Source organism: Podarcis bocagei (genome assembly GCF_964188305.1).
Source record: "Podarcis bocagei genome assembly, chromosome: 4".
Taxonomy (NCBI): Eukaryota; Metazoa; Chordata; class Lepidosauria; order Squamata; family Lacertidae; genus Podarcis; species Podarcis bocagei.
Window position 1 is genome coordinate 795,531 of NC_138128.1, and position 283,726 is coordinate 1,079,256.

Genomic DNA, 283,726 nt, shown 5'->3' on the forward strand with positions numbered 1-283,726 from the left:
TCGCTTTACTGGCCGCGGGAGCCGGCGTACCTTCCCACCAGAGCGGTACCTATTTATTTACTTGCACTTTGATGTGCTTTCGAACTGCTAGGTGGGCAGGAGCAGGGACCGAGCAACGGGAGCTCACCCCATCGCGGGGATTCAAACCACCGACCTTCTGATTGGCAAGTCCTAGGCTCTGTGGTTTAACCCACAGCACCACCCACGTCCCATTTTAATTGAATTTGTTATTAGTTTATATTTTTAAAAATCAAATAAACATTATTTTTTTAAAAAAGATAAAAACATACTGTCAGGGGTTCAGGAGCAGAGGCAAGGGCAAGGGAGGAAACAGAGAGCGAGGGGGAGGAGGCAGAAGAAAAGATGAGTGATGACGACAACCCGAGATCTCCGAGTCTTTCCAGTGAATCAGAAGATTCACAGAAAGGAGCACCAGTGGCCAGGGCAAGGGGGGAGCCTAGGGGGGCACCCCAGGAAGATAGAGCCAGAGGGGACTCAGGGGAGAGCAGTTGGAAATCGGGACCAGCGTCACCGCCAGGGAGCAGGGAAGAAGAAGGGAGCCAGGGGGCAAGCGCTGGCAGCTCACCACAGGAGGGAGGGCATGAGTCAGGAGTGGCCACACCTCCATCGGGGAGCGAAGAAACGGTTAAGAGGAAAGTGGAAGGTTGGGCGCGCGCGCCAAGTTCAAATGCACAGGAAAGTGACGCAGTAGGCAGCCCGGAAAGGGAGCCAGGTCCTAAAGCCCGGCGCAAGGAGACAGGAGGTTCCGGGGGGTCGGCGTCAGAAGAATCCCGGAAGGAAGAGACCCCGGGGGGCAGAGGGACCCAGAGGAGAACAGTCAGGCGGAAAAGGTGGAGCAGGGCTAGGATATTAAGTTGGTGCTCAAGGGGCGGAGACTCAGACGGAGCTTCGCCGATCTAACCACTAGACGTAGAGTTGCACGCAGCAGCTTGAGAATGGAAACTGTAACTCAATAAAGACTTTTACTTAATGATCGCTGGCTAGCGTGATCCTCTGTGAGCTAGGATCTGGAAGCAGCTCTGACACATACAAAAAAAATAAAAAAACCATCCCCCCTCCCAGTTTATAAGGCCATAGAGTGTTGAATCAGCCCAAGGCCTGGGAGAAGAGGAAAGTTTTTGCCTGGTGCCTAAAGATTTGTAATGAAGTAGCCCAAGGGGAGAGCATTCCACATATAAGGAGCCACCACAGAAAAGGCCCATTCTCCTGTTGCCACCGGCCGGACCCTTCATGCATGGGGCACGCAACAAAGAGCGTCAGAGGACAAGCACAGGATCCAGGTCTCTCTGGGAGGGGACGATCCTTGGAAAATAGGGAAATTTGGAGAGTCTGTCCTTCAGTTGGAGTATAGCAGTCCACCTCCCCGCTGCCTTTTCTGAACACCACCCATCTTGTTCCTCACCCCACCTGCATCCAGGGGGAGCCGGTCTGGACTCTGCTAGGACAGAAGAGCAAGAGAAATTCCGACGAAAGAAGAATGGCAGACGAAATTAATGGACTACGCAGAATTGGACAAAATGACAGGAAGGATTCGAAACCTGTGGGACCAGAGATTTACAGAAGACTGGAAGAAGTACACGAACTATTTGAAGAGCATTTGTAATTAACAAATTACACTAGTAGGACTACAAGAAGTTTTGTAGGGAGAAATATACGAAGTGCTACGAAGTAGATAAAGATAGAGATATTGGTTATGAGTTTGAAATGTAACAGGGAAAATAAGAAATGTATACTAAGAGATTAGATTGGAAAATTTTCAGACTGGACAGATGGAAGTCAAAATATTGAAGAAGGTGTAAAAATATGTTTAATTACTGATGAAAATTTAATATGTTTAATTACTGTTGAAAATATATATATAATATATACATATATATATGACAGAAGAGCAAGAAGCGGGGAGGCTCAAGCCGTCCCAGGAGGTTTCCCGTCCTCCACCTTCGCCTGCAAGAGCCCACGAGGGTCTCCAGCCCCCCAGCGTGGCCTCGGAGGTGGCCGCAACCGGCCTTTTGTCTCCCCACACAAAGCCGCTTTCTGCTCCGGCGGCTCCAAACAAGGTCTCCATTAACTCTGGCCCTGGCTGCAGCCGCACGTGCAAGAGAGAGGCCTTGAGCGGCTCCTGCAAGATGGAGACAGGCGGCCGAGGGGTGGCTCTCGCAGGCCAGACTCATTGGCTGGGTGTCACTGCTGTTGGAAGAATTTAAGGTCTCGAATATCTAAATTAAATGTTCATAAATTTACAACACAAACACATACATGAGTATGTAAACCACGTGTCTGAAATAGTACAGGAGAGCAATCCTGAAGCCATTTTGACTCTTCCAAATGGACCTTAGATGTTTCTCTGCAAGGAGGAAGGAAATGGGAAAGCCTCTTCCTTGTCTTTTGCTTACCTGTCTTAAGGGTGTATTTGTGTATGAACAGGGTGAGCCTGTGACCAGGACTCAGGAATTAAAGTATTTACCATCCCAAAAGTTACTGCCCAAATAAGCAATCAGTGACCATTGTCAGGTATCCTGGCAGACAGGATTTTTGTTGTAGAAAGCCTCTTTCTGTGATGTATGTATGATGTTTTTGGGGGTGGTCTTGAGCTACAGGGTGGCAGTTTCAAAAGTCTATATAAGACCTTGCACACCATTGTTCTAGGTTCCTCCTCCCTCCTGCGTGGGGGGAGCGAGGACCCTGTTGCAACAGTTTAATAAAGATCAGGCTTACTAGCTGCTTTGCTTCTCAACATTCTCTGGTTGGCCTCTGTTATTTTCTCCTACCATTAGGGAACCCACTTAAGGGCCTTCTCGGTAGTGGCGCCCGCCCTGTGGAAGACCCTCCCACCAGACGTCAAAGAGAAGAACAACTACCAGACTTTTAGTAGACATCTGAAGGCAGGCCTGTTTAGGGAAGCTTTTAATGTTTAACAGACCACTGTATTTTAACATTTTGTTGGAAGCTGCCCAGAGTGGCTGGGGAAACCCAGCCAGGTAGGCGGGTTATAAATAAATTATTATTATTATTATTATTATTATTATTATTATTATTATTATTATTATTATTATTATTATTGACTCTATATGGGCTCTTGGGTACCCCAGAAGGGAAAAGGAGCAGATTCTGTTTACATCACTGCCTATATTTACCTCCCCGGGAGCCTATTCAGGGCCCTTTGGGCAGTGGGGTGTCAACATGGAGGGCAGAGCAGGCTGCCGATGTCGCCATGGCAGCAATGTAGGAGGGGGTGGTGGGAGGAGGAAGGGGGAGGAGGGGAGCCGTGGGAGAATCCCCAGAGAGCCCCCCACCCCACCAAAGGGCCCACCAGAATGTTAGAATTCCTGCTCCCTGATTGCAGTCATGGGGTTGTTGTCTATCCCATGACGGTGTCTGTTTTGACTCCACAGAGTGGGAAGTGACGGAGACAGGATGTTTGTGTTCCTGTGTTCCGTGAAGTGGGACTATTGTCCTTTGTCCTTTCTCTTTGCTGTCTGATGCTAGAGAGAGAGGGAGCCATGTTGCAGTGCTCCGTGTGTGTTTAGATGTAAATAAAGTAGATTAGCCAAAATGCTGAGTTGCTGAGGTCTGTCACGCGAACTGTGAAGACTCTGCGGTGTCTGTTGGCATCAGTCGCTGTGATGGACGCTGCCATGTTGCTTTCAATATGCCAGTAAGATGATAACAGTGTATTGCCATGACTGAGTGTCACTATATGCTTATATCAAGTTTTCTTGCCAATAAAATCCCATAAACTGGAAAAGAAAGGAAAAAAGAAAGGCTCTTGCCCTGGGCTGCATCTTTGTGCCCAGCAAGAGTTGTTGCCAGCTCCCTCCTCTGCCACCTGGGCATTCACAGCCACTCCCAGGGCCCACCTGAGAGCCCCCAGTGCCAATGTGTGCCAGTGAGAGTCTTACAACTAGCCATTAAAGCCGACATTGTTCTTGCAAAGAGAGGGAGGGAGGGAGGGAGGGGGAAGACACACCGAGACTTTTCTCACATCCAGCAATTTAGGTCACGGAGTCCCCCTTGGGAGCAGGGAAGAGAGCCCTGGCTGGGAAGCTAATGAAGATCTATGTTCCTGGCAAGGCAGCGCTCAGGGCAGGGAGAGGCCTCAACGCAGCCACTCTCCGCAATTAGAACAAAATGCCAAAAGCCTCCCAGGCAAGGATGCTCTTTGCAAAAGCTGGTCCCACAGCCCAGATAGACACCCCCAGACCACCCCCTGGAGAAAGATGTCCAGGAGGCCGTCCCCAGAAATCTGAAATCCCCTTTGCAGGCTCCCCTCCACACCCTGAAGAGCATCTCTGAATTGCCCCCTGTCAGTTTCTGTTCCTGCAGGAGGAAAGGGGCGACGCTTTGGTTTCTGATTTCCTTGCATTCCACCCCCCTTTCCCTTTTTCAGATAGCCCTTTCTTGCTATGCAAAATGAACAGAAAGAAATTAGAGGAAATCAGACAGTCAGGACACTCTCAAACCTGCTCCCCCCCAAAAAAAGGACAGGAACAGAAACAGATTGGAGCAATTCATAGAAGCTGTTTAAGGACAATTAATAAGCTATTGGTCATCCAGAAGTTTGAAAAATGGGCTGAACTCTACAGGGAGGAAACTTGGGATTAATTAGGAGCAGGGGTGCCACCTCACCCTCAGGATTGTGGGTGTACGCCACTGCAACACAGATGTGTGAATGCGACGTCACGCGCACACCTGCATCCAACCTCCACTCAAAGACGTCCAACGAAGGAGAGTCCACTACCTTCCAAAGGAGTTTGTTCCACTGTCAAACAGCTCCTACTGTCAGAAAGTTCTTCCTGATGTGGAGTCGGAATCTCCTTCCTTGCAACTTGAAGCCACGGGTTCGAGTCCTACGCTCTGGAGCAGGAGAAAACAAGCTTGCGTGTTGCAAGACCTAGGTTCCTAAGGAAGCCTGATCAAAATGCGGTGGACAACCTGTGTCACTCGGGGTGGTGAGCTGAAAAAGCAGCCTGCCACCCGTCTGTCCCCTCAACACCCCCCCCCCCATTTACAGCAGTAGCAACAGCAGCTCCTGGGACTCTGCACCTTGAAGAGAGTCCCCCCCCCCAGCTTAATATTAATTAGGGGCCCCACTTAAGGGTTTTATTCCAGCGACTTTCAAGAGAGAGCCATGAAAAGGCTTTTCATAAGTAATGGCAGCAGAGAAAGGCAGCCGCTGTCACACCGAGATTGCTGCAAATGGGCTATAATTAACACCTCCAGGAAAGGGCGGCTTGGCTTTCAGGCACGTGCAAGCACCTTTCTCAAAAAACGTGATTAAAAGCTTGCAGGCAGTGGGTGGGGGGGGGATGGAAGAGGAAGAGGCCAGAAAGGACCCCAGTGAATTGCAGGCAGGTTGCATCAACCTGTTTGGGTTGAGAAACAACCTGGGCCAGCGGTGCAAGGCAAGGGGGGAAACTCTTGACCCCGATATATCTTGGTAATGAAGTCCGCAGAGGCGGCTTCCCCAGGAGCCGGTGACAGGCGATCCCGCAGCAGCAAGCTGGCCAGCGCTAATGGGGGGCTTTCGCTGGGCTTTTCCAGGTCACGGACTCCGAAGGGCAATTAAGTGCAATAGGAGGCCACGGACTGGGCTGGGCTGGGGGACCCCTCGGTGGGCCCAGGTACCTGCGTCGTTAAAGGCCTGTAGCTTCAGCATGATGAATGGTTGCGGGCAGCGAAAGACCCAGCCGCCCATTAATCTGCCCTAATCAGCTTGAAAGCTGGCTTGGTTTATTTAGCAATTAAGTGTTTGGGGCGGGAGAAAATGATCCACCAGCCCTTGCAGTTGTGCAGGGCTGCCCCCCCCCCCCTTGGATAATGGCAGGCAGCTGCAGGGTCTCCCTTTTCCGCCAGGGAGAGCAAGCCATGCCTTTTCAATTACCGTCATCGGCAAATGCTGGGAAATGGGCCCCCGGGGGTGTGGGGAGAGGCTCCCGGGGTGGGGGGCCAGATCGACTCTTGAAGGGTGGTAATTGCCTCAGGCAGGCTCCAGGAGGAGGCCTCCAAAATGCTCCTCCAAGGAGCCATGGAGATGCGTTCTGGAAATCAGGGTCTGGAAGCCAAGGCTTCAAAGGAAAGTTGGGCATGTTTAGCCGGGAGAAGAAGAGACTGAGAGGAGATGGGATGTTGTTGTTGTTGTAGTCGTTTAGTCGTGTCCGCCTCTTCGTGACCCCCTGGACCAGAGCACGCCAGGCACTCCTGTCTTCCACTGCCTCCCGCAGTTTGGTCAAACTCATGGAAGTCGCTTTGAGAACACTATCCAGCCTTATCATAGTTTATAGATTAAGCATTCCTCATGCAATATGAACTTAATTTTGCAAGCAGCCGTCTCAGGCCCACCTGGGTTCTAGATACAAGTACTAGGTCAGGGGTCTGCAACCTTTAAGACAAAAAGAGCCACTTGGACCCGTTTCCGAAGAAAAAACAACTGGGAGCCGCAAAACTCGTCATCATAAAAATAACTTTTTTGTCACTTTTTTATTATTTCTTTGTTTGACCACTCAGAATTACTCCTCCTCATAGAAATAAACGTTAAATTAACAAGTTACCTTTTTTTTGTGTGTGTTCTTCACTCCCCTTCAAAACAGTGACCAGCGTGCATGCCCCCTTTCAATGCAGTGACCAGCGTACATGCCCCTTACAATGTAGCGGGTGGGCAGGACTAACGCATGCACCTCCCCCATGCGACGTCACAGCCAGTACAGCGCCCGCCACAGTGGGGAGTGTTGAGGAGCACAATGCGCCTCCTACCCTCACTAGTATCCACCCTGGAGCCGCGGCAAAGGTGTAAAAGAGTCACATGCGGCTCCGGAGCCGCGGGTTGCAGACCCCTGATCTATGTACTGGCTCACAGGGAAAACTTCAGAAATTCATCTAGACATGTGAGCTCAGCTCCTCAGCAGCCCCTTTGCCTGAGTGATAATCCCAGGCATCCTGATACCTGAGGGCCAGACAGGTAGCCATTCCAGAAATAACAAACCCAGATGAAGGCAAAAGGGTGGGATGAACTTGGCTGGGAAACAGGGAAATGTAAAGATCTCTTTTGTTCCACTTGATGGGTGTTTGGTGGAGGGCAAGGGGAACCATGGGGCAGGGTCCAGGATGCTCAGATTCCTGCCACCAGACCTCCCCTTTCGTGATGTAACCGTGATGTATGAGTGATGTAGTTGGGGGGGTGTAACATGGGGATTAGCAGCTAATAAAAGTTTGGGGGCTCTTTTGTTTGGGGTTTCCATCTTGTTTCACCTTGTGGCAGGTAAAGACCAAGCCTACTGGCTGCCCTCACATTTCTCTGTTAACACCTGTCTGTGTTGCTGAAAGGCAGGTAGGCAGCCCACTTTGGGTTCCAAGCAACCGGGGGGGGGGTTGCATGGGAAAGCATGGGGAAATGGCTGGGGCCATTCTGTGGCCTCTGCCCGCCCCCTGCACCTCCTGGGGCATCAGCTTCCCTGGCCCACCCCCTTCTCTTTGGTCCCAATCCTCTTCCATGGCCCGTCTCCATCTTCTCCCTGCTGGGCAACAAACCTTCTCCGCCTTGTGGCAAGGAGGCCTTGGGAAACAGGAGCCGGGGTGAGGTGGAGGCAGCCATCTTCCTCCCCTGGCAGCCCCCCCCCCATCACTCTTCTGGCCTGACTTCTCCCCCCCCCAGCCCTCATTGATCATGTGGGCACCCCCTTTTGGCAGCTAGTGACAAGCAACCATATTTCCAATGAGTTGCCTCCATTGTGTCCCCGTTTCCTCCGACCACCAAAGCAGCTGCAGAGCCTTTGGGGACCCCCCCCCCAGGACAAAGCGCGTCTCTGGCTTTCAGGGGAGAACAAGGCTGGCTGTGTCCCTGTGAGGAGGGCACCGCCAGGGGAGGAGAAGGGTCCAACAAAGCCACCCTCTTTTTTTCATAAAAAGGGGGCATTTGGGGGCAGGAGGAGAGGATGAGTGGGCGCTTGAGGCAGGCACAGAAGAGCCTTTCTCTGCCCCAAAGCACCCTGCGGATGCTGTCATCCGTTCTCAGTCTTTGGGGTCCAATATGATGCCCTGGAGAAAGCCAAAGGAGATGGCTGGGAGTGGGGGAGAGGCCCCTGCAAGACCAGCAGGGATATTGGGGGGCCACATTGTCCTGAGGGGCACAGAACAGGCAGGTAGGAAGGTTTTTGGGCAGCAGGCTACCCAGAGAGAAACAAGCAGTGCCACCGTGGAGGATGGCTGTGGAGGCCTCTCCACTGCAGCTCCTGCCACAGAAAACATCTAGTGGTTTTGGAAAGGATTTCCTCCTCAACATCGCCAAGACACACACACTTTCCTACCCCCCCCCCACATATTTTATGCGTCCTTAAGGCCTTTCTGTCAATCTCCTATTCTCTGCCAAGCACTCAGCCAATCCTAGCCCCAGAGTCTAGCAATGGCAAGGAGGTCCCTCCCCGTGTCTCTTGCGCCGGGTGGGGCTCCTGGCAGAAAAGCTCCCCCTCCCCCTGTTCTTATGCGCCCCATTGTGGGAAGCAGCCCTGTGGGGTAGCACTGACCCACCAGAATCCTGCTCTGGCTGTCAGCATCCTCAGAGCATCTTTCCCCAAGGCCAGGGAAGCAACACAGAAGGGGTCCTGCTTTGAGGAGCTTTTCAAAGAAGAGGTTCCGTATTTGTTTCCTGACCTTGCAAAGCCTCTTCCTTTGAGGGTTTTTGAAATAATAAAACAAAATCTAGTCGTGTGTAAATTTTATGAAATCCCTGGCCATTGGCCCATGTTGGCTGGCTGGGTGGTGGGGATCCAAGCCTGGGAGCAGCCAGGATTTACTGGCTGGGGGCAGGCTTCTTGTTGGGGGGGGGGGCAGTACCCAGTTATCAGCAACACAATTGGTCAGTTAGTTAATTATTTTTATTTATTTACTTAATGGGGGGGGGAGACTGCTGCCCCCTCTGGCTATGCCCATGGGTCGAAGGCAGGGGTCTGCAACCCGCGGCTCCGGAGCCGCATGTGGCTCTTTTACACCTTTGCCGCGGCTCCAGGGCGGATACTAGCGAGGGGAGGAGGCGCATTGTGCACCCTGACACTCCCCACTGTGGCGGGCGCTGTACTGGCAGTGACGTCGCATGGGGGTGGTGCGTGCGTTAGTCCTGCCCACCCGCTACATTGTAAGGGGCATGTACGCTGGTCACTGCACTGAAAGGGGGCATGTACGCTGGTCACTGTTTTGAAGGGGAGTGAAGAACACACACACACACACAAAAAAAGGTAACTTGTTAATTTAACGTTTATTTCTATGAGGAGGAGTAATTCTGAGTGGTCAAACTAAGAAATAATAAAAAAGTGACAAAAAAGTTATTTTTATGATGACGAGTTTTGCGGCTCCCAGTTGTTTTTTCTTCGGAAACGGGTCCAAGTGGCTCTTTTTGTCTTAAAGGTTGCAGACCCCTGACATAGAGACATTTATCATTTGGTATTGTGCAGCAGGGGCCCTTTGAATAGATAGGAAGCAACTCTGATGAAGTGTTTTGTGGGGACAAATCACAAAAGTCACAAAAGCGATGGTGCTGATTTGGTAGTGGGCTGCATGTGCAGGATATCTGCTGGAGGGGCAACTCCCCCAACCTGTACATAAATTCCTGCAACACAGGGAATGTCCCCTGACCAAGGCAGCAGGCAGAGAGGCGCCCAGCTCCAGCTGCCCACTCCAGGAGGGACCTTGCTCTGCTTGCGGGACCCCCCGCCATTGCTAAAGCGCAGGCAACTTCTATTGACATTCCCATGACTTGGCCTCACTGCTCAGTTGCACCTCTGAAAATCCTACCGCTGTTGCCACTAATCAATATTTCTCCTCCTCCTTTTGTTGGCTCTCAAAGGCACAAAGAAGGCAGACTGCCGGACTCTGCAGTGAACCTTCCCACCCATTTGCTGCCAGGAGCAGCTTGTTTCAGGGTTGCTCGGACGTAACCATGGCAGGCCGCGGGGCTGCTGGCGCTTGGCTTTGCGGAGGAGGCGGAAATGTTCTAGTGGGAGAGCAAACAGGAGGGACTCCGCCTGGCCCTCGCGGGGTGTTGACACAGAGAGCATTATTCCAGGATCCATCGCCAAGTTGCACTTCAGGGGGACAAAAGGAGACAACCCTGTAAGCTGGCTCGGGGGGGGGGGCAGGACGGGGTTATCAAGCTCAAGATGTTAGTTCAATATTTGCCGCTGGACGGAAGGCGTTTGGGGCTTCCAGGAGTGTTGACATCATGCTTGGCCAGCTCAAGATGAACATATTCAGGAGAGCAGAGAAGGGGTGCCTGAGCGACACACGGCGGCCCCTCTGGGGGCAAAGAAAGGAGGCATGGGTTAATAAAAGGTGTTGCTAATGCTCGGGCCAGGTCAGTCTTCCTGCCCTCCCACTTTTATTTCTGCAACAGCCCTGTGAGGTAGGAGAGGCTGAGTTAATATGTGCTCATAAGCAGCGATTGTTGTCAATAGATGCAGGATGGAGGGGCCCAACCGGCAGACAGGGCACCAGTCCCAGGAACCCCTCTTGGCATCTCTACTAGAGGGATGGAGCAAAAGCGTGCAGAGTTTCAGACTTTTTAGTTTAGAGATAGGTGAATAAGAGGAGTTTATAAAATTAGGCATGGCAGGGAGGAAGAGGGCAGAGGAAAGTTTCCCCCCCTCTCTCATAACCCCAAAAAACTTGGAAGATGTAGGACAGATGAAAGTCCTTCTATGTGCAGCACAGAGTTGAACTATGGAACTCCCTCCCACATGAGGCAGTGATGGCCACCAACTTGGATCTCAGTAAAAGAGGACTGGGCAAATTCATGGAGGAGGAGAGGGCAACCGAGGGCTTCCAGCCACCACAGCGATGTTCTACTGCAGAGTCAGAGGGAGCCATGCTTCTGAACCCCCGTTTCTGGAAAGCACTGGAGAGGATGGCATTGCTCCTGTGTTCGACTCCTCCTTGCTGGTTCCCCCCAGGCATCTCTGGTTGGCCACTGTGAGAAGAGGATGCTGGACTCCCTGGGCTGATCCTGCAAGCCCCTCTGGCTGCACAGATGTGCTCAGAGCCTCTTCGCATCCCAGCCGAAAGCAGAGCTCTCCTCCAGGCACACAAAAGGCCTCGTCCGGCCGCTAAGCCCCCACTTGAGAAAGCCGAGTCAGATCACCAGACCCCCAGCTGACACAGGCAAAGCTCTTGGGGGATGAAGAGATGCGGGGAGAGTCCATGAAGCTGGCTGCAATGGTGGGTGGCTTCCTGCCTTTCTGGGCTGTTTGTCCAAAGGATGAGGACCCCCCCTTTCTCTGTGTGTGACCTACTGATCCTCTAGACCAGAGCCATGAATATTCCCGTAATCTCTTCCAGAGGCTCAACGGCCTCAGGGTCTTTTCATGGAGCAAAGCCTCTTGGGGCACCAGCAGCATCCCATGGCCCCACAAGTGTGGGGAGGAGGAGAGAGCCATCAATGGCTACAGGGGCAAAAGAAGACTTCTCTTCACCCTGGTCAAAGACCCAGCTTGGCACATTTGCATCCACACACACACACAGGCGGGGAGCCTCCATGGGGCCCCTCTGGAGGCTTCAGGCAGAAAATCTGGCTAGCCCTGCCCCCCCCCCCACAACTATATGGTATAACTGTTCTGCTCTGTCTCCACAACTGGGGGACACCAATGCTTCCGAATACCAGTAGCTGGAAACCACAGGAGGGAGAGCTGTTGCTCTGGCGCTTCGATTCTGCTGGCAGGTTCCTCGCTGGGGCTTCTGGCCGGCTGCTGTGAGACCAGGCTGCCGGCTGATGTAATAAATGTAAATCTGAGTCCTTTGCAGAAAATCAAGAACCCTTTTAGAGTCCTTTGCAGGTTCTCCATCGGTCGGAGAAAAGAACAGAGGCCAAGCAGAGAATATTGAGAAGCAAAGCAGCTCGTAAGCCTGGTCTTTATTGAACAGTTGCAACAGGGTCCTCACTCCCCCCACACAGGAAGGAAGAGGGACCCAGAACAAAAGTGTGCAAGCCCTTATATAGACATTTTAAATTGCATACCTTGGAGTCCAAGACCACCCCCACCCCCACCCCGATGCATCATACCTACATCACAGTAAGGGGTGGTCTACAACAGAAATCTGAATGCATTGTTTACCTCATAATCTGAGTGTGTTGTTTATCTCCTGTCTAGCAAGTTACCTGTTAATGCGTACTTGATTGATACCTTGGGGAGCCTGGCCAGTCTTTTGTAATGATAAATACTTATTTCCTGAGCCAGATCACAGGCTCACCCTTAAGACAGGATTTGTGAAGGAAAAGACAATGGGGAGGTTTTTCCATTTGACTTTGCAGAGAAAACACCTGGTCAGTTTGGGAGTCAAAAGGGCTTCATGGCTGCTCCTCTGCACTGCCCCAGACATGTGGTTTATATATTTATGTACGTGTTTGCCTGGTACATTTATGAACCTTTATTATATACATAAGACCTCAATTTCTTTATTTCAATGAGATGGGCTCCTTTAGGCCAGATCCAGCTGGGCTCTCCATGCCTTCCAAAGTGGGCTCTGCCCCCCAGACACAGGACAGGCCCTGTGGCTCACCCCCACAGCTCCTGCTCCCTGGCAGAAGGCAGGCAACCCCCCAAAAGCCACAAGGGAATCTCTCCTGCCTTCCCACGAAGGAAAAGGTTGCAGGAGATAAGCCCAACTCTCAGGGTGCATCTCACTCGTCCGCTAGAGGTTTCTAAGCAGAGGTGCAATGACCATCTGCCGGGGATGATTTTGCAGAGATTCCTGCATGACAAACCACAGCAACTGGGACTCTTCCGGCAGCGTGGGAGGGAAGTTGCAGAGGGCCCACCCAGTAGAAATAAAGAGGAGAGGGCGGGGAGGCCCCCAGACATGGGTGTGCCTCGACTTCCCTGGAATGCAACAGGGAGGAGGATCGGGACCACCTGCCAAAGGAGGGTAGAAGAACAGAAGTTTAGCCCCCCAGATGCAGAGTGGCCACTTGGCTGAATAATATAAGCAAAGTAGTTGCTCACACTCACCTAAACCGCCATTGCCGCAGCTGCTAAGAAGCCGTGTGGACAGCAGAATGAGGGCAGACTGGATTTCTGCACCAGCGCCCTGGGACAGCCAAGCTGGTGCCCTGCAGACGTTGTGTGGATTCCGGTGACCGTGGCTCAGTTGTCAGGGATGATGATGGGGTTCAGCAGCGGCATCTAGAGGGGCCCCACACTGGTGGCCCCTGGCTCAGGTAATTAGGCTACTAATGACCAGCAAACTTCAAGCCTGTAACTCAGCGGCCTTTGCCAACCTGACGCCCTCCAGAAGTTTCAGGCTGCAATTCCCATCAGGCCCAAGTGACTAGTCCAAAAGAGCTGGAGGACAGCAGGTTGGCAAAGGCTGGGCTATAGGTATTGGACTAGGAGCTGTTAATGACAGGTCAGCAAGATCTAGAGGACAGAGAGTTGGGCTATGATTTGGCAAGTGAATCAACCATGATCAACTCTCTGCAATTTCCCCCAACCTCAACTAATGTGTGGGGGGGGCTGTACATTGTTCTGTGCAGAGAACAGCGGCTGCGGTCTGGAAACCAAGCCTTACGAAGAAGGGTTGAGGGAGTTGGGTATGTTTAGCCTGGAGAGGAGAAGACCGAGAGGTGATAAGAGAGCCACCTTCAGATATCTGCAGAGTTGTGCCCCACGGAAGATGGAGCAAGCTTGATTCGAAGGACCGTAAATGAGATTCCAACTCAGCATTTGGAAGAACAGGTTGAAAAGTTCAAGAGTCGAATGGACTCCCTAGTGGACTCTCCAACCTTGGGAGGTTTCATAGAAGGGACCCCAGGGGTCATCCAGTCCAACCCTCTGCAGGAATCTCAGCTGAAGAATCCCTCACAGGAGGCCATTCAACCTCTGCTTAACCATCTCCAAGGAAGGAGAGTACCAATTTGGAACAGCTCTTACCATCAGAAAGTTCTTCCTGATGTTTAGTTGGAATGTATTTTTTTTCTTGCCATTTGAACCCTGTGGCTGGGGTCCTCCCCTCCAGAGAAGCAGAAAGCAGACTCGCTCCACCTTCAGTCCGGCAGCCATTTAGATATTTGAGCTCTGTTTTTAAGCAGAGGGTGGATGGCTGTTTTCATGAGATTCCTGCACTGCGGTTGCTCGGACCAGACAGCCCTCGGACATCCCGCCGTCTCCCCGACCCATCTTGCGCTCTCTTCTCACGCACCTCATTCCAAAGGATCTCCTGCAAGGGGACAGGTTGTTCCCCAGATGTGAGTCTCTTTCCAGAGGGCTGGAGTTCAGCGGGGGGAGCAGGAGACGCCTGCAGCCCCGGCCTGTAAACAGGCCATCATTCATCGCAGAGGGAGAATGGCAGGCAGCTGCGGAACAGGTGTGCAAGCCCTTGTGCTTTGCCGAAACCTGAGCAGGGCGCTCTGGGGGCTCCTGCCTGCCCCCCACCCCTTTAACCTGACACTTCCATGCAGCCGCTCTCCCCAGCAGCGCCAAGCGCGCCCGCCTTCTACCCAGGCTGTTTTCTGCCTGGCTGGGTGCAGACATGGCTTGCATTAACTCCCCAACCTGCCAGGAAATTATGGGAAACAAAAGGGCCCGAGATGTCCCTCAGCCTCCGACAAGCCCCAAAACAAATGGTACAGGAGCAGGGTCACAAAGGAATCCGACGCCCACCGCCCGCCCTGGAATTAATTTACCTACCTCAGAGCCCATTCAGGGGAGGGGGGGCGGCTGCGACATGACAAGATCGGACAGGCCTCTGCCCGCCTCTGGGCTCCTTTGTGTCCCCCGCATAATAGACAAGGCGAGTGCATTGCAGGAGGGGTGGGTGGGCACCGTGTCGTCCCCCCAGCGATGGAGCAGGGCCTTTGCAAATGCTAATGGCCTCGGAGCAGGACGGAGGATGTTGGTTTTCACACAAAAACAGAAAAGAGGCATTGTGGAGAGAGGCTGGCAATAAACGTGTCATATCTGCGCATCAAAGGCTCTTGCAGGCCTCTCTCTCTCTCTGGGCAAATGATGCCTCTCTCCTAGCGCTGTGCCAAAAATGTCTCCCTCGGTGTGTGTTTTCGTCTTCTTTTACCATTCTCCATTGGTTTGTGAGAAACGATGTTGCATCTGAGAAGTCAGGAAGGAGGTGTGGACATTTTGGGGGGCATTCTCATGGGTGGAGGGGCTGCAGGCAAGGAGGTGGAAGGAAGTTGGTTCCCTTTGGACTTTCCAAAGTGGTAACTTGGTCATCCTTTGGAAGCCGCCCTCCTCCGAGTTTTGCAAGCAACATATAGAAAAATAGATGCGCCAGGATAAACTTTGCACTCAAATGCTGGCCAGTTTTCACAAGGACTTATTTGAAAAATAAGACATCGTAAACTGGATTGAGTTTCTCTCAGTGGATGCATTTGCCCATAAGAAGAGCCTGCCGGATCAGGCCTGCGCCCTGCCTAGTTCAGGATCCTGTTCTCAGACTGGCCAACCAGCAAGCAGGATTTGAGCCCTGGAGCCACTGGGATTCAGATCCGCCTGGAATGAACAGCCCCCCCCTCTTCCGTTAAAAGTGTCCATCAAAGTGGTTCTGCAAGTTCATGGGCTGGATTGATGGACAAACTCCCGAGTAATGCACTATAATTTCTGTGTTCAAGCAAATCTTAAGATAATAAGGGTAATTTTGTTTTAATACAGTTTCAAGTAAAATGTAGTCAGCTGCCCTTTTCTTGATATGCTGGCTTGGGATAATTAAAAGGGGGGTGGAATCCATTTTCTTTGCACTCGGTGATCAGTATGAAATATCCAGCACTTCGCTGTTTTACCAAATGCAATCCATCTTGGCTAATTGAGGGGCTGAAAGATGAGTGTTTTAAGAAAAGGCCAAATGCTGTTGCGCACTTCTGGAGAGAGAGAGAGAGAGAGAGAGAGAGAGAGAGAGAGAGAGAGAGAGAGAGAGGGAAGCCCCCCTGCCCACCGCTGAGAGGGGTCCTGTGACCACAGAGCCTTCACTCTTCTAGCACACCTCCCTCTTGAATTAGGGGGACTCTTCCGAGATGCAGCTTCACTGTTGGGTCCAGGCAGCATGGCCCACAGCGTGGGAAGATGGGCGCTCCAGTCCACCAATATCTGAAGGGCACCACGTTGCCTGGTCAGGGCTGACTGGCAGAAAGGGCTCTTGGGGGTTCCCGGCAGAAAGCCTTTTCCCAGCCCTGCCCGGAGGAGCCACGGGGGAACTGGACTGCCTGGGCACAGCAGGTGCTCTGCTGCTGAGCTGGGGGTCCTGCCCCACCGCCTGAGCCCTTGGGGCAGATGGGTGGCATGCAAATAAAGAAGAGAGTAAGAAATTTAAGTGCTCAAAACCTCTCTTTATTTTGTTTTCCTTCAATGACATCTGCATTCAATAAATAACTTCCACGGGATACATCATGCTAAACGTCAGGTCGGCAACAGAGGCTTATAACTGAAAAGTGGACCAGACAGAATAAAGTACGAGAAGAGGATTGGGGGGGCGGGGGGGGGCGGTAAGAGACGGGTCTTGGTGCAGCACCCCTTTTTGGGAAGGACCCCCTTCTGGGATCCTGAAGTTGCCTCTAGGAAGGCCAGAGCAGCTAAGAGGCATTTGCATCATTGAGGGCACAGAATCTCTGGCGTGCGGCCAAAAGCATTTGCTACACACACAAACACACAAAATGCCATCTCATTTTATTTTTTAATAGCAGAGGAATGAGGAATGCTCTCTCCCATCACTCTCATTTTGGTTCTTGGCAACAGCTGCCTCTCCCTGCCCATCTTGTTTCCAGATTTCACAGAACACCATGCGGAGGAAGAGGGGGGCAGCAAAGGTAGTATCCCCTTTGCCGAAAAACAAAACAAAACTCCACCTCCCACCTGCGAAGTTCAGCAAGGCAGGAGAGAACTTACAAGGCAGCGCTGTGTAGCCCATCGAAGGAAGCAGCCTGCCAGAAAGTCACTTGCGCAGAGGTGGAAAGGCAGACAATGCAGATGTGGGGATAGGGAGGGGGAGAGTGGGCACAAGGACATTTGGAAAGATACCTCGAAAAGCGGGAGAGGAAATGTTACTGGTAACGTACATTTCTGCATTTAGGGCTGGCGCAAAACGACAGAGTCAACCCACAACGGATGCTTGGAGCTTCTCAACGGGGGTGACGAGTGTCTGCACAGAGGGGGCAGTTTCTTCCACGATGCAGAGAGGAGACGGCTGGGTTTAAAGGGACTGTGTGTGGAGGGCTGTGACCAGCACACGGCAGGGTCCCCTCTCCCCCCAAAAGCCACCGGAGCCCTGCAGCATAAAAAAACCAAACCAGGCGAGTCCCTGAAAGGAGCTTTCCCTCCAGAGTCTGCTCCTGCCATGCAGGCCAAGAGCAAACCTCTTCGGAGCTTCCTGCCCCTCTCTGAGGCGCTTATTCCACATGTCTCAAAAGCGGCTGATGCGCAATGAGATTTATCTGGAACTTGACACTGCCGGTGGGATACTCAGGAAGGAGTCCCTCTCAGCAAGCATAAAAATAAAAAGTGAAATGGAGCTGGCCAAAGTCCCACCCCAGGACCAAACTGCAGTGAAATGGATAGTGGAGGATGCTGTTCTTGGAGCCAGATGCCCATGAATGGGCCCCTGGGTGCCTGTTTGGACACGGCCTGGGAGCCCCCGCCAGGCTCACTCCCCCCTGCCCAGCTTCTCTCCAGTGCCTCAGTCAAGATCTGGCTCCCCAGAAGAGCATTGAAAGGCAGCTGCTCTCGTCTGGGGGGCCCCTCAGTGCGCTGCGTCACACAAACAAACATTACGTAGGAGGTGTCGTCGACGTATGTACAAAGGCTAAAATTTTATTTCAAGCCCCTCGGGTTCGCCACGCAAGGGAGCCCCCGACCGGCTAAAACCACTAGAGGCGGCGGAAGGGGTCTTGCCACCCCAGAAAGAAAAAAACCCTACTTCTGGCCCCTCCCCGGAAAAAGAGAGAGGGAGCACTTGCAGAGTCTGGACACCACCCTCAAGGCATCATTTCCAGGTGAGAAAGCGTCGGTTTCCGTTGCCAGGTGTGCTTCCCTCGACATTGTTACTGCCCCCGTCACCCAAAGGGCAGGTGGCAGCCAGGACCTCTCGTTGCCTCCTGCCAATTGTCTCCTTTCCCTGGGAGACGTTCGGGGACACCCCTAAAAAGTGCAACAGGGAGGAGAGGAGGACCAGGAGGCGCCGTGGGGCCATTTCTAGTGCTTCGTGTGTTCCAGAAGAGGGGCTTTGTCTTCCTGTAGAAGCTCTGCTGAAACACAAACACAAATGGACTGAATTTGCAGAGAGAGACTGGACAGAGGACCCCTCCCCCCATTCCCCCCCCCAAAGTCATTTTTGCTTGCTGGGAACAGAAAAGCCGCCTCCCATCCTGGGTCACCATTCACTCGCCAGGTATCTCAATCAAGAGACAGGTCCCTGGCGCCATTCCTCAAGCGAAACCCAGAAGGGTAAAAGAGCAAGACAAGAGGGAGAGATGGGCCCAGATTGCATGTCTTGCCCTCGGCTGGACTTGAGGGACGATTCCAACAGATTCCACATGAAAACGCTTATGGCCCTGTGGAGATGGCAGGACCAAATTGGTGGCGCATGCCCTTCTGGCTTGCACTCTTTATAAAGACTTGAAGAATTAGATTATCACCCCTCTTTTATTGTCCATTCTGGGTCTCCCAGCCACTGCCACCGTGTCCTTTCTCTTGGCAGATCAAGACGAGCAGGTGACAGCAAAGGCTGCAAGGTTTCTAGCTGGGGCAATCAGAATAAGGTCCACTATTTGACTATTGATTCAAAACCCCAAAATGTATTTTATATAATTGACTTTTTATTTCTATTATTTGGATATTGTATTGTTTTTTTATTGCTATGGCCGACGGCTGACGCAAATGAAGATTCATTCGTTCAGATTGGCCCAGAGCACGGGGCATCACAGGGCACAATGCCCCCCCCCCCCCGGTGTGCCATGCTGGAACCGGGAGGCCCAGATTCAAATCTCCAATCAGCTAGGAAGCGTGTTAAGGTGGCTGAGGGGTCAAGAGGCAATTCCCACTAACACAGGAAGAACATTTGTACGATGAGGACTGTTCAGCAGTGGAACAAGCTCCTTCGCAAGGCTTTTAAGCAGAGTTGGGTGGCCATCTGTCAGAGATGACCCTTGGGGAGCATCTGAAAATTCTGTAAGACTTGGATGAAGCAGCAGGAGGATTAACGGAACAACCTTTTAGGGCCCTTCCAGGCAAAGGGGGAGGTACGCAGTCCCTTGGCAAGACGAAGGGGGCTTCCTGCTTTCTGGCTGTGTTAACAAGAGCAAGACGAGCCTATTTTGGGCAGAGTCAGAGCGCTGCAGTTGCTTAGTGACCACCCAGAGCTCCTTACCTGTGCGGACCGGCTACTTCTCTTCTTGATGGAGGGCTTCAATGAAGACTTCAAGTTTCTCCTGGATCTCCCGAACCTTTTCTGGAAAAGTTAAGATGCTGCTGTCAGGACGGATGTCTCCAGGCACAGATGCCTCCTCTCCCAAGTGGAAACAGGCCTGGCCTCCCTGAGGAAGGCTGCGGGGCTGGGCCCCCATCCCTGCCCCATAGGTGCCCCGGAGGCCTCAACAAGACCTGCCTTGTCTGCAGCCAGAGCCTCTTCTGAAGCGGAGAGGGTGCCAGCACTCAGACTAAGGCCTGCATTGCTGTATTAATAATACTGTATTAACACGTCATAGCTAAACTGCATTAATTAAATTTCCACCTTTTATTGTAGACTAATCTAGTATAAAGGTGTGCCTCAGAATTAACTGGTTGGCCAGCCTTGGCAAAACTTCCTAAAAATAAAAATATGGCCTGCGTTTTTGCCGAGAAATAATTTCAGGTTTAGAAGTTGTGAAAGCTCTGAGTGCAGTCGCTTACATTACCACGAGCTCTTCAGAGGACAGGGTGGAGAGACACATAAATGTAAAAGATTGAATAACTGCAGATGCAGAAGCCTCTGAATGGCTTGTTCTTTTCAGGGGTTGATTTAGGAGGCCAAATCAGGCTGCTTCCTAGGTCTCACGCAGCTCACTCTGCTTCAGCAAAGCAGGATTAAATAGCATTTGGAGAGTTGCCCCTTGGCCAGCTCATAAAATATTCCAGAAGACAAAATAAAAATCACAATTCAGAGGTCCAGCCTTTCAAAAGAGGGGGCAGTGTTCAAACTAACCAAACCAAATCAAAGCAAAGCAAGACAGGCTAAGAGAAGTGCCCTGAATTTAAAGATGCTTTTGCAAAAGTTATAATCCAGACTTTGGCCTGTTTTGCTCACCCACCCCCAACCATTTTTTCCTTTCAAAGGTCAGAGTTTATCTGGCAGTCTGCCCAGCAGTCGCAGGAGCAGCAGCTACAGCCACTTATCTGTCTATAGGCTTATCTATTTACCTGTCAGCAAAAGGCGCAATTGGTGGCAAAGCTGACCCAAAAACACCCTTCCTGCCACGGGCCCACGGGTGAAGAGGCAGAAAACTCAAAACAAGGAGCCGCCCAAAGCTTGAGGAAGGGCGGAAGGGACAAAAGGGCAGCCCAATCTCTGCCCAAGCAGACCAGCCCCCAGACGGCTTGGACTTGGGGGTGTCTCCAGAAAAGAAAACCCATCCCTGAGTTACATGGCAGGTGAGAGAGCAGCAAAGAGCTCGCTCTTTCAGGGGTGCCAGAGGAGGAAGAAGTCTGCGGGGCCAGTTTATGGGGCAAAAGTAAAAATGAGACCCACAAGGCAGAAAGAAGCCAGAGCAGACTCTAGAGGACGTGCCCAGCTGGCATCCTGCACCTGCAGAGTCCAGCCTGCCACCTGGTCTCCAGAAAACCTTCTCCCTTTCTAGAACATTATGCCGTCCTCTGTTGCTGAACGGCTGGACTAACTTAGCCAGCTAGCCCTGGTGATCATCTCATGTTTATTGGGTGGATTTCCCCCCTAAATTGATTTTTTAATTCTGAATTTATTGTTATTCACGTTTTATACTGCATTTTATGCTGTTTTTTGTTGCATCAATTGTTTTGTTGTTAGCCGCCTTGAGCCCGGTTTTCTGAACTGGGAAGGGCAGGGTATAAATAAAATTTTATTATTATTATGATTATCATGGAAGATCACAGAGCCACAGAAGAGTAGAGCTGGAAGGGACTCTGAGCTCTGATGGCCAGAAAGTTCTGGTGTTAGGCAGAATCTCCTTTCTTGTAACTTGAAGCCACGGGTTCGGGTCCTTCCATGTAGTGAAGCAGGTTTGGTTTCTGCTGCTCCAGAGAGGAGGACCTGAGGGGCTGGGCTGGATGACCCTGGGGGTCCCTTCCAACTCTACAGATTCCATGAACTCTCCCACCCCAAACCTTCTCCTGTTTCCTCCCTGAACTCTCAGGGCTCAGCCCCCTCTCGCTGCCTTGCTTCCTCCCAACCTCTGCGCCCCAAAGCTGCTCCGATGGCTCCTGCACAAACAAGGTTCCCTTTGATAGCTTTCGGCACCGAGCGATAGATATGGAGAGCCTGGTTCTCGTGACACCTGTTAAACAGCGGCCCCCAGGCCGGCCACCCCGCTTGCAACTTGGCAACAATGACACAGGTCCCAGTGAATGGCCATTCTCCTCCCCATTTACTTCGTGTTTGCTCAAAAGATGAGCCCGTTTCCCTCCACCCATTCATCCCGGGGTCCCTGATCTGGGTCATGAATATTCCCATAATCCCCTCTCCCAATCTCCCATAAACCCCCGGCTGACACAGAATGAAGAAATCCTCTATTCAGAGGCCTCAAGAGAGCCATTCATCCTTTATCTGCACATGAAACAACACCCACAGCCCCTCTCATTTTCTTTGCATTAATCCTCTGATACGGGCTCCAAAGGGGCTCAAAAACAGACTAATTGATCTGTAATTACGATCTGAATACACACCGTGAACACAGAAAACAGAGTGGGGAGGGAGGGGGACGGTTGCCGGTAACTGTGGGCACAGGATGGAACAGGATAGAGCGAGGGCTGGAAAAATAAAGAAAAACCCACCTCCCAGCACCCCCGTTCTTAGAGCTATTTCAACCCCCAACTTCTGCAGTGCTGCCCTTTGCTTTGCCTGTTTCAGATCCCGCCCCCCCAGCTGGGGAAGTGGGCAAGGGACTGAGCAGAGGGCTGGCGGACAGTGTCATCCATGATGGCATCACGCAAGAACGTATCATACAAAGAGGCCGCAGGATGAGGCCAAAGGGGACCCCCCCAGCCCAGCACCCTGTTCTCATATTGGCCAACCAGGTGCCCAGCAAGCAGGATTCATGCCCAAGAGCAGAAACTGGCACTCAGAAGCATCCCTCCCTCTGACCGTGGAGGCAGAGCCATCCTGGCAGGAGCCATCAACGGCCCTCTCCTCCTCCACGAATCTGAAAGCCATCTGGGCAGATCACCATCATCATAAACCTCACTGAACTAGCCAAAGATCATGACATCATCCACAAGCACCACCCGAGCAGGTGCCCATCACGCCTCCTGTGGGAGGGAGTTCCATAGTTTAACTCTGCGTTGAGTGAAGGAGGGCTGCCCTTATCCATCTGGAATCTTTCAATGTTCAGCTTATGTCAGGGGACTGCCATCGGAACAGGGAAGGGAAGCAGAGGGGGGGGGCAGCTGGGTTACAGGGAACCTCCGAATATCTTGCAAAGCAGTTCCTCTTCCGGTGATGAGGGAAGCCACACCTCCAGTGGGGAAGAGGGGAAGGGACCGGAGGATGCTGCTGGGGGCCTCAGCACCGCTCCTGATCCAGCCGGCCAGGAGGGAAGCATGCCCCTTCCATCGCCCACCCTGCGCAGAGGTGTAAAACGCAAAGAAGGAAGGAAAAGGCTGGGGGTGACGAGGCTCTTATGTTGGGGGAGGACCCGGAAATGACCACTCCCGGATTCTGCTAGCGACTGAGGCAGACATGAACTTGTGGCTCTGTACTGTAAATAGTTTTGCACCAGAATAAAACCTGTAAAAGACAGGTCGGAGTCCCGACTGATTACTCACGAGAAACCACCACTGCCGTCTGACAGCTTAGTTACAGGTGCACAAGTTCTAGTGTGAAGAAAATACTTCTCTCTTCACTTTCTCTATGCCATGTGCAAATTTGCAAACTTCCATCAAGTCACCTGCTCCCTGTCTTTCTCTCAACTGAAAACTCCCAAATGCTGCAACCTTTCTTTGCAAGAGAGTCTCTCCACACCCTGGATCCTTTCGGTTGCCCTTTTCCGAACCTTTCCAACCCTACAATATCCCTTTCGGGACGAGGCGCCCAGAACACTCCTCGCATGCCTTTGTGCAGCCGCACAGAGAGACTGAAGGCTGCCTGAACCGGGTGATCTGAGCTCGGGTCGTGCCCTACTTCATTTCCCACCCCCTTCCTTTTTTCAAAAACCACTTTACATTAATGCCTCGCATTTTTGAACCAGTTTCCTCTTGCTCACATACCGCGCCGACTGGCAGGAAAAAGCAGAACTTTAAAGAGAAAGCCACCCAGGCTGCCCTTAAAGAGACAGTTCTCCATCGATCACTTGCGGAGACAGATTTATAATAAGAGGCCCCCCCTCTGTTTCTTTAAGGCTGCAAAACCAGATGGGAAGTGAATGGACAGCCAGCGGGTCAAGAAAACACAGGGGAGGTTCCGCTTGTCTGCCGCATTTGTGTTCCCCGCAGAGAAAGGGGGTCAAGACGGAAGCAGCACGGCCGGCGGATGGAAAGGCCTCCTTTCTTCGCCCGCCTACAAAGGCCGGCGCTGTTCCCCTCGCCCCGCTGTCAAGCGGGGAGAAAGATTGGCTTGTCAAAAGGTCCCCGGCAGCCCCGGCTTCCCAAAGAGGCAGAGGCAGGCAAATGAATCCGGGGAGATTGTTAAACAATTAGCTCATTAGCGCCACGAAAGCGCCAGACAAAGGGCTGCCGAGCGGAAGGCGCTGGAGCGGGATTTATAGCAGTTCAGGGAGAGTCGCCCCATGAATCACGGCAGCGGAGGCTGTTGCGCAGGATTAAAAGGGAAAGCTCGCAGGAGAGGCGGAGGAAGTCCGAGGAAGCGTGCGCGGCCGGCGAGGAGCACGCTCAAAGGGCGCATTGTCAGCAGCGTGCAAGGAGGCCAGTTGCTGCCTTCCTGGGAACCCCTGAATTGCAGAAGCAGAACAGAGCAGGACAGTGGGCTCTCCAACCTGCAGCTGGAAAACCAGCCCCCACTCACAGTTTCAATGCAGCTCCTCCCCCCACTTGGCGCCAGCTGGGTGCTTCAGACTACAACTCCCATCCCAAAGTTGCGCAGGCTGGTGCTGTAGTGCGAATGGGAGAGCACCCAGTGGAAGAAGGCTGATTTAACCCAGGAACCTGTGTGCACCTATGTCAACACCACCCCCAACATCGCCTTGGCATCATGGAAGCCTCCCTAGGGACCTTGAGGAAAGACGGAAGCAAGGAGTCCTGGGAAGGGGCACAAAGGAGAACCACAGAACTGCGGTTGGGAGGGACCCCAAGGGCTGTGCACTGAAGGAAGCGCAAAAGGAACTCTACTTTGCACCGTAAATAAATTGGCAGGTTGGGAAAGGACCCTGAGAAACACCTGCATCTCTGAACCTCTCTTTGCTGCCGCCACCTTTCAGGGCAAGAACAAAGACAGGACTCCCAAGACACCGTCCAGGGCACCTGGGGTTTCCTTCCAGACCCTTTCTCTTCCCAATAATCCTGTGAAGGGGGTCAGCTTCATCCCTGAGCTTGGCTCTCTGCCACTCAATACTCCAAAGCCGCCAGCCCCACCCCCCCGCTGGTTTCCTAGGAGAGACCCCTTCTTGACACCTTCGGGAGCCACTGCTGCCATCCTGAGCTGGACATACTCTTAGAATGCGGCTGAGAACTGAGAGCGGTCGCTGAGACCACGTAACACCGGTCCTGAAAGACCTTCATTGGCTCCCAGTACTGTAACTGTGCCCCGGAAGGACCAGGTGCACAGCCTGGGAGTCATTTTGAGCCCAGCTGTCCATGGAGGTGCAGGTCAATTCTGTGTCCAGGGCAGCTGTCTACCAGTCTGTTTGCAGACTGTCTTGCATGCTCTGGTTATCTCCCGCTTGGACTACTGCAATGCGCTCTATGTGGGGCTACCTTTGAAGGTGATCCGGAAACCACAACTAATCCAGAATGCGGCAGCCAGACTGGTGACTGGGAGTGGCTGCCGAGACTACATAACACCAGTCCTGGAAGACCTACATTGGCTCCCAGTACGTTTCTGAGCACAATTCAAAGTGTTGGTGCTGACCTTGAAAGCCCTAAACGGCCTCAGCCCAGTATACCTGAAGGAGCGTCTCCACCCCCATCCTTCTGCCCGGACGCTGAGGTCCAGCGCCGAGGGCCTTCTGGCAGTTCCCTCATTGCGAGAAGCAAAGCTACAGGGAAGCAGGCAGAGGGCCTTTTCGGTGTTGGGGCCCGCCCTGTGGAACTCCCTCCCATCAGATGTCAAGGAAATAAACAACTATCTGACTTTTAAAAGACAACTGAAGGCAGCCCTGTATAGGGAAGTTTTTAATGTCTGATGTTTTATTGTGTTGGGAGCTGCCCAGAGTGGCTGGGAAAACCCAGCCAGAGGGATGGGGTATAAATAATAATTAATTATTAGTCAGTATGAGGCAGCTTCCTCTGGGGTGATGTCTGCACGGCAGGAGGCTTCCTGAGCGGCCAGCTAAGAGCAGCCTCCCAGAACCATCTCAAGGGCATCGTTCGAGCGCAAGGGAAGAGCTCCTGCTAGCAGCCCCCGCCTGCCTGTGTGTGGCCAGGCCTCTCTCCGTGGGAAGGGGCCTTTGTGCAGAACAAAGTCTCAACTCGCCTGCGACACCTGCCCAGGTGCCAGCATTTCACGGACTGACAATGCCGGGGGGGGGGGGCTGGACACCCCCTCGCCGGCACGTCTCAGCTTTCCTGACAAGATTTCCCTCTCCTGCCCTCCCTCCCCATCAAGCACAGGCCGTTCTACGTAGCCAGGATTAAGAAAATCAGGAAGCTAGAACAGTCCCTTGATCGAAAACAGATTCTGCATATTTAGGGAGACCACTTCACGGCATTGGCAGATAAACACTCCTCCCAAACCATCACCACTTCCAAACTAATATCGGAATCAATACAAAATTTGTGGCTATTGGGAGAAAGCAGAGTTGAGCGGAATGAGAGGAAACCAAAGCAGCTGGACTATGACAGACTCTGCTATCAATGCCCTCTTGAAATAGCTCAGCGAGAGGCCAATAGCTCTGATACCTTTAGGACAAAGGCTCCCAATTGGTGGTCTGCGCTCCCCCCCCCCGGTCTGCGGCATCCTTCACATAACAAAAAGTAACACAGAGACATATTTTTTAAAAGTATGGGGCCCATGGCTTGGCTACTGAAAAACAGGTGGTCTGCAGTACTCAGCTAATTTGGCAACACTGTGTTCGGATATCCTATGTGCTTCGAGCCTAACATATTCCCACTTGATTATCTGAATGATCAAGAAATACTGTTTAAGCTTAAACCTGCTGCTCAAATTACAACAGCTAAAAATTAGGGGTGGGGGGAAGCACACCTCAACCCTCTGAAAGGATCGAGGAGAAAAATGGTCCAAGGGAAAGCAGCCCAAACTTTCTCGACAGTCTCCCCAAAAGGCCAGAAGATTTGGCAGCTTGCTGTGTCCTCCCCCTCCAGGAGGAAAGCCTGGGCATGCGATGCAGCTGCGAGGAAGGGCTTCCTCCAGAGACAGGCGGGAAAGGCGGTGGCAAGCCCAGGCAGGCCCCAGAGAAAGGAACTTGGAAATGCACAAGCTGTCTCTGGGGGCAGGCGCTGCTGCCTGGGAGATGCTGCAGCCCCCGCAAGTGACAAAGGAGGGTAAACAGAGGCAGGAGGTCAGCATGCCAGCAAACCCGCCTCCCTCTTTCACGGGGATCCTCCGAAAGGCAGCCACCTGCTGCCCCCTGAAGCAGGGAAAAGGCACTTCACGAAGGGTCTCTGCCTCTCCGGGAGCAGGAATGATGACAAGACTGCAGAGTCGCACCTGACCCAACGTTCCGGGCTCAAGCAAACACAAAAAGGAGCTGGAAAGTTTGCCTGGCATCGCAAAATCCCCACGGAAGCTGGGCAAGATTCTGCACATTGAGACTTTTCAACCAGTTGCCACCAGGGCTCTGAGCCGCATCCTGCTCAAGTCCTGAGTGAACAGGCTCTCGGACTCATCTCTCGGGAAGGCCTGGGAGAAATGAGGCTGCTTCCCTCCCCACTGCCACTGGGAGAGAAATAGGAGAGTGACTTAGAAACCCCAGTGAACAGCCTCGCTACTTCCAGGTCTTGGGAAATCTGATCCTTTCCCAGAATAATTTCCAAGAGGCAACTAATTCTGGAGGGAGAGTGAACAAAACAGAGACAAAGGAGCAGGCTGCTCAAAAACCCACAACTAGGCATATTACATGCATGACTGAAATTTCAAAAAGGTTTTTAAAAGAATATGCACTGAGAGAGAGAGACAGGCAGACAGACAGAAAGAAAGAAATATCAAGACTGGGACTGCAACAGGCAGGTTAACCCTCCTCAGGAAATCTTAGTTATGTGGCAGCACAGAAACACAGGGAGGAAAGAAATTCCCTCCTGGCCTGGCCCTGGAGGGATGCTTCCTTCAGCCTCCCAGGGCAAATGGCAGCTTTGGAGGGCAAATTTGGCCAGCGCTATGGAGTAGGGGGCGAGGCTTAACTCTTTAAAAATCAAATGCCGCCAGGCGTTTAGCACACGGTTAGTTTGGTCCTCGGGAACCAATTTCTCTCGGAGGCAGCAAGCCCCTGTCTCCATCCTGCACATGTGTTATGCGGGACAAAGGCATGGCTAGACGAGCGCGGAGAAGGGCCCCACCCATTAAAAGCTAATTCCTGGACAGAGGCTTATGTAACTCATTGGCTGTAAGTAGTACAGACAAGCCAGGATGTTTGGGTGAATATTATGGCATGCAAGCCTCTTTGCCCGCCTTTCCCAGATGTTCTGTGGCCATAAAACTTCGTACTTGATCCTGACCCAACAATATCAGCACAGAAACTATTGACATTCCAGAAGGCCACGGTATATTTATTAAGTTACTAAAAATCATATTTGAAGTTTTCATCCTCCCATAAAACACCTGGATTAGTTCTGTGGTATGGAAATTATTTTTAATAGTCTGCGCTCCTTTGCTTTTCTGAGGAATTTCTTCACTAGCAGGGATTTAACAGCCGTCATCGTAAGAGGGGGGGGGGATGAGCACCCTAAGAAGAGGGGACCCAGCTCAACACGGAAGGCTCCACAGGCCAAAGGAAAGTCCAGAACAAAAGGCTCACGTGAAACTGGGCACTGAGCACCTGTCTGCCTCATGGCAGCCTCTCGACAGCAGGAGATGCTGTCCAAGAGCATCTCAGAGCCACGCAAACCATGACAAAGCCCCTCGGACAACCCAGCGCCATTCAGCGCTGACGTCTCCCCGCAACAGAGCAAGACTTCTGTGTGAGTGCCTGGAGGATGGATGGCAACTAATGGGTTGAGGTTGAATCCTGACATGACAGAAGTACTGTTTTTGGGGGACAGGGGGCGGGTGGGTGTGGGGGACTCCCTGGTCCTGAATGGGGTAACTGTGCCCCAGAAGGACCAGGTGCGCAACCTGGGAGTCATTCTGGACTCACAGCTGTCCACAGAGGTGTAGGTCAATTCTGTGTCCAGGGCAGCTGTCTACCAGCTCCATCTGGTACGCAGGATGAGACCCTCCCTGCCCACGGATTGTCTCACCAGAGTGGTGCATGCTCTGGTTATCTCTCGCTTGGACTACTGCAACGTGCTCTATGTGGGACTACGTTTGAAGGTGACCCAGAAACTGCAACTAATCCAGAATGCGGCAGCTAGACTGGGGACTGGGAGTGGTTGCTGGGACCATATAACACCAGTCCTCAAAGACCTACATTGGCTTCCAGTATGCTTCCGAGCACAATTCAAAGTGTTGGTGCTGACCTTGAAAGCTCTAAACGGCCTCAGTCCTGTATACCTGAAGGAGCGTCTCCACCCCCATTGTTTAGCCCAGAACTGAGGTCCAGCTCTGAATGCCTTCTGGCGGTTTCCTCATTGCAAGAAGCCAAGTTACAGGGAACCAGGCAGAGGGCCTTCTCGGTAGTGGCGCCTTCCCTGTGGAACACCCTCCCACCAGATGTCAAAGAAATAAGCAACTATCTGACATTTACAAGACATCTGAAGGCAGCCCTGTTTAGGGAAGTTTTTAATGTCTGATGTTTTATCGCTTTATTATTATTATTAATATTCTGTTGGGAGCCGCCCAGAGTGGCTGGGGAAACCCATTCAGATGGGCGGGGTATCAATCGATCACTCAATCAATCATCATCATCTGCTGGCAAGCCCAAACAAGAGAGGCGCTTGCTGGCTGGCAAATGTTTCCAATTACTTCCAACCAGAGCTTAAAATACAAGGAGGCAGGTGAGGGAGAACCTCCTCAATGGCTGCTGCGTGTCACGCAGGCGATGTTATCACCTGCACCTTTACCGCCCAAGGTGCCGTGGTCGGCGGAAGAGTATTACGGCCTCCCGCCTCCACCCCCTCGCTACAAAGGAAACGTCAAAAAATGCCTTCCAGATGTGATCTGCTCCTGCCGTCATGGAAAGAGGCACGGCATTCTCCCCTACAGCCAGGGAGGCGAAACCCTGACCGACCCAGAGGGCGTCTTTTCTTTGCACGAAATGCCTTTACGTGTTTTTTTCTCCCTGGCTGGGCAACCAACTCTAAAGCTTGCTAGCCGAAACTGCCACAGCTGTTGGGGCCGCTCAGAGGTGTCATGGGCCAGGAGGCTAGAAGTCACTGAGCATGTAACAGGACAGCTTACTTAGAAAGGAACAGAGAAATGAATAAATATAGGGCTGGGGCGGTGTTCCCCTGAGCAGGCACCCCAGGGCAACCTTGCTTTGATCAGGTGGTTCCTTTAGCAGGGGGTGATGCTTCTGGCTTTAAATGACGGCCAAGCACTTTCTGGATTTGTAAGCATGCGCCTAATAAGAACCCCCCAGATCTCTAACCCAGAATTTCCAGAACAAAGGACCCGGCTTCTGCAGCAGGAGAGGGCCTTTTCCACTGCAGCTCCTGGGCCAGAGAGATACTCACTGAGGTCCTCGGCCAGCTGGACTCTTTTCCCCGTGAGCAGCTTCATCTTCTTCTCGCAGTCCTCCGCAAAATCCTCCAGCACCTCTTTCACGTTCTTCTCCAGGCGCCTCACTGCCAGGGGGGAAACGGGCATTTAAAATATATTCATTTCTATTTCTACATCTGGGGTTGGGGTGAGGATAATAGCAGAGGGAGCACTTGTACAAATCTTACATTCACGCGAAATACCTGCTGGAAGGGACAGGCCATGCCTGAACAATGCAAAAACAGCATCACACACCCCCCCCCCAACCCCAGTGCCAACCTCTCCAGAAGGATACCCAAGCTGTTGAGTCCAGGAGTAATCCGAGAGATCGGGGGTTAAGGATGTCCCCGCTCCCTCAAGGCTTGCCATGGGCCATCCCCCCTTCTGCCTTCCTGGATTTGATCTCGACCAAACCAGCTGAGCCACAGACAGTGGATACTCAAAAAGGAGACTTCATTTTACACGTCAGTAATGAACAACTGCACCAATCTCTTCTGTGGGAATCAATGGACTTAGGAAAAATATAGTTTTTGAGTCACGTGCCTTTTCAGCTCCTTAGTGACTATGCTTTTGTTTTTCAATACAGCTTCCAAAAAAATGTGATTCATTTAAGTAATATACACTGGTACCTTGGTTTAAGAACAGCTTAGTTTATGAACAACTTGGATTAAGAACGCTGCAAACCTGGAAGTAGGTGTTCTGGTTTGTGAACTTTGCCTTGGGAGCAGAACATGTTCCGCTTCCTGTTGAGTGTGTTCCATTTGTAAATTGAGTCCCCCGCTGCTATGGGAAAGCACGCCCTGGTTTAAGAACGCTTTGGTTTAAGAACACTTTGGTTTAAGAAAAGATTTCCGGAACGGATTAAGTTCGTAAAGGTTCCTATGTATGGAGGACCCGATATAATTTCCCCCACTGCTTACTTTCATTCTCCATCGTGATCCCATCCAGTTTGACTGTATTGACAAACCTTACGCTTGTTTTTATAATGATAAGGATGATAATAATAACAATAATGACATTTCTTAAATCCTACCCATCTGACTAGGTTACACGTGCCACTCTGGGCACCTCCCAACAAAAATGCACAGGAAAACAACAACAACAACATCAAACTTTAAAAACTTCCCGAAACAAAAAACGTCGATGGGGAGGAAAAGGAGGCTTTGGAGAGGGCCAAAACTGCCTGCCCAGCCGGAGTCCAGGAGGCCAGTGGAACTGCCAGCATCAAGCCAGCCTCCCACCACACCAAGGAAGAGCTTGCAGCCCAGCAGGGCCGCCTCCGCAGGCCTCTCACCTTCCGTGTTGGTCAGCTGCTGCCTCAAGGTGTTGGCCGTGATGCCCAGCATCCGCTGAATCCGCCAGAATAGGACCACATCGTTGCACTCGAGCTGGAACCACACAGCGAGGAACAAGGGAGCATCAGGGAAGCAGTAAAGAACCCACTAGGCCACATGGCATCTCCTGTGGCTTCATTCATCATTTCTTCTCAACCCAAGCCAAAAAATGGCTTGATAGGCAAAAACCAGCCCCTGCAATTTGGCCCAGAAGCAGCCAGCAATGCTGGCTGGGTTCCTTTCCGTGCTTACTACATGCTCAAACCTTTCCGTGCTTATTGCAAGACCACCTAAAGCATCCGAAAACAATCCTTAGGCAGTCATCCCAGAAACAATACACAGCAACTGATCAGTGATGCTGTCAGTGTAAGACGTATCACTCTTTTACGGTGCTACAATGGAATGGCTTTTCAAATGCATTTTCAGAATCTGAAGCTGTATAGACAGCTTTTTAAAAAGAAAAGTGGCATATAAATGCTTTTTTAAATAAAATATGAACAAGCAAATCCAATAGAAGATAAAGGACACTGAAAGCTTGGTAACAGGGAAACAAGCACTGGTTATTCAAGGAAGAGCAGCTTAGCTGTGAAGCATTTAAAAAAGGTAAAGGACCCCTGACAGTTAAGTCCAGTCGCAGACAACTCTGGGGTTGTGGCGCACATCTTGCTTTACAGGCCGAGGGAGCTGGCGTTTGTCCACAGACAGTTTTTCCAGGTCATCTCACTTTATGCCTGGCGAACTAGAGCAATGCACGGAAACGCCATTTACCTTCCCGCCGGAGTGGTACCTATTTATCTACGTGCACTTTTTTGGGTGTGCTTTTGAACTGCTAGGTTGGCAGGAGCAGGGACTGAGCAACGGGAGCTCACCCCGTCACAGGGATTTGAACCGCCGACCTTCCGATTGGCAAGCCCAAGAGGCTCAGTGGTTTAAACCACAGCGCACCCATTAAGCATTAAAAGGGGCACCCAAAAGGCACAGAGGGGCATCATCTCCCTGCATCTCCCAGGGCAGAGGGCTTCTCATGGCCCAGGGGCTGCCCTGCAAGGGGACCCTAACCCTCATGCTCCTCACCTACGCAAGCAGCTAAGCTTCTGCTGGTGGAGACCTCAAGCCTGGTAATATTTAGCAAGGCCCCATTGATTTTCAGTAGGAAAAGAGGAAAGAGCTGTGGTGTTTGTAAGCAGCCTCAGCGAGTGCCTTGCTCACAGCCAGTGGAACGCAGGATCCTATCTAACACCACAAACTGGCATCAAAATGTCCTGCTTCACCCTGCTAGACCATCAAGGGTGGCCATCTGTCAGCGATCCTTCACCTGCGATTCCTGCATTGCAGGGGGCTGGGGGCCGGGTGTGACGACCTTTGGGGGCATCTTTCAACTCTACAAGTTCACAAGGGAGTTGTGGAAACCGTGGGAGGGCACACACTGAATCAGAACCAGAGGTGCCGTGAAGACGGGCAAGGGCAAAAGAGCAGCAGAAAGGAAAATGCCAAGTGTCTGCAAGAACTCCAGCCACTTCTTCTCTGGCGTGCAAAATACTTTTAGAGTTCAACCCTTGAAGTCTTCCATCTTCTTCTTGGAAGAACTGCGTGGCCCACACAGCAAGGCTCGGCCCTGGGGGCTTCTCGGCCTTTCTACCGCTGCAGAGGACTCACATGTGGGGGGCAAGGCGGGCACTCAATCCCAGCTAAAGAGCCAGCCCTCTTTGTTGTGAGTCCCAGGAACTCAAGAGGGGCAGCCCCACGGAAGAGTGAGAGACGCAGGGACCAGATGCTCATCCCAAGACTACCACCTAGTGGAATGTCCCAAAAAGATCATTCAGAGAAAGAGAGGGACTGGGGGAGGGCGGGGGGCTGAGTGAGACCCCTCGCCTTTCCTGGCCAGACATCAGGGGAGGGCGGCGGCTGTTCCCTAAGTGCTCGTAACCTGCAAGTTCTTCCACTTACCTCAGAGTCCACAAAATGCCTCTGGTAGTAATAAAAGCCTCTCCGGCAGAGGTTGCAGTGGCCCAGGGCCTTCTTCAAGAAATGCCGCCTGTAAACCTGGTGCCAGGTGTCTTTAATCTGGGACCAAAGGGAGAGAGGAACATCTGGTTATCGTTGGCCCAAATCCAGACGGCCCCGGAGCACGTGCCGGCCGGCAGATGTTGTGCGGCGCTCAGAAGAAAGCACAGCCTTTGCAAGCAGCTGAGAGGCTGGGCTGTCAGCAGAAGGGGCTCTGCTGGCTCACATGGAGACCACCTCCCGAGAAGGGAGGAGGAAAAGCACCAGGTCTGTTTTGGGGTTGTCGTTTTTACTGAAACCTGTCCAGCAGCCGCCTATTCCCTAGGGGGAAAGTGCTCCTGCAAACGGAGAGCACGGAAGAAACGTGCTCTCCTGAATCACGGCTGAAGCAGCATCTAGCACAGTGGTCAGCAACCTGTGGCCTGTGGGCCCACGGGGGTCGTTTAAATGGCCTCCAAACTGCCCCCAAACAGAGCCACCCGCTTGGCGAGTCCCTGCGTGCTGCGCTAAACCGGCACAATGCGGAGCACGGAAGCGCTTCCACAGCGCCGGAAATCGCGTCTACACAGACACCGAAAATCATGTCTGCGCAGATGTGATCCGGTCCCCGGAGTGATCTCCGCAGGAGTGAACCGGCCCAGGTGAGGTAAACCTTGCCGCCCCCTGATCTAGCAGGATTCAGCTTCCCCCCCTCAAACACAGTCTTCCGCTAATTGCATCCTCACAACAAGTCTGGGAATTTAGGAAAGGGTTACAGCTCAGGGATGCAGCAGTTACTTGGCATGCAGGACTAAGGCCAGTCCCTGGCAGCCTCTCCAGACAGGGCTAGGACAGACACCTGTCCAAAATACTGGAGGGTCACTGACAGTCAGCCCAGACAACACTGAGCTGGGTGGTCAGACTTCTCTGTTCCTTGCTCAAGCTACTTACCGAAATGTGGAAGTAAGTGGGAAATCTTGGGTAGAGAATTTGAATCCCCCATGGCCAAAGCCAACATGCTATGAACTGCACTCCCTAAGAGTAGCCCAAGAAAACACACAGCCAGCTTTTGACGCCAACGTCTCACTCAGAGAGAGGGAGGGAGAAAGGGAAGGAAGGAAGGAAGACATGGCATTTCTGCTAAGCCTTTCCCCTTATTACGACCATCAAACACACCTCCACACATACTTTGACATCCCCAAGAATGTCTTGGAGCTTAACTTCCCGAAAAGCAACCAGCCACTTTGGCAGAACAGCAAGCATTCACAACGGGCCTTGCTGGGACTGTTCGCAGCCGATGATGGTTTCCATATTCAGAGCCCAGCCTTTCCCCATTACTGGAACTGAGAGGAGCTGGCAGAGCTTCTTACCAGGCAGGGGTCCACGGCCACCCCGCGGGCCTCCAGGTTCTTCCGGACGGTTGTGACCTCGTCGTTTGCAAGGTAAGCCGGATGCTCTTCGTTGCATTTTATCATCTTCTCAAGCTCGTTTTTCGTTTCATTGCGGATGGTCTTAAAACAAAATAAATGCCATTGCTTTTTTTATTTTAAAGTCTCACTCTTGCCCTAAGCAGAGTGGGGGGGAATGAAAGCAAGATTCTGCACCTTGCATGTTTAAGTCTCCCAAAAGATAACACCTAGCCAAGGCACAAAAGCTGAGCAAAGTTATAAGCACAAAAGCAGGGACAGAATGTTTCCAGCTTCTCTCCTGACTCACCCCCCCAACCCAATAAGCTGGTCCAATACGAGGGCCTCCAAAGGCTTCTGGAAAAATGGAAGCCTTAACTTTAGTCAGTCTCGGGGGGGCTGCCACCAGGAGCCCTTCCCTAGAGAGGGTATAGAAATACTGTAAGGAAATAATAAAATAATGAAATAGGTTGATTGTATAATCAAGGGGGGGGGATGACTTTAGGGCCTCTTCGTCTAAGGGCCCCCTCCCCCAATTTGGTTACTATGATGCTTCAATGGCACCAGGACTCCACATGCAGGGAATACATATTTCTATCTTGGGGGAAATTAGCACAAATAGCCACCGGCTGCCCTTGTGCAACTGCAACACGAGACAAGGTGTGGCCTTGGGGTCACTCGGGTTTTCCGGAAAAGCACCTTGATCTGGGCACACAGCAAGTGTGCTCTCCTCCCATGTTTTGATCAGGCTTCTTCATTTCAGCTAACATTATTACAGACATATATATATATATATATATATATATATATATATATATATATATATATATGCAGGTTTTGGTGTCTTCGGGTGTCTTCCCGTGTAAGAGTTGGGGTGTCTAGGCGACGTTTCGACGAGGTCTCACTCGTCATCTTCAGGCTGGTGCTTTCGGCTTCTTGTTACTAGAACAGAGCTCTGTTCTAGTAACAAGAAGCCGAAAGCACCAGCCTGAAGATGACGAGTGAGACCTCGTCGAAACGTCGCCTAGACACCCCAACTCTTACACGGGAAGACACCCGAAGACACCAAAACCTGCATTCCTGCTACGAAAGCATATATATATATATATATATATATATATATATATATATATATATATATATATATATATATTGCAGCTGGGCCAGAGAATCCCAGGGCAATACCTGGGCAGTTTTTACCTGTTCTTTGGTGCGCCCCACCCAGTAGAGCCACCTTTTCTTCCAGTCTGGGCCCACCATGTCTTCAATGACTGATTCAGCTGGACAAGAACACAAAGAGCACAACATTGAGTACACAACACCACACTGTGATTTTCTCTCTCTCCCTCTGATGGCGAGCAACCACTGATTTAATAAGCAGCATTCTGGACTGCCTGCAAAGGGGGGAAGCAGCTGCAGGAGGAGGAGGACAGGTCAGGACGGAAGAGACAACAGCGCCCTGACCAAGGGGCGACCAGGAGGATTTAATGGTAGCGTCCGGTGGCAAAAGCTCAGCTCCCGAGAAAGGCAGCCAAGGGGGAGAGGGGGGCACTCACTGTCTTTCAGGCGACTGTGCAGGGTCTCCTCCATGAACTGAATCGCTGCGTCCCACTGCTGCTTGTCCGAGATGGAGCGGTCCTCCAGGGCGTTGTGCTGGATCACTCTCTGCCAAAGCACAGGGCAGCCGTCAGGGCCCCAAACGGGCTCTGCTCTTTCTCCCCCTTAAAGCAACCCAACTTCCAGATGCGCAGCAAAAGCGCCAGATAATTCAGAAGCTTGTTCCTCAAGAATTCTCCAAGCAAAGCTGCTGGAAGAGCCGACACGCTCCAGGCCAGCTCAAGTGAGCTCACTGCAAGTGGCAGCAGAGCAGGGAAAAGGGAGTCCCTGGGATCTGATTTCAGATCCCTCTCTTTCTGGGAAGGACAAGCTTGGAGTTATGATGGACTGCGAAATGGATTCAGCCTTCTTCAGGTGTTTCGTTTGACCCCATGAGGGCAAAACACGTGTAAGAGGGAGAACACCTCTATGCTTACAGCTTCCGCATGAAGATCAGGAGTTGAGGGGTGGCCTGCGTGCCCCCAGCCCCAGTTACACATTTGTTGCCTTAGTCAGACTGAATACCCCCCAAAAGACATTCAAACGTTTGGCTGAGCATCACTGTAGCATTTTGGGTATACAGTCATACCTCGTGTTGCGTTCCGCTCTCGTTACAGACTTTCAGCTTATGAACGCAGAAGCGCTTGATTGAGCCATGCACATGCACAGAAGAGGCGCTCTAGTTGCGGACTTTTCAGGGTGCGAATGGCACCCCAAAATGGATTAAGCCCGCAACTAGAGGTACCACTGTAGAGATGTGAAGGCCAAGAAATGACAACAACAATAAAGGAAAAAACATTTCCTCCTCTTTCCACTTTTTCTGGGTATTCATCCAATTTCTGTTTTTCACCCTGGCCTTCACATGTCTATCCAGGTAACGATATAGATCCAATTAATCAAGTCAATGAACAAATTTCTAAGCAGTGATGCCAACGCCACCACTGGAAGCCCCACCAACCAAAGAAAGGCTCTGGCGATTCCTTCGTCCGCACATAAAGAAACAACATGTTAAAACCAGAAAAGCACACACAAAGCCTTGTCGAAAGAGAGGGATTCGTTTCTTCTAAGCCACGGAAATATATTAAGGGAAAGGATTAAGGCCCCACCAAGCTGTCTTCTGCTCTCTCGTTCCACTTGTGGCGCTTGATGCTCTCATCCTTCACGGCTTGCTTCAGTTTGTCAAAGATGTCGTCGTGCTCTTTGCCCTTCTCTTCCGTCATGAAGCGAGCAAACTCCTCCTGGAGGGTCTCCCAGGCAACCTGCAGATGGGGAAACAGAGTCCGGCCTTGAGAAGCGGCTCAACGCTGGAGGCACCAGACTGGGCTCAGACAAGCGCTGAGTCCAGCAGAGGGAAGCAGATCTAACACGAGATGTGGGAACCGACTCACATCAAGCACATCAACTCACATGCCTTGTGCAATAACAGGGGGGCGGCGGGGGGGGGGGACACGGGACGACCGCCTGTGCCCTGACACTGAAGATGCCCAACATGGAATGATAACCGACAGAGCCACTTCCGTGAGGGAAGTGAAAGGTTGAACTGGAGAGGGTGGGTGGGGCGCAGAGGAGACACCAGACAGCATATGAGAAGGGGCTGTTTCCAGGGCTGTGCAGAGAGGGTTGTTATGCAGGAAGAGAGGTGAGGTGGGCAGAGATGCCAGAGGCATGTGGGAAGAAGGGAGGGGGCAGCCTGTGGGGCTGGCTGAGGAGTAGAGTGGGTGGAAGAGGCACTTTGAAGGACCACAACTGGGGATGGCACAGAACTGAGGTGTGGGTGGCAAGGACACCAGAAGAGCCCTGCTAAATCAGACGAGCATCCTTCCCCTGCAATGGCCAACCCAATGTCCACAGTGGGAATCCCGCAAGCAGGACATGGGGGTGTCAAGAAGACACCTTCAGCCACACGGGGCTCATTGAGACTGCAGGGCTCCAGGAAAGCGGCCTGGGCATCCACACACTTTCTCTCAAAAAGGGAGAATGGATTTCCCAAGGGACTTGAGCTGACCAGCTGCGGAGCTCTGCAAAGAGGCGTGCACCTCTGGATCTGCTCCAAGGACATGCCTAGCCTTCACTCACTTGCCACTGCGGGCAATCCTTTGCATAACCCTAAAATGAATCTATGGCAGACAGGCTTCCTCAACCTCGGCCCTGCAGATGTTTTTGGCCTACAACTCCCATGATCCCTAGCTAGCAGGACCAGTGGTCAGGGATGATGGGAGTTGTAGTCTCAAAACGTCAGGAGGTCCGAGGTTGAGGAAGCCTGGTCGATGAGAATTGGCGGGGGGGGGGAGGAGAGGCAAAGAGCAGGCTTGTTCCGTGTGCCATTTCGTCTGTCCCTTTGCAGGGACAGAGAAGGAGATTCAGCTGAGATTCACCCCTCCGCTAGCGCAGGTCAACCCCAAACGGTCTCACCTCCACGGCCTTGTTGGGCAGCTGTTTGTCTGTCCACTGCTTCAGCTTGATGTCCACTGTGGTGTTGAAGGTGCCAGAGTTTGTGGTTTGTGCTGCCGGGAGGTAGATGTTTTCTATCACGTGCGTCGAGACCCTGTCCCACAAGGTCTTCTGAAGGATCTCTTCCCTAAAGGGGGGAGGGACAACCAGAGGTCACTTTGCATCCCCACAGGTGGCCCAGAGAGAGACTCAGTGGCAAAAAGAGGTTTGTTCCCCAGGAGAGACGCCCTCCTCCCCAAGCCCCACAAGAGAGACCAGCAGGTAGTGGGAGAGGCTGTGACCTTTCAGTTTTAAGCAGTTCTGGACTCGCTCAGTGCTGAGGTCCATGGTTTTGCTTTTCTGTGTTCATTTGGTTCTAGAACAATGGTACCTCTGGTTGCAAACGGGATCCGTTCCAGAGGCCCATTCACAACATGAAAAGAGCGCAACCCGCAGTGGCGCGTCTGCGCATGCGAGGGTTGCGATTTGCCGCTTCTGTGCATGCACATGATGTCATTTTGCGCTTCTGCGCATGCACGAGCAGCGAAACATGGAAGTAACCCTTTCCGGTACTTCCAGGTTGCTGTGGGATGCAACCTGAAAGAACGTAACATGAAGCAAATGTAACATGAGGTATGACTGTATATATGTGGCTGAGTGTTTTTTAAATTGCTCTGCAAGTGGGAATTCGGTTCCAGGGGGTCTGAGTATGGGCATTTTTGTCTATACGCACAACCAGTAGACAAAAATGTGCCGGTACATCTAGAAAAAGAGGTGTTGGTACTGCGTACCAACCAGAAAAAAAGCACTGCACACAACCCTTGGAACTGAACCCTTACATGAATTGAATTGAATTGATTAATTTCGGTCACAGACCAGTTCCAGTTCACATACAATATCAGGGAAGTCATAAAACACGATAAGGATACATTTGAATTTCAATTGGGTATAATAGGAGCAATACAGATATAGTGGCAGTTAAAAATATATGTTAAATCTTAATCACTAAAATATAACCTAAAATTGTCATTTAAGGCCTTAGTCATTACGGTAGCACAGCTTGTTCCCTAAGTTTTATGGCAGTTGCACAGAATTTGGCCACCCTTAGCTTGATCTCTGGATCCTTGTTCTCTACCAGGGATTTTAGACACTGAAGTTCAGACGCATTTGGAGATTTTTGTATAGCAGGGATGATAAGTACCGGATGTATATCCCTGTAGAAACAACGGCATAACAAGACATGAGAGACAGTTTCTACCTCCATCAAGCCGCAGGGGCAGACTCGTTCCGCGTATAGTTTACCCTCGAATCTGCCCTGCAATAAGGCAGATGGAAGCACGTTGAATCTAGCGAGGGTAAACGACCGTCTGTATTTAGGTATTTGTAATTTTGACAGATATATTGCTGAGGTAAACCCTCTCCCATTATCTTTTATTCATCTCACACACGTGACATTGCAGTTCCACATCCCAAATTCGTTGGCGGATTATTGCTCTAGCTTTCTCATAACCTACAGCACCCTCACATGAGACGCCACCGTACTATACTGCATGGAGCAAATGGATGAGAGCGTAGCCTGCTGAAAACCAGCTTGACTACAGCTTGCTTCTCAAGGCAAGCAGCAGCAGATCCTTGCACTCCTCTCCTGTGATTGTGAGGATCATCAAGCAGGATCACTGGAAACCCTTTTTGCTCCTTCAGCTGCTTCTTAGTAAGGCCAGCTAAGCTCCAGCCTTTGCTTGATTGCTACGGAGAGCGTCTCCCTTTTGTGGTAAGCTCAAAATTGCCAAGTGAGCCCAGATGGGTTCAGACTTGCTCTGCTCTTTAACAGTAGAGCAGGCAGCCAGGTTTTCAAACCTTGTAAGAGTTATTTATGAGAACTTAAAAGGAACTGAAGAATTTAAAGAAAAAGAAAAAAAAACCCTCTAAAAGCATGGACTACTATTGTGTTTGGCCAAATGATGGTTTACGTCAAGTTCTGGCCCAAAGCAAATTAATCCGTTCAGCGAACACTGTTCCCGGAATGCGACACGTTTCAGTTCATCCATCAAAGTCTCCTGGCCTGACCTGGAAGGAGAGGATCTAAAAGGCTCTGTGCAAAACGCTCCACAAGGAACTGCCTGCCTGGGAGAAAAGAGTCTCCAGCGAGAAAACACTGTGTTGCTAAAACGGGATCCAAGAGGGTCAACTTCCTGGCGGTCCCCAGCCCTGAAGGCTGCAAAAGAGGACTGGGCCAGTGCTCCAGCAGCACCTCCTTGTGAAATTGCTGGAGGGGCTGCACATGCACACATAGCCCTGCAGCCATTGGTCTTTGCCCTAAAGGTTGGCAAAGGGAGCCAAACTGGGCAGAAGATGCACACAGACACAGCTTCCCATGCCTTTCATAAAGTCCAACTTTTCAGGGCGCAGACTCTCTCTCTTTCCTTTTTTTCTTTCCTTTTTGTTTTCATTTAAGTAAAGAGCAGAGTATTTACGGCCTTCTGCAAAGAGTTGCTCTTGCCTAAATTTAGAAAAGACTCTCCCCTCTCTGCTGGCTTCTATAACTCATGGACAAAGAACAGTCAACAGCAGACGCTAGGATTTCTCTTAAGAGAGCGGCAAACTTGCCAGTCCTCCCCCAGCATGGCCAGGGGTTGCCAAAGTCAGACACGCAGAACCAATAAACGTTTCATAGGGAGAAAGGAGTGGATGGATCCCAGATGGGCTTTTCTGAGATATATGGCATCATCACAGGATCACGGAGAACACAGGGCAGCCTATTATAATCTTCGCAGAACCTGCTCTATAAACCGAAAAGCCAGCACAGAATGAAGAAGCAAAGTAAAAATCTCCAGCTAATTACTGTACCAGTGTTTTGGTGTCACCTGGCTCAAGCTTATGACTTCATCGAGGATTTCGTTCTTTGCTTTTTCAAACAGTTCATTCTAGACAGAGAAATGAGAAGCGTTTGTAGTCACTGAGACGCTTGCGATAAGTCAGACGGATGAACGTACATGGACATGCTGTGCGGATTCAGAGCCCTGGGGCTATCAAGCTCAAGGATGGGCAAACGACAGGCCGCTCCTTCAATGAAATTAACTGGGGGCCCTTGAGTGGCCCCCTTCAAACACAGAGACCCCTCAAGCAGCAGTTCTGATTTTCATTGAGCTGCTCAAGACGCCCTGATTCCCCTCCCAGGTCCAGTCCTCCCCCCTCCCTCCTGCCCCCCCCCAGCCCATGTGCGCCCAGGACAAAAGCACAAAAAGCTACGCAGTGATACTGATCAACAGGTCTCCCTGAGGAAGCTACTCCGTAACTGCAGCAGCAGTGCCAGCAGGACGGGGCTCCCAGCCCGGGTAAAACACAGGCCGACCCTCTCACATCTCCCAAAAAGAGGATGGAGATCAAGGCCCCCTCTGTCTGGACTTACCCGGTCAAGTTCTCGCAAGCGGGGGTAGTTATTCTTCCACTCAGTCTCCAGATTAAAGCGGGTTGCTATGGGGAGAAATTAAGGGGAAGGGAGGTCAAATCCGTGGCTAGTCTATCTGGAGCCAGAGATTCACCCTCTAAAGTGAGGGGGCAGCAGCCGACTCCTGCCCCTGGGGACCCGACTGAATGAGCTGCATCAATCGTGGAAATTGGCGGGGGGGGGGGCTTTCTGTGCCTGGAGCCACGCATACGGAAGGTGCCTCCACACCATTTTCATGCCTCCCCCTCAAGCGAGCCTGGGGGGGGGGCTGCCAGGGAAAGAAGGGGGCTGGAAAGTCAGTTTCCACCCATCCTCTTCTTATGTGGGGCTCTAGGCAATGCCTTTCCTCCCTGGATGCAGAAACAACACCCATGCCAAAAAATGCACATGGCATGCTAAAGAACCAGGTTGGGAAAGACGTCCATTCCAACCCCCCTGCACACGTTTTGCCTTCGTACAGAGAGGCAAGCGTATTCCGACACGTGGATCCTGTCCGTCAATGGTGTGTCACTCACAAACCGCTGCACAGCTTAAAACGTTTGCAGCGCACAGATTTCTATTGATTGCATACAATTTGCACACAAACTTCAAAGCAGTTTACAAAATCGGTAAAACAATAAAATTGTCAGTAAGGAAAAATGACCACCGTTCAAAACTTTCAAAAAGTTAAAACAACAACAGACTAACCTTCCAACTTTTTTGGATAAGTCCAGAAAGCTGTTTCCAGCAAGAATCCTGGGGTGGGCCCAGAAATACTCCCCATATCCAGGGGAATCAGACACCAGGACAGGCCCGGCTCCTGAGAAGAGAGGGACTCCTCAGTCCAAGGCTTCCTACAGATCTGCCAGTGCAACCGTTACCTTTGAAAGCGTCCGCCTGCTGCTCCACAGACTCTCGCACCATTTTCCAAAAACAGTCCGACACGGCCAGGCTGAGGTTCCGTGTGGTCACCTGGTGGGCCTTCAGCATGCAGTTCCTGCCAAGGACACGACAGAGACACAAACGCTGGGCGGATTTGCAAGCGAGAGAACTCCTTCTCCAACAAAAAACTTAAAGAAGCAAATACAGGGGAAAGGGGGGAAACTGGTAGTGGTGCTGGGGCGGGGGGAATCACATTGTAGTCCACACCTCAAAATACACCAGAGTAGACAGTCCCATTTCACAAATGTTTGAGGTTTTATTGCTTATTATTATTATTCTGTTGGGAGACGCCCAGAGTGGCTGGGGAAACCCAGCCAGATGGATGGTGTATAATAAATTTATTATTATCGTTGTTATTATTATTATTATTATTATTATTATTATTACTCCTCGTAGTAGTAGTAGTAGTTGTGATTCCTACATTGAAGGGGGTTCGACTAGGTCAGGGGTCAGCAAACTTTTTCAGCAGGGGGCCGGTCCACTGTCCCTCAGACCTTGTGGGGGGGCCGGACTATATTTTTTTTGGGGGGGGACTGAACAATTCCTATGCCCCACAAATAACCCAGAGATGCATTTTAAATAAAAGGACACATTCTACTCATGTAAAAACACGCTGATTCCCAGACCGTCCGCGGGCTGGATTGAGAAGGCGATTGGGCCAGATCCAGCCCTCGGGCCTTAGGTTGCCTACCCATGGACTAGGTATCCTGGGTGTCCAACTCTGCAATTCTATTAGTAGATAGGTAGCCGTGTTGGTCTGCCATAGTCAAAATAAAAAAATTCCTTCCAGTAGCACCTTAAAGACCAACTAAGTTAGTTCTTGGTATGAGCTTTCGTGTGCATGCACACGAAAGCTCATACAAAGAACTAACTTAGTTGGTCTTTAAGGTGCTACTGGAAGGAATTTTTTTATTCTGCAATTCTATGGTTTTCCTCTGGAGCCAAGAGACTGTATAATTTCATTTAGGAAGGAGGACCTTGTGAGACATCAGAAACAGGGATCCACAAATGGGCGGCTCCTGCTGTTTCCCCAACGTGGAGAAGGGGCATATAGTTCCCCAGTTTCACTGTGCAAAGCTGGGGATGATGCCTACCCCATGTCCCCCCATTAGCTTCAAACTGGGGCTCAGAGAAAGGAGGGCTGCTGACCACAGGGTGTGAATCTGAGAAGCCTGCCCAGAAGTAACGGAAAGACGGGCAGAGCGTAGAAGCACATTCTGTGCTCCTGTCCTGTGGCAGGATGCAACTTCTCAGCCAGAATGAAGCTCCAGCCCTAAAGCACACGGCCTAAGGACTAGGGAGCAGACACAGAAGGACCCGGCCCAGGGCTGGACGTTAAAGGAAGAGAGAGTCCATTCATCTGCGGTTGTATCCAGTGGTAGCTTTGCATTAATGGAAATCATTTGTGCTCATGCAAAGCCCCAGTGCGCCGATTTCTGCTGATCTTTCCTACCTACTGAAGTTCTCTGCACTTTATCCCACACTGTTACCAAGAGTCCCTGAACCCCAGGGGGCAGCTTTCCGAGACACAAAGTGTTTTCCATTAACACAAAGCCACTGCTTGGATACAACCGTGTTAGGTTTTCCTATGAATTCTCTTCAGGTCCAAATCCCTCCGGGAATGTTGCACACAACCTCTGCATTTCTCCAGATCAGAGGTTGGGAGTTTCTGGATTATTCCCGAGGCATTTCCACTGGGCTCTCGCACAGGATTAAGCCCACACGTGACATTTCTGAGGGCTGAAAGGCCCCCATTTTGGTGACGAAAGCTTCCACAAGCTCATCAGGGAAGTCATGTGGAGTCGGAGAGTCTTTCAGGATGGCCCGTTCAAAGCAACCCCTCAGGCGATCACACTTTGCTTTTTGACAAACCATGTCAGCCCATGTTTCAGACACCCCACCCCCTAAAGCCCGCACTGCCCACTGGCACTAAAACCAGCAAGAGGCACTTCAAAAACAAGAACGAATATTGGCATACTTGAGTAGTTTGGAGTTTTGGAAAAATTCCTCTTCGTACTCTTTAATAGATTCAATACTTTCGCAGCTATTTCCTAGAGGCAGCCGGGTTGGGGAGCCGGGGGAGAGGGAGAGGGAGGGAGAGAGAGAAAAAAGCACTCAGCACCGTCCAGGATACGCGCTGGGCCTCCACCCGCTGGCCCAGTGCAAAGCTGGGATTACCTTTTCCCGTGACGACTGCAAAATACCCAAGAGCCTTCATTGGGAAGAGCTTGCCTTCAATTATCTGCTGGATCTGTGAAAATGGGAAAGCAGCAAAGCTGATCTCGTAGGAGTTCTCAGCTTTCCTTTACTCAACAGTGAAAGAAGATACAAAATAGGAAACAGCGGTCGGGGGGGGGGGGCGTGTCTTTGCCTGACAAAAGCCATGAAAGCCAGTCCTGAATCAAGTTCTGGGGCTTTAAAAACCCTCTGCAACAGCCCAGCGCTGATGCATGCTTTAACTATCTGCAGAGTGCTTTAAAAATAAGGAGTAGACTCTTTTGTAAAAGGAGCAATTATAACACTCTTACACATACAAAAACCTGGGAACGTTTAAATATTGGGCTACCTCCCAGGTAGCAACTTTTCCCATAAGCTATAACTGTTTTTATCAAAGAAAAAGAAACAGTTCCACATACACACTCCTGGGGGGTTGGGGGAGCCCATAAAAGTTTGCTGACTTCAGAAAGCATGCTTTCCTGGTGCCGCAGTCAGAGAAAAGCCTGGACAAAACCCTTGGCCTTCTCAGTTGTGGCCCCAACCCTCTGGGGCTGCCCCCCCATGCTCAGCCCATTCAGAAGCAAGTGGAGTGGATTTTAAGCACCTCCCAGAGACTCACCTGTCTACAGGGGCCCCTTCTGGCTCCTGCATCACTGCGGTGATGCATTTTATGTCTGATGTAGAAGTAACTTTAAATTGTAATTTCATATGATTTTATGTAAACCACATAGGAATTCTAAGTATTAAGAATTATAACATGACTAGAGAGGAGATGCCGCCTAATCATTAAGAAGAACTTCCTGACATTAAGAGCTGCTCAACAGTGGAACGGACTCCCTCAGAAGGTGGTGGACTCTTTTCAACAGAGGCTGGAAGGCCATCTCTCACGGGTTGTTTAGCTGTGATTCCTGCTTTGCAGAAGTTTTGACTAGATGACCCTTGGAGTCCCTTTCTATAAATATTTTCGATCAATCAAATCAATCCGGAAACAAAAAGCAGAGTCACGCAGTGTCTGCAGAGCAAACCTGACACCTTTGAGAACAGAAGCCATTTAATGACTCCCAACAGCTCTGGGAATCAAGTTGTCAAAATAAGAAGTTCCTTTGGGATCTTCCAGCAGACGTTTCTCTTCTTGCCCTGCCCGGAGGCCCCGTCAGCATCTGCTGGACAAAATCATTCCTCCACACCCTCCTCTTGCTCACCCTGCTTGGACTGGCCACGTTTTTCTCGGCGAGGTCCACTTTTGTCAGAACAAAGATTGTCCTCTTGCCCTGAGGGTCCATTTGGCTGACCAAGTCGGTGACGATGCTGCGCTCGGCGTCCACAGACCCATCTGGAAACGAAGCAGATTGGCCATAACCTCGCAGAACATGCAAAGCGCTTTCAGCAACAAAGCAGGAGCTGAACAACTCATTTGAAGTCGAAATAAATAAAAAAATTGTCCAGTAGCACCTTAGAGACCAACTAAGTTTGTTCTGGGAATAAGCTTTTGTGTGCATGCACACTTCTCAGATACACTGAAACCGAAGACCCTTATACAGTGGTACCTCTGGATGCAAACAGGATCCGTTCTGGAGCCCTGTTTACATCCAGAAGTGAATGCAACCCACGTCTGCGCGTGCCGCATTTTGCTACTTCTGTGCATGACATCATTTTGAGCGTCTGCACATGCACGAGCGGCGAAACCTGGAAATAATGCGTTCCATTACTTCCAGGTTGCCGCGGAGCGCAACCCGAAAACGCTCAATCTGAAGGAACTTTAACCCACGGTATGACTGTATATGAGGGACGCGGGTGGTGCTGTGGGTTAAACCACAGAGCTAGGACTTGCCAATCAGAAGGTCAGCGGTTTGAATCCCCGTAACGGGGTGAGCTCCCGTTGCTCGGTCCCTGCTCCTGCCAACCTAGCAGTTCAAAAGCACATCAAAGTGCAAGTAGATAAATAGGTACCGCTCCGGCAGGAAGGTAAACGGCGTTTCCGTGCGCTGCTCTGGTTCGCCAGAAGCGGCTTAGTCATGCTGGCCACATGACCCGGAAGCTGTACACCGGCTCCCTTGGCCAATAAAGCGCCGCAACCCCAGAGTCATCCGCAACTGGACCTAATGGTCAGGGGTCCCTTTACCCTTTACCTTTTATGACTGTATATAGTGGGAGGGTGGGGTCTCAGAACGGTAGTAGGAGATGGGTGATAGGCTCAATGGGTATGGTAAACCTGTAAACAGTCTTTAACAGTCGTCAACAGGTTTACAAACTTTGTTGGTCTCTAAGGTGCTACTGGACAATTTTTAATTTTTTTAATTTATTTCGACTGCGTCAGACCAACACGTCTACCACCTGAATCGAAACTCATTTGAAGGTAAGAGCTAAACCCAGAACATGCCCAGTGGCTCAACCTGGGGCCCCAGAAAGCACAACTGATTAACAGAGTCCCAAAGCCAGAAAAAAGAAGAGGCGGCCAGCTAATTCCATCCCTCTGCCCTGCCCTGCCCTCCACAACCCCAAAGAAGGAGCAGGCGTGGTCTGTGCTCACAAACAAGTCTCCCAAGAACCAGAGGGAATGACTGGTGACGTTGCAGGGATTTATTAGCCAAGACACAAGGACATTCCAGTTGCTCTCCGACCTCCTCCTTTACCTTGAATGCAAAGGATGATGGCGTTGGGATTCTGCATGTAGGCTTTGCTGATGCTGAAGATCGTCTCCTTTGTGTCTGGGGCCATCCCTGACGTCACCGTCTGGGGAAAGAGATCAGGAAGGGCAGGAAAAGAGCAACAGGTGGTGTCAAAGAACTGGGAGGAAGCAGATGGGTCAGATATCCCTGGCAGGTGCATGCCCAGCTTTTTAAAAAAAGCTATCCTTGGAAGTAGGTTCAACAGCATCTCTCGGCAGCTGATTTCAAGAACTGCTCTCAAGTTCTTGAAGGCGGTAAGACCATAAGAGCGGCCCTAACATTATGATATGTATGCGATAGAGAAAGTGTTATCTATAAATATGAGCCAAGCATTTTCCCACCTCCCTGTGGTTATTAGGAGAAATTGGGGGCAACCAGGCAGCTGATGATAGTGGAAGAACACATCTATAGTTTTTCCGTGTCCAGGACAGCTGTCTCCCAGCTCCATCTGGCACGCAGGCTGAGACCCTCCCTGCCCGCAGAATGTCTCACTAGAGTGGTGCATGCTCTAGTTACCTTCTGCTTGGACTTCTGCAACTAGAAGGTGACCCAGAAACTGCAACTAATCCAAAATGCAGCAGCTAGACTGGTGACTGGGAGAGGCCGCCGAGACCATATAACACTGGTCCTGAGAGACCTGCATTGGCTCCCAGGACGTTTCCAAGCACAATTCAAAGTGCTGGTGCTGACTTTTAATGCCCTAAACAGCCTCGGTCCTGTATACCTGAAGGAGTGTCTCCACCCCCATCGTTCTGCCCGGACACTGAGGTCCAGCTCTGAGGGCCTTCTGGCGGTTCCTTCACCGCGAGAAGCAAAGTTACAGGGAACCAGGCAGAGGGCCTTCTCAGTGGTGGCGCCCGTCCTGTAGAATGCCCTCCCATCAGATGTCAAGGAAAGAAACAACTACATGACTTTTAGAAGACGTTTGAAGGCAGCCCTGATTAGGGAAGCTTTCAATATTTGATGAATCATTGTATTTTAATATTCTGCTGGAAGCTGCCCAGAGTGGCTGGGGAAACTCAGCCAGATGGGCGGGTTATAAATAAAATAAAATAAAATAAAATAAATAATAAACTTATTGTAGTAGATAGGTAGCCGTGTTAGTCTGCCATAGTCAAAATAAAAAAATTCCTTCCAGTAGCACCTTAAAAACCAACTAAGTTAGTTCTTGGTATGAGCTTTCGTGTGCATGCACACTGCATGTATCTGAAGAAGTGTGCATGCACACGAAAGCTCATACCAAGAACTAACTTAGTTGGTCTTTAAGGTGCTACTGGAAGGATTTTTTTTAATAAACTTATTATTATCATTACTACTACAAATAGTTGTTATTATTATTATTATTATTATTATTATTATTATTATTATTATTATTATTATTATTATTATTATTATTATTAAATCACAATTAGTAATAAGGCTGGGAAAGGAGTGTATGGATGATAAAACAAATCATATCAAAACTAAACGCAAAAAGAATTGCAAAAAATTCCACCTCCCACCAACCTTCCTGTAAAGACATGTTCACTCTGCACCAAAATTCAGTTAACCACGTTGTCAGGTGGGCGATTCCAAAGTGAAGGTGCCACCACTGAGAAGCCCCCGTCTGAAGTCCCAGGTGGACCCAGGAGCCTGGGAAAAGTCCACTGCAGCCCATCTCAAAGGAAAGGGGAGGAGCAGAGGAGGAGAAGCATTGTCTACTCACGCTAATGACGCCCGGCAAATCCACCAGCACCATCCTTTGCAGGCCAGGACCCTTAACGCTGAGGGAGATGGTCTGCAGAAGGAAACAAGGAAGAGCGATTTCCACGTCAGGGAGCCTCCTTTTAAGGAAAAATACTACGCAGAAAACAATGCTCAGCAATTGCTGGATGGGGACCCAAGGGAGCTCTGGGACCAGTGGAAAGAAGTCAGCAGCCAGGCCTCACCTCAGTGCTGACGGTGCAGCCGTCACTCACGCTCTTCCTCATCCTGATCTCAATCTCATTCCGCAAGGCTGCCAGCTGTTGAAGCACAATCAGAGGTCACAACCAGAAACCAGGCACAGCGAGGAAATTTAAGGACTATTTGAATAAATGTCGTAATATAAAAAATTAGAAATTACTTGAAAGAAACAAATAGGCCTAGGATTAAACTAAATTATAATTAAATAAATGGGATTTAGAATGTTAAGAAAAGTGAATGAGATGGACTATAATTGGAAATTGTTTTAGTTTAATAATGATATTGGAAAGCTGTTACTTTAAACTACAAGGAAACTCAGAAGGGAGGGACTTGAGGAAGTCAACCAAGATGTTTAAAAGGTTGGATTTGTGAAAAATTAAGTTTGATGTTATTGTTTATCTGTTTATTGTTCCTTCCGACCCCCCTTCTTTCTTTCTGTTTATGTGTATCATTCTGCTTTGTGGTTTGTGTTATCATTGTGGAAAAATCTATAGAAAATTTATAGATAAAAATCTATAAAAAATTATAGATAAAAATCTATAAAAATTATAGATAAAAATCTATAAAAATTTATAGATAAAAATCTATAAAAGAAAGAAAGAAAGAAACCAGGCACAGCACCGTTTCAACGGGTGTCCAGTTCTATTTTCTTCATTTTAACAGGGAAAGGAATGTTCAAGACACACGTCTGTCTTGCCCCCAATGAAAGTGATCAGGTGTACAATGCAAACCATTTCCACGGCTGCAAAAAGTTCTTTCTTCCAACTTACATCCTCCTCCTTGGTCAGATCAAACTCTCGAGAGCTGTCCTTGAACATGGCCACGTGGTGGGGACCTTCACTGAGGGTGACCTAGTGGACCGAGGGGAGAAACAGCAGCAGGCAGCAATTAAAGCAAAAACCCTTGGAGCAAGTTTCACGACAGCCACACAAGGAGGGTGACGGATGCCTTTTGTGCCTCCAACACTTGCTAAATTCAGTGTTCTCACCTTAACGGGCGAACGAGTCATCATTTCCCCAGAGCCTCGAGGGAAGATCCGGGCTTGAGCAATCATCTCCAGCACACTGGTTTTTCCAGCGCTCTGATCTCCAACCACTACAACCTTGAAGGGAAACATTCGAATCACCAGCTGTTAACCGAAACTCATGCGCCAGCCACCCTCGACCCGTGACAAAGCGCACTTTTTACCAGGCTACTCCAGATTATATATCAGGAATTGGCTTCCTTAGTTGTTCTGTACCTACGGGACCACCTCTCCTGGTCTGCCCCGCGGAGGACCTTAAGGTCCACAAATAACAACACTTTGGAGGTCCCAAGCCTCAAGGGGGTGAGATTGGTCTCAACTAGGGCCAGGGCCTTTTCAGTACTGGCCCCAACTTGGTGGAACGCTCTGTCCCAAGAGACTAGGGCCCTGCAGGACTTGACATCTTTCCACAGGGCCTGCAAGACAGAGTTGTTCCTCCTGGCCTTTGGTTTGGACTCGGTCTGACCCTTATGTTTCCCTCCCCTTATGGTCTTGTTTTATCAGCTACTTTAAAATGAGGCTGCATTTTAAATTGCATTTTAACCTGTATTTTAAGTTGGGGTTCGCCCCTCTCTTCCCCCCCTATTATGTTTTTACTGTGATTTTATTGGTGTTAGCCGCCCTGAGCCCAGCTCTGGCCGGGGAGGGCAGGGTTTAAATAAAATTTATTATTGTTGTTGTTGTTGTAGTTGGGGGAAAGCTTTTCAGAAGATAAATTCAGAAGATCCCATTGTATTTATTTAAAGAAAACGTAGAAACTAGTTACTTTTTACTTAAGATGTCCCCAAATCAAGCAAAACGTTGCCTATCTACTGTTAAAAAACACCACCACATGTGGTTGAACTGGAGGGCATTAAGCTATGCCAGTCTTTACTGCAAATGTGAAATGACTGAACGCTGATCGCTCACTTACCCGAGGTAAATGATCATGGGTATTATAGCTGGCATCGTAATCCGACAGAGTATCCAGGACTTCAGAATACATGTCAATCAAAGATTTCTAAGAAAGAACCAGAGAATGAAAGAAAGAAAGCTAATTTGAACTGTGCCCGAAGCATCAGAAAGACTTCTGGCAGCACCGAAAACCAAGTGTCTGTTTGCTCTCCTATCTCTGCAGCTTAATCTACGAGACCAATAATGGCAGATCAGGCTGTGTCTCACACGGGAACCAGGATAGGACATCAGGATAGGATCACAGAATGCAAACTGGCCTTTCCCTTCAGAAGAAGCACCAATCACTCAAGGAAATGGCTTAATTTTTTTATTAACCAAAACTACTGCTGAAAGGGGCAAGCACAGATGAGCAAAGATGGAAGAGAAGGCCTGGCACTGGGGAAACTGGGGAAGTTTTGTGCAAGTTTTGCATTCGGGGGGTGGGGGGGATACCTTCAGCTTCCTCTGGTGGATGCCTTTGTCATCTTTCTGCAAGACAATCTTCCTGAGCTCTTTGTTCTCCTTCTCTAAACGCTCAAGCATCCGTTGATATTTCAACTGCAAAACAACAATGAAACTTTGAAAACTGGGGGGGGGGTAGGGGGTCAGGGTAAGAGGGGAGCATGAAGGCAAAGAAAGGAGACTCAGTGCTAACAGGGCCCGGCTCTCCTGAACCAAATCTGCCCTAGCAGCATAGTTACATCGCCACCATCATAAATAAATGAATTGCCTAATGGACTCTGACCTAATGAAATGTAATAGAACAAATTTGAATTGACTGATGAAATTCAACAGAAAGCGTGGCATCCTTGGCTGAAATCATAAGCACAGTCACTTAAGGAAGGATTCTGACTGAATTCAGCAGAAAATTGGGCAGTGATGTAAGAGGCTGATAGAACCAAATGGGGAAAAAAATGAAAAGATTTGGGAAGGTCTTTTTAACTTGAATAATGGAATTTGCACACTTGCACAACATCATTTGGCATCTGAAACGTCTCTTCTCTCAGGTTGCATCCCCATGAATGACACAAACAGGTGGCTGTGATCGGCCACCCACAGAGTTGCGCTGTTCACCTTTTGTTTGCTTTTGTTTCGCTTTTAAATAGTATAGCCCCGCCCCCGCCCTTCAATATGGGGCCTGGTCGACATCAAAGCTCTGGAAGTTAATGAATTTGCAGCGAGTCAGACCCAATTCCTTTGCCTCGTGTGAATTGTGGCTGTAAGACCGGCCAGGCCACCCTACCTGAGTGCGCAGGAGTTCTTCTTGCAGCTGATCTACCTTTTCTTTGTCAGAAACCTGCAAGAGTCACAAGCATAAATGTCTTGGGATTATTTTATGTTCAGAAGACAAAAAAAAAAAGAACCTCCAATCAAGCTTTCTTTGTCAAAGCGACAGAGAAAGAGACTCAGGCGTGGGAGAGGGGAGAAGCATCTCTTTAATTCAAGTAACTTGAGATAATGGCTGGTACACTCACTCACCCCTTTAAAAAGAAAAGTCAACACTTCTGACTATCACCTTACAACCCCATAACGTTACTTGGCAAGGCAGCCTCATGTGTAGTCTTCGTTAAATCGTCATTCTAGATGCCCCCAAGAGCAAGGGTTATTTGCTGAAGCCCCTTGGAACTTGGCGGGTCTCGTATGTGCGCTGATGCCCAGCGGTGGGAGGCATGTGCCAGGATAAGTAAAGACCCAGGAGTTTGGGAATGAGCCCTCGTTTAGCTGCCAGGCTTTGCTCCATGTACTTCACAGCCCACTAACGCCCCAGGGTCAACTGGGTCTTGCAGTGAACTGTTCCAGTGTGGCAAAGCCTTCTGTTCTGCTCCACATATACAAAGAGCTGGTTTTTATATCAAAAAAGGAAGTCCTGTTTTTGCTCTGGCTCCATAAATGGCAGTCTAGGCCACAAACAACTTTGCTGTCCAGGAGAAGCCGGAGGACACTCAAGATGGGAAAGTGCCTGATTTGAAACATCCCAGCTGCCACCCAGCACAGGAGGACAGAGAAAGGACACTGATGTGAGTGGCTCTGGCTCCCACCAAGGGATGCTGGACATGGCTAGCGACACGCTTCCCTGCAGATGGGCTGGAGGCCCAGCCACTCATCTCAAAGAAGGCCAACACTTGCCAGCAGGCCTCTAGGGCTGGCCGCTCTCCCAAGGGGCAGCCAGAAGCCCTCCTTTGAAACAGGAAGCAACTTATAATACGCTTTGAGCATGTAAAAGGTCCGGTTTTAATGACCAAGAAGAAACAAAAAACATAACAGCTTCCACTGGCAACTATAGGCTTGACTGAGCCCACTCAAACAAACCCAGAATGGGTGAATTCCCTGCTTCAAGAACTGTGCTTGTTAGGTGCATGAGAAAACTAATTGCCTAGTGAAAACTTGCATGTTTAATTTGCTCTCATATAATCTCTCTCTCATGCACACATACATGGGCACACCTCTGTGCATGAATGATCTTTTCTTTTGGGGGGAGCTCCTTTTCCCTTTGGAATCTGAACACAAAGCAGAGGTGGGCTCACACTGCCTTTTATTGTGACCCTGGAGCTTTCGCTTTGTGTGTGTGTGTGTGTTACATGAAGGGACCTGACTTTTGTTTGACAACTTCTGAGAGAAGGAGCTGGAATCCTCCCATTCTAACTTATTTGCCAAACGCTGCAGGTGATAAAAGAAGCAGGCACACACGCCCCAGGGAGGCCGGTGATGCACGTTTTTAGATTCTCAGGATGGAGGCAGTTGATCGTCCTTTATGAAAGCAAGGAAAGAAGCAGCCACTGACACGCCCATCCGACGTGTCATCTATTATCTAAATAGCAAAGGCTGGGGAGGGAAGCGGAGGCGTCTGGGGGCCCCAGGAGCAAAGAGCAGGAACGGCACACAGCACAGGGGCCAATTGCAAGATCCTGCTCGTTCCATCGCTGCTTGTGCAGGACACGTGCTTTGTGCCTTGTGGCTGCTGTCACATTTTCAGTAGCTCCTGCCAACACCATGGGCAGGCTGGCCACAATCCACGGCTCTGCAGGGCACTCTGGCACACGCAGACCTCTGCGCAACGGAGAATGTTTCTCCGTGCTGAAGCCAGAGCAAGCTTTGTACACACAGCGGGACATGCAAAGCTGTTTCCAACAGTCGAGCGAAAAGGGCAGCACTCTCTCCCTGCACAGAAGCCAAGGGAAAGCCTGAGCAGACGCCACTATATGGCAGCATGGAAGAAGCAGGCTTCTGAGGCACTGATCCAAAAGCAAGCAAGCCTAGGCGCTCCTGGTTTCTGAAGACATTTCTGCTTCTGGCAGTTCCCCATTTCTACAGCTGCTCCTCGACTTCACAGGATTTGGTCCCCACTCACAAATAGCATCCAAGGGGGCTCCAGGGAAAAGTCATAATACCTGTGTGTTGTGTCTATCATGGGCTCTGTTTCACGGGCCCATTGCTCCAATTTGCAGTCCATAGCATGAATGGCTCTCTCTGTCCACTCGCCCACAAGCAGAGGAGTTATGTCCCACATTGGTCATATGAACCAGCCAGCCCATCGCAGCCCCTACTTAAAAGCTGCCCTAAGCAATTTCCCTATTCAAAATTATGACCAAAAAGAGTGCGAGGAGGAGAGCTGTTCTGGATCGGACCAAAAAGGGTCTCTCTTACTTCCAGCAGGGGCCAACCAGGTGCTTCCAGGGAGCTCATAAAGGCATCCACCCTCCCCTTTGTTTCCAGTGCTGGGGATTCAGAAAGAGAGAGACAGGCAGGGATTGTCTCCCTTGATAGAGCCATTTGACAATGGGTGGCCCTCCCTCTGCCAGGGGTGCTGTGGCTGGGATTCCTGCACTGAACAAGCAGGGTGGATTTGATTTAAATCATGATTTAAATCACTAGTCAGTAAGACTTGATTTATATCATTTTTTTACAGACTCATTCTCGCTGGTATAATCTTAATATTTACAACCAGATGAAGGTTTCATTTCTGGAATAATAAATTTTCAGAGTAGTTTCTACAATTATATCAAAAGGTACTGATTTGATTATACTATTAGAAAGACATAGACAGATAATTATTAAATTACTGTGAGGTTTAATAAGTTAACTGTTTATATTTGGACAACTTTCTGCTGTACGTTACTGGAAGGAGAAAATTAATCCTTTCAATAACAATTTTAACAATTTATTTAACTAAAACAATAACATTATAGCATATGTATCCATATTTGTTAACTGATATGGTTAAACAATTAAAAGAACACACAACTTAGACTGAGCTTTAGCACACACGAAAAACTTGAAACAAATCCTTATTTCCTAATGAATAGCCTTTGGACTATAATGTAACTTAAGTAGAAAACTATCTTTAGAAAGGTTTTTCCTCCAAAAGCATCTTATTTTAAAAATCTGATTAAAATAAAAAAATCTGATATTTTTTTTAATCATTCCCCAAGATTGGGCTAGATGACCCTCTGCGTCCCTTTCAGCTCTATGAGGCTATGAATATTCAGTTAAAAGTTAGTAGAACAAGTTAGTGGGGTTCCAGAAACAAAATTAAGTGCAAATCTTTCCCACGACGAACATCAGTTTTGATCACAGCATTAAAACCCCAGAAATCACCATGCTGAAAGACAGTGCGATGAGAAAACTTTCACAGACAAGGAACTGCTGCAAGATCACTGCCAGGGCCCACAACCAGAGTCGAATCAAGGATTCATTGGCTGGTATCAAATCACAGCGTCCGATGGGGATGGATTGGATTAGATTAGAACCGGTTTTTGGGGAGGGGGGGTGCCTTTCAGTCATCACCTTTCGCTTCTGCTGGGAGGAGCCTGGGGCCAATGGGTCAGTGGCTCTGCGCGCCTCCTCCTCTTCGTGCTGCTGGATTTGCTGCTGCAAGAGAATGAGCTCGCCCAGGAGACCCTGCCGCAAGTTTACAACGAGGAGGAGAAGGGAGAAAAATATGGAGGTGAGGGGAGCGATAATGGTCAACCAAAGGGTGCAACACAAAGGCAGGCGGGGGCACGGAAAAGGGGGGGGCTCACACAGACACCACAAGAGAGGAACAGAAATCGAGGCGCCACAGCCGCTGCTTCCTAGGGGCATTTAGGGCCCCCTCCAGACGTCCTTTTTATTGTGCATCCATGACGATTCACGCTCACAATGCTATCAGGGAGGTTATACTGTTTCAGCTGCAATCGGCGCCTGTCCTGCAGTTTGCTGCGAAAAATGTCCTATTACTGCATCCACGACGTGCAGCTGCAAACGCCCACAATGAAAGAGCAGTCTGGGGAGGCCCTCAGAATTAAAGTTAAAGATGTTTTAAACAGTGTTGTCAAGACACAGGTGCTTTGAAGGGACAACTGTCACTGGAATGTAGGAAGCCTGCTGCCTTGTGCCAACTCTGAGCATTGGTCCATCTAGCTTAGTATTGTCTACACAGACTGGCAGCAGCTCTCCAGAGTTTGAGGCAGAGGAGATTCCCAGCCAGAACTGGAGATGCCAGAGATTAGACCTGGGAGCTTCCTCAGGCCAGGTAGCTGCTCTGCCCCTGAGCTCCAGCCTGTCCCCTTGTCCCCAGGGCTGCTTAGGGAAATAGGCAACATCCAAGCCAAAAGAAAATGGGCGTTGTCTGAAGAGCTTTTTAAAACCCCAGAAGCCAAGAAGCTGTGGAATAACAAGGAAAGCGAATCTTTTCTTACTTGGGAAGATCATGCTTTCAGCATGAAACTGAAATACACACATCAGCATATCAATTCAGCTATGCCACAAATGTGTACAAATGCAACTGAACAACTGACCCAATATTGCAAAAAAGTAGTAATAATTTCATTTCTCTGAACTCTCTTAAACAGCCCCATGGCTAGAAAACTACTTCAGGGTGGGGACACAGCACACACATGCACAGAGACAAGAAGGTACACATGAAATCAAAATGCACTCTCCTGGGAGATGCATTTTGCAAACACAAACACAACAGGCCTGGAACGAGAAGCCTTAAAAACAAAGTTCACAGATCCTTGCTATACTCCAAAAAAAAAGGTCAGTCGTGTTAGCAGTCTTCTACAACAAAGTGGCTCTGTATCTTGGCGACTGCTCTGAACGAGAAGCTGCCTTCCATTAGGACACCCTTGTTGACGAAAAATAAGCCAAATGTCACAGCACCAGACTGTTTCGTGCATGGCCCTTTTGTCAAATGCCATCACTGGCGACCGCTGGCATCGGGAGGAGATCGTGGAACAGCCTCCGATTCACTGGGCGGAAGGGGAGGGACAAACCCAAAGGAAGCGGAGCAGAGCAAGCAAGAGTGACTTGGGTGGGTGGGCAGAGTCAAGGCTGCGTGTTTGTTCAAAGGGCGCAGGTCAGTTAAGCAGCCTCTCGTAAGATGCCAAGGGTTCCATTGAGGTGAATGTGCTATTCTTTTTTAAGCCATATATGAACTGCCTACTGCCATATATAGCATCTCAGAGTCCAGCTCAAATTTGTTCTGGAAAGAACGCTTTTAATCTTCATGGTTGCAGGAGGTCTTTGCTATCCTATTGGCCACTCCTGAAAATTCCCATAATGCTTAAGGGTGCTGCAAACATCACGCTAGTGAGAGACCTCTATGGTACCAGGAGGAATCAATACTTGCTCAAGGTCTCTTCTAAATTTCTCCCTAACTTTCTCTGCTTCTGTAGTGGAAAGTATCAGGCTTTCCTGAAAACTGGGAAACTACAACAGAGTTGACCCGTGCAAACAGTTGTAGTGCGTAGATAGAAATGATGCAGTTTTACTTGTGAAAAACTGGTGATGCCACAGGAACAAATAAACAATTTATAAGAAAAAAAGCGGGGGGGGGGGGCGCTACAAAAAGGTAGAATGAAAACCAGTGCAACCTCTCGGCCACGCGACACCATCTCTCAGGCCTTTCGAAGTACTGGTGGCCTTATTTTAGCTGCAGGGCCAGAGAGAAGGCAAAGAGTGATCATTTTGGAAGACAAGCCCAAACGCAGTTTCCCACAGATCAGGAGTGCAATCCAGAAGGAGGTGGCCATACCCTTGGGACTGCGATTCCTGCTTTCCAGGGGGTTGGGTGAGATGATCCTTGGTGTGATGCTATGACCCAGCCATTCCCACCCGGATGAAACACAGTTTAGTTTCCCTAGGAAGCACTTGGCATTTCCCTTCACCCTTGGAAAGAAGCAAACGTTTCCACAATCTCTCTAGCAGCAAATTTAAGGGTCTCTACCCAACTACTGAGGGACGTGGGTGGCACTGTGGGTTAAACCACAGAGCCTAGGACTTGCCAATCAGAAGGTTGGCGGTTCAAATCCCCGCAATGACGGGGTGAGCTCCCGTTGCTCGGTCCCTGCTCCTGCCAACCTAGCAGTTCAAAAGCACAGCAAAGTGCAAGTAGATCAATAGGTACCGCTCCGGCGGGAAGGTAAAGGGCGTTTCCGTGCGCTGCTCTGGTTCGCCAGAAGCGGCTTAGTCCTGCTGGCCACATGACCCGGAAGCTGTACGCCGGCTCCCTCGGTCAGTAAAGCGAGATGAGGGCCGCAACCCCAGAGCCGGTCACGACTGGACCTAATGGTCAGGGGTCCCTTTACTTTTACTCAACTACTTGGATAAGGCAAGTAGTCGCAATGACTGTTTGCCACCTCCAATACGGGAGGCTGCCCAGCTCTAAATGGCACTTGCTGGGAAGCACAAGGGCAAAGGGCGTTGCTGCCGCCCTCGGGTCCTGCTTGGGGGCACCCTGCCCTGGGCACCTGACTGGCCACCATGAGAACCGGAGGGTGAGCTAGATGGGCCCCCTCTGGCCTCATCCAGCAGCTGCAAGGCTCTTCCTGCGGCTGATGGATCTGCTGTGCAGGTAACCCTGTTCCATAAGAGACTGTAGAAACTGAAGAGGGATTTTTGCTCTCTCTCCTCTGGCTGGAACTGCCACTCGGACACATCACTTGAATTTATGGAAAATGTGACTCTCTGGTGGGCTGCTGTGCCAGAGCAAATTCTCCTAAGCAGCTTTTCCGACTGACTAACGTTGCTTGCGTAACCCATCCATTTGAGGTGTGGCCATTTTAAGATCCCATGCCAGGAAAATGTATAGATAAATTTCCATTAAAAAGGTCTTCGGAGTAGCTTACGAAAACTAAACAAAATCCAGATAAAAATACTAATATACATATGCCCATGAATGAATGGAGAGCAACCAAAAATCCAACATCACAGCAACAAAGTCTCATCAGCTTTTCCTCACAGGCACACAGAGTATTAGCAGAGGCAGCCTGTAAGAAGGGCTGTGCAGGTTTCGTGTGTGCTTGCCTGCCCGTCTGCGGATAGGTTGGCTTCTTTTGCCTTCCGAAAGTATTACATAACGGCAGACACACTAGAGTCACGTTGCTCCTGCTTTTCCGACAGAGTTCCTCTTGCCCCGACTGTTCAGTGCTAAGGCACTCTGGGGAAAGGGTAACCAAGGCAACCCCCAAGCCCAGAACTAAGTAAAAGGTATTTGGGCTATTTGCTAATTTGACGAGAGAGGACGATGCAGAAACAAACAGGCTACTCCACATTAACAGGCCTTGATGAAGAGTGGAAACAGCCACACTCACCTTCCTAGGAACTAGGTCACGGGGTGCAGTGGTTAGAGTGCTGGACCAGGACCAGGGTGGTTCAAATCCCCACTCAGCCGTGAAGTTCTGGGTGACCTTGGGCTAGTCCCAGCCCCCAGCCTAACCTAAACCACACAGTTACTGCCTGGGAGCCTCAATTACGAGAGGGCTACTGCACACATGTTTTGCTTGCAGGCTTCCCATAAGCACCTGGTTGGCCGCTGCAAGAAAAGAAATCTGGACTGGATGAGCCTTTGGTCTGATCTAGCAGGCCTCATCGTATGCCTGTATCATGGCTCAAGTTGCTGCTGTAGCCTGTAAATGCTGAAACTGCTTGAGTCTTCCACACTGAGGTCCAGCACCGAGGGCCTTCTGGCGGTTCCCTCACTGCGAGAAGCCAAGTTACAGGGAACCAGGCAGAAGAGGGCCTTCTCAGTAGTGGTGCCCTCCCTGTGGAATGCCCTCCCACCAGATGTCAAAGAGAACAACAACTACCAGACTTTTAGAAGACATCTGAAGGCAGCCCTCTTTAGGGAAGCTTTATATGTTTGATGTATCACAGTATTTTAATATTCTTTCGGAAGCTGCCCAGAGTGGCTGGGGAAACCCAGCCAGATGGGCGGGGTATAAATAATAAATTATTAATTATTATTATTGTTGTTGTTGTTGTTGTTGTTATTGTTATTATTATTATTATATCCTTGAGGCTGCCTCTTTCACTCGATGCCATAATGAAGACTGACCTGCAAGGCCATCCCTGTGACTCCACCTAGGCATCAAGGCCAAAGAGCAAAGGCAGCAGAGATCCCTCCCTCGGGAAGCTTGCCTGAGCTTCACCATTTTCTAGGAGTGCTGAAAGATCCGCACTGCATTGGCCAGCATTTAATAACATGGGTAAAGCAGGTGGGGATTAATTTTGGTGCATCCACAATGCTTAGGATTTTAGTTGGGCATTTCACCTTGCCAGTTTTATTGCTGTGTTTCTAAAAGATGGCTATTGACCTGAGAATGGAGTGCGTTAGAAAATGAGACACACAAGTCGATGCACTTCTGGTTGGGCTGCACATGACCAGCTAGAAATTTAAAGCAGTAGTTCTCTTAACTCCGGGAGGCTCCTTCTGACAATGTGGGAAGTCTTGGTTTAAACACTGAAGGTTGGAAATTGCTCCATGCACCAAGTACGCCCAGGCCTGAGTTTTCAAAGCAGATGTGTCCCACAGATTTCTGACTTGACTAACGCATTGCCCTGCAGAAGCTGCTGGACTTTGACTTCCGTCAGGGTCAGCGGCCACACGGCCAATGGTGTCGGGGTGGAGATAGGAGCTGCAGTCCAGCTACACATTTCCTACCCCTGGCCTGCAATTTCCTTACGCTTGTTTGCCACAGAGGTGAGCAGTTCTCCTTCCAAGCTTACCTTCTTGTATTGTTTCTCAGCTTCACTTCCCTGTTCCGTAGCTCGGAAAGCCGTGTCCCCGGGAGAACCTGGGAAGAAAGAGGAAGGACTCGTGTCACGTGGCACATGTCACAAAAACAACAAAGGCTCTTAATGAAAGTCTGTTCTTCCTCTCCCTGGTACACAAGAATCTGCCCCCACATACGCACATCTGGAGAGATCTAAAGCAGGGGTCAGCAAAATGTTCAGTCCACTGTCCCTCAGAACTTGTGGTGGGCTGGACTATATTTTTTTTTTGGGGGGGGAATGAACGAATTCCTATGCCCCACAAAGAACCCAGAGATGCATTTTAAATCAAAGCACACATTCTACTCATGTAAAAACACCAGGCAGGCCCCACAAATAACCCAGAGATGCATTTTAAATAAAAGGACACATTCTACTCATGTAAAAATACGCTGACTGTCCGCGGGCTGGATTGAGAAGGTGACTGGGCCAGATCCGGCCCCTGGGCCTAAGTTTGCCTACACATGATCTACAGCAAGCCTTGCTTGCTTGCTGGGGGTAGCGAATGTGCAGTACAACAGAGAGAACACCGAGGTCACTGCAGTCACCCTCAGCTATGTTCACAGGAAGTATCTCTGCTGATGGAGCAGGAATTCACTGCCAGGCTAGTGTGACGTATTCCACATTCAGGCAGGCAGGCGGGCGGGTGTGGGTGTGTCAGACATGCCCCTCACTGTGGCAGGGGAAGGGACTGCCAGTCTGTCAATGGGTGCAGCGAAAGGTTTTCCTTTATGCAAACAACTGAAAGTTTTAAAATGAAGGATGCACATGAAGCACTGATCTTCTGCTCTCCCTCAGGAACGCTGTTTGCACAAGTTGAAAAACAGAACTTTTATGAGAAGCAGCCATCTTACCTAGCAGACCAGCTTCACGGCATTCTCAAATCATAAAACTTAAAAGTATCCCGTTGTAACTGATGAAACACCCTTCTACACTTGCCAGGTTTCCCCCCTTTGCACTGCATTTAGCATTTTTTTAGATGGGGAGGAATGTTAAGGGGCAGGTAAAAAAAGTGCTTTTTACACACCTAATAACAGAAGTAGATCAGAAGCTCCTATGACTTCACTAATCAAATTGTAACCTGTGGAAAACCAGCAAAAAAGGGGAAATAAAAATTATAAATACAAACAAATGGCAAAGCAAATGTGAGACGTTTCCGTCTCAGACACTGCGAGGGCCAGACAGACAGAATGGCAAACTTACCAAACATGGCAGGCCAACCAATACAGGCAGGTGGGTTGAGAATGATTCACAATGAAGTGAAAATTACAATAGACTTTTTTCTCAAAAAATCTGAAAGCACATAGGAGGATCTCATCTACTTGTCATTAGTTTCCAAGTACGTCCCTGACATTCATCCCACTCCCTGGGCAAAGAGCAATCTGTTCAGGGAGGGCAAATACTGCTGAAAGGAGACAGAGAAAGGCCGCTGCCCGCTTCCTGGCAAGTGGTAGCCCCACAATGGCAGAAGCCTCCAAGTCCCTGAACCAAGAAGGCGTTGGTGACAGAGGCAGGGCCCTGTTAAGCATTAGCAAAGGCTCAGTACGATGGAAACGGCTGCTTCAGGTGTGATAATCTGGGAGGAAGGACTGCAGGGCCCTGAAAATGTCCAGCAGCCATCACTAAACCAGAGGAGCCCTTTGCCCATGCATGGCAATATGTTCAGATGCTCACGTTTGCATAAATGCCCAAACTGCCCGGGGGGGGGGGGAGGAATGGGCACTGCGAAGCAAACATTCAGTCCAACACTGTTTAAGTCCCCAGAAAGGGCAGGTTAGTATAACTCAACCAGATGAAAAATTCCCTTACCAGGTGTGAGGAAACCCGACAGTGATCTGAGGCTCTCTCCAATCTTCTCGAAATCAGGCAGCAGCTTAGCGAGCTCTTCTGAATCAGGAAGAGCTTTTGTAAGTTTTTCTAGGAAAAGCAAAGGGAAGGTTAGCCCCTTTGGGGTTGTTTTAGGTAAAAAGAACAGCCTGTCATCTCCCTAGCTGGGGAGTGTCGGGGGAAACCCGCCCAGATGGGCAGGGTACAAATAAATTATCATCATCATCTTTAACCTGGACGGTTATGTTCAGAATTTCTTAATGGCTCTTTATATACTTTAGCAAGCTCTACTGCAGAAGATTTCTAAATGCGTTTCATAAATGATACACCATACCATCCCGATACACAGGAAGTCCTCTGAACACATACAGAAGTCAGAATCCTATCAACATTGAATGGGGCCCAGTCAGCTTTGAGGTATAACAATTCAGATGCAAGCACCTCACTATTTTTAACGTTCTGCGCAACTCGTTTTATGAATGGGAAACTGCAGCTGAGAGATGGTGTTGGCTTCAGAGGTGCCACACCATTGAACCCAGACCTCCTGGGACCCAAATATAAGAACCGTGCCAACAGAGCTGGAAGAATTATCTTGCTCCTGAAGGAGTTACAGACTTAGCTTGGCCCCTGCACCAGCAAGGATGGCCTTGTTTCTAAGCAGGTGGGAGTGAATCAGAAATTCTAGTTCCTTATACTTCTCGTGCAAAACAGAAAACATGCCTATCAGTGACACAGTAGGCTGAAACCCCCAAACCCCGGGAGCGAGATGTTAACTTCTGGGGAAACTCTGGTTTCCTGGCAAACTGCTTCAGAGCAGGAGGGCGGCAAGATCCTGGGGAGACCAGCAGGAAGCTGGCTGAAAGCAACAAGCCATCAGGAAGAGGAGGAGGAAGTCTCTCAGGTTAGGAAGTATAAATTCTCCTGGGCCAGAACTGCAAACATTTTAAGGGAACCAGTCCTGCGCTACAGTTAAGGCAGCTCCAGCTCTGCTGCAAAGGCTGACTCCATGACTCTGGTACCAGAGCCTAGGAAGCTCGTAGCCGAGTAAGATTGTCTCCCATAAACACGGTTTTAAGAGTGAGTCCGTAAGTGACTATGGAGGCCAATTCTGGATCCACACGTCCTTCCACAGTGGGGACATTGGTTTCTGGGCGGGAGTTGATCACGGTGAGGGTTTGCCAAGTGTTCCTTCCTCTTAGCACGTTTCTCCCTTGTGTCCTGAGCTCGAGAGTCTTCAAAGCCCATGACACCTTTGGTAAAGGCTGTTCTCCAGTTGGAGCACTCGCAGGCAAGTGTTTCCCAATTGTTGGTGTTTATACTACATTTTTAAAGATTTGCCTTAATACAACGGTTCCACTCCCAGAACAGCAAGAAGGAGCCCACCTCCCATGCCAGGCCAAGGCTCCATACCAAACGGTTATCTGGCATCTCAATCTGCATTTGTTATGGCTTCCCCCCCCCCCACCCTCAACTGCACTCTTGAAAAGCCATGTGTGCTTTTGTACTATTTAACAGTACATTGCTTGACTGTTAAAAAAACCCCTCAAAGTGGCACACAAAAACATTTTTCTTAATTGGATGGGATTTCATTGTTTTACTGCTGGAGTATATCCTTTAGTATGAGCCACACAGAGATTTGGAGAGAGTAAAATAAATAATATCAGGGAATATTATGCAATAAAAAGTTTGGTTTTCTGAAATGTATTTTTTTTAAATCCCCAGAAATGATGCCTGTCCCTTTGTATAAATGATTATCAAAGTTCCGCAACAACTTGGCATCAGAGGAAAAATGAAAAGCCGTCACCAACCGAGGTCAACGTATTCATCAAGTTCCCATATGAAGTCAGGAATAATCCACTTGTACTCAGTGAGATCAGGCACCATCTCCTTCCATTGGTCATATGTCTAAATTAGAAGTGAGAAAGACATCAACAAACTTTTGCATTAGCTACTACAATGACCAGAACAAAACTGCAAGTCTGCAGTGTACAAGACTATTCCTTCCTCCAGCCTTCTGACTGAATAACAGAATTGGAATGGGACCCTTGCAGTCATCTAGTCCACCCCCTGCAATGCAGGGATCTCAACTGAAGCATCCCTGACAGAGGGCCACCCAACCTCTGCTTGAAAACCTCCAAGGAAGGCGACTCCACCACCTTCCAAGAGAGTGCATTCCACTCTCAAACAGAATGTTCTTCCTAATGTTTAGTCAGAATACCCTGTCTTGTCATATATACCCAAATCAATGGGTTGCATTTATGTTTTTAAAAAGTAATTCATCAGCACCAGGTCCTTTTTCAAGTTGCCTTTTGAGTCTGGGAACTTCACATGCAAAATGGGCAGGAGCTCCCTTTGATCAGGACAAGGGCCAAAGAAGAGCCCCAGGAGGGCGCTGACCTCGCAGGGTCCACCTCTGTTTTGTTGACTGGCTTATCACTGAGCTCCATATGATCAGTGCTTCTCCTCCTCACCCAAGGCTGAGTAAGACCACCTGGCTGGCCCTGCCTTTCCCGTGGCTGAAACTATAGAAGCAGCAGCTGCCTAGAGGTTGCCAGCCTTTGGGCAGACATCCATCTGCTCCTTGTGCTGCTGAGAAGAAAACCAGTCAAACTAAGCTGTGCCTTTTTGCCCCTGGTGAGGAATCTCCTTCCCAGAGGGGTTCTGTCTGCTCAGCAGCTCTCCCCAATAAACTACTTTGCAAATTACTGTGTGTTTGAACTGCATAATAATTGTAGATTGAAGTGTGTTTGCTTTACTGATAAGTTAATGTCCATAATGCAACCATATTGTTTTGCTGACAGAAATGCTAGATTTCCAGTGCTTTGGTACTGCTGTGAGTAACTATGAGCTGTGTTGCAGAAGAAACATAATACAGGCAGCTAGAATTCATAGGTGAAAGAGCCCTGGCGGCACAGTGAGGCAGACGCACAAGTAGAATAGGACAGCTCATAGCCCTCGAAAGATCTTTGCCCTCCTGTAATTTGCAAATCATCTCATCAGCCACAATAACCACCTGGTGATAAGAACCACAATCGGCTTATCCAGCTGCTTTAATCCCGAGCTTTGCCTGTTTCAGGGAGTATAATTGGGAGAGGGAATATAAAACTTTCTCCTTCCCAACTTCAACCTCTGCACATCTCTCATGATTCCACCACCATCAAAACCAAGTTGCTTCTTGCAGCACACCTCAAATTAGGAGATGCCACTACAGCTTGGAGCAGGAGGCAAGGGGACTTCCCCATTCAGAAAGTAGCAGCAACACTCCAGAGGACTTCTCCACTTCTACCGATGCTTCACATGCAAGCAAGGGAAGGAAGGGTACCCTCTCCTGCCATCAGTTCATGGCGCCATCACTAGGGAAGAAGAAACGTAGAGAGCACCATCCTAGAGAAACCTAGCTCCATCTTGAAAAGCTATCTTTTCACTTCACCCCAGGTGAAACGTGAAGATGGTTGAGAGCAGTGTTTCCTAAACTCTCCAGCTGTTTTTGAACTACAATTCCATACATCCCTGACCACTGCTCCTGCTAGCTAGGGATGATGGGAGTTGTAGTCCAAAAAACAGCAGGCGACCCAATTTTGGGAAACACTGGTCTAGAGGCCTGGAGCAAGGAGAGCCCCCAGGAGAAGTGAGGGGCTGGCATAAATTTGATGAGGGTTGGAGCAAAGGCTGGGGCTTTCCCACACTGAAAAGCAACCCTATTCCACTCCTGGATCTGAAGGAATATCAGCTAGGAATTTGGTAACTCTTTCATTGTCCTTTTGCACCATTTGCATAAGTCTGTGTTTGCAAGATGAGAACCCACTTCCTAGATCAGGGCCAATCTTGGCTGGCCAGGGGATCCACTGTTACTCAACCACAGGCAACTTCCCTTGGCAGTCCAAGGGTTCTTGCACAGCTGTCAGCAACTGAGCCGAACCGCTCAACTGCACCTGTGAAAAAGGCACTCCCTGAAGGCACTTAAAAAAATCCTGCCAGAGTCTGTCACTAAGGTAGCTGATCTTACTTTCTATGAAGCAACTTCCTTGCCTTAGATCAACAACTGTGTACTGTCCATCCCCAAACCTTTAGTTCTTCTGACAATGAGTCTAGAGTACGGATGGCACAGACCAGTCACTATTCCAGAGCTAAGTACCTTTTTGGCTGTGTAGCCACCGCCCACAGCAGATCCTAAGACGAGATAGCGAAGCTTTAGAAGCCTGGAAGCCACTCTGGCTAGCCAAAAGGTCCTGTGGGGCTGGGATCCATGCTTTACAAGGAGGAGTTTGCTGCTGCGCAAGGGAAGGTGATTAAGAGCAGAGAACGGCTGCGCTGAGATCCGTAACGGCAGCCTTTGAAATCTGGAAAGAGGATGGCGGGAATGATGAATACTCCGGGAAACGAGATGCAGTTTCTGCAGCGGCGACTTCCCTCTGACTCCATAGGTCCCACTTGCTAGGTGTTGACAGACAACGCTGAAGGAGAAGACAAAGAACTTATTTGCACATGCAACGCTGTTCCAGCCTTAATCAAGATTCTAATCTCCCACCCGCAGAACTACTCAAAGCAGACCCTGCACACCAGCATCCCATTCTTCTGAGCACACCCCCCCCCAGCTGTCTCTGAACCACCAGCTGCTGACTCCCAAAAGGTAGCACAAGATTTTCAGTAGCCGGTTGCAAGGCGGGGGGGGGGGGGAGTATTGGGAACGGAGCAAAGGGTAAGGCTTGCTGCACCAACAAATAACTACGTGGGATTGTGGAAATTGCTCTCTCTGCTGAGGGTCTCCTCAGCATCCTTCACATGAGCACAGATCACAGGTTTCAGAGTCCTCACCCAAGTCTCTGGGAAATCCTGGGATCAGCAACTTATGAGTATGGAGAAGCACACAAGTGGTCATCCTATGTTATCATCTACGTACATCATGGTTAAGGTACAGTACCTAACCAATACTGAAACCTACATTATAACACACCAGTCCAATTGTTAGGTCCTAAGTCGCTACGTGGCCCTTGTGTAGCTGGCCGGACATGAGGAAAACACAGCCACATGCTTTTGCTGTTACAGGAACATCACAGCGAGATTAAAGTCTTTATAAAACTCCCAATTCAGTGGCCACCGAAACACAGAGAGTTCCTTTCAATCATGCATTGGCTAAAAAAAAAATGTCACTACAACTTGGGACCAGCTGCTTCCTTGCTGCAGAGTTGCAAGGAAAGCAAGCACTCCAATGCTAGGAATAATAAATTATTATTATTACTTATTATTATTATATAGACAGAAGGCATCCGCTGTTGTGGCTGCGAGGAACCCCCGGGGCCCCTTCCAACTCCTCAATTCTATGGCTCTATCATGGTCATTTGTTAAATTTATATGCTGCCCTTTGTCCAAAGACCACAGGGAGGTTTCCACCTTCAAAGCACAAAATGCATAACGTAAGAACAGCAGCAAAAAACACCCTGCCTTCATATAGGACAGGCATAGGCAAACTCCGGCCCTCCGGATGTTTGGGACTACAATTCCCATCATCCCTAGCTTACAGGTCCAGTGGTCAGGGATGATGGGAATTGTAGTCCCAAACATAGCTGTCAACCATCCCTTATTTGGCGGGAAACTCCCTTATCCCAACGCCGTGTCCCGCTGCTGTCCCTTATTGATGATGTCCCTTAAATTTCCCGGGTTTCATGCTCGCCCGGCTTGGGAGGGAAGCAGCGGCTTGGTGTCCTCCGCCGCGAGAGAGAGCGTGCACATGAGCTACCGCGTCTCCATCTCTCCCTTTTCCCCCTCAGGGGTGTGTCGTGAGGAGACGGGTGGCGGCGGGTGGGCAAGCAGCCCCTCTCTTGCGAGACTTCCGCCGCGCTGCCAGGGGAAGCTGGAGGTGGTGGCTGAGGAGGCAGCCTGAGGGAGGAGGAAGAGGAGGGGATGGGGAGGGACGCAGAAGGGCGGTGCTTCAGTGGTCGCTGCTGCACTGCAACCACCTCATGCTGGGCTCGCGGGTGGTGTGGGCATGAGTCTCTCTCCCTCCCCCCTCCCTCTTGGGCGGGGAAGGCCGATGGAACTCCTTGCACCAGGATGACGGCAGCCCCGACGTGCTGCTTAGCATCCCCTCCAACCAGTGCAGTATCTTAATGTAGTGATTTCCCCCTCTGCATCCCTTTCATAACTCTATTTTTATAAATCATTTGTCCATCCATAGTTGACAAATTTCTGTCAATCCTACAGAGCCAGTGTGGTGTAGTGGTTAAGAGCGGTAGTCTCGTAATCTGGTGAACCGGGTTCGCGTCTCCGCTCCTCCACATGCAGCTGCTGGGTGACCTTGGGCCAGTCACACTTCTCTGAAGTCTCTCAGCCCCACTCACCTCACAGAGTGTTTGTTGTGGGGGAGGAAGGGAAAGGAGAATGTGAGCCGCTTTGAGACTCCTTAAAGGGAGTGAAAGGCGGGATATCAAATCCAAACTCTTCTTCTTCTTCTTCTTCTTCTTCTACCAATGTATGTAACTCTTGACAATAGCTTTTGAACTAAATTATAACCTTTCCCCATTCTTGATTAAAGAGGTCCTCTTCCTGGTTTCTAATTCTGCCTGTAAGCTTTGCCATCTCGACGTCGTTCATCAGTTTTGTCTGCCCCTCTCCTTTGGTGGGAGTTGTAGACCCTTAGGATCATCTAGTCCAACCCCCTGCAAAACACACAGTCAGTGGCAGCCAAAGCAGCCTGGCTCCATCAGTGGCGGATTCCTGTCTAAGCTAAGCCAAAACCCCTTATTTTGGCTGCTGATCCCTTGCTTTCGAGGCTGCTGGTCCCTTGTTTTCAACTCTATAAGTTGACAGCCATGGTCCCAAACACCTGGAAGGTTTGCCTATGCCTGATATAGGAAGTGCATGCGGCCCGAGGGGCGGGGTATAAATGATAAAGTCCTTATTCTTGTCCATGATTCTCCATCACCATCCTAAATAATAATTTTATTCTTTCTACCCCGCCCCCCTGGCAGGGTTTCCCCAGCCACTCTGGGTGGGCGGCTTAAGGCAAATATTGTCTTTTCATATTAATATTCCTCCAGTGTGGAAAGCTTCCCTCCCCCGGGGGGGCGCATGCAGCCCCTCGGGGGGAGGGCAGGAGGGGCGCGGGGAGCCATTCCGCCCCCTCGGGGGGGAGGCCGGTGTGGGGCCCCCAAGGTCGCCGCCCGGGCGAGGGGGGGGAGGTTAGGCCTGAGGCCTCCGGCTCCCTCTCCCCGCCCCCCCCCAGCCCTGCCAGGGGGCCGCCCCCTCCTTCTCACCAGGCGGCGCGGGCGCTGCTCCTCCACATCCCGGCGTCTCTCTCTCTCTCTCGGCCCGCCAAGGGGCTCCCTCGCCGCCCGGTGCGCCGCCCAAAGCACGCCGACGCCGCCGACGCCCGGAAGCGGAAGAGGCGGGCGGAGCGCAGGGAGGGAGACACCGCCCCGTCGCCGAGGGACATAGACGCACGAAGCCTAGAGAGGCGGCGCCGCGGAAGGGAAGGGGCGGGGGCGGGGCAAGGGGAGGGGCTGGAAGGATCACGTGGTGCTGGATGCTCCGCCCCTGGCAGAGCCTCTCGCCGCCAGAAAGGCGGGATCCTCCTCCGTGCAAGCCGCGAGTTCGAGTCCTGCCCTCCCGAGCGAGAAGGAAACGGGCAGAAGAGAGGGGGAAAGAGTAATAATAATAATAATAATAATAATAATAATAATAATAATAATAATAATAATAATAATAATAATAATAATAATAATAATATTTTAATAAATAATAGTAAATAATAAATTTAGTTTAATGGTTGCCATCAATTTGATTTTTATTAATTTTTATAATGAAATGTTTTAGAATGTTGCACTATTTTATTGTTGTTAGCCAACCTGAGCCCGGCTTCGGCTGGGGAGGGCGGAAGATAAATAAAATTTATTATTATTATTATTATTACAGAGACATCACCTTGCCAACAAAGGTCCGTATACGTAAAGCTCTGGTTTTCCCAGTAGTGATGTATGGAAGTGAGAGCTGGACCATCAAGAAGGCTGATCGCCGAAGAATTGATGCTTTTGAATTCTGGTGCTGGAGGAGACTCTGGAGAGTCCCATGGACTGCAAGAAGATCAAACCTCTCCATTCTGAAGGAAATCAGCCCTGAGTGCTCACTGGAAGGACAGACCCTGAAGCTGAGGCTCCAAGACTTTGGCCACCTCATGAGAAGAGAAGACTCCCTGGAAAAGACCCTGATGTTGGGAAAGATGACTCATGTTCAGCTTGGGGTCCCCCAAGACCCCTAGATCTTTTTCACATGTACTGCTAGTAAGCCAAGTCTCCCCCATCCCATACAGTCATACCTCGGGTAGAATGTGCTTCAGGTTGAGCGCTTTCGGGTTGTGCTCTGCGGCAACCCAGAATAATGGAGCGTGTTACTTCCGGGTTTTGCCGCTCGCGCATGCGGAGAGGGTCAAAATGACATCATGCGCATGCGCGGAAGCAGCAACACGCGCAGACGCGCTGTCGTGTCTTACGTTCCACTCAGGATGTGAACGGGGCTCTGGAACGGATCCCGTTCGCATCCCGAGGTACCACTGTATTTGTGCTTCTGGTTCTTCCTGCCTAAGCGCAGAACCTGACATTTGTCCCTATTGATTTATACGAATTATGAAGCACGGCACACAGAAGGGAAGTGTCTTCAGCATATAATATGGTCTGGCTTGTATAAATCCATCATTCACACACACACATGTATACATATTTTTATATATGTATAATCACTATAGGGACGCAGGTGGCGCTGTTCTCTAAACCACAGAGCCTAGGACTTGCCGATCAGAAGGTCGGTGGTTTGAATCCCCGTGACGGGGTGAGCTCCCGTTGCTCGGTCCCTGCTCCTGCCAACCTAGCAGTTCGAAAGCACGTCAGAGTGCAAGTAGATAAATAGGTACCGCTCTGGCGGGAAGGTAAACGGCGTTTCCGTGTGCTGCTCTGGTTTGCCAGAAGCGGCTTAGTCATGCTGGCCACATGACCCAGAAGCTGTCTGCGGACAAATGCTAGCTCCCTCAGCCTATAGAGCAAGATAAGCGCCGCAACCCCAGAGTCGTCCACGACTGCACCTAACAGTCAGAGGTCCCTTTACCTTTATAATCACCACCTGATTCCTCTAATAAAAAAAGTAAAGAAACATTGACAAAAGAGCCACAATCGTAGGAAACCAGTGTATTATTGTGCTCAGATCCTGCTTGTGAGTTTCCCACAACTGGCATCTGGTTGGCCAGTCTGAGACCTGGATGCTAGACGGAACGCGGCTCATTTGGCCTGATCCTGCGGGCTCTTCTTATGTTCTCAAGCAGGCTCTGAGTGCGAGAGCAACTCTTCTCTCCTGTGGATTCCAGGTAATGGGATTCAGAAGCATCGCTGTCCAGACTGGAGGCAGAGCAGAGCCACCAGGGTCCAGAGCCGCAGACATCTCTCTCCTCCATGAATTCGCCTCGTCCTCTTTTAAAGCCATCCAAGTTGGTGACCAGCCCTGCCTCCTGTGGCAAGGAGTTCCACCGATTAACTCTGCATGTGCAAAGGAGTGAATCTTCCACCGTTCGACTTCATGGGATGCCCTTGAGCTCGACCGTTAGGCGAGATGGAGAAAAAGGTTTCTCTGTCCCCTTTCTCCGTGCCAGGCACCATCGCATGAACTTCTCTTCCTCTCCTGTTCCCTTTTCCGTCTCCTTTCGCCCCGCTGAGGAGGTGGGTCTCTCCTTCGGTCGCTGAGCCCTGCCAAAGTTTGGCAGCACGTGGCAAAGTTCATTTGTACAGAGAGAGAGAGGCGGCGATCAATCAAGACCTGCTTTTCTGCTTCTGACAAACACGCTGCCCGGCTCAGAGAAATCCCATAATCTTTCCTGGCGAAGCACTCCCCTTTTTTGGCCTGTCCCCAGCAGAAGAATGCAGCCGGGCTCCGTCTCCCCTCCTCCAGTGCTCTCTCTGAACGGGCCAAGGATCTTCTGGCAGCAGATGCCAGAGCAGGACGGGCGAGGAGGGCCAGGTGAATCCTACCTGGAGCCATGGGGCGGAGCTGTCTGTCTGGAGGAAGGTGTGTCCCTAGCCAGCTTCCTTGGCATATAAGGGGTGACCCCTCCCGGGTGTCCTGGCAAGGCTTGCAGCAGCGACAGTGACCCTGGGGAGAGTCCGGGGAATACTTAGAGGCCTCAGGAGACCAATGCAGACAGCTTCCCATGGGGAGGAAACATGGAGGGAACCACCAGGCTTTGCTCAACGAGGGAGAAGAGGCTGAAATGGTGAGTCCCAGACCCTAAAAGCGCAAGCGGGTTGGGTGCGCTGCAGCGGGTTGGGCTGGATGACCTTTGGGGTCCCTTCCAACTCTGCCATTCTATGAGTCCCCCTCTAGCAGAAGCGAGCAGGGAGCCAATGGGAGCTTGGAAATGGAAAGGGGAAAGCTGTCTTTTGCCAGCTGTTTTTGTCGATAAGTGTTTCCTTCTGCTCTGGTGGGTAGGACTTGAACCCAGGGCTTCAAGTTACAGGAAAGGAGATTGCGATTAAACAATAGGACTTGAACCCAGGGCTTCAAGTTACAGGAAAGGAGATTGCGATTAAACAAGAACCTTCTGACAGGAAGAGCCGTTTGACAGGGGAGGAAGGCGATGGACTCTCAGAGGAAGTTGCTGAATTAGTCAGGCCAATTTCTTTGTAAGGCAGCGGCCTTAGCTGACCTCTTGGATGTACCCATCAGCATCCCCAAAGAATGAGCCAGGGTGCAAGAGACAGGACTGGAGGAGGGGCCTCCCCCCCCTCACCTGCCTGCTAGGTAGGAGAACAGGATCCAGAGAGTTGTGAGTGAGCAGAGCTGGGAGCAGGAGACAGAGACTCGCTTGCTCTGCGCTGGACCCAAAGCCGGGACTGCATCCTATGCTCAGGTTGTGTCTGCGTGCAGATAAACCCAGATATCCTAAAGGCACTGCAGGGTCTTTCGTTCCAAGGAAACTGAACCCAGGTAAAGTGCCTTGAACCCTGGATTATCTCTAGGCTCAGAAATTGGGGTGGCGCAGAACATTATGCTAAATATGTGGAACACGTTCAGCTTAAAGCTTTCCCCATGGAGACTCCTGAACCAAATGGAAACCCTTCTGGGAATACTAAGTTTCTAACTTAGCAGCAGTCCTGCGTTAGCTCTGCTCTGCTTCCCATGGGCAGCTCCCAAGACAGCGCCTGCTGCCCATTCCTGGCCGTATCCTGTCTTGCACAGCAGCAGCAGCAGCAGTCCCTTCAAAGGGTTAATTTCTCCAGATCTCTTTCAACACAATAATTGTTGCCCAGAGGGATTATGGCTGCGGTCCTGGGCAAATTTACCTGCGGGCAGGAATCCAAACTGAAATCAGACGGATGGCTGTCTGTCATGGATGCTCCAGTTGGAGGTTTCCTGCATTGCTGGGGGTTGGACTAGATGGCCCCTGAGGGTCCCTACCAACTCTACAATTCTCCTGTACAAACCTCAGGGTTGCATCCTCTCCTAGGAGGCTGGTCACATAAGCCTTTCCGAGGACTATGCTAGACCTGACGTTAAGAGCGTCCTTAGAAACAAAGTCTGTTTTGAAAAATGGAAGGAGCAGGAGCGGAGGTCCCGATTCTCCTCGGGGCTGCTGTGCTTGCAAAGAAGCGCTCTAACCCTTTTGTCCCCAACTGACTCCGGAGTGAGTCACTGCAAGTGACTGAACCAGCAGGACTCACCCAGACGGCTGTTCCTCCAAAGCGGTAACATCAAGTAATGCTGTGAGTCGTACATCCTCATCTCTGGCAACCGCAGGGACGCCCGCTGCTGCTGCTCCTGTTGAGCTGGTTCCACCGATTTGGGGGGGAAAGTCGCGTTTCCAACAACAGCGAAAAACAGACCGTAAAAGGAAGCGGAAGGAAGATGAAGAGCAACGGAGAACGTCGGAGTCAAAGGATCAAAGGCTAGACTGCAAAAGTTTAAAAGGCTTGGGAGAGCAAAAAGGTCTGCTCCTGCCCCCCCCAAAATGGAAAAGTAGGCGATTGATGGTGGTGGTGGGAGCTCTGTTCAAGAGACCCTCCCTGGTTTCCACCTGCCTCTGCTTTCCATCTGTCCATGCGGGGCTTCATGACTACAGAGAGAGGGGAGAGAGTGGGAGCCGCTAGGCTTTGCTTGCAAAATGCTGGTGGACAAATTCTGCTTCTTTAAACGCCAGCCCTGCAGTGTCCTTTTGTTGCAGGGAGAGGGATCAGGGCTCGGCCGCTGACTTGGCACAGGCAGAAGAAAATGGCAGAGACCCTGTTTCCTGCTTAGCGCTGGGTTCCTGCTTTCTGCAGCGCCCCAGAAGCTCCCCAAGACCATCTAGTTGCCCAGGGCTCAGGGCCGTCTTACCCATAGGTGCGAGGGGTGCGGGGCACCTGGGGGCTGGGCTCTCAGGGGCACCAGGCCGAGAGTCCGGGGCCCGAGAGTTGAGTCCAGGGAAGAGCCTGTCCGTCCATCGGAGCTCCGCGGGCGGCTCTTCTGCTGCGGGCGGCTCTGCGCTGCGAGTTCGGGGGCGACCGAGCCAGTGAGGCGACTGGCCAGCTCTGCCCTCCTACGCACCTGGTACTGGGCAACCTGGGGGGGGGGAACCAGGTGGATCTTTGCACCCTGGCGCCGCATGTGCTTCAGACAGCCCTGCCAGTGCTCTAGAAGCAGTGCCAAGCCCTGCCCTTATCTGCATGGCACCGTGTGGGGCAGGTGGGCATGGCTTGCCCCCAAACAGTCTCGCAGGCCCATTGGGTGAGAGGCTGGCAGGCCAAGATGGGCCAGAGGTTACACCATCATTTCCAAGTGCCCCCCAAATGCCAAGACCATCATGAATGACAACCCTTATGCCACTACGGCTCCTCACTGTGCCACGCAGAGTCCTGAATTCTGGGTGGGTCAGATATAGGATCTCCCATGTCTTTATCTATGTGCTGTGTGGAGAAGTACTCCCAGTGCCTGTTTTCCTCTTCCCTCCTGATTCTTTTTTCCTCTTGTGTCATGTCTGTAAGATTGTCAGCAGGGACTGCCTTTTTTTTAAGGTTTGCCAAGAGCTTAGATAAACTTCAGGTGCTTTGTAATTAATGACGGTGGTAGCATAAACTGAATTTAATAATGAAAAGAGTGATTTTAAAGTGGTGCCGAAGAGCCAACGGGAAAGCCTTTTGGAAGTCTCTTGTGAGAACTGCTGCTCTTGGCATGCCGGCCCCCCGAGAATTGACCAGAAGTCAATACGGCCCTCGGCCTTTAAAACCTTGGCCGCCCCCCACCTCCCCAGTGTCTGCTGCAGTTTCAGATGTGGCTCATCTCTTGGGCTAAACTCCCACTTGGTTTTCCTTGAAGACGTGCCATCGGGGTCTCTGGTGAACGCGCAAGTCCTGCAACTGCAGCAGGCAGCCGTTCTGTCAACCCATCAACCGCACAGTTTCGTGCAAAAACTGGATTTAAAATGTTTGTGGTTTTTGGGTAGTTGTTTCTTTCTGGGTTTGGTATTACTCAGCAATCTGTGGCATGTGCTTAGCCCACAAGCTGTGATCCAAAGGAATGATGCAGATTACGCAACTGTTTCCTTTTGGTCATTTTAATCATCTTTGCGGCCGGACGGAGAGCCGGCCAAGTTAAGGATGGGGTGTTGCTCTGCTGCGGCTGGAGGGAGGCAGGAATTGTGGCAGGTGGGGAAGGAGGGGCAGAAAGAGTATCTGCCATGCAGAGTATCGCCTTCACACTGGCATTTGCCTCTGCCTCTCAAAAACTCCCTCACTTGCCAAGTCATAAGCAGATACTGAGCCTGGATTTGAGGCTTTTCTGTGGTTCCCGTCTCAACTTTTTGTGGTGGTGGAGACAGATACAGTGCTCCTTTGTGCTACACATAGTGAAACTCTGGAACTCCCTCCCACTGGAAGCAGTGATGGTCATCAGCCTGGGTGTCTTATGAACAAAAGAGGTTTACAGACTGTCTCAAGGCAAATCTAAAAAAATGTAGTATAAACACCGACAACTGGGAAACACTGGCCTGCGAGCGCTCCAGTTGGAGAACAGCCTTTACCAAATGTGTCATGGGCATTGAAGATGCTCGAACTCAGGACGCAAGGGAGAAACATGCTAAGAGGAAGGCACGTTTGGCAAATCCACACCCTGATCAACTCCCATCCAGAAACCAATGTCCCCACTGTGGAAGGACGTGTGGATCCAGAATTGGCCTCCACAGTCACTTACGGACTCACTTTTAAAAACTGTGTTCATGGAAGGCAATCTTACTTGGCTACGAGTGATTGCCAAAGAGAAGAGAGAAGAGGATTAGGCAAATTCGTGGCTGTTGAAGGCTACTAGCCAGGAGGGCTTTGCTGTGCCTCCGCAGAGAGAGGCCACCAGCTGGGATAACTTTAAAAGAGGATTGGACCAAATCATGGAGGAGGAGGAGGAGGAGAGGGCCAGGGACAGTTGCTGGAAACTGCCCAAAGAGAGGGTTGCTATTGTGCCCGGATCCGGCTTGTGGTTCTCCCGTTGGGCCACCAGGTCGGCCCCTGTGAGAACGGGATGCTGGCCAGGGTGGGTCGCTGGCCTGATCCTGCCGGCTTGTCTTATGCTCTTCTGTTCCATATCCCAAGCGGCTTCAGGGGCAGGTGGGTCTCTCAACCTCCTCCATGTCAAGAGGTCTGAAAGGCACCTGCTCAAAAAAGCAGATTCATGCATTTTTCATTTGACCCGGGGAACGCAGGAAGGATGGGTTGTGATTGACATATGCAAATAGTTACAACTCAGTTGAGCAGTTGGGGGAGTGGTGCAGAAAAAAAACAAATTACTCCTTAACTTAAAGAAAACAAAAGAGACCATTGTGGACTTTAGGAAATGTAAACTGAATATTCAGCCACTTATTATTGAGGGGAAGTGTGTGGAACAGGTCTTGGTGTTTTGATTTCTGGGAATGGAGTTGAGAGACCACCTAACCTGGGGAGAAAACAGCAAAGACCTCGTGAAGAGAGCACAGCAGAGGTTATATTTTCTGAGAATCCTCCGGAAAAACAATCTCCCAAAGGACCTCCTGATGGCATTTCACCATTGTACTGTGGAGAGCGTATTAACTTATGGTCTGTGTGTGTGGTTTGGGAGCTGCACGGTCAGGGGAAAAACAATGCTGTCCAGGGTTGTCAAGACTGCGGAGAGAATAACTGGGTGCACTCTTCCCACCTTGGATCAAATCTATGTTTCCAGGTGCCATAAGAAAGCTGCAGAGATAGCGCAGGATAGTGCGCACCCCGGAAATAATCTCTTTCAGCTTCTACTTTCTGGAAGAAGGTACAGGGTTATAAAGACTAGGACTAGCCGCCTGAGAAACAGTTTCTACACAAATGCCATTCTGGTTCTAAACACAGCATAAGGAGTCTCTATAGTATATTGTATTTTAAAATGGGGTTTCGAGTTTTTAGGTTTAGGTTTTAGATTTTCAATTTCATTGTTCTGTATGGGACAATGACAATAAAGATATCGTATCGTATCGTATCAGTTAGGGAAATGGGGGTTCAGCTCTACCTGGAGAAGCCATCAGGAAGTGAACCCGGATCCTTCTGCCTGCCGGACAGACGCTCTTCCTCTTACCTGCCTGCTCTTTCCCATTAAATTCCAAAGTTCCCTTCTTAGTATTGTCAGGGCTGCCCAGGAAAACATGGTGGGGTTGTGTATAAAATCTCTCACAGGCACACATGCTCAATGAACAGAAATCAGAGAGGAGCTCGTGTAATTTCCCGGAGGTGTAGCCTACAGAATCCCTATGGTGGTTACAATTTCAAATTGCATATAAACCTGGGAGGGGATGGGAAGCACCTACCCAGGGCCAAAATGTTGAGGTTGGTCGATCAAATGTGAAATGGGATCATGGGATGGCAGAGTTGGAAAGGGGCCCAAGGGGGGTCATCTAGCTCAGCCCCCAGGAATCACAAACACTGAGGCTTCCTGCAATCTCTCCTTAGGCCAGGGGTCAGCAAACGTTTTCAGCAGGGGGGCGGTCTGCGGTTCCTCGGACCTTGTGGCAGTCCGGAGTATATTTTGGAAGAAGAAAAATGAAGGAATTCCTATGCTCCACAACTAACCCAGAGATGCATTTGAAATAAAAGGGCACATTCTACTCGTGTAAAAACACGCAGATTCCCAGACTGTCTGCGGGCCGGATTTAGAAGGCAATTGGGCCAGATCCAGCCCTCGGGCCTTAGTTTGCCTGCGCATGCCGTAGGCTTTTCATTCAAGGAGCTTGTAGGTGGAGGTGTGGGGCGGAGGTGCTTTGAACACCCAAAACAAAGAAAGCAGCCACTATCAGAATCCCAAATCGGACTGGAAATTCCATCCCCAAAGCTCCTCATCTTTCCGCAAATGTCCCAGCCTCTGGCATCTATGTACACCTTCTGCCTTTAATCCCTTTGCCCCGTGCATCTCAATATTCTTGAAGATGGCCTCTGTAGACCTGGGGAATGCAAGCTCCAGCCTCGGAGGGTGTGGGCTGTTCTTACATTAGCATCTCGGAGGCAGAGAGCGCATTGCAGCCAGGTGACTTTTGGGTGGGCAGAGATTCAGGAAAGGGGCTGATTCATGAAAGCTGGTGAAATAGACTCAGAGTCGAGAGTGGATTTCATGCTCTTTATTCAGCTCAGAGGAGTGAGGAATGGAGGTTCCCCCGAAATGTCTGCTTTATATACATTATTGACACAATGGGCCGCACGTGATTGGCTAATTCCGGGATTCTCCTGTAGGCCTATCCGGTTGCGGATTCACTACCACCTGGAGCTGGATTGGGTGGCTCCTGTGGACCAATCAGACTGCTACATTCCGAATCCTATTGTTCTAGGACCAGTCAGACTGCTGCATTCTGGATCCTATTGTTCTAGGACCAATCAGACTGCTGCATTCTGGATCCTATTGTTCTAGGACCAATCAGACAGCTGCCTTTTGGATCCTATTCAACTCAGTACATAACAGAGGGTGTGGGATGTTCTTAGATTAGCATCTCAGAGGCAGAGAGCGCAATGCAGCCAGGTGAGTTTTGGGTGGGCAGAGATTAGGAAAGGGGCTGATTCACGAAAGGTGGGGAGAGGATGTTTCTTGACCTACGTTGCTTCCCATACCCTTTCATCTGCAGGAGATGTTTGGCTACAAAACCGAAGTCTGCCGGAGGGCCTTGTGCCTCGCTGGGTATGTCCTGTCCTGCGGGGGCCTCCTCCTCCTCTTCTACTGGAAGCCCGAGTGGGACGTGTGGGCAAACTGTGTGCCCTGCGACTTGGAAGAGGCCGACGTTGTGCTGCTCTGCACCACAGTAGGAGGAGATTTTGTTCTGGAAATGTTGGTAGTGGGAAGTTGGAAAACCCAAGGGTCTTGGCCAGGGGTTCTCAGTTTTTTTGGGTGGGGGCCCTGTCTCCCTGGTTCCATAAACTCACCCCCAGTGCACACTGCCCTATTCCACCCCATAAAAGCATTCTTCAGGTTAGCAGGTGGCACGACCCTCTAAGGAAGATAATGAAACCACAAAATTCAGAAGGGGGGGCATTGTATTTTTCATCTCCAGCGCCACCCTAGATAATCCCCCCCCTCCAGGGGCTCTACGACCCACCAGTGCTCTAGGCGATCTATTCTCAATCCTGTGTTTTGCAAACTCAGCCCCCACCGCTTGGTTATGAAAGCTTCTTGAACTATTTGGATCCTAACCCCATTTTTAACGGCTAAATCAGACCTCAGAGGCTGCGTAGGCACCATAAATTTCAAGTGCACGGGTCCCCTCAATTAATCCTGGGAACTGCGGAGCTACAGTTCCCAGCACCCTTCGAATCATAGAATTGTAGAGTTGGAAGGGACCACCGAGGTTCATCTAGTCCAGCCTTTCTCCACCTGTGGGTCCCCAGATGTTGTTGAACTACAACTCCCATCACCCCTAGCTAGCAAGGCCAGAGCTCAGGGATGATGGGAGTTGTAGTCCAACAACATCTGGGGAGCCACAGGTTGAGAACCGCTGATAGTCCAATCCCTGGCAATGCAAGGATGTCAGCTATAGCATCCCTGACCGATGGCCACCCAACCTCCAAGGAAGGAGAGTCCACCGCCTTCCAAGCAAGACGTTCCACAGCCAAGCAGCTCTTACTGTCAGAAAGGTTTTTCCGAATGTTGAGTTGGCATCTCATAACTCAAAGCCATGGGTTCGAGTCCTACCCTCCGGAGCAGGAGAACACAAACTTGTTCCCTCCTCCATGGGACAGCCCTTCAGGTGTCTGACGATGGCTCTCGTACGTCCTCTCAGTTTCCTCTTCTCCAGCTCCTTCAACCGTTCCTCATCAGGCTCAGCTTCCAGACCCTTGACTGTCCTGGTCCCCCTTCTCTGCAGACCTTCCAGCTTGTTCATCTCTTTCTTAAATTGTGGTGTCCAGAACTGGACACAGGACTCCCGGTGGGGTCTGGTCAAGGGAGGAGAGGGTTCTTAATGCAGGATTCTTTCATGTGCTTTACCTGTCTCGTGCGTAAGAGGCCCAGGGAGCTTGCTCAAAAGGGGTAGAGAGTAAAGTCAGGCGGAAATCTGACTTGCCTGACCAGTGGAATAACCTCAAGTGGATTTGCCACAAGAAGCGCCAGTCTCACCCCAGTAAGTGGTTAGATGCGAGCCTGTGGCAAGGCAGGGCAGGATCCTGCCTCTTTGATCCACCCAGGTCCTCCTCATTACCTGCGCTGTGGTTCCAGGACTCATCATCATTTGGGCTTCTGCTCGCTTTTCTCCAGGACGAATTTCACGTCTACACCCGGAAGAAGGTGCTTTGGCTCTCTGTGGCTGCCCTCGGCCGCCTTGACCCCACGCACCCCCTCCTTACTGACGAAGGCTCTCTCCTGAACAAAGTCATCGCGAGGCCGGAGTTGAAAGTAAGGGGGAGCCCGGAACCGAGGGGCTGGATGGTGGCGTCACACGGGGCCCCCAATTATGTCTCCTTGATTTCATTTATGGATCGCCTCCTGGGAAGCATCTCAAAGCAATTTCACAATGCAATAAAAGAGCAGATACAACAATACCCCCCCCCCCAGTGGTTTAGTTTAATTAATTCAACAAGGTGATGAGCTTGATCTGGCGATAGCTGCTTCTCAAAGTCTGAGGGTCATTTACACCTCTGGTGCCCCCTTGCCTCTAACCAGGTCTTGGGTTGACTTGATGGACATCCTAGACCCTTTTAAAATGTGGCTCTTTGGGGGGATGTGTGTTATTGGGTTGCTGTTCTTATTTTGATTTTATATATTGTGATCTTTTCTGTGAACTATCCTGAGACCTCCGGGTATAGGTCAGTATATAAATTCTAATAATAATAATAATGATAATGATGATGATGATGATAATGGGCCCCCTAGGGAATCCTGCTGCCTCTGGGGGGTGCTCTACCACGTGGTACGGCCCTAGGTTTCCTATATTTCAAAAAGTGAAAATCCGAACACATAAGTTGTTGTGCTTTTTCCTGGATGTCCCGGCGATTTCCACCCAGACGCTGTTTCCGATGGCTGAATCCTGACTCTGTCATGTGGCAACCCTCTACAGCCCCGCCCCTGCAACCTGCTTGGCTCCTCCCCTCAGCTCCGTCCACCAGAGGCCCCTCCCACTCTCACTGCTCTAGCCCCGCCCATAGAAGCCTCCTCCCCTCCTCCTGGGTAGCCAAGTGCGCCTCTGGATTATCCCAGGAGATGCCATGCGCTTCCCAGAGGGGTCTGGCTGTGGCTGAGAACGCAACCCCCGCATGAGGGCTGTGCTTGCTGTTTCTGCCGCCCTGCCAGGGTCATTTATTTATTGATTTATTGATTTATTGATTTTCCAAAATTTTAGACAAACAAACATAAGTCTTAACTGTACTTGATCTAATCTTAGTGACATTGTTAAGTGACGTCCTCAAATCCCCCTAGCTGAATTTCAGTGTATATCATTGTAACAGTTTTCCAAAACCAATTTTTCTCATAAAATTAACTTAATCACTTAACATCTTTCTTTCTTTTCATTTTAACTTTAAACACATTATTCTCTAACATCACATAATTAAATCCTAAGCCTATCTGATATTTGCAAGTTTTTTCCAATTAAATTATCTTAGCGTATTTAAGTCAATAGTCTTTGAATTTCATCCATTCCTCCTGGTACTCCTCCTTGCCAGGGTGATTTATTGCTCTGTTTTACTGCATTAATGCTCCACCAGCTCCCACCCTCTTATGCAGGGGTCAGCAGACCTTTTCAGGAGGGGGCCGGTCCACTGTCCCTCAGACCTTGTGGGGGGCCAGACTATACAGTGGCGCCTCTGGTTGCGAACGGGATCCATTCCAGAGGCCCGTTCACAACATGAGCAGAACACAACACACAGCGGCGCGTCTGCACACGCACAGGTTGCAATTCACTGCTTCTGCGCATGCGCGTGATGTCATTTTGCGCATCTGCGCATGCGCGAGCGGCAAAGAGCAGTGAAACCCGTAAGTAACCCTTTCTGGGACTTCAGAGTCACCGCGGGATGCAACCTGAAAAAACGTATCAAGAAGCAAACTTAACATGAGGTATGACTGTATTTTTTTTGGGGGGGGGAACCCAAAACGAATTCCTATGCCCCACAAATAACCCAGAGATGCACTTTAAATAAAAGCACACATTCTACTCATGTAAAAACACGCTGATTCCCAGACCATCTGCAGGCCAGATTGAGAAGGCGATTGGGCCGGATCCGGCCCGCGGGCCTTAGGTTGCCTACCCCTGCTCTTATGCATCACCCTCCACTGCTGGCTGGCAAGATTTGGAGGGTGGCATCCTTCAAGGGATGTGTTTCAGAAGGAGGCTGGGGTGCGGGGCGTCAGTGGAATCCCAACACCCCGAAATAATAGATCAGAAAAACGAATGCATCAGTCGTGGCTTCTGAGCGGAAAGGGAAAAGGGTCTGGACTCTGCCGGGAACAATGTCTCAGCAGAGGAGTCTGGTCCTGCGAGGAAGGCTTGCTGGGGCCGAGGGTCGTGCGGTGGCTCAGAGCCTCACCTGCAGCCCCAGAAGCTCCCTGTTCGAATCTCGCCTCAGCCACCTGCAGCTCTGGAGCTTCTCTCAGCCGGGAGAGCAGCCAAGAGCGAGGGCAGCTTTCCTCCCTCTTTTTTTAAAATAACTTTTTATTCAAAATTAAAACAAATCATATTATCCAGAAACATATCATCCTTATTCCCCCCCCCCATTTTTCCTCCCTCCCCCCCACAGAACCCACCCCCCAGCTTCCATCAGTTCCAGTCTTTGATTTCTCGAAAAATGCTGTTTTCCGCATGTTACACAGTAGTATAAATCCTGAAACTATGTAGCTGATTATTATCAATAAAAAGTTTGTTTATTCAAAACCAGCCAAGGAGTCCAGTTCGCTTTGTTGCGTCTTCAGATACTTTTTAAAGGGTTCCCATTCATCCTTAAAGTCACAGTTATCCTTGTCCCGTAGCTTGTAGGTCAGTTTTGCCAGTTCTGCATAGTCCACCAATTTTTCTTGCCATGATTCTTTAGTTGGGGTTTCTTCAGTCTTCCATCCTTGTGCTATTAAAACTCTCGCGGCCGTTGTCGCATACATGAAGATGTTTTTCAGCTTTTTTGGCAGATCTTTCCCTACAATCCCTAACAAAAATTCTTCAGGCTTTTTAACAAATGTTAAATGGAACAGCTTTCCTCCCTTGACACTCGCGCCCATTGTTTGGTTTTCCAGGCGAGGTGCCTCCAAGTGCAGAAGATCCGATATGCCTGGGACTTTTCTGCCAAGCGGTTCGTGAAGGTCGGGTGAGTCACCTTGCGACCGGCTGCCGCCTGCCGCCGGCAAAGCACTGGGCAGGAACAAAGGCTCTCTTGTGGTGCTACGGCAGGTCTCCTTCTCTTGCAGGGTCCTCGAGGAGACACAAACCTGCGCAGAGATCCGTGCAAAGTTTGGGTCTGGGCTGACCAGCGCAGAGCAGGGCATCAGGTACTTGCTTTACAGAATCCTAGAGTTGGATGGGTCCCCCAGCGCTCATCTAGTCCAGCCCCCTGCAAAGAAGGAATCAGAACATGCATGCATCCGATAAGGAAGAAGTTGTGGTTGATCTAAAATCAGCCGCTCAAAGCATCATCATCATCACTTTTCGTTTGTATACCGCCTTTCTGTCTTACAATACTCAAGGTGGTTTGCAAGCTGAAGAAACAAAGAATGTACACCTTACAGCAATCTAATGCAATACAAAAATGTGATAATAAAATAAGCAATCTACATCAAATAAAGTAACATTCAACAATCATTAGAATAGTATGGAATAATAATATCGGCATATAAAAATTAAACAGAAACCCACTCTTAACAATTACAACAAATAATTTCGAAACTACAATCAATAAAACAACGGCAAGCCCCAGTGCATAAAATAATACAATACAAATTGAGAAGCAGAGACTGGAGGGTGAGGCAAGGCAGGTGGAAGGAGGTCTTGCCTGGTGGAGTCTCTCCCCTCACCTTGGCAGGAGTGGCGGGGGTCTCCAAAAGGGCAGGCTGGAGCCCCACACAGGGCTAGCTCAGTCCGTGGAGCACGAGACTCCGGATCTCAGAGTTGTGGGTTTGAGTCCCGTGCTGGACAAGAAGATTCCTGCATTGCAGGGGGGTAGGATTGGTGATGGTCCCTTCCAACTCTTGTGGCCCTCACATGCCATCCCTCTGAGGTGGAAGCCCCAGAGAGTCGGGGGGGACAGAACCCCCCGGAGGTCCCTTCTCCAAGGTGGCACCAACAAGACTGCAAGCAGGCATCCTTCAAAGGGCACGGCCGGGTCATGTCCCTGATGAACCAGCCCCTTACGGGGTGGGGAACGTCCTCCTGATGTCCGCCCCCTTTCTGTCCCTTAAAAGCTCCTGCTGTTTGCCTCTCCCTTGCCCCCCCCCCCCCCGGAGTGGGAAGGGGCAGCAGGTGCCTCAGGAGCCCCTTGTATTTCAATGAATTGTGATTTTATATAAACTGTGTTACTTTTGCTGTTGTTGGCCGCTCTGAGTCCGGCTTTGGCTGGGGAGTGCGGGATATAAATAAAATATTATTATTATTATTATTATTATTATTATTATTATTATTATTATTATTATTATTGGTGGACCAGCCATCCCATGGACTCCCTTTTCTCTCTCTTTCTCATCCGCAGGAGTGTCATCTGTGGGCCCAATGCCATCGACGTCGAGATTGCACCAATCTGGAAGCTGCTCTTCAAAGAGGTGCTTCTTCCTGCCAGGAGGCAGCTGTCTCTGTTTATCTATCTTGCTGCAAATACTCTTATCTATTTTTTGTACAGTGGTACCTTGGTTACCAAACTTAATCTGTTCCCAAAGTCCGTTCCCAAACCAAGGCAAGCTTTCCCATAGAAAGGAATGCAAAATGGATTGATCCATTCCAGACTTTTAAAAACAACACCTAAAACAGCAATTGAACATGAGTTTAACTATCTCACAAGAGCATTGATCCATAAAACGAAAGCAATAATCAATGTACTGTACTATAAAATAAATAAGACAGTATTGCAGATGATAAAAATTAAATTAATTTTTTTTCTTACCTGCACTGATGATAGTCATTGTTTGGACGAGGGGCTTTTATCCATTTCCGCAGTCACACAGTCGGTCAATCAGTCTACTGAACTGGGTTCCACACAGTCACAAAAACTAATTAACCGAAAAACCCTCAAAAACAAAAACACAAAATAAATAGCAAAATCAAAAGCACCAAATACAGTGGTATCTTGGTTCTCGAACTTAATCCGTTCCGGAAGTCCGTTTGACTTCCGAAATGTTCGAAAACCAAGGCGCGGCTTCTGATTGGTGCAGGTGCCCCAGAAACAAGAGCTAACAGCTGCCTCGGTAGTTCGGCTTCTGAAAAACGTTTGAAAACCAGAACACTTATTTCCGGGTTTCTGGTGTTTGGGAATCATGGCTTTTGAGAACCAAGGCACCACTGTAAATTGCTTTGAGAGGGTTTTTGTTTTGTTTTGTTTTTTTACAATCAAGTGGTGTATAAATCTTTACAAAATGTCATGTTCTTTATTTATTCTTTATTAAATTTATGTACTGTAGCTCCCCATCACAGGGTTTATGGTATCAAGGCCCACGAATGCATCACATAATAGGCAGCTGAAGAATCGTCCTCTCCTGCCTCTTTCCTTGAGGTTCTCCTTGGCTCCCGGCGGTTGGGCCCCGTTAGCTTCTCCCATCTCCAGGGTGACGCTGCCCTGCCGGGAAGCCAAGCCCTTGGCAGGCAGATTAGCCCTTTAATCAACAAGAGATTTAGCCTGCTCCTGCCAGAACATCCTGCTCTCGTTCCAGCGGCCAGTCCTGCCACCATCGCCATTCGGAATTTGGAGATTTTGGGAACTGACCAAGAGCCAAGTCGGTCTCATGAAAGCCTGGCTTGCAAAGAGGCCTGGGGAGGAATTAGGCCCCCCATGCTGGGCCAAAGGGGAGGTGGAGGGGGCGGCCTTTTCTGAGCCATGGTTGGACCAAAGGGGGGGAGGAAGTTTCCAGGGGGCAGGGATGCTGAGCCTCAGTGGGGCACCCCAGAAGTTGCCCATCTCCCATCAGCCCCAGGAAGATGCCAGCATGGCCAGGGGTCAGGGAGGTGAAGAAGGAGAGGAGCTGGAGCCCCCCACCCACCCAATGATCTTGACTTTTCTGCAGGGCAGAAAGATTCAGAGACTCCCCATTTCCTTCCCCTCCAAACCACCAGCCCAGCCCTCTGAAAAGCACCCTAGTTTCTGGTTCCCCCACATCTATTTCTTTATTTTATTTACTTCATCAAATTTATATACCACTTGATTGCAAAACAACAACAACAACCGCCCTCAAAGCAGTTTACCAAAAGTTTAAGTAATCAAAACCCAGAGAAAGGGCTTGCGTGCCAGAGAGAAGGTTTTGCTTGGGCTAGAGAGCGCCGCCAATGCGTCCAGGATGGGGCGAGGCTCCTGCTCTTGGTGGTGTGGCCAAGGGGACAAGGGGTGGGCCGTGGCAGAAAGCTGCCTGCGAGTGCCCCCAGTGGCATAGCGTGGGGGTGCAGGGGGGCCGGCCGCACCGCGCGCAACATCTGGGGGTTAGGGTTAGGGGGCGCAAATCCGCGGGTTAGGGGGCGCAAATTACTTGCCTTGCCCCGGGTGCTGACAACCCACGCTATGCCACTGAGTGCCCCTCACCCAGCCTCCCCTCTCTTTTCTGTTGCTGGGCAGGTGCTGAACCCGTTCTACGTCTTCCAGCTGTTCAGCGTCTGCCTGTGGTTTGCGGAGGAATACATTGAGTACTCCGTGGCCATCATCCTCATGTCTCTGCTCTCCATCTCTCTCACCGTGTACGACCTCAGGAAGGTGAGCAGGAGGGAGGGGTCTCACCCAGGTAGGTGGGGGGGGGGTGGGCACCTCATCAACCTCAGGCCATGCCAGATTTAAAGGTAAAGGGACCCCTGACCATTAGGTCCAGTTGTGGCCGACTCTGGGGTTGCGGCGCTCATTTCGCTTTCTTGGCTGAGGGAGCTGGCGTACAGCTTCTGGGTCATGTGGCCAGCATGACTAAGCCGCTTCTGGTGAACCAGAGCAGCGCACGGAAATGCCGTTTACCTTCCCGCCACAGTGGTACCTATTTATCTACTTGCACTTTGACGTGCTTTCGAACTGCTAGGTTGGCAGGAGCAGGGACTGAACAACGGGAGCTCACCCCGTCGCGGGGATTCGAACCGACCTTCTGATCGGCAAGTTCTAGGCTCTGTGGTTTAACCCACAGCACCACCCACGTCCCTAGTGCTGGATTTAAATATAAGCTAAACAAGCTTTAGCTCACGGGCCCACTCTCTTGCCCCCCCAAAAAAAAAATTAAAGGAAAAAAAAGCTGAATGTACATTTCCAAAATATAAGATAAAAAACAAATAAAATGAAACCCGCGTACAGCAGCCGTGGTTTGTGTTGTGTAGGCTCCTATGATGTAAGTCATGGGCCCCACCTGCTAGCCTGTTCCCTGCAGGATCTGATCACAAGAGCAGGACTCTTCCCTCCTGTGGTTTCCAGCAACCGGGATTCAGAAGCACGGCTGCCTCCAACTGGGAAGGGAGTGTGGCCAGCAGCCATCCATAGCCCTCTCCCTCTTCATGCATTTGCCCAGTCCTCTTTCAAAGCCCTGTGGAACACCCTCCCACTAGATGTCAAAGAGAACAGCAACTACCAGACTTTTAGAAGACATCTGAAGGCAGCCCTATTTAGGGAAGCTTTTCATGTTTGATGCATTACTGTATTTTAATATTTTGTTGGAAGCCGTCCAGAGTGGCTGGGGAAGCCCAGCCAGATGGGTGGGGTATAAATAATAAATTATTATTATTATCATCATCATCCATGTTGCTGGCTGTCTCTGCCTCCAGTGGGAGGGAGTTCCGCAGTTTAACTCTGTGCTGTGTGAAGAAGACTTTGCAGCTGGAATCCTGCGAGGTCGGAAGGGTCCCCTTCAAAGCAGGGAGCTGACACCCCCCCCCCACAGCTGCTGCCTGGGCTGTAAACTGGTTGGCTGGGATACCAATCCTGTTCCCTTTCTTGGCGCTGGAAGCGCAGCAGGGAAACGAGGGCCGGGGGCCGTTGGGCGGCTCTTGGCTGCTTCCCAGAGAGATGCACCTCTTTTCTTTCCATGTCCACAGCAATCCGTGAAGCTGCACCGGCTGGTGGAATCCCACAATGGCGTCCTGGTCAAGGTCCTCAGGAAGGAAACAGGTGAGCCCAGGACCAGGGCAGGTCCCTCTCCCTGCTGCCTGCTGCACCGCTCTGGGCAGCGAGGGTCCGGATCTCCTCTCCCCCTCCCTTCTCTGCCTTCCCTCCACCTCCACTGCAGCCCAGGAGTTGGAAGGGATCCCCAAAGGTCCTCTAGTCCAGCCCTCTGCAAGGCAGGAATCGTGGCTGAGGGTGAGGTGCGGAAGGGAACTGTCTTATGTGGGAATGTTGTAGATACTAGGAGAGGATACAGCGGTACCTCGGGTTACAGACGCTTCAGGTTACAGACTCTGCTAACCCAGAAATAGTATAGTCATACCTTGGGTTAAATGTGCTTCAGGTTGAGCGTTTTCAGGCTACGCTCCACGGCGACCCGGAAGTAACGGAGTGCGTTACTTCTGGGTTTTGCCGCTCGCGCATGCGCAGACATTCAAACTGATGTCACGCGCATGCACGGAAGCGGCAAATTGCAGACGTGGGTTGCATTCACTTCAGGACGCGAACGGGGCTCCGGAATGGATCCTGTTCGCATCCAGAGGTACCACTGTACCTTGGGTTAAGAACTTTGCTTCAGGGTGAGAACAGAAATCGTGCTCCGGCGGCGCGGCGGCAGCAGGAGGCCCCATTAGCTAAAGTGGTGCTTCAGGTTAAGAACAGTTTCAGGTTAAGAACGGACCTCCGGAATGAATTAAGTACTTAACCTGAGGTACCACTGTATATTGATCATAGGCGCCGACTCCATGGGGCTTGAGGGGGCTCGAGCCCCCTCAAAAAATTTTTTTGGGGGGCTCAGCCCCCCCAATAATCTCGAGCGGGCGCCGTTCCAGCAGAGCGCCGCCGCCGTCCCCCGCCTCCTCCCCACCTGCTCCTTCGCCAGCCAGCCAGCCGCGCGCCCTAATCGGAGAGCCCCGGCCGGAAATCCCGCGAGAACAGGGGAATCCCGACTGGCCACACCTCCCAGCCAGCCAATCGGCTGGCTGGGGGGGCATGGCTTGCCCTATTTAGGGCCGGAGCCACTTTATTTGCATATTCATGAGCTTATTTATTATTCATGAGCTTTCCCGGGCCCCCCCCCAATATTTTTTCTAAGTCCGCGTCCCTGATATTGATTTAATAGCATCCTTCCTCTCTCACGCTTGTGAGTCAACAGCAGAGTGCATTCCCCAATACACACAGCAGTGGAGGGAGCTGCAAGGGCGCCTGGGGCGGTGTGCCCAGGGGCAGAGCGAGCCACCCATGGGGTGGGGCGCACTGCGGGGCGTCTGGAGTCTGCCTGCCTCCTCCCACTCAGCCGCCCTATAGTTGGGGGGGAGGCAGCAGGTGGACCGTTTGGGCAGCAGAGACACATGGCTCCGTGATAAGTGCCACCCGGCATTTTGTCACCCTTCTCAGTGGTGACACCCGGTAAGACCCCTTTTATCCCTCCTAAAAAGAAGAAAGACACAAGAAGCTTCTTTTAAAAGCAACAAGAAGTTTACTCACATTCAGTTCACAGTTGGATCCCTGTAGGCAGAATTCAGCTTGCAGTTACAGATACAGTGTGGCTGACATCCTTGTCAGGATGCGCCCATGTGCTGCTGGCAGAGAGCCAGCAGTGCAGTCCAAGAGGAAAAAAGGCATCAAAAGAGGAAGGGTGACTGGAGCTTTTGTGGGGTCTGCAAGGGTCACGCCCATCTACCTGGTCACTAACAGTAGCAGCAGAGAAAACATGCTCCCCTCTTTATTTTCAGCTTTCTTGGGCACATGAAACTAACCACAATTACCTTGAATTTCTGCTTAACCCTCAAGAAAGAAGGGCATTTTTGCTAGCCAGGTTTAATTCAAATCCATCAAACCTCCTTTGGGGAAGGTTCTCAGGCAGGGTGGAAGGAGAAAGAACTTGCCCAGGTGAAGACCACCTGGTGGAAATTCTCACACATATGGTGCTCAGTTGTAAACTATATGCTGATCTCGGTCAGCAATTTTTGGATCAACTTTGTATCCCCAAATGGAAACCAGAGTCAGAGGTCATACATTTTCCATCACTGGGGAATGATCAGGAGCTCACCAGGTTAGGTCTCTGTTTGGTTATTGTTGTTGTTGAAATACACTGCAGACGTCTGATCTCCCTGGAGACCTAGAGATGTGACGATAGACTGCTCTGCCTCCTTTCTTTTAGCAAATGTTTTGTGCCACTGGGGAAGTGGGAATTCTGTATTGATCTGTTTTGGATGTTTGAATGTTATGCCAATAAAAGGTTTGATGATGATCTGGACACATGCAGCGGAGGATGCTCCAGACCAGCTGTAACAGGAAGTTCAACTGCCTGGACAAACATCCCCCTGTTTGTGTCCACTCTACGCAAACAAGGAATGTTGTATTTGGCTGCTCCAATGGATTACCTCCCACATTTTAATGCACCCTCCCTCTCCACCTGGCAATACGCAGGGGCCCTTGAGATGGGTGTTTCTGTTTGCCCATCTGCTCAGCTCCAAGGAAAGGAACGCTTTGTCTTTGTTTAGGTAGGACAATGGAGTAAAGTCAGTAAAGGACTGGGACATTTGCAGGGAAACCAAAATGCTTGTTTACAAAGCTATTGTACTTCCCACCTTGCTATATGCTTGTGAAACATGGACCACTTCTAAACAACATCTCCAACTCCTTGAAAGATTCCATCGACGGGGTCTCCAAAATTTGTTACACATGGCTTGGGAAGACAGGCGAACTAATATCAGTGTACTTCACCAGTGTTGAAGCAATGATTCTTCAACATCAACTTCGTTGGACTGGTCATGTTGTGCGGATGCCTGATAATCGTCTTCCAAAGCAACTACTCTATTCCGAACTTTAAAATGGAAAGCGTAATGCTGGTGATCAACAAAAGAGATTTAACGTGAGTCTCAAAGCAAATCTAAAAAAATGTAGCATAAACACCAACAATTGGGAAACACTGGCCTGCGAGTGCTCCAATTGGAGAAAAGCCTTGACCAAAGGCGTCATGGGCTTTGAATAGTAGATAGGTAGCCGTGCTGGTCTGCCATAGTCAAAATAAAAAAATTCCTTCCAGTAGCACCTTAAAGACCAACTAAGTTAGTTCTTGGTATGAGCTTTCGTGTGCATGCACACTTCTTCAGATACACTGAAGTATCTGAAGAATACTGTGTATCTGAAGAAGTGTGCATGCACACGAAAGCTCATACCAAGAACTAACTTAGTTGGTCTTTAAGGTGCTACTGGAAGGAATGGGCTTTGAAGACACTCGAACTCAGGACGCAAGGAAGAAACATGCTAAGAGGAAGCCACGCTTGGCAAACCCTCACAGGGATCAACTCCCGCCTGGAAACCAATGTCCCCACTGCGGAAGGATGTGTGGATCCAGAATTGGCCTCCACAGTCACTTATGGACTCACTGTTAAAACTGTGTTTATGGGAGACAATCTTACTTGGCTACGAGGGATCGCCAAAGAGAGAATGACAAAGCACAATGGAGCCTCCACTGTTCAGTTAGGGCAGGTGCTGCTGCACTAAAAGATCAATTTCCTCCAAATGATTAACCATGGAACCGGAGACCTGATCTGAAGCCCAGGGAGAAGCCCAGTTGCTGCTGCCTGATTTTAAGCAGAAAAACCTGAGGTTCCGAATGCCAGAGGAAATGTACTGATGTGCTAAATGCTTCGGTGGTTCTTTGTTTAAATTCACTGGTCCTTCCTATGCGAGGAGCTCGTGTTGGCAGGGGACCCGGGTTCTAATCCTTGCAGCTGCCTCAGGGCTGTTAGCAGAAGCTGCTAGTTGGCTAAGGGTGCTGGGAATTGTGGCTCGGGTATGTGTGTTAAACTACAGTTCCCTGGATTCCCAGGGTGGTGGGGGTGGGAAATATGCTTTAGACGTGTGGGGTGTGTGCAGCCAGAATCCAGAAAATGTGGGGCATGGCAGACTTTCCTGAGTCACCAAGAGGGTTGGGTGAAGCTGGCACAGTAAGGCTGCATTAAATAACAGTTTGCAGACCAAGTCCTCATGTGGAAGCAGGGAGGGGCATTTTTGGTTTCTCTCCGTTTTCCACATTTCTGCATCAGTCTGCAAATTTTGTTTGTTAAAGTCCAGATAAAAATTCATCAGTGAATAGCACATCAGTGTGCAATTTTCCCCAACGCACATTTCTGCAAAGCAATTTCTGTCTGTTGCTTTGACTAATATATTCACTTTTGAGCACACATTACCCAAGCCTGAGCCGTTTAAGGCTTTAAACACGAACGGGAACATCTTGGATTGTCTGCCGAAATAAACTGGCAACCAGCTGTTTTGAGGGGGGGGGGGGGGTTTATACGACATCCAAATTAACTTCAAGTGGAATAAAGCTCTTGTCCCTCTAGTGCAGGAAATCTTCCTTCTGCAGCCAGGAAAGTGATGGGGAAATGCAGGGGAAAGTGTGTGATGCACAAACAACAGGAAGTCATCCAATCGCCCCACAAGAGAATTGGGGTGAATGCAGGGGGGGGGAGAGGGGCTCCTACCCCACAGCTTCTACTCTGCTCCTCTTTTTTCCTTCTTCCTCCAAATAATCTTTATTAGTTTTCCAGTTGCATACTCCACATACACATAATGTGTTGCATTTTGCATTTATACTTGCTCCTAAGCGCTGACTTCCCTCCTTCCTTCTTCTGGTTTTTTTATCACATTCTTTTCATCCATTTTGTATATTGTTATTCATTTTCCATATTTGTCCATAGTAGATCCATAAGGAAATAAATCCTGTTTATACAATTCTTATTGCCTGTTTGTATTCATTTACAACTACTGTTAGTTATATTAATCTCCTTATACATTTTGCTTCTTATTGTTTTCATTTATCCATCACTGTTCTTAATCTTTCCCTTTATGAGGTTTATTCCCAATTCTACTGGTTTCACTATTTCATCTTATCTTTCCTATATACAACATAATTTTTCCCATTCTTTTTGAAATGTTTCCTCGCCTGTTGTCTAATTTTCCATGTTAATTTGGCTATTTCTGCATATTCTATTACCTTCTGTCGCCATTCGTCTGCTGTTGGTATTTGCTGTTCTTTCCAGATCTGGGCTAGCCGCTGTTGTTGCACATAAAAACAATTTCTGGTTGTTCTTGACTATATCTTCTCCTACCATTCCTAACAAGAATGCCTCTGGCTTTTTCAAAAACGTCCATCCAAAGATCTTCTTTAGTTCATTGTATAGTTCCTCTTGATGTTCCAGAGAAACCTTTGCCTCTCTCCACTCCAACCAGGTGCCCAAGAGGTGGAGTCTCGCCATCTGGTGCCCGGAGACACCCTGGTTTTGGGAGGGGGCAGCAGCCTGCTGCCCTGTGACGCCGTCCTGATCCACGGCCAGTGCGTTGTGAACGAAGCCATGCTGACAGGTGAGGAGGAGGAGGAGGAGGAGGAAGGTGGTGTCGCCTTGTGCGGCTGAGGGGTGCTCCCAGGGGGCAAGGGTGCCCTGCCTGGGTGAAGGTGCCCAGGGAAAGTGGCAGCCCCAGAGCCAAGCGCCAGGAGACAGACTCAGCAGCGCAGGAAGAGGCAGAAGCTGCCACAAAATCGGGGCTGGATTGAGGTTGGATGCGGCCCTCAGCTCTGAAGCTCATTGGGCCCTCTCCAGCTGTCCTTTGTCAACAACAAATTGTCACTGTTTCTTTCATTTTGAATATATGCTATATGGTAATTGATGGACCTCATAGGTACCGTATCTCAGGCCATTTGCACATCACAAAATATGTATTTTATCAAAGCAATTGTTGAACTGAAATGCAATTAAGAAGAAGTCTATTAATGGTGAAATAATTATTAAGTTTTAACTTAAAATGATTTTTTATTCATAACTAACTTAACATTGGCATTTGGCAATAACAAAAGTTCCTTTAGAAACGCAGTTTACAAAGACTCATAAACTAGTCTCTAGAAACGTGCTATAACATGAAATAATAATAGGTGTAAATATATGATTAAAAATTAAACTAATAATTTAATAGCAGATTAAACTAATAATTAAAAATAGCAGAATGTAGGCACCCTAGATATAGAAAGGAGCAAACCAGGGATATTTGAGGGAGCAGGCTAGCAGGCGGGGCCCAGGACTTACATCATGGGAGCCGACACAACACAAACCACGGTTGCTGGATGTAGCTTTTATTTTATTTGGTTTTTATTTTATATTTTGGAAATGTGCATCCAGTTTTTTCCTTTACATTTTTTTGGGGCCCCCCAAGAGAGTGGGGCCCTAAGCTAGAGCTTGTTGAGCTTATACGTAAATCCAGCACTGCACAGAATCCTAGAACTGGGAAGGGATTCCCAGAGGTCCTCTAGCCCCCCCCCCGTTGCCTCTTTAATGCAAGTCTGCTCTCCTCCAGGAGAGAGCATCCCAGTCACAAAGACCTGCTTGCCTGGGGACGACCAGGACAGCGGCCGGCCTTGGCGAGAGAGCTGTGCGGAGGATTTCCGGAGACACCTTCTTTTCTGTGGGACGGAGGTCATCCAGGCCAAGGGTCCAGTGAGAGCCGTCGTTCTGCGGACCGGTGGGTGACAGCATTGGCCGGGAGCAGGGCGTTGGGGGGAGGCGGGGGGGAGGGGGCTTCTGCCCCATTTGCTGAGCGTCACCCTGTCACCTCCTGAATTGTAGAACTGTAGAGTTGAGAGGGACCCCCAGAGGCCATCCATCCCAACCCCTGGCAATGCAGGAATCGCAGTTCAGCAATCCCTGATGGGGGGCCACCCAGCCATCTTGTTCCCTCTCTCCTCCGTCCCTGAGGTCAGTGCAGAGAGGGCTCTGGGTTGGCCCAGTCCAGGCACCAGATCTGAACTGGGAGGGCATGGGGGCCCTTCTCCCAGGGGGGCCAGGGGGGCTCTGGAGTGGCTTGAGGGCTTTCCAGAATCCGACCCCCCCCCCCGGACATGCTCTCTTCACCTGTGCAAGGTGAATGGCATCATTTTTACCCCATGTGCCCCTCCCCTTCGCCTGAGCACATGGTGGAGTCCTGGGTTGTGGTCTACAAAGAGGGAAGGGGGTGGGATTCTGCCCTCCAGCAAGCTTCATAGCCCAATCCATACAGGGGGAACCAAAAGGAAGACAACAAGGTTTATTTATGTCATTCATCTACAAAAATATTTATATGCTGCTAGTTCACAGTGGGGACGGGATGTGGGTGGCGCTGTGGTCTAAGCCACTGAGCCTCTTGGGCTTGCCAATCGGAAGGTCGGCGGTTCAAATCCCCACGACAGGGTGAGCTCCTGTTGCTCGGTCCCTGCTCCTGTCCACCTAGCAGTTTGAAAGCACGTCAAAGTGCAAGCAGATACTGTATTTTTCGCTCTATAAGACGCACCAGACCATAAGACGCACCTAGTTTTTGGAGAAGGAAAACAAGAAAAAAAAATATTCTGAATCCCAGAAGCCAGAACAGCAAGAGGGATCGCTGTGCAGCGAAAGCAGCGATCCGTCCTGCTGTTCTGGCTTCTGGGATAGCTGTGCAGCCTGCATTCGCTCCATAAGAACCACACACATTTCCCCTTACTTTTTAGGAGGGAAAAAGTGAGTCTTATAGAGCAAAAAATACAGTAAATAGGTACCGCTCCGGCGGGAAGGTAAACGGCGTTTCCGTGCGCTGCTCTGGTTCGCCAGAAGTGGCTTGGTCATGCTGGCCACATGACCCGGAAGCTTTACGCCGACTCCCTCGGCCAATAAAGCGAGATGAGCGCCGCAACCCCAGAGTTGTCTGTGACTGGACTTAACTGTCCAGGGGTACTTTTACCTTAGTTCACAGGGGAGAAAAAGCAAAGTGATTCACAGTATTTATTGCATAAAGGCATATAGCGAAAACCGTATTTAAAAAAATAATAATTAACCATCAATTAACCATTCAGAGAAACCAAGCCTCCACTATCTCCATATTCCACTTCTCATCTTCTGCCCTGAACCCTCACTTCTGGAACTGCACCCCCAAACTCCCACGCCCTCCCTAACCCCACCCTGAGCCCAGCCCCACATTTAGGGACTTGTAACTCAGAGCTGTTGGGCGTTGAGGCTCCCCTTTTGCGGTTTGCATTTTGGGTGCCACCCCACAGGAGGCAGCAACAGCCACTCATCTTGATGGCTTTAGAAAAGGATTTTGCAAATTCATGGAGGAAGAGAAGTGGCAGGAGAAAATATATTGTTTATTAATACCCTTCCTAACTTGCGCTAGCAAGATCCTTTATGTAGCAGAGTTTACATTCCCCTTCTTACATGCACAGCAGATAGCTGGTTGCAGGCTCGTGTGAGCCTCTCACTATTATACAATTCAGTCTGTCTCAGATTGAATTGTATGTTCCTGGTATGTTCCCTTGAATCCCTCTTAAAATAACGATGATGATGATGATGATGATTCATTATTTATACCCCGCCGATCTGGCTGAGTTTCCCCAGCCACTCTGGGCGGCTCCCAATCGAGTGATAAAAACAATACAGCATTAAATATTAAAACAGGGCTGCCTTCAGATGTCTTTTCAAGATAGGATAGCTGCTTCTTTCCTTGACATCTGATGGGAGGGCGTTCCACAGGGCGGGCGCCACTACCGAGAAGGCCCTCTGCCTGGTTCTCTGTAACCTCGCTTCTCGCAGGGAGGGAACCGCCAGAAGGCCCTCAGAGCTGGACCTCAGTGTCTGGGCAGAATGATGGGGATGGAGACGCTCCTTCAGGTCTACTGGGCCGGGGTCGTTTAAAGCTTTCAAGGTCAGCACCAACACTTTCAATGCGACAATCTTATTCAAAATCAATAAAAGAAGCTTACTTACATCAGTTCACAGTTGGATTCCTGAAGAAAGACTTAGTTACAAATATGTACATGTGGATCTACCCCATATGGGGGAATAATCCCAGTGCTTCTAAGAGCTAGCAGAGCAGTCCTAGCTAAAAGCTGGTCCAGTGAAGAAGGAGGTCAAAAAGAGAGAGGTGTGCTGTGCGCCTTGTCTTTTTGTTACCTGGACAGGTAAGGCCATGCCCACCTTCCATCACATGCAAAAGGAAGGATGCTCCAGCCAGGAGGAACGGGAAGTTTCGACTGGCTGGACCAAACATCCTCTTGCATGTCCACTCTAGGAAAACAAGGAATGTTGTACTTGCCTGCTTCTCATGGATCACATCCCACAAATCCCAGTTGCTGGAAAACAAAGGCGGGGAGAATTGTCCTTGGGCTCAGATCCTGCCTTCAGGTTTTCCCCACTGGGGCATCTCCTCGGCCACGGTGAGAGCAGGGTGCTGGACAGGGGGGGGGGACACTGGCCTCATCCAGCCCAGGCTCTTCTCAGCTTCTCCTGCTCTGCCTTCCAGGTTTCAACACAGCGAAAGGTGATCTGGTGAGGTCCATTCTGTACCCAAAGCCCCTGAATTTCCGCCTCTACAGGGACGGCATCCGCTTCCTCCTCTGCCTCATTGGGATTGCGGCCGTCGGGATGGTCTATGCCGTCTGCGTCTTTGTCCTCAACGGGGTGAGCGGTTGGCACCCAAAGAGCGGATCTCCCGTGGGATCCTCCAGGGGGAGGGGAGAACCCTGCTCAGAAACCCCTCCCTTCAGAAACCGGGGAGACACTCTTTAGGCAGATGCGACACACACACAGAGTTTTTATTTATTTTCCATTTAATATTATACATTCACATCATTATTATCTACTTTTCCTCCCTGGCTCTTTAGAGCCTATCAACCTCCTTCCCTCTGGCCTCAGGGCTTTCAAAATTAACCCTTATATCATTGCATTTTATATGTTTTCCCGTTCTAATTACTCTCATTACAAAATGGCTCAAAATTTAAATAAAGGTAGAGAGATAGAAAATTTCTCATTGCAAGTCTTCAGACACCCCTGCTGGTGATGTTAATTGCTATAATAATAATAATAGTAATTATTATTATTATTATTATTATTATTATTATTATTATTATTATTATTATTATTTATTATTTATACCCCACCCATCTGGCTGGGCTTCCCCAGCCACTCTGGGCAGCTTCCAAAAAAATATTAAAATACTGTAATACATCATACATTAAAAGCTTCCCTAAACAGGGCTGCCTTCAGATGTCTTCTAAAAGTTTGGTAGTTGTTTTTCCTTGACATCTGAAGGGAGGGCGTTCCACAGGGCGGGTGCCACTACCGAGAAGGCCCTCTGCCTGCTTCCCTGCAACCTCGCTTCTTGCAGGGAGGGAACCGCCAGAAGGCTCTCGGAGCTGGACCTCAGTGTCCAGGCTGAACAATGGGGGTGGAGACGCTCCTTCAGATATACTGAAATATCTTTCAGAAATATCTTTCAGATATTTACTGCAACCCTTTTGGAATACTTGATCATGCTGGTTTGGGATTTTTCCCGTCAGCTTCACCAGTTCTGGAAAGTGCATCATCTTCATCTAGATGTGACGGCTGAGCATTTTGCATCGTGGCCGTTTTGACATTTTGGTTTTAGTACTTTTTCAGCAGCACCATATTGCTGGTTTCTCTGAGACGCCTGAAAGTTCATCAGAATCTCATATTAAAATGAAGGCAGGAGATTTTTATTTTTCCAAACACATTCCAACTTTTGCCCATGTGGCCATTTCCCTTTTTCCTCTGTTCCTTGTATTTGTTGACAGGAAAACACGTGGTCCTTGATCCCCTAAACAGTGGCGCCGCCAGATTTGGTGGACTTGTAAAAGGGTAAAAGAGTACAGTGGTGCCCCGCAAGACGAATGCCTCGCAAGACGGAAAACTCGCTAGATGAAAGAGTTTTCCGTTTTGGAGGTGCTTCGCAAAACGAATTTCCTATGGGCTTGCTTCGCAAGACGACAATGTCTTGCGAGTTCCTGCTGGTTGTTTTTCCTCCCCCCCCCTTTTTCTAAGCCGCTAAGCCGCTTATCAGCTGATCCGATCAGCAGATAAGCCGCTAAAAGCCGCTAATAGCGCTAATCCGCTAATCCGTCAATGGGCTTGCTTTGCAAGACGAAAAAACCGCTAGACGAAGAGAATCACAGAACGGATTCTTTTCGTCTTGCGAGGCACCACTGTATTGGGAAATGATCCATCATGACTTGATAAAAATGTTTAAAAGTACTTTCCCCAATAAACCCAGAGTCCTTTCTGTTGGGGATAATTCAGACTGAAATTCCCAGGTGTCAAAAAGGTTATTTATGTGTGCTACCACTGCAGCCTGTGCTTTGTTGGCCCCCAAAATGGAAATTGAGCCGGGACCCAACCAAAGAAGTGTGGCAACTTAAACTGAAAGAATATGGACAACTCGCAGACTTAACATATAGAATAAGGGAACCAGAAGAACATATGTTTAGAGAAGATTGGAAAATGTTTATTGAATATATGGGAAATAAGTGTGTATAGCTGAAAATGTTGGCAGCATTAAGATAAATTCAACAGTGTAAATTTTTTTTGACGGATGCAATAATGGAATACTGAATGGTCTAGTTTCTGTGAAATATGCTGGGATTTATGATATGTAAAATGAACCACGGAAAGAGAAGAAGGGAAGTCATTGATATCTTAAGGATGTAAAATGAGTATTTTAAATTGTAAAACAGATATATATATATATATATATATATATAGCATGTCACTGCCAGTGTCTACTGGGGGCCCCTGAATTTTGAACCCTCTGCTTGGGGGCTGCCTTCTTGGTTGGTATCATTAGGAATGTTTTTTTGTTGGTTAGTTTTTGTTACTATTATTATTATTATTATTATTATTATTATTATTATTATTATTATTATTGCTGTGGAAGCAGAGCATAGCCATTGTGGCTGGTAGGAGCCATGGGTTTCACGTGGCCTTCCCAACCTGCCCTGCTGCTCTGGGTGCTAATTCTGCTCCCTTCCCTGAGCCAGGAGGAGGCTGGCGAGGTGGTGAAGAAGGCGCTGGACGTGATCACCATCGCGGTCCCTCCTGCCCTGCCGGCTGCGCTGACCACGGGGATCATTTACACCCAGAGGCGGCTGAAGAAAAAAGGGATCTTCTGTATCAGCCCCCAGAGGATCAATGTGTGCGGCCAGCTGAACCTCATCTGCTTCGACAAGGTGCGCGGGGAGGGGGAGCCCGGCTGGGGAGTCAGCAGGGAGAGGAAGCCCCCTTGGCCTGGAGGAATTTGGGGGTCTTCAAGGCTCTTGGCTTGGCTGATGGGAAGCCGCAGAATGTTCACAAGCAGTCCAGGTATGGCCACCCCAGCCTAGTGCAACACCCTCCTTCCGTCCAACGTCCAGTCAGAGGCTTTAGGGAAGCAAATCTGAATTCCGACTGCTCTTCAGAGCTGCAGTGCTCCTGGAGGAGAATATTTCTTCCCAGTTTGAGACTAGTAGTATAGCCATATCTCATGTTACGTCTGCTTCATGTTACGTTCTTTCAGGTTACGTCCTGCGGCGACCTGGAAGTACCAGAAAGGGTTACTTTCGGGTTTCACTGCTCGCGTATGCGCAGAAGCACAAAATGGCGTCATGCGCATGCGCAGAAGCAGCGAATCGCAACCCGCGCATGTGCAGATGCGCCGCTGTGGGTTGCGCTCTTTTCATTTTGCGAACGGGCCTCTAGAATGGTTCCCGTTCGCAACCAGAGGTACCACTGTAGTAGCAGTATTTCATTTCTATCCCGCTTTATATTTTTCAGAAAAACCTAAAAGTGGTTTGCAGCATATTAAAACATCCATAAAACATTCTGAAGAAAGTCAAATATAGAACATACAGTCAAAGCAACATAATTCAGAGAAAATTAAATATTAAAGATTTCAAAATAAAACATTACAAGGGAGGTCAACATGTTTAACACAAAGTTAACCAAAATAAACGTAAACGTTTCAAAAAACTCACATTGCTAAGTGAAGTCAAATATAAAATGCACATTTCAAGGAGTGTAATTGACTATGAAGCTAAACCACGCTTGCTCTCAGCCTCTGCCCTGCGTCCGAAGGAGCACAGCACCCAAGGGAGAAGGGGCCCTTGAGCGCCAAGTGGGAAGCCCTCTAGGAGCCCGGGGGTGGGGTGGGGTTACCTCCATGCTGAGCTCTGTGGATGAGGCCCCTGACCCCCCAAGGAAGGTCCCCAGGCCAGCTGCCCTTTCCCCCATGGCTCCTCTTCCTCTTCCTCCAGCTTCAGGTCTTGCAATGCCTTGTTTTGTCCTTGCCCGCCATCCTGGCACCTCTGACCAATTCCCCTGCCCCTCCCCAGACTGGCACCTTAACCGAAGACGGACTGGATCTCTGGGGGCTGGTCCTGGCCAAAGGAAAGAGGTACCTTGCCTGTCTCGTATTTCCACCAAAGAAAACTCCCTGTGTTGCCAAACAGAACACTCTGAACAACAACAAGCAACACGTCGGCTAATAATATACTGACAATATTTTTTATAACACTACAGTGGACCCTCTAGTTATGCACCGCTCTGGATACGTAACTTTCGGGTTATGAATGCGGCAAACCCGGAAGTGTATACTTCGGGGTTTCACCCTGCGCGCATGCGCAGAAGTGCTCTGTGCACCGCATGCATGCGCAGAAGCACTCAATCGTCCCGTGCACGTGTGCAGAAGCAATGCCTCTGCCTATGGGTTGCAGACGGACCCCTGGAACGAATTTAATTCATATCCAGAGGGTCCATTGTTTCAAAATCCAGAAGATGTATAACATGTGCATGGAGTCACAAACTAATAAGGATCAAATCAATGTTCCATGAACAGGAATGGCAAGAGTGGGAAGTCACTGTCAAAAATCACTGCAATGGAAGCAGAAGGCCTTTCCACAATCAATATTCCACAACCTGAGATGATGGGTGCTCCGAACATCGCAATAGGATGCTCTGAGCACAGCAGCAGACAGGACAGTTCTTCCAGGATAATGAACTGTTTCAATGATAATTCTCCATCCGCTAGCAATAATATAAAATGAAATCCATTATGTTCAAATACAATACAGTCATACCTTGGGTTACAGATGCTTCAGCTTGTGTTTTTTCGGGTTGCGCACCGCCGAAACCCGGAAGTACCGGAATGGGTTACTTCCAGGTTTCGGCAGTGGTACATGTGCAGAAGCGCTGAATTGCAACCCGCGTGTGCGCAGACATGCCGCTGCAGGTTGCGAATGTGCATCCCGCACGGATCACGTTTGCAACCCGAGCGTCCACTGTACTGAGATTGAAATGCCAGTATATTATTAGCCGACGTGTTGCTTGTTGTCGTCTCATATTTCCACGCAGCTCTTCAGCCCAAAGTTTCCAGGGTGGTTTAGAATGACTAATAATACGCTGCGGTGTGCTACAGTTCCTGCATTGCAGGGGGGTGGACTGGATGACCCCTGGGGACCCCTCCCAGCTGGACGGTTCTGTGATTCTTGACTGGGAGACTTTTTGCAGGCTCAGAAACACCCCTTTGGGCCGGTCCCTCTGGGCGCCCTGCTTGCCTCATGCCTCCTGCTCTCCTCTCTCCCCGCAGCTTCCAGGGCACCCACTGCCTCTCCTCCGGCCCCCCGCTGCCCTGGGGCCTGGCATGCGGAGCCATGGCCAGCTGCCACTCCTTGCTGCTCCTGGACGGGAAGATCCAGGGAGATCCGCTGGACCTGAAGATGTTCGAGGCGACCGGCTGGGTGAAGCTCTCTCTTTGCTGTGCAGAAGCTCAGGGCTCGGGGGGCGGGGGGAGTGTGCCAGCTCTGGGGGAGGGGAGTGGGGGGGGGAGTGCCGCTTGGCAGGCCAGGCTGGTGGGAAAGCCCTTTGCCCCTTTGCACCCGGTGGCTCCTTCAGGAGAGCATCTCTCTCCCTGCTCTCCCGTCCAAGGGCACAGGGATCTCTTTTGGTAGAGACTGCTTTTCAAATAGCTCAGTCGGAAGAGCACAAGACTCTTATTATTATTATTATATAATTTTTATTAATTTTCAGCATATCATTTTCAACAGTAATTAAACATCTTTTAACAGCTTATACAACTTTTTTGACTTCCATCGATCTCATCTGAAAATTTTCCAATCTGATCACTAAATATGCATTTCCCACTTCCTCAATTACATTTAACTCATAACTGATATCACTATTCTTTCTCTAATTTGCAATGCTTCATACATTTCTCCTTACACAGCTTCTTGTAGTCCTACTAGCGTAATTTGTTGATTACAGTTGCTCTTCAAATAGTTTGTATATTTCTTCCAATCTTCTGTAAATCTCTGTTCCCACAGGTTTCGAATCCTTCCTGTCATTTTATCTAATTCTGCGCAGTCCATCAATTTTGTCTGCCATTCTTTCTTTCGTCGGAATTTTTTCTTGCTTCTATTTCTGGGCCAACAATACGATTATGAGACTCTTAATCTCAGGGTTGTGGGGTTTGAATCCCACGTTGGACAAAAGATTCCCTTTTTAATATATAAATAATTTTTATTAATTTTTCATTAATAACAATCCAATGCAGGGCCACATTAGTACAATACCAAATCATGCTACAATCAAAAGAGCCCATTATTCAGTTCCATATTAAATATTTTTGGATGATGGTTATCAAGAGCTGATGTGATTCCTCGGTCCTGCTCCAATTCTGCATTGCAGAGGGTCAGACTGGATGACCCTCATGGTCCCTTCCAACTCTACAGTTCTAGGATTCTTGCCCCCTGTACCTTTTTTGGCACCTGCTAAAAAAGTTTTTGTTCAGGCCAGGCCACCAGACAAAGGGAATGTGAATGTATGTTTTGACCTGTTTTTTATTGTCAATTGCAGATTTTATCTTTTGAATGTTGTTTTTATTTTTCATTTTTCATTCTCTTTGTAAACTGATTTGATGTGTTTTGATCTTTTTACAACTGAGCGGCGTACAAATTTGGTGAAATACATAGGAATAGATAAATGTGAGGGATGAAGGCGCCCCCCCCCCGAAGTTCCCAGACTGATCTTTTAAATCATTCTTTTAAATCTGCTAGTTACGGTAACTTGTCTTTTAAATAAGTGCAAGCTGCTTTAATCCTAACTGGGATCTGCTGTTGTATTTAACTTGAATAAACAGGAAATTGAGGATTCTAGCAGAGAAGATGGAGAATGGGCAGGTGCCGTGATAGTCAGGCCAGGAGTCAAGGCCCAACAGGTGAGCCCAGGTGTCTGTCACTCACCTTGGACAGGTAGAGTGGGGGGGGGCACGCAGATCAGGCAACTTGCTGACCCAGAAGTCTGGCTCCCTCCACTTCTGCATTCCTCTGGGATTAATGAATCTCTTCCTGCCCAAGGAGAGACAACGACTAGCGCAAGGTCGCTCAGGGAGTTTCATAGCTGAGCAGGGATTCGAACCCAAGCCCAGCACTTTCACCACTGCCCTTGCTCTCCAGGTTCTAGATTTAAATGCCCCCCCCAGTCACTGTCAGGGGGGCTTCAGAGTGTGTGATTATAATCGGGAAAACACTCCGTGTAGATGGGGGGTTGAATAGCTCCCTCCTCCCGCAGTGCCATGGCCCTGATCCAAGTCGTGCCCCCAGCAGTTGCTCCAGGGCATAGCTGTCAACTTTTCCGTTTTCTTGCGAGGAATCCTATTCGGAATAAGGGAATTTTAAAAAAGGGAAACGTTGACAGCTATGCTCCAGGGCCCCTGCCGCCGGACCCCTGGGACCCCTGCCCAGGAGCCCCTCTCCCCCCTCGCTGCACCCGGTGCCCTGTTCCTCTTGCCTGTCTCCCCAGGGTGCTGCTGCCGTGGGTGGCATGGCCATCTTGCGCCAGTTCCCGTTCTCTTCAGCCCTGCAGAGGATGTCCGTGGTCGCCCAGGAGTTTGGTGGGGAGCGCCACGTCTACATGAAGGGGGCGCCCGAGAAAGTGGTCGGCTTCTGCTGGCCAGAGACAGGTGACCGACAGCTTTGCAGGCACTGCCCCCTTCTCTCCCCCCTACCCCATGCCATTTGGGGGGTGGTCTTTGCGGAGACCTCCTTCCGCAGGGTCTGTAAGACAGAGCTATTCCGCCTGGCTTTCAATTTGAACTTTTATTCCCCTTCCTTTCCTCCCTCTCCCCTTTTTATGAAGATTACCCGCTCTAGGATCCCGCAGCTAATTCTCCCCGGTCTCCTCGCTGGCCCAAATGGACTCTGCACATGGGCAGAAGGGTCTCTCAGGATAGGCTTTGGGTCCCATCCCTGGGCAGCCCCCCAGTTCTGTGCAACCGCCTATGGCTTTGCTCTCCCTCCACAGTTAGAGGCAGCGATGATTCTGAATCTCAGTTGCTGGAAAGAGCAGGAGGGGAGATGTGCTCTTTCTTGTGCTCTGATCCTGCTCACAGGTTTCCCTCTGGGGCTCCTATTTGGCCCCTGTGAGCAGGGCCAGACTGAGGTTGGATGAGGCCCTCAGCTACTAAAGGTAATGGGGCCCTTAATATGTCCAGCTGTCTTTTGTCAACAACAAATTGGCACTTTTTTTGTGTTGAATATATGCTATATGGTGACTGATGGACCTCATAGGTATCTAAGCAATGACAAACCTAGACAGCATCTTAAAAAGCAGAGACATCACCTTGCCAACAAAGGTCCGTATAGTTCAAGCTATGGTTTTCCCAGTAGTGATGTATGGAAGTGAGAGCTGGACCATAAAGAAGGCTGATCGCCGAAGAATGAATGCTTTTGAATTGTGGGGCTGGAGGAGACTCTTGAGAGTCCCATGGACGGCAAGAAGATCAAACCTCTCCATTCTGAAGGAAATCAGCCCTGAGTGCTCACTGGAAGGACAGATCCTGAAGCTGAGGCTCCAAGACTTTGGCCACCTCATGAGAAGAGAAGACTCCCTGGAAAAGACCCTGATGTTGGGAAAGATGGAGGGCGCAAGGAGAACGGGACAACAGAGGACGAGATGGTGGGACAGTGTTCTGGAAGCTACCAGCATGAGTTTGACCAAACTGCGGGAGGCAGTGGAAGACAGGAGTGCCTGGTGTGCTCTGGTCCAGGGGGTCACAAAGGCGGACACGACTAAATGACTCAACAACAATAGGTTATCTCAAGCCATTTGCCCATGTTGCCCTGCAACCAGTCCATGCAGAATGTAGGCACCCTATATATAGAAAGGAGCAAAGCAGGGATATTTTAGGGAGCAGGCGAGCAGGCGGAGCCCATGACTTACATCCTAGGAGCTGACACAACACAAAACACTGTTGCTGTATGTAGGTTTAATTGTATTTTTTTTTATCTTAATTTTTTTGACATGTACATCCAGGTTTTTTCCTTTAATTTGGGGGGGGGCTCCAAGAGAGTGGGGCCCTAAGCTAGAGCTGGCCTTGCCTGTGAGAGCAGGGCCTGGGGCTGGAGTGGCCACTTCTAGCAGACTCTCTTTCTGTCCTTGCGTTCCCAGTGCCCGACACCTTCCCCAGCAAACTCCAGCATTACACCTCTCGGGGCTTCAGAGTCATTGGGCTGGCGCAAAAAAGTCTGCCGGTGGGAATGGAAGTGGCTTCCCTGACAAGGTAAAAGAGAAAGCCTGTGTGTGTGTGTGTGTGTGTGTGTGTGTGTGAGAGAGAGAGAGAGAGAGAGAGAGAGAGAGAGAGGGATGGATGGATGGATGGATGTCCAGCATCCCCTGAAGTGGACAGTGCTGACCAAAGCTCTCTGCCTGAGGTCATTCTAAAACAGGGGTCAGCAAATGTACCTCGCCTCAGGCTGGTGTCTCCAGTGCCGATCACGCGGTGGGCTGAAGAGCAGGGGAGCGTGTGCCCATATGTGTGCGCACACGCTATTTCAGGTGCACTTCTGGGTTGGAGGAGCACCGGAAATAGCTTGTGCGCATGTGCACGGGCCTCCTCTGACCCAGATGTGCACCGGAAATAACGCTTGCACATGCGCACAAGCTATTTCCGGTGCTCCTCTGACCTGGAAGTGGGCAGCCGTGCAGCACAGCGCCAGCAAGAGCGGGTGGCGGGGGTTGCCGCAAGCTGGATAAACGAGTCCCTCGGGCCTTATCCAGCCCGCGGGCCTTAGTCTGGGGACCCCTGTTCTAGAAACTAGCTAAACCCACAGGAGACTGGGAGAAAGTCATGGGTCCGGCAGAGCCAGAAAGCAAAGCCCAGACTCCGTAGCAGCGCCTGAGGAGTTAGAACTCGCCTCTGAGGCTGGAGATGCTGCCTGTTTTTTTAAGGCAGCAAAATCCATGTGGTTGGTTGGTTGCTTCCCACTCCCTCGCCATTTCCACATTTGGAGACATTGGATTATACGGCCTTGAAAACTCATGGAGTCATCAGCCTGTGGGATGGAAGGGAACCTGGGGGTCATCTAGTTCCAAAGCTTGCAGTGCTAGAATCTTAGCTCAAGAAACCCTGGCAGGCACCCCGAAGCAGAGGCTGGGTGGCTGCTGCGGTGAGGTCCGTGGAGGCAATTGGTTGCCCACGGTGGGAAGCAGAATGCTGGACTGGGCAGCCCTCCCTGGCCTGATCCAGGAGGGCTCCCAAGAAGAGCTCTGCAGCAGGATCAGACCAAGGGCTTCCCAGGTCCAGCATTGGCCTTTTGCAATCTTCTCTAGTTCAACCCTAGTTCAAGGGGAAAGGCCTGACTCGGAGCCTTATTCTGCTCCCTGCCAGCTTTGCCGCTTCAGGATGCGGCCAGCTGGGTCTCCGTAGCCCTGACCCGCCTGCTTCTTCCGTCCAAGGGAGCAGCTGGAGTCTGGCCTGACCTTCCTGGGACTCCTGATCCTGGAGAACCGGCTGAAAAGCGAGACGAAGCCCGTCCTGGAGGAGCTCAGCGCCGCTCGCATCCGGAGCGTGATGGTTACAGGTGGGAGAGCCGGTTGGGGTGCTGGAAGCCAGAGAAAGAGGGGTCCCTTCGGTGCTGAGCTCCCTGCCCCAGTTTCAAAGGCCCCTGGGCTGACAGAGCTCTCCAGAGGTGGCTGGGAGTACCTTCCTTTCCCCCAGCACCAATCAGCGTGCAAAGTGCTTTACATCCCTTGTTTCATTTATTCACATAGCAACCCCAAGGCTGTCCCTCAAGCTTCCCAGCTGTGCAGGGCCTTGAACCCGTAATGTGGGCCAATAAACCTGGAACACTTCAGCCTGGGACGGGCTTTCAGAAGAACATGCAGCCTGCCTCTCTCCATCCTGTGGGAATGTTCAGGGATGCAGAAGAGGATTTATTGTTTGATTATAGCCTTTCCAACTTGTGTTAACAAGTTCCACAATTTAGCAGAGTAACATTTCCCCTTTTTAAACTCGCAGTGGATGCGTTTGCTCAGGCTCGCTAAAGCCTCTATAAGAACTGTTCTGGTATTTTCCCTTGATTCCCTCATAAAAGATAAGACACGGCACAGTCTTCTATAAAAGTATAAAAAGGTTTACTCACACATCATTCTGTTCACAATCGGATCCCAGAAGGCAGACTTAGCTTACAAAAGTGACCTACACCTGGAAACTATCTCATAAGGAGACAGTCCCTCTGGAGGCCAAGAGAGCATCTTTGGCTAAGCAGATGTTGCTTCTTCAATGCATGTAGTCAAAGAGAGAGAGATGGCTGCCCTGCCCTGTGCTTTTGTTGTTACCTGCACAGGTGAGGCCACGCCCACCTCTAGTCACATGCAGAGGAAGTCTGTCCCAGCCCAGAAGGAAACAGGAAGGACAAACATTCCTCCCCAGGTGTAAACAGGTTCACTCTAGGAATGTTGTACTTGACTGCTCTTGTGCTTCACATCCCACGCAATCCATCCCTTGTCAATGTCTTCTCTCTCGAGCTGCCCGCCATAATAGAATGGTAGATTTGGGAGGGGTCCTCTTGTCCAGCCCCCTGACATATGGCCACCCAGCCTCTGTCTAAAAGCCTCCACAAAGGAAAGTCCCCCCCCCTTTCCGAGGGTGACCGTTCCATTGTCAAACAGCTCTGATAATAATCATAATCATAATCATAATCATAATAACAAATTTTATTATTTGTACCACGCCCATCTGACTGAGTTGCCCCAGTTACTCTGGGCAGCTTCCAACATACCATATTTTCACTCTATAAGACGCACCAGACCATAAGACGCACCTAGTTTTTAGAGGAGGAAAACAAGGAAAAAAATATTCTGAATCCCAGAAGCCAGAACAGCAAGAGGAATCTCTGCACAGCGATCCCTCTTGCTGTTATGGCTTCTGGGATAGCTGTGCAGCCTGCAATCACTCCACACATTTCCCCTTACTTTTTAGGAGGGAAAAAGTGCGTCTTAGAGAGCAAAAAATACGGTATATAAAAACATAATAAACATTAGAAAATTCTTCCTGCTGCCAGAAAGTTCTTCCTAACGTTTAGTCTGAAGGAGCGCAGCCCATTCCTCTTGGCAGAGCCGAAGAATTTGTGTGGAGTGCCCCCTCTGGACGTCAAGATCCCAACGCGCAGGGGATGACGCCCCTGTCTTGACTTTCCAGGGGACAACATTCAGACGGCAATCACCGTCGCCCGAAATGCCGGCCTGATTCCTCCCGGCAGCCGAGTGATCCTTGTGGAGTCGAGCGGCCAGCCTGGGCTCCCCTCGCCCTCCGTCACCTGGGAGCTCCTGGAGGAGAGCAAAGAAGACCAGGGCGACAGCAGCGAGTCCAAGGTGAGGGTCCCGGGGGGCTCCCTGGAGGGGGTTCCTTCTCCCCGCTTCTGGATCCTGGGTGGGGCTGGCAGAGCAGAGCAAAGCATGCCAGGCAAAAGAGGGCATGACCCAGGGGTGTCCTAGCCGCCCTCAGCACCTTCTGACCCAGCACAGAGCCCCCGAGTCTGGCCTGGGCATCCGTCCCAGGACACCTCTGTTTTTTTGGTCTTTGTTTTAATTAATCTTTATTGGTTTAAAATCAACACATACACACAAAGAAAATTCAGAAAAAAGAGCAAAGAAGAAAAAAGAAAACAAAGACATGACAAAATTACACAAAAGGGAAAAAATATAGAATACATCATTTACAAACAAACAAACAAGAATATGTAACACTGCTTCACAAATGCACAAAAATATTTCCATCATCAACTTCTGACTTTCTTGATGTGGGTCCTTTTTCCCCTCGATTCCTTGCCTCTGATTTTCCCTAAATCTTGTTTGTATTCTTTTTACCTTATTTCAATTCGAGAGTTATTCGAAGAATTCTCAAGTTTCTATACGGGGACCCTGTTCTTTTAGATACTGTTTATACATCTCCCATTCCTTTTTAAACTTTTGGGTCAATCGATCTCTATCCCCCCCCTCCCCCGTCATATATGCTACTTCCATGTATTCTGAGTGACCTGCCTCTGCCGGGTGGGATCCTGGTGTGAGGCCAGAAGAAGCAGTTGCCTCTTCCCTTCCTCCTCTTTTGCAGGAGAGAGACCTGGAAGTGGGAGGAGGAGGAAGAGGGCCTGATCCTGGAAGGGGCAGGTACCACTTCTGCCTGGATGGGAGAACCTACGAGGTCCTCAGCCAGCACTTCAGACACTTGCTCCCAAAGGTGAGTTGGGACCCCGGGGGGCGTCTCTCGGGGGGGGCACAGTACATTCAGACAGAGCCCTTCGTTTGGGGGAGGGCAATAGAGCATCTGTTTGGCATGCAGAAGGCCCCTGCTTCTGCCCTGTCCGGCAGCATCTCCTGGTAGGGCTGGGAGAGCTGCTGCTGCCAGTTGAGCGGGCAATACAGACCAATGGTCTGACTTGGAACAAGCTGTGCTTCCAAGGAGGCTGGTCGGATCCAGCCAGGCCTGGGAGCCCCCCCGGCTGCCTCTGCCCTTCTGCCCGCCCGCCTGGGCGCTGGCACAAGCCGCTGCGCCCGACTCCTTCCCCGGCCTGCCCCTGAGGCTCGGCCTGGACTCTGCGCCCTCTTTCTCCCCGCAGCTTCTCCTGGACGGGACGGTCTTCGCTCGGATGTCTCCTCCTCAGAAGGCCAGCCTGGTGCAGGAGCTCCAGAAGATGGAGTGAGTGAGCCCAAGCTCAGGAAACACACAGCAGGGGTGGGGTGGGGAGGCAGTGTGGTGCAATGGTTAGAGCGCTGGGAAACGCCAGGGTCCAAATCCCCGTTCAGCCCTGAAGCCCACCGGGTGGGAGGTGGCCTGGTCGCCCACTCTCGGCCTGGTCTACCTCACAGGGTTGTTGGGAGAGTAAAAGTTGGAGAACCACCTTAAGGTGTCCTTCAAAACCTCCAGAATTTAAGCCACGCTCTGCCATCTCTAGGAATCTTAAAACGTGTCTTGAGCTATTATTGCCACCTGGCTGCAGCAGAGGGAATGCAGTGAGCCTGCTCTAGATCATTATATATTATATAATATTATATATTTACTCCAGGCGGCTTATAGATAATAAAAGCAGCTAAAAACATGGGGGGGGGGAATCATTAAAAGACAATTAAACATTGGTAGAATTAAATCTATATCTATACTATGTGGTTGGCTTTCCTGATTTTTGTACAAGTGCGCAGGAACATTAGCAGCAGAGGACTGTTAAAGGGCTTCTGTGCCAAAATTCCTGCTAGGGTTTCCCGCTCTCTGCTCAGAAGGCAGAAGTTGTGCTGCAATTTGCCAACGCCTTGCCTGACCTGCGTGATTTTGGGCTCACCCAGACTTCCTTTTGCGCTGCGCTTTCCAGCAACAGACTTCAAAGCTCTGGGTTTGGTTTTGTTTGGTTTTTGCCCTCAGCATAAACCCACATTTTACCCCTGAAGCAGAGCAAATATTGATCTGCCGAAAACCTGTTGCTGTTTGCTCTGACGGCGGGTTTCCCGGGGAAAGTGCCAGGGCAAATAATAATAATAATAATAATAATAATAATAATAATAATAATAATAATAATGGTTTGTTATTTATACCCTGCCCATCTGACTGGGCCACTCTGGGAGGCTTCCAACCAAATATCAAAAACAATACAGTGTCAGACATTAAAAACTTCCCTAAACAGGATGGCCTTCAGGTGTCTTTTAAAAGTAAAATAGTTGTTTATTGCCTTGACATCTGCTGGGATGGTGTTCCACAGGGCGGGTGCCACCACCGAGAAGGCCCTCTGCCTGGTTCCCTGTAACTTGGCTTCTTGCAGCGAGGGAACCGCCAGAAGGCCCTCAGAGCTGGACCTCAGTGTCCAGGCAGCAAAGGGGGGGGGGAATGTTGGCCAGCAAAGAGGGGGGGAAATGGCTCAGTCCAATGCTGTGAATGGTTCTAATGAACATGCAGAGATCCAACTAAGCTGGATCTGGCATGTTACTTCAATGTCAGGAGAAACTTTGTGTACATAGACTCTGCTATTGAAGTGAATTTGACAGTTTGTGCTCATACAGATCGTGCTGGAACTCAGTATCCGGGCAGAACAATGGGGGTGGAGATGCTCCTTCAGGAATACTGGGCCAAGGCCATTTGGGGCTTTAAAGATCAGCACCGACACTTTGAATTGTGCTTGGAAACTGGGAGCCAATGCAGATCTCTTAGGACTGGTGTTATGTGGTCTCTGTGGCCGCCCCCAGTCACCAGTCTAGCTGCCGCATTCTGGATTAATTGCAGTTTCCGAGTCACCTTCAAAGGTAGCCCCACGTAGAGCGCATTGCAGTAGTCCAAGCGGGAAATAACTAGAGCATGCACCACTCTGGCGAGACAGTCTGCGGGCAGGTAGGGTCTTAGCCTGCGTACCAGATGGAGCTGGTAAACAGCTGCCCTGGACACAGAATTAACCTTCGCCTGAAGTCTTATATATAGGTTAAACAACCCTGAACACTCTGCTCGGACGCGGAGCTTTAAAACACAAACTCTCTGCCGAGAAAGACGATGCAAAAGGGAGTCTGGGTGAGCCCTTTCTGCGTGTGTTTGCGTGACTTTCCCCCCTTTCCTTTCCCAGCTACTTCGTGGGCATGTGTGGAGACGGTGCCAACGACTGCGGGGTCAGTATACTGAACTATATTTCAAAACCTTCCAAAGGGGTCCATCATCTCCGGGGAGGGGCAGCCTATTACAGGCAGGTGCAGGACGGACCAGATCCACGGGCAAATGCCACCTGCAATTGGTCCTGAGCAAGGCTGAGAGCGGCGGCTCCTCCGAGTCCATGGGCTGCTCCTTAGCAGAACCTGCAGCCGGATCTCCCAGTTCCTTTCTCCCTCCTGGGCTGCAGAGGCCTCTTTTGCCCAGGGATGCCCATGGACCTGCTGCTGTGCCCTCCTCTTTTAGGGCAGCCTGCGCTTTGGAACTCCCTGCCGATGGATATCCGCCAGGCGCTTGTGCAATTCACTTTTTGGTGCCCACTTAAAGCCCTCTTGCTTAGACAAGCCTGTTCGGGTGATTGGAAAATCAATGCAAGCTTCAATCTGTTGCAGTCTGCTGCTATTTTAACTTTTCAAAAGTCTTAATTTTATATATATATATATATATATATATATATATATATATATATATATATATACTTTTGAAAAAAAATTATACATATAAAACAAACCCATTTCGAACATTAAAATACCCTTAGACCGCTTTCCCTCCCTTCATGGCTTCCATCTTTAAAATTGAATTTACTTCATCTTTTACCCTTACCTATCTATTATATAACCATAATTACCATAAAAAATCACATTACAAGTGTCTTTACATCCCTGCCAAAGATTTTTAACTGTTTACAGTGGTCCTTAAAATAAATTACAAATTTACTCCAGTCTTTAGAAAATACTTGATCTTCCTGGTTTCGAATCTTTCCTGTCAGTTTTTCAAAAGGAATGCTGCTGTCAATTTATCTTATTGATAAATTTTCTTGCTTTGTCTTTTCTTTGCTTTGTTGCTGTTTTTATTTTTACAATCCTAGAATCGTGGAGTCAGAAGGCACCCTGAGGGCATCCAGTCCAGCCCCTGCAATGCAGGAATCTTTTTAGCCCACGTGGGTCTTGAACCCACAGCCTTGAGCTTAAGAGTCTGATGCTTTACCCGCTGAGCTAACTAAAATAAACTCCCAGGCCGCCAGCTGCTTCGAGGGGTTGCTGGCCTGCCAGTCTGCAGAGCGCAAGGTGGTGTGTGTCTGGGGTGCTGGCGGCGGCATCTCAGGGCGTGTCGGTCGCCCGGGGGTTCCTGCACCGCAAGCGCGTCCTTCCTTGCCCCAAGTCCTGAGACTGGGCTGCTGTTGCCTTTCAGGCCCTGAAAGTGGCCCATGTTGGAATCTCCCTCTCCGAGCAGGAGGCCTCGGTGGCTTCCCCCTTCACCTCCAAGACCCCCAACATTGAATGCGTCCCAGAGCTGATCAGGTGAGCCCCAGAGTCCTGTGGGGAAGGTGGGGCCCTCTCTCCCCCTGCTGAGCAAAGTCCAGCCGGGGGGTGGGGTGGGGACGCAGTGTGGAGATTTTCATTCCCCCTTAAGGAACAGACGTGTGGAATTGTTACATGTCACATGCCTGTTTACATTCCAGCACAGTATGCTGGGAACTTCCGTTGTGTGTATAGCTTTTGCTTTTCCCGTTCTCTCTGAGACGACACGAGAGAGACACGACATGTTTCTTTGTCCTGATTTATGATGAATAAATCCGTAATTGTAGTATGCTTCCACAAGCCTCAGGCCTATCCTGTGTGCGCAGTTCTCTCTGCTGACAGCGTGCCCTGGCTTTGAAGCCCGGGTCGCTGATTCACATCGGAGCACAGGCCAATGGAAGGAGGCGGCACAGCTGGGGCTTGCCAGCTGGCCTCCCGGCCCCCTGCATGTCGACACGCAGAGTGGGGGTGCTGAGCTGGCACAGGTTGGCAGGAGGCCGTGCAGAGGGCTTGAAACCCCCCAAGAGGCCCCACTTCCCTCCTTTGCCTGGTTCCCAGTTCTCTAAGTCATAGAAGTGTAAAGTTGGAGGGGATCCCAAGGGTCCTGTAGTCCACCCCCGCTGCAACGCAGGCCTCTCCAGGCCCTCCTTGCCAACCCTTCTCCCTCTCCTCCTTCTCCCCGCAGGCAAGGCCGTTGTGCCCTCGTCACCTCCTTCTGCATGTTCAAATACATGGCTCTCTACAGCACCATCCAATACCTGGGAGTCCTGCTCCTCTACTGGGTACAGGGCCAGGGGAAGGGGGTGGGCACGGGGAGGGGTCTCTCCGATGGCCGGGTGTCCTCCATGCCTCATCCGGAGGGCCAGGGAGCTGCTGCACTCCAAACCAAGGGATTCTACCCCCTTCCGAGGGAGTCTGTGGAACAGTTCTTACCCTCCTGAAGTTCTTCCTGATGTTGAGCCGAAAGGTCCTTCCTTGCAAGTTGACTCCATTGGTTTGGATGCTGCCCTCTGGAGCAGCGGGAATCCGGCTGGCTCCGGGCCCCCTTTCCAGCCAGCACAGAAGGGGCCACGTGGCTCCGTTGGGGGTGCCTGGGCCCTGGACCCTCAACCTGGCTCCCTTCTGCTCTTCTTCTTTTCCAGCAACTGAACTCCTTTGGGAATTACCAGTTTCTGTTCCAAGACCTGGCCATCAGCACTCTCGTTGGCATGACAAGTAAGCGCTTCCTAGCAGATCCGGGCTAGGGTGCCGGCCCCTCTGGGCTCCGGGGGGCCTTCTGGCTGCCCCAGGGACGTCCCCACGGCCCGCCTCTCTCTTTGCAGTGAGCCTGAATCATGCCCACCCCAAGCTGGTTCCTCACAGGCCCCCCGCCCGGCTCACCTCTCCGCCTCTGCTGCTCTCCCTGGGGCTCAACCTCCTCTTCAGCCTGGCCATGCAGGTCTGCGGCTTCGTCCTGGTGCAGAAGCAGCCCTGGTACTCCACCAGAGACCTCCTCAGGTAGGGAGGCCTGGCTGCTGCCTGGAGATGGGCTGGGGGACCCTCCTGGGGGGAAGGTGGGGGAGAGAAGGCTGGCTCCTGGCATCCCTGACTCCATCCCCGGGGTCCTTTTCAGCGCCTGCTCTCCTGGGAACAAAAGCGACACCGAGTTCCCTGCCTCGACCAGCAACCGGACGGAGGCCGATGTGGACAACGGGTACAAGAGCTACGAAAACACCACCGTGTGGCTTCTCTCCACCTTCAACTGCCTCCTGGTGGCTCTGGTCTTCTCCAAGGGAAAGCCCTTCAGGCAACCCGTGTACAGAAACCGTAAGAGCAACGAGATCGACTGGTGGGGTTGTGGGTGGAGAGAGACGTGGCCCCTTGGAGACCCCAAGAGCCAGAATCCCCATCGGAGGCTTCGTGCCTCCCTCCCGAGAGTCGGAGGTGGGCTGCATCCAGACCCTCCCTGCCTTCCAGAAGCATCGCAAGTCCTCTCCCTTTGGGTCGGCCTTTGGACAATGCTTGGTCCGTTTTTATTTTGACGTGGTTGGTTAGAACTCTAAGACCCTCGTACCTACGGGACCGCCTCTCCCGGTCTGCCCCACGGAGGACCTTAAGGTCCATAAATAGCAACACCCTCGAGGTCCCGGGCCCTAAGGAAGTCAGATTAGCCTCAACCAGAGCCAGGGCCTTTTCAACACTGGCTCTGGCCTGGTGGAACGCTCTGTGTGCTGGTCCCGTGCGTTACCTGAGAGGCAAGGTCCAAGTCTGGTCCGTGGTCAAAGGTGCAACATGGAGGCAGTCCGCAGTAGCTGAAGCCGGGTGCAGGGCAGGGAGTCAGGAACAGGCTTGCATGCAGGGAGCCAGGGTGGGGCAGGAACTCAGGCAGGAACTAGCCACCAACAACGTTGCTCCCCCAACTTGGGACTGGGGCTGGCTGGCTTTTATCTGCCCCAAGGCATAGGGTGGCCCCGGTCCACAGGCCCCGGTCCTGCGGGAACTTAGTTCCCTCCGCCTCTCTGCCCTGAGCCTCTGCAGCTCAGGAGAGGCTGGAGGGTGACCGGACCCAGAGGCAACCTCAGCTTCCTCTGACGGGGCTGAGAGTGGATCACCTGCAGGCAATGGGTCCTCCCTCACCTCAGGAGCCAGAGCGGATTCAGCTGGTGCCTGCACCTGAGGATCCAGCACAGGTGAGGACCCTTCAGCCTCAGGCCCCAGCCCCGTCTCAGCTGGTCCTGGAGGCGGGGAATCCTGGGCAGGCTGGGATCCCTCAGGTTCAGCCTCTGAGTCCGAATCCCAGGCCATCACACCCTGTCTCATGAGACCAGGGCCCTGCGGGATCTGATTTCTTTCCGCAGGGCCTGTAAGACAGAGTTGTTCTGCCTGGCCTTTGGCTTAGAATCAATTTGATTCCCTCCCCTTCTTTCCCTTTTCCTTTTTCCTTCTGTGATGGAACTCTTATTTGGGGACTTCCCTGGCTTTTTTTCCTGACCCACGTAGGACCAGTCTGGATAGTTGGTCTTGGTGAAGATTTGACGTTTTCATCCCCAAAAAGTTTCAGATTTGAGTTTCTATTGAAATGAGGCTGCATTTTAATGTTGTATTTTAATCTTGTTTTTAAGTTGTATCTTAATTAATTGTTTTATATCTGGTGTTAGCCGCCCTGAGCCCGGTCTTGGCTGGGGAGAGCGGGGTATAAATAAAATTATTATTATTATTATTATTATTATTATTATTATTATTATTATTATTATACCATGAATCATGGAATTGTAGAGTTGAAAGGGACTCCGTAGGGATGCAATGCAGGAATTGCAACGGAAGCATCCATGACCGAGGGCCATCCAGCCTCTGCTTAAAAACCTGCAAGGAAGAAGAGTCCACCACCTCCTGAGGAGACCCTTCCCCTGCGCAATGGCTCTTCGTTTTGGAAAGTTCTTCCTCATCTTTATTTGGAATCTCCTTCCTTGTCTTCAGATCCCTCAGTTCAGATCCCACCCAGAAAACAAGCCTGCTCCCTGCCAGCTCTGCAGGCTGCTGAAGCCCCCAGGCCCTCTCTCAACTCCCCGTGGTTCCTGCATTGCAGGGGCTTGGACTAGATGACCTTTGGGGACCCTCCGACTCTCCAGTTCCATGGCTCTGTGCCCCCCTCTCCCCAACGGCCTTCCTCCCCCAGTTCACCCCCCAACCGCCTTTTCCTTCCAGGTGTCTTTGTCCTGGTCTTGGCACTGCAGCTGGGCGTCTGCCTCTTCTTCCTCTTTGCCCACATCGAGGGTCTCTATGCCACGATGGATGTGAGTAGAAATGCCCCCCCTCGCCCCAAGTGCTGCAGCTCGTCCCTAGTCCCCCCCTCCCGCTGCCCCTCTGGGGGTCTCCCGGTAGGCCTGGCGTGAGACCCCTCCCTAAAGCCCTGCAGGGCCACTGTGGGCAGAGCCCTCTTTCAGGCAGCTTACAAGGTTCCTATGTGGGAGGGGCCCCACCTAACACCCCCCCTCCCTTTAAATAATCCTCCTGCCCAGATGCTTAGGAAGTTATTTAGAATTTTAAACCTGGTTTAGCATTTTAACTTTTCACACGTTTTAAAGCATTGTGAATTTTTCAGGATCATTTTTTCTTTTTTTAAATAAACCACTTTGAGCCCCCCCCCCTTTTACAGTCCAGCAGTGTATAAAACTTGTGAAAGAAAGAAATACTTTTTTTAAAAAAAGTACCCCCACCCCCGCCGGATCTGATCCCCTGTGCATCTCCTTCCCTTGCTGTCATCCCAGACGTATGTTTAACTGGGGTTAACAGCACAATTAATCACTAGCTCCACCCCTGAGTGGATTGAGGGCCAGATTCAGGGCAGGTGGTGGCCCCCAAGCCATCTCAACAACCTGCAGTGTGCAAAGGCAGCCACTAGGTGGCCTCATAACAGAAGTTTCCCCTCTGCTCCTTGCAGAGGTCTCTGCCTTAGATTTTAAAGCAAGAGAAATTATGCACCGTTCTGTTTTGCACCGCTTTTAAAAACACCCATCTTTAAATGTTTTTACGGTGCATTTGTAAATTGCCTCGAGACACATGGAGAAGGCGATTCAGGAATATGAGTTAATAACAAGCATAAAAATGAAGAATGGTATCTTTGTAACACATGCTCAGGAGAGCTGGTGGGCTTAGCGGTTAGGAATGCTGGGCTAGGGACCTGGGAGAGACCCGGATTCGAATCCTGCCTCCCCACTCACACATCAAGCTCTCCCTGGGTGGGCCAGTCCCTGCCTCTCAGCCTGACCCTACCTCACAGGGCTGTTGTGGGGGGGGGGGTTAGAGACGGGGAACCATGCCCACCCCTTGAGCCCTTGGGATGAAAGGCAGTATATAAGTGCAAGACATGAAATTAAATTGAAATAAATGATAACAGCAACTGATGCAACTACACCCACTGGAGTAAAATAGAGCATCCCAGAGGCGGGGGGGGGGGAGAGACTGCAAAGTGGGCATGGAAAGAGGGTCTTTGGACTGGGCATGCTTGGCAGGGGGCATGGCTGGCAGTGCCCCCCCCTGCCCTGGATGTGCCTTCTCCCCCTCCATCCTCCCATGTCTCTGACCTGCTTCTGCCTCCATCCCCCCCCCAGCTTGTCTGCACTCCCATCCCTTGGAGATTCTCCCTGCTGGGCCTGCTGCTGATCACCTTCGCCGTCTCCCTGGTCGTCGAGGTGAGTTGGACCCCTTGGCTTCCCCCGCCTGGGCTGCTCAAGGCCCCCTGAAGGGCTGCAGGGGGGGTGAGAACCCAGGCCATTCCTCCTCCTCCTCTTGGGATACGTGTGGGAATATTCAGGGAGGCAGGAGAAGATATATTGTTGAATAATATCCTTCCTAACTTGCGCTAGCAGGTTCTATAACTTAGCAGAGTTCTAACATTCCCCTTTTAAAATGTGCAGCGGTTAGCTTGCAGCAGGCTAGTTTTATAATAATAATAATAATAATAATAATAATAATAATAATAATAATAATAATAATAATAATAATTATTATTATTTATTATTTGTACCTCGCCCATCTGGCTGGGTTTCCCCAGCCACTCTGGGCAGCTTCCATAGAGACCAAAAAACACTAAAATAGCCTTTCAATATAAGATTCCTGGTAATCCCCTTTAAGGTAAAGGTAAAGGGACCCCTGACCATTAGGTCCAGTCGTGGACGACTCTGGGGTTGTGGCGCTCATCTCGCTTTATTGGCCGAGGGAGCCGGCATACAGCTTCTGGGTCATGTGGCCAGCATGACTAAGCCGCCTCTGGCGAACCAGAGCAGCGCCTTTTACCTTCCCGCCAGAGCGGTACCTATATACCTACTTGCACTTTGACGTGCTTTCAAACTGCTAGGTTGGCAGGAGCTGGGACTGAGCAATGGGAGCTCACCCCGTTGCGGGGATTCAAACCGCCGACCTTCTGATTGGCAAGTCCTAGGCTCTGTGGTTTAACCCACAGCGCCACCCACATCCCTGTAATCCCCTTTACTCCTCTTTAAAAGGAATAGGCACGACACAGTCTTGTGTAAAAAGTATAAAAGAAGTTTACTCACATTCAGTCAGTTCACAGATGAATCCCTGAAGGCAGACTTAGGTATAAACAAGTATAAACATGTAGAATCTATCCGATAAGGAGATGGTTCCTTTGTGTTCTGTTGACTGGAAGTTGAAGAGATGCTGCTTCTTCTATAAATGGAGTCAGAGACAGAGAGAGAGGGCTTTGTGACTTGCCCTTTTGTGTTACCTGGACAGGTAAGGTCATGCCCATCTCTGGTCACATGCAGAGGAAGTCTGTCCCAGCCCAGGAGGAAACAGGAAGTTTTTCTACTGGCTGAACCAAGCATCCCCTTGCACGTCCACTCTAGGAATGTTGTACTTCACTGCTACCTGTGCTTCGCATCCCACAATACAGGGCTTGTCCCGGCTGCACCCCAGGAATGGCAAGGAGGTTCTTCCCAACTGCAGTTATCATGGCTGCCTGTGTTTTGAATGGATCTCTTTGAAATCCATACAGTGGTACCTTGGTTCTAGAACTTAATCCATTCTGGGAGTCCGTTTGACTCACGAAACTGTTCAGAAACCAAGGCACGGCTTCTGATTGGCTGCAGGAGCTTCCTGCACTCAATCAGAAGCCGTGTAAGCCGTGTCGGGCATTTGGCTTCTGAAAAACGTTTGCAAACCGGAACACTTACTTCCGGGTTTGCGGCGCTCAGGAGCCAATTTGTTTGGGAGCCAAGTCGTTCGAGTACCAAGGTACCACTGTATTTTAATTCTGGTCGTGTTCAGTTACATTTTCATGATCATCTCAGTTTTGGGCACTTTCTGTTTTATCTGCAGAAGCTGCCTTGATTCATGGGCTGGGGAAAAAGCAGACTAAGGATAAATTTTATCTATCTATCTATCTATCTATCTATCTATCTATCTATCTATCTATCATCTATCTATCTATCATCTATCTATCTATATCATCTATCTATCATCTATCTATATCTATCCATCTATCCATCTATCTATCTATCTATCTATATCTATCTATCTATCTATCTATCATCTGTCTATCTATCGATCTCATCTATCTATCTATCTATCATCTATCTATCTATCATCTATCTATATCTATCTATCTATCTATCATCTATCTATCTATCTATCTATCTATCATCTATCTATCAATCTCATCTATCTATCTATCTATCATCTATCTATCTATCTATCTATCTATCATCTATCTATCATCTATCTATCTATCATCTATATATCTCCATCTATCTATCTATCTATCTATCTATCTATCTATCTATCTATCTATCTATATCTATCTATCTCAGCTTTAGGCCAACAGCCATTCGTCCGAAGGACACAGGATAAAAATGCAAGATGAAAACACAAAATACATGACTCAATAACAAAAACAAAAGCAATCACTCCATTCCCACACACAAATTAATTATTATTATTATTATTATTAAATGAATACGGAGCCTGCTGAGGCTTCAGTTCTGCTTGCTCTGTCTTTTCCCCACGCAAGGGCCTGATCCCCCTTCTCTCTTGCAGGAGGCCGTCATTGAGAACAGAGCCCTGTGGGCGCTTCTGAAGAGAGCCTCTGGGTACCAGTCCAAGAGCCGATACCAGAAGCTGCGGAGAGCCCTGGAGAAGGACCTCTCTTGGCCGCCCCTCAACCGAACGGACTCCGCAAGCCCCGACGCGGTTCGCGTGGCTGGCTTTGGGGCGGCTTACGGCAACCCAGCGTTTGTGAGCCACGAAGAGCCCGTCTGTGGGCCGAGCGTCTGAAGCGAGGTTGCCATGTCTGCACTCAAGGGCCGCCTCCTTGCTCCCTGGTCAAAAGTGGGTGCCATTGGCAGCAGCAAGGGGCAGCCCTGAGGGCAGGAGTCCTTGGCCGACGGAGAGGTGCAGGCCTCGGCTGCTGTTGTTTGGACAAAGCTTGGGAGGCCAGAGCCGGCTCTGCCACTAGATGCCATCCGAAGCCCTCGAGGTGGCAGCCGCGTGCGTGGCTGGCCGGCCAGCCTGCCCCCTCCACCACCAGCACAGAAGCAGTGCCAGAATTGGGTCTGAAACAGCACAAGATCCTTCGGAGCCTGTGGGTTCTCTCGCGATCTTGCCCCAAATGGGCACTGATGCCAGCGCTGCTTCTCTGCCCGTGGTGGAGGCGGCAAAGCAGGCAGAGAAGCAGGATCTGCACGTGGGGAGTTTATCCTGCGTCGCTTCACGCTGTTACCCTGCCCTGCTCCAGAGCAATTGCCCCAACAAACCTTGATTTTTCTAAAAAATAAAAAAGCGAGTTTGTTGCAGAAGCACACCAGATGCAGTCTACTGGCACAGCCTGAAGTTCTTTCTTTGCAGCTCAATCTCAATCTCGATATGACGACTGTCTGGAAGCAGCCCTGGAATCAGCCCATAGTTTGTGGCAGTGGGGGGGGGGCAAGGAGAGGTGGGGGACGACGACTCATGGACGAGTCTCTGAATAAAGCTACTTCCTGGGACTCGCAGGTGGGGAGATGTGCTTGCGATGCCCCTTTGGGGCAACTGGTTGTCTACTGAGACCACTTCTGGACCACCTGAGCCATGGACCTGATCCGGTGGAACTCTGTGTACAGAGGTAGACTGAGACAGCAGAACCTCCTTGGCTAGGAGCAGGCTACCTCTGAATCCCTGTTGCTGCGAGGACAGGATCCTGCATCGGATGGGATCCCCACTTGGGCTTGGCCCAGCTGCTGCAAAGCTCTCTGAAATACACTTGGAGTCGAGAGTGGATTTCATGCCCTTTATTCGGCTCATAGTGGTGAGGAGGAATGGAAGTTCCCCCAGAATGTCTGCTTTATATACGTTATTTACACAATGGGCCCCACGTGATTGGCTAATTCCGGGATTCTCCTGTAGGCCAATCAGGTTGTGGATTCACTTCCACCTGGAGCTGGATTGGGTGGCTCCTGTGGACCAATCAGACTGCTGCATTCTGGGTCCTATTGTTCTAGGACCAATCAGACTGCTGCATTCTGGGTCCTATTGTTCTAGGACCAATCAGACTGCTGCATTCTGAATCCTATTGTTCTAGGACCAATCAGACTGCTGCCTTTTGAATCCTATTCAACTCAGTACATAAGACTTTCTTTCTGGCCTCACGAGGTGAAGGGGGGGCTATTAAGGGGATGCAGAGCCCACAAGAGTCAGAAAAGCCTCTTGCAGCAGTGCAGGGAAGCCCCTCAGCCTCAGCAAGAACCGCCGTCCTTTTATTAGATATAATAAACAAAAAATTAGATCATATATAATATAACAAAAATAACAGGAAGAAAAGACAAACAATAACAAACGTAACAACTACAGCAACTGTAAGAAAACTGTAAATAAAAGCAATAGCAAATCCATGAAATGGGATTCTCTGAATCCCATGACTTCCTCTCCATCCCAGTTCCTTAATCCCCCCCCCCCAACTGCATATCATTTCCAAGAACCGCCTTCCTGAGCCAGGAACACCCGGCTGCTCTGTCTGTGCTGTGTCTACTCGAGAGCAACCAGGAGGGCTGCTGGAGGCCAAATGGGTGGGATTTTCCTCGCGCTGTGCTGCTATATAGCCTGGGCCTGAAGAGGGCGCTGTTCCTCCACGTCATTGGGCAGCGGCTGCCCTGGAGGGTCTGGCTCAATTCGAACCCTATGTAGAGGACCCCAGAGACCCCCCAACACTGATCAAGGCTTGGGCCATGCAATTGATCCTCTGCCGGCCTCACGGTCTTCTACAGGACGTTCTCCCCAGCACCCACCTTGCTCTTACGAGGCTTTCCCTCTGTCCTCCTGCAGCCGCAGAAGTCGTAAGGCTTTCTTCCTTTTAGGGAAGAACATTGAGAGACATGAGAGCTCAAATTAGGTAAGCAGCAAGTGCGAGAGAGGCCCCAATTCTTCCCCAGCAGCACGCAGGGGGCCCTGATGTTTGGCTCAGAAATGCATGCCAGTCCCAATCTGGATGGCGTATGATGTGGACCCCGCATGCAAACCCAGCAGTCTTTTGCACAGAACTGGGGCCACAAGCAGGTGGCATGCTGCCTGCGCCCCCACCCCCTCTGCCAGCCCCCCAGGGTCGAGGTACGGCCCTCCCCACCTGCAGCCTCACCGCCAGCCTTTCCACTCTCTGCTCAGTTCCTGCCAGGTCTTCTTTAGCTGTGACCCCTTCATTGCAGGGGGGCTGGACTAGCTGATCCTCAGGGGTCCCTTCCCCCTCTATGACTCCATGCTTTAGAAGCACAACTTCTCCTACCTGGGCAGTTACCTAGGCCAACATTGATGCCGAAATCCAGCATCGCCTGAGCTCTGCAAGTGCGGCTTTCTCCTGATTGAAGTGCAGAGTGTTTGAGGACCGGGACGTTGGCAGAGAAACCAAAATGCCAGTTTACAAAGCTATTGTTCTACCAACCTTACTGTATGCTTGTGAAACATGGACCACTTCTAAACACCATCTCCAACTCCTTGAAAGATTCCATCAACGGGGTCTCTGAGAATTTTTTCACATCACTTGGGAAGACAGGCGAACTAATATCAATGTACTGGAAGAAGCAAAGATCCCCAGTGTCGAAGCGATGATTCTTCAACATCAACTTCGTTGGACTGGTCATGTTGTGTGGATGCCTGATGATCGTCTTCCAAAGCAACTACTCTGTTCCGAACTTAAAAATGGAAAGCGTAATGCTGGTGGTCAACAAAAGAGGTTTAAAGACTGTCTCAAGGCAATTTTTTTAAAAAATGTAGTATAAACACCAACAATTGGGAAACACTGGCCTGCGAGCGCTCCAGTTGGAGAACAGCCTTTACCAAAGGTGTCATGGGCTTTGAAGACACTCGAACTCAGGACACAAGGGAGACACGTGCTAAGAGGAAGGCACGCTTGGCAAATCCACACCGTGATCAACTCCCTTCTGGAAACCCATGTCCCCACTGCGGAAAGATGTGTGGATCCAGAATTGGCCTCCACAGTCACTTATGGACTCACTGTTAAAACTGTTTTTATGGAAGACAATCTTACTCGGCTACGAGGAATTGCAGAAGAAGAAAAAGATGACTCCATGTTTTTAGAAGCGCAAGGGGCTGCAGCAGAGGTAGGGGGCAGAGGGGATGGGCGGGGGGAGAGAACCTAGAGGAGAAACGCTCAGGTGTCTCACTGCTGCTCAGTTGCCCAAGAAGGAGAGGAAGAAGGAGCAGCTCCTCTCTGCCGGCTTTGAGGTTGAGATCCAAAGCTATGGGAAAGTGCAGCTGGGAAACACAACCCTGGTAATTAGGCCAGTTAATTGGCTTGTGCATTTCACATCCTGATTGGCAGGCAAGCGTGGAGGAAGAGAGAGGATTTGCATAGAGGAAATCAACTGGGCACGGACGCCCTTTTCTTCCCTTGAAGAAACACTGATCATTGCCAGAGAACTCTTTAGAATAAATGTGTGCAGAGAGAAAGGTTCTTTTGCTATTAATCCATTGGCGCCTTGATAGCCACGTGCAAAATAATAACAGAACTCTTTCCCTGATGAGCACACAAGGTGTGGCAACACAGAAACCAGCATTTGGGGATACAGGGCATAGCCCGTAACTGGTTGTGCTCTTTTATCTCTGGTCGGGGACAGAGGGTGGCACTAGGGAGGGAAATGTCGTCACGCCACTCCTTGGTGTGTGGAGTGCCGCAGGGCGCAATCCTCTCCCCATTGCTTTTTAACATCTTTATGTGCCCCCTTGCCCAGATTATCCGGAGCTTTGGGCTGGGCTGTCACCAATATGCTGATGACACTCAGCTCTATCTGCTCAACACACTGACCAGATGCTTGGAAGCTGTGGCTGGATGGTTTCGTGGGAGCCGATTGAAACTAAATCCTTCAAAGACAGAGGTCCTATGGCTAGGTCGGGATAGCATGGGGATGAGGGACCAACTCCCTTCTCTTGCGGGGGCCCAATTAGTGCCATTACCTTCCGTTAAGAGTTTGGGTGTAATCCTTGACGCCTCCCTTTCCATGGAGCCGCAAGTCACAGCAACAGCCAAGGCGACATTTTTCCACCTTCGCCGCATCAAGCAGTTGGTCCCTTACCTTTCCCGCCCCGACCTGGCCACAGTGATCCATGCGACAGTCATCTCCAGGCTTGACTACTGTAACTCGCTCTACGCGGGGCTGCCCTTGAAGCTGTCCCAGAAACTCCAGCGGGTACAGAATGCTGCAGCGAGGCTCCTCACAGGGTCTCTGCCATGGGAGCATATTCATCCAGTGCTTTTCAAGCTGCACTGGCTCCCGGTGGAGTACAGGGTCAGATTTAAGGTGCTGCTTTTGACCTTTAAAGCCCTTCACGGCCTAGGACCCTCGTACCTACGGGACCGCCTCGCCTGGTATGCCCCACGGAGAGCCTCAAGGTCCATAAATAACAACACCCTAGTGGTCCCAGGCCCTAAGGAAGTTAGATTGGCTTCAACCAGAGCCAGGGCCTTTTCAGCACTGGCCCCAACTTGGTGGAACGCTCTGTCTCATGAGACCAGGGCCCTGCAGGATCTGATCTCTTTCCGCAGGGCCTGTAAGACAGAGTTGTTCCGCCTGGCCTTTGGATTGGAGCCAATTTGATTCCCTCCGCCCCCTTTTTCTTTTTTCTTTTCCTTCTCCTGCAATGAGGCTCCATTTTAATATTTTAATGTTCCATTATTTTAATGTTGTATTTTATTTTTGTTTTTAAGTTGTAATCACTCATCTTGTTTTTATTATTGCTTGTAAGCCGCTCTGAGCCCGGCCTTGGCTGGGGAGGGCGGGGTATAAATAAAAAATTAATATTATCATTATTATTATTATTATTATTATTATTATTATTATTATTATTATTATTTGGTCCCCAGGAAACACTCGGAAAGTTGCAGGGATGCTGTTTGTGCCATATTTCCCAATTCTCTGCATGTGACGAGAATCCAGGGGAGCGTCAGGTAGGCATGAGGTCATGGGAGGGTTACTGGTGCCTTGCGACACGTGGTTTATGCCCAGAGAGAAGCAGGTGTGCTTTCCAAGAGAATTGGACAAGTTCATGGTGGAGGAGAGGTCTCTGCTCTGTCTCCGCAGTTGCAGGCAGTGATGCTTCTGAATCCCAGTTGCTGGAGAATGTTGCTCTTTGGCTCAAATCTTGCTTGCAGGGTCCTATTGGGGGACAGGGGACGGGCAGGTGTAGAGGACTCCCTGGTCCTGAATGGGGCAACTGTGACCCTGAAGGACCAGGTGCGCAGCCTGGGAGTCATTTTGGACTCACAGCTGTCCATGGAGGCGCAGGTCAATTCTGTGTCCAGGGCAGCTGACTCCCAGCTCCATCTGGTACGCAGGATGAGACCCTCCCTGCCCATGGACTGTCTTGCCAGAGTGGTGCATGCTCTGGTTATCTCCTGCTTGGACTACTGCAATGCGCTCAACGTGGGGCTACCTTTGAAGGTGACCTGGAAACTGCAATTAATCCAGAATGCGGCAGCTAGACTGGTGACTGGAAGCGGCTGCCGAGACCATATATCACTGGTTCTGAAAGACCTAAATTGGCTCCCAGGACATTTCCGAGCACAATTCAAAGTGTTGGTGCTGACCTTTAAAGCCCTAAACGGCCTCGGCCCAGTATACCTGAAGGAGCGTCTCCACCCCCATCATTCTGCCCAGACACTGAGGTCCAGCTCCGAGGGCCTTCTGACGGTTCCCTCCCTGCGAGAAGCCAAGTTACAGGGGACCAGACAGAGGGCCTTCTCGGTGGTGGCGCCCTCCCTGTGAAACACCCTCCCATTAGATGTCAAGGAAATAAACAGCTCTCTGACTTTTAGAAGACATCTGAAGGCAGCCCTCTTTAGAGAAGTTTTTAATGTATGATTCTATTTTAAATATTCTGTTGGGAGCCACCCAAAGTGGCTGGGGAAACCCAGCCAGATGGGCGGGGTATAAATAAGTAATTATTATTATTATTATTATTATTAGATGGGGAAAACTAGGCTTTATTTCACCTGGGCCAAAGACCTAGTTTGGCACTCCCTGCATGGATTTGCACACATGCACAAACATGCTGGGAGCCTCAATGGCACCCCTCTGGAGGCTTCATCTGGGTCAAAATTTTTGTCTAGCTCCCCTGTGGCTGCGGACCTGATCCAGCATGGGTCTTCTTACTTCCTGAAGCCGCCTCTTCACCTTTGCTGGGCTAACTCCAACAGAAGCCTCATATTCCCTGCTCCTCCTCAGGCTTCCAAGCCCGGTAAGAGGCTTGCAGAGAGCCCCTGCGCCCGCCATCTCTCAGCCTGACCCCGCGCCCGTCTCGGCTGGGCCTGCATGTTTTGCACTTTGCACAGACTGAGGCTGAGCATATTCTGCAGCTGGAGGAGGGAGGAAGCATCTTGGTCCCCTTCTCTCCCCCAAAGCCCCTCTCCTTCCAGGAGAGCGCAGGCAGAGAAAGCAAAGGGCTCTTGCCAGGCGGCAGGCCGTTCAAGGTAATCTCCACCAGCCCAACCAGTTTGACCAGTCTGGCATAGTCCCTCCTACACTCAAGCGCCTCAGGGCAGGGAGGGAGCAAGAGGTCATCCTCTCAAGCCCCTAATCCTATTAGGGGCAGCAAGCGGAATATTCCTACCAGGGATGGACTCCAGCTTTCCCTCTGCCGGCTGGCAGGAAAGAGGCGCACAGCTACCCAGAGGGCAAACAGGGTTGCCAGTCCCTGATTCACACACCTGTGCAAGGCAGGCAGTTGCACGCCAGCCTGGGAGTCACCTGGGCTTTCGGTGGAGGGGCGGGTGTGACCTCACGCGATGACAAAGAGCCGGATCAGGAAAGAGGAGACCGGGACAGGGGCTGCCCCAGCTTCTCCTCTGGGTCCCATCTTGCCACACAGGGGCTTGTAGGGCTCAGAGGATCTGAATGTATAAGAACTTGCTTCCTTCCATGATGGGATGCAGCACAAGTCATGAGTTCACAGCAGGAGGAAGAAGGATTGCCATGCAAACTCTTCCCCAAAGCCACCCCCTTTCTTGCGCTGGAGGGCAGGACTCGAACCCGTGACTTCAAGGTACAAGAAAGGAGATTCCAACTGAACATCAGGAAGAACTTTCTGACAGTAAGAGCTGTTTGGCAGTGGAACAGACACCCACAAGAAGTGGTGGACTCCCCTTCCTTTGAGATTTTAAGCAGATTTTAAGCGGGCCTCCTGCCAGGGATTCTGTAGCTACCGTATTTTCTTGAGTGTAATATACACCTTTTTTGGCCAAATTATGTCGCAAACATTAGGGTGCAGGTTAGATTTGATGGTGCATATACATTCCTCAGCAGATACTTCCTTGGTTTCAAGGTTTAGAAAATAGAGGTGCACATTCGATTCAATGGTGCATTCAATTAGTGTAAATGCGGTATGTTTCTTGCAGAGCAGGGGGGTGGACTAGATGACCCTGGGGTCCCTTCCAACACTTCTATGATTCCTCACGGGGGAGTCACTCCGCCCCCAGAGCCAGCTTCCTCAGATATACAATTGTTCCATGAACAACTGGGCCACACCTCAGGGAATGTCTTCTTCAGCAAAACTGCGTTCAGCAGGCACAGGGAAATCCCCATTTACGCAGGAGTTCTGTTCCTGGCCGCCGCCCATGTCACCGGGAGCATGTGAGCGGGGATTCCCAAGCTCTGCGCCCCACCTGCTTCCAGCGCTGAACACAGCGGTCAGAGGACTGGAACTTCATGGCAGCACAAGGACCCTTGTCCCATTTCTTTCTTTTTTAAAAAAATATTTTGTATTAAATTTTCCAACATACATTTATAATATCCAATCTAAATTTGTCACATATTTTCCCTTTTTGACTTCCTTCAACCTCTCTGACAATCATCCATTATTCAAATTTTTTAAAACGCATTTCCTAATTTTATATTGCATTTTATAAACCTTCACCTCTAGGTTTTCATCAATACTATAGTCCTCTAACGTTCACAGAGCTTCTTGAAATCCCACTAGCGTTATTTGCTCATCACATACACATTTCAGATAATCTGTTAATTTTCGCCCAGTCTTCGATGAACTTTTGATCTCGTATATATCTGATCTTTCCTGTTAGTTTATCCAGTTCTGCATAATCCATCAATTTCATTCTCCATTCTTCGAGCGTCGGCAATTGTTCCTGTTTCCCTTTTTGGGCCAGTAGTATTCTCGCTGCTGTTACTGCATATTGGAAAAGTTTACAATCCTTTCTATTTATTTCATTTCCTAGTATACCTAAAAGAAAAGCCTCTGGTGTCTTAACAAACGTATATTTCAACATCTTTTTCATCTCATTGTATATCATTTCCCAGAAGCCCTTGTCCCATTTCGGCTGGTGATTGAATCCAGAGGGCTTGAACTGCAGCACTAAAAGCCCAGTCACAAGCTAAGACCCCTTCCCCTGCCCTTTATGCACAAACTCCACACGAACGTAACACTTCATTCATCAGAAGGCAATGGAGGCGCTAATCCACAGAGACTCTGGTGCAAATTGGTTGTCTTTTAAAGTGCACTACAAAAGTCTGGGGTCATCCACGGCTCTGAGCAGTAGTCATTTGCTTTTCCTGGTGATCACTATATTTCTTCCAATCTTTTTGAAATGTTTGTTTGCTATAACCTCTGATCGCATCTGTCGATCTTGCCAATTCAACATAACTAAATAATCTATCTTGCCATTCTTGTTTCGTTGGAATTATTTCTCCCCCCCCTCCCCATTTTTTGCTTTCTCATTTCAGGCAAATGTCAAATGGCCCCCTGAGGAATACCACCTGGGAGAATTTAGGGGGTCAAAACGATTCCCCACGTGAGTGTCGCTCGCTGACACTTCTTTTAAATCACAGAATCATGCTTTTTGCTTTACAAAAGCAATGTATGCAAGTTAATACATTAGCAGGGTTTTGGAGGAAAAAAACAACACTTGTAATGTGATAGTAAAGGTAAAGGGACCCCTGACCATTAAGTCCAGTCATGGCCGACTCAGGGGTTGCGGCGCTCATCTTGCTTTATTGGCCAAGGAAGCCGGCGTACAGCTTCCTGGTTCTGTGGCCAGCATGACTAAGCCACTTCTGGCGAACCAGAGCAGCGCACGGAAACGCCGTTTACCTTCCTGCTGGAGTGGTACCTATTTATCTACTTGCACGTGGACGTGCTTTCGAACTGCTAGGTTGGCAGGAACTGCTAGGTTGTGATAGACATTGTTTAAATTTGGAGGTAATTAGAGATAAAGATGTAGATAGACATGTATGAATGAAGATAATACAATGGAACCAAGGGAAGCAATAGAGGGAAGTCGGGGGGTTCAAGTAACCCCACAATGTTGGTATTGATTATACAGTTGTTATAAATGTTTTATTTTGTGTTTTTATTTTTCATTTAATGTAAGGATTTTGTGTGCGTATGGAAACTAATAAAAATATGTTAAAATAAAAAATAAATAAACATGGAACCATGGAATTGGAGTTGGGAGAGACCCCAGGGGCCAGGAAGTCCACCCCCTCCCGCCGTGCAAGATTCCCGGCTAGTGGATTCCTACCTGGGACAGCCAGGAGTGGCTCTCAGCCGCAAGGAGAGAACCAGTCACACATTTCCCAAGCGCCTTGCCTGGCTTGGCTCCTCGAAGCTCAGGTGAACTTCCTTTTAGACAGGAATACTCACCTAACCTGTCCGGAAACAAAACTATATACAGCAGCTCCTGTGGGAAGCACGGCAGACAAAAGTTGGACTCTGGTGGCACAAGTTTAAGAGAGATGCAATTATTGTTTAGTAGTGTACGTTTGTGTAAACAATTTTTTCCCTTTTTAAATAATCTGTCTTAATTAAAATTACACACATATACAAAGAATTTACAATCTCATACTACAAAAGGAAAATTAAGGAAAAAACAATGAAGAAAAAAGAAAAGAAGAAAATACAGAAAAAAGAAAGAAGAAAAAGCAGATTTACGTGCATAAAAAACCTTAATCTTCCTAATTAATACTTAAATAAACACTTAAATAAAAAAAACTTCTGACAAAATGAGTCTTCCAATCATTCTCGTTGTACCATTTATACTGTCATTTCCCCCCACAGTTTTAAATTCTTTAATTCTTTAATATTGTTTCGTCTACTCCACAAACCCATCTTAATTTATATAATTAATTTTATAATGAATGATTTTAGAGTGTTGTTTGTGCTGTACTTTTGTACTGTTTTATTGTTGTTAGCCGCCCTGAGCCCGGCTTTGGCTGGGGAGGGCGGGATATAAATATTATTATATTATTATTATTATTATTATTATTATTATTATTATTATTATTATTATTACTCCACAAAGTAAATAAAATGTTCTTTTCATGGGGTGGGGGGAGAAATGCACAATTTACAAGGGACTCATAGAACCAGAGAGCTGGGAGGGAACCCAAAAGGTCCTCTAGCCCAACCCCCGGCTGTGCAGAAATGGCAGCTACAGCAGCTGAGGGATTGGCTGTGCCCAAAAGATGGGCTGCCCCGGTCCCGGCTGCTTCCCTGCATAGCTGCTTTGGGATACAGATTCTGGCACTGCGTGGGCAGGATCCAGCCCAAGGCCTCCTTCCCAGGAAGAGCCTGCGCTGCTGCTTTGGGAGTCTGTCTGTGTCAGCAGCGCTGCCCGGTTCCTGGGAAGGGAAGCAACCGCCCTGCGCTGAGTCAGACCAGTAAATCTTCTGCCAAATGCACAACAACTTTTGAAGAGGCTGATGGCACCAGCCCCAGGGGCCCCATCCAGGCCGCGGTCCTTTGCTCACAGGGGGCCCCTGGGGAATTCCGCAAGCAGGATTGGGGCTCTCCTGTGGATTCCAGCCACTGGCATTCCAGAGCATGGCTTCCTTTGGCTATGGAGGCAGAGCGCACCCATCCCGGCTAGGAGCCACCCAGGAATTGGTCCAGTCTTCTTTGAAGGCCATCTAGGGTAGTGGTCATCCCTGCCTCCGGTGGGAGGGAGTTCCACAGCTGAACTCTGCACTGAGTGAAGAAGTCCTTCCTTTCGTCTGTCCTGAACCTTCCAGCGCTCAGCAATGGAGGAGGCAACTCTGGGCTTGATAAAGCAATGCGCTTAATAGCCTTAAAAGGTAAAGGGACCCCTGACCATTAGGTCCAGTCGTGACCAACTCTGGGGTTGCGGCGCTCATCTCGCTCTATGGGCTGAGGGACCCGGTGTACTGCGTCCGGGTCATGTGGCCAGCATGTCTGAGCCGCTTCTGGCGAACCAGAGCAGCGCATGGAAACGCCGTTTACCTTCCCGCCAGGGCGGTACCTATTTATCTACTTGCACTTGGACGTGCTTTCGAACTGCTAGGTTTGCAGGAGCAGGGACTGAGCAACGGGAGCTCACCCCGTCGCGGGGATTCGAATTGCCGACCTTCTGATCGGCAAGTCCTAGGCTCTGTGGTTTAGACCACAGTGCCACCCGTGTCCTAAATACCCTTTAAAGGTAAAGGAACCCGTGACCATTAGGTCCAGTTGTGACCAACTCTGAGGTTGTGGCACTCATCTCACTATATCGGCCAAGGGAGCCGGCGTACAGCTTCCAAGTCACATGCCTAGCATGACTAAGCCACTTCTGGCAAACCAGAGCAGCGCATGGAAACGCCGTTTACCTTCCCGCCGGAGCGGTACCTATTTATCCACTTGCACTTTGTCGTGCTTTCGAACTGCTAGGTTGGCAGGAGCAGGGACCGAGCAACGGGAGCTCACCCCATCGCGGGGATTCAAACCGCCGAGCTTCTGATCTGCCGAGAACCTGCTCGACATCCGAAATAATCAGTCTCACACCAAGATGACTTGAAGAAAAAGCTTTGGCTTCAGCCATGCAATGTTTATTGTGCGCAGTAAAAATAAATCATCCTCTCTCTTCCAGCACAGCATTTGTTCTGTCTCGTACTCAACAAAGTAACAATCAAAAGGAATGCACCCTTGCCCCTGCCCACAGACAAAGAGAGTCCTATGCTACGTGAGCCAATCATTTAGGACAGCACGAGCTATTCACGCGCTGTTCATGCTCCAAGGATGTGTTTAACTATGAAATCACCCTGCAATAATAAGAACTCTGCTCATGCTCTTATGTACAAGCAATCATTTTCCCACACTGATCAGCAAGTCCTAGGCTGTGGCTTAACCCACAGCACCACCCACGTCCCTTATTAATTAATTAACTACAGTCATACCTCGGGTCACGAACGTGATCTGTGTGGGAGGCACATTCGCAACCCGCAGCACTGCGTCTGTGCACACGTGTGACACGATTAGGCACTTCTGCGCATGCGCGTGACGACATTTTGCACTTCTGCGCATGCATGAGCACCCAAACCCAGAAGTAACCCATTCCGGTACTTCCGGGTTCGGCACGGTCCGCAACCCAAAAACACGCAACCCGCAGCATTCGCAACCCGGGGTATAACTGTACTCAGACCCCCCAAGCACCGGAAAGGCCGCCTCAGGTGCTGAGATGGGCAGGAGGGGCCCCTCAAAGGCTCAAGTCCAGGAGAGGGCCTTTTCTGTGTTGGCCCCTAAGGGGTGGAGTTCCCAGCCCAGATGGGCCTGGCGCCTTCATGGGCCGCTTCCGCATAATGCCAAAGACGCACCTTTTTACCCTGGCTTCTGAAATGGGAGGCACATGTTTCTAGGTCCCACCTTATTTCATAGCATTGTTGTTGTTTGGTCGTTTAGTGGTGTCCGCCTCTTCGTGACCCCCTGGACCAGAGCACGCCAGGCCCTCCTGTCTTCCACTGCCTCCCGCAGTTTGGTCAAACTCATGCTGGTAGCTTCAAGAACACTGTCCAGCCATCTCGTCCTCCGTCTTCCCCTTCTCCTTGTGCCCTCCATCTTTCCCAACATCAGGGTCTTTTCCAGGGAGTCTTCTCTTCTCATGAGGTGGCCAAAATCTCGGAGCCTCAGCTTCAGGATCTGTCCTTCCACTGAGCACTCAGGGCTGATTTCCTTCAGAATGGAGACGTTTAATCTTCTTGCAGTCCATGGGACTCTCAAGAGTCTCCTCCAGCACCAGAATTCAAAAGCATCCATTCTTTGGTGATCAGTCTTCTTTATGGTCCAGCTCTCACTTCCATACATCACGACTGGGAAAACCATAGCTTTAAATATCCGGACCTTTGTTGGCAAGGTGATGTCTCTGCTTTTTAAGATGCTGTCTAGGTTTGTCATTGCTTTTCTCCCAAGAAACAGGCGTCTTTTAATTTCGTGACTGCTGTCACCATCTGCAGTGATCACGGAGCCCAAGAAAGTAAAATCTCTCACTGCCTCCATTTCTTCCCCTTCTATTTGCCAGGAGGTGATGGGACCAGTGGCCCTGATCTTCGTTTTTTTGATGTTGAGCTTCAGACCATATTTTGCGCTCTCCTCTTTCACCCTCATTAAAAGGTTCTTTAATTCCTCCTCACTTTCTGCCATCAAGGTTGTGTCATCTGCATATCTGAGGTTGTTGATATTCCTTCTAGAAATCTTAATTCCGGCTTGGGATTCATCCAGCCCAGCCTTTCGCATGATGAATTCTGCATATAAGTTAAATAAGCAGGGAGACAATATATAGCCTTGTCGTACTTCATAGTATTACAGGATGGCAAAATCCCAAGAAAGGGTTGTTCACAACTAAAGGATTTATGTGATTGTAAGTTGTTTCAAACTTGTTGTTGTTGTGTTTTATTGTTGCAACCTGCCCCGAGTGGTTTAGGGTGAATGGTGGGCAATTCATGCTGGCACCAGACCTGTTTTCTCTACCCGCTCAGGTGAGGCCCAGGTGAGTCACAGGGGATGAGTGCCAATTGCCCAATCTGCACTTCGCTCCTAATTCCTCACCCTCAACATTACCAGGTGTCGACATCTCTCTCCCACAGCCAGACCTGCTTGGCAGTCCTGCCTTGCCACCCTTAATGATTCCTGGCCCACGACCTTTGCTGGCCCTCGCTGAAAGGAAACCGATCCTCACGGGGAGATCAAATCTCAGGTGCTCAAAGGGATTAGCAGCGGGGAGGGCAGCTCCTCCCTTCAGGCTGGCACCACCTCGGCCTCCGTTTTCTTGAGCACCCAGATCATAAAAGGAGACAAGGAGACAGAGAGTGAGGTGGGCGGGCGGGATGGGCACCCTGGCAGGGAAGGGCAAGGGATGGGAGTCGTGTGGAACTGGGTGCTGGCTCGTTTGGCAGAAAGCAGGAAAAGTGTTTGTGTCCAATCCTGGCCACCTCGCCTCAAAAAGGAAATTGCGGAGTTGGAAGAAGCTTCCTAAAAGGGCAACAGAAATGCTAAAAGGAAGGGCTTTTCCAAGCAGCACATACCGTATTTTTCGCTCCACAAGACGCACCTGACCATAAGACACACCTAGTTTTTAGAGGAGGAAAACAAGAAAAAAAAATATTCTGAACAAAACAGTGGATGTATCATTTTTGTGGTTCATGCTGTGGCCACAGACATGTGATTTGACGGTGAGTTTGGGGTAGCCCAATGCAAAAATCCTGAGGATCTGTGTGGATCCGTGCTTTGTAACCATGTTTTTGCGCCATTGCGGCCCCAGGCAACATGTTATGTGATCTGATGGTGAATTTGGGGTGACCCAGTGCAAAAATCCTGAGGATCCATGGGCTTTTACCTCCCCCCTCCCAGGCAGCCTCCGCTAGCGTCCCTTATTTTGCTGCCCCCCTTATCTCCCTCCCCGATCGCATGCCGATCAACTGCTTCCTTTCAACACTCCCTTCCCTCTTGTTTGCCTTAGTGTCTTTTCCTTAGCTGGAGCAGTTTTTTGCTCCTCCTTTTCTTCTAATTTCTCTCCTCATTGCTTTAGTCTTCCTGTCTCCTCTCCTTGCAAGTTCGCTTCTCTTTACCTCCCCCCTCCCAGGCAGCCTCCTTTATTGCTAGTGTCCCTTATCTCCCTCCCCGATCGCTTGCCGATTAGTGGCTTTGTTTCAACACCCACTTCCCTCTTTCAAAAAAAACCCTGGGGCTTTTTGCCCCAGGGACCACGCATTCGCTCCATAAGACACACAGACAATTCCCCTTACTTTTTAGGAAGGAAAAAGTGCGTCTTATGGAGTGAAAAGTACGGTAGTTAAACTATGGAACTATGGTGTATCTGAAGAAGTGTGCATGCACACGAAAGCTCATACCAAGAACTAACTTAGTTGGTCTTTAAGGTGCTACTGGAAGGAATTTTTTTATTTTGACTATGGCAGACCAACACGGCTACCTATCTGTAACTGGAACTATGGAACTCCCTGCCGCAGGAGGAAGTGACAGCCACCGACTTGGATGGCTTGGAAAGAAGATGAGACAAATTCATGATGGCTCTGCTCTGAATCCCTTTGCTAGAGACCACGGGAGTGGGGAGCTGGTCTCGGGCCCGAATCCTGCTTGCAGGCTTCCCTGTTTGGAGCATGTGGTTGACCCCTGTGAGAGCAGCAGGCTGGACTACGTGGTCCCCTGACCTGATCCTGCAGGGCTCTCCGGATGTTCCTTGTCCCTCCTATGGAGTCCTGGAAGAGCCCCCACTCCAAGGGAGGCCCTTGAGGAAGGCTGCCTCCAAGTCACCTGAGCCAAAGGCTGAGGGCAGGCAATCTCAGCCTGGAATCTCTCCCAACCTTCCACCACTTCTGTGACTATTAGCCAAGCTGGGTGAGGGCTTTGCAAAGGCAGGAGGAGGCAGGAAGGAGCTGGGCCAGAGAGTTTAGCATCTTTCCCAGCTCTTTCATCAAAGAAAATGGGGGTCTGTTATCCCCCAACCCTTTTCTGCGATGTCTTGTCTCTGCAGTTCAGCCTGTCACACCACATCCTGCTTTCCAGGCCGGGATGACCACCAAGAGTTCTGGGGTAACATATTATGGTCTGTCAGGGTCCTTAACAACCTCCCCTTTTTTCGGAAACTCATGCAAGCAGCAGAACACTTTGCATGGAACTGGAAACATGGAACTGGAAACATGAAGCTTCCGTCGATCGAGACTGAGGGCACACCATACATTCAGAGCACCTCCCCCCCTCCTTATTTGTTCAATTTATATCCCTCCCAGAGGTTGTGCTTATTGTTATACTGGAAAAAAAATAATAAAAACATTTACAAAATTCTTCTTCTTCTTATTATTATTAAAATTTGTATACCGTTCTTTACTCATAGATCTCAGTAGGTTCACAACATAAAAATACCAGCTAAAAACACAAAATACGTAATAAAAACAAGAAAAGAACAAACCAATAACCCCCCACAACACGTTTAAAAGGGTGTCAAATGTCGATCATAAACAATATTTAAAATATTATATCCCTCCCTCTCAAATGACCCTTTCCCCCCAAGAATCCTGTGAACTGTAGTTTGTTAAGGGTGTTGGGAGTTGTAGTTCTGGTAAGCCACCGTCCCCTGAATTTTCTTTCTTTGGGGGGGTGTGTGCTTCAAATGCACAATACCTGCACATCTCTCCACTCTTCTCCTTCCAAGATGAGGCTCTGAGGGTGAGGAAGGGGCTGGCAAAGAGCTGAGCGACAGGAGTCCAGCAAACAGGTGAGCCCTTCTGCACGCCAGGCAACTCCAGGCTGGAATTTCTGTCTGGGGCAGAGGCGGTGGAGGTGAAGGGTCAAAGGGCACCTGGGCACCTGGACAGGGCATCCCTTCTCAGGTGTCTCCTGCAGGGTCTTGCATAACACCGGAGGGAGAGGGAGAGAGAAAGGCTGGTAGGCTCCAGAGGCTGGAACAGGTTTTTCCCCGCTGCAGGTTTGGCTAAAAGAAGGCGTGTGCTCTTAAAGGCAGGCGGCAACACCATGGAGACAGTGACTGCTCTGCCCCGAGTTCAGATCAGCCGGAGCTTCGGTTGCTGCTGCCATCCTTGGGGGAGAGGACGCCCTGGACTGCTTGACAGCTGCCAAGATTGATGGGGGAAGACCTGAAGGACCACCGCCACCTCCTCAACCAGGGAAAGGAGGATGAGCTGGTAAGAGGCAGCGGAGAACTGAGCTTTCTGGCTCCCCAAATCTCAGGAATTCCTTCCTGCTCTTGGCTCCAGAAGAAGGCTTGCTCCTCCTAGCCCTAGGCTGGCTCCCTGGGAAAGCGCCCCTGAGCAACAACCGAGGGGCTGGGGCTGGGAGGGGACGGGACAACATTGGACGGCTTGCTTTTTTCTCCCTGTGAATCCTCAGGTGGAGGTGTCCTCTGTAAAAAGGATGGATTCAGGCCAGGCGAGTCGGCTGGTGCCTGTGAGAATGAAAAGGGGGGCTGCAGCAAAAGGTTGCAGCATGCAGTGCTTCTGCTTAGGAGACTATCCAGGTGGGCAGAGCAGGAAGCGGGTCCTCGGCTCCAGGGGGTTCTGGATGAAAGATCCATTTTGATCTGGGTCGTGCCTGGGTCACCTTCCTGGGATCTATACCAGGAGGCGTGTGTTGGTTTTCCTAGACCTCTCAGTAGCTTTCAGTACTATTCAGCACAGTGTCCTTCTGGGTCTGGTGTGGGGTGTGGGGAGACTCAGCATTGCAGCGGTCCCACTCCTACCTTGCAGGGAGGGCGTAGAAGGAGGTTCTGGGCGACGCCTCCTCTGCCCTGCAGGTCTTGTCTTGACTTCCTCACTCTGTTCTTTAAGAGTGACCACAGAGACTGTGCTGGGGTGTTGGCGACAGGGCACACTCTGTGAGAGGCATCCAGCTCAGGTTGGACGGACGCCTGTCAGGGATGCTTCAGCCGAGATTCCTGCCTTGCAGGGGGTTGGGCTCGATGACCTCTGGGGGTCCCTTCCGAGGCTACAGTTCTGCGATTCTTCCTGCCTCGGTAGACAGGAGACCATCTTGGGCAACCTCTTAACCTCGGTGCTGGACTGGATGAGGGAGAATGAATTTAATCTTGATCCAGAGAAGATGCAGGCGCCTTAGGCAAATTGTTCGGCTGACTTCAATTTTGGACAAATGTTTCCCGGGGGTTTAGGGTAAATGGCTTTGATGGGGTCGCACAGAATTACAGAATTGTAGAGTTGTGGGCCCCCTAGTCTGACTCCCGGCAACGCAGAAATGCCAGCTAAAGAATCCCAGACAGATGGGCATCCAACGTCTCTTTCAAGCTACCCAGTGAAAGAGAGCCCACCTCCTGGCCCCCAATTAAAGAGCAGGCTTGCATTTGGGGAGAGTCCATGAACCTGTCATTGTTATTTTTGTATGTTTGGGGGGGCAGCTGTGGTTGGATGTGCATTCAGCTTCAGGCTACATGGTTACCTTACCTGGGAGTAAGGGCCACTGAACACAATGGGGCTTCCCTCGGTGCAGAAACGTGCAAGATTGCATGTTGAGGACACCATCTGCGCCCAAGGCTTTTGCCATGGTTGCGCATGCTGTGGCTGCTTCTTGACTAGACTACTGTAATGCACGTCCTGTGGGGCTGCCCTTGGTTGCGTTCTGGAAACTTTAGCTGGTTCAGAATGTGCAAGCACTATTTTTGTCTGGTGCCAGGAGCTGGGGGCAGGTGGGTCTCATCCTTCATGGACACCACGGATTGGCACTTTCTGGACTAAATTCCAGATGCAGCTGCTGATCAAAGCCAGCTGTTACTGCCTGAGCCTGGGATCCTCTAGGGAGCTCCAGGTCCACTAGGTGACCACCACCAGGTCCACCACTGTGAGTTGAGGGCACCAGAGAAGGTCTTCCTCAGGTGCCCCCAGCCTCGTTTAGGGTGTAGAAGACCAGTGAATGCAGTGCATCTTATGGAATGAGATATAAGCACCATAACATCCAAGACGAATCATCAGCATATTATGCAGGAGTGAGTCTTGGGGAAGGGAAAAGCAAGGAACAGGATATGCAAATAGCAGACGATGATCCAACATAACTCTTAGAGGAACGGTATGCAACTTAACTTAGAACTGTACCCCCCGCAGACAAAGGCCTTGCCCGCATTTCTGCTTCTTACAATCTGGGTGGAAAAACACGCCTGCCCTCCAGAGATTCAGAGCTGCTCCTGTCACGAGCCAGAGTTTCCTGGCCAACGTTTTCTTCAGTTCCACAGCTTCTGGGGTGATCAGCTTCACCGTTTTGGCAGTTCCCCCCAGTCCCCCAAACTGAGCTCAGTAACACCCTGTTGAGATGGGAAACGGTCTGTAAGTTTAACTACAGTAGTGAAATCGTAGAATTGGAAGGGGTCCAATCTAGCCATCTAGCCCAGCCCCCTGCCATGCATGAACCATACCTTAAAAAAGACCCTGGCAGGTGCCCACCCAACCTCCGCCTCAAAACCTCCGAGGGAGGAGAGTGGACCACTTTCGGAGGGAGTCGGATCCGCCGTCGGATGGCTCTTACCGCCATTGCTGAGTCGGAACCTCGTTTCTTGCAGTTTGAATCCACTGGGTCCGGTGGATTCTGAACCAGCAGAAAACAAGCTTGTTCTATCTTCCCTGTGAGGGACAGAGAGAAACATATGAACTCTTTCCACCACCCCCCACCCCTCGCCCAGTGGAAGGACTGGAGACAGCTTTCCCACACATCCTGGAGGTGGGGAAAGGGCTGTGTCCACACCTTCGTTTTTTGGGAGTCATCCGAAGGCCTTGGCTGCTCTCTAATGGAGTTGGAGTTCTTGTTATTAAATAAACCAAGAAAAAAAGCACACCAAGAACTCTAGCCAATAGAAGTTTCATTAACGGGAAAAGCTCAAGACACACGTTGATCTACCCACACTTAGTTGTTATCTCTGAGAAACGTAGAAAATAACAGGATATATTTATACGAATTCTTCAACTTACATGACCCCTTAAAAATTAGCTGATGAAGGTGAATACACTGAAACAGGGCCCCGTCCTGGTTTCTGATCCATAACTGACTTCTGCTCAATGATTGAAACTCAGACCTTCACGTCAAATCTGACTATAGACTAACATGAATTTATCTCTACTCATAAACTCTTATCTCTAATACTGTAACAAATTATTGTGTTATACATATCCTTATGAGTTTGTAATCTCTGTTTGAGTTTGTAATCCTTGTCAGAATACATACTTTTGAATGGATTAGTTTTTGTTACAATTGACTATTGATTTGCGAGTAGGGACCACTCCCACTATTGAAACTTATTGAAACCTTGATGGCCGTGCCAGGGCTGTGCCACGCAGGCCGGTTGTTCCCCTGGGGCAGCGCCGCCACTGCTGGCTTCCTCCACCAGGCTTTCCTCCGCCTTGCCTGCATGCTGCATCGGCGCTTCTGAGATCAGTTGCTTTTTGAAATGGGCTCATTTCCCCCCTTCCAGCTGGAGGAATCTGTCCTGCGGCCCCGATGGTGGAAGCTAAGTGTGGAGGGAAGAGCTCACCTACAAAACAATCCCCACCACTTGGCTCTTGGGTGGAATCTACACACATATAAAAAACACTGTGAAAATGCTTTTTTAAAAAAAGTTTTGAAAAACATTGAATTTGACATAGCTCACCATCGCCATCTAGTGTCACATTTGTGTATTGCACTTTGCAACACACTTAAACGTTTTACAGTGGTATCTCGGTTTCCAAACATTTCCGTTGACTAACATTTCGGTTTTTGAACGCCATAAACCCCGAAATAGATGCTTCTGTTTTTGAACGCGTCTCGGAACTCGAAAATGCCACGCAGCTTCCGCTGAGCACAAGATCCTGAGGCGGTCAGCTATTGAGTTTTCAGTTTCCGAACGTTTCAGAACTCGAACGGTCTTCTGGAACAGATTACGTTCAAAAACCGAGGTACCACTGTATTTGCAGGCGTATAGCTGAGTCCTTACTTTGACTCATCTGGGAGCCCTTTTTGCCGTCTTTAAACTTGTTACATAAAATGTTGCAAATACAAGCGAACCCATTGCTCTTAAACAACTAGCAATGCAGTCCAGTTTTCTTAGGTTCTTACTTGTTGGTCCAGTCCAGAACTATTCTCTGTTTGGTCCCAGCGAGAGAGAGACAGACAGTGGCAAGTCCCTTCCCCAACCTGCTGGTGGCTTCTGAGACAGACCCAGACACTCAGGGATGAGTTGTCCATTAACACCAGACTCCATCTTAACAAAGACTCCACCTTCTCCCCACTCCCAGCTTCTGCACCTGCTCCTGTTCTCTGCAAAAATCACAAGACAGAGGAGCCACTTCAAACTCCCAGGACATTCAATACAGGATATCAGAGCAGCTGTCTTATTGCAAAAGAATTTCAGAAACAGACTTGAAAGGCAAGTTGTTGCATTACAACTTATCACTAAACTGAAAACTATGGAGAGACCTGGTCTGAATAGAGATACTGGATTCTTGTCTCATTACACATGCTAATCTGCATACTAGGTAAAGGTAAAGGGACCCCTGACCATTAGGTCCAGTCATAACCGACTCTGGGGTTTACTGGCCGAGGGAGCTGGCGTACAGCTTCCGGGTCATGTGGCCAGCAGGACTAAGCCACTTCTGGCAAACCAGAGCAGCGCGCGGAAACGTCCTTTACCTTCCCGCCGGAGCGGTACCTATTTATCTACTTGCACTTTGACATCCTTTCGAACTGCTAGGTTGGCAGGAGCAGGGACCGAGCAACGGGAGCTCACCCCGTTGCGGGGATTCGAACCGCCGACCTTCTGATTGGCAAACCTAGGCTCTGTGGTTTAACCCACAGCGCCACCCGCGTCCCAATCTGCATACTACCCCTTGCTTTTTCCTGTAGTACTAATTGCCGTCCTCTACAGGTTTACCATACCCACTGAGTTAATCACCCATCTTCTACTACCCTCCTCAGAAAAACCCCACCTTCCCACTATATACAGTCATACCTCGGGTTACAGACGCGCCAGGTTGCGTTTTTTTGGGTTACGCACCAGCCGAAACGCAGAAGTACCGGAACAGGCTACTTCCAGGTTTCGGCAGTCGCGCTAAATCACACTTTGCACATGCACAGAAGCACCAAATCACGACCCACACGTGCGCAGATGCGCTGCTGTGGGTTGCGGACGCTGCAGGTTGCAAACGTGCATCCCGCACGGATCATGTTCGCAACCCAAGCGTCCACTATATATAGGTCTGGTGACTTCTGTTTCAGGGTATCTGAAGAAGTGTGCATGCACACAAAAGCTTAGACCCAGAACAGACTTAGTTGGCCTCTAAGTTGCTACTGGACAATTTTTTTAATTTTTTTAATTTATTTCGTCTGCAAACAAAGCCATTCTGCAAATGCAAGCCTCCACACGAGGTTTTGTGCACATTAAGCATAGCTTTTGCAGAGAGGCCTTTTCCCCTGAAACACGTGTCTTTGCTGGAATAAAATAGCCATTTCGTTTTTTGGAGAGGTGCTCCACCGCCAGGGCAGGCTATTGCAAGAGATAAAGATCCTGCCACAGAGCCAGGCGAAAGCTGTCAGCAAAATGCAACCATACCAGCCTAGCTTGCTCCTGGCCTTTAACGGGAGCTTGGTATGCAGGAACCAGGAAGGGATTAATTTATTTTAGCAGCTCCAGGTAAGCATTTAATCACCTGCTGATATCTGAAGGCAGAGGAATGTAAACAGAACCTGCTCCTTTTCCCTTATGGGGTATCCAAGAGCCCGGGTAGAATCCTGGAGTGGGTTCCCTATCGGTATGGAACCTTTATTCTGGGTTCTCTCCTCCCTCGAGCGTGGGGTGAGTGGGGACCCTGTTGCAACACTTTAAAAAAGATCAGGCTTACGAGCTGCCTTGCTTCTCAATATTCTCTGCTTGGCCTCTGTTCTTTTCTCCTACCCATAGGGAACCCACTTAAGGACTCTATATGGCTCTTGGATACCCCATAAAGCAGGGGTAGGCAGCCTGGGGGCCGGATGCGGCCCAATCGCCTTCTCAGTCCGGCCCGCAGACAGTCCAGGAATCAGCATGTTTTTACATGAGTAGAATGTGTCCTTTTATTTAAAATGCATCTCTGGGTTATTTGTGGGGCGTAGGAATTCATTCATCCCCCCCCAAAAAAAATATATATAGTCCGGCCCTCCAAAAGGTCTGAGGGACAGTGGACTGGCCCCCAGCTGAAAAAAGTTGCTGACCCCTGCCATAGGGAACCCACTTCAGGACTCTATATGGCTCTTGGATACCCCATAAGCCAGTGGTTGGCAACCTTAGGCCTGTGGGCCGGATCTGGCCCAATCACCTTCTCAGTCCGGCCTGTGGACGGTCCAGGAATTACGCTGCGCATCAGAATCAGCGTGATTTTACATGCGTAGAATGTGTCCTTTTATTTAAACTGCATCTCTGGGTTCTTTGTGGGGCCTGCCTTAAGAGATAAAGGAGCAGTTATTTTCTTATAACCCCGGGGGTCTCGCTGGGCTCCTTCCCTTCATCTCTGGAGGCCTTGGCCTGATCCGGCCCCGGCAGCCTTCCCAAGGTGTGGGTCACGTGTGTTTTGGGCTCCCCTTTCTGCTGTGGATAGGGGGGGGGGAGGCAGCGCGCCGATGTAAGAAGCCCAAGTCGTCATGGCGATGGGGATGCGGGCGATGGAGACGGATGGGCCGGTCCTCGCTCTGAGCATCCTTCCCTGGGGGCCTCCCTGCCTGGCTCGGATTCTGCCCTGGCGGCTCCTCCTGGCTGTGGGGCCCGGCCGCTGGCACCGTGGAGCCCAGTCCGAGGGGGCTCCGCTGGTTGCTGCCCTGGCCCTGGGGGGCCAAACGGTCGCCGTCGGTGGCCACCACCAGCTCGCGGGGCCGCCTCCTCAGCATCAGCTTCATCAACAGCGGAGCGGCCCCCTCGGCCCCCGAGAGGCTGCCCAGATGCCCCCAAGTGCGTGCCAGCAGGGGGGGGGGCAGGGGGGACCCCCCAGGGGACGGGGAGACATGGGGCACAGGGGCTGGGATTGGGAAGCCAACAGGCCTGGGAAGCAGGAGGGGGCCTTTGGCAGTGGCTGCATGGGGAGTAATAATAATAATAATAATAATAATAATAATAATAATAATAATAATATGCTGCCCATCCGACTGGGTTTCTGCAGCCGGGAAGTACATGGCTTCACGCCTCCAGTTATTTTTAAATCAGTTTTTTCAACTGGATTCATCTACAGCCCTAAACCCAGAGGTCCCAGGGCGGTTCGCAGAATAAAATCGAAAACCACAAAATACACCATCAAAATAGAAAACGACCTTCCAGTAACAACCCCTCCCCCCCAAAAAAAACCCCACACATTTTAAAAGGGCTCCCTGATTTCTTTTTCTTCCTTCCCTGTTTTTAATGTTTGAAGTTGTCTTCTGTTTAATCTGTTGGGAGCTGCCGAGAGTAGCTGGAGAAACCCAGAATGATGGGTGGGCTAGAAATATATTATTATTATTATTATTATTATTATTATTATTATTATTATTATTATTATTCCCCCCTTTTTTGCAGAAGGGGGATTTTTAGTGCCACTGTAAACGCAAAGACAGCATGAAATATAGAAAGCATAACTGGAAACAAATTCAAAATCAGCCAAACGCCGGCTAGTTCATATTCCACCATGAAGGAATTTCTTGCCTCTTCAGATCTGAATAGGGCAGATTATCCTACACTGGTTTTCCTATGATTGCAGCTAATTGTTGTGCCAGTTGTTGTCCTTAAGTTCGAATTTCCACTCCTGGTGGGTCGCTGACTCGTTTTATTTGTCTCTGTTTTGAGTTTGGGGGGCACCAGGAATACAAACCTGGGCATCTCTGCAACGGTTTCTCTGTTTTAATATTCTCAAACCCCCCCCCCCCATTTGTACACCCCTTTGAGAATTCTGTCAGTGTAAGCGGGAGAGAAATATTAGCAAATAAATAAATGCTGTATTGGGGACACTCAGAAGCGGCCAAAGGCATCCCTTCTGACATTTACAAGACATCTGTATTGGGAGGTTTTTAATGACCGATGTTTTAATGTTTTTTTAATCTTTTGTTGGAAGCCGCCCGGAGTGGGGTAGAAATACAAGGGCGGAATAGAATTATTATTATTATTATTATTATTATTATTATTATTATTATTATTATTATGTTGTTGTTGTTGTTGTTGTTGTTGTTGTTGTTGTTGTTAGAAATAATATATTATTAAAAATAATATGCTGATATTATTATTAGAAATAATATATCATCATCATCATCATCATCACAGTGGTACCTTGGTTTGCATACATTTTGGATTACAACCCCTTTTTTTGGATTATGAACAAATTTTTTTTGGAGGCCCCATTGGCAAAAATGCGCCTTGGGTCACAACCTGTTTTGGTTTACAAACGGACCTCCGGAACGGATTATGGTTGTAAACCAAGGTACCACTGTATTATTATCCCAGGGGCAGCAGGAGGAGCTTGGTTCCTTATGTTCGGGGCGTGTTTCCCTTTAACGCTTCCACCCTGAATGACCTGCTGTGTGTGATCTTCGGATGAAGGGAGACATACAAATTTAATAAATAATAATAATAATGATAGGAATAAGTGCATTTTCTTTGAAATCCTATTGTTTTGATGGATGTAATTTTCAAGGAAGCCTCTTAAGACTGACGCCTTATTTTAATTTATTTTTTTTTTACAATCTTTACAATTATTATTTACAATTTGCGTGTGAATAATGCCTTTCATTTGTGTTGCCAAAAGGGCCCAGAAATTCAGAAGGGAGAAGGAAGGAAGGAAGGGGGGAAACCTTTGTAAAGGATTGTAAAGGACTGTCTTTCTCCACATAAACTGTTGCAGAAATAGGACGTTTGAAAGTGTGATTAAACACTCACATATATGCGTGTGTGTCAGGGGTTCAGGAGCAGAGACGCAGAGAAGGGAGGAGACAGAGAGCGAGGGGGAGGAATACGAAGGAAAGATGAGTGGGGATGACGAACCGAGATCGCCGAGCTTATCCAGTGAGTCCGAGGATTCCCAGAAGGGAGCGCCAGCGGTCAGAGCAAGGGGGGAAAGCAGGGGGACACCCCAGGAAGAAGGGTCCAGAGAGGAATCAGAGAGCAGCAGTTGGAGATCGGGACCCACGTACCCAGCCGGGAGCAGCGGGGAGAAAGGGGACCAGATATCGGGTTCCAGAGGCTTTCAGAAGGAGGGAGGGCATGAGTCAGGAGTAGTCACGCCCACCTCGGGGAGCGACGAAACGATCAAGAGGAAGGTTGAGAGTTGGGCGCGCGCGCCAAGTTCAAATGTAGCGGAAGCTGGCGCAGTAAGCAGCCCCGAGAGTGAGCCAGGTCCCAAAGCCCGCCGCAAGGAGGCGGAAGGGTCAGGGGGGTCCGCGTCAGAAGAGAGTAGGAAAGAGGAGACCCCGGGGGGCAGAAGGACCCAGAGACGGAAGGAAAGGCGCAGGAGGTGGAGCAAGGCTAGGGTATTAAGCTGGTGTGCTAGAGGCGGAGACTCAGACGGGTCTTCGCCGGTCTGACCTAGAAGAAGTAGGGCTGCGCATTGCAGTTTGGAAATGGAACCTGTAATCCAATAAAGACTCTTTTAACCTGAACGCTGGCTAACGTGGTCCTATGTGAGCTGGGACTGAGTGGCAGCCCTGACAGTAAGACCCGTCTCATTTAAGCTTCGGACACCTGATACCTCGCAGCGGAGGCAGAAGCAGCGAGAGGAGGAAATTGGTGTTTGGGAGCGAGCTCACAACGGTTGGCAGAGATGACGGAAGCAGAGAAAATTTCAGCGCTGCAACAGGCAGTGACCCAATTGAACGCAGAGGTACAGGCATCCAAGAAAAGGGAGGAGGATGCGGCAGCCGCCTACAGAGATCTCCACACCAGGTTTGAAGCATTGGTTAAGCATGGGCAGCCAGGACCCAGACCGGAGGGGGTTGGGTTGGCACGGAGAGCAGGAGGGCTTGTGGCTCACTTCGATGGGAATTTACAACAGTACCCCAATTTTCGAGCAGACGTAATGTGCGCACTGCAACTGCTGGCGAAAGACTTTAGGGATGAGGAAGAGAAAGTGGGGTTTATACTATCCCATTTGCATGGGGATGCTAAAGCGTGGCTACGCAATTTGTGGAGGGATAAAGATCCGGCGCTTCAGAATGCAGATGCCTTTATCAAAGCGATGGATGCGTGCTTTTTATCTACCATTGACGTGGATCTTGCCCGACGGGAGATTTATGGACTGAAACAAGGGAGGGCGAGCGTACGCCAGTATCACGCCCGCTTTTTTGCGCTGGTCAGTGCCTTGGAATGGGACCGGGATTCACCCCCAGTCAGAGACCTATTCTGGGAGGGTTTGAGCAGTGCTGTTAAAGACGAAATTGCGAGGGGGGAGAGGCCCCGAAGCACGCAGGAGGTGGTCCAAAGGGCGCTGACTGTGGGGGTGAGGCTGGAAGAACGTCCATGGTGCAGAGACGAAGGACGTGGAGGGCGCGAAGCAGCGAGAAGTTTCTCTTTCGTTCCCAGGGAAGCTGCGCGTGCGCAATCCACACCTCCGCCAGGACGGGGAGTGGAACCTATGGAGGTGGCAGGCGCCAGGGCTCCGTCAGCTACCAGAGCCCCTGCACCGGCGGCAGTCAAGACTAAACCTCCTAGAGGGACCAGGAAGTGTTTTATATGCGAAAGCTCTCAACACTTGGCGAAAGAGTGTCCCCAGAGGAGCTCCAAGCACACTGCAGCCTCCGCAACGGTGAAAGGGGCCACGCAACACAGCGAACACCAGCAGGGAAACGACGATGTCTGGCTGGAGACAGAGGCACTGGGGCCCAGCCAGACGCATCAGTGAAGCAGTCCCCAGCGATCTTGCAACCCACGGACCCCCTCCCACCCAAACCAGTAGTGCAACTCACAGCATCTCTCCAGCTGCCCGATGGCGTCACTATCGAAGTCCCGCTTTCTGTGGATTCTGGAAGCAACGCAGACTTTATAGCACAGGATTTTGTGGAGCAGCACGCTATACAGCTATTACCGGCCACTCTGCCCCTGCAAGTCGTCACAGTGGATGGCAGAGAGTTGCTGGGGGGGCAGGTGGTGAAGCAAACGCCGCCAATGGTGATGCGCCTTGGCAACCACAGGGAAGTCATCAGTTTTAACGTCACCCGACTGTCGGACACACCCATTGTGTTGGGCATGAGTTGGCTGGACAGGCACAGTCCGACACTGGCTTGGTACCAGCGACAGCTGATCTTCGGCTCCTCTTACTGCGCAGAACACTGCATCCTGCCCGGACAGGAGGGAGAGGAGGAGGAATCACAACTGCAGTTGGGTACGTTGCAAGCAGTCCCCCACAAATACGCAGACTTTCTGGAGGTCTTCTGCGAGAAGGAGGCAGACAAGTTACCACCGCACAGGCAATATGACTGCAAGATTGACCTCCTACCAGGGGCGACGCTACCGAAGGGGAAGCTGTATTCCATGTCTGAGGATGAACTACAGGAACTCAAACAGTTCATAGATCACAATTTGGAGCGCGGTTTCATCCGGGAGTCCAGGGCAGTAGGGGGCAGTCCTGTTTTCTTTGTGAAGAAGAAGGACACGCCCCAAAAAAGGCTGGTGGTGGATTTTCGCCTCTTGAACAAGATGACCAAGCCCTCTGATTTCCCCATGCCCAGGATTGACGACCTACTGGCGACGGTGCGCAAGGGACGCGTGTTTACCAAGTTGGACCTGCGAGGGGCGTACAATCTCATCCGCATGAGGGAGGGCGATGAGTGGAAGACAGCCATGTTCACGCCTCTGGGCACCTACGAGTACAGAGTGATGCCATTTGGATTGCAAAACGGTTCTCACTGTTTTCAAGCTTTCATGCATCATGTGTTGGCGGGACTCCTCTACAAGAAGTGCGTCTGCTTTCTGGATGACATCCTGATATTCTCCGAGTCGCAGCAAGCGCATGACCAAGACGTTCGAGAGGTGCTGGAGAGGTTGCAGCAGCATAGACTGTACGCCAAACTGGAAAAGTGCCAGTTCGACACGACGGAGGTGGATTTCTTGGGTTACAAGTTGTCGGACAAGGGGCTAGCCATGGACAGCGCCAAGGTTCGAGCGGTGTTGGATTGGAAGAGCCCGCGCAACCGGAAGGAGGTCCAGCGGTTTGTCGGCTTCGCCAACTTCTATCGCAAGTTTATCAAAGGGTTCGCGATGCAGACGGCGGCTATTACGGACACGCTAAGCTCCAAGAAAAAGAAATTCATCTGGACGGAGCAGGCGGAGCAGTCCTTTCAGGCACTCAAGCGTCTCTTCGCGTCGGAAGAGCAACTGCTGCATATCGACCCCAGCAGACCGATGCGGGTAGAGACAGACGCGTCCGATAGAGCAGTGGGAGCTGTCCTGCTGCAGAGGGACCCACAGGGGGTCTGGAGGCCGGGAGCGTTCTACTCCAGGAAGCTCAGCAAGTTGGAGCAGAACTACACCATCTGGGACAGGGAGTTGCTTGCCATTCATGCAGCCTTCAAGGCGTGGAGACACTTCCTGATCGGCGCCAAGCACACGGTGCAGGTCTGCACGGACCACAAGAATCTGGAGCACTGGCGCACGGCGAAGTTCCTGAACCAGAGGCAGATACGTTGGGCGGAGTTCTTTGCTGACTTCGATTTCCGAATAGAGTACGTCCCAGGCGACACCAACATCATGGCGGATGCACTGTCCCGAAAACCGCAATACCTCGAAGAGGCGACGCCAGCGGCAGCCATGCACATCTTCGCGCCAACAGCGTGGGCGTGCGCTTCAGCCACAGTAGACCTGGATGCGGTGCGGCGGGCGTTGCAGGACGATTCATTCGCGCAGGCGAAGATGGCCGAGGTGCACAAGGGCACGGCGAAGAGCGACGAGTTCCAGATACGGGACGGCTTGCTCTTACGTAAGGGGGCCATCTACGTGCCGGGAGATGAACTTCGCGCCAAGGTACTGCAGCAGTTGCACGACGCACCCACGGCTGGGCACTTTGGCACGGAAAAAACGGTGGAATTAGTCGCAAGGGACTTTTGGTGGCCCAGACTGAGAGGGGAAGTCGCGGATTACGTCGCGAGGTGCGACACCTGCCAGAGGGCCAAGCCGGTGCACAAACCACCGGCGGGACTGCTCGAACCGCTGCAAACGCCGTTTGAACCGTGGGAGAGGGTGGCCCTGGACTTTGTCACGGATCTACCCAGCTCGAGAGGCAAGACAGCTGTACTAGTGGTGGTGGACTTGTTCACCAAGATGGCACACTTCATACCGTGTGCGAAGGTGGCCACAGCAGAACAAACAGCCAAACTGTTCATAGATCACGTGTTCAAAGTGCACGGGCTGCCGCGGTCTATACTGTCCGACCGCGGCCGCCAGTTCATCTCGAATTTCTGGCAGAAGCTGATGGGCTTCCTGAACGTCAAGATCAACCTGACATCAGCGAGACACCCGCAGACCAACGGGCAAGCGGAGAGGGTCAATGCCATCATGCAGCAGTACCTGAGATGCTATGCCAATCAACAGCCTGCGACGTGGGTGGATTACCTGCCGCTCGCCGAGTTCGCCTACAACAACACGAAGCACGTGTCCACAGGGGTGACACCGTTCTTCGCCAACAATGGGAGGAATCCCAGAACCTTCCCGGGACTGGACAGAGTGGGGGAAGGGGAACCGCAGACGGCGGACGCTTTCGCGTCTGAGTTGCAGGAGGTCCACGATCAACTCCGACGGCAGCTGGAGCTAGCGAAGCACGCATACAAGGTGCAAGCGGACAAGCACAGGCGGGTTGGCGAAGAGATCCGAGTGGGAGACTGGGTCTGGTTGGCAGCCCACGCAGTGCCGACCAGGTCGTTAGCCAAAAAGAAGTTGGGGCACAAGCAACTCGGTCCATACCAAGTCGAAGCGCAGATCAACCCAGTAGCTTTCAGGCTGGTGCTACCGGAGGGTTCCAGGATGCATCCGGTGTTCCACAGGTCGGTGCTCACTCCCTACAGGACACCTCACAGGTTCCAGGAACCAAGAACAGCACCGAGTCCGTCTCAGGAGCGGTCGGAGGCGGGAAGATTGCCACAGCAGGACCCCATCAACGAAGTCACGGAGATTTTGGACTCCAGATGGGGGGAAGACGGAGTGGAATACCTCCTAGCCAGAGAGGGCACCCGGGCTAGTGCTAATAGCTGGGTGCCAGACTACGCTTTGGAGGAACCCCTGCTCAAGGACGAGTTTCATGCCCTTTCCCCACACAGACCCATGCCAGCAGGCTTCTTCGACGACTGGTTGTTCACGCCCACACTTTCCTCCAGCACGTTCCATGGCTTCGACTCGGACGGGGAGCCCGCACAGCGCACACATTCCCCAGAGGGGTCGCCGGAGGGTTCGGCGTCCGACACCTCGTATTGGTGGGACGATCGGCCAGAGGAGCAGTGGCGCCGGAGGTGGCTGGAGATGCCAGGTCAAGCGACCGACGCAGAGACTGACATGGAGGTGTGCGGGGAGGATCTCGGTTTCGAGCACGGCGGCACTGAAATGGAGGCGGAGCAGCTCAACGTTGACGAACGCGAGGAGGAAGACTCGGAGGTCTTCAGTTGGCGGCCAGCGACGAGGAGCGAACTGTATCCGGCATTCACTCCTGTGATGATGGAGCACCCTGCAACCACCCTTGAAAGTGGGGAGGGGGGAAGGGGGGGCTTCGAGGGGGGGATGGATGTCAGGGGTTCAGGAGCAGAGACGCAGAGAAGGGAGGAGACAGAGAGCGAGGGGGAGGAATACGAAGGAAAGATGAGTGGGGATGACGAACCGAGATCGCCGAGCTTATCCAGTGAGTCCGAGGATTCCCAGAAGGGAGCGCCAGCGGTCAGAGCAAGGGGGGAAAGCAGGGGGACACCCCAGGAAGAAGGGTCCAGAGAGGAATCAGAGAGCAGCAGTTGGAGATCGGGACCCACGTACCCAGCCGGGAGCAGCGGGGAGAAAGGGGACCAGATATCGGGTTCCAGAGGCTTTCAGAAGGAGGGAGGGCATGAGTCAGGAGTAGTCACGCCCACCTCGGGGAGCGACGAAACGATCAAGAGGAAGGTTGAGAGTTGGGCGCGCGCGCCAAGTTCAAATGTAGCGGAAGCTGGCGCAGTAAGCAGCCCCGAGAGTGAGCCAGGTCCCAAAGCCCGCCGCAAGGAGGCGGAAGGGTCAGGGGGGTCCGCGTCAGAAGAGAGTAGGAAAGAGGAGACCCCGGGGGGCAGAAGGACCCAGAGACGGAAGGAAAGGCGCAGGAGGTGGAGCAAGGCTAGGGTATTAAGCTGGTGTGCTAGAGGCGGAGACTCAGACGGGTCTTCGCCGGTCTGACCTAGAAGAAGTAGGGCTGCGCATTGCAGTTTGGAAATGGAACCTGTAATCCAATAAAGACTCTTTTAACCTGAACGCTGGCTAACGTGGTCCTATGTGAGCTGGGACTGAGTGGCAGCCCTGACAGTGTGTATATGTATGTGTGTGTGTGTGTGTGTGTGTGTAAATATATAAAAATATATTTATAGATAAATATATATTTGTGTGTAAGGGAATTGGTTTCAGTAGGAGTGACACACCTCCCCACCCAAAAAACCCAAAAACATTCTCCGAAAGAGGACCTTTATCATTATTATTATTATTTATTAAATTTGTATGTCGCCCTTCATCTCAGAGCAGTCCACAGCATAAAAATACAGGATGAAAACACAAAATGCGGAATAGCATGCACTGATAGATGCACATTTAGAAATCGTTTCTGCAATTGGAAATCTGTAAATCTGGCACTGATTATGCGAGAGGAAGAAACACTTCTCTCTGTCCATTTCCGCCACCTGCAGTTCTGATGAAGCAGGGACATTGATACTGATATACACCGATCTTTCCCCCCAGGATATATTTGGCTACAAGACTAAAGGGTGCCGGAGGGCCCTGTGCCTCGCTGGGTACGTCCTGTCCTGCGGAGTCCTCCTCCTCCTCTTCTACTGGAAGCCTGAGTGGGACGTGTGGGCCAACTGCGTGCCCTGCGACTTGGAAGAGGCCGACGTCGTGCTCTTGCGGACAACGGTGGGTGCCTTTTGCATCTCCCAGGCAGCTTCCCCAAGTTCTCATCCCCAGAGGTGGCAGCCAGGCGGGGAATCACAGAGCTTCCTGCAGGCCGAGTCTCCCACATCTCACTGGGCAGTAACCCGGGAATTGGCTAACCTGTGGAACTCACTCCCACAGGAGGCAGTGATGCCACCAATTCAGAGGGCTTTAAAAGAGGACGGGATAAACTTAGGGAGGTTTTTTTTTCTTTCTTTGGCGATCCCTCGTAGCCGAGCCAGATTGTCTTCCATAAACACGATTTTAACAATGAGTCTATAAGTGACTGTGGAGGCCAGTTCTGGATCCACACGTCTTTCCACAGTGGGGACATTGGTTCCCGGGCAGGAGTTGATCACGGTGAGGGTTTGCCAATCCTACCTTCCTCTTAGTACCTTTCTCCCTTGCGTCCTGAGTTCGAGAGTCTTCAAAGCCCAGGACACCTTTGGTAAAGGCTGTTCTCCAACTTGAGCGCTTGCAGGCCAGTGTTTCCCAATTGATGGTGTTTATACTACATTTTTAAAGATTTGCCTTGAGAGAGTCTTTAAACCTCTTTTGCTGATCACCAGCATTACGCTTTCCATTTTTAAGTTGGGAATAGAGTAGTTGCTTTGGAAGACGATCATCAGGCATCCAAACAACATGACAAGTCCAACGAAGTTGATGTTGAAGAACCCTTATCTTTATTAAACTGTTGCAACAGGGTCCTCACTCACCACACACAGGATGGAGGAGGAACCCAGAACAAAGGTGTGCAAGCCCTTATATAGACTTTTGAAATTCCCACCCTGTAGCTCAAGGTAAAGGGACACCTGACCCTTAGGTCCAGTCGCAGACGACTCTGGGGTTGCGGCACTCATCTCGCTTTACAGGCCAAGGGAGCTGGCGTACAGCTTCTGGGTCGTGTGGCCAGCATGACTAAGCCGCTTCTGGAGAACCAGAGCAGCACACGGAAACGCCGTTTACCTTCTCGCCGGAGCGGTACCTATTTATCTACTTGCACTTTGACGTGCTTTCGAACTGCTAGGTGGGCAGGAGCAGGGACTGAACAACGGGAGCTCACCCCGTCGCAGGGATTTGAACCGCTGACCTTCTGATCGGCAAGTCCTAGGCTCTGTGGTTTAGACCACAGCACCACCCGCGTCCCTCTGTAGCTTAAGACCATCCCCAAAAACATCATACATACATCTCAGAAGGAGGCAGGTCTACAGCAGAATCCTGTCTGGCAGGAAACCTGTTGATGGGTTTACCTGGAGAGCCTGGCCATTCTTTTCTGGTGACAAAAACTTAATTCCTGAGTCCAGGTCACAGGCTCACCGTATTCATATGCCTAGAGAAGCTTCCAGTTTGGAAGAATCGTAGAATTTTATGTTCAGTTTCTGTTAATTGATTTTGTGGGAACTTGCAGATTCTGGCTTCACACAATTAACTCAAGGCAGTGTCAATTTACTCTTGGCAGAAAGCCAAGGTCTGCTTGACCTAGAAACTACTTACTCTGATTGGTTAACGACCAGCACTCAACTCTGTTATCTAGGAATGCTAGCACAGTTTGGTGTGTTAGGTGTGTTAGGAGTAAAGTGCTGTGTATGGTAGAGAGAGAGAGAGAAAGAAAGAAAGGATTTATTTGCTTTGTTTTGTATGCAGAAACTCTGCTGGTTTTATTTTTCCTTTTAATAAATCCTGTAAATAGTTATTCTGAGTCTAGCTGACTAGTCATTACCACCTCAACTAGCTTCTTCGCTGTGCAGGAAAACTCTGCTACGTTTGGGCTAAAGCCAATAGGGCTATGCCTGACACTTCAAAGTTCCATTAGGTTATGGGCATTGTGCTGCCAGCCTGAGTTGTGGTGGTGTCAGCATCAACGGTGTTGGTTCCAGTAGTTCCAGAAGTTGTTGTTCCTGTTGGTGCAGCAGATGGACACTGGCTGGTTCCTGACTGTGGTGAGCTGGTGACGCAGTGGACACAAGGACAACAGCTGCAGCGTGTGAGTGCTGGGTGCTGTGGTTCCTGTTTTCTCTCTCGGTGGTCGTGAGTAGCTGGTTCCGGGTTCCAGGGACATCGCTCTCAAGATGGCCTCACAACCAGTTCAGATGGCTTTTGAGCGTCTGAATGACTCCAATTACTTGCTGTGGTCGGAACGCATGCAGGCAGTGCTGCAGAGGGATCGTCTCTGGCAAGTGGTGAGTAAGTTTCCTGTGAAGCCTGATGATGAAGACCTCGATAAAGACCAAAGAGCAAGGGCCACAATTGTCTTGGGGCTGGAAGATTCCCAGTTGCCATATGTGAGGGGAATCAAGACAGCTAGAGGTGTGTGGCAAGCACTTAAAGAACTCCATGTGCGTGAGACAGCGGTTTCCAAGCTGTTCATTCGCAAGGCATTGTACAAGGCAATGTTACAGCCTGGGGTTACAATGCAGGAACACCTACACAGTTTACAGTTAAAGTTTTCTGCGCTACAGGAAAGAGACTGTGCACTAGACCAGCAGGAGAAGGTGGCTATTATTTTGAGTTCTCTCCCGGAAAGCTGGGATAATTTAGTTTTGTCTCTAGAAGGCATGCAGGAGCATGATTTATCAGTCAGTTACGTTACTGGGCGTTTGATTGAAGAATGGCAGAAGAGGCAAGAAAGGTCGTTGGCTGCAGAGGCTTCTACTGGTGGGCGGTTTGGAAGGAGTTCTCATGCCGTGCCAGAGGTGGAGCAAAAGCAGCGTACTGGTGAGGAGTCAGCGTTTGCTGTTAGGCGTTGTTTCCGATGTGGGTCTTCAGCGCATCTAAAACGACAATGTCCGGAGTTGGTCAAGTCTCAGTTGCCGGTGAAGGAGCAGAGACGAGATCAGCAGCAGCAGCAGCGTAAAAAGAAATTCTTCAAACAAAAACAGTCGGCTCAGCTGGTGACCGCCAAGGTCAAGATTGCTGATGAGAAACAAACGGTCTGGGTGGTCGATTCTGGAGCGTCTCGGCACATCGTGAATTCAGATGAATTGTTTGTTTCCAAGAACTCAGCACAGCGCAGCCAGGTGGCTCTAGCAGACGGAAGTACTTCCGAAGTGATTTCGGGGGGTGCAGTTTTTGTTCCTTGTCTTCGTGAATGCCTGCAAAATGTACTTTGTGTGCCTTCATTAAGGAGCAATCTGATGTCTGTAGATTGTTTGCTAAAAGCTGGGTTTAAAGTGTATTTTGAAGGAGACAGTTGCATTATTAAGAAGGCTGGTGAGATTTTAGGCACTGCTAAGTCAGAGGGAGGCTTGTTTTGGCTTAAAGCAGGATCTCAAGTTGCAGCAGTAGTCAGTAAATCTCAGCCTGCAGTGAATAACAAAGCTATACATGACAACTGTGTGCACTTATTGCATAGGAAAATGGGGCATGCTTGCTGGAAAAGTGTACTAAAAATGTCTGAATTGGCTGATGGGGGTAATTTAAAGAGTTGTAACAAGTACCTTGATTGTAATGTTTGTAAAAAGGTTAAAACCCACAGAGTCTCTTACCCCAGAAGTGACAGAGTTAGTGAGTCACCGCTACAGCTGGTTCACATGGACGTAATTGGTCCATTTGCTGTAAGCAGGGGTGGAGCGCGCTTTTCACTAACAATTGTGGATGACGCCACGCGTTACTCTTGGGTTTTTCCCATGAAGAATAAGGGTGATGTGTTCACTAAGTTCAAAGGCTGGGTGGCATCTGTGGAAAGATTTCTGTCCATTAAACTCAAAAGGATTCAGACGGACAGAGGTGGCGAATTTATGTCAAATGCCTTTAGAGATTGGTTACAAAAGCGTGGCATTGGGCATAGAAAAACGAACATTTTTTCCCCAGAGGAGAATGGCGTTGCAGAGCGAAAAAACAGATCTTTACAAGATATGATGTTTGCCATGCTTGATGATGCTGATTTGCCCATGTCTTATTGGGGGGAGAGCATGCTCACCGCGTGTTATCTCCAAAATAGGCTCTTTCATCAAACAATAGGTACAACTCCGTACTTTAAATTGTTTCAGAAAAAACCTAAAATTGACCATTTGCATGTGTTTGGATCAAAAGCCTGGGTATTAATTCCGAAACAAATGAGGAAGAAGGGAGATCCTAAGACCAAACAGTTAGTGTTTGTGGGTTACCAGGAGCTGGGAAAAGGTTTCCGCTTTGCTGAAGGGACAAATGGCATTGTGATCTCCAGGAATGCCAGTTTTTGTGAACATAGTGGCTGGGAGAGACTACATGCCAATACTGAGGTTTGGTTTGAACCTTCCCAGGAGCTTCATGACTCTGAACGTAGACACAGAGAATCAGAGTCTGAGGGGGAGGAAAGTTCAGATAAGAGCTCTCAAGAAAGTGGAGTTAGCCAGAGACCAGTTGCTAAGCAACAAAAGAGAGGTCGTAGTTCTGAGGAGGAAAGTGGGTCAGAAGAAAAATTTTCTCCCAGAAGATCTAAAAGACAAAACAAAGGAGTGCCTCCGGTGCGTTTTTCTCCTGATACTGCAAATGTGTTTAGTGTAATTGCAGAACCCAAGAGTTTTCAGGAGGTGTTAAAGTTACCAAAAGAGGAGGCAGAGCGCTGGAAACAGGCAATGGAGGAAGAGATGTCCTCTCTGAATGAGCACAAGGTCTTTACACCAGTAGCAGCGCCTGAGGGGGCAAAGATTGTAGGCTGCAGGTGGGTGTACAAACTTAAACCTCTGGTGACAGGAGAGTACAAATACAAAGCTCGTTTAGTGGCTCAAGGATATTCTCAGAGGCCTGGAAAAGATTATGACGAAATTTTTTCCCCTACTGCTAAGGGGGACAGTGTAAGGCTGATTTTAACGCTTGGAGCAAAGAGAAAACTCCTGTTAAACCATTTTGATATCCAGACTGCATATTTACATGCATCAATATCAGAAGACCTGTATCTAGCCGAACCGCCTGGTTATGAGACAGGTTCAAATAGAGTGTTGAAATTAAACAAAGCTCTATATGGTCTCAAACAGGCTGCAAGATCTTGGAACAAATGCTTCCATGAGGCCTTAGTGTCATTTGGTTTTAAGCAGAGTACAGCTGACAATTGTGTTTATGTACGTGGTACAGGCAGTGATCAAGAGTTTTGTCTGATTTATGTAGATGATGTATTGTATGCCTGTAAAACAGATAAACAAACTAAAAGGTTTGCAAAGCAATTGTCCAGTAAGTTCAAAATGAAAGACTTAGGCCCGGTTAGGACATATCTAGGGTTGGAAGTGTGCTGGGCCCAAGATGGCAGCTGCCTAATTAGTCAGCAGAACAAAGTTAAACAACTACTGACTACATACAGGATGCAGGATTGCAAAGGGGCAGCGGTGCCTATGGATCCAGGTTTCATAAAAACACTTCATATAGATGAGAGTCCTGAATTTGAACATCCTGATGTATATCACTCTGTAATTGGAAGTTTATTGTATCTAGCACAGTGGTCCAGACCTGATATTAGCTACGCAGTAGGCATATTAAGTAGATTGGTCTCAAAACCCACACTAAATGCCTGGAAAGGGGTAAAACAAGTTCTGAGATACCTCAAACAGACAATTGGCTATATGTTACAGTTAAATTCTTCCGAGGACGAAATGTTGAGTTGCTACTGTGATAGTGACTGGGGAAATTTGCCAGATAGAAAATCTGTCACAGGACTAGTCATAATGGTCGGTGGAGCTTTAATCAGCTGGCGGTCACGCAAGCAAGACGTTGTAAGTGTGTCATCAACGGAATCAGAGTACGCCGCATTGAGTGAATTGTGCAACGAGGTGATTTATTTCAAGCATTTGTTAGCAGATTTAAATGTAAATTGTGGAGAACCAGTACAAGTTTACATTGATAATCAAGCTTGTATAACCTTAAGTAAAACAGAGGGTTTCAAATCGCGTTCTAAACATATCTCTGTAAAATATCAAAATGTACGTTGCTGTGTACAAGACAATATAATCACCTGTACTTATGTATCAAGTGAAGAAAATGTAGCAGATGTGTTAACTAAACCATTGGCAAAGATAAAGAACAAGCAAATGTGCAAGGGTTTAGGTTTGCTGGAAAAATAATCTCCTACATAGGTGTTATTTGATGTTAATTGTCCAGCAGAATCTGTGAGGGGGTGTTCAGTTTCTGTTAATTGATTTTGTGGGAACTTGCAGATTCTGGCTTCACACAATTAACTCAAGGCAGTGTCAATTTACTCTTGGCAGAAAGCCAAGGTCTGCTTGACCTAGAAACTACTTACTCTGATTGGTTAACGACCAGCACTCAACTCTGTTATCTAGGAATGCTAGCACAGTTTGGTGTGTTAGGTGTGTTAGGAGTAAAGTGCTGTGTATGGTAGAGAGAGAGAGAGAAAGAAAGAAAGGATTTATTTGCTTTGTTTTGTATGCAGAAACTCTGCTGGTTTTATTTTTCCTTTTAATAAATCCTGTAAATAGTTATTCTGAGTCTAGCTGACTAGTCATTACCACCTCAACTAGCTTCTTCGCTGTGCAGGAAAACTCTGCTACGTTTGGGCTAAAGCCAATAGGGCTATGCCTGACACTTCAAAGTTCCATTATTTTAGAATAGGAAAGTAACCCCCTGGGGCAGTGGCGTAGCGTGGGGGGTGCAAGGGGTGCAAGCCGCACCGGGCGCAACATCTGGAGGGGCGCGCTCGCTGCCTCCGGAGTCGCCGAAGAGCCTCGGGCGCAGGCTGTAGCAGAGCCGCATGTCTCGCGGCGCCCGGCTGAAGGCGCCCAGCAGGCAGCGGCTCTCAGCGCTCGCCGTGGAGGACGCGCCAGGCAGCCCCTCCTCACAGCCCTGCCTCCGCCGCTGCTGCTGCAGCTGCTGGGCCGTTGCATTTTCCTCGCCTCTCTGCCCCCCTCCTCCTCCGGGCAAGCGGCGTCGTTTGGGCAGCAGCGCCAGCGGCAACTCGCAGGTTAGGGGTTAGGGGGGGCGCAAATTACGTGCCTTGCCCCGGGTTAGGGGGCGCAAATTACTTGCGTTGCCCCGGGTGCTGACAACTCACGCTACGCCGCTGCCCTGGGGTCATCTAGTCCAGCCACCTGCCGTGCAGGAATCAAAAAGCTCACAGTGTAATTTTTTAGGCCATCATCATTACGTCTGAAATTTATGGAAGTGGACAGTCCGGTACAGTCTGTGATTTAAAGCTCTGTCTCCAAGCACCCTTTTTCTATTCCAGAGCTTTCCCCATGAAAACCGGCTCTTTAAAGCTCAATCAGAGCAAACATTAAGCTGAGGAAAACTCGAATGGACATTTGAATCCAATTCAGCTTTGAAGCGGTTTTTTGCAGGGAAAATTCCGGGGCAAAACCCAAAAAACCCTCCATGCTTGGACACAGAACGCTAAATTGCGGCCCTCAGCCTGGAAAGAGCAGGGCAGAGGTTGAGTGTGGAAGAGCTTGTGTGAATAGCTGCGCGATTTGTCCTGCTTTAACCGGATTGTGAATTACCAACGGGATTCACGCTGTGTTTTCCCTCCCCTAGGATGAGTTCCAGAAATACACCAGGAAGAAGGTGATCCACCTGGATTTGCAGAGCGTCTTGGACAGTGAAAAGCTGGACCACCTCCTTTTCGGCGCTGACCAGGATTCCGTCATCAGCAGGGCCATCATGAAGCCTGGAATGACGGTGAGCTCTCCGCGGCACAAGCCGGCAAATGAGCGATGGGCACGAGAAAGAGGCTTCTTTCTATCCCCTCCTTCCCTGCCCCTTCCTTTCTAGATCGGAGAAAATTCTTTTCTTCTTTGGCGGTCCCTCACAGCCAAGTAAGATTGTCTTCCATAAACACGGTTTTAACCGTGAGTCCGTAAGTGACTGTGGAGGCCGATTCTGGATCCACACCTTCTTCCACAGTGGGGACATTGGTTCCCAGGTGGGAGTTGATCACGGTGAGGGTTTGCCAAGTGTGCCTTCCTCTTAGCACGTTTCTCCCTTGCGTCCTGAGTTTGAGTGTCTTCAAAGCCCAGGACACCTTTGGTCAAGGCTGTGCTGCCGACTTCCTTTCATCTGTCCTGAATCTTCCAGCAAAAACCTTCCCTTTGCCTCCGTCCCGAAGAAGCCCGGGGTAGCAGATGCGCAAATGAAGCTACAAGGCTCCTTTGCCCCAGAAGCTCTTTCGCTGAGCGGAGGCTGTGATGCCAGCCGCCCCCTGCCTTGCTTGCTCCCCCAGGACGAGAGTGGCAGGATGCTCGGCCAGGGCGGGGGCTGTTCAGGGGCAGGTGCGGCACTTACCTGGGCGGCGTTGCTGTCTGGCTTGACAATGGTGCGGCTCACTTGCACGCTGCCTTTGCTCCCGTCCGAGCTGGACTCCTCCATTTTCTGTAAGAAGGAAGGAGGAGAACACAGACTGCGACTGGGAGAGTCTCCAGGACCAGATTAGAGGGTGGCAAAGATGGTGAAGGGTCTGGAAGCCAAGTCTTAGGAGGAATCCTTGAGGGGCCTGGAGATCTTTAGCCTGGCCAACTGTCCTTACACGCTTTGGCTGAGATTCCTGCCTTGCACGGGGTTAGACTAGAGGACCTTTGGGGGTCCCTTCCAACTCTACAATTCTCTGCGTCTTTGAGAAGATGAGACTGAGAGGAGGTCCGTGTTTATGGAAGACAATCTTACTCGGCTGAGTGATCGCCAAAGAAGAAGAAGTAGAAGAAGGATGACGAGTCCTTCTGGATGAGGCCAATGGGGGCCTATCAAGGGCAGTATCCAGTTCTCACCGTGGCCAACCGGATGCCTGGAGGAAATCTGCAATGAGGATTCGAACACAAGATCCATGTTCTCCCCTCCTGTGGCTTCCAGAAGCATCGCTGCCTCTCCTCCCCCTCCCCAAACCCTCCCGGCCCTTGTGGGAAACAGGGGAAGGCAACTGTCCTCTGCCCACAATCTTGGGCTGCAACTCTTTCCGTGTTGCCCCGCTGTGGGCTCCCTCCAGGGGCCTTTCCCAAGCAGCAGCGGAAGGACGGACACACCAATGGCAGGAGGCGCAAAAGGAGGTTCAGCTGATCCTGGAGCAGATTGACAGGTTGTGTTGCAAACAGACAGGAAAAACCACGTCCTGGAGCGGAGCCAGAGGGCCCGAGTTTTGCTCTGCCTGTTAGCAGAGGGATGGAGCCGAGGGGAGGGGACCTCTGGGGCAACGTTCCCACGCTCCTCCCTGCTGGAGGTGGCATGAGGACAAGGCCTTCAGCCCCGTGAACGTGCCGCGGAGCAGGTCCCCGGTGCCAGCCACGTGAAGGGCAGCCTCCAAAATCAAGGAGGAGGGTGATGCAATGTTTATGCCAGATTTCCTCCGACAACGGAGCAGCCGCTGTGTCCCTGTGCATTCAGGCAAGGGCAGAGGAGCTTTGGCACGCCCCAGACTCCTTTCTGAGGAAGCCCCGGGCTTTGCACTGCAAACCACAAGCGCTCTGCTCAGTGGAGTGTCTTTGCAAACCAATTGGTTCCCAGGGCCTCCCTCCATCGCTCAGTCACACAGTCCCAGGGTCCTGGCAGGTCCCCAGTGAGGCATGGAAGCAGGAAGTGGGCCAGGAGGGGCAGCCAAACACAGGGCGACTTGTGCAGTCCGCACACTTTGCTAGGCTGGCAAACAGGAGACCCAGGATGAACAAGGGCTGCAGATTCTTGGATGTTTCCAGTCACTGCAGTCAACTCTTCCTCCTGGAAGCTGTCCCTCCCGGGTGATCGTCAGAGGATAAGCGCCTGCTGGATCCAGCCTAAGGCCCCCCTGAGCCATCATCCTGTATCCCAGTGGCCATTCAGATGCCTCTGCAAGCTTCCTCTACCTCTGCTGCAGCCGCTTGTGCTTCTAAAAACATGGAGTCATCTTCTTCTTCTTTGGTGATCCCTTGTAGCCGAGTAAGATTGTCTTCCATAAACACGGTTTTAACAGTGAGTCCGTAAGTGACTGTGGAGGCCAATTCTGGACCCACACGTCCTTCCCCAGTGGGGACATTGGTTTCTGGGTGGGAGTTGATCACGGTGTGGATTTGCCAAGTGTGCCTTCCTCTTAGCACATTTCTCCTTTGCGTCCTGAGTTCCAGCATCTTCAAAGCCCATGACACCTTTGATAAAGGCCGTTCTCCAACTGGTGTGCTCGCAGGCCAGTGTTTCCCACTTGTCGGTGTTTATACTACATTTTTTAAGCTTTGCCTTGAGAGAGTCTTTCAACCTCTTTTGTTGACCACCAACATTATGCTTTCCATTTTTAATTTGGGAATAGAGTAATTGCTTTGGAAGACGATAATCAGGCCTCCAAAAAACATGACCAGTCGAACGAAGTTGATGTTGAAGAATCATTGCTTCAACTCTGGTGATCTTTGCTTCTTCCAGGACACTGGCATTCGTTCGCCTGTCTTCCCAAGTGATGTGTAAAATTGTATACTGTGTCTCGCAGAGGCTAGAGATGCCAACTGGTCCTCTGGACCCCAAAAGAAAATTATTCCCCGGGGCAAATTTCCTGACTTCTAGGTCTCCCAGCCCTTGTCATGCCAAGGTCACTGTCAGAGCACACCGGACTTTGACAAAGATGACAAGCTTGCGCAGTGGGGCAAGGGCACCATTCACGCCCCCTGCCGCCACGGCAGAGTTATCTGGGGCACAGCAGAGAGGTCCATATCTGCTTATGGGCTGGGATGCTTCAGTGGGCAAGCAGGGCTGTAATGGCTTGTCTCTCCCACAGACGCGAGACACCGGCAGTAATTATATCAGGTTTATTGCTCAAACACATAAATCACTCCGGAGCTCCTTCACTCCGTGTCTGACTCCAAGTTTGCAGTTGCTGAGTCTAAACACCGCCCTTCCTCTTCTTCCAATAGGGGAAAAAACCCTTTCGCTTCCGCTCTTTCCCCCTCCTCTCACTGACCTTTTTGCGCCTGAGTTTTTGGGCTAGCTATTCCGGGCCTCTCCCCTTCTGTCTCTGAGCTATCTGCTGCTTGCTCTCTGACGTTTTCTGAATTCCAGTTCAAATTCCAGTATCCTTATCTCCCTTGGCTTGCTTAGATTCCCAGCCTCTGTCAGCTCCGGAACAAGGGCACATTCAGAGCCATTGAGCATCGTGGGAGCTGTTTGGGAAATCCACAGGAGGATCAGGAACGCCCCCCCCCCCCAAAAAAAAACCCCACCTCCCTGTTTACATGGGGAAGGTGGGGGGAACAAATAATAATAATAATAATAATAATAATAATAATAATAATAATAATAGTAATTTATTTGTACGCTGTCCATTTGGCTGGGTTTCCTCAGCCACTCTGGGCGGCTTCCAACAAGGATTAAAAATACATCAAAATGTCACACATTAAAAACTTCCCTGAACAGGGCTGCCTTCAGATGTCTTTCACGTTTGTGTACATAAGCATGGGGTTTCAAAAGTTCCTGCTTCTTTTTTACTTAATTACAATGGTAACTAAGTAAATGCTGTTCCTCTAATCCTGATCTAACCAACCCTCCTTCACAACTACCACCCCCCCTCTCACTCTTCACTCCATCCTCCATCAGTGTCTCCTGAAGAGGCCAAAAACCATCTTGGCTGCGAGTCCTGGAAGACCGTCTCCCTTTCCCCACCTGGCCTGGGAGAGAAGGGCCCAGTGAGACGGATGGAAGGAGAGACTCCAGCTACAAAAGCTGAGGCTGCTGAACAGACTCTGGCTTAGGATAATTATTATTTTTTGGGGGGGTTACTGTAAGGTTTTATATATTTATTTTAGATCTTGTTGTGATTTATGTGGTTATTCTTCAATTTGGTTGTGTATTCTACTGTTTTATTGTTTACGACTGCTTTGCTATTTATTACATTTGCACAATGACTTTCACCCAAAGATCTCAAAGGTTGGTCTGTTAGGAATTCTTTTGCTGAATATCCTGCAGGGGGTTGGAGAAGATGACTCACGCCATCCAGTCCAATGCAAACATTCAAGCATTGAAGCTACAGCTTTTTAATTTTTAATTTTGGATTCAGTAAAGTAAACCAAAGAAATATTCATAAAGACAGCATAGGGCGGAACATTATCATGAAACTTATCATTCCGAAACATGATGAAAAATACCCAAAATTTCACAAGAAATCTGATGATTTATATGATTTATATGTATTTGCACATATTAATTTATAGGTATTTATAGGTATCATTTCACAATAAGTTAATTTAATCATTGTTCCCATTTGCCCCCCCCCATCCATTCATTTTATAGATGCTTTTAAATAAATAACCCTAACCGTAATCATGCATTGTTCTAACAGGTGAGATATATCCATGTACAAAAAATCCGTTATGTCTGGGACCTCGCGGAAAAGCAGTTCCTGAGAGTCGGGTGAGTTTTTAACTTGACTCTTTTTAACTTGATGCAGCAATTCTGGGCTGCATCAATAGGAGTATAGCATCTAGATCAAGGGAAGTAATAGTGCCACTGTATTCTGCTCTGGTCAGACCTCACCTGGAGTACTGTGTCCAGTTCTGGGCACCACAGTTCAAGAAGGACACTGACAAACTGGAACGTGTCCAGAGGAGGGCAACCAAAATGGTCAAAGGCCTGGAAACGATGCCTTATGAGGAACGGCTAAGGGAGCTGGGCATGTTTAGCCTGGAGAAGAGGAGGTTAAGGGGTGATATGATAGCCATGTTCAAATATATAAAAGGATGTCACATAGAGGAGGGAGAAAGGTTGTTTTCTGCTGCTCCAGAGAAGCGGACACGGAGCAATGGATCCAAACTACAAGAAAGAAGATTCCACCTAAACATTAGGAAGAACTTCCTGACAGTAAGAGCTGTTTGACAGTGGGATTTGCTGCCAAGGAGTGTGGTGGAGTCTCCTCCTTTGGAGGTCTTTAAGCAGAGGCTTGACAAGCATATGTCAGGAGTGCTCTGATGGTGTTTCCTGCTTGGCAGGGGGTTGGACTCGATGGCCCTGGTGGTCTCTTCCAACTCTATGATTCTATGATTCTTTTTTTAACTTGGAGACTCTGAGGGGTCGGAGGGGCCCTGGCTGAAATTCCCTCTCACCTTTCTGCCTCGTCTCCTTCCAGGTCGCTGGAGGACTCCAACACTTGCTACGAAATCCATCACAAATTTGGAGACGGGCTGACGAGGAAGGAGAAGGCTCTCAGGTGTGGTCCACGGGGCGGAGCTGCTCCGCATCTAGTCCAACCTGCTGCAAAGCAGGAATCAATTTAATCCCTCTTTCTTTTACATTTTTTATTCCATTTTACAATTTAATATTCAACACATTTATCATATGAAAGAAAACAGAACAAAACAAAACTCTCCCCACCCTGTGACTTCCCTCAACTTCCCCTTCTGGTTCTTTAACTTCTGCTTAAATTTTACCTTATTTTCCCTCTTTTAGCCGAATGCTCTTACATTCTTATCATTTTCATACCAAATTTTCTTCCAGTTACTTCTTACATTTAATTAATTTCCGTATTGTCGTTTCTTGACCTTTACTCTTGCTTTCTTAATTGTCAGTGTTTTACTCAAACCCTGCTAGTGAGTCCATTTCTTCACAATATTTCTGTAAATACAGCACGAACGATTCCCAGTCTTTTTTAAAACCTTGCCTTGCCTTGCCCTGCCTTGCCCTGCCCTGCCTTCCCTGCCCCTTTCTATCGCTTCTTAAATATGTCTCCACGCCTCTGGCACTATCCAGCAGGGTCTTGTCTTGTCTTGTCTTGTTTTGTCTTCCCTTCCCTTCCTTTCCCTTCCTCTTCCTCTTCCCCTTTCTCTTTCTCTTTCTCATTCCCTTTCCCCTTTCCCCTTTCCCCTTTTCTTTCTATCGCTTCTTAAATATGTCTCCATGCCTCTGGCGCTATCCAGCAGGGAAGGAGCTTAGGAGATAATTTTCTGTGGGGGACCAACAACTTGGATGGCTGTAAAAGAGGATTAGACAAATTCACGAAGAGAGGCCTATGGATGGGCTCCCAGCCAGGACGGCTCTGCTCTGCCTCCACAGACAGAGGCAGCAGCCATGTTCCTGAATCCCAGGGGCTGGAAACCTCAGGAGGGGAGAGAGTTGCTTTTGTGTTCGAATCCTGCCTTGGTTGGTTTCCCTTTGGTGCATCCAGTCAGCCCCTGTGAGAAGAGGACGCTGGACTGGATGGGCCCCTGGCCTGATCCTGCAGAGTTCTTCTCACGTTCTTGAGATTGGACAGAAGGAGCAAGACACACACCCTGCCAAAGCCCTGCCTTGCCCTGGAGGTCTGGGCTGCTTGTTCCTCAGGTCTTACGGGGGTCTCCTCCTCTCTCCTCTCTTTCTCAGGAAGTTGGTCTGCGGCCCCAACGCCATTGAAATCGAAGTCCGCCCCATCTGGAAATTGCTCTTTAAAGAGGTAACGGGTTTTTTTTTTTATTTCGGTTATTTGTTAAAGTTACCGTATTTTTCGCTCCATAGGGCGCACCTAGTTTTTAGGGGGGGGAAATCAAGAAAAAAAAATCTTATCCCCCCCCCCAGCCCCAAAGAGCAGCGTACAGGCTGGCACAACCTCTCCCGGAGGGGTTGCGCGCGGCTATGGCACAAGCCAAGAAAGCCAGTGGGGTGGATCCCACTCGCTGTTTTGGCTGCCAGGAGAGGCTGCGTGGGGCTAAAGTGGAAGCCATAGCCCCGTGCAGCCTCTCCCTGCCGGAGGGGCTGTGCGCAGCTATCCCTGAAGCCGGGAGAGCGAGAGGGGTCGGTGCGCACCGACGCCTCTCGCTCTCCAGGCTTCAGCGAAAGCAACGTGAAGCCTTTGGAGCGCGGAGGGAGGCTTAGCGTTGCTATCGCTGAAGCCAAGGAGCCTGCATTCGCTCCATAGGACGCACACACATTTCCCGTCAATTTTTGGAGGGGGGAAAAGTGCATCCTATAGAGTGAAAAATACGGTATATACTGTTGGGATACTGCCAGGGAGATATAGTCCATCATGGCCCCAAGCCGGCTGCTGGACGATCCATCGATCCCTGTAGTCACGCAGCTCCAGCAATAGCGACACGAGTTCTCTGGAATACCTTGCCACATTCCAGGGCTCGTGCACACCCTTTATCAGCAGAAGCACAGCCAGAAAGTTGCACAGCAGGAGAGCATATTTACAGACTTTATTCAGCGTTGATCAGAACAAAGGAAAAACATGACCGTTCTGAGTCAGAGTCTCCGACCGACTGACAAATCGAAAGCAACAGCAAACATAAACATCCTGTGAATAGGACATGCGCAGACTCTGTGACTCACAAAGCCTGCTCCCTTTTAAGGTGGAACAGAAATATCCTAACATATACCACTCTTCCTCCGAAGATTGCAGGGAAAGAGGCAGCAGCCATCGCAGTGGCAGGGTGGATGGGTGGGGAGGTGGCGCTAAGGTTACTGGAGAGACCTATTTATTTGTTGCACCTTTTCCTCTGAGGAGCTGATGGTGGTGCGCATGGCTCTTGGGCCCCCACAACAACCCCGTGAGGTAGTCTAGGCTTAGAGAAGGCAGCGACTGGTCCCCAAGGTCACGCCCAGTGAGGAGCATCATCATTTATTATTTCTACCCTGCCCATTTGGCTGGGTTTCCCCAGCCACTCTGGGCGGCTTCCAACAAAAGATTAAAATTACATTAAAACATCAGGCATTAAAAACCTCCCTAAACAGAGCTGCCTTCAGATGTCTTCTAAAAGTCAGAGAGTTGTTTATTTCCTTGACATTTGATGGGAGGGAGTTCCACAGGGCGGGTGCCACTACCGAGAAGGCCCTCTGCCTGGTTCCCTGTAACCTCACTTCTCACAGGAAGGGAGCCGCCAGAAGGCCCTCAGAGCTGGACCTCAGTGTCCGGGCAGAACAATGGGGGTGGAGATGCTCCTTCAGGTATACTGGGCCGAGGCCGTTTAGCAGGGATTCGAACCCTGGTCTCTCCTAGGTCCTAGTCCAGCAGTCTAACCCCTGCGCCACACTGCCCCTCTAGTCAGCAAGAGGCCCAGCATGGAGTCCTGGGATGCTCGTCGGTCAGAGACAGGCGGACTGATGTTCTCTGCCCCATGTTCTCTGCAGATCCTGAACCCTTTTTACATCTTCCAAACCTTCACGCTGACCCTCTGGCTGGTCCAGGGATACATCGAGTACTCCATTGCCATCATCATCCTGTCCGTCATCTCTATCGCCCTCACGGTGTACGACCTCCGACAGGTGAGTCTGCCACTCCTGTTGCCCTGGTCAGGGCTTCTCCTAACGTAGCTTTCCTCCACTCTTTCCTGGCACGGTTAAAGCTCCATGTCCAAAGGCTCTTTTTGTGCTTGGTTTTTTTTTTTTTTTGCTCTGGAGATTTCCCAGCAAAAAGCTGCTCTTTAAAGCCAAATTGGAGCAAACAGCAGTCTGCGGAAAACCCCAGTGGCCATTTGTTGAGCTTCAGTTTTAAAGAGTGAGTTTTCACAGGGAAAGCTCTGGGGCAAAAAAAGGGGGGGGGCACTCAGACACAGAACTTGAAAGCCTGGAACTCAGGACAAGAGGTCACTCCTGCCTTTAATCCGTCAGATTTGTATAGAGCTTTAATTCTAAGCAAAGGATGGGAGTGCCTTAAGCCTCCCGGAAGACCTCGCCCTCTCTCACGCCGCAGGGCACCACCCTCTCAGAGGCACCTCTTCCACTCAGCCTTTGGTTTATTTGACCAGCTTTTCTGCCTGGCTTTTCCCATCCTGCCGACCCCCTTAGCCATATTGTGCCAGGGCTGATGGAAGTTGCGTGAGAGAAAGTGGAAAGGGAAAAGTTTTCCTCCCTCTCTCCTAACGCTAGAACGCATGGGAATGTTGGAAGATTCAGGACATGTTTCTAAAAAATAATAATAATATTAAAATCCTGCTTCACACAGCATATGGTTAAACTGTGGAACTCCCTGCCACAAGGTTTCCCACAGTAACCTGATTGGCCCCTGTGAGAACAAGATGCTGGTCCAGCAGGCTCTCCTTTTGCATGTGATTGAATTTTACTCACTAGAGAGGGGCCAACTGGAAGGCCCCCCCAGACCAGCCTTCCCTGCTCAGACATGCTCAGCGCCTAAGTCTCTTCTTTCCGCAGCAATCAATCAAGTTGCACAACCTGGTGAAGGAGCACAACAAGGTGGAAGTCCTGGCCTGGACCAAGAATGAAGGTGTGTGGGTGGGTGTTTGTATTGGGGTCCTGAGACAGCTGCCTTCTTCTCCTGCCCCGCAGCCTCCCCTTCTCCTCCCAGCACTATCCGGCTTCCCCATCTCCCCACACGGGGCAGCCTCAAGGCCTCCAAAGGAAGGGTTCCCAAACTCTCCTGGGCCCCCCGGGGCCGGATTTACGTATAAACTAAACAAGTTGTAGCTCAGGGCCCCACTCTCTTGGGCCCCCCAAAAAATTTAAAGGGGGGAAAAACTGGATGTACAGTTCCAAAATAAAAGATAAAAAGCAAATACAGTGGTACCTGTATTGTTCCGGAGGCCCGTTCGCAACATGAAAAGTGTGCAACCTGAAGTGCCGTATCTGCGCAGGTGCACGGTGCAATTTAGCGCTTGTGTGCATGCGCGAGTGGCGAAACCTGGAAGTAACCCTTTCCAGTACTTCCGGGTCGCCGTGGGATGTAACCTGTAAGAACATAATATGAAGCAAACGTAACATTGAGGTATGACTGTACAGTGGTCCCTCGGTATATGAACTTAATCTGTTCCGGAAGTTTGTTCTTAAATTGAAACCGTTCTTAAACTGAGGCACTCTTTCCCGAATGAGGCCTCCCGCCGCCAGTGCCCTTCTACCATTCAGATTCCGTTCTTAAACCAAGGTAAAGTTTGCAAACCAGGACACTACTTCCAGTTTTGCTGAGTTTGTAAACCGAATCGTTCGTAAACAGGACTTTTCTTAAACCGAAGTACCACAGTAAAATAAAACCTACATACAGCAACAGTGTTTTGTGTTGTGTAGGCTCCTATTTATTATGTGCAAATGGCTTTAGATACCTATTAGGTTCATAAATTAATATATAGTGCATATTCAACATAAAAACAGTGGCAATTTGTTGTTGACAAAGGACAGCTTGACATATACAGGGCCCCATTACCTTCAGTAGCTCGGGACCTCATTAAAGAAGAAGAAGAAGAGGAGTTTGGATTTGATATCCCACCTTTTACTCCCCTTCAGGAGTCTCAAAGCGGCTAACAATCTCCTTTCCCTTCCTCCCCCACAACAAACACTCTGTGAGGTGAGTGGGGCTGAGAGACTTCAGAGAAGTGTGACTGGCCCAAGGTCACCCAGCAGCTGCAGGTGGAGGAGCGGAGAATCGAACCCGGTTCACCAGATTACGAGACTACTGCTCTGAACCACTACACCACACTGGTCCTGGGGCCACCCCCCCCCCGGTTCCATTAAATCCAAAAACAGATTGGAAAACAGGGCCCAAACCAGGAAATAAAATAATAATAATAATAATAATAATAATAATAATAACGACACCCTGTCTTTCCCCCTGAAATGAATTTCAATAGGGACAAGCCTAAGGTTCTATCCAGACTTTTAGGCACAGCTCAGCGCTTTAAAGCTCTGCGCCTGAGCGGTTGCTGTTGTTGTTCCGGCACTTTTCCTGGGAAACCTGCGCTTTAACAGAGCCCCTTTTCCTGCAGGGAGCTGCAAGGTGGAATCCTGCCAGCTGGTCCCAGGAGATGTCCTTCTCTTGGAAAGCCAGAAGTTTTCTCTGCCCTGCGATGCCATCCTGATAGAAGGGAGCTGCGTGGTCAACGAGGGGATGCTCACAGGTACACAGAACTGCCCTGGCCTCCCTTTGCCCTTCTCCCACGCCCTCCTTCTGCCCGCTCTGCTTTCTTTCTCACGCAGATGAAGGGATTTGGAGGGAGGCAGCCTGAAAGGTAAATTTAAAAGGGGGCAGGTAAATTAACCTGTGGCACTCTCTCCAGCAGGGGACAGTGATTTGGCCGCCAAATAGAATGGCTTTAGAAGAGGATGGCGCAAACTCATGGCGGGGGAGAGGGCTGTCAGTGGTCCTACTCTGCCCCCACAGTCAGAGGCAGCGAAGCTTCTGGATCTCAGTTGCCAGAGGAAAGAGGGTGATTGGGCTCGGATCCTGCTTGCCCGTTTCCCATTGGGGCATTTGAGACCTTCGGGTGTAGGGCAGTGTAGAAATTAAAAATAAAAATAAACATTTGGATGGCCCCTGTGAGAACAGGATGCTGAACTGGATGGGGATATTTTCACCTCCTCCCATTGCAAGAATCTCCTGATGTTTTCGGAAAGGAGGGGGCGGAAACTGCTCTTCGCTTCTTCCACTCCTGCCTGACTCTGTGGGAGTCTCTGTGTTCTCTATGTAGAGATGAGACAGTTGTGGGTCCAGTGCACTTAGACCTGCTTTCCAGGAGTGGAAGGTCTCTGGAAGTGCTCCAGTTCGCCTAGTCCAGTTGGGGCAGATCCAGATATGGAGCCAAGTCATGGGCATCAGCTCAAAGGCGTACGGTCACTTCTTACCTTCTTATGTACCATATTTTTTGCTCTGTAGGATGCACCCGACCATAGGACGCACCTTGTTTTAGAGGGGGAGAACAAGAAAAAAAATTCTCCCCCTCTCTGCACAGTGCCCCTTCAGCGAAGCGGCAGGAGAAACGGAGCCCCTTCCATTTCTCCTCCCGCTTCGCTGAAGGACCGCTGCGCAGCTCTCCCTCTCCCACATTGCCTTCTCCTTCAGCGAAGGCAACCCGAAGTCTCCAGAGCGCAGCGGGAGTTCCTTTGGGTTCCTTTCACTATCTTTGAAGCCTGGACCCCTCTCGCTCTCCAGGCTTCAGCAAAAGCAACGTGAAGCCTCCGGAGCGCGGCGGGAGCGCTCCCTCTGTGCTTCGGAGGCTTTGCGTTGCTATCGCTGAAGCCAAGGAGCCTGCATTCGCTCCATAAGACACACACACACATTTCCCCTTAATTTTTGGAGGGGAAAATGTGCGTCTTATAGAGCGAAAAATACGGTACAGCATTCATGGGCACCATCCCCTTGGCAGCTCCTTCCGCTCTCTGCAGTGCCACCTCAGTGTGTGCCATTGCAATGAAGACAACGCTCTTCCCTTGCCTGGCCCCACCTTGGTTTTCTTCCCCTTGTATCTCATTGCCGTTTGTAAGCTCCTTGGGGCAGGGCCTCCTTTGAAGCGCTGTGCATGTTGATGGTTCTGTGCAAAGTAATCACCACCATTAGTAATAATCCATGCACACTGATTCAAGCTGCAAGAAAGGCAGTTTTGCGTAGACATTAGGAAGAACCTATTCTGGTTCTTCAAGATCCTGTTTGATGGCGGAATGGTCTCCTTCGGGAGATGGTGGACTCCTTCCTTGGAGGTTTCTAAGCAGAGGTTGGGGGGCCATCTGTCTTGGATGCTCTAGCCGAGACTGGATGACTCTGGGGGTCCCTTCCAACTCCACGATGCCGTGATTCTGTGGTGATGTCCACTGAGCGGGTGGGATTTGGGCTGCGTTTGCAGGCGAAAGCGTTCCCGTGATGAAGACCCCCTTGCCCCAGACGGACAACTCCAAGCCCTGGAAAGTTCACAGCGTGGAAGACTACCGCCGACACGTCCTCTTCTGCGGCACAGAGGTCATCCAGACCAAGCGAGCCGGAACAGGCCCCGTCAGGGCCATCGTGCTGCAGACAGGTGAGTCAAGCAGCTGTTGTGTGAAAAAAACTGCCCCCTTTCCCTTATGGGGTATGCGGGAGCCCCATAGAGTCCTTTGTAGGTTCTCCATTGGTTGGAGAAAATAACAGAGGTCAGGCAGAGAATATTGAGAAGCAAAGCAGCTAGTAAGCCTGATCTTTATTGAACTGTTGCAACAGGGTCCCCACTCACCCCACACAGGAGGGAGGAGGAACCCAGAACATTGGTGTGCAAGCCCTTATATAGACTTTTGAAATTCCCCACCCTGGAGCCCAACCCCCCCCCCCCCAACATCATACATGCATCATAGAAAGAGGTGGTCCCCAGCAGAAACTGGAGTGTGTTGCTTCTCTCCTGTCTGCCAGGATGCCTGATCCTGCCTTACCTGATTGCCTTTTCTGGGTGGCCTGGCCATTCCTTGGAGATGGTAAATCCTTAGTTTCTGAATCTCTTACGCATATTGAGAGTGTGCTCAGCTTCACAGATACTTGCCAGACTGTATTTGCAGGGAGGTGTAAGCAGCCCCTACAATTGGAAAGCTTTCCCCATTTCCTTCCTTCTTGCAAACACTATATGTACTGTTTCAGACACTATACTTATGCATGTGTGTTTGCCTTGTACATTTATGTATTTTATATATATACTGTATTTTTTGCTCTATAAGACGCACCCGACCACAAGACGCACCTAGTTTTTACAGGAGGAAAACAAGAAAGAAAATATTCTGAATCAAATGTTGTTGAAGAGGCTTTGTGCGGCTATCCCTGAAGCCAGAACAGCAAGAGGGATTGCTGCGCAGCAGTCACTCTTGCTGTTCTGGCTCCAGCGATAGCTGCGCAGTCTGCATTTGCTCCATAAGACGCACATGCATTTCCACACTTTAGGAGGGAAAAAGTGAGTCTTATAGAGCGAAAAATACGGTGTGTGTGTGTGTGTATGTGTGTATGACTTTAGAATTCCTATAACACAGCTTTGTGATTTACACGTCTTTAAGGTAGGGAGATGGGTGACCCTGAGTGCGGGGGAGGGGGGGAGAGGAGAGAAAAATCGAAGCTATTTTTGCAATTAGGACTCTTGCCTGTTGGTCCCTGGGTAGGTCATGGCCTCCCTTTTCCCTTCTTTCATGCCCCCCCCCCGGTTTCTTTCTCAATCAGATTAAGGGATTGGAGGGAGGCAGTTTTGCAGGTGACAGGGGTGTGGGGGGTGGTGGTGGTGGAAAGTTAAACTATGGAACTCTTCCTGAAGTGAAGCGTGACTCTCCTTTCTTGAAAGTTGATGGCGCATGTGATGAATGCATGCAAAATCCTAAATTGAGCTTGACTCACCTGGTGCCAAGAGGAAGCGCTTTGCTTTCGAAAACTAACAATAGCATCCAGGGAGGCAGGAGAATGTAGACCTGCAGGTTGTGGTCAAAGAGCCTCTTCTCCAGGTCTGATTTTGGTGCCCCAAAAAGGGTAACTGTGCCTTGGGCAGCTCAGTGATAAGCGAAACCTTTATCAGGAGTATTCAATCCGCTCTGTGGAGCGGGAAGGGGGAATGAGAGATGGGGAATGAGAAAGGAATCCAAGGGCCTTCTGGTGGTTCCTTCAGTGCGAGAAGTGAGCTTACAGGGAACCAGGCAGAGGGCCATCTCAGTGGTGGCACCCACTCTGTTTTAACCCTCCCATCAGATGTCAAGGAAATAAACAACTATCTAACCTTTAGAAGACATCTGAAGGCAGCCCTGTTTAGGGAAGTTTTTAATGTTTGGTGTTTTTATTATGTTTTTAGATATGCTGTTTGTTGCCCAGGGTGGTTGGGGAAACCCAGCCAGGTGGGCGGGGTATAAATAAATTATTATTATTATTATTATTATTATTATTATTATTATTATTATTATTACTATTATTACTATTATTACTATTATTACTATTATTATTATGGCAGGAGATGCATGTCTGTCCCCCACAGCCCACGTTGATTATCACGCAAGAGGATTAGCACTCTCTTCCAATATCTGGAGAGGGACATGGGTGGCGCTGTGGGTTAAACCACAGAGCCTAGGACTTGCCGATCAGAAGGTCGGCGTTTCGAATCCCCGTGACGGGGTGAGCTCCCGTTGCTCGGTCCCTGCTCCTGCCAACCTAGCAGTTCAAAAGCACCTCAAAGTGCTTCTCAGATTCATATCCTGCCCAGAGACGTTGTGGGCCAGGAGGACTGAAACTGACCCACCTTCTCACCAAGTCAGTTCTCAAATGCAGAGAGATGCCTTTCAAAGTGACTTCTCTCCCGGCCTCCTTCTCTTGACCCAGCCTGGGGTTAGCTCTGCCTCGTCCTGCTTCTCTTTGAGGTTTCCTAAGCAATGTTCTAGGGATGCGGGTGGCGCTGTGAGTTAAACCACAGAGCCTAGGGCTTGCCGATCAGAAGGTCGGCGGTTCGAATCCCTGCGATGGGGTGAGCTCCTGTTGCTCGGTCCCAGCTCCTGCCCAACTAGCAGGTCAAAAGCACACCAACGCAAGTATGTAAATAGGTACCACTCCGGTGGGAAGGTAAACGGCGTTTCCGTGCACTGCTCTGGTTCGCCAGAAGCGGCTTAGTCCTGCTGGCCACATGACCCGGAAGCTGTACGCCGGCTCCCTCGGCCAATAAAGCGAGATGAGTGCCGCAACCCCAGAGTCAGCCATGACTGGACCTATTGGTCAGGGGTCCCTTTACCTTTTGTTGTTGTTTAGTCGCTTAGTCGTGTCCGCCTCTTCGTGACCCCCTGGACCAGAGCACGCCAGGCACTTCTGTCTTCCACTGCCTACCGCAGTTTGGTCAAACTCATGCTGGTAGCTTGGAGAACACTGTCCCACCATCTCGTCCTCTGTCGTCCCCTTCTCCTTGTGCCCTCTATCTTTCCCAACATCAGCATCTTTTCCAGGGAGTCTTCTCAGCATCTTTTCCAGGGAGTCTTCTCTTCCCATGAGGTGGCCAAAGTCTTAGAGCCTCAGCTTCACGATCTGTCCTTCCAGTGAGCCCCTTTACCTTTACCTTACCAATATCTGGAAGGAGAAGCAAACCTTCTTTCTGCTGCTCCAGAGAATAGAAGCTGAACCAAAGGATTTAGGCTGCAAGAAAGGAGGTCTCAGCTCAACCACAGAAAGAACTTTTGGAGGGTGAGAGCTGTTCCACAGTGGAAGGGTCTCCCTCGGAAGGTGGGGGCCTCTCCTTCCTTGGAGGGTTTGAAGCAGAGCTTGGACGGCCATCTCTCAGGGATGCTTTAGCCGAGGTTCCTCATTGCAGGGGGCTGGACTGGATGACCCTCGGGGTCCCTCCCCACTATGATTCTATTGCTGGGAAAGTGTGCCTGCCCTCTGGGTTCCTTCCAAGTCATTGTTCTTAGAGCTAGTTTCATATGAGGCTGTTTCTGGGACCGCAGGCGCATGCCATTTTACACACTCCTTTTTTTTAAAGTAATCTTTATTAAATTTTCAAAAGGTTACAAATAACAGAATAGAAAAGAAAGAAAGAGAGAAGAAAAAAGTAAGAAAACCAAAAGAAAAGGCAAAAAACAACACAGAAAATTTCCACCTTTTAACACTCATTTTCAGTAACTTCTTTTCAAGACTTCCCCACGTCTCCCCTTATTGTATTCCAACTCCAATTGTTTATTCAAGCAAGTTTTTCCCTTAATGTCCTAAAGCATAGTTTATTAAAATCACTTAACCCTGATTTAATTAAAATAGTTTTTTTGTAATAGAATTAAACTTTAATTCATTGTTATACCTTAGCAGTTTTTAAAGTATATACCTTGACCCTATATAAAGAGAGGAAACAAAAATGTAACAATAAAGTTAAAAAAAAGATACCTTTCCTAAGGTTGCCACTATTTCTCCTCCACGGATTCCCCATTCTTGTAGTGATAAAAATCTATAGATTTTATGCTGCAAAAACAAAAAACAAACCCCCTTTGGACTTCTAGATCCCACCCTTCTCTCCCCGGTTTCAATCCCTAACCAAAATCCAATTAGTCCATCTTTTTAGCCTGGTGATCTTACGTCCGAGGCTCGCAAATCTCTCTCAGTCCCTTTCAGCCGGTTTCTTCGAAAGTCTCTCATACTAAACACCCAGGATCGAAGAAGTATTTTCCCAATGCTGACCATGGTTCTTCCAGCGAGGCCTGTTTGTTTAAAGGTGATACTCCAACTCTGTTTCTTAAGTCTATATGTCTCAAATAGTCCAACTTTCACCTTGGTTACTTAGTGTTCTTTTCCCTTCCGATCCAAAAGTCAAATTTATTTGTATCAATCTTTCTTTGCTTTCAATATTTTGTAGCAATATAACCGGTTAGAGTTTCAGCTTTCAGTTTTTCCAACTTTGACAGCTAGTTTGACAGCTGTCAAAGGTTCCTGTAGATCCTCAGCAGGCTCTTTACACGGGTTACTCCCGGGCTTGAGAAAAATGGTACTTAATCCAAACAAAGTAAACTCTAGTCCTCCAGCACATTAATTTAGTCCTTTAAATCCGTGGAATTTATATCCAGTCACGACAATTCTTCCCGCAACCTTAGTTGACAGGTCCTTGCTTTGAACTGTTTACAATAGGAGGGAGGCGGACTTCCTTTTTTTTTTCACCTCCCCCGCTTGTGCCAGATCCAAAATCGAAATATTTGTAATCCAATTTTCAAATTACTCACGGGTTGTTGTTCTTGCTTTCAAGTCCAAATTTAATAGGAAGAAGTCAGCGCTGTCCGACAAATGGCATGCGGCTTCGCTCGGCAGGGGAAGCGGAGGACTCACAGCACCACGCCGCTCCCCGGCACCCGTTCCGTAGCCTTTAAAAAGGCTCCTTCACGAGTCGGGAGGGCGCTTACGGTGCCCGCCAAGTCACCATGTCCACGGGCTCCGTGCCTGTGGTTTTTAAGGGTCCCCGTGTCGCCGGCACGGCAAGACCCAGCCCCCTGCTAAGCCGATTCCCTCCGGAGCTCGGAGGGAATCTGCCATTAGCCAGTCGCGCCAACCCGGAAGTCCCCATCTTACACACTCCAAAGCCATAAGAAATCCAAAATAAAAAAATCCCTTCCAGTAGCACCTTAAAGACCAACTAAGTTAGTTCTTGGTATGAGCTTTCGTGTGCATGCACACTTCTTCATATACAGTATCTGAAGAAGTATGCAGTATCTGAAGAAGTGTTGGTCTTTAAGGTGCTACTGGAAGGAATTTTTTTATTTTGACTATGGCAGACCAACACGGCTACCTATCTGTAATAAGAAATCCAGTCATAGACACCTTTATTAGAATCACTGAACTGCAGAGGGTCGTCTGGTCCTAGCCCCTGACAGACGGCCAGCTGCATTTGGGCTCCATGGAGCTTCCTCCCGAGTAAGCACGCAGAGGATCGCAGCCTAAATCCGAGCGCAAGAAGGATGGAACGTGGGGCTCTTACCTTGAATGCCAAGTACTCTGGGAAGCCAAAGGACAAGGTCTGGGGGAAACTCCTTGGGTCGAGTCTGTGTCCTGCATTCAAGTGTCGCCCATGCCCCGTTTTGCTGCAGGTTTCAACACCGCCAAGGGAGACCTGGTGAGGTCCATCCTTTACCCGAAGCCCCTGAACTTCCGCCTCTACCGAGAAGCCTTCCGCTTCATCGTGGGCCTGGCTCTGATCGGCATCCTGGGGCTGGTCTACACCATCGGGGTGTACGTGAGCCGCAAGGTGAGTCTCGGAGAGACAGCACGGTCTAGTGGTTAGAGTTCTGGGCTAGGACCCAAATCCCCATTGGGCCGTGACGCCCACTGGTTGGAACCTTCTCTCTGCCTCCTTGAGTAGCCTGGAGGGAAAGGTGGGGTGTGAATGCAATAAATTAATAGATGGGGCTGGGCAGGGGGCTTGGATCGAGCCCCTTAAGGTAGAAGTGCATGGCCGACCCGCTAACCACATCTGTCCGGTGCGTGTTTGTGTCCTCCCAGCAACCCGTCTCGGACACGGTGACCATGGCGCTCCTCCTCATGACGGTCGCGGTCCCTCCGGCCATTCCGGCCGCCTTGACCACCGGCATTGTCTACGCCCAGAGGAGGCTGAAGAAGAAGAAGATCTTCTGCATCAGCCCTCAGAGGATCAACATCTGCGGGCAGATCAACCTGGTGTGCTTCGACAAGGTGCCGTCTCTGGGGAATTCCCTTGGGGTTTCAAAGTCCAAATCGGCCAGACTTTGTCCTAAAACGGGAGAGTTGGAAGGGATCCTGAGCGCCACCTGCCGCAATCCCTGACGGAGGGACACCCCAAGTCTGCTTGAAGCCCCCCAAGGAAGGAGAGACTTGGAATCTCTTTTCTTGTAGCTTGAATCCTTTGGTTCTGGTAATGCGGTAATTTGGGTTTCAGGCACTGAACTTTCGCCAATGAATTGCAGGGTAGAGCCCAGCAGTGGCGTAGCGTGGGGGGGTGCCAGGGGTGCCAGCCGCACCGGGCGCAACATCTGCGGGGGGCGCGAGTCCAGAGGGAAGGGACAAGTTCCTTCCTCCGCCGGGCTCCCCGCCGCCACCGCCAGCCTTGCGCCCTAGCGCGCGCGCACCCCCCGCCGCCGCCGCTGCGGCTGCGCTCCACTCACTGCTCGCAGGAGGAGCAGCCGCTGCAGCAGCGCTGACGCCGCCACCGACGCCTGGCCGTGCACGGGCAGCCTCCGCACCCCGCCGCCGCCGCCATCCCCTTCCCCCTTTTTTTCCAGAGCTGGGGGAGGGGGAGGTTTTAAAAGGGGGTCTTGCATTGGCGATCCTGCAGCACTTTGGGCCGCACGACGCGAGCGCGCAGCACGGATCAGCCACGACCCCACCCCGTGCATTTGCCGGGGAAAAGTGCTCCGCGTGGGAGGCGCGTTTCCCCTTCATTCCCTCTCGTGCAAATCCTCCTTGGGTTCCCTCCCCTGTCTTTCCTCTCCCTACCTCACAAAAGCCTCACCTCGTCGCCTCCTCGCTGCCTCTCACCTCCGCAGGAGCGTTTCCCTCCGCGGAAGAAGGAGCAGGGCGCTTCTGCAACTTTGGGTTGCAACTTCCTGCTTCCCTGGGAAACAGAGCCGCCGGGTCAGTTGTCCAGTGGAGGGCCAGTTCCCCCCTCCCTCCCCCGCCTCTCTCTCTCTGCAACCCTTGCGTCCCCCCGTACTACTTGCAATGCAACTTCTGCGCTCCATGCACTTTCATAGAATCTGTCGAGCTGGAAGGGAGCCGGGGGTCATCTAGTCCCACCCGCTGCAATGCAGTAATACGCCGCTGCCCCCCTACAAGGGATCGAACCTGCAACCTTGGCCTTATCAGCGCCGTGCTCTTAAACTGAGCCATCCGGGCTCCCCTTTCCCCCACCTTCTTGCATGCCTGAACCTGTCCGCGTTTTGCATTCTAACACTTGCAAGCTCCACCCTCCAGCAGTTCCCTGACGCGGCTGCGCTTCCTTTCAGGCCAATACTTGGCAGCCATAAACTCGCACCGTGTCCAATATCCTATAAAAAGCATTAATCGGAATACCTTGCAACATTTCATCAAAGAAAATTGAGACGCCCTATTCCATAATAATAATAATAGTAATAATCTTATTATTTATACCCTTCCCATCTGACTGGGCTGCCCCAGTCACCTTGGATAAAAATATAATAAAACATGAAACATTTAAAAAAACTTCCCTTCAGATGACTTCTGAAGTTGTAGAGTTACTTATCTCCTTGGCTTGGGGGGTGTCTAATAAAAATAAAAATAAATTATTTATACCCTGCCCATCTGGCTGGGCTTCCCCAGCCACTCTGGGCAGCTTCCAAAAAAATATTAATACGTCAAACATTAAAAGCTTCCCTAAACAGGGCTGCCTTCAGATGTCTTCTAAAAGTCATAGAGTTGTTTATTTCCTTGACATCTGGTGGGAGGGCGTTCCACAAGGTGGGTGCCACCACCGAGAAGGCCCTCTGCCTGGTTCCCTGTAACCTCACTTCTTGCAGGGAGGGAACCGCCAGAAGGCCCTCGGAGCTGGACCTCAGCGTCCGGGCAGAATGATGGGGGTGGAGACACTCCTTCAGGTCTACTGGGCCGAGGCCGTTTAGGGCTTTCAAGGTCAACACCAACACTTTGAATTGTGCTCAGAAACGTACAGGGAGCCAATGTAGGTCTTTCAATGTAACTTCATACATTATTATTGTTGTTGTTGTTGTTGTTGTTTAGTCATTTAGTCGTGTCTGACTCTTCGTGACCCCCTGGACCAGAGCACGCCAGGCACTCCTGTCTTCCACTGCTTCCCGCAGTTTGGTCAGACTCATGTTTGTGGCTTCCCCTCCCCATCCAGCTTGGTTTCCCTAGCCACTCGGAAACCCGAACCCTATGGAAATAGGGATGTCAAGGTTGCAGGTTTGATCCCCGCACGGGACAGCTGCGTGGTCCTGCATCTTTCCTCAGGGCCTGCAAGACAGAGCTGTTCCACCTGGCCTTTGGTTTGGACTCAGTGGGACCCTTATGTCTTCCCTCCCCTTACAGTTTTGATTTGTGGGCTACTTTTAAAATGAGGCTGCTTTTCAAATTGCATTTTAACCTGTATTTTAAATTGGTCCCTCCCCCCATTATGTTTCTATTGTAATTTTACTGGTGTTAGCCGCCCTGAGCCCGGCTCTGGCTGGGGAGGGCGGGGTATAAATAAAATGTATCATCATCATCATCATCACCACAGGGGGTTGGACTAGATGACCATCGGGTCCCTTCCGACTCTACGATTCTATGATTCTATAAAGTCAAGTGTTACCGGAAAAATCCGAGGGCGCGCTCGCACTCGAGTGCTAAAATCCACGGGTTAGGGGGCGCAAATTACTTGCCTTGCCCCGGGTGCTGACAACCCACGCTACGCCACTGGAGCCCAGAGAGTACACTTTGCCCTGGGACACAAACTTTATAGGGAAAATATACATCATTTTGGCTCTTTCATCCTCTCCCCAACCGCTGTCTGCCACCCCATCATCTCTCATCCAACCAGTTCTTGGAAACACTTTCTCAACCCCTTTTTAAAAAAATGTACACGCAGAGCCCTCCTTGTTCCTTATCAGGAGTTGTTTCTCATTCCTAACCTTCAAGCATTAACAGTTTGGGGGTCTGGCCGCGCTCTTGGGTTCGTGACTCTGGCCTTGCTGGTAATGGGTTTTACAGAATTTCTACCTCAGGCCCCAGGAGGGACCATGGCTTAGTCAGCAACCTTTTTCAGCTGTGGGCCGGTCCACCATCCCTCAGACCTTGTGGTGGGCCGGACTATATATTGGGGGGGAAATTGAACAAATTCTTCCCCAGCCATTCTGGGCGGCTTCCACAAAGACCCAAAATACACTAAGACGTCACACATTAAAAACTACCCTAAACAGGGCTGCCTTAAGATGTCTTCTGAATGTCAGGTAGTTGTTTATCTCTTTGACATCTGATGGGAGGGCATTCCACAGGGCGGGCGCCACTACCGAGAAGGCCCTCTGCCTGGTTCCCTGTAGTCTCACTTCTGGCAATGAGGGAACCGCCAGAAGGCCCTCGGAGCTGGACCTCAGTGTCTGGGCAGAATGATGGGAGTGGAGACGCTCCTTCAGGTACACTGGACCGAGGCCGTTTGGGGCTTTCAAGGTCAGCACCAACACTTTGAATTGTGCTCGGAAACGTACTGGGAGCCAGTGTAGGTTTTTCAAGACCGGTGTTATATGGTCTCGGCGACCGCTCCCAGTCACCAGTCTAGCTGCCACATTCTGGATTAGTTGTAGTTTCTGGGTTACCTTCAAAGGTAGCCCCACGTAGAGCGCATTGCAGTAGTCCAAGTGGGAGATAACCAGAGCATGCGCCACTCTGGCGAGACAGTCCGCGGGCAGGGAGGGTCTCAGCCTGCGTACCAGATGGAGCTGGTAGACAGCTGCCCTGGACACAGAGTTAACCTGCGCCTTCATGGACAGGTGTGAGTCCAAAATGACTCCCAGGCTGTGCACCTGGTCCTTCAGGGGCACAGTTGCCCCATTCAGGGGTAACTGCCTTGAAGCCTTTGGAAACCCCCAGAGGCACCCTGTGGGTGCCAAGGATGCTTCACGCCTCCAGCGCTTTCATTCCTGGGAGGTTTCTAGTCCTCAGGAGTTCTTTCCTCAAGGCTCAGCGGCACCCAGGGGCTGGGCTTCCACTGGGCAAGGGAGAAGGAAGCTTGCGCCCCACGGAGAGCTTCCCGGTTCCCCCAGGGGCCTTCCCATCTCTGTCTGCCCCCCTCCCCGCTTTGTGGGCCCACCCCTCGCCTTCACCCACCCACAAGGAGATCTGTGCCTGAGCTGCCCTGCGGCACTTGAGCTGAGCGTCGGGGCCTCCGCCTTCTGACCAGGGATGCCCCGTGTCTGTTTCCCCCCCACCTAGACTGGCACACTGACAGAGGATGGCCTGGATCTGTGGGGCGCCGTCCCCTGCGAAAAGAGGAGGTAAGCCCCCTAGAATGGTAGCGTTGCAAAGGGAAGTTGTGGTTGTGGTTGTTGTATCCCAGTGATCATCTGGTCCAACTCCCCGGGGTGGCCAGAAAATTCCTTTTAAGTAAACCTGAATACGGAGAGATGAATGAAGAAGTGCTGCCCAGCCAAGGGGGCTGCAAAGTCTCAGGCACAAGGTGCGGCCTCTGCTTGGCTCCAGCCCCAGAAGGAGAGGGGGGGGGTTGCTGCTGCCCAGCTTCCTGCTGCCAAGGAGAGGCTTCGGGGAAATCTAGCAAGCCAGCCCTGCTGCTTTGCAGATTCCGGCAGCAGAGAAGAGTGGAAGGTTTAGTCCTCTTGGCAGCGCCTGCTTTGGGGACGGCAGCAGATTCATTTCAGAAGTCTTTCACTTCTTAAATACAAAAGGTTAAGGTGCCAACAGCCCATCTAGTCCATCAGCACAATAATCTTCCTTCCTTCCTTCCTTCCTTCCTTCCTTCCTTCCTTCCTTCCTTCCTCCCTTCCTCCCTTCCTCCCTTCCTCCCTTCCTCCCTTCCTTCCTTCCTCCTCCTCTTCCTCCTTCCTCTCCTTCTCCTCCTCCTCCTCCTCCTCCTCCTCCTCCTCCTCCTCCACCCCTTTGGCTCAGCGCCCTGTTCAAGGGAAGCCCTCAATCTTGTTCTGAAGGAGCCACTGTGTGTTTGGCCTCTGGAACGAAAGGATTAAGGAGGTTATGTTGACAGTTTCCAACAAGGGCCGATTGTTTGTGGAGTAAAGACGGGTGTGGAGGGGGTGAGCAGTGACTGGATGGCGGGTTTAGGTGCTCCAAAAGCCTTGCCTCCCCCTAACTTGGACCTCCTTCCTGGGAGACCAGCGAGAAAGAGAGAGATGGAAAGGTTTCCGGTCGGGTAGCCCAGCTGGAGGCAGGAGCGCTTGCTGGAAACCGCAGGAGGGGAAAGGACTCTTGGGTTGGACTAGATGATCCATGAAAACAAGAAAATCAAGAAAAAATTACAATACTTCAAAACATTACAAAACGTTAAAATGCTGAAAGAACAAGGAATAAGCACATCAGCATTCAGGGAAATCTCTCCAATGGGGAAAGCAGACGTTTTGCATCCTTCCTTGGCCTGTGGGTGACTAAACTTCATTTTTACTGCTCCCTTTTCCTCACCCCTGACCTCCAGTCTCATCTTTTCATAGACCACTCTGAGGGTTTGCTGTTCTTGGTTTTTTTGCAATAAAACAATGTACAAATTTTATGAAACAAATCAATTAAATGGATTGGATTACCCCCCGATTGGGCAACCTGCATTTTCAAGGGGGAGACCAGTGGAAGGGCAGACAAGGCCAATGAAATAGGCTTTCAAAGATCTGCAGCTGTGCAGTCAACTCTGCTGTGGGGCAGCCCTTCGCCTTAGACCCAAAGACGGGCTTCTTCTTTCATCCCTGGCAGCCTTGCTGCTCCAGACAACCCTTTGAGACTCCTCTTGTCCACTTGGGTTGCAGATCCTGGAGCCCAAGCAACATCTGCTGTGTTTTGGGAAAGAGTTTATTATTATTATTATTATTATTATTATTATTATTATTATTATTATTATTATTACTATTACTATTGATACATTGAGAAGAAAGAAAAGAAGAAAAACAGAAATGAAAATGAACACAATATTATTTACAAAACAATGAAGCAAAAATTGGTCTTTGAACTATAGACCCGACCTCCCATCTGTTCCTTACTTCAATTATATATTGCTGGTTGCCAACACACACTTTTATCCAAATTTGACTAATCCTTAATTTATTTTAAATCTGATGTCTTTCTTAAAGCTACTACTGAAATTGCTCGAATGCTGCAACAGAATTTAAACTACAGTAATTATTTTTCAAATGTAATTTAAAGACCTCCTGTTTTGGTTTATTCTTTATTTTTCTGATAAACTATCTAACTCTGCATATTCTGTCAGTTTTTGAATCCATTCATGAATAGAGGGGATTTTATCACTTCCGTTTTGCAGCAATAAGAACTGTTGCTGCAACTGTAGCATATAAAAAGATACCCTTTGGTTTTTTGCAGGTTATCCAAATCTATAATTCCCAGCTGATAAGCTTCTGGTTTTCTGTTAAAAGAGATCTTTAACCTTTTTTGTAATTCTGAATGGATGCTCTCCCCAAATACCTGGGTTTTCTTACATAGCCACCACATGTGATGGAGAGTACCTGATTTGCCTGGGAGAGAGTTTTGAAGGCGCCCTTGGCTAGTGTGGCTAATCGGCACCCCAAACTCTTTCTCCCTCCAGCAAGAGGGACCCTGGGGCTCATGCTCTGCTTTCCCTCCCAGCTTCCAGGCTGTGCACAGCTTCTCCAGCGGCTGCCCGCTGCCGTGGGGGCCCATCTGCAGAGCCATGGCCACCTGCCACTCCCTGCTGGTCTTGGACGGGAAGATCCAAGGAGATCCCCTGGACATCAAGATGTTTGAGGGCACCAACTGGGTGAGTCGACTTTCGCACTCAGGGCTGCCGAGGAGGAAAGAGCTGGGAAGGCAGGGCATAATGATAATAAAAAATTTTGTTTAGTCATGTCGGACTCTTCGTGACCCCCTGGACCAGAGCACGCCAGGCCCTCCTGTCTTCCACTGCCTCTCGCAGTTTGGTCAGACTCATGCTGGTAGCTTCGAGAACACTGTCCAGCCATCTCGTCCTCTGTCGTCCCCTTCTCCTTGTGCCCTCCATCTTTCCCAACATCAGGGTCTTTTCCAGGGAGTCTTCTCTTCTTGTGGAGTCTTGGAGCCTCAGCTTCACGATCTGTCCTTCCAGTGAGCACTCAAGGGAGAGACATGCTAAGAGGAAGGCACGCTTGACAAATCCTCACTGTGATCAACTCCCGCCCGGAAACCAATGTCCCCACTATAGAAGGACGTGTGGATTCAGAATTGGCCTCCACAGTCACTTACGGACTCACCGTTAGAACCGTGTTTATGGAAGACAAGCCTATTTGGCTACGAGGGATCGCCAAAGAAGAAGAGGAAGGTTGCAGAGGCATCTGAATGGCCACTGGGATACAGGGTGATGTCTCAAGGGGGCCTTTGGCTCTTATCCTCCGATGGTCACCCGGGAGGGACAGCTTCCAGGAGGAAGAGTTGACTGCAAGTGACCGGAAACATCCAAGAATCTGCAGCCCTTGTTCATCCTGGGTCTCCTGTTTGCCAGCCTAGCAAAGTGTGGGGACTGCACAAGTTGCCCAGTGTTTGGCTGCCCCTCCTGGCCCACTTCCTGCTTCCATGCCTCACTGGGGACCTGCCAGGACCCTGGGACGGTGTGACTGAGCAATGGAGGGAGGCCCTGGAAACACAAGTGGTTTGCAAAGACACTCCACGGAGCAGAGCGGTTGTGGTTTGCAGTGCAAAGCCCAGGGCTGCCTCAGAAAGGAGTCTGGGGCGTGCCAAAGCTCCTCTGCCCTTGCCTGAATGCACAGGGACACAGCGGCTGCTCCATTGTCAGAGGAAATCTGGCATAAACATTGCGTCACCCTCCGCCTTGATTTTGGAGGCTGCCCTTCACGTGGCTGGCACCGGGGACCCGCTCCGCGGCACGTTCACGGGGCTGAAGGCCTTGTCCTCATGCCACCTCCAGCAGGGAGGAGCGTGGGAACGTTGCCCCAGAGGTCCCTTCCCCTCGGCTCCATCCCTCTGCCAACAGGCAGAGCACAACTCGGGCCCTCTGGCTCCGCTCCAGGACCTGGTTTTTCCTGTCTGTTTGCAACACAATCTGTCAATCTGCTCCAGGATCAGCTGAACCTCCTTTTGCACCTCGTGCCATTGGTGTGTCCGTCCTTCCGCTGCTGCTTGGCAAAGGCCCCTGGAGGGAGCCCACAGCGGGGCAACACGGAAAGCGTTGCAGCCCAAGATTGTGGGCAGAGGACAGTTGCCTTCCCCCGTTCCCCACAAGGGCCGGGAGGGTTTGGGGAGGGGGTGGAGAGGCAGCGATGCTTCTGGAAGCCACAGGAGGGGAGAACATGGATCTCGTGTTCGAATCCTCATTGCAGATTTCCTCCAGGCATCCGGTTGGCCACGGTGAGAACTGGATACTGCCCTTGATAGGCCCCCATTGGCCTCATCCAGAAGGACTCGTCATCCTTCTTCTACTTCTTCTTCTTTGGCGATCACTCAGCCGAGTAAGATTGTCTTCCATAAACACGGACCTCCTCTCAGTCTCCTCTTCTCAAAGACGCAGAGAATTGTAGAGTTGGAAGGGACCCCCAAAGGTCCTCTAGTCTAACCCCGTGCAAGGCAGGAATCTCAGCCAAAGCGTGTCAAGACAGATGGCCAGGCTAAAGATCTCCAGGCCCCTCAAGGATTCCTCCTAAGACTTGGCTTCCAGACCCTTCACCATCTTTGCCACCCTCTAATCTGGTCCTGGAGACTCTCCCAGTCGCAATCTGTGTTCTTCTCCTTCCTTCTTACAGAAAATGGAGGAGTCCAGCTCGGACGGGAGCAAAGGCAGCGTGCAAGTGAGCTGCACCATTGTCAAGCCAGACAGCAACGCCGCCCTGGTAAGTGCCACACCTGCCCCTGAGCGGCCCCCGCCCTGGCGGAGCATCCTGCCGCTCTCGTCCTGGGGGAACAAGCAAGGCAGGGGCGGGTGGCATCACAGCCTCCGCTCAGGGAAAGAGCTTCTGGGGCAAAGGAGCCTTGTAGCTTCATTTGCGCATCTGCTACCCCGGGCTTCTTCGGGATGGAGGCAGAGGGAAGGTTTTTGCTGGAAGATTCAGGACAGACGAAAGGAAGTCAGTAGCACATAGTTAAACGATGGGTCTCCCTCCCACAGGAGGCAGTGATGGCTGCCAGAGGATAGGACCGATTTATGGAGGAGGAGGAGACAGTGGCGTAGCATGGGTTGTCACCACCCGGGGCAAGGCAAGTAATTTGCGCCCCCTAACCCATGGATTTGCGCCCCCTAACCCTAACCCCCACATGTTGCGCCCGGTGCAGCCGGCCCCCCCTGCACCCCCCACGCTACGCCACTGGGAGGAGAGGGCTAGCGATTCTGCTGTACCTCCACAGTTGGAATCAGTGATGCTTCTGAATCCCCGCTGCTGGGAACCACAGAAGGGGAGATTTGCTCTTGTATTCGAATCCTGATTTCTGGTTTCCCATTGGGGAATCTGATCGACCACTGAGAGAACAGGATTCTGGGCTCAATGGGCCATTGGCTCTTAAGAAATACATAAAAGCCAGCAGGGATCTTCTGTTGCCATGGAGGCATGACCTGAGAGGCATGGAAGGAGGCAGTTTAGAGACAGGACCAAGCCAGAAAGAACTTTCTGTGGATAGTTTTGAACAAGGGAAAGTCAAATGCACGACTGCAGGGGGAACAGTGGACCGGCAGCAGCTGCCGGCGGTTGTTCTCTTTTAGGGCAGACTGAGAGCCACACACCTTCGCATCCTGGCACCGCAGGGCTCAGTCAGTTGTCCCAAAGCCTGCAAGGCAGACATGAGACCATCTCTCTCTCCCAAGGCTGTGTTCCCAGCTATTGGTGTTCAGAGGCAGGTGATGGTGAGGATTGAATGGATTGCCTGTCCTTCCCTGGCAGGTCCCAGGAGTGGACTGCAACCTTTTAAAATTCAGTATGAAAACAAATTACAGGCAGAGGAAGAGGGTGGGACCTTGCAAAAAACAGAGAAGGTGTCAGGTGCACCTCTGGGGGGGGGAGTTCCACATTTGGGGGGCTTCAGAGAAGGCCCCCTTCCAGGTTTTCAGCACCCCAAACTTCGGTGGTGGCAGGACTAACCAAGAGGGTCCCCTCTGCCAGTCTTCACACCCAAGGGGGTCTCTAGGGAAGGAGGTGGTCTCTCGTGTTACTTCTGGGTTTCGCCGCTCACGCATGCGCAGATGGTCAAAATGACGTCACGCCTATGCGCAGAAGCGTCAAATTGTGACCCGCGCACACACAGATGCGCGGAGGCAGGTTGCGTTCGCTTCTGGATGCGAATGGGGCTCCGGAACGGATCCCGTTCACATCCAGAAGTACCGCTGTACCTCCATGAATGTGTGCCTTGTCTAGCGTCCGTTCCGGCGAATGTCCGTGGCAAACCCAGAAGTACCAAAACTGGTTACTTCTGGGTTTGCCACTCGCACATGCGCAGAAGCGCAGAAGTGCTTTGCCCTGTGTCCGTTTCGGCTATCGTCCGGGGCTCTGGAACAGATCCTTTTTAAAAAAAAGATATTTATTACAATTTTTAAACAACAAACAAACCACCAAACATACAAAATACTGTCACCATATAGCAAACAAAGAAAACAAAGTAAGATTGTAAGATAAAGAAAGAATAAAAAAAGAAAATACAGATAAAATAAAGTTATTCATAAATCATACTTTCATAATCTTTAGACTTCCTCACATCACCCTTCCCTGCGTTCCCAATCATGTAGTTGTATACAGCAATTTGTTACCTTACTTCCATTCTTGTTTTATAAATCTCAAATATTATGTTCCAACTTTAAGTTGATCTTATCATACATTAAACTGTTTAACTTGAACATAATACTGCTTCAAATTTCATCATTTCCTTAAACATCACTTATTCTCATATGTCTTACAATAAAATTACTGCTGCCATGTTTCTTTCAATCGTGCATTCTCCTAACATTCATACAGTTTATAGTGTTTTTGTAAATAGTCTTTAAATTTTTTCCAGTCCTCTTCCACCGTCTCTTCTCCCAGGTCCCGAATTCTGCCAGTCATTTCAGCCAGCTCCATGTAGTCTATCAGTTGCGTCTGCCATTCTTCCAGTGTGGGTAGATCTTGGGTCTTCCAGTACTTTGCGATAAGTATTCTTGCTGCTGTTGTCGCATACATAAATTTTTTTTTATCTTTCTTTAACACCCCTTGGCCGACAATGCCCAGAAGGAAGGCCTCTGGTTTCTTAAGGAAGGTATACTTAAATACCTTTTTTAACTCATTATAGATCATTTCCCAGAAAGCCTTAACCCTTGGGCACGTCCACCAGAGGTGAAAGAATGTTCCTTCAGTTTCCTTACATTTCCAACATTTGTTATCAGGCAAGTGGTATATTTTTGCCAGCTTGACTGGGGTCATGTACCACCTGTATATCATTTTCATAATATTTTCTTTCAAGGCATTACATGCCGTGAACCTCATTCCAGTGGTCCATAACTTTTCCCAGTCAGCAAACATAATATTATGCCCAATATCCTGTGCCCATTTTATCATAGCTGATTTGACAGTTTCATCCTGCGTATTCCATTTCAACTGCAAGTTATACATTTTTGAGAGTACCTTGGTCTTAGGTTCTAACAGTTCTGTTTCTAGTTTCGATTTTTCCACCTGGAAACCTACTTTTTTGTCTGCCTTGAAAGCCTCCTTGATCTGAGCATAATGTAACCAGTCTCGCACTTTATCCTTTAATTTCTCAAGACTCTGCAATCTCCAAATATCTCCTTCTTTCTCTAATAATTCCCAATATTTCGGCCAATTGGCCTCCATATTGAGTCTTTTCTGAGCCTTGGCTTCCATTGGTGACAGCCACCTTGGGGTCTTGTTTTCTAATAAGTCTTTGTATTTTGTCCAGACATTAAACACCGCCTTCCTGACAATATGGTTCTTGAAAGCCTTATGGATTTTTACCTTGTCGTACCACAAGTATGCATGCCATCCAAAAGCATTGTTAAACCCTTCCAGATCTAGGACATCAGTGTTCTCAAGAAGGAACCAGTCTTTCAGCCAGCAGAAAGCTGCAGATTCATAATACAACCTCAAATCTGGCAGGGCAACCCCCCCCCCCTCTCCTTAGCATCAGTTAGTATTTTAAATTTTATTCGGGGCTTTTTGCCCTGCTCTGGAACAGATCCTGGTCACAAAACAAGGTACGACTGTATGCAGCTGTTTTAAAACGGGGCTTGTGTGAGTTCTAAAGGCAAATATGAGTGCTGCATTTTGAGTCAGTTGATGTTTCCAAGCCATCTTCAAAGGCAGCCCTAGTTAGGGCACATTGCCCTAATCTAATCTGCTCCTTCCTGGACTGGAGAACTCGGGACACACAAGACTTCTGTCTTTTCAGGATTCACTTTCAGTTTGTTGGCCCAAACCCAGCCCATCGCTGCCTCCAAACACCTCTCTGGCATCTCAGCCCCCTCTCCCAATTCAGATAGGTCAGAGAGACAGGGCGGGGTGTCGTCTGTGTATCGACAACTCCTTCTTCCCAACCTCCCAGCAGCTCCATAAAGAGGTTCAAGAGTGGGGGGGGGGCAAGATGGATCCTTACAGGGCACCACAGGACAACTCCCATGGGACCAGCCATAGACAGGGCTCTAGAGGCAGAAGCAAAACTGCTGACGTACAGTCTGCCCAGCCCTCCTGAGATGCTCTAGAAGGATGCGGTAGTCCATGGGGCTGAATGTCAGGAGCTCGGCCTACACTTGAGTAGGACCCTGGCAGAGACACATGCCCGACCATCATGTTCCCTCCCTCCTGGTCAATCATTCGGGAGCATCAAAAGCTTTCTTCTGCCCGAACATCACAGCGACTGATGCCAACAGACACCGGCACACTTAGGGATGTGCAGAGTTTGCGCATTTTGCGTGACAGACCTCAGCAACTCAGCATTTTGGCCAATCTACTTTATTTACATATAAACACACATGGAGCACTGCAACGTGGCTCCCCCTCTCTCTAGCATCAGACAGCAAAGAGGAAAAGGACAAAGGACAATAGTCCCCCTTCACGGAACACAGGAACACAAACATCCTGTCTCTGTCACGTCCTGCTCTGTGGAGTCAAAACATACACCGTCATGTGATAGACAACAATCCCATGACTGCAATCATGGAGCAGGAATTCTAACACTGAAAGCCACTGCAAGATCAATAAAAAGGCACCCACCCACCTCTCCCCCGACAAATGCCCTCAGCCAGGGCGACCAAAGCAGCCTCCGTGTCCTGGCTGGGCCAGAAGCCTCGAGACTGAACTGGTTCCAAATCTTCAGTCTCCTCCAAGCGCATCTGAAACTCGCCCCCAAAGGGAGATAGTAGCCAATGGGTGAGAATTATCTAATACTTCCGTGTCCAGGGAGAGCTTCTGAAGAAAGGGGCACATCACCACCTCCTTCAAGGCGGGCAATACTTCTCCTTCCTCCTTGGACCCACCCAGCCATGAGGGGCAAGGGGGGCTGGCTGGCACTCGGGCACCCTTCTTGGAGCAGCTTCTCCACATCTTTGGGATGCAGTAATATTTATTGATTTATTGTTTCATTAGTAAAAATTACAGTGTAGAAAAACCTCAAAGCGGTTAATAAAAAAGATAAAGAAATTATCGTCAAAAAAACTGTACAGGAGTACGGTAATTTAAAGTTAAAGCCACAGGAAAGCAGATTAAAACTCATGCCAACTTTCTAAGCGTCTGGGTGCAAATCTGAGCAGTTTTGTCCCCAAAGCGCCTGGCAGAGTTTCTACAACCACCAGGGACTCTGGCGGGGTCAGAGCAACGCTCTCTTGGCCAGACGACCCAAACCCGTTGACCGGTCGGAAAAGCTCTGCCGGACGGCTGCTCGGGGAGGCGGAGAAGTCCACTCTTTGCCGCTGCTGCCGCATGTCAGGGTGTGGCAGTGCAGCCACCGACCCTCCTGTTTCGTTGCACGCAGGTCATTAGAGAGCCAAGGCAGCCTACGTTCTTCACAGTGACGGGACCATTCAAGCGCAGGCGATCCAGGCTGCCTCTGATCCTGGAGGTAGTATAGAATCCTAGAGCTGTAGGATAGTAGAGTCGGAAGGGGCCTCAGGGGGTCATCTAGTCCAACCCCCTGCAATGCAGGAATCTCAACTCAAGCAGAATCAAAACCTCCAATGAAGGAGAGCCCACTACCTTCCGAGGGAGTCCGTTCCACTGTCAAACGGAGTTTACGGCCAGAACGTTCTTCTGGTGTTTAATCCGATTCTCCTTCCTTGCAATGTGAATCCATTGGTTCGGGTCCTACAGTTTGGACCAGCAGAAAACAAGCTGCCTCCCTCTTCCATGGGGCTGCCCTTAAGATACCGGAAGATAGCTCTCATGTCACCTTGCAGTCTCTTGTTTTCGAGGCAAAACATACCCAGCTCCTTCAAGTGTTCCTCCTAAGTCTTGTTTTCCACACCCTTGATCATTCCGGGCGCCCGCCTCTGCACACCATCCCGCTTGTCAAATTTCTAGCCCTCGTCGTGCCTCCTTGTTCAGCCCCTACGTAGATGCCTTGGGTGTCGTGGTGCTGAATAGAAGCCACCTGCTTGCGGGGAGACCTCCCACTAAGAGCCTCCTGTTCCCGCCACTCCCAGGCCCCCTTGGAAGGCATCGCGATCCTGCACCAGTTTCCCTTCTCCTCCTCTCTGCTGAGGATGTCTGTCATCACGCAAGAGATTGGGAAGGACGGCTACGACCTCTACATGAAGGGAGCCCCGGAGACGGTGGCCGGCTTTTGCAAACCCAACACCGGTAAGGCCCCAAGATCCATGTCCCTGTAAGGTAAACAAGGTAAAGGACCCCTGGACGGTTAAGTCCAGTCAAGGGCAACTGTGGGGTTGCGGCGCTCATCTCGCTTTCAGGCCAAGGGAGCCGGCATTTGTCCACAATAAGTATCCAAACAAACAGCTGGGTCAGACTTCAGGGGGAGCCGTTTTAAATGTCCAGCTCCGAGGGCCTTCTGGCAGTTCCCTCCCTGTGAGAAGCGAGGTTGCAGGGAACCAGGCGAAGGGCCTTCTTGGTGGTGGCGCCCGCCCTGTGGAACGCCCTCCAATCAGATGCCAAGGAAATAAACAACTAGCTGACTTTTAGAAGACATCTGAAGGCAGCCCTGTTCAGGGAAGTTTTTAAGGTTTGATGTTTTATTGTGCTTTTAACATTTTGTCGGAGCCGCCCAGAGTGGCTGGGGAAACCCAGCCAGATGGGTGGAGCATAAATAATAAATTATTATTAAATCATTGTTATTTTAAACAAGCACATCCTTGGTTAGCTGCCTCTGCTGCTCTTTGACTGGCGCCTCTCTTCTCTCCCCCTCCTCCCCGGCAGTCCCAAAGAACTTCCACAGGGAGCTGAAGTGCTTCACGTCTCAAGGCTTCCGCGTCATTGCGCTGGCTCACAAGGAGCTCCGTCTGAACAGGGGCGTCAACCTGGACAACTTGGAAAGGTAAGGCTGGCTGATGTTGGGCCCCCGGGGCTGATGCTGGCCTGACTCCACCAGGCATGGGCTCAATTTATATCGTTCATTATCAAGAGCGGAGTCATCTCCCTTCCGTGTCAGGGGTCATCCCCACTTACCTTTCTGCCGTGATTTCCAGGCAGGGTCTGCAATTTAAGGCTCAGGGTCTTCACGCCCCCCCACCCACCTTGCTTCCTGCTCTGGAGCTTTCCTCACAAAAACCTGCATTTTGAAGGTCAGTTGGCGCAAATGGCAATCTGCAGAAAACACAAATTGACATTTGCACTGACTGGGCTTTATAGAGCCAATTTTTGCAGGGAAAACTCCAGGGTGTGTGTGTGTGGGGGGGGACCCCATCAGCGCTCACAAACAGAACTTTTAAGCATGGAAAGAGCAGGGCCAAAAGGTAAGTGTTATAGGATTTCTAAGGTCTCATATATAAAAATCATATGTTCATAAATTTACAAGGCAAACACATACGGAAGTATGTAAACCACATGTCTGAAATAGTATAGGAGAGAAATCCTGAAGCCATTTTGACTCTCCCAAATGAACCTCAAATGTTTCTCTGGAAGGAGGAAGGAAATGGGAAAAGCCTCCTCACTGCCTCTTTGCTCACAAATCCTGTCTTAAGGGCGTATCTGTGTATGAATAGGATGAGCCTGTGACCTGGAGTCAGGAACTGAGCAGGGCCGTCTTAGATCAAGGGAAGTAATGGTGCCACTGTCTTCTGCTCTGGTCAGACCTCACCTGGAGTACTGTGTCCAGTTCTGGGCACCACAGTTCAAGAAGGACACTGACAAACTGGAACGTGTCCAGAGGAGGGCAACCAAAATGGTCAAAGGCCTGGAAACGATGCCTTATGAGGAACGGCTAAGGGAGCTGGGCATGTTTAGCCTGGAGAAGAGGAGGTTAAGGGGTGATATGATAGCCATGTTCAAATATATAAAAGGATGTCACAAAGAGGAGGGAGAAAGGTTGTTTTCTGCTGCTCCAGAGAAGCGGACACGGAGCAATGGATCCAAACTACAAGAAAGAAGATTCCACCTAAAGATTAGGAAGAACTTCCTGACAGTAAGAGCTGTTCAACAGTGGAATTGGCTGCCAAGGAGTGTGGTGGAGTCTCCTACTTTGGAGGTCTTTAAGCAGAGGCTTGACAACCATATGTCAGGAGTGCTCTGATGGTGTTTCCTGCTTGGCAGGGGGTTGGACTCGGTGGCCCTTGTGGTCTCTTCCAACTCTAGGATTCTATGATTCTACCCATAGGCGCTAGGGGTGCGGGGCACTTGGGCGCTGCGATCTCAGGGGCACCAGGCTGAGAGTCCAGGGCCCGAGAGTTGGGTCTGGGGAAGAGCCCGTCCGTCGGTTGGAGCTCTGGGGTGGGCTCTTCTGCTGCGGGCGGCTCTGTGCTGCAAGTTGGGGAGCGAGCGAGCCAGCGAGACGCTGAGGCGGTTGCCACTATTTTCCTAATAACGTGGATGAGCCTCACTGGCAGCCAGAGGCATAGGGGACGATGACTTCATAATGGACTCTCTGTGGGGCCGGCCACCTCAAGGCCGTGCTCCAGAGCAGCCCCCAGGCCTCTCTGGGTCCAGCAGCTCCTCTGGGCCCCTTCAGAAGCCCCTCACTCTCCCCTCTTGCCTCCCAGAGACAAGCTGGAGTACGGCCTGACCTTCTTGGGTCTCCTGGTCATGGAGAATCGGCTGAAGATGGAGACCCAGGCTGTCCTGGAAGAACTCAGCTCTGCTCGCATCCGCAGCGTCATGGTCACAGGTAGGTAGGTTGTGGTTGTGTGGTTGTGCGTTTGTGAAGGGTTTGCAAGGGGTTCTCCCTCGCTGGGGTTTCCCAAAGGCTTTAACTGGGGGGGGGGGGGAGATCAGGCCTTTATTGATGCAAACATACGTGGGGCTCAGTCTCTCTAAAAATCATAGGGGGGGTGGAGGCAGGCTGGAACTGCACTGTAGTGGACAGATTTCCCCAAGAAACGAAGCTTTTCTTTTGTGATTGGATACTGGCATTTGCAAACCTTTGGCTAAATGCATGCAGCGTTTGAGCTTTCGAGTCCGATCCTCCCAACCGATTAAGCCGTTCTGGATGGTATCGAATAGAAACAAGATGGTGGTCCAAAAGGGGGGGTTGGTTCAAGTGTTTTCGGCCACCTGCAGACTGCCAGTATTTTGTGGGATGCTGGTGTGCACATTTCAAGCCCAGGAAAGTTCTCTCTTGGCCCAGAGCCAAGAAACACACTTTTCTTCCCGTTTGGAAAGTGACCACAAAACCCATTGAAAAATGTGGGGCGAATGGATGATGAATGGCGAGACGTGTCAACACCCTATCAGAGAATCAGGATGAGAGAAGTCCCAGCGGCCTTTGGGCCTTCAAGAGGAGACCTTCAGTTAGTTACTGGCAATGGGAGGGAGAGTGTGCTGGTCCTGAGGGTTAACTGTGCAGCGAGGTCCAAGTCCAGTCCAAGGTCGAGGGTGCAGTATGGAGGCTGTCCGTCAAAGCTGAAGCTGCGTCCAAGGCAGGGAGTCAGGTGAGGTCAGGAACTCTGGCAGAAGAGCAGGTCAGGGTGCAGGCAGGAACAGGCTACCAACAATGTTGCTCCTGCAACCTGGGACTGGGCTGGCCGGCTTTTATCTGCCCCGAGGCATAGGGTGGCCCCGGTCCACAGGTGACTCGCCTCTCCTGGCCTGGAGGTGAGCCCTCCTCCTGCAGGAACTCTGTTCCCTCCGCCTCTCTGCCCTGAGCCTCTGCAGCTCAGGAGAGGCTGGAGGGTTACCGGACCCAGAGGCAACCTCCGCTTCCCCTGACGGGGCTGAGAGTGGAGCACCTGCAGGCAGTGGGTCCTCCATCACCTCAGGGGCCAGAGCAGACTCAGCTGGTGCCTGCACCTGAGGACCCAGCACAGGTGAGGACCCTTCAGGCTCAAGCCCCAGCCCCGGCTCAGCTGGTTCTGGAGGCAGGGAATCCTGTGCAGGCTGGGATTCCTCAGGTCCGAATCCCAGGCCATCACAGAGAGGATTGCTCCTTTTCAATACACAGAAGCCCGAAGCCCCTTTGGGTGTCCAGACGGGCAAGCATGGTTTTGGAGATCCTGGGGGCCCAGGGGGAGGCAAATGAGCCCCACAAACAGCCCCACAGACTTTCTCCCTTCCCCTCGCTTCCAGGCGACAATCTTCAGACAGCCATCACAGTCGCCAGGAACTGTGGGATGTTCTGCTTTGGCACCAGAGTGATCCTGGTAGAAGCCAGGGAGGCAGAGGGCTCCAACCGGGCATCCGTTACCTGGCAGCTGCTAGAGGAGGTGTTCAATTCAGACGAAAGCATGGTAAGGCAGGAGCTGCAGAGCTCTTTGCACAGCTTCAATCTGGGTGGAAGGGATGTGCCCCCAAGCGTCTGACCCCGTTTGGCTGAGATGCTTCCAATTGCGCAAATTCTGAAATAAGTCACTGGGGCGTAATTCCTGACTTCCAGACTCCCGACATCTCCATTGACATCTCTAACGCTAGCGGGAAAGAGAGCAACTTCCACTTCGCCTTGAACGGGGACACCTATCACGTCCTCATGAAACACTTCGGCAGCCTCCTGCCCAAGGTACACTGTGGGGAAGGCGGTGGGTGGTCCCTAGGGCTGGTGGCAGGGAGGGAATGAGGAATGGACCCCCCATTGAGACCAGGACGCATCCTTAAGGGCACTTTCTTGGAACCAGCCTGCAAAGCGGGGCTTTCTTTGGGCGGAAGGGGCCTCCAGGTGTGTGTCTTGTGAAGCAATAAACGTCCTGCGCTTTCAGGGTGGGCTTGCACTGGACCGTCCTGATCTTCTGTCCACGGCGCAAATGTTCTTTGGCGCTCCCAGATTTCTCCTGCGTCATTGACTCCTCTGCACGGCTTCCCTGGACTCCTCCAGGACACTGTTTCATAGAATCGTAGCATTCCGAACAGGAGGGATCCCCTCAGCGCCATCTAGTCCAGCCCTGCAGTGCTAAAGAATCCCAGATAGAGGGCCATCCTGTGGGAATGTTCAGGGGTGCAGGAGAGGATAGATTGTCTGATTATATCCTCTTCCAACTTGTGTTAACAAGTTCCACAATTTAGCAGAGTAACATTCCCCTTTTTAAACTCACAGCGGATGCGTTTGCTCAGGCTCGCTAAAGCCTCTGTAGGAACTGCTCTGGTATTTTCCCCTGATTCCCTCATAAAAGATAAGACACGACACAGTCTTCTATAAAAGTATAAAAAGGTTTACTCACACATCATTCTGTTCACAATCAGATCCCAGAAGGCAGACTTATCTCATAAGGAGACAGTCCCTTTGTCCTCTGTTGGCTAAGAGAGCATCTTTGGCTAAGCAGATGTTGCTTCTTCAATGCATGTAGTCAAAGAGAGAGAGATGGCTGCCCTGCCCTGTGCTTTTGTCATGCACAGGTGAGGCCACGCCCACCTCTAGCCACATGGAGAGGAGGAAACAGGAAGTTGACCTGCTGGCTGGACAAACATTCCTCCCCATGTGCAAACATGTTCACTCTAGGAATGTTTTACTTGACTGCTCTTGTGTTTCACATCCCACAGATCCAACCTCTGTTTAAAAACATTCAGTGAAGGAGACGCCACTAGATGAGGCTTAGAGTCCCTTCAAACTCTACAATTCTATAATTCTGTGTTTATTTGGTGGGTTGTTTTTTTTTCTATCCACAGATTCTTCTGAACGCAACAGTGTTTGCCAGGATGTCTCCAGCGCAGAAGTCCAGCCTTGTGGAAGAATTTCAGAAGCTAGAGTAGGTTCCTTGCTTGCCATCGTGATTCTGGGAGCGGAGCTCAAGGGACTGGGAGAAGGACCTTTTTGCCGTCACAGTAATGTTTAAGATATTCCTTGAATATAATCCATTCTTGATTTACCTTTTGCATCGAATACCCTCATACCCTCCCTGTCATTTTTGCCATTTGCAGATATTCTCATAGTTTAACTTGCCATTCAGATTTTGTAGGTATAGTTTCATTTTTCTAATACGTTGCAATAAAAATTCTGGCTGCGGATGTTGCATACATAAAGAGAGATCTTACTTCTTTCTTTATTTCAGTTGACATTATCCCTAATAAGAAGGCTTCTGGTCATTTTGTGAATGGGATTTTTAACATCTTTTTTTTAAAACAAAACAAAACAAAAACCTGAACTTTCAAATGATGTTCCCTCCTGTCTCCTAGCTACTACGTGGGAATGTGTGGCGACGGAGCCAACGACTGCGGGGTAGGTAATTAGATTTGTTAAATGATAATAATAATAATAATAAAGCTTGTGACCCACCCGGATCCCTTTCCCCATGGATGTGGCGGGTCCTAAGTGGAAACCAAAAGGCGATTCCTGTTCCTGCAATTCTCTTGATTCCATCTGAGATTGAATGGGGGCGATGGCTGATGCTGATGCTCTTTCAGGCCTTGAAGATGGCTCACGCCGGGATCTCCCTCTCGGAGCAAGAGGCTTCCGTCGCGTCTCCCTTCACCTCCCAAATCCCGAACATCGAGTGTGTGCCGGAACTGATCAGGTGGGTTTTGCTTCCTTCGCTTCCGTGGCTTTGTTCCCGCCAGGCCAGGCCTCTCCGGAGGCGCCTTGTGGGATCCAGTGTGGCTTTCCTCCGCTGCCTCCTTCCTCCTGTTGTAATAATAATAATAATAATAATAATAATAATAATAATAATAATAATGGTCCCCACTCACCCCACGCAGGAGGAACCCAGAACAATGGTGCGCAAGCCCTTATATAGACTTTTGAAATTGCCCACCTTGTAGCCCAAGACCCCCCCAAAAAACATCATCCATACATCACAGAAGGAAACGGTCTGCCACAGAACTCCTGATAATGGTCACAGAACGGATTATTTTCGTCTTGCGAGGCACCACTGTAATGGTCACTGATTGCTTTACCTGGGCAGCCTGGCCATTCTGTTGTGATGGTCAATATTTTAGTTTCCTGAATCCTGGTCACAGGCTCACCCTATTCATACACAAATACGCCCGTAAGACAGGATTTGTAAGTGAAAAGGCAATGGGATGGCCTTCCCCATTTGCCTCCTTTACTGCAGAGGAATACCATATTTTTCGCTCTATAAGACACACTTTTTCCCTCCTAAAAAGTAAGGGGAAATGTGTGTGCTTCTTACGGAGCGTATTCAGGCTGCGCAGCTATCCCAGAAGCCAGAGGTGCACACCGATTCCTCTTGCTCTTCTGGCTTCAGCAAAAGCAACGCAAAGCCTCTTGAGCGCAGGGGGAGCGCTCCTGCCTCTTCGCTCAAGGGGCTTTGCGTTGCTTTCTTGTTTCTTGTTTTCCTCCTCTGAAACTAGGTGCGTCTTATGGTCGGGTGTATCTTATTGAACGAAAAATACGGTATTTGAGGTCATTGGAAGAATCCAAATGGCTTAAGGATTGCTCTCCCATACTATTTCAGGCACATGGTTCATATGTTTAGATATGTGTGCATTTATGATTTTTTCCCCTGTATTTGAGACCTTAAAATTCTTATAAGGCTTCCTTCTGTCCTGCTGCTGCTGTCACTGCTGCCCTGGCCTCCATGTTGCAACAGGTACCCACTGGGACTGGCACACTCCTGGCACTTGCCCTGGCAAGCCTAGCCGCTTGCCGAGTCTTTCAGGCCCCGAGTTGTCCTTCTGCACTTGAGCTGCCTCTTTCTCTTCCCCAGGGAAGGTCGTGCGGCCCTCGTGGCCTCCTTCTCGGTGATTAAATACCTGACCCTGTATGGGATGGGCCAGTTCATTGGCACTGCTCTGCTGTATTGGGTACGTACATATGTAAACATTGATGGGTGTAGATGTCAGGAGCTCGTCCTACACTTGAGTAGGACCTGGCAAAGACACATGCCCGACTTTCATGTTCCCTCCCTCCTGGTCGATCGTTCGGGAGCTTCAAAAGCTTTCTTCAGCCCGAACATCACAGCGACCGATGCCAACAGACACCTGCACACTTAGGGATCCGCAGAGTCTTCGCAGCTTGTGTAACAGACCTCAGCAACTCAGCATTTTGGCTAATCTACTTTATTTACATCTAAACACACACGGAGCACTGCAACATGGCTCCCTCTCTCTCTAGCATCAGACAGCAAAGAGGAAAAAGAACAAAGGACAATAGTCCCCCTTCACGGAACACAGGAACACAAACATCCTGTCTCTGTCACTTCCCACTCTGTGGAGTCAAAACATACACCGTCATGTGATAGACAACAATCCCATGACTGAATCACGGAGCAGGAATTCTAACAGTAGCTTCATCCAAAGGCCAAATGGTGGGTGACTGACAGCATGTGCCCCTAAACTGTAGTTCTAACTTGGAGGTAGACAATGGCTTCAGTTGAAGAGAGTCCTTTCTTTCCTTATTTTTATTACTGTAATTAATTAATATACTAATACTATTAATTACATTCCCTCCAAGGAGCTCAAGGTGGTTTCTATCTTCTCCTCCTCACCCACAGCAAGCTGCATTTCTGAGTGAGGGATTTGGAACCCTGGTCTCTCCCCAGGTCACAGCCAGATCCTTGATCCACAGTGGTTCCCGTCTTTATAAAAAGCCTCCACCTAAAGGAGCAATGGGTTTGTTGCCTGGGATCCTGTAAGGCAGGGAAGTGATTTTGCCGCAATGGAGCGTGGACCTGTGTGCAAATCCAGGCCCAGCAAGACATCTTTGGGTGCCGTTGCAAAGCCCCCTAGACTCTCCCACTCGGTCTGAGTTAATTCCGTAACAATCCGAAGTAACCATCTGGGTGACAATCTGTCCACAAGCGGCAGGACTGAGAGCCCCCCGTGAACTCATTCTCTCTCTCTCTCTGCCCCACTTTTAGCAAATACAGATCTTTGGGAATATCCAGTACCTCCTTCAAGATGTCGGCATCACTCTAGTCGTGTGCCTAACAAGTAAGCAGATCACTGTGTTATGGGGTTTGGGGCAGCTGCTACAAAGAAGGTGCACAGTCAGATGTGAAACACGCCAATTCCCTCTTGAGCTGAAGGGAGCCTGAATTTGACTTACCCCAACCTGAATGAGCAAGGGACACGGGTGGCGCTGTGGGTTAAACCACTGAGCCTCTTGGGCTTGCCGATCAGAAGGTTGGTGGTTCAAATCCCCGCGACGGGGTGAGCTCCCGTTGCTCGGTCCCTGCTCCTGCCCGCCTAGCAGTTCGAAAGCACGTCAAAGTGCAAGTAGATAAATAGGTACCGCTCTGGTGGGAAGGTAAACGGCGTTTCCACGTGCTGCTCTGTTTCGCCAGAAGCGGCTTAGTCATGCTGGCCACATGACCCGGAAGCTGTACGCCGGCTCCCTCCGCCAATAAAGGGAAGGGCAACCTTTTTAAACTCTTTGCTTTCTCCATGCCATCTCTTCCTCCCCACAGTGAGCCTGACCCACGCCTACCCCAAGCTGGCCCCCTACCGACCCCCCGGGCGGCTCCTCTCCCCGCCGCTCCTGCTCTCCATCATCCTCAACATCCTCTTCACCCTCACCGTCCAGGTCTTCGCCTTCCTGTATGTGAAGCAGCAGCCCTGGTACTCTGTCCTGCGCAGCCACAGGTGAGGTCCCCATCCAAAGAGCGCACCTCCCAGGGAGAGGCTTAGAGGTGGGCTGGGATGGGAGGCCAGGGGGTGCCATTTCCCTCTTGCTGGTGTCTAAGAGTAGAGGCTCTCCTTATTCCCAGAGGCAGCAGTGGGAGGGTGGGGGCAAATTTGAAGCTCACCCAGGCTTCCTCTGCTCATGGAGAATACCCCCAATTTGCTCAAGGGGAAGTCATACAAGAGCCTTCCTTCTGATCTGTTTGTGGGGAGCTTAGATGCCTCATCCTTTTGAGCTGCAAAGTATCTCCTTAAAAGAAAGAATTGGGAGGTGGTGCTGGGTGCTGAAGGGGCAACAGGGTTTAGTGAGCAGGAAGAACCTGTGACAGGGGGCAGTTCAGACTCTGAGGATAGAGCAGAGGAGTGGGTTCAAGAGGCTGCTGCAGAATCCAGAGAGGCTGTGATATGTGATCCATGAGAGGCAGTCAAGTACAACATTCCTTGTAATGCTAGAGAAGACATGCAGGGGAATGTTTGGTCCAGCCAGTTGAAACTTCCTGTTCCTCCTGGCTGGAGCATCCTTGCTTTGCATGTGACTAAAGGTGGGCTTGACCAAACCTGTCCAGCTCTCAGCTAGCAGAAGCACTGGGATTATTCCCCCAAATGGGGTAGATCCAAATATATGTAAATAAGTTTGCCTTCAGGAATCCAACTTTGAACTGATGTAAGTAAACTTATTTCATCATCTTTGAATAAGATTGTGGCATCTTTATTCTTTTAAGAGGGATTCAAGGGAACTTACCAGGAACGTACAATTCAATCTGAGACAGACTGAATTGTATAATAGTGAGAGGCTCACACGAGCCTGCAACCAGCTATCTGCTGTGCGTGTAAGAAGGGGAATGTAAACTCTGTTAAGTAAAGGATCTTGCTAGCGCAAGTTAGGAAGGATATTAATTAACAATATATCCTCTCCTGCCACCCTGAACATTCCCACAAGCTCCCCTTCCCCTGTTCTCCCAGAATAAGGAGGGAAGCAGAACAGAGACCAGAGGTGCTCAGGCGCAGTTTGAGGCGGCTTGGGAAACATCTGGGAGAGGAGGAGCCTTAGGTGGAAGGCAGGGACCTTCAGCCTGGCAATGGCTGCATGGGGCCAAGACCTGCTGGGAAGGGTTGCTGAGACCACTAGGCCGAGTTGCCTGCCATTTCCTTGAATGAAGAGTTAACTTGGCCAGCATCTGCCTCTGCCTCTTCATTCTGACCTGCATCTGACCAGGACAATGAGGCAGAGGAAGTAACTCCGGGTGGGGGGGGGGGTGTCTTCCTTCCAGGGGGTGCCCTACTGCAGACCACCCTGTGTCCCTGGGCAACGGGACAGCCAGCAACGCCACAGCCCCAGAGCACTCCGTCCTGAGCTATGAGGACACCACTCTCTGGCCACTGGTCACCGTCAACTGCATCATCGCAGCCTTTGTCTTCTCCAAGGGGAAACCCTTCCGGAAGCCCATCTACACCAACTGTGAGTTAACGGGGAGGGGGCAGCGGACCCTCACGCCCTTTTCTGCCTTTTTGGTTCATGATGACTTCTGCCCCACCCAGCCCAGCAGAGTCCCCAGAACCAGCCTTGCCAGGGGTCTGGTTGTGGGCATAGCCCAGAGAGCTTTCCATGCATTGTCTCTTTGTTCCTTATCACACCCTGTGGAAGGAAGGAAGGAAGGAAGGAAGGAAGGAAGGAAGGAAGGAAGGAAGGGAGGGAGGGAGGGAGGGAGGGAGGGAGGAAGGGAGGGAGGAAGGAAGGGAGGGAGGAAGGGAGGGAGGGAGGGAGGGAGGGAGGGAGGGAGGGAGGGCTCATCAACATTGTCACTTAACCCATATTTTGACTGCATTGTGTACCAATTATTTCCCCCGAGGCCGAGAGCTTTTCTTGTTTTTCCATGGCTGGACCTTGTGAAAATCAGATCTTACCTGTTGAATTGAAGCTCAGGGGATCAAGATTTCTGCTCAGATTTTCTGTGCACCAGACTAGGTCCAATGATTCAACGGGTTCAGTTCTTGGACTCAGGGGAATTAATCAGTGCAGGATGCGATCAAAATATGGGCCAGGCAAAAGTGGAAGGAAGGAAGGAAGGAAGGAAGGAAGGAAGGAAGGAAGGAAGGAAGGAAGGAAGGAGCCCATTGTGGTGGCAGCAGGAGCAGCCCCAGTGACCAGTCACCCTTCCTGAGGTCAAGGGACACATGGGAACCTGCTTGGTTATAACAATAACAATAACAATAACAATAACAATAACAATAACAATAACAATAACAATAACAATAACAATAACAATAACAATAACAATAATTTATTATTTATACCCCGCCCATCTGGCTGGGCTTCCCCAGCCACTCTGGGCGGCTTCCAGCCAAATATTAAAATACAGTAAAACATCAGTCATTAAGCTGATCAGCTGCCTTCAGATGTCTTCTAAAAGTCAGAGAGTTGTTTATTTCCTTGACATCTGGCGGGAGGGCGTTCCACAGGGAGGGTGCCACTACCGAGAAGGCCCTCTGCCTGGTTCCCTGTAGCCTCACTTCTCTCAGGGAGGGAACCGCCAGAAAGCCCTCAGCGCTGGACCTCAGTGTCCGGGCTGAACAATGGATGTGGAGACACTCCTTCAGATACTGCTGTTGCCTCCCATCTCCCATTACTCTTCCTGACCCTAGAGGCCCCCCGATTCCTGGGCTTCACTGGGGGCTCTTCCTCTTCTTGCTTCCCAGATATCTTCTCTGGTCTGCTGTGCATCCAGCTCGGAGTTTCCCTTTTCCTTTTCTTCGCTGACCTGGACCCCGTCTACAGAGGAATGGAGGTGAGTCGGAAGTGCCCAGCGGGAGACTCCAAGGGAGGGTGGGGGCTCCCCCCAGCAGGAGGATATGGGCAGCCGGCACCAGATTGGAGCGCCATGCTCTCCGCTTGGGGCAAAACGCAGAGCCCTGGGCCGGGCTCCAGGGGTGTGGGGTGCGGAAGGAGGGGGCAGGTGCCAGGCAGGCTGATCTGAAGGCGCAGCGGAAGCCTAACCAGCTTGCAACCTCTTTCCTCACAGTTTCTCTGCACCCCAACCATCTGGAGGGTGTATGTGCTGCTGATGCTGCTGGTGGCCTTCTCCGTCTCGTTCTTCGTGGAGGTGAGCAGGCGAGCGTGATTTCAGGAGTCTGGCTGCTGGCCCATCTAGTCCAACGCTGTCTACACGGACTGGCAGCAGCTGTCCACGGTTTCAGGCAGGGGTCTCTCGGTCCCAGCGGGGATTGAACCTGAGAGCTTCTGCTTGCAAGGCCAACGCTCAGCCTCTGAGCTACAGCTTTTCATTTCCCCAGGAACTGGCTCAGAGTTTTCCCTTCCAGCAGAGCGCTACCTGCTCCCAGGGGTTGTGGGAACCTGCTGGCGGTGGTTCAGGGGATGTGGAGGGGATTTGGGGGGTTAAAGAGGGTCGGGAAAACAGTCCCTCGGGCTCAGCATCCTCCTCCTGCTCACCAACAGATGATGATGATTAAACTGATATACTGCCCTTCATCTGAAAATCACAGGGCGGTTTACAACATAACAAATACAAAATGAAGACACAAAATCCTAATCCTAATAATGACCCCAATAACCCCCCTACCCCAAACACATTTTAAAGGGCATAGCATGTTGTTCATCCCAACGCCTGGTTGAAATTTTTGCCTGGTGCCTAAACATGTGTAATGGAGGTGCCAGGTGAACTTCCCTGGGGAGAGCGTTCCACAAGCGGGGAGCCACCACAGAAAAGGCCCTGTTCTCATGGGGCCACCCCTCTTGCGGAGCAGGCACACGACAACGGGCCTCAGAAGATGACCTTAGGATCCGGGTCGCTTCACGTGGGGAATATTGTGGTCCTGAGCCATTTCAGGCTTTAGAGGTCAAAAGCGGAAACTAAATGGCAGCCGGTGCAGTCGGGCCAGGATTGGTGCAATAGCCTTAAACCATCTTGCCCCAGTGATTAAACGAGCCATGAATTCCCAAAGCGGCAACTTTCCCCCAGATGCTTTTGGGATCAGAGGCAGCTCTGCTTTGGAAGGCCAGGAGGCTTGACAGATGCTCTTGCGCTCAGATCCTGCGTGTGGGTTTCGCTCAGGGGCGTTTGGTCAGCCACAGTGAGAACAGGATGCTGGACTGGACGGGCCCCTTTCTCTTTTATAGATATAAATTTTTATTAGTTTTTTAACATACCATTTTCAACAGTGATTAAACATACTTTTACATCTTCTTCATTTTTTTTTGACTTCCATCAGTCCTGCCTGAAAATTTTCCAATCTAATCTGTTAGTATGAATTTCTTATTTTCCCAATTACATTTCAAACTCATAACCAATATCTCTATCTTTTTCTACTTTGTAACACTTTGTATATTTCTCCTTACAAAACTTCTTGTAGTCCTACTAGCGTAATTTGTTGATTACAGTTGCTCTTCAAATAATTCATATACTTCTTCCAATCTTCTGTAAATCTCTGGTCCGGCAAGTTTCAAATCCTTCCTGTCATGTTGTCCAAATCTGCGTAGTCCATTAATTTCGTCTGCCATTCTTCTTTCGTCGGAATTTCTTCTTGCTTCCATTTCTGGGCTAATAATACTCTTGCCACTGTTGTTGCATATAAGAACAGTTTGACATCTTGTCTATTAATATCTTGGCTTACTGGTGAAACTCGGAAAATTAGAATATTGTGGAAAAGTTCATATATTTCAGTAATTCAACTTAAAAAGTGAAACTAATATATGAGATAGACTCATGACATGCAAAGCGAGATATGTCAAGCCTTTATTTGTTACAGTTGTGATGATCATGATGTACTGCTGATGAAAACCCCAAATTAACAATCTCAGAAAATTAGACTATTAAATGAAATCAGCAAAGCAAGGACTGCAAATAGAGCAATATTGGACCTCTGAGAAGTAGAAGCATGCACATGTACTCAGTACTTGGTTTGGGCCCCTTTTGCATCAATTACTGCCAATCAAGCACAGTAATCCCATGGGCATTGAACCAGGTTTTGGTATTTTTGGCAGTGTGGGCAGGTGCCAAAGTCCTGCTGGAAAATGAAGTCAGCATTAGAATTAGATATTCTGATTTTCTGAGTTTCACCTGTATAATACCAAGTAAAAATGCTTCTGTTTTTTTTAAGAATGGATGGGCCCCTTTCTCATGCTCCCATGTTCTTCTCGGTAGTGGCGCCTGCCCTGTGGAACGCCCTCCCTTCAGATGTGAAGGAAATAAGCACCTGTCTTATCTTTAAAAGACATCTGAAGGCAGCCCTGTTTAGGGAAGTTTTTAATATTTAATACTGTATTGTTTTTAACACTCGATTGGAAGCCGCCCAGAGTGGCTGGGGAAACTCAGCCAGATGGGCGGGGTATAAATAATAAATTATTATTATTATTATTATTATTATTATTATTATTATTATTATTATTATTATTATTATTATTTGTAGGACGGCATCCTGCAGAACCACCACCTCTGGCTTCTGATCAAGGCCCTCTTCCGCTTCCGCTCCTCCAGCCAGTACCGGAAGCTGCAGCGGCAGCTGCAGGAGGACGCAAAGTGGCCGCCCACCAGCCAGAAGGACTTTGCAGAAGAGCCCAAGAGTGGCGCTTACGTCAACCCCGTCTATGACGAGGCGGGAGAGAACTAGCTGGGGAGGCTGCAGGCTGGCCCAGGAGGACTGGCCAAAAGGGACTTATTGTGTGCAGAGAGACTGATGGAAACCCACGGGAGATCGTGCTCCTAGGAAGCCCCTCTGACGGTGCGCACAGAGCCTGCCTTTGCTCATCCAGCTCAAGGAGGTTTGCCAGGGGGCATTTTGCTGTTGGCTCTGCCTGAGTGGGGAAATCTAGGGCTTGATCCCTGTGCCCACGCAAGGGATCCCAGCCTCTTCCATGGGGATCCAGGCTGCTCCAGTGGAAGGGACACACGAGGGAACACCATCCGCCGTGCGGAAATCAAAGACAACTCTGTATTTTTGCTTTCCAAAAGAGAATAAAGTGGGGGTTCTTTTTCTTTTGTGATTGTTGCCAGCCATTTATTTGGAGTTCTGCTGCTTGCAAAAATGTGCCGCAGAGTTGGTGCATCTGTGTGTATATGGAGGGCAGGACAAGGTTTCGGGGGTTTGGGGAGGAGAGGGAAGACTTCACGGGCATTAAGATGAACGTCATTGAGTTGTTGGGTTGGAAGGGACCCCAAGGGTCATCTAGTCCAACCCCTGGACAGCAGGAATCGCAGCGACAGAATCCCTGAGAGATGGCTGTCCAACCTCTGCTTAAAAGCTTCCAAGGAAGGAGAGTCCTCCATCTCCCAAGGTCATCCGTTCCACTGTCAAACAACAATCACTGTCAGATGCCTATTCCTGATGTTGGATCGGAATCACCCTTTTTGTAACTTGAAGCCCTGGCTTCGGGTCCTGCCTTCTGGGGCAGCAGAAAACCTTCCATGGGGCCGTCCTTGAGGTGGTTGAAGACACTGGCTCTCGTCCTGCCTCTCAGTCTCCTTTTCTCCAGGCTTATCCCCACCCGACTCCCTCGACCATTCCTCATAAGGCTTCGGTCCTAAATTCAGTAATTCTCTCTCACAGAGTCAGAAAGTTGGTGTTTAAGGTGCTCCTCCTCTGTGTTGTTATAGGAATCCGAAGGTCTCAAATATAGAATAGGTAAAGGGACCCCTGACCGTTAGGTCCAGTCGCAGACGACTCGGGTTGCGGCGCTCATCTCGCTTTATTGGCCGAGGGAGCGTACAGCTTCCGGGTCATGTGGTCAGCATGACTAAGCCACTTCTGGTGAACCAGAGCAGTGCACGGAAATGCCGTTTACCTTCCCACCGGAGTGGTACCTATTTATCTACTTGCACTGGCATGCTTTCGAACTCCTAGGTTGGCAGGAGCAGGGACTGAGCAACGGGAGCTCACCCCGTCGCGGGGATTAGAACCGCCGACCTTCTGATCGGCAAGCCCTAGGCTCTGTGGTTTAACCCACAGCGCCACCCGCGTTGATAATTGCGCAAGGCAAACACACATACATAAGTATATAAACCACATGTCTAGAGCAGTGCAGGAGAGAAATCCAAAAGCCATCTTGGCTCTCCGAAAGACCCCACGGAGGCAGAAAGCCACCTGGGGAAGTTCCTGAAGGGATTCCTCTCCTAGATCGAGGGACCGCCTTGGCCTTAATGGTCGTGGTTTTCCCAATGCAAATGTTTTGTGTAAACTGTGGCTGGAACTAGGTGAACCTTGCTCAATCCTCAGGAATATCACCCCTTGGCCTGCCTGAGCCACAGGAACCTGGTGTGTGATGTGATTTCTGACTCTCCAGGCCAAAATACCAAAGCCAACTGTTACCAGAAACAAAATAAAAAAATTCCTTCCAGTAGCACCTTAGAAACCAACTAAGTTAGATATTGGTATGAGCTTTCGTGTGCATGCACACTGATATGCACATGGTATCTGAAGAAGTGTGCATGCACACGAAAGCTCATACCAATAACAAACTTAGTTAGTCTCTAAGGCGCTACTGGAAGGATTTTTTTAATTTTGTTTTGTCTATGGCAGACCAATACGGCTACCTACCTATTATAAGAAAAAAAAAACTGCTCCTTTATCCCTTATGGGGTACCCAAGAGCCTGTATAGAGTCCTTATGTAGGTTCTCTATCGGTAAAATAACAGAGGCCAACTAGAGAATATGGATTTGTTAAACACAATTGAAAGTTGGTACCAGTGATAAGACAATGGGTCAAGATCGGAAATATGAAATTGGGGGGAAACAAGAGAGGAAAAAGTAGGAACAAGTTAAAAAATATTTCTCCCAACCAGCCAGAACATGGGAAGTCCCCTCAAAAATTTTAATTTGGAATGTACAATTGTCTTTATTATTTGTATTATGATGTGGCAAGATTTGATAGGTGATTAATTGGAATGTTATGAATGAAAAATTATTATTATTAGTATTTTAAACCACTTTCCACATCACCACGCAACTCTTCCCACAAGGAATTTGGGGGAAGACACTCTCACTGTTTCCCCTCACAACAACCTCATGAGGCAGTGGACGTGGAGAAACCACGACTGGCGCAAGGTTGAAGAAGAAGAAGAGGCTTCAAGATCCCCCAGTGTAACAATCCCACTGATTTCAGCGTATTCCCCTCCCAGCCAAGTGGGTCTAGAACGGAAGGCAAAACAGAGTTGACCTGAATCGCCTTCCTTGGCTTCTTCCACTTGGCTGCGTCTCCAGCGGCAAATGTCGATCCATTTTGTTGCGCAAAAGCCGATCCATTTTGCAATGCCAGACTGTCCAAGCCAGTGCTGGATTTACGTATATACGTAAAGCTAAACAAGCTATAGCTTAGGGCCCCACTTGCTTGGGGGCCCCCCAAAAATTTAAAGGAAAAAACCTGGATGTACATTTCCAAAATATAAGATAAAAAAGAAAATGAAACCTACATACAGCAACAGTGTTTTGTGTTGTCTAGGCTCCTATTTTGTCCCTCAATTACCATATAGCATATATTCAAAAAAGAAAACAAAAAAACAGCGACAATTTGTAGTTGACAAAGGACAGCTGGACATATAAAGGGCCCCATTGTTAAATATGTAAAGAGTTTTGAAATGTGTCAGAAGGAAAATAAGAAAAGTTCATCATGCCAGATTTAAAGTGTTCATAAGTGAAGTAGCCAAGGAAATAATTTTAAAAAGAAAAAAATCAAATAAATTCAGCTATAACAATTAGTTGTTTAACAATACAATTAGAAAAATTTGCTCTCTATCTGTGAATTTGGCCGCACAATCTTCTTTTGGATCTTGAAGAGTAAATCAGTTATTGAATTAGTGGTTTTCATACTTCGTTGAAGGTTCCTTGTCAATAGTCATCAGTGGAAAAGCATGAATTCATCAGAAATACATTAATTCTGGTCATTTTGAAGATCAGCCGATGTTCACTGGCTACAAGATTCATTAGGTAGGAAGAGAGGGGAACCAGCGCTAGCACAGAGGTTTAATCGTTGGTGGTGGTGGTGCTCTTGTGTGCAGATGCTGCCGCAATTCCTCCTATTGTGAGAAATAGCAATGGTTCCTTAATTCAAGGCTACATGCCCTGCTATCTGCAGGCTCAGGGGAGAAAGGTAAAGGTACCCCTGCCCATACGGGCCAGTCGTGACCGACTCTGGGGTTGCGCGCCCCTCTTCGCTTAAGAGGCCGGGGGCCAGCGCTGTCCGGAGACACTTCTGGGTCACGTGGCCAGCGTGACAAAGCTGCTCTGGCGAGCCAGCACCAGCGCCGCACACGGAAACGCCGTTTACCTTCCCGCTATAAAGCGGTACCTATTTATCTACTTGCACTTAAGGGTTCTTTTGAACTGCTAGGTGGGAAGGAGCTGGGACCGAACGACAGCAGCTCACCCCGCCGCGGGGATTCGAACTGCTGTCCTAGGCACTGAGGTTTTACCCACAGCGCCACCCGCGTCCCTCAGGGAAGAAAGGAGAACGACTCAAAGGAGCAACAGAGACATAAGCAGAGCCTTTCAATATGCAAGCCCCAGTTGAACACACAAACACGGCCAGGCTAAAGGGGCAGCAGACCACCAGGAGAAGCCAATTCCCAAAATTCTTTGTGCACCCTTCATGCTCACCCAGGGCCGTCTTACCCATGGGTGCTAGGGGTGCGGGGCACCTGGGCGCCAGGCTCTCAGGGGTGCCAGGCCGAGAGTCCGGGGCCCAAGAGTTAAGTCCGGGGAAGAGCCCGCCCGTCGGTTGGAGCGCCACAGCGCACTCTGCTGCTAAGGGCAGCTCTGTGCAAACAAGTTCAGGGGCCAGCGAGACGCTGAGGCAGCTGGCCGGCTCTGCCCTTCTGCATGCCTGGGACTGGGCAACCGGGCAGAGGGGGGGGCGACTGGCAGATCTTTGCACTCCGGCGCCGCATATGCTCAGTCTCACACAGGGCTGGTCATCTTGCATGACCTCAAGGATGTGCTTTACAACCGAGGGTGAGTGCTGAAGCACTGATATGAAACGGCAGGGGTCTTCCTCGTTCCTTTAGCCACCCCAATTGCCAGTCAACCTTGCCATTCTAGTCCCGCTAAGCCCAGGCCCACCCTGAGGAACCTTACCTGGTGTGTGGTGAGGGTGGCTTACCTGGGCAAAATCCCTCTTCTAAGGAAAGGTCATCCACAGCCATGTCACTGCGGACGTCTTCGCCCCGCATACCTTCGAGGATTATCTAGGGAGAAGCAGCATCTTCAGTCAGGATCCTAGCCAGGCGAGGCTCCCGTGCTGCTGGTTACACCTGCAGATGCATCACCTGACCCCCTTACCTGCATGTATTCTCCATGAGCCACACTGACTTCACCTCTGTGCCACTGGTCCCCTTTGTTCCCGGTTTGACTCCAGAGCAGCACAGGCGCGGCGCCACCAGAGATGACTAAAATGCGCAGTGCCATTGTTTGAGCTGCCCCATACATGTGATACCAGAAGCGGAGGCAATGGGGCCTGGAGGAGTCACAGACGGGGCTGACCAGGTGTGTGGTGTCCCCTGTGTTGGTGGCACTGCCGTCCAGGTAGATAAAATGGCCCTCTGGAAAAGAATTTCACATGTGAAAGAGACAGACCCCTACATGGTCTGAGGGCTGGGGGGTCGGCAGCTGCTATGCCACCCGTGGGTCTTCTGCAGTGGTGGCGCTGCAGTGCAGCAGAAAACAGGCCACACAGTGACCTCATCTAAAGGTAAAGGGACCCCTGACCATTAGGTCCAGTTGTGACCGACTCTGGGATTGCGGCGCACATCTCGCTTTATTGGCGGAGGGAGCCGGCGTACAGCTTCCGGGTCATGTGGCCAGCATGATTAAGCCGCTTCTGGCGAACCAGAGCAGCGCACAGAAATGCCGTTTGTCTTCCCGCCGGAGCGGTACCTATTTATCTACTTGCACCTTGACATGCTTTTGAACTGCTAGGTGGGCAGGAGCAGGGACCGAGCAACGGGAGCTCACCCTGTCGCGGGGATTCAAACCACCGACCTTCTGATTGGCAAGCCCTAGGCTCTAGGTTTTTTTTACCTACAGCGTCACCTGTGGCCCTCTTCTGGTAGGTTGCTATTATTACAAGGAGAGCAGGATTCCAGCTTCCCCTTTTGCGTCTGCAATCCCTGGCGGAAGCCTCTGGAATGTCTAAGACTGGCTGGCTCACGAGGGCACAAGGGCTTCTTATCACCCAGTGGTGATGCCCTCATCCCTCCTCACCTCCTGAAGTGTGGTCTTGGGTTGGTCCAGTGTTTAGCGAGGGCGTTGGGCCTTTGTGCCGCATCCAGTTAACGGTGTTGGAGGCCAGCTGTTTCCAGGAGCAGAAGTCCGCATCGAAAGAGCAAGAGAAATTGCATCGAATGGAGGAAGCTGACAGAGCAAGAAGGAGAAAGGTGGATGTGTCCATCTTCAGACTGATGTAGAAGGCGCTCCCCTAAACCTCTTTCGCTCCCTGTTCCTGCTCAGGCTGGTGCGCAGCTGGTCTTGCATCATCTCAGGGTCACGCTTCACAACCCAGCGTGAGATTTACAATACTCATAAAGGGCTGACGTAAAAAGCCAGGGATGTTTCTCTCCCCTTCCTCCTGCCATCCATGGACACTAAAACAGCCCACACTAGTCTAATAATAATAAGGTCCATGAACAACCATGGTTTAGAGGTCCCGGGCCCTAAGGAAGCCAGACTGTCCTTCAGCAGGGCCTTCTCAGTGATGGCTCCGACCTGGTGGAATGCTCTGTCCCAGGAGACCAGGGCCCTGCAGGATTTGACCTCCTTCCGTCGGGCCTGTAAGACAGAGCTATTCTGCCTGGCTTTCAATCTCAACTTAGCCTGATCTTTTATTCCCCTTCCCTCCTTCTCCCCTTTAATGAAGATCACCCACTCTGGGATCCCACAGCTAATTCTCCCCGGTCTCCTTGCTGGCCCAAAGAGGACTAATTTAGCCAGCTAGCCCTGGTGACCATCTAATGTTTATTGGATGGATCCCCCCCCCCCATATTGATTTTTGAATTATGAATTTATTGTTATTCACATTTTACCGTATTTTTCGCCCTATAGGACGCACCGGCCCATAGGACGCACCTAGTTTTTTGGGGGGGAAATCAAGGGGAAAATTTTTATTTCCCCCCCAGGTTTGCGCAGCCATCCCCAAGCTAGAAGAGGGAGACGGAGCGCTCCGTCTCCCTCTTCTGCCTTCAGGGACAGCTTGCCCGCTATCCTGCGAGCTTGTGGGGCTGGGGGGGGGGGAGAAGCAGGCTTGCTTCTCCCCCCCCGCCAGCCTCCCGATCAGGTCGGGGAATAGCGGGGTGATGGCGCTCCGCCATCCCCCTATCCCCCGAGCTTGTGGGGCTGGCGGGGGGGAGAAGCAGGCTTGCTTCTCCCCCCCCCCAGCCTCCCGATCAGGTTGGGGAATAGCGGGGTGACGGCGCTCCGCCATCCCCCTATCCCCCGAGCTTGTGGGGCTGGCAGGGGGAGAAGCAGGCTTGCTTCCCCCCCCCCAGCCTCCAGATCAGGTCGGGGAATAGCGGGGTGACGGCGCTCCGCCATCCCCCTATCCCCCGAGCTTGTGGGGCTGGCGGGGGGAGAAGCAAGCTTGCTTCTCCCCCCCCCCCGCCAGCCTCCCGATCAGGTCGGGGAATAGCGGGGTGACGGCGCTCCGCCATCCCCCTATCCCCCGAGCTTGTGGGGCTGGCGGGGGGAGAAGCAAGCTTGCTTCTCCCCCCCCCCCGCCAGCCTCCCGATCAGGTCGGGGAATAGCGGGGTGGCGGCTCTGCACCTCCCCGCTGTCCCCAGCTTTTGGGTGCAGGCTGCTGCCCGCAAGCCTTGCGAGCCTGCGGGACATCCCGCCGGGTCCGTGCGCACCGACCCCTCTCGCTCTCCAGGCTTCAGTGAAAGCCTGCATTCGCCCCATAGGACGCACCCAGATTTCCCCTTCATTTTTGGAGGGGGAAAAGTGCGTCCTATAGGGCGAAAAATACGGTATACTGTATTTTAAGCTGTTTTTTGTTGCATCAATTAAGTGTTTTAGATTTCTTGTTAGCCACCCTGAGCCTGGTTTTCTGAACCGGGAAGGGCAGAGCATAAATAAAAAATTATTTATTTAATTTATTTACATTATTTCATAAGGTACAGCCAAACTGGAACACACTGGGGAGTCTCACCTGGGCAGTCTTCCGCTTCTATCGAGAAGTCATCCACAGCCACGACACTCTGGGAGTTTCCCCCACACACCCCTTCCAGGAGTATCTAGGAAGAAGAAGCATCTCTGGTCAGTTTCAGGGGTGGACAAGACTCAGGGGCTGCTGGTCACACCTGTGGTTGCATTACCTGCAAACCTCTTCCCTGAGGTACACTGATGTCAGGGGTTTAGGTGCAGAGGCACGGGCAAGGGAGGAAACAGAGAGCGAAGGGGAGGAGACAGAGGAAAGGATGAGTGATGACGACGACCCGAGATCTCCCAGTCTTTCCAGTGAATCAGAGGATTCACAGAAAGGAGCACCAGTGGCCAGGGCAAGGGGGGAGTCTAGGGAGGCACCCCAGGAAGATAGAGCCAGAGGAGACTCAGGGGGGAGCAGCTGGAAATCGGGACCAGCGTCACCGCCAGGAAGCAGGGAAGAGGAAAGGAGCCAGGAGGGAAGCGCTGGCAGCTCACCACAGGAGGGAGGGCAGGAGTCAGGAGTGGCCACACCTCCATCGGGGAGCGAAGAAACGGTTAAGAGGAAAGTGGAAGGTTGGGCGCGCGCGCCAAGTTCAAATGCAGAGGAAGGCGGCGCAGTGAGCAGCCCCGAAAGGGAACCGGGTCCTAAAGCCCGGCGCAAGGAGGCAGAAGGGTCTGGGTCAGCGTCAGAAGAATCCCGGAAGGAAGAAGCCCCGGGGGGTAGAGGGACCCAGAGGAGGACAGTCAGGAGGAAAAGGTGGAGCAAGGCTAGGATATTAAGTTGGTGCGCACGGGGCGGAGACTCAGACGGAGCCTCGCCGATCTAGCTAGTAGACGTAGAGTTGCAGACAGCAGCGTGAGAATGGAAACTGTAATTCAATAAAGACTTTTACTTAATGACCGCTGGCTAGCGTGATCCTCTGTGAGCTAGGATCTTGAAGCAGCTCTGACAGTAGGCTCCGTCTCTGTCATTGTGGGCATCTGCAGCCTCGAGGAGGGGAGAGAAACAGGCGCCCACTAGCGAGCTCACGAACGGCAAGAGACATGACGGCTGAGCAGCAGATAGAGGAACTCAGAAAAGCAGTGGCACAACTGAACGCCGAGGTTCTCGCATCCAGGAAGAGAGAGGACGAGGCAGCTGCCGCCTGCAGGGATCTCCAGGTCAGGTTAGACGTACTGGCAAAGCAACCACCCCGGCAGGAGGGAATTGGGTTGGCGAGACGGACAGGCGGGCTGCTCTCTCACTTCGATGGGAACCTGCAACAGTATCCCAACTTTAGAGCCGACGTACTGTGCGCACTGCAACTGTTGCATAAAGACTTTAGAGATGAACAGGAGAGAGTGGGGTTCATCATGTCCCATCTGCATGGGGAGGCGAAAGCATGGTTGCGCAATTTATGGAGAGATAACGATCCGGCGCTCCAGAATGCGGATGCCTTTATTAAAGCGATGGATGGGTGTTTCTTATCAAGTATTGACATTGATCTTGCACGTCAAGGAAGTGCTGGGCAGGCTAAAGCAACACAGGCTCTACGCCAAGCTGGAGAAGTGCCAATTTGACGTGCCGGAGGTGGATTTCCTGGGCTATAAGCTGTCTGCCAAGGGGCTCGCCATGGACAGCGCCAAGGTTCGAGCGGTGTTGGATTGGAAGAGCCCACGCAACCGGAAGGAGGTCCAACAGTTTGTCGGCTTTGCGAACTTCTATCGCAAGTTTATCAAGGGCTTCGCGATGCAGACGGCGGCCATCACTGACACCCTTAGCTCCAAGAAGAAGAAGTTCATCTGGACAGAGCAGGCGGAGCAGTCCTTTCAGGCCCTCAAGCGTCTCTTCGCGTCGGAAGAGCAGCTGCTTCATGTCAACCCCAGCATGCCGATGAGGGTGGAGACAGACGCTTCGGACAGAGCAGTGGGGGCGGTCCTGCTGCAGAAGGACCCGCAGGGCGTGTGGCGGCCGGGAGCGTTTTACTCCAGGAAGCTCAGCAAGTCCGAGCAGAACTACACCATATGGGACAGGGAGTTGCTGGCCATTCATGCAGCGTTCAAGGCGTGGAGGCACTTTCTGATCGGCGCCAAGCACACGGTGCAGGTTTGCACGGACCACAAGAATCTGGAACACTGGCGCACGGCACAGTTCCTGAACCAGAGGCAGATACGTTGGGCTGAGTTCTTTGCGGACTTCGACTTCCGAATAGAGTATGTCCCGGGGGACACCAACATCATGGCAGACGCTCTCTCCCGCAAGCCACAGTATCTGGAGGACGCAACACCAGCGGCCGCCATGCACATCTTTGCACCGACAGTGTGGGCGTGCGCCGCGGCGACCGTGGACCTAGAGGCGGTGCGACGAGCGTTGCAGGGGGACTCCTTCGCACGAACGAAGATGGCAGAGGTGCGAGGGGGCAAGGCAGCGGCCGACGGTTTCCAGCTACGAGATGGCTTGCTCATCCGTAAAGGGGCCATCTACGTGCCGGGTGACGAACTTCGAGCCAAGGTGCTACAGCAGCTGCACGACGCACCCACGGCCGGGCACTTTGGCAAGGAGAAGACGGTGGAATTAGTAGCCAGGGATTTCTGGTGGCCTGGAATGAGAGGGGAGGTCGCAGACTACGTAGCGAGGTGTGACACCTGCCAGAGGGCAAAGCCGGTGCACAAACCGCCGGCTGGACTGTTGGAGCCGCTGCAAACTCCGGTCGAACCTTGGGAAAGGGTGGCTCTGGACTTTGTCACGGATCTGCCCAGCTCAAGGGGCAAGACGGCAGTGTTGGTGGTGGTGGACCTGTTCTCCAAGATGGCGCATTTCATTCCGTGTGCTAAGGTGGCCACGGCGGAGCAAACCGCCAAACTGTTCATAGACCACGTGTTCAAGGTTCACGGTCTGCCACGGTCTATTCTGTCCGACCGCGGGCGGCAGTTCATCTCGAACTTCTGGCAGAAACTGATGGGCTTCCTAAACGTCAAGATCAATCTGGCGTCGGCGAGACACCCGCAGACCAACGGGCAAGCGGAGCGAGCCAATGCCATCATGCAGCAGTACCTGAGATGTTATGCAAACCAACAGCCTGCGACGTGGGTAGATTACCTGCCGCTTGCAGAGTTTGCCTACAACAACACGAAGCACGTATCCACGGGCGTCACGCCGTTCTTCGCCAACAACGGGCGGCACCCTAGAACCTTTCCGGGACTGGAATGCAGGGGAGAAGGGGAGCCGCAGTCAGCAGATGCGTTCGCGTCGGAGCTGCAGGAAGTCCACGATCAGCTGCGGCGCCACCTGGAGCTGGCTAAACACGCATACAAGGTACAAGCGGACAAACACAGAAGGGTTGGCGAAGAGCTCCACGTGGGAGACTGGGTCTGGTTAGCAGCCCACGCAGTGCCGGCCAGGTCGTTGGCCAAGAAGAAACTAGGGCATAAACAACTGGGGCCCTACCAAGTCGAAGAGCAGGTCAACCCGGTGGCTTTCAGGCTGGCGCTTCCGGAGGGTTCCAGAATGCATCCGGTGTTCCACAGATCGGTGCTCACTCCCTACAAGGCACCGCACAGGTTCCAGGAACCCGGAACGGCGCCGAGTCCGCTCAGAGAAGGAACGGGGCACGCGGGAGTGGCACAGGAGGAGCGCATCAACGAAGTCACGGAGATTTTGGACTCCAGATGGGGGGAAGAGGGAGTAGAATACTTTCTCGCCAGGGAGGGCACCCCGGCCAGTGCGAACAGCTGGGTGCCGGGCTACGCTTTAGACGAACCTCTGCTCAAAGACGAGTTTCATGCCCTCTTCCCACATAGACCTATGCCAGCAGACTTTTTCGACGACTGGCTTTTCACGCCCACGCTTTCGGACAGCACGTTCAGGGGGTTCGACTCGGACGAGGAACCAACACGAGACGTCCGTTCCCCGGAGGGGTCACCCTCGGGATCGGTCTCAGAACCCTCGTATTGGTGGGACGATAGGCCGGAGGAGCAGTTCCGCAGGAAGTGGCTGGACTGTTCCGGCCGAGCAACGCCGCCTGGAGGAAGTGCGGGAGAGACGGACATGGACATTTTCGGGGACGACCCTGGTTTCGAGCACGGCGGCACAGAGATGGAAGAGGAGGTGACTGTCGTCAACGAGAGCAGAGAGGAAGACCTGGAAGAGTTCCGCTGGAGGCCTGCCACGGGAAGCGACCGATATCCGACGTTCGTCCCTTTGCAACAGCAGCCCCCAGCTCCAGCACCGGAAGGAGGGGAGGGGGGACTGGGGGGCTTCGAGGGGGGGATGGATGTCAGGGGTTTAGGTGCAGAGGCACGGGCAAGGGAGGAAACAGAGAGCGAAGGGGAGGAGACAGAGGAAAGGATGAGTGATGACGACGACCCGAGATCTCCCAGTCTTTCCAGTGAATCAGAGGATTCACAGAAAGGAGCACCAGTGGCCAGGGCAAGGGGGGAGTCTAGGGAGGCACCCCAGGAAGATAGAGCCAGAGGAGACTCAGGGGGGAGCAGCTGGAAATCGGGACCAGCGTCACCGCCAGGAAGCAGGGAAGAGGAAAGGAGCCAGGAGGGAAGCGCTGGCAGCTCACCACAGGAGGGAGGGCAGGAGTCAGGAGTGGCCACACCTCCATCGGGGAGCGAAGAAACGGTTAAGAGGAAAGTGGAAGGTTGGGCGCGCGCGCCAAGTTCAAATGCAGAGGAAGGCGGCGCAGTGAGCAGCCCCGAAAGGGAACCGGGTCCTAAAGCCCGGCGCAAGGAGGCAGAAGGGTCTGGGTCAGCGTCAGAAGAATCCCGGAAGGAAGAAGCCCCGGGGGGTAGAGGGACCCAGAGGAGGACAGTCAGGAGGAAAAGGTGGAGCAAGGCTAGGATATTAAGTTGGTGCGCACGGGGCGGAGACTCAGACGGAGCCTCGCCGATCTAGCTAGTAGACGTAGAGTTGCAGACAGCAGCGTGAGAATGGAAACTGTAATTCAATAAAGACTTTTACTTAATGACCGCTGGCTAGCGTGATCCTCTGTGAGCTAGGATCTTGAAGCAGCTCTGACAACTGACTTCACCTCTGTGCCACTGGTCGCCTTTGTTCCCAGTCTGAGACCAGATCAACTTAGGTGTTCCAATATCAGAGACCACATAAAAGCGCAGCGCCATTTTTTGGGATGTGCCATACATGTGATACCAGAAGAAGAGGCATTGTGGTTTGGTGGGGCTACACGTTGAGCTGACCAGGTGTGCCACCTCTTGCATCTTGGTTTGGGTACCTTCCAGGTAGATGTAGTAGCCTTCTGAGAAAGAGAAGCACATGGGAATGTGATGAATCCTTACATCACCTGATCCCTGGTGAGCTGGTAGTTGCGGTGCCTTAGGACTTCTGAAGTGATGGCACTGAATCGCCGCAGAAAACAGGCAATAGTAAAGGTAAAGGACCCCTGGACGGTTAAGTCCAGTCAAAGGAGACTATGGGGTTGCTGCACTCATCTCGCTTTCGGGCCAAGGGAGCCGGCGTTTGTCCACAGACAGCTTTCTGGGTCATGTGGCCAGCAGGACTAAACCACTTCTGGCATAACGGGACACTGTGATGGAAACCAGAGCGCATGGAAATGCTGTTTACCTTCCCGCTGGAGTGGTACCTATTTATCTACTTGCACTGGTGTGCTTTCGAAGTGCTAGGTTGGCAGGAGCTGGGACAGAGCAACGGGAGCTCACTCTGTTGTGCGGATTTGAACTGCCAACCTTCTGATCGGCAAACCCAAGAAGCTCAGTGGTTTGGACTACAGCGCCACCCGTGTCCCAGGCAATTGTGCCTCATCTGGGAGGTTACCACCAGTGATTGGAGGAGAAAGTTTGAGCTTCCACTGCTGCATCTGCAATCCTTGGTGGAAGGCTCTGGGGGGCCTGAGGCTGGGGGGGCCCTGGTTTTCATGGAGAGTGTGAGCGTCTCCTACTTGCCCTTCTTCCCTGCCCTGCAGATATTGATCCGTCCCTCACCTCCAGAGGTGTGGTCAGAAGATGGGCCTGTGCCGGGTGAGGCTTTGGGGCCTTTGTGCCGCACCCAGTCAAAGCTGTCCAAAATTGATTGTGTCCAGGAGCAGAGGCCCTCATCAAAGGAGCAGGGGAACTTGCACTGAACAGGAAACTCTGGAAAAAACAAGAGGAGAAAGGTTGATGGGCCTCCCTGGAAATGTCAGTCCAGCAGGACCGAGTGTGCGTGAGTCCAGCTTATGTATGCGGATGCCCATACTAGAAGTCATCCTTCTTAGAACTGAATGGGCACTACCAATCCCTTGGTTTGTTGTGGGCCACAGAAGCCAGAGTACACATAAGAGGAGCAAGAGAAATCAGAGTGAGAATGACAAAGGTGGGCATGCGTCCTTGGAAGGCCCATTCCAGAAGCCCCGCAAGGGACAAGAGCTGCACACAGGGGGCCCCTTGCAGTCTCTGTGTTGCTCTTCCTGCAGCTGGGTGGCCACTGCAGATCCATTGTTACAAGAGGACCACAGGAAGCCCAGAACGTGAGGAGGGAAGGGCAGTCTGTGTTAGGATATTTCCGTTCCACCTTAAAAGGGAGCAGGCTTTGTGAGTCACAGAGTCTGCGCATGTCCTGTTCACAGGATGTTTATGTTTGCTATTGCTTTCGTTTCTCTCTCTCTGTCTGAGACACTGACGCAGGCAGGCAGTCATGTCTTTCTTTGTTCTGATCAACGCTGAATAAAAGCTTGTAAATAATGCTCTCCTGAGTGCGACTTCTGGCTGTGCATTATCTGCTGATAAGAGTGTGCATGAGCCCTGGAATGTGGCAAGGTATTTTCAGGAAACTCGTGTCGCTAATCGCTCATACTGCGTGACTACGGGAGATCGATGGATCGTCCGGCAGCCGGCTTGGGGGCCATGATGGACTTTATCTCCCTGGCAGTATCCCAACAGTCTGGTCCCTGCATCATCAACAATGCATTTGGAGAAGAACGTCCAAGGATGAGTGAGAGCTTTTGCTTTTCATGTGATGGGCTTATCTTAACAGATGTTTCAGCATCTCGCCAATCTTCAGTGAAGAGAAATACTGAAAAGGATGTGTTAAGATGGACCAACCATGTTCCAGTGGTACCTCGGGTTACAGACGCTTCAGGTTACAGACTCCGCTAACCCAGAAATAGTACCTCAGATTAAGAACTTTGCTTTAGGATGAGAACAGAAATTGTGTGATGGTGCTGCAGTGGCAGCGGGAGGCCCCATTAGCTAAAGTGGTGCTTCAGGTTAAGAACAGTTTCAGGTTAAGAATGGACCTCCGGAACAAATAAAGTTCTTAACCCGAGGTACCACTGCATAAGCAAAAGCTCTCATTGATTATTGCAATGTTCTCTAGACCCACAGTTAAAGAAATAACGTATCTAATACTCTGGGAACTGGACGAATCCAAGGTCAGCGGAGGAGAGATTCATAACCTGAAATGTAGGTTTGGTACCTTCTCCCATTGTCCTAGAGGCCCCCCAATTCCCCCAATGCAGCTGATGACCACTGCTGACCCTGCTCTCCTTCTGTGGACTTCCAGGGCAATGTCTTCAAAAAACGCAGAATGCAGCAGGAGAAGGTTTCACTGTGGAAGACCACCTCCAAAACCACTCCTGATGTTCCCCAGTGCTCTGCACTCCCCTTAAGAAGCAACACTAGAATCCAGATGTTTATCCAGAGGAAACATTGGAAAATGAAGCCGAGAACAGAAATGCCAGCAAAAGCCACACGGGGAAATCAAGGGGATCTGTATGCCAGGGAAGCTCACCTGTGGCTGGAGGGGCTGTGCTGCTGCTGGTGGTGATGGGGAGAGGTGTGAGAGCTGCTGGTGTCAGTCCTATGTGGAGAATTGGGAATGGAAAATGTGTCAAACCAAAATGGTTAGTTTCCAAAGGTGCTGAGGCCAGTTATGCAGGAGACTCCAGGAGAAGCCGGTGCCTGAAGCCTCGTTCTGGGTTCCAGACATGCAGCCTTCTGCCTGGCTGATCTTCCCAGACCAGGGACCCCTTGCTGGGACTGAAGAGAAGGCATGTTTGGCAGATTGAGCCTGTGACACAACCCAAGGTGGGCTCTGGAGAACTGACAATTCACATCACCAGCAGGATTTGTTAATGTATCTATTGCTGAATGTCAAAATAACCTACTGTGGAAAACCAATTAGACAAATATTAGCATATAAACATGAAACATGTATTACAACAGCTTGGATGTTTCTCTCTCATGCACACAGAGCACAGCATTGCCAAAAAAACAAGCTATACCGGGAATATTCAGAGCTCTGCTGATGCTCTGCTCTTCCATCTAGACACAGCGTTGATTTTACCTGGGCAATCTCCCTCTTCCATGGAGAAGTCATCCACAGCCACGTCACTGTGGACGTCTTCCCCCGGCTCGCCCTCCACGATTATCTAGGGAGAAAAGGCATCTCCCATCAGCTTGATGGCCAGACAAGGCCACACCTGCAAGGGGCATCCCCTGCTGGGGTCTCCGTTACCTGTGCTTTCTTCCCTTGAGGAATGCTGACTTCGCCTCTGTGCCACTGGTCCCCTTTGTTCCCAGACTGTGACCAGACCAGCTCACGGGATCCGCCCTCAAAGGCCAAATAGACTCGCAGGGCATTTCTTTGGGCCGCATCGTGCATGTGGTACCAGAAAGAGAAGCAGTGAGGCCTGGTGAAGGTGTAGAAAGGACTGGCCAGCCGTGTTGCATCCCCTTCTTTGGCAACATGGCCTTGCAGGTAGATGAAGTAGCCCTCTGGGGGGGAAAGAACCACACGTGTAAGATAGGGGGCCCTGCTTCACCAGGGGGTCCCTGGGGAGCTGCTGGATGCAACGCCATGCTTGGGCCCTCTACTACACTGAGGGAGATCCTGTGGAGAAGGAGCAGCACCTTCTATTGGCAGTTTGTCATGTAGAAGGAGGTGCCAAGTGCAGGACTCCTTGATATAAGGCCTTTGGAGGAATGGCTGGCTGCCCCCATTTCATTGAGAGCTCCAGGTGCCAGTCCAGGCCAAAGTGGTCTCCTGGAAGGCTTTGGGACATGGTGATAATTTGATCTTCCTCACCTCCTGTGGTGTGGTTGGAGGATGGTCCAGTATCTGCTGTGTGTGTCGGACCTTTGTGCCACGTCCAGTTATAACCGTTGGAGGCCATTTGTCTCCAGGAGCAGAAGTCCATGTCAAAGGAACAAGACAAATCAGGGTGAAGGGGAGACTCTGGCAAAGCAAGGAGAAAGGTTGGTGTGGATGCGTGGAGGGGTGGGCTGTCCAGTATGGCAATTTGGGACAGGAGGACTCCATGGTCAGTGGGGCTGCGGTTCATTACCAGAACAATTGGTTTCCTTCTCCCCCTGTCCCCACCCCCAGACCACAGCTGAGGAACACGATCCAACTGTATGCCAGTGCGAATGCTGTCCTGGGCTTCCAGAGCAACACTTGCCAAAATGCAGAGTTCAGAAGGAGAAGAATTCAATGCTGAAGACTAGCTCCGAGTCCACTCCTAGTGCTCACCAGTCTGCCATGATTGCCTCCCCTTAGCAAGCCGTGCTTGAATGCAATCTAGTATCCAGAGGAAATCTCAGAAAATGTATCAGAGAACTGAAATTGTGGTGATCTTGACTCTAGAAAACTCACCTGTGGTAGGAGGGGCTGTTCTGATCGTGGTGTTAGAGGTGCGAAATGAGGTGGTTGACAATGTTTCTGCAATGATGAGAAACGGAATAGATTCTTTAATGCAACCACATCTCCCATGCTATCTGGAGCAGAAAGGAGAAGCCACAGAGTGGCTTCCAGAATGGTTTCCATAGAAAGTCTCAATGTTAAGATACTTAGTTTAGGGTGGAATTCAACGCTGTGATGTGATGCAAGTTCCACCTAGGAAAGCACTGCAATTTGCTGGATGAAACAATCTCCCCTTTCCTTTTCCCATGTTGTACTCTAGGTGTTCTGCTGACCACCACAACCCCTGCCAACATCAGGGGGCACACAGGGTGTCTGGTGGGCACAGGAGGGACATTCCCATGGCAGAAACTCAAGTATCCCCTCATGGCTTCTGCTGACAGGTCTCCTGACATGAACATCAGTGGTGGATTGCAAACCATGTCTCTTTGGTGAGGAAGCCATTGAGTCAAGAAGGTGAAAGAAAAAGCCAATTAAGTGATACATCTTTGTGTTGATTAGTTGCCTGCCTTTCCAACGAGTACAGTTTGCACTTTACCAAAACCTCAGATGAGACGGAAGGATTTCTTTAGGTGGTCCACCATGTTATAAATAAAAGCTCTTGCTGATTCCTGCATTGCTAAGGAAAAGCCAATCTTTTAAGGTTTCCTTCCAGGGGGAATTGGGAATCGGAAGGTCCGTGAAACTGCAATTCAAGACCAGGAAAGCACAATATGGTTCCTTAGCCCGAGAGAACGTCTGAGACCCCCAATTCAACTCTGTGCCAATGCCAACTCTGCCCTCACTCCCTAAAGTTCCACATGATGCCTGCCAATAGCCAAACAGCAGCAGAAGAAGAATTCAGTGCAGAAGAGCATCTCCAGGGCCACTTCAAAAACTCACCAGTCCTCTGTGATTGCACTCCCAGTCTAATATTCAGAGGAATCCTCAGAAAATGAAGCAGAGAACCAAAATGCCAGCAACACTCGCAGAGCAAATTCATGGGTATCTCGACTCATGAAAACTCACGTGTGGTAGGAGGGGCTGGTCTGATTGTGGTGCTGGCGGAGGAGCTGCGATGGGAGGTTGCTGCCAATGTTTCTGCAATAAAGAGAGCTGGAACTAATCGTTTCATCTTAGCTTGCGTCCCATGCTTTCTGGGGCAGGAGGTGTGTGGACCGAAAGCAGCCAGACATAAAGAATGCTTTTGTACATACAAAGCAGCTCAAGGTACTGAGACTGGAATTCAGTGTTTTGGGTCCACTTTTGTTGCTCACCAGTCCCCTGTGATTGTTTTCCCAATCTAATATCCAGATGGAAACTCAGAAAAGGAAGCAGAAAACTGAAATGTCAGCAACATTCTTGACCCTGGAGAACTGACTTGTGGTTGGAGGCGCTGAGTTGATCATGGTGGCAGTTTCTGCTACGATGGGAAAGGGAATGGGTTCTCTAAGCTTACATGCAATGCTATCTGGTGGCAGCAGGAAGTCTAAAGACTAAAATCAGTCACAAATAAATGAATTGTTAGGACCAGCTAACAGTGCTGAGGCTCCAGAGCAAGACCTGTTGAAATGCAGAGTGCTGGAGCAGAAGAATTCAATGCGGAAGACCAGCTCCAATTCACTTCTGATGCTCAACAGCCCCCCAATTGCATTCCTCATAACTTGAATCCATGTGAATCCATCTACTATCCGGAGGAAACCTCAAAAATGAAGCAGCAAACTGAAATGGCAGCAAGAATCTCACAGCAAATTCACTGGGATGCTGATTCAAGAATACTCACGTGTCGTAGGAGAGGCTGATCTGATTGTGGTGCTGGTGGTGGAGCTGCGAAGTGAGGTTGTTGTTGATGTTTCTGCAGTGATGAGAAATGAATAGATCCTTTAAGCTTCCATCTGGGGGCAGAAGGTTTACAGACCAAAAGCAGCCAGACATAAAGAATGCTTTGGTATACACAAACTAGCTCAAGGTACTAGATTCAGGTAGGTAGCCGTATTGGTCTGACGCAGTCAAAATATATAAAAAATTGTCCAGTAGCACCTTACAGACCAATCAAGCTTGTTCTGGGTATGAGCTTTCGTGTGCATGCATACTTCTTCAGATACCCTGAAACAGAAGTCGCCAGACCTATATATATAGTGGGAGGGTGGGGTTTTAGGAGATAGGTGATTGACTCAATGGGTATGGTAAACCTGTTGACGACTGTTAACGACTGCAATTAGTCCCACAGGAAAAAGCAAGGGATAGTATGCAGATGATTAGCATATGTAATGAGACAGGAATCCAATATCTCTATTAAGACCAGGTCTCTCCATCACCCATCAACCACCCATCTCCTACCCATCTCCCATCAACCACCCATCTCCATAACCCTCTTTATTCTCACCTGTGGTCAGCGTGGCTGGTCTGCTGGTGGTGGCCGGGGTGGGTGTTGCTGCTGTATGTCCTATGATGAGAAATTGCATTTGTTCCTTAAGAATAAATCTCAGGTTAGTCTGGGGTTCAGGGGAGAATGTCCTTACTAAAAGTGCCCAAAGAGAGACACACATTGCACATAGGCAGACACAAAACACTTAGTTTCCAAATGTGTAGGGGCTCAGGATGTAGGACCCTCTGGGAGCAGCCCGTGACCAAAGCCTGGCGGGTCTTTCATCATCTGGGGACCTTGAAGGGACCAGGGAGGAGATGGGGAGGGCAGCAACTTGGGGAAATAGACCAGGGTGGGCTCTGGTGAAATGACATCAGCAGCAGCATTTATTATGATCTGTATTTTTTATTGCCAGTATAGCCTCCCAAACAGTTGACAAATAGCAAAAATCTGTTCTATAAACATTAAAAAGGTAAAGGTAAAGGACAGCTGACAGTTAAGTCCAGTCACAGAGGACTGGGGTTGCAGCACTCATCTCATTTTAGTGACCGAGGGAGCCGACGTTTGTCTGCAGACAGTCATGTGACCAGCATGACTAAGCCGCTTCTGGTGAAACCAGAGCAGCGCACAGAAAGGCTGTTTACCTTCCAGCTGGAGTGGGACCTATTTATCTACTTGCACTCTTGTGCTTTCGAACTGCTAGGTTGGCAGGAGCAGGGCCCGAGCAACGGGAGATCACCCCATCGCGGGGATTCGAACCACCGACCTTCTGATCGGCAAGCCCAAGAGGCTCAGTGGTTTAGACCACAGCGCCACCCGCGTCCCCTCTATAAACATTAAACACCCCAAATTTAAAAGCCAAGTTTGTTTCTCTCTCACAGACAGATACTTCAGGGTCATTAAAAACAAAAAAACCCACTTCAGCAAAACTGAATGTTCCATTGACGCTCTCCCCACTCCCATCCAGAAGCAGCCCCACTGAGAAGCTTTGGTTGTGGGGTGGGGTGGGATCTTACCTGGGCAATACCCCTCTTCCATGGAGACGTCATCCACAGCCACATCACTGCGGAAGTCTTCCCCTCGCCTGCCTTCCAGGACTATCTAGGAAGAAAAGGAATCTCTGGTCAGTTTCATGGCTAGCCAAGGCTCAGGTGTTGCTGGCCACACCTGCCGAAGCCTCACCTGCGAGGGTTTCTGTTACCTGCATTTCTTCCCTGGGAGCCACGCTGACTTCCCCTCTGTGCCAATGGTTGCCTTTGTTCCCAGTTCGGGTCCAGATCAGCCGAGGTGACGCACCTTTAAACACCACATAAACTCGCAGAGCCATTGCTTGTGCCGCGCCATACATGTGGTACCAGAAGGAGAAACAGCGAGGGCGGCGGGAAGTGCAGGTGGGGCTGGCCAGGTGGGTTGCGTCTCCTGGGCTGACAGCATTTCCTTGCAGGTAAATGAAATAGCCCCCTGGAAAAGAGAGCCACGCGTGAAATGGACAGATCCCGATATTGTCTGGTCACTGGAGAGCTGGCGACTGCAATGCCACCTCTGGGCAAATTTTGGTCAAGAATTGCTGGCTCATGGTTTTCAAAGGCCTGATTTTTTGGGTGAGGTCCAGATTTTGCCATTCCAATTTCAAACGGGAAAATTCCTGTGCATGGTGAAGGCGACTGCCTCAGAGAACTATGGAGTGGAATGGAAGCGAATTTTGGTCAAGAATTGCTGGCTCATGGTTTTAAAAGACCTTTGGGCCACTGGCAGGAATGATGCTCTAGTCTAGGGGTGTCCCACTCCCAAGAGACTGTGATCTACTTACAGAATTAAAAACTGACAGTGATGGGTTCAGGGCAAAGTTGTTGAGGAGCTTTTTTTAGGGAGGAGAAGTAAAGCCCCATTTTTAGGGTGCCGGGCAAAGGTTTTGTTATGTACTAAGCAGGTAGGATCCTAGAATGCAAAACTGATTGGCTTGCATGAGCAGCCCAATCTGGTTCCAGGGGGGAAGCAGAATCAGCCAGTCAGATTTACACTCATTATGTAAATAATGCATATAAAAGCCTGAGGTTTGGGGGGGAATTCAATCACTGTTTTACAAGCCCCGTTTGGGGGGGGGGATTTGGGGGGAGAAAGAGGAACAGCCCCTCACCAGCAGATCGCTGGGGAAACAAGCAGCCTCCCTGAATAAACTCCACCTTCCGTTCTGCAGATCGTGAAACAATGGCGGGCAGGGCAAGATTCTATTTTGCAAACGCTAAGGAAAGGGACCCAGCGATCGACCGCAATCTACCAAAACCTCCCAGGGATCTACCAGTAGATTATGATCAACCTGTTGGACATTCCTGCTTTAGTGCATTAGGGAAGTTTGCCATCACTGTATGCTGAATAAGGTGCCCAGATTCCAGGGCTGCCGCTGCTGCAATCTAAGAAGTCTAAGTAATAATAATAATAATAATAATAATAATAATAATAATAATAATAATAATAATATTGATACTCTGCCCATCTGCCTCCGTTGCCCCAGCCTCTCTGGGTGGCTTCCAACATAATAACAACACTGCAAACCTCAAGCATCGAAAACATTCTGCCTCCAGCTGTCTTTGGGGGCCTCTCACATTTCTTTTAGAGTGTCAGGAGCCAATGGCCCTCTGGAAGGCTTCCTGCAGTGGCCACGGTCTGCCCCTCACCTCCTGAAGTGTGGTCATAGGGCGGCCCAGTGTCTGCTGAGGGTGTGGGGCCTTTGTGCCGCTTCCAGTCAAATGTGTCCGCGGGCAGCTGTCTCCAGGAGCAGAAGTCCACGTCAAAGGAGCAAGAGAAATCGCAGTGAACCCAGGGATCTGGCGAAGCAAGAAAGAGAAGGGTTCGTGTGCATCCATGGAAGGCCCAGTCTCATGGGACTGGGGAAGGGTGGAATTGCTGGGTGAATTGGCCAAATGCAGTTTATGTGGTCCTCTTTCTGCAACCAGATGGCCACTTCTGTTCCATTGGATGCTGGTGGGTTCCCCAATGGAAACTCCAGAGGGAAGCCCACTTCATTCTGTGCACCTGCCCCCTTCTCTCTCCCCTCCAGCTGATGGTCCCTTGTCCCCCTCCCTGTGACCCCAGGCTGCATGGACCCAGCTGGCAGGAGGTAGCTGCTTCCTGCTAGAGCCAGCCAGGCAAGGAAAATTGCCATCTTCTAAGGGACCAGGTAGTCCATCGCTGAGCAAGACAAGTAGGGGAGATGTGGGGTTTCTACCAGGGCAGAGCGCTGCTTCCCTCTTAGTGCTCCCCGCCATGGGCTCAGTCTCTAGGTTCCCATCGTGTCCGCATACCTGGTGCAGGAGTTGGCATGGTTGTCCACAGTGGGGTGGTGAAGAGAGGCGCTGAAGAATGAAGGACAGGGTCAACTTAGGGATGTGTCTTTGAGCTCACCAGTCACCCGCCTTCCTACTGATTAATTGATCGCTTCCATCTGTGCATTTCCAAAACCTCAACTGATGTGTGATACTGAATGGCCATCGCTCAGTGGCAGAGCGCTGAGTACAGTAGATATCAGCATCAATCCCCAGCATCTCCAAGTAGGGTTGGATGAGTCCCCTGCCTGAAATCCTGGAGAGCTGCTGTCAGTCAGTGCAGACAATACTGGGGTAGATGGACTCAGTAATACTGGGGTAGATGGACTCTGTTCCCAAGATGGGTTCAGATAGGCTCACTCCAAAGCAACGCAGGGGAAAAACCGGGACGCCATCTTCCAAGTCACATGACCCACATGAGATCACAGTCCTGGAAAGTGCTTTTTTAAAGGCATGGTACCCCAAAACTGTTGCACAAGACCACAGCTCCAGAAAAGTCCTTTGGGGGGGGCAAGAATGCAGCCCCAAATCACACGAGAGCACAGCACCCCAAATGGCCGCCGTGCTCTGCCATGAAAACATGGGATGTCCCCAACTGGGATAGATGAGGGGTATGTGGTCAGAAGGTGAGAAGTCCCCGCTCGCTACCTGCTGTCGTTCTCTTAACTTATTGTTAATGGAAAGGCCACAGCAACGTAACAGGAGGAATCACACTGAACAGAAGGATCTGACAAACTGGGAAGCAAGCAAAAGGCCCCTCGCTGTTGCATTGTTCTCTTAACTCATGGGTAGGCAACCTAAGGCCCGGGGGCCGGATCCGGCCCAATCGCCTTCTCAATCCAACCCGCGGACGGTCTGGGAATCAGCGTGTTTTTACATGAGTAGAATGTGCTTTGATTTAAAATGCATCTCTGGGTTATTTGTGGGGCATAGGAATTCGTTCACCCCCCCATATAGTCCAGCCCCCCACAAGGTCTGAGGGACAGTGGACCGGCCCCCTGCTGAAAAAGTTTGCTGACCCCTGTCTTAACTCATCCCCTGTTGTACTAACACCCAGTTCCTCGGTCTCTGGCACTCCAGATCTTTGTTTCATTTCCGCTGTTTTGTCCAGGTTTCTTCAACCCTCCCTTCATCCCATCCTCAAAGCAGGCCTTTCAGGCTGGTTAGGTTCAAAGTGAAGCATGGTGGTCACAGGACCATCGAATCAGCTTCATAGCTGAGTAGATATTCCAACCCAGGTCTTTCCAGACACTAGGCTTGGCCATTAACTGGTTAATCTAGGATTCCAGCCTGTTCCCTCTGATCGTCTTTGAATTAATAATTGTGCACGTCGTCCCCCCCAAAAAAAAAAATTTGGGGGGCTCACTTGTTTCTGGGATTGTTGTAGGAGGAGTCGTAGAACTGGAGACATCTGCAGGAATAAAGAAAATTATTAATGTACTGAGAGTTGAAGAAACTAACCAGGTCAAGATGATGTGCCAGTTATTACGTCCATCATCTTATTTCACAGAGTCCCAGGCTATGACCCGTAGTTACAAACTGATTTATTGTGTAATGGGTTTAGGGGTTGCTCGTGCGTAAGTTGCCGCCACTCCTGGCTAGGTTACCTGGTTAACCCTTTCTGACTGAACAGCCTCCAGCATCGTGACTGTCTCAGTCGCTGGCAGAATCCGTCAGTGGGCGTTTCTTAAACTTCTTCCAGCACAAAAGTTCCTTGACGCCAAGTCTCCTCCTACTCTCCCTGCGCGGAAGTCTTCTGCGCAGGGAGGGTGTGGGCAGTGGAGTGCCCCCCTTCTCTACTGGTGTTACGCTGATTTCCTTCCCCAGCAGACGGGCTCCCTCTCTCCCTACTGGGACCCCTCTCTTTAATTCATGTTAAATTGCTGTTTTAGGGGTTGTTTTTAAAAATCTTCATCCGTTTTGTATTCTTTTCTATGGGAAAGCAGTGTGCCTTGGTTTTGGAACGCTTTGGTTTTGGAATGAACTTCCGGAACAGATTAAGTTTGAGAACCAAGGTATCACTGTACTGAGCTTTTACTTCCACTAAATTTGAGTGCTGGTGGTGCCACAGGGCTGGCTACTCATTTCCTCCAAACCCCCCTTTATCCCCCTCCACAAAGGCGTAGACAGAGGAACCCTGCGTTCTCCTGAAAGGGATTTATTTTTCATGAGCACGTGGGATAACTTTCAGGAATGTCCTGATACAATCAGGGCACTTTGATCTCCTGCTTCTGTTTTGCAAAAACAGGGCCCTGGCCTTTCTGTGGGTATCACAAGCCCACCGCTGAGCACCAACTCCTTGCTGTGAGGCAAACGTCACGAAATTATTCCTGTTCCAGTTAGGATTGAAACCCGGAGGGAAAGCTTGCTTACCGCAAGGCCCACTCCTGACAGCCACGTTGTCCAGCGCTATGTCGCCGCGTTCCGTCAACCCTCGGATCGCCACAAAGGCCACCTAGTGAAGGAGAAGAAGTGTGCATGCACACGAAAGCTCATACCAAGAACTAACTTAGTTGGTCTTTAAGGTGCTACTGGAAGAAAAATTTTTTTATAGTGAAGGAGAGTTAAAGCAACACAGTCCAATCCCCAGTCAGACCAAGCAGCCTTGCCCAGAGAGTCTGAAGAAATGAACTTATGCTGCCAATTCTCGTAGTAAAGGTAAAGGGACCCCTGACCATTAGGTCCAGTTGTGGCCGACTCTGGGGTTGTGCCGCTCATCTCGCTTTACTGGCCGAGGGAGCCAGTAAATATAAGTGGTATATATAATTTGTCCAAATAAATAATTTCTGCCATGTCATTTAAGGAAAGAAGGTTATTTTGTTGCTGTTGTTCCGGCAATATGAAGACAGAGGATCTTGCCAATCGTATTTTTCGCCCCATAGGGCGCACTGGCCCATAGGGCGCACCTAGTTTTTTGGGGGGGAAATAAAGAAAAAAATATTCCCCCCCCCAGGCGTGGGGCTGGGGCGGGGGAAGCCCGGGCTTCCCCCGACCCCCGACCCCAGCCCCCAGAAGAGGCTACTATCCGCAAGCCTAGGGAGCTTGGCGGGAAGTCGCGCCAGTCTTCCCAGGCTTGCGGATATCTGCCCGAAGCCCGGGGCTCGCTGAGCGTGCCCCAGGCTTCGGGATGCAGGCAGCTCTCCGCAAGCCGTGGGAGAGCTGCGCGACTTCACGCCGGGCTCCCAAGGCTTGTGGATAGCTTCCTGAAGCCTGGAGAGTGGGAGGGGTCGGTGCGCACCGACCCCCCTCGCTCTCCAGGCTTTAGCGAAAGCCTGCATTCGCCCCATAGGACGCGCACACATTTCCCCTTCATTTTTGGAGGGGGAAAAGTGTGTCCTACGGGGCGAAAAATACGGTACTTCAATCACACACAAATATCTACGAGTTGCTCCTGATCTACCTTGGGAACGCAAGAAGGGTCTTCCTGGATCAGGCCCAGAAGGTGCTCATCTAGAGCAGCAGTCTCTTCTGCCTATGAGAACCCCACATTCATAGAATCATAGAATCCTAGAGTTGGAAGAGACCACAAGGGCCATCGAGTCCAACCCCCTGCCAAGCAGGAAACACCATCAGAGCACTCCTGACATATGGTTGTCAAGCCTCTGCTTAAAGACCTCCAAAGTAGGAGACTCCACCACACTCCTTGGCAGCAAATTCCACTGTCGAACAGCTCTTACTGTCAGGAAGTTCTTCCTAATGTTTAGGTGGAATCTTCTTCCTTGTAGTTTGGCTCCATTGCTCCGTGTCCGCTTCTCTGCAGCAGCAGAAAACAACCTTTCTCCCTCCTCTATGTGACATCCTTTTATATATTTGAACATGGCTATCATATCACCCCTTAACCTCCTCTTCTCCAGGCTAAACATGCCCAGCTCCCTTAGCCGTTCCTCATAAGGCATCGTTTCCAGGCCTTTGACCATTTTGGTTGCCCTCCTCTGGACACGTTCCAGTTTGTCAGTGTCCTTCTTGAATGTGGTGCCCAGAACTGGACACAGTACTCCAGGTGAGGTCTGACCAGAGCAGAATACAGTGGCACTATTACTTCCCTTGATCTAGATGCTATACTCCTATTGATGCAACCTATTGCTCAACCCTGTTCTATATCACTACAGAAAAAGGCAATTAATGTACGGTTTCCAGATTTTTTTCAATTAATCCAGGGACATTTTTCTCCCCCCCCCTTTTTTTCCTTTTTTTTTTTTTTTTTTTTGAAGCTGAGTAGCAACAGGGAGTCAATAGTGGGGATGTTGAGGCAAAAGACCCTGGGCCCAAGCCCACATGCATATTGTATAAAGGTGCAAAGCCCTTCTTTCGCACCTTGTGAAACATACATGCGCAGAGTTTTTTAAAAACTGGGCAATGGTGCACCGCCCACCCATGACTCCCGAGCCTCCCCTGGTCTCCTTCCCCCTTTGTTTTGACAAATCGGGGGAGGCTCGGGAGTCGTGGGCAGGTGGCCGTTGTCCAGGAGAGGTGCAAGGCGTGCAGTTTCTCTGCCAGGCAAGGTGCAAAGTCCTTCTTTCCCACCCTGTGAAACATAAATGCGCAGAGTTTTAAAAAAAACTGGGCAATGCTCACCTGCCTGCAACTCCCGAGCCTCCCCCAATCAGTCAAAACAAAGGGGGAAGGGGGCAGGAGATCTGTACCACCGGACGGCCCTGGTTCCCCTTCGGCAGTGGCGGTGGCAGAGGCAATTAGCAGCCCGGAGCGAGCCTGGTAGTGCGGTTAGCTCTGGCTGGTTTCAGGAGCTGCTCACTGCCATGGTATTTTTCCTCTCCGGAAGTCCCCATATGATGTGTCTTGTGAGCAACACATCATATGGGGACTTCCAGCAAGGCAAAATGGCGGGTGTCACAGCAGTGAGCAGCTCCTGAAGCCAGCCAGAGCCAACTGCACTACCAGGCTGGCTCCGGGCTGCTGAGGCTGCCGCTGCCACGTTTCCCGGGGACAGATTTGCAAATCTGGGGACATTCCGGGGACAGAATTTGTCCGGGGACAGATTTGCCAATTTGGGGACTGTCCCTGGAAACGGGGGGTGTCCGGTAACCCTAAATTAATGTACCGTATTTTTCGCTCTATAAGACGCACCAGACCACAAGACACACCTAGTTTTTGGAGGAGGAAAACAAGAAAAAAAATATTCTGAATCTCAGAAGCCAGAACAGCAAGAGGGATCGCTGTGCAGTGAAAGCAGCAATCCCTCTTGCTGTTCTGGCTTCTGGGATAGCTGCGCAGCCTGCATTCGCTCCATAAGACGCACACGCATTTCCCCTTACTTTTTAGGAGGGAAAAAGTGAGTCTCACAGAGCAAAAAATACGGTAGTTGATGAACTTGCAAGCACCATTCTGCTTTCTTCCTTCTCTTCACGCTCCCCAGCCATGTATACAGCACAGAGTGCTTTCATATGCCTTACCTTGATGTCCCTCTCTCTCAAGAAATACACGGATATGGACCCATGCAGCCAGTCTGTGCTCTGAACCCCCTTTCGATGCCACAACATGAATTCGTCCTCATCGGTCAAGATGACAACTTTCAGCTCATTTGAATCCTCTGAGCCGGACATGTGATACCAGAAATCGATGCATATTTCCCCGGAGACCACAAGCTCCTGGCTCTCAAGGGTGGTGGTGTCAAAGGGAAGGAGGTTGCTGGCTTCTTGGTAGATGAAATAGCCCTCTGGAAGGAGAAGTGAAACACACAGAAAGGTTGTAAACTCTCCTTTGGGGCCTCTGCTTGGAAGCAGAGAGCAAGCGCTTTAGGATGGAATGCAAGAGCTACAGGCAGAGGGGTCCTGACAACAGGAATAATAATAATAATAATAATAATAATAATAATAATAATAATAATAATAATAATAATAATAATAATAATAATAATAATATATTTATACCCCGCCCATCTGGCTGGGCTTCCCCAGTTTCCAACAAAATATTAAAATACAGTAATGCATCAAACATTAAAAACTACCCTAAACAGGGCTACTTTCAGATGTCTTCTAAAAGTCCGGTAGTTGTTTATCTCTTTGACATCTGGTGGGAGGGTGTTTCACAGGGAGGGGCCACCACCGAGAAGGCCCTCTGCCTGGTTCCCTGTAACTTGGCTTCTCGTAGTGAGGGAACCACCAGAAGGCCCTCGGAGCTGGACCTGAATGTCCGGGCAGAATGATTGTGGTGGAGACGCTCCTTCAGGTATACTGGACCGAGGCTGCTTAGGGCTTTCAAGGTCAGCACCAACACTTTGAATTGTGCTCGGAAACGTACCGGGAACCAGTGTAGGTCTTTCAAGTGGTGTTTTGTGGTCTCTGCAGCTGCCCCCAGTCACCAGTCTAGCTGCCGCATTCTGGATTAGTTGTAGTTTCCGGGTCACCTTCAAAGGTAGCCCCACGAAGAGCGCATTGCAGTAGTCCAAGTGGGAGATAACCGGAGCATGCACCACTCTGGCGAGACAGTCTGCGGGCAGGGAGGGTCTCATCCTGCGTACCAGGTGAGCTGGGAGACAGCTGCCCTGGACACAGAAGCCTTGCCGGAAAAACTTACCCTTTCCCAAACTCCATTCAGGAGACTCTGGGAGGGGCTGCTGCCAGCTGAACTGTGCGTGTGAGCAGAAGTTTTGGGGGACTGGGCCCTAAGTCACATGACTGAGCTGAATAGGGTTTGGAATAGATGGACTGGGTTTCGGACTGCGCAGGAAGTGATGCAAAGTCAGATAATCGTAGCAAACAAGCTCAAATATGATAGCATGGAGGGAGAAATGGAAAGTTATGCTGAACCACAGAGATGGAAGGGATCTCCTGTGATGAAGGAATCATAAGTAAAGAATCCCTGACAGGTGACTATCCAACCTCTGCCTAAAAACCTCCAGCGAAGGAGAGAACGCTGAGAAATGCTGTAAAATAACAGCAAAATCAGGACTCATTCTTATAAAGTCCTAATCCTAATATAGGTAAAGGTAAAGGGACCCCTGACCGTTAGGTCCAGTCGTGGTGGACTCTGGGGTTGCGGCGCTCATCTCGCTTTATTGGCTGAGGGAGCCGACGTACAGTTTCCGGGTCATGTGGCCAGCAGGACTAAGCCGCTTCTGGCAAACCAGAGCAGCGCACGGAAATGCCGTTTACCTTCCTGCCGGAGTGGTACCTATTTATCTACTTGCACTTTGACGTGCTTTCAAACTGCTAGGTTGGCAGGAGCAGGGACTGAGCAAGGAGAGCTCACCCCGTCGTGGGGATTGGAACCGCCGACCTTCTGATTGCCAAGTCCTAGGCTCTGTGGTTTAACCCACAGCCCCACCCACATCCCCGAATCCTAATATATTATATAATTTATATAATATTTACTAATCCTAGTATATTACAGTAGTACCTTTGTTTAAGAACAGCTTAGTTTATGAACAACTTGGATTAAGAACAATGCAAACCCGGAAATAGGTGTTTTGGTTTGTGAACTTTGCCTTGGAAGCAGAACATGTTCCGCTTCCTATTGAGTGTTTTCCTTTCGTAAATTTCCCCGCTGCTATGGGAAAGCACACCTTGGTTTAAGAATGCTTTGGTTTAAGAGCTGACTTCCGGAACGGATTAAGTTCGTAAACCAAGGTACTACTATATATAAATCCTGGTCTGAAATAAACAAAATTCTTTCCCCAAAGCTTACTGAGTCCGCTGGTGGGTGAATATTTGGGTCTTTGATGGCAAGGAGGGTTGGGGGGGGGGGCTTGCTATATAACGTTACACTACAGCTACCCAAATCCCTGACCATTAGCCTGTGATGTAAGTCATGGGCCCTGCCTGCTGCTTCAAATATCACTGGTTTGATCCTTTCTATATATAGGGTGTCCGTGACTGGACCCAACGGTCAGGGGTCCCTTTACCTTTACCTTTTTACATTCTGCATGGACTGGTGGCCTGGCAACATGTGCAAATGGCTTTCTGTTGAGTCTGTCAGCTGTTGAGTCCTGAGCACCCACACAACACAGAGGTGATATTTGGAGTTTTTGTTTTTGCTATTTTTTATTTAAAAAATTGCATTTTTGTTTGTGTGGCTTTTTCATTTTTTTTTACTGTGACTTGTTCTTTGTTTTATGGGACTGACTTGCGACTGCGCCTTGTGACTTCGTTTTTGTGACTGTGTGGAACCCAGTTCAACTAGTGGTTGATTGTGTGACTGCAGAAATAGATAAAAGCTTCCCCATCCAAACAATGACTATCATCAGCGCACGTAAGAAAAAATAATAATTTTAATTTTTATCATCTACAATACCGTCTTATTCATTTTATAGTACAGTACATTGATTATTGCCTTCATTTTATGGATCAGTGGTCTTGCTAGACAGTAAAATCCATGTTAAATTGTTGTTTTAGGGGTTGTTTTTAAGAGTCTGAAATGGATTAATCCATTTTGCATTACTTTCTATGGGAAAGCACACTTTGGTTTAAGGACACTTTGGTTTAAGAATGGACTTCTGGAACGGATTAAGTTCGTAAACCAAGGCACTGTATAGGAAGCAGAGGCCTCACAACTTATTGTTCAAACTTATTTCCACCTGTACGACTGGCAGGTGTCCCCCATCTTACATTTGTGCAACTGCTTTCTGCCTAAGTGCAGAAACTTACATATGCCTCTATTGAAATTCATTGTGTTAGCTTGCGCCCAGTTCTCCAGTCTGTTTGGGTCATCTTGAATCCCAATTCTGTCTTCTGTGGCATTAGCTACCCCTGCCAGTTTGGTGTCACCTGCAGATTGGATGAACACCTCCTTCCTTCTTTCCTTCCTTCCTTCCTTCCTTCCTTCCTTCCTTCCTTCCTCCAGGTCATCTGCCCATATATTCTCCCTCCCTCCGTCCCCCATCCCCCCCCCTTTGGTGGATCTTTGGCTGCGTTGCCACAAAACCAACACCTACTTCCATCAGGATAATCCCCCTCTGGGCCTGCTCCGAGGGTCGGCATTCCACCTCTACGCCGGATCCAGCTTCCAAAGCTACTGCTATAGGACTGTTTCCAGTTGCAAAAGGGATTGAGGTTGTCATTGAAGTCGCAGCTGGCTAGGATGCCTGGAACACAGAAGCAGGGGCGTCTTTACCCGGGGGTGCAAGGGGTGCAGGGCACCCGGGTCCCGAATTCTGGGGGGTACCAGGAGCCCACCGCTGAAGCCGCCTAAGCTCTTAACTATCTACCTGTCATGAAATAATAAATAATTTTGATCAAGCTAGAAAAACAAAACACGTATATAACTAGGTATTACTGAAATGCATACCTGTTTCGCTAAAGGACTTTCAACTTTGTGCGCACATTTACCAAAGACGCGCTACGCCAGCAGCGGCGCTTGTCATTCTCAATGGCACTGTGCACGCAAAATTAACTCTTACATCAAAATATTATGTTACGTATTGTATTGAGCTGCTACGCGGCAGCGCGGTGAGTCAATGGCACCTTTGACAGAACTGATGTTTCTCTTAAGTAGGTGCCTAAACAATACTTATAAGTTTAAGTGTGGTGGTGTTGCATACTTAAGTATACGTGTATTGTAAAGAAATGAGCAAACAAAAAAGTTTGTTTCTTTTCCCTCCCTTCTTTCGTAAACTAGGCGTAAGCATGGTTTCTGACATAAGCATAATAAAAAGTTAACTCGGGGGCTAAACTACATTTGGGGGCGCTGGCTGGATCTTTGCACCCCAGCGGTGCATATGCTAAAGACAGCCGTGCACAGAAGCATCGTGAGATGGAGGCGTGGGGCTCCCTGGGCCGCTGGGCAGGAGCAACGGGAGCCGTTACACAAAGGAGAGTTGCCAAGAGAGGTGCCTACCTGTGTCATAAGCCCAGGCATCCCTAGTAAGGGTTGGAACTCGGTCTTCTGCCCTGCTAGGAGAGATGTAAGCAGATTAGGTCAGGTGTAGGCAGACTTGCAGGAATCGCTTTGCTTTTTTAATTAGAACCCAGAGATCTAACAACCAGAGTCAGGTATAAACGACACACTCAGAGAATGAAGAAAGTCCTGTCCTCAGAGAACAAGGATTCCCGGCCAACGCACCAAGAAATGTAGCCTTATTGGAGTTCACTGACTGGGTCTGCGTTGCTCCGGGACAGGAGGAAGGAAGTCAAAATGACACCGAGTTGGTTCAAAGAAAGAGTTTATTCTGCTCTCCGGATAGCAGAAGGCACTTGCGTGGTGAGTCCACAGCAAGTCCAAAGAAATGACAAGTTTCATGCAGTATTTATATCCTCCAGGCACCCTCTCCCTCCTTCCAACCACGTCAGCTTATGTATGCAGGTTGACATCACATATGTTCCTGCTCTGGTACTCTCAACCATAAAAGGATCTTCCTTCCTGCACTCCTGACCATAAAAGGATATTCCTGTTCCTACTCCTATCTTGGAGCAAAAGGTCACTACTTCCGAGAACATGCTCTGGCGTTAGTCCCAGACTTGGGTCTCCCCGTCATTTGTGGTCAGAACATAAGATATGTCTGTGTCTGTTCTACTGGGAAAGTCAAGGCCAGTCTTGCCGTCAAACTGATAAGGGAGAGAGCTGTGTTCTTGTTTTGCATTTGCTCAACGGCTAAAGTTTATGCATTTTAGCTAAGGAGAAATGGGGATTTTGGTGCAGTTTAAAAATGCCTGCACAGTCAGTTTTGGGTTTGGGAAACCCATTCCTTCACTATAAGACGCACCAGACCATAAGACGCACCTAGTTTTTGGAGGAGGAAAACAAGAAAAAAATATTCTGAATCCCAGAAGCCAGAACAGCAAGAGGGATAGCCTCTTGCTGTTCTGGCTTCTGGGATAGCCACGTGAAGCCTCTCCCGGGCAGCGGGATGAAGGCCCCCCCTGCCCAGAAGAGGCTGCGCGTGGCTACGCTGCCCTCTGTCCCTTCGCCCACCTCCCACAAAAGCCAGCCAAGAGCTGTGCGCTCTTTAAAGGGAGCATGGCTCTTGCGGGCTTTTCTACAAGGTGGGAGAAGGACAACCCATCAGTGATGAAGTCTCCCCGCTGCCCTGCGGAGGCTTTGCACGGCTAAGCCAGAAACTAGAACAGTGATTTCTCTTGCTGTTCTGGCTTCTGGGATAGCTGCGCAGCCTGCATTCGCTCCATAAGACGCACACACATTCCCCCTTACTTTTTAGGAAGGAAAAGGTGTGTCTTATAGAGCAAAAAATACGGTAATTTAGGGCAGGAGGAATTTTGGATTGAAGGAGGGGAGTGTAAACGTTGCACTTTGATACCAGGGGCTTTGAATGGATGTATGGACAGCACCCCCCCCCCAAGGAATGCCTGCCTGGGCTCTCCCGCTATCTTTGCTACATTTCTCCAATCTTAAAACAGCTGCAGAAAATCTTCTCTCTTTTCTCCATCATCAGGTCTAGGCAAATCCCACTTGTGGCAGTGGAGCAAAACCATGTGCAGCTGGCCTTGGACTGAAGCTGTTAATGGTGACAGTGCTTAAAAACAATAGGGGAGGGAAGGTGGGTGGGTGGAGGGAAGCAGCTCCCCCCCCCACCTCCTGCCTTAGCAGAGAAAAATTGTTTGGGGAGGGGGCAATTTGGAGCAAAGAAACTGTAAGCATGGGAAGGGTAAATCACTGCACCTCTCCCCTTCTTCTCCTTTAAAGCCCCTCCCCTGCAAAAGAGCTGGGTTTTTTGCTGTTGTTTTACAGAAAGGTGTAAACAACTATTTATACCCTACTTTATGTGACTGTGCAGTTTGCCTCCAAGGATTTAACAAGGGGTTGTTCATATCACTCCTTCACACCTTATGACATCATACATTTGTCTTCAAGATGCCGCAAGAGACTATGTTAAATGTGAGGAGAGCTGAAGCTCTTTCACGGTGGGGACCGTTAGCCATGAATATTTGCTCTCTGCAACCGTATGCAGACTGCTAACTAGCGGAATGCAAAATGTACATTGCCAGCTATCCGTATAAAAGCATCTGCGGTTATTTATTTATTAACAATATTGACATAACCATCCAACTTGATCGACTCCAAGGAAGGATACAATGCACAACAGAAGCAGAACATGCAATCCCATAAAAAAAAGAAAGAAGCATAACTGTTTTGTGCCCAGGAGTCTAAAGCTGCCTGTTCAAGCAAGAAGTCAAGAAGCAGAAATAATAGAACAGGCAGAAGGATTTGACATAATGGGTAACTTGGCTGTTGACTCGGCGGAAGGGATGGAAATGTCCTCTTCCCAAAGTATATCCAGGGTCCGCCTTGGACTTGGACTTGGAACAGGATGATTCCCGCTCTTTGACATGCAGTGGAAAAGTGCATTTTATGTTTGGCAGGAGGATAGTGAACTCAGGATGTGGGAGACAGAATAACTTACCCTTTGATATCTGTCACCGAGAGGCAGAGGAGAAACCCGATAATCTGCTGGGTTCCCATGCTGCATTGGATGAACAAAAAACTCTTTCTGGTGCCCTCAACATAATCTTAATCCATCGCCTTTGCAAGCCAGGAGCAGAGTGAGAACGTCACCTGTCACAGCCACAGTATCAGAGTCACCTGTCCGTAAGAGGAGCTGGGCTGAGCGGAGGCGGCCATAAAAACCCGTCTGGGCAGGTGTGAGCAAGCGGAAAATGGAAAGGTGGCTGTTAGTTTTCACTCAGGAAGACCCCCTTCTTTCTGCCTACCCTCTCAGGACCAGGGTCCCAATGCAGAGTGAAGTTTTAAGTTGGGCTTGGTGGCCAAATCTAGAAGGATGACTAAGAGCCCAAAACCCCACTCCACCTGTGCAGATCTCCCAGGAAGCTGCTGTTCCCACTGGATTTGCACCTGTTCAACCGAGTCTCATGAAAGTTCCAGTACATACAGATCCTTCAAGTTGTGGGTGTCGGGAAAGCACAACGTTTTAAGTTACTGTGTGTGTGTGTGTGTGTGTGTGTGTGTGTGTGTAAGAGGGCTGAATTCACTAGATTTTTTTGACACACAGCCAAATCACACATACACACAAGCTCATTTACATGGGTTCCAACAGAGAGAACGGTCGTGTGGTCTGACCCTGCCATCAATGGCGTTACAAGGCTCACTGTTTTCCCTGAATGGCAGCATCCCTCCAGACAGGATCTCAAAAGGGGGAGATGGTCTCTCAGGCCAACGTTGCCCAATTGGGGGCCCTCCAGTTGTACTGGACTACAACTTCCGTCAGCCCTGGGCAGCCAAAATATCTGGAGGGCACCGGGTTGGGGAGAGGTGCCTCAGGCCAACGGCTAGCTGGGTCACAAGTTTCCAGAACATGCAAGTTGCCTTCAGGCAGAAATGAGCAGGACTCTCTTTGATCCAGAGCCCCTTTGCCAGCCCTAGGGATGTGGGACACTGGGCTCCTCCTGTTTCTTGATCGTTCATCCTGAATTGCTTCCTGCGGTATATTTGCATGTCTTCCCGTCGGTTGTTTATTCACCTCATGAAATAAAAATAATGCCCGACTGGTAAGCTAGTGATGTATGGAAGTGAGAACTGGACCATAAAGAAGGCTGATCGCCAAAGATTTGATGCTTTTGAATTCTGGTGCTGGAGGAGACTCTTGAGAGTCCCATGGACTGCAAGAAGATCAAACCTCTCCATTCTGAAGGAAATCAGCCCTGAGTGCTCACTGGAAGGACAGATCCTGAAGCTGAGGCTCCAAGACTTTGGCCACCTCGTGAGAAGAGAAGACTGCCTGTAAAAGACCCTGATGTTGGGAAAGATGGAGGGCACAAGGAGAAGGGGACGACAGAGGACGAGATGGTGGGACAGTGTTCTCAAAGCTACAAACATGAGTCTGACCAAACTGCGGGAGGCAGTGGAGGACAGGAGGGCCTGGCGTGCTCTGGTCCAGGGGGTCACAAAGAGTCAGACACGACTAAACAACTAAACAACAACAAAGCAAGCTGGGTGGCTGCTGTTCCTCTTGGTTATGTAAGATGGAGAGAAGCATCTTTTTCTCCTCGAGTCTGTTGGAGACGTCTTCAAAATTTCCCAGCAGGACTACCTGTCAAATAAAGGAAGAGGAGACGTGGGGGGAGTACGCTTTGTGCTCAGTGACTGCGCAGCCCTTTCCTGCAGCTCAGGTGGTTTTCCTTTCATCATGGTCCGGAGCTGGTGGTGGATGGAAGAGACAGATCAGCCTCGCTGGCTGCTGGGGCTCTGCCTCTTCACTTCCCAGAGTTTTCTCTTTTGAACTACAGCACATGGAAGCCTTTGCCAACCGGCTGCCCTCCAGGTATCCCCAGACCAAACCCCCCATCAGCCCTTGCCAGAACCCACAGGGACCCTCCTATGGCATGGCTCACTTTGATTTTGTTTGCAGTCTCTGCACTCTCTCTTTAAAGTGTTTTTTCAATTAAATTCTATTCTTATAGCACAAATAACGAAAGAGAACTTTATGAGAGAAACACTTAAAAACTGAACCGAATAAAGGCTGGCACGTGAAGTTACATTAAATAATAATAATAATAGTAATAATTTATTATTTATACCCTGCCCATCTGGCTGGGCTGCCCCAGCTGCTCTGGGCGGCTTCCAACAAAATATTAAAATACAGTAATGCATCAAACATTAAAAGCTTCCCTAAACAGGACTGCCTTGAGAAAAAATGATGACGCTAGTTATCCAGATCTCTGCAATAGGATACAGACAGGTGAGATGAAAGTAACATCATGAGAAATGAGAGAACAGCAGGTGTGGCCGACTCTGCCTTATAAATACGGGGATGGATAATATCTGAATATGTCTGCAAACATGACAGAAGGCTGGCAACACCAATTCCCACCATGTGGGAATCAGACAACCACAGTGCTTGGAAACAGGCAGTCAGGTTGTGCATCCATGGCAGTGAGCAGAGGAGGAATGAGCGCTGGAAGGGGCACAGAGAGAAGAAACGCCGTGGTGCATCTGCAGCAGAACAACCAGACACCTTCATCTGCCCCAGATGCAACAAAACATGTCTCTCCCATATCGTTCTCTGCAGTCACAGAAGATGCTGCAACCTTAAAATAAAAAAATTCCTTCCAGTAGCACCTTAGAGACCAAATAAGTTTGTTATTGGTATGAGCTTTCGTGTGCATGCACACTTCTTCAGATACCATGTGCATATCAGTGTGCATGCACACAAAAGCTCATACCAATAACAAACTTAGTTGGTCTCTAAGGTGCTACTGGAAGGAATTTTGTTGTTGTTGTTGTTTTGACTACGGCAGACCAACACGGCTGTTGTTGTTTAGTCGTTTAGTCGTGTCCAACTCTTCGTGATCCCCTGGACCAGAGCACGCCAGGCACTCCTGTCTTCCACTGCCTCCCGCAGTTTGGTCAAACTCATGCTGGCAGCTTCAAGAACACTGTCCCACCATCTCGTCCTCTGTCGTCCCCTTCTCCTTGTGCCCTCCATCTTTCCCAACATCAGGGTCTTTTCCAGGGAGTCTTCTCTTCTCATGAGGTGGCCAAAGTCTTGGAGCCTCAGCTTCACAATTTGTCCTTCCAGTGAGCTAGACCTACCTGTAACTAGAACCTTCAAACAGTTTGACCTCAGCCCCAAAAGCGCACTCCTCTGTTGTCTCCCAAGACAGACAGATGCCAACAATCCCAAATTAATTGAGAGACGTGTGAAAGAGACAAATGTGACCTCTCTTTTTTATGCATTCAATAAAAGCCCACCAAACTGAGACAAAAGATGTTACCTTTGCTTTTCCTTTCAAAAACCGGGTGTACCAGGTCAGTTTTTCATGTCGTGCAATTTCCCATCTATTGCTCCACCACAATTTCTGCTGCTGAAAGCGCTCTTGAGACTGACAAGGTAGCATCCAAAAAAGGAATGGAAAGCAAAAGGCCGGTTCTGTGCTGCCACCTGCTGGCTCGAAAACAGCAGAACCTCCTCATTTGAACAACAACAACAAAAAAGACTCTTAAAACATTGAGACGGCACAAGAAATGCGATGAGGACACTTGTACATCGGCAAGTGGAGCTGGAGAAGTTGCTTACTCTTGGGTTTCAGCCACAAGATCATGTCACGCTGAAGACACCCCAGGGTTCCCAGGCTTCACAGATCAATGGAAAGGGTTTGCCAACCCCTGGAACACAGTGTGGGTCCATCGCCTTAGGAAGCCAATAGCAGAATGAGAGCAGCACAGGGGACACACCGGGAAAGTAAGAGTAACACAGAAGAGCAGAGGCAGGCATGAACTTCTCCCTCTGGCCAGTGGTGAATAAACAGGACATTTTCAACCTGGAGACAGTTTTCTTATCTGCTTCCCTTGCAGTAGACATGCAGCAAAGCCATAGGCGCCGACTCCATGGGGCCTGAGGGGGCCCGAGCCCCCTCAAAAATTCGTTTGGGGGGGCTCTGCCCCCCCAATAATTTAAGAAAATTATTAGGCACCTTGCCAAAAACCGCGCAGGGGACTCCGGCGCGCGCCTCCCGAAGTGACCGGGAGCTCCTGAGAAGGGGCGGGCAGGTCGGTCAGTCAGAGGAAGACCCCCAGCGGCGGGACTTTAGAAAGGAATGGAGCCAAGGGGCCGAGGAATGGCGTATTCGTCGCCGGCGAGGGACCGGGGTGAGGGGAGAATGGAGAGGACGGGAGTTCCCGCCGTCGGAGCGGGGCTTTTTTTCTGGGTTCGGCTAAGGTGACGTTGGTAGGAGGGGGTGGCCGCCTCCCGGCGCAAAGCCTGGGGAGGGCAGGCCGGTTCTTGCATGCAAAAGCACCACTGCCATCCTGCCGCCAGTATGGACCCCGGTATGGGCCCCCCCAATATTTTTTATAAGTCGGCGCCCCTGAGCAAAGCTCCAAGTCCAGAACCATAATAGTGGTTTTTTAAAACAACAACAACCCAGAAACAACTATTTTCTTGTAATTGCTGATGAGATGCATCACCATCGGAAAGGAGCAGCCAAGCATACTAGGACTCAATTTCTTGACTTTAAGAAAGCCGACTTCATAAAACTTAGGGAAATGCTGGGTGAGATCCCATGGACAGTAATACTAAAAGGAAAGGGAGTTCATGATGGCTGGGAGTTTGTTAAGAGGGAGATACTAAAAGCACAACGTCAGGCAATACCAATGAGATGGAAACATGGAAGGTGCCTAAAGAAGCCAGGGTGGCTATCTAAAGAACGTTTAACTGAGTTAAGATTAAAAAAGGATGTGTACAAAAAATGGAAAAGGGGGGAAACCACCAAAGAGGAATTCAAACAAATAGCCAGCACGTATAGACACAAAGTCAGAAAAGCTAAAGCACAGAATGAACTCAGGCTTGCTAGAGAGGTTAAAAGCAACAAAAAAGGCTTCTATGGGTATGTTCGTAGCAAAAGGAAGAACAAAGAAACAGTGGGGTCACTCAGAGGAGAAGATGGTGAAATGCAAACAGGGGACACAGAAAGGGCTGAACTCCTCAATGCCTTCTTTGCCTCAGTCTTCTCCGATAAAGAAAACAATGCCCGACCTGAAGAATTTGGAGCAAATGATTCAGCAAAGGAAACACAGCCCAGAATAACTAAGGAGATAGTACAAGAATACTTGGCTAGTTTAGATGTATTCAAGTCTCCAGGGCCAGATGAACTGCATCCAAGAGTATTAAAAGAACTGGCAGATGTGATCTCAGAACCACTGGTTCTCAGAACCACTTTGAGAATTCCTGGAGAACAGGCGAAGTCCCGGCAGACTGGAGGAGGGCAAATGTTGTCCCTATTTTCAAAAAGGGGAAAAGAGAGGACCCAAATAATTACCGCCCGGTCAGTCTGACAACAATACCAGGGAAGATTCTGGAGCAGATCATTAAGCAAACAGTCTGTGAACACCTAGAAAGGAATGCTGTGATCACCAATTGTCAGCATGGATTTCTGAAAAATAAGTCATGTCAGACTAACCTGATCTCGTTTTTTTGACAGAATTACAAGCCTGGTAGATGAAGGGAACGCAGTGGATGTAGCCTACCTTGATTTCAGCAAGGCATTTGACAAGGTGCCCCATGATATTCTTGTAAAGAAGCTGGTAAAATGCGGTCTTGACTATGCTACCACTCAGTGGATTTGTAACTGGCTGACTGACCGAACCCAAAGGGTGCTCATCAATGGTTCCTCTTCATCCTGGAGAAGAGTGACTAGTGGGGTGCCACAGGGTTCTGTCTTGGGCCCGGTCTTATTCAACATCTTTATCAACGACTTGGATGATGGACTCAAGGGCATCCTGATCAAATTTGCAGATGACACCAAACTGGGAAGGGTGGCTAACACCCCAGAGGACAGGATCACACTTCAAAACGACCTTGACAGATTAGAGAACTGGGCAAAAACAAACAAGATGAATTTTAACAGGGAGAAATGTAAAGTATTGCACTTGGGCAAAAAAATTGAGAGGCACAAATACAAGATGGGGGACACCTGGCTTGAGAGCAGTACATGTGAAAAGGATCTAGGAGTCTTGGTTGACCATAAACTTGACATGAGCCAACAGTGTGACGCGGCAGCTAAAAAAGCCAATGCAATTCTGGGCTGCATCAATAGGAGCATAGCATCTAGATCAAGGGAAGTAATAGTGCCACTGTATTCTGCTCTGGTCAGACCTCACCTGGAGTACTGTGTCCAGTTCTGGGCACCACAGTTCAAGAAGGACACTGACAAACTGGAACGTGTCCAGAGGAGGGCAACCAAAATGGTCAAAGGCCTGGAAACGATGCCTTATGAGGAACGGCTAAGGGAGCTGGGCATGTTTAGCCTGGAGAAGAGGAGGTTAAGGGGTGATATGATAGCCATGTTCAAATATATCAAAGGATGTCACCTAGAGGAGGGAGAAAGGTTGTTTTCTGCTGCTCCAGAGAAGCGGACACGGAGCAATGGATCCAAACTACAAGAAAGAAGATTCCACCTAAACATGAGGAAGAACTTCCTGCCAGTAAGAGCTGTTTGACAGTGGAATTTGCTGCCAAGGAGTGTGGTGGAGTCTCCTACTTTGGAGGTCTTTAAGCAGAGGCTTGACAACCATATGTCAGGAGTGCTCTGATGGTGTTTCCTGCTTGGCAGGGGGTTGGACTCGATGGCCCTTGGGGTCTCTTCCAACTCTATGATTCTATGATTCTATGAAATCTGTGATGGCCTGGGACTCGGAACCAGAGGAGTCTCAGTCTGCACCAGATCCTTTGCCTCAGGCATCACCCCAGTCTGCACAGGTTCCCCTGCAACAAGCACCAGCTGGGCTGAGTCAGGGGCCTGATCCTGCCCTGGCTCCAGATGCGGGGATTACCTCGTTGCCTCCAGCTGGGCCATCACTTACAGCTGCTCCACTACTGGTTGGGTCAGGGGAGGAGGAGGCGGATTCTGGGTCTAGTCACCCACCGACGTCTCCTGAGCTGCAGAGACTCATGGCTGAGAGAAGGAGAGACCTGAGAACTCGCAGGAGGAGTGCTCGCCTTCGGGCGAGACAGGGAGGTTACCCTGACAAAGATAAAAGGCTGTCGGACCCTGTCCCAGGTTGTGGGAGCAACATTGCTTTAAGCCAGATCCTGTACCTGTCCTTGCCTGGTTTCCTGCCTCATGTCCTGCCTCGGCCCTGTCGGACTGACTCCTAGCGGAACCTTTGGATTCTGGTCCGGTCCTGGACCACGTTTCATGAGTTATTTGAAAGCAAATAAATAAATAATTTAAGAATAATTTTTATTTGTATCCCGCCCTCCCCGGCCAAAGCCGGGCTCAGAGCTGCTAACATCATATAAATAAGACAATGTGCATAATACAAGCGATCAATCAATTAAGATACATCCCACAATCAATTCAAACAATTAAAATTAAAACTGGACAAGTGGCAATCTTCAGGTTAAAATTGAAAGCGCCAAGACCAACTGTTTCCACTGATATTATATAAATAAGGATGGTTAGGAGTGCATCCTTAAGGATTTGCGCTCCTTTGCTGTGAGTGAGTTTGCATTGTGTAGGACCAGGGCTGAGGTTCTTGTGAGCTTCCATCTCCAGCTGCGAGGTTTTGCTAGGCAAGGCAAGGACACACGGCTCTCACCTCCGGAAATGTGTGTGATCTCTGATGTTCACCGATGTGTCCTTGAGATTAAAAGCTTTGGAAATGACTTGTTCCTCATTATGTTAACCTTCCATGGACAAGAAACCATGTTCCCTAATGGATCTGCCCACCTCCCTGTTCCCATTAGGGCTGGCACAAAACAGGAGGATTCTGAGATAAGAGACAAACTTTGTTCTGTCTGGAGTAGCAGAGAGAGGCGTGGGTCTCTGGTGTGAACTCTAATGGTCCTGCAACGGCACGGTGATTGGAAGGAGAAATGGCCCGTGCTCAATTGCGCAGGAAACATGTGCTCTGAGCACACAGGAAACAGTTGGCGTTACTAAAGGATGGGGAGCAGTGGTGTAGCGTGGGTTGTCAGCACCCGGGGCAAGGCAAGTAATTTGCGCCCCCTAACCCGTGGATTTGCGCCCCTAAACCCTAACCCCCAGATGTTGCGCCCGGTGTGGCCGACCCCCCTGCACCCCCCACACTACGCCACTGATGGGGAGGAAAACAAAAGCCTCTTGCAACCTTTGCAAACCTCAGCTACTTCTCCGTGAGACATGAGATCACTGGAGCGGCTCACAAGATAAGGAAGGGGGGAAATAGTGGTTTTCTGATCGGGAACTGCAATACACCTCCGTTCAATGATACAGTAACGGGATGAAATGTGAGAAATTTTTTTTGGCAGAGAACAGAAATACAGATTAATCAATCTAAGGTCATATCACCTGATACACTGAGAAAGAACAGAAATTGTAAACTTCTGTTTTTAAAGTTTGATTTTTTTTTTAAAAAAAGATTATAGATGGGCAAACTTTATCTGTTCAAGGGCCACATTCCCTCGTGAGCAACCTTCTGAGGGCCACATTCCTGTGGTGGGAGGGGCCAGAGACAATAGTGGGCGGAGCATTGGAGGCAACTCTTGCCTCTGGTTTTTTTTAATAATGTATTTTTATTAAAGATTTTCTTGGTTTACAAAGGTATGTGCAATGTCTCTCTCTTGTATTTTTTCAACACATAACAATTTTTTTATTTTTATTTTTTACAAGTCAGTTTCATTTGTTGAGACATTAGGAAGAAAAGGGGGAAGGAGGTGGAGGGAGGAAAGATGGGTGAGGGTGGGGTCGGGTGGCGATGTTTCTATTTTACTTGATATATGTAGGGTTTGGTGTCAGCGTTGCTTGTGCGGGTTCTCTGCTGTTCACTTGTGTTCCTTTGGTGGTGAGAGAGGTTGGGGTTGGCCTAGAGTGTGGTTGTTCATTTGTGGTTGGCTGTGGTGGTCTTTGTTTTCGTGTGTGAGTGGGGTGGGTGGGTGTTTTGGATCAGGTTAGCCATATTGATTTGTATGCTGTTGGTGGGTTTTTGTCGTTGTCTTGTTGGGCTGTGTATGTGTTATGTACTGAGTTGAATAGGATCCAAAAGGCAGCAGTCTGATTGGTCCTAGAACAATGCAGCAGTCTGATTGGTCCGCAGGAGCCACCCAATCCAGCTCCAGGTAGAAGTGAATCCGCAACCTGATTGGCCTACGGGAGAATCCTGGAATTAGCCAATCACGTGCGGCCCATTGTGTAAATAATGTATATAAAGCAGATATTTTGGGGGAACTTTCATTCCTCCTCACCACTATGAGCTGAATAAAGAGAGTGAAATCCACACTCGACTCTGAGTATATTTCAGTATGTGATAAAGGGGAGCCACACCAGGGTGAAGGCGTCTTCTTCTATTTGTCCCCATGTCAGTTTCAGTTTATTGGTTAATTTTTCTAATAAGGCTGTTTCCCATACTATTTGGTACCATTGGTCCATGTTTATTCATGACTGGTCTCTCCAGTGTCTGGTTATGATGTTTCTGTCTGCTGAGAGCAGGTGGGTTATGAGTTCTTTGTGGTGTAAGTGGGCATTGTTGTCTTGGAAGATGCTTAGTAGGGCCAACTCTTGCCTCTGTAATGCAGGACGGCATTCCAGCCACACAAAAGCCAGAGGTTCCTGCTGGCACAACCCACCTAGGGACTTTCCAACCTCCTTCCAGGCAAGCAGGAGACATTAGCACAATTTGGGGGCGCACTCCAGGCACACAAAAACACTCAAGGAGGTCCACAGCAGGACAGGTGATGGGTACAGGGAGATGGTTGTGGCCAAGGAAGCGTCCTGGGGGCCGATTCGTCTTGGAGCTGAGTCTACAAACTGACCTCCTGGCTACATCAGCCTCATTTTCATCCTGGCTGCTCACTGCCTGGTTTTGTGTGACAACTTGCCTGATGAAGAGTTCTGCAGAACTTGAAAGCTTGCCCCACTTTTGTGGCCTTTAAGGTAGTCCTTAGAAAGTGGCGCTGTGGTCTAAACCACAGAGCCTAGGACTTGCCGATCAGAAGGTTGGCAGTTCAAATCCTCGCGACGGGGTGATCTCCCATTGCTCGGTCCCTGCTCCGGCCAACCTAGCAGTTCAAAAGCACGTCAAAGTGCAAGTAGATAAATAGGTACCACTCCGGCAGGAAGGTAAACGGCGTTTCCATGCGCTGCTCTGGTTTTGCCAGAAGCAGCTTAGTTCTGCTGGAACCACATGACCTGGAAAAACTGTGTGCGGACAAACGACAGCTCCCCCAGCCTGTAAAGTAAGGTTACCAGATTTTTTTCAATGAGTCTGGGGACATTTTTCAACTTCAATGGATTTTGTAAGGGGACAGATTTGTCCCCAGGAAATGGGGACGTCTAGTAACCTTACTGTAAAGCGAGATGAGCACCCCAACCCCAGAGTCGTCTGCGACTGGACTTAACTGTCAGGGGTGCTTTACCTTTACCTTTAAGAAAGGTATGGCCCACCTGTGGATTTTAGGAGTGTGTGTGTTTTTTTCCTTATGGACCGATGCAGCTAAGCCTGGTTTTCCTTGAGCTCCAGCCCCAGGGATCACAGCCCCAGATCCCTTCCTTGCTCAGTTTCTACCAGCTGAGACCTCAGCAGTGTGTGGTCAAGCAAGAATGGTTTGCCTTCATCTAGTGAGCCACATTTGCCACTGGATTTCTGCAGTTTGGATGGATCCTTTTGGAGCCCCTTCTGCAGTGGCGTAGCGTGGGGGGTGCAGGGGGGGCCGGCCGCACCGGGCGCAACATCTGGGGGTTAGGGTTAGGGGGCGCAAATCCATGGGTTAGGGGGCACAAATTACTTGCCTTGCCCCGGGTGCTGACAACCCACGCTACGCCACTGCCCTTCTGCAGTCGCTTTCTGTTTTTACCCCTCTGAATAGTGGTCGCTCTTGCCTTTTCAAAGGCTGGGATCCTGTGACCGACATGCTTCTCTGCCCTTCTCTCTTCCCCATGAAAGAAAGAAAGAAAGCCACCTCTGTCGAGTTGCAGCTCGGCATCCAGGGAAAAATCAGTCTCACACCATGAGGGGTTCCGAAATATGGCTGCTCCTAGGGCTAATATGGCAGCTCCTCGGGCTAATGCAGCACAGCTTTTATTGTGTGAAAATCAGAAAGATACAAGCCAAGTAAGGATACAAAAAATACAAGTCAAGCAATTTGTTCTAGCCAGCAGATAAAGACCTTGGTACTAGACCATGCGAGCGATCAGGCCATGCTACGTTAGCCAATCATATGGGACAGCACGAGCTGTTCACGCGCTATTCATGCTCCAAGGATGCTTCTAGCTATGAGATCACCCTGTAACAATAAGAACTTTGCTCATGCTCTCATGTACAAGCAATCATTTTCCCACATGTCCCCTTTTCTTATTTATATTATTAGAGGAAAAGAGGGACCATTAGTCCAAATCGTACACTTCATTGCCTAAGCGTCTACACTTTGCAACATAAATTCCTCTTGTAACCCCTGTGGTGGGCCGTGGTCGGTACCACCATGCAGTGCATTGGGAAATCAAAGAGGGTATGCATTGAATGCAACAACACACCACGACGAATCCAGCAACACATGCAATTACAATCAATAATACTTTTCTTAACCATACTCCATTGGGTAACCAAGAAGACAACCACTCCCATGGATCAAAACCTTCAGGTGGATTCAAAGGATTATGGGCTATCATTTGTTCCATATGATCAATAGTAGCAGAGATATTGGTTGATTGATCAGTTATATACATGCAGCAATGAGAATAAATTAAGGCACAAATTCCACCTTTAGAAGCAAGGATCACATTTAAAGCATAACGATGTTGAAGAACTACATTTCTTATTTCTGACATTTCTTTGTTAATCATTTTTAAAGCCAAGATGGTGGAATTAAAGAAGGCTTCGGTCGAATTTGCCAATCTATGCAAATCACGGTAATTCATCCCTACACCTAAAGAGGGAAAAGGGATCTAGAAATGGCTGTTCCTGTATAATGAGAAATAGGTGATTATACTTCCCTTCTGTTACGCAAACAAACCTCTGGGAGCTTATCTATTTTATCTATCAGGGGTATCAATATTCCTAGAGTGTAGGTTCCAGAAAAGGCAAAGGTTATTTCTTTGTAGGCTTATCACTCACAGTGGTAATATTAAAAAAAGTAAGAAGATCCATTAATGTACTCATATGTCCAATTACAATATGGATAATGACCTAAAAATTTTTTTGCTATTATGATTAAAACGAAAACAATAAGACACTATTTCTGCAACAACAAAACACAGGTGATAAACTTATACGATTGTCCTTCATATTATTGCTAATCTTAAATGAAGCATTTACTGGAATGCTAGAATACCATCACCAAAAAAGGCTGAAAGCTTTGAGAAGCTTTTTAAAATCATTTTTCTCAGCAGCAAAAAGGCAATAGCCAAGCATATTCCGCTTGCTGTAACTAAAAAAATTGCAACAAGGTCGAGAACAGAGCCCATTGTTCGCAGGCCATATTGCAGCTTGCTTTCTGTCCGGGAACCATGCCAAAGCACAAAAATGAAACAACTGGAACACACTGAAATTCCTCACCCCCTCCCTTGCCAAGAGTCCACAATAGTTCCAAGACAGCCCTCTGTACATGCTCAGGGGAACACATCATAAGGCAGGACTCCTGAGGGAGGAAAAAAAAAGAAGAGATCTGGGGGGGTAAAATCCAAGCGATGCCAATCCAGCGAGGGCATCCTTCAAAGCCAGGCTCACTTCCCAAACAAGAGGCAGCAAAACTGTAATGATGTTTGGTGGTTGAAGTGGCTTCCCAGGGAAAAGGGGGGCCAATGCAGTAGGGATGAAGATGGCCTTTCAGCGTGCCAGGAAACACTGGAACAGCTGTGGAAGGTGACTTTATCCATTGCAGAGGTGACTGTGATCTTGTCTGCTGGATCCTTATGTTCTTTAAGGGCAGAAAATAGTGGAGACAAAGTGGAGGTGGGCAGGTCCAAATAACTCTTTATCCAATTCAGCTGTCCAAGGATTTGTTGTAAATCCACCAATCTAAGATAACCAGGAAACTGTAGTTGAGGCGTAACTGGAATGGCTGCAGATGCTGTCAGCTTGTGTCCCAGGTACGTAATGGGTAAGGTCCGCTGGATTTTTTCTTTAGCCACTGTCAATCCAACAGGTTGTAGCCTTTGCAGGATTTTGGGACACGGCGGAGGACAGAGCCGTGGCTAAAAGATGAGCTTTGTGCATCTCAGTCCCCACCGATTGGCAGGCTTTAAGCATATCTGCAATGGCTATATTGGGAGTTGTCAACAGAGGGCGAAGAACTTGTTTACAGTCCTCATTAGCATTATCAAATGCAAGCTGGCGTACAGTCAGTTCTTGTGCTGCCAGGTCCTGAACTTGCCGCTTGAAGGTATTGTACAAGCGATCAACAAATTGTCCATAGGGCTTTGCAAGGCCCTGTCTGATGCTTCCCCATCGGCCATTGCGCTCAGTTTTGTCATCAGGGACAGAGGCCAAAGCCTCTTGGGCAGCAGTTGTAGTGGCCTCCCAATACTGAGGTTGGAGAGTTAGCTGTTGGGCAGCAGTAAGAAAATTGCCTCCTCCCGTTAACCCATCGAGGACATCAGCTTGGGTTAACATGACGGGGGCTGGGGGTGGGGCGGCACCAGCAGCCAAAGCAGCCAAAGCAGCCTGATGATTAGCCAATGCTACATTATTAAGATTATTCCGAATCCCATCAACACGACGTTGGCAGGCCCAGTGCCAAGCTTGTATAAACAAAATCATTTGATGAGGCTGCATTACAGTGCGGGCCAACAGCTTAACATCCTCTGGTATCAAATTTTGTTGAAAAATAGTGCCAAACAAGCCCAGGGTGTAAGGAGATTGTAAACCATTGTCCTTGACAGAGGAATGCAGTTCCTTTATGAATCTCAAATCAAACTGTTCGTGCCGGGCTGGGCCTCCCCCTGGCGCGGCAGGAGCAATCACAGGGAAGAGATTAGGAGTTGTACAGTCAAAACCCAACAATGGGGCAGCGGCACGGAGAGATTCTTGGAGAGGAGTAGTAACAGCGGTGCCAAGGGCCTTGGGCGCAGGAGTTGGAAGAGTGGGGGGTGCTGAATGCGAAGATTCTTGGAGAGGAGTAGTAACGGGAGGTGCAGGAAGTGAAGAATGCAGAGAATGCAGGGGAGGGACGACAGGAGGAGCCGAAGGGAAAATGTCCGGAGGTTTAGGATTAACGTTTGAGGCAGGCAAAGCGGGAACCGGGGGGGCGTTTGAAGAAGCTGTTGCAGCAGCCAGAAGAATGTTTGAGGGAGTTAAGCATGACATAGCTTTGTAGACGTTACTCCAGGCATGCAAAACCTTGACATCAATTTGGGGATGATTTTGAAAGAAGTGTCCAATTTTTTTCCAATCATCTAGCTGCCAATTTCCGTCCTGGGGAAACCACGGGCAGTGAGTGTCCAGGGCTATTATAAGGGACTTAAGGTCAGCTTTCCGAACAGCAAGGTTGTTACTGGTCAAAAGGAATTTAAGGTCTTTATAAAATTTTTTCTGTGGTGCAGAGAGAGACTTTCCCATGATTGCAAAGTTGCAAAAAGAGCAGGGAGCACTTACCGAGGGATCCGTAGGAGGATGAGAGAGAGGCGCCTTTTTGCCCTGTCCGGGCGAAGATAAGTGCTGATAAGTCCGTAACGTAGTCCAGAATCACATTCACACGGGAGCTTTCACCAGGGATCCACTACGTGGATGAACGACGCGTCTGCAGCCCTTGCGGGGCGAGGTGAGAGCTGAACGTTGTAAAACAGCATGAAGTCCGAAAGAAATCACACGGGAGCACTCACCAGGGATCCACTACGTGGATGAACGACGTGTTGGTGAGTGCTGAACAATGAAAAACAGGCAGTCACACGGGAGCACTCACCAGGGATCCACTGCGTGGATGAACGACGTGTTGGTGAGTGCTGAATAATGAAAAACAACGTGAAGTCCGAAGGCAGTCACACGGGGCACCAAATGTCGAGTTGCAGCTCGGCATCCAGGGAAAAATCAGTCTCACACCATGAGGGGTTCCGAAATATGGCTGCTCCTAGGGCTAATATGGCAGCTCCTCGGGCTAATGCAGCACAGCTTTTATTGTGTGAAAATCAGAAAGATACAAGCCAAGTAAGGATACAAAAAATACAAGTCAAGCAATTTGTTCTAGCCAGCAGATAAAGACCTTGGTACTAGACCATGCGAGCGATCAGGCCATGCTACGTTAGCCAATCATATGGGACAGCACGAGCTGTTCACGCGCTATTCATGCTCCAAGGATGCTTCTAGCTATGAGATCACCCTGTAACAATAAGAACTTTGCTCATGCTCTCATGTACAAGCAATCATTTTCCCACACACCTCTGGACTCCAGCCAGGCTGAAGGCTTGTGGAGGCGGCGGCAGCTCAGTCCCTGAGCGGCATGCATAATTCATCCAGCAGCAAGTGGCAGTTTTGCTCCTGGGGCTTTTCCAAGACCCTCCGTATGGGAGGCCCCAGGCCCCAGGCTCTGCACTTTGGCTGAGATGCATGAGGCCTGCAAAGTGGGTTTTGCCAGCAAGGTTTCTGGGCAGATCCTCCTTGCTTCTGGCATGAGGTGGACTCACGGCTGAATTAATTGCCTGGAGCGAACGGCTGAATGACATCAGGCACTCATTTCTCCCTGTTGCTGGAGCTCAAGCTGTGCCAGGAAACTCTGCATCCTTTAATGCCAGAGGTAGGAAGAGAAGGTAAACAAGGGGGGGGGGGGGAGAGAGAGAGAGAGAGAGAGAGAGAGAGAGAGAGAGAGAGAGAGAGAGAGAGGAGCAGGCGGACTATGAGAGACGTGGATGAAAAAGAATGAATATGAATTCAAGGAAGGGCCCTAGCCAGCCTTTCTCCACCTGTGGGTCCCCGGATGTTGTTGGACTACAACTCCCATCACCCCTAGCTAGCAAGGCCAGAACTCAGGGATGATGTAGGAAGGATGTGGTCCAGCAACCTCTGGGGACCCAGACTCGTAATCTGGGGAACTGGGTTTGCGTCTCGGCTCCTCCACATGCAGCTGCTGGGTGACCTTGGGCCAGTCACACTTCTCTGAAGTCTCTCAGCCCCACTCACCTCACAGAGTGTTTGTTGTGGGGGAGGAAGGGAAAGGAGAATGTGAGCCGCTTTGAGACTCCTTTGGGTAGTGATAAAGCGGGATATCAAATCCAAACTCCTCCTCCTCCTCCATCAAAATGAAATATACTCAGAGTCGCAAAGTGATTTCATGCTCTTTATTCAGCTCATAGTGGTGAGGAGGAATGCATGAAAGTCCCCTCACAGTATCTGCTTTATATACATTATTTACACAATGGGCTGCACATGATTGGCTAATTCCGGAATTCTACTGTAAGCCAATCAGGTTGTGGATTCACTTCTATCTGGAGCAGGATTGGGTGGTTCCTGCCAACCAATCATACTGCTGCATTGTTCTAGGACCAATCAGACTGCTGCATTCTGAATCCTATTGTTCTAGGACCAATCAGACTTCTGCATTTTGGATCCTATTGTTCTAGGACCAATCAGACTGCTGCAGTTTGGATCCTATTCAACTGAGTACATAACACAAAATTTGTTTACAAACTTGCACAAGAACTCAATAACAGGTCTGATTTCTGAAGAGCTTTGCTGACCTTGTGAAAATGACCTAGCACACAGATTTATATCTCTAAGATTCTGCAGATTTTGGCTGTGAACTAGGGCCCCACAAAAAAAATTCCAAGTTGGGCCCTGGAGTTTCAAATTGGGGCCCACTGGCTGGCCCTGAGACTCACAGTTGCTGGGTTCAAGTTGCCCTGCCCTGGCATGAAGTCTTGGGTTTGCAATTTGGAGAGAGGAGAGGCTGCCCACTGGGGGGCAGGCAGACTGGGGAGGCCCCCTAGATTTAGAGGCCATAGGCTTCAGCCTACTTAGCCTATACAGAAATCCGCCACTTCCGGGGGGCACTGCCTTTACCCTTTGCAGAGATGTTCACACCTTGGCTAGAGATGAATTAGGAAAAGGTGGAGATATAAGCTTTAAAGTCACCTCTCAAAAGAGGAAGACAGAAACAGAAGAGCACATCTAGCAGAGTTCCCAAAAGCTGGGGGGGGGGATGGGGGGAGGGAAAAGGAGAGGGCAGTAAGTTAAGAGGTTTGCTGGGGAGGAACTAAAAGGACTGCTGCAACTTGTCTTCCATCTGCTTTGCCAGCTAGCGATGGAATGGGGACCGTCAGGGGCTACCTGCTGGACTACATCTGGACTACCTAACTACAACTAATCCAGAATGCGGCAGCTAGACTGGGGACTGGGGGCGGCCGCTGAGACCATATAACACCGGTCTTGAAAGACCTACATTGGCTCCCAATACGTTTCCCAGCACAATTCAAAGTGTTGGTGCTGACCTTGAAAGCCCTAAATAGCCTTTGTCCAGTATACCTGAAGGAGCGTCTCCACCCCCATCGTTCTGCCTGGAAACTAAGATCCAGCTCCGAGGGCCTTCTGGCGGTTCCCTCATTGCGAGAAGTGAGGTTACAGGGAACTAGACAGAGGGCCTTCTTGGTAGTGGCACCCGCCCTGTGGAACGCCCTCCCACCAGATGTCAAAGCGATAAACAACTACCTGACATTCAGAAGACATCTTAAGGCAGCCCTGTTCAGGGAATGTGTGATAATGTGTGATATTTTAGTGTATTTTTGGTTTCTGTGGAAGCCGCCCAGAGTGGCTGGGGAAACCCAGCCAGATGGGCAGGGTACAAATTATTATTATTATTATTATTATTTTATTATTCCAGAAATGTAAAAGCAAGTCCCCCTCAATGTATTTGTTTTCTGCATTATTATGTAAGATATTTCTCTCAGTTTTATCATTAAGATACCGTATTTTTCGCCCTATAGGATGCACTTTTTCCCCTCCAAAAATGAAGGGGAAATGTGTGTGCGTCCTATGGGGCGAATGCAGGCTTTCGCTGAAGCCTGGAGAGCGAGAGGGGTCGGTGCGCACCAACCCCTCTCCCTCTCCAGGCTTCAGGAAGCTCTGCGCAACCCTCGGGAGACCGGCTCTGCGCGGCCACCGGGAGTGGGGCGCAAAGTCCCGCCCCGCTCCCGATGGCCGCGCAGAGCTGCCTGCAGTCCCGGGATCAGCGCACGTCTCCCCATAGCCAGCCCCACAAGCTCGGGGGACAGCGGGGAGGCAGAGCGCGCCTTCCCGCTTTTCCCCGACCTGGTTCTTCCAGCCCCGCACCTGGGGGGGGGGAATAAAAATTGTTTTCTTTATTCCCCCCCCCCCAAAAAAAACTAGGTGTGTCCTATGGGCCGGAGCGTCCTATGGGGCGCAAAATACGGTAGTTGGCCAGGCTTCCCCATAGCCAATCAGTTACGGTAGGGGGACCTTTATTTTCCCATCTTGGTGCAATGCACTGTTTTGCTGTCGGTTGCATTGTAGTAATCGGCTGTAAATCACTACTAATGACCTTGGGAAAGAGAGCATTCTTATTCAAATCTCTGCTCCATCACTGAGCCAGGAGGAGGAGCAGGGAGGGGAAGTGGGTGGGGAGGGGGAGGCTCAGGGGGAAAGGGGGCGAGGATGAAAAGAGGCTGAATGGAACCCAGCCCGGTTCTCATTGTGCCAACTGAGAACAGGACAAAGGAGCCGCTGACCAGCCAGATCTGCCTGGTCAGCCGAGGGAGGCCTAAATCCACCTTCTGTGCTGAGTTCCTTCCAATGGACTGAAGGAGGCGGCTTGCAACTGACTTGGAGCTAGATGTGTTGGAATGGGAGATGCAGCCTGCGCTGGGCTGCAGGCTCCGCTGCCAGAGAGAGCGTGTGGATGGACCCAAGTGCGCAGAGAAGAAAGCAGCCCCCCCTGCCACCATGGACGATAAGGTGACCAGCTTGGCAAGGGTGCCATCTGAACACGTGCCTGGCTCTCCCAGTTGCAGCTTGGATCCTGTCCACCAGGCTGCGAGCTAAACGTCTCCAGGTCTCTTCCCCGTTCCTCGCAAGGCCTTGTTTCCAGGCCTTTGGTCGCTGTAATAATAAAATTTAAGGTCTTCTATATATAATAAATGTTCATAAGTGTACAACCAAGCACGGACATAGATCAGCACAGGAAGTCCGACCTGAAACCATTGTGACTCCCCAGCTGACCAAATGTTTTCTCTGCAAGGAGGGAGGAGGTGAAAAAACCTTGTTACAAGAATTTAGAAATCACCATTTCAAAGGGTGACAGACTACCAGGAAAGGCAATCGGATAAGGCATTATCAGATAACCTGGCAGGCAGGAAAAACATTCAAATTTCTGTTGTAGACCACCTTTTCTGTGATGTAGGTAGGATGTTTGTGGGGGGTGGTCTTGGGTTACACCCCTTCTGTGATGTATGTATGATGTATGGAGGGGTGGTCTGGAGCTCTAGGGCAGGGAATTTAAAATGTCTATATAAGGGCAGGCACACCTTGGTTCAGGGTCCTCCTCCTTTCCTGTTGCAACAAATCAATAAAGATCAAGCTTACTAGCTGCCTTGCTTCTCAATATTCTCTGGTTGGCCTCTGTTATTTTCTCCTACCAATAGGGAACCCACTTCAGGACTCTATACGGGCTCCTGGATACCTCATAAGGGAAAAAGAGCAGATTTTGTTTACAACAGTCGCCTTCCTCACCTTCCAGCCTGTCAACATCCTTCTTGAACTGAGGTGCCCAGAACTGGACATGGTATTCCAGGTGTCGACTGACCAAGGCAGAAGGGGAGCAGTTCTCATACTTCCCTTGATCAGGACGCTAGACTTACGTCGATGCAGCCTGGAATTGCATGGGCTTTTTGGTTGCTGTGTCACGCTGTTGACACGTCTGCTATGGCATCGCCCCCAGTGCTGGCCCACCCATAAGGCAGCGGGAAGCAGCTGCCTCCGTGGGCAGAAGTGCAAGAGGTCTCATCCCTGCCCCACTGCTGCCACAGAGCAACCCAGGAAAGGGAGGCTGGGGAAGAGCGTCACCACTTTCTGCCAGCCAGCTTCGCTGCCTGTCTCCCCAACCCCAGGAATGCTTTCCCTCTTCCCAAGTCAGTGAGAGGGGAGGCCTTCCACCGCTCAGCTCTGCCCCCAACTGGGAAGGGAGATTCGGCACAGGTGTGTTACGGAAATGACGGGTGTGTGTGTGTCGCCCACATCTTTAAAGTTGTTACAAATATTATGCCTCTGTGTATCCTTTCGACTTGACAGCTCAGGGAAGTTACCCAGCTTTATAAATTCGTAGGAAATCCATATTTTAACCGACTCTCCTCATTCCAGTGCCATTTTAACCCTTGCAGAAAGGTGAATTTGGGCTCCACCTCCCTCCACGAACCAAGAAGCAGGAAGTCACGCAGGCAGCAGGAACAGGGCATCCCGCCATAATTCCCCAAGCGTGAGAGCACAGACATGGCCCCCCACCCAGGGAGTGACCAAGGGGGTAACACTAGACACCCCCAGAGGCAGTTGAGCAAGTCTAGTGTTCTGAAAGCCCCTCTCCAGACAAGTCCTGAGGGCAAGGAGATGGAAAGTTTTATTGTTCTTTTGGTGGTGGGGACTTAAGAGGTGTTGGGAAAGGGGTCTGAGAAAGCGACCTCATGTTGGACTTGTGTAAGCCTTGTAGACCCCTCCCCATATGTGACATGCCAGTGATGATGATATATCAGGGATGCCTCTCAAAGTGTATTCTGGGGGAAAGAGGGAAGTTTTAAAAGAGGAGGTCACCTCATGCTCGGGGTTCTCACTCCTGGGGGGACCTATTGTGCAACAATAAATATCATGTTCTATTGACCACAGTTTAGCTCCAGATTACTTGGCTGGAGCTTCCTTCTTTTACTGACCGCATGGACCCGCGGGGGGACTTGCACCCCAATGAGCTGGGCACTTGAGTAGTCTCTCACCCCGGAATTGCTTTCCTTAACGGGGGTCTCCTTAAAAAGCCCGGTGGGGTGGCAAGGCTTTCCAAGGGATTTTCCTTGAGAAGAAGCCTTTCCAGAGCTTCAGGCCCTCGGCCAGCCTGGAGGCGGCAGTGGGATGATTTGCCCCAGACACTGAAATGTCATGGGCCGCCCCTGGTCACACTGCTGGCTCACTTGTGGGAAACGTGAAGCGTGGCTCAAGCACAGCTGCCCAGGGATGGTTTGTTGTTGTTCTTGTTGTTGCTTAGTCATTTAGTTGTGTCCGCCTCTTCGTGACCCCATGGACCAGAGTACGCCAGGCACTCCTGTCTTCCACTGCCTCCCGTAGTTTGGTCAAACTCATGTTAGCAGCTTCGAGAACACCATCCAACCATCTCATCCTCTGTCGTCCCCTTCTCCTTGTGCCCTCCATCTTTCCCAACATCAGGGTCTTTTCCAGGGAGTCTTCTCTTCTCATGCGGTGGCCAAAGTATTGGAGTCTCAACTTCAGGATCTGTCCTTCCAGTGAGCACTCAGGGCTGATTTCTTTCAGAATGGAGAGGTTTGATCTTCTTGCAGTCCATGGGACTCTCCAGAGTCTCCTCCAGCACCAGAATTCAAAAGTATCAGTTCTTTGGCAATCAGCCTTCTTTGTGGTCCAGCTCTCACTTCCATACATCACTACTGGGAAAACCAGAGCTTTAACTATACGGATCTTTGTTGGCAAGGCGATGTCTCTGCTTTTTAAGATGCTGTCTAGGTTTCTATAACTTAGCAGAGTTTTAACATTCCCCTTTTAAATACACAGCGGTTAGCTTGTTGCAAGCTCGTTTAAGTGTCTCAGTACAGTGGTACCTCTAGATGCAAACTGGATCCGTTCCGGAGCCCTGTTCGCATCTAGAAGCAAATGTAAACAATGGCGGCACATCTGTGCGCGCACGCACGCGTCACTTTTTGCTGCTTCTGCGCGTGACGTCATTTTGAGCATCTGCGCATGCGCAAGTGGCGAAACCCAGAAGTAACGTGCTCCGTTACTTCCGGGTTGCCGCGGAGCACAACTCAAACGCGCTGAACCCGAAGCGCATTCAACCCAAGGGATGACTGTATAGGATTCCTGGTAACCCCCTTTACTCCCCCTTAAAAATAATAGACACGACACAACCTTGTGTAAAAAGTATAGAAGAAGTTTACTCACACATTCAGTTCACAGATGGACCCCTGAAGGCAGACTTAAGTTACAAAGTATATACATGTGGAATCTATCCCATAAGGAGATAGTTCCTTTGTTCTCTCTTGGCTGAAAGCCCACAGGACATCTCAAGCTAATGTTGCTTCTTCGACGAATGGAGTCAGAGAGAGGGGGTGCTGTGTGCCTGGTCCTTTTGTCACCTGGACAGGTAAGGTCACGCCCACCTCTAGTCACATGCAGAGGAGGTTTGTCCCAGCCCAGGAGGAAACAGAACGTTTTCTACTGACTGGAGCAAACATCCCCTTTCATGTCCACTCTAGGGATGTTGTACTTGACTGCTCCCTGTGTTTCACATCCCACAGAAATGTGAATTATCCTAGGCAACCTAGTGTGGCTTCCAAAGAGGATTGGACAAGTTCATGCAACTGCTGGAGCCACAGGAGGGGAGAGTTGCTCTCGTGTTCAAATTCTGCTTGATGGTTTCCCAAAAGAAGCATCTGGCTGGCTCCTGTGAGAACAAATGGACCACTGGCCTGGCCCTTCAGTCTCTTCTTAGGTTCTCATGAGACTGGGAACCAGATGTTGCCCATGGGGCCTTCTCACAATTTTTTGGGTGGTGGCAGCTTGCAAACTAGATAGAAAAGGTACAGTGGTGCCTTGGTTCTCGAGCGCCTTGGTTCCCAAACAACGAAAATCCGGAAATGTTCTGGTTTCCGAACGTTTTTAGGAAGCCAAATGTCTGATGCGGCTGTTGGCTATTGTTTCTGGGGTACCTGCACCAATCAGAAGCCAAGCCTTGGTTTCTGAACATTTCGGAAGTCAAACGGACTTCCAGAATGGATTAAGTTCAAGAACCAAGGTACCACTGTATTTGGCGCTTTTGTTTTTGCTATTTATTTTGCGTTTTTGTTTTTGAGGCTTTTTCGGTTAATTTGTTTTTGTGACTGTGTGGAACCCAGTTTAGCTACTGATTGATTGATTGATTGATTGATTGCCTGACTGTGGAAATGGATAAAAGCCCCCCATCCAAATAATGACTATCATCAGTGTAAGTAAGGGGGGGGGGGTAATTTTAATTTTCATCATCTACAATACTGTCTTATTTATTTTATAATACAGTATATTGATTATTGCTTTCATCGTATGGATCAATGGTCTCACTAGAGAGTAAAATCCATGTTAAATTGTTGTTTTAGGGGTTGTTTTTAAGAGTCTGGAATGGATTAATCCATTTTGCATTACTTTCTATGGGAAAGCGCGCCTTGGTTTTGGAACGCTTTGGTTTTGGAACAGACTTTGGGAACGGATTAAGTTTGGGAACCAAGGTACCACTGTATTTGAAACCCCATCTTCATTCACAGCCCAGTGTCTGGGGGTGGGGACACTGTTGCTTCTTTTTGTCAAATGTTCAAAACAAGTTTTTGCTTTTTGTGTGTTTTAACGGGTGATTTTAGAGAGTAGGGAAGGCAACAGAGCTGGCGTTCTGCCCTTCCCAATAAGCCAAGTGTTCTTCAGTCATGAATGCCTTGCTTTGTTGATGCTGGCGAGATCAAGACATGTGATTCCTTCTTCACGCTATCAGCTGCTCTGAGCCTCCTTTTACGAGGTACTGATGGAGCCGAGACAGGGGAACAATTTCTCTTTGCACTCCATTTTCCTTTGTTCAACATTCAGAGCCCAAAAGACGGCCGTTCCACAAAGCTAGCGCTTTGCCCAGTTAACCAATATGCATTTAAAATCTGTAATACAACCTTCACCGCCTTTAAGCATCCTCTGAGAGGAACTGTGATGTATAAAGGGAAGAAATAAATCTCTGGCGTCCTCTCCTGAGCCGACCTGGCCACCCCCTGACGCCAGCAATGGGGCACCTGTGACCCTCCAGGTGTTTCTGAATTTCTTTCTTTCCTTTTTTAAAAACCTCTTCACTGTCATCACTGTGTCTTGATGAAACTGGAGCTGTTTCAAGAAGGAGATTAACCCCATTGCTTCAGATTTCTGAAGTGGGGTTTAGAATCCTCTTTACAACTCTTCCCCATCTTGCTTCATGTTCCATGTGGCAAACTTTTAGGTATCTGAAGATGGAATACCAGACCCTCCAAGTGTCCCTATTTTCCAGGGACAGTCCTGGATTTACAGAAGCCATCCAAGTTTCTGGTTTGATCCTGAAATGACCTTTTTTTCCTTAGGAAGCTACCAGCATGAGTTTGACCAAACTGCGGGAGGCAGTGGAAGACAGGAGGGCCTGGCGTCCTCTGGTCCAGGGGGTCACAAAGAGTCGGACATGACTAAACAACAACATTTTCACTGGAGAAATGTTGGAGGGAAAGGAATTATGCAATCCCTGAGCCAGGGAGAGACCTAGCTATACAACATTTAGAAGACATCTGAAGGCAGTCCTGTATAGGGAAGTCTTTTTAATGTTTACTATTATGTTTTTCTGTATGTTAGAAGTCACTCAGAGTGCCTGGGGCAACCCAGACAGATGGGTGAGGTATAAATATTGTTGTTGCTGTTGTTGTTATTCAATAGGACGTCCCTATTTTCATCGGAGAAATGTTATATAATAATAATAATAATAATAATAATAATAATAATAATAATAACAACAACAACAACAACAACAACAACAACAACAATAATAATAATAATATATTTTTATACCCCGCCCATCTGGCTGAGTTTCCCCAGCCACTCTGGGCAGCTTCCAATTAAGTGTTAAAACAATACAGCATTAAATATTAAAAACTTCCCTAAACAGGGCTGCCTTCAGATGTCTTTTAAAAAGAAGATAGCTGCTTATTTCCTTCACATCTGAAGGGAGGGTGTTCCACAGGGCGGGCGCCACTACCGAGAAGGCCCTCTGTCTGGTTCCCTGTAGCCTCACTTCTCACAATGTGGGAACCGCCAGAAGCCCCTCGGCGCTGGATCTCAGTGTCCGGGCAGAACGATGTTGGAGGGTATGGAATCCTAGATCAGGCGGCCGGACTCTGCATCTAATTCATCAAGGTAGTTCCTACCTTTTGGATGAGCATGCAGCCCACAGGTCCGCCAGGGCTCTCTAATTCATCGTTTTGAGAAACACCTCTTGTGACAGATTTCAGCAGCCTCTATTTCCTGACCTTTGGGGGGATCAGTCATCACTTTTCTGCATCAATCTAGCCTCAGCCTATCTCTCAGGCACCAGGGACACCACCAGCTCTGCTGTCTGAAAATCCTCTGGAAAAAAGGAAGCATTTGTGCTGTTGGGCAATGTCTCATAATGAGATCACAATATTCCACACTCTGAGATTTGCTGTTGGTGGCAAAGACCGATATGTCAGTCAGACAGGCTGAGAAGGGGCATTCATAACCCACACACCCACTTGGCTGCCTCGGCAAGGACCCACCAACTCAGAGCAGGTTTTTCCAGCAGTGACTGGGGATGCAGATTTAAAGTACTATCATGCCAGGCTAGGCACTTCGATTTGGTAACTACACTGTCGGTGGAGGTTTGAGGGGCATCCTGCTCTGCTGGGCCCTCTCCTACTCCAGGGAGTCCTGCCTGGTGGCAGAAGCAGAACTACACAGGCTGAAAATCACAGGGTTGTAAACCAGCCCTGGACCATAAAGCTGGACCATCAAGAAGGCTGATCGCCGAAGAATGGATGCTTTTGAATTCTGGTGCTGGAGGAGACTCTTGAGAGTCCCATGGACTGCAAGAAGATCCAACCTCTCCATTCTGAAATAAATCAGCCCTGAGTGCTCACTGGAAGGACAGATCCTGAAGCTGAGGCTCCAATACTTTGGCCACCTCATGAGAAGAGAAGACTCCCTGGAAAAGACCCTGATGTTGGGGAAGATGGAGGGCACAAGGAGAAGGGGACGACAGAGGATGAGATGGTTGGATAGTGTTCTCGAAGCTACCAGCATGAGTTTGACCAAACTGCGGGAGGCAGTGGAAGACAGGAGGGCCTGGCGTGCTCTGGTCCAGGGGGTCACGAAGAGGCACCACTAAACGACTAAACAACAACAAGATGTTATAAAATTTGCTAGTGCAAGTTAGGAAGGACATTATTAATCAATATATACTCTCCTGCCTCCCTGAAGATTCCCACAACTTCCACCTGCAAGAGCCTTCCTGTCGCCCTCAATTACCGTCTGTCCTCTCTTAGCAGCTCCACACAGACCCTCTGGGGGCAGCAACTTAAGGCACTGTTGGGCAACATGATGGCTGCATCTCCAGCCCCAGAACCTGCCTGGGGTCTTTCCAAGTCTCTCGCCCATCCGTGCAATATTATCTGACATGCTGTCCATAGACAAAATGAATGACTCTGTGGCAGGTAGTTCAGTTGTGCCTTATGAGGACAGGATGGAGAGCAGGGGGCAGATGCTCTTAGAAAGCTGACTTGTGGTTATAACCCTTAGAAAGGCATCCTGCTTATTCAGGGAGGGGGAGGCAGGCATTAAGGGCCTTTTCGCTATCTTCCCATTTATTCAGAGCAGTTAACAGATTAACCACAAAGTGGAGCAAAGAGCAATGCGGTTTAGGAAGCGGGGAAATCTCTCTTCAGATTTTCTCGTAAATGGGGAACATCGGATTTCAATCTGGCCTAGCAGCAGAATAAGGAGGAAAGCTGTCAGACCCAAGATAAGACAGAGGTGCAGAATACGACCAGAATATGGATTAAACGAGAGTGTGGATGAGCCCCAAGAGAGGCCATTTGCAAGCTGAAATATACTCAGAGTCGAGAGTGGATTTCATGCTCTTTATTCAGCTCATAGTAGCGAGGAATGAAAGTTTCCCCAAAATATCTGCTTTATATACATTGTTTACACAATGGGCTGCACGTGATTGGCTAATTCTGGGATTCTCCTGTTGGCCAATCAGGTTGTGGATTCACTTCCACCTGGAGCTGGATTGGGTGGCTCCTGCAGACCAATCAGACTGCTGCATTGTTCTAGGACCAATCAGACTGCTGCCTTTTGGATCCTATTCAACTCAGTACATAACACAAGCCAAGGCAGGGAGAAAGATTCAGCGTTAAAAGCTTTTCCAGCCTCTCAGAAAAGAAGCAGCAGGTACCATCTACGAAACACAGTCTTAACCTATGCGCTACCGGGGTGCAAAGATCCCTCAGCACCCCCAAATTTAGTTTCGCCCCCAAATTAGCTTTTATTATGATGTAAGAATTAATTTCGCATGCATGGCGCCGTTGAGAATGACAAGCGCCGTCGTTGAGTCAAGCACCACTATTGTGAAAGACAAGCCCCGCTGCTGGTGCAGCACATCTTTGGTAAACGAGTGCACATAGTCGAAAGTCCTTCAGTAAAACAGTAGGTATACATTTCGGTAATGCTTAGGTATATATGTATTTTGGTTTTTTAGCTTGATCAAAATTATTTATTATTTCATAACAGGTAGATAGTTAAGAGCTTAGGCAGCTTCAGCAGTGGGCTCCTGGCGCCCCACACCCCTTGCACCCCCGGGGAAAGACGGCCCTGCGTCTAAGAGAAATGGCAAAATGCAAAATAATTTAGAACCAGAGGAGAACAGCAGGTTCAAAACTATTAACAACTTTGCAGCAACTTACTGTATTTTTCGCTCTATAAGACGCACCAGACCACAAGACGCACCTAGTTTTTAGAGGAGGAAAACAAGAAAAAAAATGTTCTGAATCTCAGAAGCCAGAACAGCAAGAGGGATCGCTGCGCAGTGAAAGCAGCAATCCCTCTTGCTGTTCTGGCTTCTGGGATAGCTGTGCAGCCTGCATTCGCTCCATAAGAGGCACACACATTTCCCCTTACTTTTTAGGAGGGAAAAAGTGAGTCTTATAGAGCAAAAAATACGGTAGATTGGCATGGGAGACAGTGGCTGTGAGCTGACTGACATTTAGTCTGCATTCAGCGTGCTCCCAACCACTGGCTTGTGAAGCTGCGTACACATGAGAAAGCTACAATCCACCTCTATCATGTTATTTCTTGAGAAATATTGACATTTTGATGCATTTTCCCTCAAACACATTTGATTCAATTTGAAAACGTACGTCCTAGCCACCAAGATCTTCGGGTTATGTGTCTGTTCTGCCTCCACAGTTGAAGGCAGAAATGCTTCTGAATACCCGTTGCTGGAAACCACAGAAGGAGAGACTCGTTCTTCTGCTCAAATCCTGCTTGCAGGTTTCCCATAATGGGCATCTGTTTGGTCAGTGCAAGAACAGGGTGCTGGACGAGATGGCCTGATCCAGCACGTTCTTCTGATGTTCTCTGCCCTCTGCCATAGACAGTCTGAGGGCAAGTTGGGAACGCATTCAACCATACTGATGTGCACCTCGAGTTACAAATGTGATTTGAAATACACTGTTTATCTGCACGCCACTTTTCCATGAAAATGTGCCCAAAGCGGCTCACAACATCTCAACAATTAAGTATAACAGTTCAAAAAATTTGAAGCAATTAGAAATAATAAAACCAATTAAAAAAACCAAGGAGTTGTAAGGTGGCAATGTGTACACTGCCACACAACACCTCTCTTGACTTAAACCAGGGGTAGGCAAACTAAGGCCCAGGGACCGGATCCAGCCCAATGGCCTTCTAAATCCGACCCACGGACTGTCCGGGATTCAGTGCGTTTTTACATGAGTAGAATGTGCCCTTTTATTTAAAATGCATCTCTGGGTTATTTGTGGGGCATAGGAATTTGTTCATTTTCCCCCCTTCTGAAATATAGTCCGGCCTCCCACAAGGTCTGAGGGACAGTGGGCCGGCCCCCGGCTGAAAAAGTTTGCTGACCCCTGGGTTAGACCAAAACCCTTCCCTGCATCTTTGGTGATCCCCGTATTTATCAGCACGGTGGAGGGAGGGTGTTGAACCCGTCTCCCGCCGGGCTGTTTCGCCCAGCGGCCATTAGCATGGAATCAATATTTTCTCGTGGCCTCAAGTGAGTTTTCTCCGGCGTCAGTGAAAACAAGAGTGGCTCCCCGTCACAGTGAGAAAAATGCACATGGACGAACGCACTTTCTAGCGCAGCCGAACAAAAGCCGTTACGCATGGCAGAGCATTACCCCAAGTGACCAATTCCTTCGCCGCGGAAGAGAGCCAAGCAGAGCCTGACGTACTTCAATTATCCCCAAGGTTATTCAATTATCCTCTTCCTCCATTTTCCTCCCCCCCCCCAACCCACCGCCATGCTGGAGTGTGACTGAGGTGACCTGGCAGGTGGCAAGATGGGGCACCAATGAGGCATCTCCAGTTGCTCCGGGGACTATGTGTGACACTGCGAAGAGATGTCAGCACACACACAAACGCTTACCGTTGTGCTCCTGACTCCCTTTTCCCAGCAGAGGTGCCTGTTTCCGAATCAGCAGCCAAATCACCCGACCTTTAAAAGGGGAAAACTGGGGAAAGAGCTGAGGCAACAGGCCTATTTAATTTGCCCACACGCAAATAACAAATTAAAACTGCTAGCCCTCTGGGGATAAAGAGCCATTTGCCTACACACACATTCCCTGTAGGCTATAAATCTAGACAAATAAATATACATTTCATTACAGCAAATTAACTCTGCCAAGAAGAATGGAAGGTCTTTGTGGGAATGTTCAGGGATGCAGGAGAGGATATATTGTTTGGTTATGGCCTTTCCAACTTGTGTTAACAAGTTCACAATTTAGCAGAGTAACATTTCCCCTTTTTAAACTTGCAGCGGATGCGTTTGCTCAGGCTCACTAAAGCCTCTATAATACGTTTCATTGATAATTTCCCCTTTAGTCCCTCATAAAAAAATAGACGCGACACAGTCTTCTATAAAAGTACAAAAGGAGTTTACTCACTCGCATTCTGTTCACAAATGGATCCCAGAAGGCAGACTTAAGTTAGAAAAGTAATATACAGTGGTACCTCGGGTTACATACGCTTCAGGTTACAGACTCCGCTAACCCAGAAATATTACCTCGGGTTAAGAACTTTGCTTCAGGATAAGAACAGAAATCGTACTCCGGTGGCACAGCGGCAGCAGGAGGCCCCATTAGCTAAAGTGGTGTTTCAGGTTAAGAACAGTTTCAGGTTAAGAACGGACCTCCGGAACGAATTAAGTAGTTAACCCGAGGTACCACTGTACACCTGGAATCTATCCCATAAGGAGACAGTCCCTTTGTGCATCTTAGGCTGAGCAGATATTGCTTCTTCGATGAATGTGGTCAGAGAGAGAGATGGCTGACCAGTCCTGCTCTTTTGTTACCTGGGCAGGTGAGGTCACACGCACCTCTAGACACATGCAGAGGACGTCTGTCCCAGCCTAGGAGAAACAGGAAGTTTTGACTGGCTGGTCCAGACATCATCATCATCATCATCACCACCACTTTTTATTTGTCTGCCACCTTTCCAGTTAAAAAAACAATGTTCAAGGCGGTTTACAGCATAACAAGATTTACATAATTACAAAAGTCATAAACAATAAATAAACCACATCAAAAAATACACAACCAAATGGGAAACTATTTCCACATAAAATCTAAAACTAAGAATACAGCATTAATGCCACAGTTTAAAATGGCATAGGTAAAAAATAACAGCAATTTAAACAAACAACGAAAACTAAACTAAATGGAGCCCTTTCTGCCCAGTAGCAGTGGCGACAGCAGTCCTTTATAGAGCCCACCAGGCCCCGCCCTGGCCAGGTGGTGAGTGGCAGGACTGGGCCCTCAGGCGCTGAGCAGGGAGTCCTCCTTGTCCACCCTAGGGATGTTGTACTTGACGGCTCTTGTGTTTCACATCCCACAGTGAGCAGCCCCTTCTCCCTCCTTGCCCTCGCACCCTGTGGCAACCACAGTAGCCAATTGTCCAGGAATTTAATTAAGAACCTAAGGCAGCCTCCTAATGCCTTTCACATGCATGAGATGAGGGAAAGGCTGACCCTAGGGAAGGATTTCAGCTTAGTTCCTGCCTTGCCTCTTGGGTTGCCAGATGGGTGGGGCTGAGGCATCCCAGGCATGGCATCATTTTCCAGGGAAAAGAAATGCCCACCATGCATTGCTGTCACCAGCACTTGGACCACATGACTGGTCATGTCTGCCTCCCTCAAGCTCCCTAGCCTTGGAAGGGGCGGGCCTTCAGTCTCCTGCCTGGTACAGGGATAGGCAAACTCGGCCCTGCAGATGTTTTAGGACTACATCTCCCATCATCCCTAGCTAACAGGACCAGTGGTCAGGGATGATGGGAGTTGTAGTCCCAAAACATCTGCAGGGCTGAGTTTGCCTATGCCTGACCTGGTACCTCCAGGGGTTTCTGCCGCATAGTCTCACTCCCCTCCCCAAGTGCTGTGCCCCCCTCCTGATCTAAATCAGAGGGCTCAGAGAGAGAGAGGAAGAGAGAGTGTGGTGTAGTGGTTAGAGTGCAGGACTAGGAACTGGGAGAGACATGGGTTCAAATCCCTGCGTGGCCACAAAGTTTACTGGGTGAACCGGGTGGCCAGTCACAGTTTTGCAGCCTAACCAACCTCGCAGGGTTGTTGTGAGGATAAAGTGGGAAGCGAACCACATACGCCACCTTGAACTCCTTTAGTAGCTACAGAAATTGGCCTTTTCCAGAAAGGCTATCTGAGCAGCCCAGAACCCCATGCCTTACTCCGGAGAGTGGCGGCTTACCAAATGAAGCCTTAGAGTGGACTCCACTGCAGGGATTCTGTGGGCACATTGCACAAATATGCATTTTGCTCATTTAATTATTTACTGCATATATATTTCTCCTTTCTGCCAAGGCATCCAAAGGGGTTTGCAATTTAACATACTAAAACAGAAGGATGCTGCCAATTATGAAAAGCAGCTTTGGCTCAGGGTGCTGGTGGTTTTATCAGGTGCTGATAGCATGAGCTCCCTGGCCTGTTCTTTTTTGTGGCTAAGGTCCCAGTTTTGTCAGACAGATGCAACGTTTTCCATTTTGTCCTCCTTGTGGGGAGAGAAGGAGGAAGAGGAGGATGACTGCAGGAGGCAAACATCCCAAAGAGACAATCTGGGACCTGGAGACAGATGGACACAACAGTGGCTCTTTCTGGCGGTGCCTCACTTTTGTACACAAACACACTTTCCCAAGAAGCCCCTGCAACCTCTCTGACAGCTTCTTTTCAGGGACAGCTCTCTTTCTGCTAGGGTCAGATTCAACAGATTTATGGCCCTTTTAAATCCAGGGCTGCTTGCAGCACCTGTGCTCTCAGAATCATAGAATCATAGAATCCTAGAGTTGGAAGAGACCACAAGGGCCATCGAGTCCAACCCCCTGCCAAGCAGGAAACACCATCAGAGCACTCCTGACATATGGTTGTCAAGCCTCTGCTTAAAGACCTCCAAAGGAGGAGACTCCACCACACTCCTTGGCAGCAAATTCCACTGTCAAACAGCTCTTACTGTCAGGAAGTTCTTCCTAATGTTTAGGTGGAATCTTCTTTCTTGTAGTTTGGATCCATTGCTCTGTGTCCACTTCTCTGGAGCAGCAGAAAACAACCTTTCTCCCTCCTCTATGTGACATCCTTTCATATCACCCTATCATATCACCCCTTAACCTCCTCTTCTCCAGGCTAAACATGCCCAGCTCCCTTAGCCGTTCCTCATAAGGCATCGTTTCCAGGCCTTTGACCATTTTGGTTGCCCTCCTCTGGACACGTTCCAGTTTGTCAGTGTCCTTCTTGAACTGTGGTGCCCAGAACTGGACACAGTACTCCAGGTGAGGTCTGACCAGAGCAGAATACAGTGGCACTATTACTTCCCTTGATCTAGATGCTATACTCCTATTGATGCAGCCCAGAATTGCATTGGCTTTTTTAGCTGCCGCATCACACTGTTGGCTCATGTCAAGTCTGTGGTCAACCAAGACTCCTAGATCCTTTTCACATGTACTGCTCTCAAGCCAGGTGTCACCCATCTTGTATTTGTGCCTCTCATTTTTTTTGCCCAAGTGTAATACTTTACATTTCTCCCTGTTAAAATTCATCTTGTTTGTTTTTGCCCAGTTCTCTAATCTGTCAAGGTTAATCTGAAAGAAGGGATTTGCAGGCTTCCCGTGCCTCGGTTGGTGTCCTGAAGGTTTATTGGGCTCTTTACAACCCTTCAAAAACATCCAGCTGAGTTTCCACATCTGGGAGGCTTTCCCCCATGACGCAGTCTGTCTCTGCATCCCTTCCTCATTTCATTTCTTACACAGAAGTTAAGACAACACCCAGTCTTTATTGAGCATTCCCCTTTACTTTCCTTACAGCAAAAAGTCTGGCTTTCCAAAAAAAGGTGTATTTGTTGCAGTAGGACAGTGGTTCTCAAACTTTTTTCTCTGGGCCACATGTTCAGAATAAACAATTACTTGCACCATACTGATTTTTTTTATTGATAAGAAATACATTGGGAAACAAAAAGAAGCAACTTACATGTAGCAGTGCTTGATTCATAATATGACCCTGGGACACCCAGAAAGTATAAAAGAATGCAGCTACATAAGAACATGAATCATTCCCCAAATAGAACGTTAACGGTCCTTGAATCTCAATGGGGCAAAGGCTCAGTGTCCACTTTCTTAGGTGATTATTTAACTTCTTGGAACCCTTGTGGATTTCTTGAGTGTTTCAGGCACTTCTGCCCAGGGCATCAGATAAACAGCCTCTTAGTTAGGAAAGTTGGCAGTAACAGGATTGGTTCTCCAGGGTTCCTCTCTTTCTCATTTTTCAAGTGAACATCACATGAGATGCTCTCATAGAATCATAGAGTTGGAAGAGACCACAAGGGCCATCAAGTCCAACCCCCTGCCAAGCAGGAAACACCATCAGAGCACTCCTGACATATGGTTGTCAAGCCTCTGCTTAAAGACCTCCAAAGTAGGAGACTCCACCACACTCCTTGGCAGCAAATTCCACTGTCAAACAGCTCTTACTGTCAGGAAGTTCTTCCTAATGTTTAGGTGGAATCTTCTTTCTTGTAGTTTGGATCCATTGCTCCGTGTCCGCTTCTCTGGAGCAGCAGAAAACAACCTTTCTCCCTCCTCTATGTGACATCCTTTTATATATTTGAACATGGCTATCATATCACCCCTTAACCTCCTCTTCTCTCTCTCTCCCTCTGTTTTTTCTCCAGCCACTTCTAGCTGTTGTGCAACGTTTAAAGGCGGATTCCTGGTCGTGCACCCCCTCTGTCCCAGCTGGGGACAGCTGCTGAAACCTTTGCATCGCCACGTTTGCTGACTTTGCAGTTGCAGAGCCTTTCATCAACTCTTCCCTGTGTGGGGCCTTGATCAATTTTTCATGCGTTCGAGTTCCTTGGTAGCATTTGACCTTTCCCCAAAGGGTGCATTTTCAGACCCACCACTTACAAGAAAAACAACAAGAAGAAATAAGAAGACAGGAAACCTAGGAAGGCAGGCCAGTGGCCCATTTTGCTCGCAATAACGCAAGAGCCTGTGCTGGATCAGGCCAATGGCCCATCCAGTCCAGCATCCTCTTCTCAGATGTCTGGGGGGGGGGACCAGCAAGTGGGACATGACCACAAGAGCGCACTCCCCTCTTGCAACTGGCATTCAGAAGCATTGCAACTATGGAGGGAGCGCATAGCTATTG

The 283,726-nt window shown here is 50.0% G+C and overlaps 4 protein-coding genes across 14 annotated transcripts; 2 read left to right on the top strand and 2 right to left on the bottom strand.

The window, feature by feature from the left end:
• Nucleotides 1-17,779: 17,779 nt before the first annotated feature.
• OPA1 (OPA1 mitochondrial dynamin like GTPase) lies at nt 17,780-71,300 on the bottom strand. Of its 5 annotated transcripts, none has more exons than XM_081190061.1 (31): nt 71,165-71,300; nt 68,047-68,365; nt 65,720-65,816; nt 63,894-64,001; nt 63,112-63,165; nt 62,040-62,107; nt 56,838-56,951; nt 53,296-53,349; nt 52,506-52,610; nt 52,033-52,119; nt 51,084-51,197; nt 50,866-50,946; nt 50,080-50,154; nt 49,857-49,928; nt 48,116-48,215; nt 46,685-46,815; nt 45,444-45,516; nt 45,244-45,316; nt 43,205-43,320; nt 42,306-42,370; nt 41,744-41,820; nt 38,879-39,044; nt 37,573-37,725; nt 36,427-36,535; nt 36,071-36,150; nt 34,835-34,975; nt 33,429-33,545; nt 31,442-31,535; nt 30,123-30,233; nt 19,366-19,446; nt 17,780-18,241 (listed from the first exon to the last, which is right to left on the bottom strand). In XM_081190061.1, the coding sequence occupies exons 1-30, from the start codon at nt 71,191-71,193 to the stop codon at nt 19,379-19,381; spliced, it is 3,051 nt and encodes a 1,016-aa protein (XP_081046187.1). In that variant the 5' UTR covers nt 71,194-71,300; the 3' UTR covers nt 17,780-18,241; nt 19,366-19,378. The 5 variants fall into 5 exon arrangements, with proteins under 5 accessions (XP_081046187.1, XP_081046188.1, XP_081046189.1 ...); XM_081190062.1 differs by having other exon boundaries at nt 17,780-18,244; XM_081190063.1 differs by lacking the exon at nt 63,112-63,165.
• Nucleotides 71,301-73,024: 1,724 nt separating this feature from the next.
• Nucleotides 73,025-125,104, top strand: LOC308584847 (putative cation-transporting ATPase 13A4). 6 transcript variants are annotated; one of them, XM_081190020.1, is made up of 30 exons: nt 73,025-74,160; nt 81,022-81,195; nt 82,644-82,781; nt 85,605-85,675; nt 85,776-85,856; nt 87,050-87,119; nt 89,114-89,248; nt 90,559-90,631; nt 95,867-95,998; nt 96,983-97,147; nt 99,935-100,092; nt 102,465-102,653; nt 103,794-103,855; nt 105,047-105,197; nt 106,595-106,672; nt 107,257-107,416; nt 108,904-109,015; nt 110,191-110,315; nt 111,935-112,107; nt 112,847-112,972; nt 113,352-113,431; nt 115,332-115,374; nt 116,603-116,712; nt 117,398-117,494; nt 117,855-117,927; nt 118,035-118,209; nt 118,325-118,518; nt 120,397-120,485; nt 121,803-121,883; nt 124,249-125,104. In XM_081190020.1, exons 1-30 carry the CDS (start codon nt 74,098-74,100, stop codon nt 124,483-124,485), a joined length of 3,615 nt encoding a protein of 1,204 aa, XP_081046146.1. In that variant the 5' UTR covers nt 73,025-74,097; the 3' UTR covers nt 124,486-125,104. The 6 variants fall into 6 exon arrangements, with proteins under 6 accessions (XP_081046146.1, XP_081046150.1, XP_081046151.1 ...); XM_081190022.1 differs by lacking the exon at nt 73,025-74,160 and adding an exon at nt 74,829-74,873; XM_081190023.1 differs by lacking the exon at nt 73,025-74,160 and adding an exon at nt 80,308-80,432.
• Nucleotides 125,105-141,526: 16,422 nt separating this feature from the next.
• On the top strand, nt 141,527-214,263 carry LOC308584844 (putative cation-transporting ATPase 13A5). 2 transcript variants are annotated; one of them, XM_081190004.1, is made up of 31 exons: nt 141,527-141,623; nt 157,340-157,513; nt 164,990-165,133; nt 169,734-169,804; nt 170,517-170,597; nt 171,746-171,815; nt 173,489-173,623; nt 174,509-174,581; nt 176,071-176,202; nt 177,922-178,092; nt 183,608-183,765; nt 184,020-184,208; nt 188,436-188,497; nt 190,818-190,968; nt 192,941-193,027; nt 198,135-198,221; nt 198,802-198,958; nt 199,532-199,649; nt 201,310-201,434; nt 202,832-202,992; nt 203,139-203,258; nt 204,359-204,438; nt 204,866-204,908; nt 205,094-205,203; nt 206,356-206,452; nt 207,508-207,580; nt 208,057-208,231; nt 209,542-209,729; nt 210,968-211,056; nt 211,291-211,371; nt 213,695-214,263. In XM_081190004.1, exons 1-31 carry the CDS (start codon nt 141,564-141,566, stop codon nt 213,893-213,895), a joined length of 3,663 nt encoding a protein of 1,220 aa, XP_081046130.1. In that variant the 5' UTR covers nt 141,527-141,563; the 3' UTR covers nt 213,896-214,263. The 2 variants fall into 2 exon arrangements, with proteins under 2 accessions (XP_081046130.1, XP_081046131.1); XM_081190005.1 differs by lacking the exon at nt 198,135-198,221 and having other exon boundaries at nt 141,528-141,623.
• A 2,558-nt stretch (nt 214,264-216,821) lies between these two features.
• Nucleotides 216,822-252,483, bottom strand: LOC308584858 (MAM and LDL-receptor class A domain-containing protein 1-like). Its single transcript, XM_081190066.1, has 26 exons — nt 252,363-252,483; nt 249,035-249,262; nt 246,514-246,569; nt 245,612-245,761; nt 242,133-242,395; nt 239,095-239,176; nt 238,088-238,132; nt 236,701-236,751; nt 236,074-236,223; nt 234,600-234,859; nt 234,415-234,499; nt 233,417-233,476; nt 232,060-232,131; nt 231,007-231,072; nt 230,440-230,589; nt 229,870-230,129; nt 229,699-229,783; nt 229,144-229,212; nt 227,358-227,507; nt 226,419-226,654; nt 221,582-221,605; nt 221,416-221,500; nt 219,476-219,625; nt 218,555-218,814; nt 218,376-218,460; nt 216,822-217,293 (listed from the first exon to the last, which is right to left on the bottom strand). Exons 2-26 carry the CDS (start codon nt 249,091-249,093, stop codon nt 217,241-217,243), a joined length of 3,006 nt encoding a protein of 1,001 aa, XP_081046192.1. The 5' UTR covers nt 249,094-249,262; nt 252,363-252,483; the 3' UTR covers nt 216,822-217,240.
• Between the last annotated feature and the right edge of the window lie 31,243 nt (nt 252,484-283,726).

Bases quoted from the DNA above. Each gene is read 5' to 3' on its own strand.
- OPA1 (XM_081190061.1), bottom strand. From the start codon at position 71,193: ATGTGGAGGAGCAGCGCCCGCGCCGCCTG. The intron at 49,929-50,079 runs GTGAGGCCTGGC...TTCCTTCTGCAG, and splicing joins GCTGCACCGTCAGCACTGAG to ACCATCTCCCTCAGCGTTAA. The intron at 45,317-45,443 runs GTAATCCCAGCT...GGCTGCCTCTAG, and splicing joins TGCAGTCGTCACGGGAAAAG to GAAATAGCTGCGAAAGTATT.
- LOC308584847 (XM_081190020.1), top strand. From the start codon at position 74,098: ATGGGGAGGAAACATGGAGGGAACCACCAGGCTTTGCTCAACGAGGGA. The intron at 113,432-115,331 runs GTGAGTGAGCCC...TTCCTTTCCCAG, and splicing joins CAGGAGCTCCAGAAGATGGA to CTACTTCGTGGGCATGTGTG. The intron at 117,495-117,854 runs GTACAGGGCCAG...CTTCTTTTCCAG, and splicing joins GAGTCCTGCTCCTCTACTGG to CAACTGAACTCCTTTGGGAA.
- LOC308584844 (XM_081190004.1), top strand. From the start codon at position 141,564: ATGGGGGAAGACCTGAAGGACCACCGCCACCTCCTCAACCAGGGAAAG. The intron at 178,093-183,607 runs GTGAGTCAAGCA...GTTTTGCTGCAG, and splicing joins GGCCATCGTGCTGCAGACAG to GTTTCAACACCGCCAAGGGA. The intron at 208,232-209,541 runs GTGAGGTCCCCA...TCTTCCTTCCAG, and splicing joins TCTGTCCTGCGCAGCCACAG to GGGGTGCCCTACTGCAGACC.
- LOC308584858 (XM_081190066.1), bottom strand. From the start codon at position 249,093: ATGGGAACCCAGCAGATTATCGGGTTTCTCCTCTGCCTCTCGGTGACA. The intron at 236,752-238,087 runs GTGAGCCCCCCA...TTCATTCTTCAG, and splicing joins TACAACAATCCCAGAAACAA to CGCCTCTCTTCACCACCCCA. The intron at 231,073-232,059 runs GTGAGTTTTCAT...TCATCATTGCAG, and splicing joins ACCAGCCCCTCCTACCACAC to AAACATTGTCAACCACCTCA.